The sequence below is a fragment of the Mixophyes fleayi genome, chromosome 7, assembly GCF_038048845.1.
Source record: "Mixophyes fleayi isolate aMixFle1 chromosome 7, aMixFle1.hap1, whole genome shotgun sequence".
Classification (NCBI taxonomy): Eukaryota; Metazoa; Chordata; class Amphibia; order Anura; family Limnodynastidae; genus Mixophyes; species Mixophyes fleayi.
This window is the reverse complement of record NC_134408.1, coordinates 34,438,242-34,726,599: the sequence shown is the minus strand read 5'-3', so window position 1 is coordinate 34,726,599 and position 288,358 is coordinate 34,438,242. Positions and strand designations below refer to the sequence as shown.

Genomic DNA, 288,358 nt, shown 5'->3' with positions numbered 1-288,358 from the left:
AAGGATCACAAACTCTGCAATACATCTTCCCTAAGCCAGTGTATGCAAGCACCTAGTGATGGGCTATTTTTTTGGTTAAGCCACTGTTGGACTAAAGAATCCAAAACTCGCGAGATCAGACAACGCAACAATGACATTTTGCCTCGATTCAGATCCGAGGGCGCGCAAAAGTACAGAGCCAGATCGCGAGTCTACTCGAATCCCCTAAGTTCGGGTAGGCTTGTTTTTTAGAAAACCAAGCCCCAACATCTCTAATTATAATAACAGCCTAAACAGCCTACAAATCACCACTAATCAGCACTTGGTTTTCATCACTCACACCCTCATTACAGCCATGATCTTCCCACTAACTGCTGAGCTATCGCCAGGAAAATGAGTTTCTTTAAGGCTGGATAACTACTAGATTTGTGTTAAAGGCCAGTGATAATGCATGTCAATGATGATGACATTTGCCAAGCTTTGGTAACAAGTGCATACATTTGTGGATTTGCCGTCGGAGAGTCAATGGAGGACATTCTATTGACCTCAATGCATAGTCTTGCGGTGAATGTCAGTAAGTAGGGCATGCAGCGCCCAATAGTGGTACCACAACACAAAGACTCCTGACTGCTACTGCAAATGCTAGTGGGGTTAGGTCATTAAAACCAATGAGTTCCATTCCTATACCCATTAATATGCTTTTACTAGTGTCAAATAAAAGCATGTATTTTGACACTAATGGGAGGGGGCCTAATGCTTGAGGTATGTGTACATGCACCATCACCAGACCTGGTTTTATAGAAACCTTATATAGAGGCATCACTTTGCACTGATTATTTATATTTATATTTGGGCAGCACAGTGGCGTAGTGGTTAGCACATCTGCCTCACAGCACTGGGGTCATGAGTTCGATTCCCGACCATGGCCATATCTGTGTGGAGTTTGTATGTTCTCCCTGTGTTTGCGTGGGTTTCCTCCAGGTGCTCCGGTTTCCTCCCACACTCCAAAAAACATACTGGTAGGTTAATTGGCTGCAAAAAAAAAAAATTGACCCTAGTCTCTCCCTGTCTGTCTGTCTGTCTGTCTGTGTGTGTATGTTAGGGAATTTAGACTGTAAGCTCCAATGGGGCAGGGACTGATGTGAATGAGTTCTCTGTACAGCGCTGCGGAATTAGTGGCGCTATATAAATAAATGATGATGATGATGATGATGATGATGATGAATAATTACCTGTGTTGCTAACATTTGACCATGGATTTAATGGGTGCTGGATTATTTCTATGCAGATTATATACATTGGAGGCTAGTTCCTTGAATATTTACTGTGATGCTTGGGAAGGGATTATGAGCGACACAAAATGTGGCCTAGGGAGGCAAAAACATCACTACAGGATGTTACAATTTAATAAAAAAACATGGTGCATAGTGGACTATATCAGAATCAGACCTGGGAGTAAATGTATCAAGCTGAGAGTTTTCCGGCGGGTTTGAAAAGTGGAGATGTTGCCGTTAGCAACCAATCAGATTCTAGCTGTCATTTTGTAGAATGTACTAAATAAATGATAGCTAGAATCTGATTGGCTTTTCAAACCTGCCGGAAAACTCTCAGCTTGATACATTTACCCCCTGGTGGCAGCAGGAACCTGCTATGGACTGCTATGTTATATGGGACTCTGGAGAAAGTGTGTGGAGGCTCCAAGGCTCTCAAGCACTCTCAGGCCATTGCATCACACGTTACTTTGTTGTTACAATGACATTTAAGGTATAAAATTGGAGGCAAGTAGTATTTTATTGTATAGCATTTTGAGCAGCAAACTCTTTCACATTTCAGACATCGCTCTATTTACTAGCTACATTTAATTTTTACGTGTCAGGTTCACTTTACTAATGTGATTCCATTAAAAGCATATTTGTTAATTAAAATAATTGAATGTCTCTTCTGTTAAAGCTGAATATAAAACTCCAGTTTTGAACGCGAATAAAATCACAGTTTTCAACAAAAAATTACGTAATTTCTCCTAATGGGATTATGAAAAATGCCATAAAAAGGTAACTAATTGGTTTAGTGGATATAGAGAAAATGGCATTTTATTATTTCCCCTATTTATTACAGCTCTAAGTTACGAACAATTATGTCTAACACATTGAACTAAAGTGAGCTAATTTGGTGACTTATGATCGCTTTTCCTATCATTGATAATAGAGTGCTCTATTTAAACATATTTACCTACTTTTCATACATGCTCTATGAGAGATGGCGGGATATGTTGGTTTATTACTTACTAAACAATCACGTGCTAACTATGGCTGGGGAACTTTTCACTCCAACTTGAGGAAACAAAATAAACTTTAGTGTCGGCAGGATCAATATACCTTTTACTGAGATTTCTGCCCTTTGTTGGGCAGTGCTGTCTGTCAAATAGGAGACAACAGGGTAAATTTATCAAGCTGTGAGTTTCCTGCAGGGTTCAAAAGTGGAGATGTTGCATATAGCAACCAATTAGATTTCAGTTATCATTTATTTAGTACATTCTACAAAATGACAGCTAGAATCTGATTGGTTGCTATAGGCAACATCTCCACTTTTCAAACCTGCTGGATACTCACAGCTTGAAAAATTTACCCTAATGACTCTCTGTGAACATGAGATTTATAAAGCATCTTAATCAGCTCATGTGCACAAATTACTTGTAACTCAGTCCTGCACAGAACTATACCAAATACACGGGGGACACCTGGAATAGATTTGTTGTGCAGCTGGTTAAGTGAAGTGGAACAGTCCTCCCTCTTTCAATTTGGTCCAGACTACAGATGTTCTAAAATGTCAACATTTTATCGAATTTCACCGGTTCTTGAGTTCCGAACATGTTCAAGGTGCAATCCTCAATAAACCCCAATTGGAAATGTTGCTTCAAAATTTGCAGCTCGTTTTCACCGTTCTGTTCATGCTTTAGGTTTGTTGTAAAAATAGTGTTTTCAACTTTTGCTTTAAAATAGTGTTTCAATTATATTTTTTCTTGAACAATTTTTTATTTTTTTTATTTTTATAAAATCAGGCTGTAAACGTAGTTTTCAGAGTTCGCCGTTCGAGGTCTGCCAGTTGTGTTCGAGGTTTGCAGCTAAAAAAAAACTATTGCACATATCTTTTCGAACTTGATAATTTGAGAAACTTAAACAGCTTTGACTGAGTCTAAGGGCTAGATTTACTAAGCTGCGGGTTTAAAAAAGTGGGGATGTTGCCTATAGCAACCAATCAGATTCTAGCTATCATTTTGTAGAAGGTACTAAATAAATGAAAGCCAGAATCTGATTGGTTGCTATAGGCAACATCCCCACTTTTTCAAACCCGCAGCTTAGTAAATCTAGCCCTAAATCTCTCTAAATTCCGGCAAATGATCAGATTTTGTCACCAATTTTACTAAACCGGTTTCAGAATCGAAAAGCAGCCAGTTCAATACTCTTAAGTTGGGGTGAGGTAATGTTGCCTCCTATCGGCAGCGTCTAGCTCTTTACAAGCACTACACCATTCTTCAACCCAGTGCTCTACTCTTTAACCTGTTCTTGCAGCTTTGACTACCTGGAGCTGCTGGTGTTTTAAGCTGACTTGCTGCTTGGCCAGATCTTCAAATATTGGGATCCTGTTTTAGAAAAAGATAGTGACTATTCACCTCCTAGAATAATAATAAGTAAATACTCTAGGCCACCCTACTCCCAACCTGTCCGACATTAAATGAATAGTGTTTCTTGTTTAATAAATAGCTCACCTGCCCTCAGCAAGTTCTAAAATTAAATTATTAGCATTTACATTGAATAAATGAGACTATTCCTCCCCACCCAGCCCCAACATTAAGTTATTAGCACTCGCCTTTATAATTAGGCCTCCTTCAACCCAACCAGTGCATCATTTAATTAATACTGTTTCTTTTTAATAAGGCTCCATTCCCTCAACCAGACCCAAAACAAAGTGAAAAGTATTCCCATTTAATATGTAGACCTATTCCGCCCTAGCAGCCTGAACTTAAATTAATAGCGTTCCCAATTCATACAAAACAGCTATTTCCCCAGTTCTAACTTAGCAGCATGCACATTATCTCCACTTTTCATGGAGACTGTTATTGCTAATACAGACATCAGTGACTTTATATTACTGTATCATGTTGACTATTAAGCACTGTTATATTTGTATCTCTTATGAGGATTTATAGCATTTCTACTACAATGAAAAAAAACCCAATCCTCTCCAACCCACAGCCCCTCTCGATGCATAACATGGTGATTGGGGGGTGGGGGTAGTATGGATTTCTATGTTTTCATTCATATTATTTTCTTTGTAAAGTATTTAAATAAAAATCCTGCAGAAAATCGATGCTATCTCTTAAATAATTGGCTACTATAATACAAAATCAAGTCTGTATTATAGTACTACTTGTATGTCAAACAGAAAAATGAAAGTTGCAAATCGGGTGACTTTGCTGTGTAATAATCCTGTATTTGTTATTAAATGTATCTCCAGACCACCCCCGCCCATTCACTTCAGATTCCCTAGTATTCTCTCTAGCCCCCACCACCCCTACCACCAAGAAGCAAATCCATATAGCATATCAAAGTGCTCCCCCTTACAAGTTATATATAAAAGCTTCAATAATTTAACCCCACCTGTCAGCTTATCCTTAATGTCAATCCTTAACATACACAGGTACTGAAAGTGTATTATATAGTTTCACAATGACCAAAATGATACAATATACTAGAAAGAACTAGATGTAATAAAACATTTCTATATAAAAACATCTATAAAACTAAAAAGCAAAGAAATGATGTTTTATTAAATTTACATAACAATAAAAAGTTAGGCCACTGATAAATTGCTCAACAACTATATAAAATAAAAATCAGATAATAAAATAACATGGTGAGTATGAGAAAGTACTGCATGTGTGACACAGGCTGCCCGTAGTTACTCACTCATTGAAACTTATCTTAGGTTTCAGTAAATGTGCTTTCCTGACCCCATCTTGGAAAGTTAAATAGCTAACTTGTGTTCCCCCGCCTCTTCTCTCCCTTCTCTTGGTAGTTTACTTATCTTGGGGGTTCTCTGCTTCTTTTTTCATATTGGCTCCTCTTGGCTCTTCTCCACTGACGTCATTGGTCATGTCAGATGCAGGGAGCCGTGGAGGTACCGCCCTCTAGGATGCTGTGTCACTGTTAGGGCAAATGGTGGGCTCCCGGGTAGCCGCACCTCCCTTGTTTTGGCCCTTCACAGACCGTAAACAAAGAGCACAAGTCACATTGTGACTTACACAAGAACATATCACAGTGAACCAGTATAAGTGCTGCAAAACTATCGGTAACTAATGTTGTGTCCTTCTGCAAGAAAACCAGGCACTTTGTCACAGTAATAATACCATTCATTATCTACGCATCTGTAGAAAATGTAAAATACAATATGCCCTGAAGGCATTTTGGAAAATACTCTATTATCCATGGTATCCTCCAGGACCTGAGGAATGAACCATACAACAACAGCAATAGTCAATAATAACCTTTCAGCTCAGCCCCACAGTCTATCAATTACTAGCATAACAAATAATCCAGAAGCGCAGATCATATTTTTGAACTGACTTTAAAAAGATAAATGACAGCATCAGACTAAAATTACATTAGAGAAAATGGTTTAGAAAACTTTCCATGTATTAATGAAATAAATAAAAAACAAATATAAATGGTATCATTTGTTGTTTCAACATTTGTGACATTATTTTAATTATTTATCCACCTACTAATTATGTTGTACATCTCATCATTGGAAATGTCAAGACTATGCTTTCAAAAAATCAGTTAAATTACTCTTTGTGGTTAGTCCGCATTTATCCCATTGCATCGTTATATATTTTTAATTCTTTATGCAATTATATTATCTTTTTTTCTAAGTATATATACAGTATATTATATATTTTATAAGTACTGGGGATTAATGTGACTATCACTATAGGGAGCTATCAGGTCGTTTTTTCTATACAACATCATGTAATTCGTAAATTAGTATGATACTTAAAACAAATATTGAACTAATTAATTAGTTTCTTTTCTGAAACACTCATACATTTCAAAAATATATTCTGTGGTTTGGACCTTTCAATCAGCTACTAGGATCGATATTTTAACTCGGCTTTTTTGTAAATTGTTTAATAATTACTGATACTTAATACTTTGTAAAAAAAAACAGTTTTTTATGTATCTTTCTTTGTGCTCGAATAATGGATTTAATTATTTTTTTGTAGTATATATGCGTAAAGTTCTTAAAAAATAGCTGCTCCATCTGTATCTTAATTAGCAATTTCCTACAGAGATTTGCTTTATTATTAGATAATAAATTAGTTAGATATTAATAGATAATAAATAGTAATATAATAAATTAGTTAGATAAATAATTATGAGATATCGGTAACTATTGAGTTTGATAATCTACACATCTTAGCCCTCTTTATCATTATTTATGCATTCATAAATGCAGAATCTAGCAAGCTGTGGGGCCCGGAACAGGGAAGCGGGGAGGAGGGAACCGAGGCCCACAGCTCAGTAGTTGACCATGCCCATGAGCCCCAGGGCACCCCACCTGCTGCACCAATTGTAGTTTCGCCACTGCATAAATGTTTTGTTATAAGTCTTATTGCTTACTGGTTATTACAAAAACAAGTTACTTATTGAATTAGCCTGGCTATTGGTTATCCTTGATGTATAAACCCCAGACATCTGAGTTCCCACATATTCTTCCTCCGATGAAACCACATAAAGACCATTGAGAAACGCGTCAGTGTACTGAAAATATTATTATAACTAAAAGGCTTTCTTTCATGCTGTGAATTACATCATGGATATTCGCCTGAGATCTACATTGCTGTTTGCACTTCTGATTTGATTGCAACAACTGCCAGCCGTCATCTAATTTAAATCTGGAGTGTTGTACAAACTGCATTAAATTCCAAAGAGTACTACCATTCATTTTTAATACCTGCCCAAAGAAACGTGGCAGATTTATATGAAGTTATTAATTTTATTGAGGAGACTGTGATAATTATTATAAATAATTGAATCCGCAGTAATAGTGGTACCATCTATCACTATTACTGTGGATTCGCATTTTGGTCTTATAAGCACCTTAGAAGTGGAACCTTTTCTGGTACCTGAATCGCCTTTGAGACTGATTTAATTCATTCTTCATCCATACTGTGATTATTAAGGAAATCCATTGAGAACTACCATCTCCTTTTAGTTCCCTCACAGTGCCCGGGTCATGTGTTTGCTTCCAACCAGGGACTTTGTTTGTGCGGAACTTGTGTATTTTCCCTGAGTTTGCATGGATGTGCTCCAGGTGATCCAGTTTCCTCCACAGGCCAAAACATACTGGTTGGTCAACTGGGACTGATGATGATAATAATAATAATAATAATAAATAATCTATTGCTTTGGACTATAATGTTATAGCTCAGGCTGATCTTTAAATATGCACATTTCAATTCACTGTAGTATATGTTATATATGTATTTGCAGATGAGATTTGTATGTTTTGTTTTTAATTTATTTCATTAAGAAATATATTTTACACCACATTACCTATTTGTTTTCATTTCTTTATCAATTACTTTTTCATCTGTTTCTTTATTTTTCAAATAACCTAATAGTTACATAATTCTGCACATGCAGCGCACTCCTGACCAACCGAGGTCATGGTTAGCAGGTATAAACCTTTCTATCAGGCCTTGACCTTTGTCTAAATGCCTATACCTGCTACTGAATTGCTGTGTATTGACTAGACTTGTTTGAGTTTGATTACAAGTCACTTGATTACAGCGCTGCCTGCCCCTGACTTTGGATTGGATTCTGATTTTGAACCTGGGCTGTCTGTCCTGAACTCAGTCAGTATTCACCTTTCTTCAGTCAGCGGTCAACTAGTGAGTCTAGGTTGGGGGACATGACTTGGAGGTTGCCTGCAGCAAAGTCCATTTCTTTCTTGTAGGACCGAGGTTTCCATTACAATCCACACTTCAGGTTACCCATGCCAATCGCAAATGGCATAATGGACATAGGGCAATTTCTAAGCTGGCCACACACGCACTATTAGTACCAACAATATCAGAAAATTGACCCCATATTACACCAAAATGAGTATGATACTCAAGTCAAATCTGCACACATTTCATTGGATCATTTTTGGGTATGCAGACCTATATCTGCTCACTACTGAGATCTCCTACAAACTGCATTATCATGAAGTTTTGTACTCAGACAGCACATTCTGAGTGTGAGTGGTATAATTTTATCCCCAGCGCAAAGGAGAAAAAAAAGGGAAATATGTGGAAAGAAATATAGGCTAAGATGTTTTGTATAACAATATTGTGTATTGGTGAGTAATCACAAAGTAAAAATATAAATCACATAAATATATAGCAAGTAGCTGTTAAAAACAATATCAATAAACAAACGATGTTGCATAGATATATGTTCTAGAGTTATAACAAAAATAACTCAATGCCAAAAAACTCCTGTACCTGGCATGTAGAGATCTTGTGCCAAGCAAAGTAGATAAAACAAAGGTAAATTCCACAATGAAAATCCGTACTCAAGTCTGGGAAGGGTAGGTAGTGCACTTACCTTCCTCCCCAGATGATCCAGCCGAATCTCCTGTTCTCCGATCAACTGAGTGAATCAAAGTCCCGCTCACTGCCGTTCTCTGCCTGTCACAAGTTTTCCATCCGGATACTGCTGCTGCAGGGTCAGCCGAATCTGAAAAAATTTCACGTTGACAGTCTCTATAAACCACTGTCAGCCTGCCTGGGCCAGTGGCTTCTCCTCGAGGACCACTGAAACAGGGGAACAGAAGGCGCATGCGCATAAACTGTGTTGGCGATTCAGCTGCAGTGAGATGTGTGTGAAGAATAGTGAGTATGGTAACCTACGCGTTTCACCCCAATAGGGGCTTCCTCAGGGATAGTGTTATGGTAGCTACCACACATTTATACTAATCCTCCTTTATTATAGACTACAAAACTAAATTGTTCAATTATATAATATGGATGGAAAGGCCGCTGATAGGGAGCTCGGTGCCCCCATGCAGCAACATCGTTGGTCTCCCATTTAATTTATGTAAAGATTAATGGTGTCCTGGCCTGCTGTGTGTAAGAATTAGCTGCTCATTGCTACCATTATCATATCACGTTACTGACTGTCCTCATGATTGCATGAAGGAATGTGCGGGACTTGTGACTAAGTGTCACATGACTCATGTGTAGGCCACAACATATGCTCAATAGCAGCTACCCAGCTTCTCTCGCCCCATCTCCCCACTCCACCACTGAGCTGGCTATCCATCTGGTCCTCTTGGATCGCGCACAAACCACACAGACAGGGCTAGGCCCCTACGACATGACTTTATCCAGGTACTTTGCACCCGACCCCCTGCTCTCTGTTCCCCTAAATATATATAACCACCTTCCTAGCATATTTTGCATAATATTTCTTGTTGATTGCATTCCTTAGCCCAGAGGCGGAACTAGCGTGCTGGGGCCCCGGTGTAGGGAGACGGGGAGGAGAGCCCCATTATTTCCATGGACCATGGTGCCGTGCACCAATGATAGTTCCGCCACTGCCTTAACCCCACCCCAATACATCTAGTCCACTCCCCAAAATAAGGAAGGTAGTTTATTTTTTTTCACTTTTTACTGTCAGGGTCCTAATTTGAGATTAAATTTAACTTGCCAGCAAACTACTACCCTATTACATCAGAATGTTTTTAAATAAATCTTTTATAGAAATAAACTTGTATTTTAGGTTTAGCAGTCTTTTAAGATTCTTAAAAATGCATGCTAGTAATGTTCATCTAGTATTTATTTTGTACACTGCCTTCTTCCTTTCCTACTGGCATTTCCACCCTGATGCCATGTCTCCTGTATGTAAATTAGCTGTGGAAGACAAATCCAGCAGACATTCTATTTGTGTAAAATAAACTGTGGTTTGGGGACAGCATAGAAAAAAGTAATTACAACAATTTCTTTCTCATTTTAACACCCAGGGCTGTGGGTTTGAAAAAGTGGAGATGTTGCCTGTAGCAACCAATCAGATTCTAGCTGTCATTTATTTAGTGCATTCTACAAAATGACAGCTAGAATCTGATTGGTTGCCATAGGCAAAATCTCCACTTTTTCAAACCCGCAGTTAAGTAAATATACCCCCCAGTGATGTAAACAAGTATTTAGATTATGCTTTAAAGACACTAATGCAGTTTTATAAAGGGACAAGAGGTATAAAAAAATACACAATATAATATAACATAGTGGCAAGTGATTATAATACAAAAAAAAAAAAGTAACTTGCAATAAACTGCTGACTGTGTGGAAATATTACATTTAATCACACTGAATTAAGTGCTTCCGTATGTGTGCCCACTGGATGCCGCCGTCACAGCTTAGACTGTAACACAAAGTGGTAAACAGAATAGGTACACATCAGCACAGCTTGGAGGAATATGAAGGAAGGGGTAGAGACAGGAAAAGCTTTAGACTACTATTTGCATAGCACGGTAATTACTATGAAAAATGTATGAGTCAAGTTTGTGTACTACAGTGCATTACTAAAGAGAAGGTTTTAGCAACACAGTACAGAAAGTCTCAGCCAAATAATATTGGTTTCCACAGCCTTTCTGGTCCAAACACTGTGCACCTATTGACCGTCCACTCACACTGACCATAAGAATGTGAATAACACACTAAAGAGGAAGTGGAGGCACCACAAAAAAACGTAATCCCTCTACAAACGTACTTGTAATTAAAGTGCAAACTTTTATTTATGTTTTATTGCTTTACAGTAATTCCTGTTTATCTTTTCAGAGTGCTGTGTTCATAGTGGCAGGGAGCCTTGCTATTTTTGTCTCTAGGGAAAATGTTACATTTTAATTGTAGTTAGAGCAGCAATCACTTACGGTAGTTTTTTCTTTAAATAGCAAGTTAAATACCTTTTAATAATATTCATCTGTCTTAGCTCTGCTCCTACAAATCATTATCTCCTTTTCAAATTCTCTCTAGTGGGCAATTCTTCAGAACACATATTTTACATTGCCCTGCTGCCTTGTTGTTTCTTCTGGAGCCAGGCTTCTCTTGGTGTAAATCGGAACCACCTTTACACACTCGTCCGTACTGAATCCCCTGCTGCTTCTCCTGGCTTAGGAGTCCTGCTGCTCCAGATACAGGATCCTTGTTACGCTAGTTCCAGTAAGACTAACAGGGGTTTGGTGGGAAGTTAGAGTGCTGGTTACATTGGGTGCCGTAATAGAATTGCACGGTAACTATAAGTTTAAGCTTAGGAGATCTCTGGAGAGGATAGGATTAGGACTCGGGTAGGGTCAGAGCCAGACAGCCACACGGGTGTCGTTGGGCAAATTCTGAATATTTTTGCAATGGATTCTACCAAATCGAAATCTGAAACCAAATCACAATTAGCATATTCACATTTTTTTGGGTCTTAAATTAGAAAAAACTAATTTTAAATTGTATCTCCCTGTACCTTATGAACAAACATTTCAAGGAAATCAGGACTTGGATTTGGTTGGTTGAATCCTTGCTTAATGTCCTTGGGGTTCCTACGAATTCTGAACCAAATCCCGGGGGTAAATTTACTAAACTGCGGGTTTGAAAAAGTGGAGATGTTGCCTATAGCAACCATGTGTACAAACTGACATGTTTTACCTTCAGATCTGGGGGTAAATGTATCAAGCTGAGAGTTATCCAGCAGGTTTGAAAACCAATCAGATTCTAGCTATCATTTATTTAGTACATTCTACAAAATGACAGCTAGAATCTGATTGGTTGCTATAGGCAACATCTCCACTTTTTCAAACCCACAGTTTAGTAAATATACCCCCAGAATTAATGCATCCCGCTTATATCCACATTTTTTATTTATTCATTGATTTGTTCAAGTGGGATTTATAAATAATTTTATATTTAGTTATAAAATGTTTTTCCAGTAAGAAATATTATGAGAATAATCTCTCAATTTAAAGTATGCCTTGTATTCATCATATACAGTTTTATTTTGCCTATAGAAAAGGGCAATTAAGCATTACAATTACAAACATGTTTATAATATGAAATAACAGATGTTTTAAAATATCTTAGGCTGGAGATCAGCCAGATTTTGTATTCAATTTAGGAGCCATTAGCAGGCTTCTGAACCTTCATCTACAGTGATAAGTGATATGTGCTACAGGGGGCGAGAGGTCTGGACAGGTAATTGGACAACCTATCTAGAAAGCGTTTGAAGATCTCATAGCATGTTCCAACAGTTGGTACTGTAGTAGCATCGCAAACAAGACAACAGAATGTGTTCCTGAGTATCTAATTTTCCAAGGTGGGTTTGAGGTGCAGGACCGCAAACGTAATCATCACAGTCTATCACTGTCATTAGTATCAGTTGTAAAATGCTCTTTCTTGCAATGAGAGGGAGGTAACATTTTGTAGCACGTAAGGCCTTCCTAAAACTTAGGGATCAGGCAGCACGTAAAGGTCTAACCTGCAATAACCAATCCAAACATGACATCAAACAAGTGCTATAAAATTATATATACATTTCTGCATATATTAATTTTGTTTCATGCTGCATTGTAGCCTCACTAGAACAATAAATAGTGATAGGGAGATGTTCAGACAACGTAACCTGGGATAAATATTAAAAAAAATTCCTGCAAAAAGAGAAGGGACTGAATCAACGCTGGCACAGAACATCCAACGGAACACAGGAATGTTTTGTTCTGCTGCGGCTTTGTCAGTGCAGGGCAGCTTGTTCTGGTCAGCAATGTAAAAGATCTATAGGAACAACCTGACTAGAACAACTAAGCATTTATTTGAATATTTTTCCCACAGAGCATTGCTTACCAATGGCTCACAGAGCTGCAACATAAACGGCAAATTTCACTCTGTTCATCATCATTTATTTTTTTACATATCACCACTAATTCCACAGCGCTGTACAGAGAACTCACTCACAACAGTCCCTGCTCCATTGGAGCTAACAGCATACTTGTCGGCTTCTTGAAGCAAATCACATCATTTTGGCCCCACCCCCACAAAGTAATGACGCAAATGCATCATTTTATACAGCAGGGGGTGGGGTCAAATGCCGCGATTCCCTGAGAATTGCAGTATTTTGGATCTAATTCTGCCCACTTTACTAGGAAGTGAAGTGGCAGCCTCCCGCATCTACCCACTTCCTAGTGAAGTGGGCAAATGCGGGAGACTCTCCTGAACTCCCTGGAGAGTACTTCACTTCACTAGGAAGCGGGCAGATGTGGGAGGCTGCCATACTTTCCCGGGAGTCCAGAAGACCTACCCGGAATCCGGGAGTCTCCCGGACATTCCGGGAGATTTGGCAAGTATGGCTTACCGTCTAAATTCCCTAACACACACACACACACACACTAAGGTCAATTTGATAGTAGCTAATTAACCTATTAGTATGTTTTTGGAGCACAGGAGGAAACCAGAGCACCTAGAGGAAACCCACGCAAACACGGGGAGAACATACAAACTCCGCACAGATAAGGCCATGGTCATGAATCAAAATCATGACCCCAGTGCTGTGAGGCAGGAGTGCTAACCACTAAGCCACCGTGCTGACTCACAGAGCTACAACGTAGATGCCAAACTTCACTCTGTTCAATACATTTACTGTTGTGTTAATAGAGAATAAATATCTGTTTGATATTTTACTTTTGTTATATATTTGGCATGATTAGTATTATAATTTGTTTTTTTGTTAATCTGTATAAAAACAAAATCCTGGCTACTAGAGTGGATTTCCTGTACTGTCCTTACTTGAACCTTTTTCAATTGAATCCATTCCTCAGGAAAGCTTAATGCTGTCGTACTAAAACTCACCCACTCAAATTCTTCATCACTGCATCCAGAAATTTATGCAACCCTTGTCCACAGACAGTGAGTAATGGGAAAATATTTAATAAGACGTGTCATGGGCATTGTTTAAAGGCGTGACCATGCCAATAGTTATGGGTATATGAATATATGTATTTCATTAATTGCCTTAGACATTTTTTTTTGCATGAAATCACATTGAACAGGTCTGCAAAAGCTAAAAGAAAATGTTTCCAACATTTGTTGCCAGAAGCATAACTGTTCTACAATTCTCTTTGGAAATAAAATGAATTTAATGAAATGGTCTAATGAACACGTACATAAGACCCCTTCCCAATCCCCCATTTTAATATTTAACATTAGCACTGGAATCAGTGGTCTAAATAGCATGTGGTTGACAATTAAAAGATAATTTAGTTTAAGGGGCATGAATTTTGAAAAACATGCCAGTTTGCATTGCTAAAATCTCATTTCCACATTAATGTGTGATCATATGATGTATCTAAAGAGAAAGGTCTGGTGGTGTTGTACAGTGTTAAGAAATCTAGCTTTGTGTGTGGGTGTTTGACACATTGTAAGAAGATATTATATTCATTTTAAGGTACCCGAAGCAAGTCACCAGAATAACAGACCCTGATAGTGTATATTTTATGGGCTACCACTGTAACATTAATTTATATCATCCTACTTTCTGTTGTACACCTTAATCATACGTCTGTGGCATTCTCAGAAAAAACAGGATTATAATCATCAAGATGGCGCAATACTTTACACAGCCATTGAAGACAATTATTTGTAACCTGTTAAGATCTATTAAGAAACACTCCACTAGGGTCAGACCACCGTTTTGCTATCACCCTCCTACACAGTGCTTTTGCAGTTGATGGGGAACAGCCTGTAGATCAGGTGATCAGAATCCTCACAGAACCGGCAGTAACCTGTCCATGTGTGTCATTGAGTAAGGGAGGACAGGGCAGAATGTGACACGGGTACCAAGAGAATACTAGCAAAGCCAAAGCAGGACTACATAGGGCAGGGGTCATGGGAGAATACCAAAGCCAAAGTCCAAAGCCATAACTCTTAGATGGTGGAAAGAGCATGGTCCTATAACAGCACAGAGTAGTAGTGTAAAATGCCTGAGAAACCAATGCTGGAAGATTGTGGTTTCAAATGCACATCCAAATGAAGCTAAATTCATGCATCCAGCAGATTATATTATATATTAGTGGTATGACTATTTTATTAAAAAAAATGTGAACGATATCCTTGCATTTATCATTATCTGGCATCACTAGTATGGAGGGGATTAAGATCCAGAAACATCTGTAAGGTAAGTGTTACATTTGTTTAGAAATCCAAGTGTTCAAACTAGTTTAGATTCACCATAAAGTTTAGAAAGAACTCCTTTCAGAAAGGGGACTGTGGTGAACGGTGGGCACTGGGTATGTTCTTATGTCGCATGTGCCGTGTCTCAGCAGTAACCTTGTGTCCAGGTGTAATCTAGTCCCAAAGCTTCTGATAGCCCGGCAGGGCTGAGATCTATTTTACACTAAGGGGTTAAGACAAGAGATTATAGAGATCCAACAGCTTTCCAATGATTAATTGCCCCATGAAAAGGTGATTACCCTTCTTTGACCTAAAAGTCCAACTCCCAGACATAATGGAGCTGACATTAGCAGGATGGACGAGGTTACCTGCAAGTAAAGAGCTGGTCATTCAAAAAACAGTTTCTGCTGAAATGTCAGCCTCAGGTAAGAGATTAGGTAGTAGAAATGAGACCCTTCATCCAATAACAGGTACCCCTGCTCCCTGATGACAATGTGGCCAACCACCTTATCTGTGGAAGACCAATCAGCCCCTGGGTCTGGGAGAAGCATCAGAGGCACAGAACACCCACCACTCTCTGGTCCACAATGTCTACCCCACAGATACTTCCTGATTAGTGGGACACAGTTACTGCTACTATCTGGGAATGGGAAAAGAGTCCTCACGTTTTCAGACTACTGCACGCACCACTATTGCCATCAGTCAGCCCACTTTTGAAGTGCAAGTCCAGAGAATAAGGGACCCATCCCTAAGATCTACAGTGACCAGCTAGTTGTGGGAGTTCAACAGGAGAGCTGGACAACAGAAAAGTCTGCCTAGTAAAGAGTTGGGTCAGACCTCTTCCCAGATGTATTCTCACAGGGACACACTAGTAAGAATCAATGAGGAGAAACAAAATGTTAGCATGCTGTACATGCACAGTAAATGAGCTTTTGCTGAGAGAACAGTTATTTTATAAGTACACAGTCCTTTCTTCTTGGTAATTACACAAGTCTCATATTTCAGGAGTCAAATCTTAACTTTACCAAATTGAAAATTGAGGTCTATTTAAGAATGGAAAGAAGACTGTTATCAAATATTGAAAACTCATTGTCTAAAGACAGTGACGGCCATGTCACATCTTTTTCTCTAATAGTTTAGCCCATACATCTAATTATTGGGCTTCAAAAGTAATTTAAAACAAATCACATCTGAAGTCACAGGAGGAAACATTCCTATCCTGTCTCAGAGAAAGTATTATATGGGAAACCAGCCAAATTTACTTAGCAACCATGGTGAAACCACATTGTAAGTCATCCTAGATTACTAGAGCAAGTCATCAAGGAAGCAGCAGTCTTCCAAGTTCTCAGGTGCATAAAAGACCTGTCTCTTAGGTAGGAGGATACACAGTGTGGGATGAAGTCTCTCTGTTTTATCAGTAGTGGCTCAAGGTTATACCTAGTACCCTAGGTTCTGCCGATAATCAGGGATGGTTACATAATTTCCATTTATTCTTGTTTCTAGCACTGACTTGTATTTCTTCTTCTCTCCCTTACAAACCAAAGAACACCTGTTCATACAGTTTCCAGGAGTACTGGAGTCCAAGTTGTTTATTCCAGTGCCTCGGGGCAATGCTTAAATGTCTTCCACTACAATGTGTGTCAAGGTGGACAAGAAGGAGAGAGAAGTCCAATTCTCAGTCTCAGTACACTCTATCTCTGTAACTGGTGTTCCTTTTCCTTAGTTATCCAATAAATGGCCAGTCAAATTCACCTGTACAGTCTCCACATCAACATCAGTCTGTTGCCGAAATAGATAACACAACATATTAGTGAGAGGGATGAAAGCCACAGGAGGCTGGAAAGAGGGAAAGGGGAGAATATGGTGAAGGGGAGAGGTAAGAAGAAGTCGGGAGAAGGTGGTGTAGAAAGACAGGTAAGAAGTAATGTGTGAGGGGAGAGACAGCTCAAGAAGGAGAGCGTTATGGATTCAGAAACACTAATATTGTTTTATAGTGATAGATACGGATTAAAGGGAACTTGAAGAAAAGGGAGAGTGCTACAGACATAATGTAAGAGGCAAAGAAGAGGAATAGCGACAGTGAGGGAATGAAGTCAAAAGAAGTGGGGATCAGTGGAAAAGGAAGGAGAAATGAGCTACAGGTGCTTGGGTTAAAATAGGGACTTTTAGTGAGATCTTGGAGGAAACGTTAGTATAACAGGAAGATTACAGTAAAGACAGTGAGAGCGGAGACTGCAGCAAAGCTCATCTGAAAGACAGAGGGCTAGATTTACTAAGCTGCGGGTTTGAAAAAGTGGGGATGTTGCCTATAGCAACCAATCAGATTCTAGCTATCATTTTGTAGAAGGTGCTAAATAAAAGCTAGAATCTGATTGGTTGCTATAGGCAACATCTCCACTTTTTCAAACCCGCCGTTTAGTAAATATACCCCAGAGACTTGCTGTGACATCAACCGGATCCCAGGGAGGAGATGGAGCCCCAGGATCCTGCAAACCGGAAGATTGGGACATTTAAGGCCTTTTGTAGAAATCCCGGCCAGCTGGACAGATAAGTGACACTATACAAAGTTACATTAATGACACTGACCACTTATGCATCCACAGTAAGGACTTTCCACGTGTAATAACAATTCTCGTAAAAAAAAAACCCAAAGAGGTTCTAATTAGGCGCTAATTCAACTGCCGTTAGAGTATAAATCTTAATTAAAGATTATATTATTACCAATTAATGTATCAAGAATTTGTAATCTTATAGACATATATAACAAATACATGTATATAAAATTAAACCAAAATATTAAGAAAGCAACAATAAGGTCTGTAAGAAGATACCATCCAAGGATTAATGAGTTTTTATGTGAACAGAAAAGTTTTATTTTATATTGTTGATTTGCAACTATATGAATACACCTGTGCTGATTAGAGTTAGGTGGTTCTGATTGGACGTCCCTTTCTTAAATATGGAACATTTCTAAGCTGTTTCATACCTCTGATCAAACTGCTACGTTGTACTGCAGAGAAACACGTAACGGAAGCATCATTTTATTTGACAGAATCACCAAAGGAATATATTAAGACTACTCCAATAACCTTTATTGATTTGCAGACTCGGGTCCTGCCTTAAAAAATAGTGGGCACATTCGTGCTGTCAGGAGGAAGGTAAAGAAAACGTCTAATATACTTGTGACTGTATCGCTATTGGAAATGGTCCACAGAAGGAATATTGAGATTAGATCTCATGAGTGGCTATTGTAAAAATACATCAATATGCCAATTTATTTATATTATACATGAAAACTTTGATCACTACGCCTGTTATTGGACCACCAGGACGCGAGTGCACACCTCCATATAAAGGGACATATTGCTAGTTCAGCATTCTATCATCGTGTAGATGTGATTTATTCTAGTTACAGCTCACTGAAGTAATTATTTATCCTTCCGTAGCCTGAATCTATACAGAGAATGGCAGCCTGATAGCTGCCAATTACATAGTACATATATTTGGATTAACAGAGATTTAAGTTAGTTCTGTTATCAGTAGATATTATTAATATGATGATTTCTGTTTTTGGGGGGGTTTGTTTCTTTCTCTCATTTATTATAATTAGCTCAATGGGTGTAATAGTGTATATACTGTAAATTTACATGATTTAATATTTTTTTTGTTTATATATAATTTTGTGTATTGATATTTGGAGGGCTTTTAAAAGGTCTGTTTAATAGAAAATATGAGCTTCCTTTCATTTTTTATTTTTTGGTTAAATTACTATTCTCACTTACTGTGAGGAGAATACCTACTTTTATGATTTTAGCCAGAATTGAGACTTATAACAAACTCCCTAGGATAGAGTGACTCTAGATCGGTCAGAACTAGAGATGCTGGGGCTCAGTTTTCTGAAAACCAAGCCCACCCGAGTAGACACGCGAGCCGGCTCGGTACTTTTGCGCGTCCTAGGATCTGAATCGAGGCAAAATGTCATTGTTGCGTTGTCGGATCTCGCGAGTTTTGGATTCCATAAGTACCTCCCTCCCCAGGAGATCCAGCGCCATTGCTCACACAGAAACAGGGGTAGCAGTGTTGTTGTCACTCTCTATTCTCCAGTGACATTGCGCAGTGCCATTGCTCACACAGAAACAGGAGGGGTAGCAGTGTTCTTGTCAATTGACAAAATTGACTGGAAATGACAGGAAACTAATGTTATTGAGCTTACTAAAAATGTAGGAACAAAAAGAGAGCCAAAATTATGTGATTTTAGAAAAAAAAAATAGGGATCCAAAACCAAAACCAAAACACCAAGTTAATCCAGATCCAAAACCAAAACACAGGGGTCAGTGAACATCTCTAGTCAGAACCTGAATCCATTATTGATTCACAAACCTGAATTTACAAGTGTAAAAAATTCACAAACATCTGTACCTATACATTCTCCAAACAGATCCCCAAATTCCAGGCTCCAGACAAGAAGCAAGTAGCAGGTAGTGAGATCAACTTAATATGTAATATGTCATGTCCAAAGAATCCCAGGCACGCCTCTGCCTCGGTCCTTATCGTCAATGGAGGAGGACCCAACAAGTTTCAATATTGGGGACCCAAATTCTTCTTAAAAACCCTGCATACTACACAGCAGGAGTTAAACTCAATAGACATTCCAGCCAAGGTGGCATAACATTTTTAAGTTACAGGACACCTTTGTGTTAATTTTATGAATATATTTTGTGTTTTGACATGCTGATGTTTTTATTTTATGCATTTAATTTCATTTGTTCTTTGTACCACAGCAGTCATTCATGGTCACTTCTAAACCCAGTAGAGACCTTGTAGTGATGCCAAGTCTGTGAAACTGCCAGGATGTATGAGTTCATGTGAGATTTGGCAGACATCATTCACAGCCACAATCCTCCTATGTGGTTTACGATAGGAACTAGCCAAGTGAGGGACAACCTAGGGGACAGTAATCTTTCATTATTCCATTTGTGCTTCAAATTGGCTAAATATAAGTGGACTTCCACCATATAAAGCACTGGGAAAAAATATAAATTTCTGAATAAATACAACAGCTTAGAAAAAATGTCTCTATTATGCACATGTATATTATGGAAATTGTGGCTCAATAATTGCAGGTATTTCTTATGTAGCACAGTGCTTTTCAATAAACTGCAAATGTCACTGTATCTTGTTAATTTAAATTTGCTAAATAAACATTCTTGGCCAACTCGTACATTTTATAATAACCTTATTCGGTCCTGTATTTCTCCGCAAAGAAAAACTCCAAAAATTGTGTTTTTTTCTTCAATTAATCTCCTTCCCAAAAACTGGAAAAGCCACAGAGGTGTCTTACTGATATCCTGATAGTTCAGTGAAATACACTTGTTGGTAACTGCTCTCCCTTTATTTCCAGGGTTTATGGCTTTGATTTTTAAAATAAGCTCCTGCAAATACTGTCTGTTAATGTGGCTTGTCTAATCAGTTGGAAGCCAGCCCTAAGTATACATTTAAACTACAGTCTGCGAGTATTAATGTGCTGCAGGCCTAGGAGGTGAAAAGTTTCAGCAACACAGTCTTCAAGTTCCGCTTCACCCTCCTGCAGACTAGACATTCCGCACTTATATGTAAACTACGCATTTCTCTATAAATAGAGCTTGGCCATCGTTGTCAATTCATTCTGCTTTGTGGTTGGTGGAGTGTTTTGACGGAAACACTTAATACAAAATTCCACCAGAGAAACAGTCAAAATTCCGCTGAACTTTTTCGAAAATGTCCTTCTTCTCTACCATCGGTTATATGTGACCATGTATGTCTTCTATGTCACCCCAGCCGTACAGAGGGATATAAATTAAGTAAGAACAGAGCAGATCCTTCGATTTCAAATAAAAAGAACCTGGCAGATCCCCACCCTGCCTTTCTGACCGCCAGTCTACGTGGCCTTTCTACAAATCTAGGTAGAGACCCCACGAGTGACAGAAAAGACAGGGACAAAAAGGTAGATGTATTCAGTACAAATCTGGGGCAGGGAGAAACCTGGGCTTTCCTCAAGCACAAATCCCTATACATCTCCTTGCATCAAAACTATAAAGAGAGGGATATTTAACACCATTGAACACATCTGTCCAGGTCATGCCACCTATATGTCCAATTAGCCAGTGCCCAAAAGGCAGATAACAAAATTACAAGATCACAGCAAGCACCTTGCCTGCTATTGCTGTGTAAATATCCCCAAAAAATAAATAATAATCATTAAATAATGAATACAATTACTATAAAACTATTCTCATGGTACCCCTGAACAGTGCTGACTTAGGCATAGGTCTAGGTGTCCTGTATGACAAATATACCACTGAAACCGGTAAGTCATTTAAGAGCTTAGTAGGAACAGTATGTAGGATCCACATATCTCAGTTGTCCTTCCTTTATGATAAAAGAAAGAAACAAAAATAACTTTACATGGAATAAATTCACAAATGGTTGAGCTACAGAAAACTATTTCGGGCTGCACTCTTTTCTCTGTTTGAGTAACAGAACTGATCTGGTACAACTAAAATCAATTTCCCTGTGTCAAGTTCTCCTTTTTGAAAAATGCATTCACCTTGCTCCTCTGAACATGAGAGGCTGGGTGACTAAGGATGTAGTCATTCTGTTTAGTCAGGAGCCTTGTGTGTTGTTACAAATATGGACTTTTTTTCCAAACACTTTCAGACACAGTACATCTGATGTGTTTCACAGCTTCATTCAAAAGTACAGCTACGATACTGATTTAGGGAACTGGCTGCCCTCCAGAGAGCTCTCTGAAATGGAACACGGAGCTATGGGATCAAGTAATACTTCTCCCAGAACATGACAACAGTTGCAAAGAAGACCATCTGCACTCAAAGAATGAAGGATGCCAGCAATTGTTTTGTCAGAGACTTGGAGAAGAGGGTTCAGTGTGTTATAATATTATTACATCCAAGACTGTACTGAACGTGTATGTTTATTTCTCTCTAGTTTAAAGGGAAATTGTCATCATCAGGATGCAATTTTTTTGTACATTGCTATAACTAGTTTTCATAACCCTGGACATTTTGAGATTATGGCAAAAAATCACATTAGTTACCTCGCTACTCCTTTGCAAAGCACAAGTGGTAAAAAAAATTTGTATAGGGCTTGATTCATTAAGGAAAGTAAAGCAAAAAAATGAGTAACTTTGAACCATGTCAAAACCATGTTGCATTGGAGGGGGAGCTAAATTTAAAATGTGGAGACAGATTTATAAGTGGGGTAGAGCATGTCCTAGATGAGTGTTGGCTAAACTGTGACACTACAGGTGTTGTGAAACTACAAGTCTCAGCATACCCTACCAGCAATAAGCTGCTATATATTGGCAAAGCATGCTGGGACTTGTAGTTTCACAGCACCTGGAGTGTCACAGGTTAGCCAACACTGACCTAGATGAACTTTTAATGTCAGTGTAAAAATAAAAGCTATCAAGTATTTGCATCCTACATGAAAAAACAGCCAGTATTTTTCTTATGAGTAAAATATTAAAGCCATTTGCACCCCTTGCATTGCAACATGATTTTGCCAAGGTTTAAAGTTACTCCCTTTTTTGCTTTACTTTCCTTAATGAACCAGGCCCAGAGTATATAAAATTTTCTGAAGAGAGAAGACATTTTTCTTTTCTTTATTGTTCAACTGGTACAAATAAAACTGCGTGAGATCTTCTGTCATTTGTTGAATTTAGGGAGGGAAGATCAGACATTTGGTTGGGTTCAGAATTGTTAGGACTAGTTTAAGAGTTTAGGCAGTGGTTACCAAACTTTTTCAGTTTGCGGCACCCTTAGAGTCTCCATAATGTTTTCAAGGCCAAAATAATTACCGAGCAGTCACGTTTTATAAGTAGTTGGGTCAAAATAACGTAATAAGTATTTAGGTCTGGACAGAAATACTTAGTAAGTTGTTTGCAAAAATAGTACACATAAATCCAAGAGAAAATAATATTTTTATATATTTTTTTCAATTATATTTCTGTCAAAGAAAATTTACAGCTAACATTAAGAGGAATAAGATCAAACAAAATAGAACAACATGTACAAAAATCATCACACTGTTACTCTTCATCCTCACCCTGTACCCTCCTTTATTCTCACACTCTGTGCCCTCCTTTATTCTCATACTCTGTACCTTCCTTCATTCTGACACCCCTGGGAGCCGGGGCGCACACTTTGGGAACCGCTGGTTTAGGCTAAGCTTCCAGATTTAGGCTTGGATTCAGGCTTGAGGAAATGTTAGGACTAGGATTAAAGTTTGGGATAGATTTGGATTGAAGATTTTGGCTAATGTTAGGATTTGAGGTCTGAGCACTTGTCTATGTCCTGTTTTCACTATATTCTGACATGATGTAGATAAGCACTTACCAAAATGACTCACCGTCAATGTTGAAACCAGGTTGTCGCTAACAGCATCTGATTCCTGCACTGTGTCTGGTATCTAAATTAAACACAGAGTTCAGTCTTGCATTTCTCTGTGTTCTAATTTTGGTTTTCTGTGAAACCCAGTGGCTTTTCAATTACATCACCGGGACTTCCACAAAAAGGGGTTAGCCATATTAGAGCAGGAGAGACGCGATACATGTCTTTTCTATCGCTTACTAGCAATAGATCAATGTTAATAGTGATTTTATGGTAGGTGACACTCCAGATGTCCTTAAACCACTCTTAAAAGTGATTTAATACTGCTTTGAGGTAGCGTAGTAATGGATCAAGTCTCACCTATATCTTTGCCCCCTATAACCACTTTAAAAAAGTCACGTTCGAAACATTAAAGTATATAAAAACTAGTATATTATTGAGCTTTTCTACCTGGCATCAATCTGGAGAAATGGAAACCCAGGGGGTAAATGTATCAAGCTGAGAGTTTTCCGGTGGGTTTGAAAAGTGGAGATGTTGCCTATAGCAACCAATCAGATTCTAGCTATCATTTTGTAGAATGTACTAAATAAATGATAGCTAGAATCTGATTGGTTTTTCAAACCTGCCAGAAAACTCTCAGCTTGATACATTTACCCCCAGATCTTGTGTAAATGGCTTGCAAATAACTTAGATAACAGAAATGTTCTGTAAAAACTTTAAAATAGTGGATTCATGTACGGGGACATTGCAATGCAATGCTTTAGAATTTTAGCTTATTGCTCCACAAACTACTTTCAACAGTGTCTTAGGGCTCTTAGGTGGTTATTGTTGTTTGATTTGGAAGGGGGGAATACTTATCTAATTGCTACTTTTCAAAAAAGAAGAAGTGGAAATTGATGGAAAGGTTGAACAATGCATTCAAATTCCATTTTACCAAATATCTTTGTCAAGAGAATAAAATAATAATTCATTATAAAATATTGAATAATATGTAAAATATATTTTACATAGTAAGATATTTTACATAGTATACTATTGATATATATATGAATACTAGTATTTCCCACTCCATCTCCAGGGGTGCACAGGAAGGCCTTCAGTGCTGCCAATCTCTGGTCCATGGACTTGGGAGCAGCAGCTTAACATACCAGGCAAAGTGTAACCACAACAGAACTGAAGATAATGTTGGGAGATCCAATTCAGCAGGATGTGTCTCCAGAAAAGTCCACGGAGACACATTGTGCAGACGTTGAGGATGTCATATATGATCATTTCTGGGGTTGAAGCAAAAATGAGCAGAGATTCCTTATCATAAAAGCCGGAAATATGTACAGCCGGATATCGCGGTGATGTCTAGCAGCACATTGCGCCAATTGAATCTCCCCCCTAAGATTGGAGCACTGATACTCACAGCTCACATTACAAGTCACCATCGCAAACAGTAGAATTCACAAACATTTTCCCATAGAACAATCCAGGAAGAGTGATTATCGGAGGGGCTGTAGACACCTTTATAGTAGATATGCTCACTGACCCTGTGAAGTGATTTTGGTTTTGGATCTGAATTAGCTTTGTGTTTTGGTTTTGGGAAAACCACCCTAGTATTTTTCCTTTTGGTTTTGTATTTTTTATAAAAATTGCTAAAATATGCTAAAATACATAATTTCGCTCTTGTTTTGATCCTACATTATCATTATTAACCTCAATAACACTCATTTCAAGTCATTTGCAGTCAATTTTGACAACCTCACTTGTCACAATATTATTTTCATACACTTTCGGACAAATACTGCTGCGACCTGGCTGGATGCTAAGCGACAGAGCAATGACTCAAACACACGGCAGTTCCTACCACATCTAGGACACATTGCCATACAGCAGTGACAGAAAAGACAAGTCAGAAGAAAAGCCCACAAGGCCTAGTATTTGTATTTCAGCAATGACAGTTAGCAATGGAGCAATGGAGCTCTTCTCTTTGGATGTATATAACACCATACACTTTTTTGTGCAAATTAAGAAGAAAAGCCTACTAGGACGAGTAGTTGTATTTCTGCAATGAGAATTACCAATGGAGCTCTCCTTTCTGTTTGTTACCTATATAACACTGTAGAATTGGAATGCAGAATTACATCAGCCCTGCAAGCACTATTATTTGTAGTTTTCTGCAATGAGATTTAACACTGGAGCTATGGAGCTCTCCTGAATGTCACTGATTACTTTGTTTAACACTGCTACCACCCTCCTCTTTTAATTCTATAACTTTGCCTGCCCAACTGCTCTACACTCTATGCTACCTCTTCTGTGTCCCTCTCTCAAATGGCGCTAGATCGCCGTGGAGGGCAGTATTTATAAATTCCAAAACTCGCGAGATCCGACATCATCACAATGACGTTTTGCCTCGTTTTCAAATCCGAAAAAGCGCAAAAGTACCGAGCCTAAGTTCGGGTGTGTTCGTTTTCCGAGGAACCGAGCCTGAGCATCTCTACTTTATAGGGCTATGGACTGATTTGCTAATTCATTTGCTAATCTCTAAAATTCACCCGAATATCAGAATCGATTCGTCCATCTCTATCTATCACTGTCTACACATCTAAATTGCTGTAATAAGATATTTCTGCACTGAATACATTTAAATGAGCAGCTTGGCAGGAGATGGACTGGCAGATATTTCCAAAATTGCTATGTGTCACTGAGGTTTAACAAAACACAAAAGGTCCTGATTTTTTTCAATTTTGAGGTGTTGGTGTTCGATAATTACCATGGGACATTGTTTGCAAATTTTAGGTGCATAACAGTTATGTACAATAACAACAATATAAATGAATACATATCAACAATTATGACAAAAATTAAAGACACCCCAAATAGATGCAAATCTACCAAATGTCAAATTAATGAGGGAGAAGGACCAAATGTACAAGTAAGCACAATATGACATTTTTAGCTTTACAATGCCCTCCTACTTTAAACATATAAAATAACCAGAACCATTGGGCAACTCTATTGTATTTTCGGATGTGGCCAGAGTGTGTTAAAGGGCTAATAAGCATGGTACTTTGCTTTGTAATTGACCCCAATTAATCAATTACAATAGATAAAAGTATGAAAGTTCAATAAAACTGCTTATTCATAGAAGCAGAATATAAGACTCCAAAGGATCTAAAAGCATTAAAATGTATAAGAAAATGTAAAAGATGAAATAAATCATAGTCATGATACGAGTCCTTGGTAGAGATATATAGGATTATGGGAAATTACTTGTAAAGCTCCCTGTCACTAATATATAACAGATATATGAGTCAGCAATATCAGAAGACTGACAGTTTTGGCAGATATACAGATTCCTTCATCTATAACATTCTATAAAATATGATCCATGCCAGATCTTGATCTCCCCTCTTCTCCCAGTTACTGCAATTGTTAAAGAAATTATACATTATACTATACATTGTTCATTCTTTAACGTCTAATGCTGTTTTAGATGAGTAAGTCTGTGCATTAAAACCACTTCTCCTTACACGTCTGACCTTTATGTAAGGATAAGGAGTATGAATTGGTTGAAAGGAGCTGTTCCCCTGCTGGTTACATTTGTTCATCTCTACTAATGTCCCCTAATGAACCCCCTTGTTCATTGTAGAATATATTTATAAAGTATACTGACAATACTAATACCAATGTTCATTATGTGCAATACTATGACAGTAAAAATAATTTAGAATATTTTACCATGCTATTATAGCACAACATAATAGATATCTGGCAGGGGACAGGGAATCTTGAACACATGGACAGCACTGGACCGTATTATAAGTATTGTCAGTGGGCCCGAGTCCATAAGGCACATATCTGCCTTATTTGAGCGTATCCTCTGCAAAATCGTTCTGCGCATGCTGATTTTTTGTTACAAAAAAGGCTTACTACAGCCCATGTTGTAGAGGAGGGAGCAGGGTGGGGAATGGACGGATGAACGTAAGCTATGTACAGTAAGGGTGTTCCCATGCAGGGAACATCCAAGTCAGCTGCCAGATATCAGCTGTATCTTTTGCACCAGCAGGTACAATCTAAATACTGTCGCTGGGTGTGGCGGCATTACAGCAACTGTCTAATGCTGCCAGGTCCCGCAGCATTAGAGTCACCGGGCCTGGCAGCACTAGACAATTGTAAAAGACAGTTTTTATTTTTTTTTAAAAAAAAAAAGCATGGTGTCCCACCCTCCAAACAAAATTAATCCTTGTGCTGGTAATCGCAAAATCGGGCGGTATGGGGTCCCCCCCGATTTTATGATAACCAGCACTAGGCAAGTCAGCCAAGGCTGTTGGCACTATAGCACTGGACAGTGACGGCTAACAAGCTCGAGCGCACGTTCATTCGTCCGATCCAGCTCTGGACATCTCTCAGGTACGTGATTTTTAGCTGTATTACTTGCACAAACTACAGGGCAGATGTAAGTGCGGACCAATAGTCGCGTAAGATTGCAATTATGATTAACTGTGTAAATGCATTTTATGTACAGTAGGCATTGATAACATTGTGATAAATGTATTTTAAGCAAAATAAAGGCAATATTTTTTTCCAATGTATTCTTATTAATAATTATATTATTAACAAGTGTTTTTAATGTTTTATTGTTTTGTGTTCTGATGGAAATATGGCATAAAAGGTACCATAACCTGCAGACTAGGTATACCAGTTGGCTCAGTGGTGGACCAGTGCCTATAGCACAATTTGGGTAGGGGCTTTGTGATGTGACCCTCCTGGTCTTGCCCCTGAGTCAGCTGTTTTCTGATGACAAATTCTATTACTATGTATCAGGTTGCTTTTACTTAGCAGTGAACAAAATTAACTATTCTGTGGACATGTTCCACGTAGAACTCCACCTATTGTTTTTCCACCCAGACTTTTTCTTATTATACCCCAACCCAACCACAGAGCAACATGAATTGACACCATCACAGTTTATTTGCTCAACTAAGAGATGGCTCTAATAAGGATAGTTGGGTTCACCAAACATAGTCTTCTCATGTGTTCCAATTTTTCCATGGGCAGTCCCACTTTTAAAAACAAATATTTAATTCACAATGTTTATATAACCTCAGTTCTAGTAACGAATGTACCTAAACTAACATGAATGGGTTCCAAGACATGTGTTATGGTACATAAGAGGACCACTAAGGTGGGTCTTATGACCTGAACAGTGTGAAAGACTGGAGAACAATAATGGTGATGGAGACTGGGGGCTTCACACAAACATGACATAGGAGGGTAATACAATGTTCATCATCATCATCATCATCATTTATTTATATAGCGCCACTAATTCTGCAGAGCTCTACAGAGAACATACTCACATCAGTCCCTGCCCCATTGGGGCTTACAGTCTAAATTCCCTAACGTACACACACACACACACACACACACATACACACACACACAGATAGACAGACAGACACACAGAGAGACTAGGGTCAATTTTGTTAGCAGCCAATTAACCTACCAGTATGTTTTTGGAGTATGGGAGGAAACTGGAGCACCCGGAGGAAACCCACACAAAGACGGGGAGAACATACAAACTCCACACAGATAAGGCCCACAGGACTGGATGCCCGCAGAATGCAATCGTTTGGGTTTTCTGTGAAAAAACTTGGCATATCCAGCAAAAGGGGTTAAATTAGCTTCCTTTATTAAGCATAATGGCAATTAAACCATGAAGATACACACGGTCACAGTTGATCAGGCACATATATAAGTCGTGTGTCACATGCCACAAACTAATGACATGTCTCGGGCACTATATGACACTTTACTTATTTATGTGCCTTATCTACTGTGACCAAAGTATGTGTGCCTTCATTTTTAATTGACTTTGGGCTTAATAAAGGATGATCATTTAAGTTATTTTGCTGGATGCGTAGTCTACAAATATTTGGTGCTGTTCTTTGTTTCCATTACACTCCCTAGTTGCTGGGGGCGGAGTCTCCCTGGATGCTGCACAGAGCAGATTTTTGATGTTGCTGTTCACGGAGCTATGACTGGTTCTGCTTTTCTTTTTGCTAGGTGGCCCTATATTGTCCCGCAGACCATGACTTTGCGTGCTCAGAGGAAGGCCAAGAAGCAGATGTATACAGCCAGTGTGGTTCTAGTGCTGTACTATAAAGGAATAAATGTGATCATTTACAGTTACATAGTAGAATTGTATATTAAAGGATATTTTAAGTTACAAAGCAGTACAGAAACCATATAGCAATACACTACCTTGCTTTTATATGGAATGCAAAATGCTAGTTGCATTAAAATATCAATGATCATCATTTATTTATATAGCGCCACTAATTCCGCAGCGCTGTACAGAGAACTCACTCACATCAGTCCCTGCCCCATTGGAGCTTACAGTCTAAATTTCCTAATATTGACACACACTCACACATAGACATAGACAGACAGAGAGGGAGACACTAGGGTCAATTTTGATAGCAGCCAATTAACCTACCAGTATGTTTTTGGAGTGTGGGAGGAAACCGGAGCACCCGGAGGAAACCCACGCAAACACTCATGACCCCAGTGCTGCAAGGCAGAAGTGCTAACCACTAGGCCACTGTGCTGCCCATGATATTAATAGTCAGGAGGTATGTTAGTCCTTATAATTCATAAAGGTTCTTATTTAAAAGTTAATTGATGACATTACCAAGCGCATTTTGATCTCATTTAGAGTTGGAAGCATTTTGCGCTCTGAATGTATGCATAAAAATCCTGTTGCAACGAATGCATACCTACGTGTGTATGTTGAGAGGCAGGTACCTCAACTTATGTCCAGCTGAATACACAGCAGTATTTCTGGGTCATGCATATGCCAGGTATAGCACACCAGATAATAGCATATAGTTGGCTTGACAGTGTTAATTGTAAATGCAAAAGTTGCATACCCTATTCATAAACAATATAATATATATAACACAATATAATAATCATCTATTTATATAGTGCCGCTAATTTCCTAACACACATAGACCATACTTGCCAACTTTTATTCGTTGGCTTCAGGGAGATCCCGGGGGAGGTGGGCGTGTGGGGGCGGGGCTTGATGATTTGCACCTTTTTGGCCTAAGATGACATAATATTTGCATCGTTAAGCCCCCCCCCCCCCACTAATCTATTGCGGGGGCGAGAACCGGAAGGTTGACCTGCTCTCCCGGGAGGTCTCCCAGAAATGCGGGAGTCTCCTGGACATTCCGGAAGATAGGCAACTATGCGTTAAAAAAAAGCAGCTAATGAATCTTTAGAGACTGAAGTCTCTTTTACATTTCTGTCTCCATTACTGAAGTCATGTTGCCTTACCTGTCAGTATTTGATTAAATCTTGGTCTCCATGACAATGACCATCTCCATAGGCATCAATACATGATCATAGGACACAATTTCTGAACTGTGTCATCATGCCACAGATGGCGAAGCCAACCACGTCTTGTACTGGCTCAGCATCAGGGAGAATGCCAGACTCTTCAGGGAGTGAGGGAGATCACCCTTATTTCAGGGAGTCTCCCTGACATTCAGGGAGAGGTGGCAAATATGACATAGACTGAGAGAGACTAAGGTCAATTTAATAGCAGCCAATTAACCTACTAGTATGGGGGTTTTGTAGAGTGTGGGAGGAAACCAGGGCACCCACACAAACACCGGGAGAACATATAAGCTCTACACAGATAAGGCCCTGGTTGGAAATTGAACTCATGGCCCCAGGGCCTCACAGCCCTGGGGTCATGAGTTTGATTCCCAACCTTGGCCTTATCTGTGTGGAATTTGTATGTTTTCTACATGTTTATGTGGGGTTTCCTCCCACAATTCAAAAATAAATACTGGTAGGTTAATAGGCTGCTATCAAATTGACCCCAGACTCTCAGTGTGTGTGTGTTAGGGAATTCATACTGTGAGCTCGGCCGGGACTGATGTGAGTTCTCTGTACGGTGCTGCGGAATTAGTGGCGCTATATAAATAACTTCTATAGGTGTACACACAGTCTCAGTAAGCAGTGGGAGTTATTATGGTTATCCACTGAGAAACAGCAAGCTCCATTCTTGCAGCTTCACCTTGGTCCACACAGCCACAAACCCATTCACAGGTTTCGGGCTGGGCTGTGAGACTAACAACAGAAAAAAGCCGAGGGGAGCGGAGGGAAGGATGATTTGTTCCATCCTACCTTGGAATGCAGCTTTAAGGTAACCTATGTATTTTATATTACATATTTGAAGCTGGTTTCTAGTATATTGAAAAAACAAGCATTGTTTCCATTGTGTGTTCCTCTCTTCCTCTGCAAATAGAATTCTCTACTTCATTTCCAATGTCAAATCATCTCCTTGCAGAGCAATCTCCACATTTTGTCAAAGATAACAGAGCTGATTGCGACCGGTCAATAAATTACTTGGCCTCATTAAAAGCAAATATCTGTATCCTGTCATGGTGTCACTGACTCATAATGTGCTACTTAGAACCCAATGAATCATTAAACCCACGAACAAACCAAGACAAAATACTCTTTGGAGACAGGTTAGTGCTACAGTCTGTCCTCGCTGAATTTTATATCCACACTGAAAGGATGACTGTTTTCCTGGCTGCAAAATCATTGCTGCAGGTTTAATCAGAAAAGCAAATACAATATTTAATACATTTTATTCATATACTTAATCGGGGGAGCTGTGCAAAGACAAGATTGATTGCACCCCAAGGCAAAATGACAGCCCCAAGGCACTGTGCCCATTTAGTATATACAGTCACATTTTATTTGTTATAATTATATTATGCAACTATATCTGTGATAGACAACTTGATATAAATAAAGGGCCACAAGTGTGGCCCTCCAACATCCAAAAGGGCCACACATAACCTTAAATGTCACAAATAAAAATAACAGCCTCATTACCCCCACATCACTCATCCCAAAATGTACCCACACACAGGCTACAAAATCCAACCACATGCCACTCAGACCTGCCACTTGGCCCAAAATAGCCACTCATGCCCTCCCCCCCCTCCCCCCCCACTTGCCACATAATGCCCCAATGTACCCGCAAACCCTCATATCACAGATGTATTCCGAAACTCCCCCATGTGCTATTCAGACCTCCCCATATGCTCCTCACACCTCCCCCACATGCCCTTCACACCTCCCCCACATGCCACCCAAACCTCCCCACCTGTATAAAAAAAACTTACCTGCACAGAATGAGCCTGCAGGGGAAGGAGGGAGAGGATGTGGTGCAGAATACACTGCACGCTTCCCTCTTCCTCTGATTGGTTGTGCTGCGTGATAACCCTGCAGCGTCCAGAGACGCTCACATGATACGCAAGCCAGCTGCTTTATAACAAAGCAGAGAATGAGTCAGAGTGGGGACACATAGCTGGGGGCTAGTTGTCCATCTCTGAGCCAGTCACACTGGGGCAGATTTTCTGACACAAATGTAAGCAATACACAAAAAAATGTTCCTCATACTCAAAGTATGCAGTAAAACTCACTATAATACTTACATTTGATATCATGATGAATTTCCATGCCAGATTTAAAAATATGTGGTAGGGTATATTCATAAATAAAAATATACTTTGAAAAACTGTAGTTTTAAAAATCATAATTTATAATTGTTTTAAATAATATTTTGCAGCACGGCAGCCTAAATGATCATCTAAGCACCCCTAATGTGCAATATAATATTCCTATGGCAAGAGATGAGCAAAATATTTGCACAACTGTTCAATGAAATGTTGAACTAATCCATATTTGGAAGCGGAATGTTGCACCATTCACCAGTAGGATTTTGCCTTCAGTGTTCCAACCTTGGAATTCCTCCTTATTATTTTTATCCTGCCTGAAAATCCCCTATAAATTTTGTTCCACCCCGACTTTTCCATTATTACCAACAGCTCCATAGAGCACAGTCAATTGACACTGTCACCATGCTAGTTCTATTTATAGACTATACATTTTTTAGAACGCAAAATGATCGATGCATTGTGACTATCATTCCACAGACCAACGAGACAAGTGCTGAACTTAAAGGATTGTCAGGAGCTATGCGCCTCAGCAAAACAGTCTGTACTGCCGTAATATTTGATTTGCATGAATTTCCCCACCGACTTCATCTCTATCCATGACCATCCTAATGGCCACAATGTACAGCCATTTAACCTCAATATCCGGTCAACAAGTCCCATTGCTCAGCCCCAATGTACAGCTCAATAACCACATGTGCAGCCTAATAGTCCCAAAGTGCCTCCAAACAGCTATAATGTGCAGCATAACAGCACTAATGTGCTTCCTAATTGTGCCAATGTACAACACATTGCCCCTAAGAGAGCCAGAACTCCCCTACTCCTGGGACTAGATCTGAAGCCCCCTCAGATCAGGTCATACATTGATCACAGAATCCATTGGCAACCAACCTTCTCTGTGATTAGTTAATAGTGCTGATAATTTCTAAGTTAGTGATCTCTGATTGCTAGAACACCATTAACCACTTAAGGCACAGGACCTATCACTTGTGTGCAATTGTAGCTAGATGTAGCGCAGGAAGATAGATGTTCCAAAGCTCAGGTAGAAAATTGAAAACGCGTATAGTGACCCCCATGGTACCAGACCTCATTGAAACGAATTAAGCTTTGTCATCTTTTTCTTTTTTTGCAGCCTTGTGGAAGACAAAACAATCGGAGAAAAGACTGCCTTTATGTGTAATATGTAAATAAGACCAACCATAAGGAGTAAATAGCTGAAAAATACTGTATGCTTTCTTAAGAAGTATTTTATATTTTCACTGTATTTTTCTATATTCAGTAAAACATATTGGCATATGCTGTTCTTGTGTTAGTTACTATGCAGTGTTCTCCCCAGCACCTATTTCCCAGGTGCTCCACCAGGCTGTTTTAACTTACCACATGGTTCTTGGAGTCATATTATAGTAGGACAAACCACTGCTATAGGCACTGTGTGAGTACTGGAGACATAAGAGTGTGTTAGACCACTGACCACAGGTCTGACCAGTCCTGGCCGTTGGTCCAGGCAGGCAGAGGCTAAACAGCCAGGCATAACAAATATAAGTGTGTCCAGTCCAGGCCGTAAGCTGGCAATAACCTTCAGAGTCTTTATAAACAATATAAGTGTTTGAAATAATCTCCAAGATTTTTCATCATTACACTGGTCAACACTTATTTTATTGCCAATCATAATAAGGTAATTTTGGGGTAACTTTGTGGTGCTGATTCCGAATATGACATCAGATTTGGTATATTGCCTCTAATTTTTGAGCTAATTGGTGCCCCATTGAAAGACATAAAAATGCATAAAATCTAATGGTCAGGCAGAGCCTGTTAACAAATCACATTGAAATTGTCTCAAAACATACAAATGTAAACACATGAAATACACAATATAATTTTATCATCATCACCATTTATTTATATAGCGCCACTGATTCTGCAGCACTGTACAGAGAACTCACTCACATCAGTCTCTGCCCCATTGGAGCTTACAGTCTAGATTCAGTAATATAGACACACACACACACACACACACACACACAGAGAATAAGGCCAATTTTGATAGCAGCCAATAAACCTACTAGTATGCTTTTGGAGTGTGGGAGGAAACCCATGCAAACACAGGGAGAACATACAAACTCCTCACAGATAAGGCCATGGTTGGGAATTGAACTCATGACCCCAGTGCTGTGAGGCAAAAGTGCTAACCATTTAGCCACCGTGCTGCCCATTTTATTCAGTATAATAACAGATAAACATAGTAAGCTAATTTGGATAATTACATTTAATGCATATTAAAACGCTGTTTGTATGATTTTCTTCGATATGGGTTATCAGGAAAATCATGTTGGAGGCTCCAGCAATAGTCTACCATCATGTGTGTGTCCCATCTGCCTTGATATCTTTCCGCCATCACCTTTTTATCTATATACCTTGTTCCTCACTAAAATCACCAAGGTTATTTGGAAATCTGTGCAAGTGGATATAGAGAAATTATACTTTGTATTGGTACCCAAAATTTTAAAGTATGTGAGCATGTTTTGCACCAGCTCTTAATAATTGTCTGGTTTGTGGTTACCCAAGAAGCTCTTGACAACTGAGACATAGCTGCACCAGGCAGAAGCTTCAACACCATTCCTAAATTTCGTTAAATTTCGAATCCTTGATAAATTTACGAATTTGATGACCATCAAAGATTCCAGCTTTTAGTTTTCCCATACTTTGTTCAGGGAATGATCTACAAATGTTTTGGAAACAAACGCCATCATTGTCCAAGGCCTTAACAAATTGTTTTGTTAGTTAACCAATGGCTCGCTAATGATGTCTGCTGCACCTACAGTCATGTTTTCTCTTGAAGGCCATGTCACTTTTTTCCAGTGATCTTGGTTTGCTCTACTATCCCACAAGCAGATGAAACACAGATAAAATAAGAAAAAACACGTTTTATTGTTAATTGACTTTATTCTTACTTGAAACACTCTGTATATATAAATTGTCACTACAACCACTTCGTACACAACTTGACTTATTTACACTAATTACATGTATACAAATATATTACATGGATGAGAAACACGAAAAACACAATAGACAACGTGAACCGCTCAACTGCCCACTGTCAACTGATTTCTGGTTGGTTGACCGATCACTTATATACTGCGGGGGAATGATCACTGAGTTTACACCTAGGGCTAGATTTACTAAGCTGCGGGTTTGAAAAAGTGGGGATGTTGCCTATAGCAACCAATCAGATTCTAGCTGTCTTTTTGTAGAAAGTACTAAATAAATGAAAGCTAGAATCTGATTGGTTGCTATAGGCAACATCCCCAATTTTTCAAACCCGCAGTTTAGTAAATCTAGCCCCTAGAATATTTGCGTGTCTCACCTACTAGAATGTTCTGTTAGATTCCCTTATGCATGAGTCATGGCTAAGTTCTCTATTAATTGAGGATATCCATTTTCTCAAGAACTAGAGCCAATTCGAAAAAACTACTTTCCTTTTTTAATTCAACAACCACAAAATACGCTAAATTCATTCAAATTTACTTAGCAGCTAAAAAAAATGTTTTCTTAGTATTACACTGCCCCCCGACTATTTCTTAATACCACCCATCTGGCAAAATTGTCTAGGGAGAACACTGAATATACAATAGTTAAAAGTTGTTAGGTAAGATATGAAAAAATATCCTCATCCTTATAAGAAGCTCATGAGGAGGGGACTTAACTATGCTGCTAGGAATTCAAAAAAACATCCGCCCTAACCAAGAGAGAGAATCTTATGCTCATACCGTTACTGCCCAAAGGTGACTCCTAGGGCAAGGACTGACCGGACACAGGCAAGTCTATTTTTCTTATTTTGTTTATCTTATCTATCTTCACCATTTTTTTAGTTTTGGTCATCCCATAATATGAGTGAGAGGTTGCACACTGCTTACTAGGACTAGGTCTATTTAACCGGAGACATTAGGGCTTATTTACATGAGCACAAATGCTCTTTTGTGCAGGTGAACCTGGTCTGATAACTAAGTGCCTATATGTGCAGGCCCTGTTGGCAGTGTGTAAAACCTCTTGGAGACCGAATTTTCAGCCCGATGGGATTAGATGCATGAGTGCACCCACTGTGCACCTACATACCAAAACAAGATTTTGTTTTGCAAGATAAGATCATTTAAATGAGGTAAAGCAGTGGAAAGGGCACATGTAGGGTGATAATTCCTGGCAAAAGCCTTAATCTCTCGTGAAACAATTAGATTTTTCCGGCAACAATGCTTCTATACTTCTGCGTTTCCAGGCACACTTGGACCATATAAAAACATTCAAACACTCAAAGCGACACGTCATAAAGAAGATCCAGAATTCAAAAATACAGAAATACAGATGTACTTGTACAAATAAAAAACAGTGTTCAGTAGGTTGTACTTTCGATTCGCAATAATCCCCCCGGAGATGGGCAAAACATTCAATACTGTTCAGCAAAATATTCTCCTCTCCGCAAATTTGTCTGTCCAGTCTGAATTTGGCCGTAAGTGTTCTCAGCCCTATCCCAACCATACCACAGAGCCTCGCAGGTCTATTCATAGATTATCAGTTCTGCAAAATGCAATTAGCTACTGGCATTGTGTGGAATAGAAAGCAAAAGCGGAACTGAAAGATTATATCAGTGAAACTTCGCACCTCTGACAAAAGGGCCTGTTCTGCCTAAAACTTGATCCATGTGATATTTCAGTACAGCTTCACTGATCTCTAATTCAGCCAATCCATTTATTTCTACCTCATTCCTCAGCGATGTCACTTGTTCCTAGCAAATTGAATCAATTACCCCACAAAATCGTTACCTAGACTGGTAACTTGGACTTTCCACCATGTGCTTTTTCATGGTCAAATTGACTTTCCGGAGGCAGTTCCAAGAACCATCTAGTAGATGTGCACTTTGTGATGTGCTAGGTGGACAAGTGCGTATCCTCCGTTGCACAGTTGTCAAAAGAGCCTTGTAGTCCTTATGAAGCATTATTGGTAGCAGACAAATAATCCTATAGTACAAACACCTGCATAGCTTTACCTGGCAAGTAATCTTCAATAAAGCATCATTATTAGTATTTTTATCTTCAGTCTGTTGAATAAAAACTCTTCAATGTCTACTTGTTGAACAATTACAACCACATTTCCTTTAGTGTAGATTTTGGCTAAAGAAAGTAAATCTTATATATCATCATCATCATTTATTTATATAGCGCCAACTTATTCCGTAGCGCTTTACAATTGGGAAGGATACACTTTTTAATATATAATTATTAGTGAAAAACTGTCATTAAAATATTTTAAACATGCCGTGTAAAATTAAATATAGCACTGGTATTTTGTAGGCTTCAGAAATGTACCATTCCTTGGGGCTAGACATTGCCTTTCACTCTATTGGTTACAAACACGCGATATCAACTTTGATGTCAGGTAATTGTTTGCTACCCCAAATAATGGTCATTCTCAGGAGTTATCACAATGGACTAGACCCTTTTTGGGCATCACAAGAATTCACTTGGTAGAGGTTCTCTGTCGACTGAAGTCTGCGGTAAGCTGCTTACTGCCAGAGTGTCGAAATGTTGAATATGTCCGATATAGCCTGCTATGCATTTGTGCAAACAAACATTTTTAGGCACATTTCTACTTCTGCTTTGATGTTATTTCCAATCTGTTAGCAGGACTTCACTTTGATGCCTGGGTGTCACTGTTTGGTGAAAAATATAATTATTTAATAAAAACCAGAATAAACATATAGCTTCTTCTTGGACACATCTTTCCTAGTTCAACATCAAATTATTGGTTAGGTCTGGTGGCTTTTTCATATGTACCTCTTGTTCTGTGTCCTGGCCTTAATTGAATGAATTTGTCTGATGTGGACATCCATATGAACCTTTGGCCAATGTGTTTGATAATATTTTTATCTGTTATTAGAACTTAAGGTGACCACATAACGTGCAGAGTTTGTCTGCCAGTTTGGTAATTTTTGACAACTTGGCCTATCATTATACTATCTTTTGCAATGTGATAAAAATTGTCCAAAGATCTAGCAGTTTAACAATCACGCTGAAAAATGTAACTGGCCAATGTTAGTCAGCATAATGTCAGATCACTTTTCACATAGCTACAGGGCTATTGCTAGGGTACTAGGCATTCTAGGCAAACCTTTAGCCCATGTCCCAACAGCATACTGGGGGAGGACGTGTAGCCATGACATAGAATGGCTTTGCCCTAGCACAGAGGGTATCATGGCCATGTGGTCCACCATGCAACTCCCCATCACTGAGGCACATGGCTCCCTATTCATGCTAGTCTGTTAGACTCCCTATTCATGCTGGACATTCAGGCGCCCCCATAACCTCAATGCCCTAAGCAGCTAACCAGTTTGCCTATCGGTAGCATCAGCAGGGCCGGTGCTAGGGTCCACGGCGCCCTAGGCATTTTTAAAAAAGCGGCACCACCCCCGCAAAAATCGCCACCCCCACCCCGCAAAAATCGCCGCCCTCCTCCCTCCTTACCTTGTCTCACCACCGCCGCCTCTCTGCTCCGTCTCCTCCCCTCCACTCACTGACACTAGTAAGTGGAGGGGAGGAGACGGAGCAGAGAGGCGGCGGTGGTGACAAAATAGCCTCTTCCCCCCTCCCCGTGCATCTGAATGCTGTTCGGCGGCCGTGAGAGGTATGGTCAGCGGTCACCACACAATTTTAAAGTCTTTTAGAATTCTGTGGCGCCCTCCAGGCGCCCTCCAGAGCCTGGCGCCCTAGGCAAGTGCCTAACCTTGCCTAATGGGAGCGCCGGGCCTGAGCATCAGTCCTACATTGCTGCCAACTGTCCTTTATTTCCAGGGACAGTCATAGTTTGTACTTGGAAATGATTCCATGACTCTGTATCATCCAACTGCACACTAAAATTCTTCTTTATTTGAAAGTCGATTTTAATGCTTACCATCTGCCCCTAATTTTTTAGGTGTTACAAAAACACATTTTTTTAATTAAATACCCTAAATACCATAAAAATAAAATAATTTGTGTACATTCTAGAACTTACCTTAAGCATTCTGTGCTGGACATTTTAGGTTAAAGAAATGCTGGCTATTAACACTTGTTAAAACATGTCCCACGGCACGTACGGTATATAGGGGAAGAGTGTACCTGGCTGTAATAATTATTGAAGACTCGAGTGCATATTAATCAAGGTCTGTAGATGTGATGCGATGGGAATTGTAGTGTTTTAAGGTCTGCCGAGACGGTATCAAGTGTGATATGCTCAGATAACATCAACTCGGCAGCAAAGTGCCCCTGGAATTGATTTTGAAATGTTTGCAATTACACTTTCAGATCAAATAAATGCAAGCACACGGATAATTGTTATAACACAACTCCTATCAACACCGTATGCCGCATCCTTTACTGAAGATCTGTGTATAACACTACACATAACTAGAGTATATTTTTTTCTTTAATCTTCACTCACATACTGTTATCCCTGATCCCTTCAAAAGTGTTGAATAGCTACTAAACACAGCATATAAATAAACACAGTGTTTAAGTCTTAGATCCTAACTGTAATGTGTCTGCAGAGTTTGTTTCGCGTTTTAACATTGGAAAGTTCTCGGCACCTTCTCATCTCGCAGTGAAGGTGTGTGGGCCAGCTGTTCTCACTGGGCAATCATATTAGCCACTGGACAGTTTAGTCATGGACAAGTTGTTTTTTTTTTTGGTATTGAATGAGTGTTATTGATTGTTTCATTTGTATAGTAATGGGCCAAGCGTTCTGCAGACAGTTGTTGCCTTCTGCCTTGGCCTCATGCTGTGTCATAGTTCTCGGCAAGAATCTGTCATACAGAAGGTGTCAGTGCACATTATTATTTGTTGATGATGTTATTCTATAATAGAAATAAATATAAACTGAAGCGCATCTCATCTCTAAATAAAGTGAATCTCAATAAACTACATAGGCGGCTTATTTTGAAAAATTGTGTGTCAATGGCATTCATTTATTTCAACATGGGAATTTCAGACACAAATGACAATGTATTGCACCCAAGAGAGTAGCTGTCATTTGTAATCTTGATTTTGCTGATTACTGAGCCCATGTGTTTGGAGGCTCATATCGTGTGCTAATTGAGGTATAATAATCAGGTTCTGTTTTTCTGTCACAGATTATAACTCTAAGTACTGTGCTATATGTACTGTGATGTTCTGTGCCTTTTAGTCATTCTTTGTGCGGCTTTTCTGGCAGGGGTGTTTAGTGGGCCTCCGTGCATGTGACATATGTCTTCCCCAACCCTTTCTTGTCACATATGCGCCACCATTCTTCCCTTGTCATGTGTGCCCTAAGCTCACCATTCCATGTGCCTACTTACTGTGGTATCCAATTCCCGACCTTGGTCTTCACAGCAGCTCCCACCACTACTGATCCATGTGGGAAGGAACTCTGTGCACAGACCGCCCACATCATGAAGCAAGAGAATGAGCATTGTAGTGAACACTTTTAGGGGTGTATTTACTAAACTGCAGGTTTGAAAAAGTGGAAATGTTGCATATTTTGCATATAGCAACCAATCAGATTCTAGTTATCATTTATTTAGCACATTCTACAAAATGACAGCAATAATCTGATTGGTTGTTAAAGGCAACATCTCCCCTTTTTAAAACCCGCAGCTTAGTAAATATACCCCTTGGACTTGATTCCCCAATATTAAATAATTTTATAAAACGAGATCTAACTTTAAATGAATATCCCCACCTACTGGAACATTACATGAGTAGCCCTCACATTACATTAATAGCCGCATCAGCCTCTACATTACATAAATAGCTCACACCAGCATGCATCCAATAAATAATATTAATACCCCTCACATTACATTAAAAGCCCCCATTGACTCTTACATTACATTAACAGTTCTTAGATTAAATTAATACCTCACCACTAGACTTGCCTGCTCTGCAGATAGTTGCAGTGAAAGATAGACCCCTCCATCTGCCTCCTACAAGCAGGGCCATCTTAACAACATTATGGGCCCCCGGGCAAAGCATGGCACCGGGGCCCATATATATATATATATATATATATATATATATATATATACAGAGAGAGAGAGAGATGTATAGAGATATAGATAGATAGATGTACTTGCTCAGTGACCCTTGAAGGTTTTTTTGCAGGTTTTTTCTTTTGCAGGATTATTTATTCTAATTAAGAGCCCTGCCTATGGGACTCCCTTGTCCGTGGGACCCCCAGTCACATGCCCATTGTGCCCAATGGAAAAGATGGCCCTGACTACAAGGCCTCTATTCACATGGGTAAACTACACCAGACTCCTATGAGCTGAAGGGTCTGGCTCACACAGAGGGTTGGGATGGGGAGGAGCATGAGGGGAGGAGAATAAAGGGGAGTTAAAGGAAGTAGCAAAGGGGAGGATGCGGAAGGAAGGAGAAGAGGGGAAGAAGAGGAACAGGAGGGGGAGCCAGCTGGACCATGATGGAGGAGGACCCAATAAGTCCCCTGCCCTGAGTGGCAGTACATCCTGGCTGACATCCTGTCTTAGGTTGATAGGGAGCTTAGTAAGTTAGGGCTAATCTCCATTAGTAGACATTTAAAAAGATGGCTGGTCTGTGATGAGGCACCAACAACCAAGAAAGCCACCAAAGCCAGGGCCAATCTTGATAGATCTGTGATGCACTGCATACCCTACAATAATAGTGGATACTAAACTACTTTCAGAAGTACATCATATTTCAGAACTGTAATGCAGCCCTTGAAGCTAGCTATGTACTGTCTTAAAAAAACGGTAAAAAATTGTGCCAAATTATTCTGCCATTATGGAGGCATTGCTAGTGCAAACTTGTGGAACTAGAAGTGCAATTATGCACTTGTGCATATTTGAATACTGGCACTTGTAGTTCTTCAAGTTCCAGCATGCAAACACACTTTAGGGTTTCCAGAGCATACCACAACAGTTGCACTCTATTTTGACATTTGGTCAATAATCTCAATCATACTTTGCCCCCCACCAAAAGGACCAAGCCCAATGCTAAGAAGGCAGTGCTGACATTACGATGGGAACATTATTTTTAACCGCCCGCCTTTCTGACAGGTGAAATAGCTCAAACACATGTGTTAGTTTAAAATTAACAAACAGCAGAAATTACTCACTTTGTTTGTTCTTTCTGATTTTCATATCTTTTTGAATAATGGATCTGAATAAGAGATGCTAAAATCATACTAAAGATCACCTATATTTTAAAACTGCATTCCTAAATAGCTGTAGTACTCAGTCGTGCTCACTTCTTTTAAATGGCTGAAAAAAGGCAGTATGAGCGGGATGTCCAATCAGAAGCAACAATCTCTGTGACATCACGTGTATTGAAGCTTTTTTTGATCCTCCCACTCACATTCCCCTCTGAAGCTTTACACCAGCTCAGTTTTCAGCTCCGGTGAATGGCGTCTAGGTAGGTTGAATTTTTCATTCTGCCTGGGAGTGCTGCTTTAAGCATATAAAAATAATGTTTCCATCTTATGCATAAACCTAAACAAAGGGCCTGACTCCTACTTTCTAATGGTCAATTTTCAAATCATACAACAACATCCAGTAGCTATTTTACAACTGCTCTTCCTCTGTATCCATGTCTGGTTCATCTCCAGCCCCACCCTCCCCCCCCTCCTCCGCCCTCCCTATAGGAGTTCCCCAATGCTCTGTTCTCGGGCCTCTACTCTTTTCACTTTATACTGCTTCCATAGGGGCTCTCATCACTTCATTCGGTCTTCAGTATCACCTATACACCGATGATATTCAACTTTACATCTCTTCTCCAACTTTACATCCCCCCCCTCCTCTCTCATGTATCTGACTGTCTCTCCACCATCCCCTCTTGGATGTCCTTACGCTTTCTCAAAATTAACATTGCAAAAACCGAACTCATTGCTTTCCTTCCGTCTAAGTCCTCATCCCACCTGGATCTCTTCATCACTGTTAACAACACCACCAAATCTTTATCAAGGTGTGCCTTGATAAAGATTTGTGAATCGAAACGCGTCGGTAAGGAGAAGGTAATGGAAGATGCTCACAGAGAGGATCTCTCTTTACCTTCATTACCTCTCAAGGACATGTGGATAAGTAGCCAGCTATTCTGGGATTGCTTTCGGAAGATTCACTTTATCTACATGCCTGTTACCATCTGATTGAGGGTAAGAGTCCATCCTCACAGAGCGCATTGGACTTCTACATGTTTCTTTGATGAAAGATTGTTTCATTTGTTTTTATTTGTTTATTTTTTAAGGAGTATATGTTATCAATAAATGTTATAAGGATTTTATACTATGAGCAACATCCTTTCTTTTCATATATGAGCATTGATGTCCTAATTGGAAGAAGCATGTGGACAGAGTTGAGAAGGATTCTTTGGTGACTGATATACGCTTATTATTCACTACTTGCATGTAAGTGTACACCTAAAGGGGACATGGAGTGTATCACGTGGTGATTTTTTGTAAAGCTAATATTACAGCAATAATTGGTGCTTCTGCTCCAACTTCAATATAATTGCTTTGCCTGGAGCCTCTGAAGTCTTGGTATTATTTGTTTAATGTTCTGCACTGTTTCCCTGTATAGTCTATTGTTTGTATTGTGTATGGCGCTGCAGAAACCTTGTAGCGCCTTATAAATAAATGATAATAACAATAATAATAATAGTAATAATAATAATAATAATAATAATAATAATAATAAAAAGCTGCAGGTTTGAAAAAATTGAGATGTTGCCTATAGCAACCAATCAGATGCTGTCATGTAGAACGTACTAAATAAATGATAACCAGAATCTGATTGGTTGCTATAGGCAACATCTTCACTTTTTGATAAATTTACCCCTAGGATGTGTCACTCTGGTCTCTATTAAAGAGAGAAAAGCCCTATCGCCAGTGAAAATTGGTGTATTTTGCCGGAGACAGGGCTTCTCCCTATTTATCAAAGGGTTAACACTGGCGATTAAAAAGGACTGCTTATTTAACAAGTACATGTACCCCACAATCACTCATCTGGGGGCAAATGTATGAATCTCCGGATTCTTCATCTCCGGCGTGTTCAGCCTCTTCAGCGCTTAAATTTAAAGCGGCGCTGCCTTGTAAAGGGAAGTTTCCCTTTACAAGGCAGCGCCGCTTTAAATTTAAGCGCTGAAGAGGCTGAACACGCCGGAGATGACGTTTCCCTTTACAAGGCAGCACCGCTTTAAATTTAAGCGCTGAAGAGGCTGAACACGCCGGAGATGACGTTTCCCTTTACAAGGCAGCGCCGCTTTAAATTTAAGCGCTGAAGAGGCTGAACACGCCGGAGATGAAGTTTCCCTTTACAAGGCAGCGCCGCTTTAAATTTAAGCGCTGAAGGGGCTGAACACGCCGGAGATGAAGAATCCGGAGATTCATACATTTACCCCCTGCTATCTCCATCACAGGTTGTTTTTTTTAAAATATATTTCTAAGCATGGGATTCCAGTTCCACTGTGCATGAATGTTTCATCTAAAAAGGTCACACATGCACAGACCATCCAAGACTGGCCACTCAACTGAGTATTACACAGCTGCCAAGTGATATGTTCTTGGTAAATCATGATGACAGAAGGTTTTCTATTTCTGTGATAAACGGCGATAGAAAACCAGTCCTATCACCAATTTATAATAAATAGCCACAAAATAATTATTTTTTTCCATTTGGCCCTATAATACCAATACAATCAAATAAATATGAATTATAATGTACTGTTATTTATTTGTAAAACTCCCCAATTTACCTACTCACTAATATTAGCAATAATATATGTAAACAGACATAAATACAGTAATTAAACAAAAATACATTATTACTTGACTAGTTCAGTTTTGGACATGTTATTTTTGAGTACTATCTTACCTGCCAGCAAAAAGGGATGGCATGGATTTGGAGCAGCACTGTGCCTTAGTGGTTAGCACTTCTGCCTCACAGCACTGGGGTCATGAGTTTCCTCCCACACTCCAAAAACATACTGGTAGGTTAATTGGCTGCTAACAAATTGACCCTAGTCTGTCTGTCTGTGTGTGTGTGTGTGTGTGTTAAGGAATTTAGACTGTAAGCTCCAATGGGGCAGGGACTGATGTGAGTGAGTTCTCTGTACAGCACTGCGGAATAAGTGGCGCTATATAAATAAATGGTGATGATGATGATGATGATGATTTGATTACTGGTGGGAACGTGCCCAAAAGTGTACTTGTCCTAAAAATGGAACCATGGGTTATAGAACTGATCTAAATAAGACCTTATTTACAATAGATTAAATGACATTTTGATTTATTTCAGATTCATTGTGCCAGAAGCAAAATACTTAATGCAATATGTCAGACCACAACTTTCAATGTACAGCACCTAACTAGCCTAACCTGTTTTTTTTTTTAGAACAAATACCCACAGATTGCCCAAGGGCTTATTCACAGGGGTAATCCTTGTAATTTCTTATATTGTTTTTTCTAAACATGCAATAATATATATGCAGTAATATATCACCTAGATTTGAGACATGAGAGTTAAATAAGTAAATATTCTGCTATATTTCATAGATTTATCAAGTATGGTACCACATATATTTCCTATACAGAATGACCTGCTTTCCCAGACTGCTCCTAGTGCCCTGTCCATCTGTTGGGTGGTCTAGGCGTATACTCTCAGGCTGGAGATCCTCATACCACAGTTGACAAAATGATTGGACACTAGACCATTTCTATGATTAAATAAAAAATAAATATTTTATTACATATTTTCCTCTTCCCTGCATAAATCTCTGTTGTATTACAACCTGAAGTTGTCTCCAGAGCTGACACTCTCTCTGATCAGGATTTTCTGTCTCTCCCTCTCCACCATCAGTACGATCGGGGTCTCTTCTTGCCCGGATTTCCACCTACAACCAAGGACATCTCTCTCCTCTTGCTGTTTTGCATTCTTCCCCACACGTTACTCACAGGTACACACATCCTACATGCAGGTTCCTCTCAGGATGTCTCCTAATGTGCACATCCACACTCCTACACACCGACAAATCAGACTGATAGAACCTGGCTTGGCTCTCGGAGCTCAGGCTCTCTCTCTCTGGAACTCAGGTATATCATTTAGTACAATCAAGTCCCTGGGTCTCCCTGTGAGGACCCACATTGGCTCACACTTGTCACTCTGCAGCTGTCACTATTTCTATCCCCAATGTCTGGCAGCTGGCTTTGGAATAGAAGGGCTTGGGTCCTATGTATTAACAGTGCCCACACTGCGGTGATAAGTATGAGAAATCCCGTATAGCCTGCATTTATGAAAAAAATATCACTGAGATAGTTGAGTGTTACTCAACTGCCCTGGCAATTCTGTCCCGTATTGGTTTGCCAGGCCAGTTTGTAGTAAATTTAGTCTTAGTTTAAAAACAGTTAAAGACATAATTTCTTTTCTTTTTTTTTTTTTAAATGCAATAAATATTTTTAAACATTAAGAGAGTTTTTTTCCCCTGGGCATCTGGGTGGTCATTTAAATTCTCTGGTCATTCTGTTAGAGTGAGAAGCAGAGCCTGGCATTGCCTAGGGATAATTTTACAGGGGGACCCCACTCTTGTTGTCTCCCATCATTAGTGCCTTATAGCACTGGTGCTGGTTAATTATTTTACGGTGGGACACACCTATTATACTAAGTGAAGATGCTTATGATAACCAGCAGCAGCATGTACTGTGCCTTTACTGCAGCCCTTTGGTATACCTGGAGATACAGCCTACTCTACATTCTACACCTATATGTGCACGCTCCTTATCTGCCTGTCCAGGCCTAGGGGAACACAAGTGCAAATTACATGCACCTAAATTCCAATTGTTTTACTGTACAATATAATGAAGTGGATATTTTGGCTGCCAGTTGGTCTTATGTCCAATTTTTAGTCATGCCCAATGTGTTCAAAAATATATATGAGGCCTAAGGGGGACTTTAAGATATAGAAGTTACTGAGTCACTTCATAAATAATTATCTATAGATCCCGACATTAAATGGTGCATTTGCTAAACCCTCTTTTATTTGATTGTTAACCCTTAGGCTGGGTACACACTACAGGTTTTTCGACGATTATCGGGTCAATCAAACGATAAACGACAATTCGGCCCCATATAGCATTAGTGTGTACGCTCCCACGATGAACGATTCTCGCTCCAAAGCTCATTGTATCATTTCAGTTTATTTATAAACTGGACTAAAAATCTTGTTTAACGATGGAACAACGTTGTTCCAATTCTGCAGTGTGTATGCACTCAGGACGGGCAGTGACCATAGACCTCTGTGGAGTTAGTATTAATTAGTATTGCCTAACCACACTGTCCCTCTATCCCCGAATACAATTTTCACAAAATGTATATGGGGTGATTCTATTTAATAATTAGATTTTGTGTATTAGGGTAAAGGTTTGTGCTCAGTTTATACTGGGGATGGGGGAGTGACGAGTGGTGTAATGACCTATCATTGTCTACAACGCCCTTGTCTAGTGTGTATCATATTTAGAAGTACCTACCCAGCTGCATTCTCCCAGGAATATCTATCCGTGTAACTGTTCAGTGTGAGCTAAGCTGCCTTAGCAACAACACAGATTTCAGACTAAGAAATAAATAAATGTAGGGTAGATACAAATTCATCCTAACATCACAAATAGCCAGAGGGACACTTAATTCTAATGCCTACAAATTGTCAGACTAATAGACTTACCATAAACACCGTACTGTGGCTCCTATTTATCAATGACATAAAAAATGTTTTTTGTGGCAGGCGATAAGATTTATTATCGACTACATCAGAGTGGTTGCCGTTGGTGATAATTCTACTGGCATTTATAGTCACCAGCAAATGCTCCCCTTGCCTATTTAAAGAGTTAACGGTCAGATTGACCTTGTTTAAAAGGAATGTCAGACGAAACTAAGCAGTTTCTGGGTAGAAAAAAATTATTTAGTTTTTGGAGATTTGTACTTTACTACATGCTGGCTCAGTGCCATAAAGGCTACACAGCTCTCTGTTAAGCTGGGTACATACTACAGAAATTCCAACCAACTTTTTATGCCAAGCGATTTTACATGCGATCGATGGTCCGATCGCTCAGTCCATGGACTGCATACACACTAGCCTTGTTTAGGACGATAAAGGGAAGAGCGGACGTCCCTTTAGCGACTTTTTACAGCCATGTTGTCGTGAGCAATGACTGTAATTTCGTACTCACTGTTGTGGATCGGTCGGAAGTTTATACACACTACACAACGGAAACGAGATTGGAACGAAAATATTAAACGGTACAACCAACCAAATGAGGCGACAATTGTCCATTTGGGCAGACTTTCGACCATCGTGTCACTGCACACACTGACCCGACTTTTGAACGAGCGGTCGTATGTCGGCTGTTTGAGCCGAATATTGGACGAAAACCGTGCAGTGTGTACCCAACTTAACTTGTTGAACCAAGGTCTTATGACGTGTATAGATAAGAAACCTACTTATTAGCAAAAATGCGTTGAAATATCTTAATGCCCACATCCAATGTGTTTTCTCTTTTCTGCTTAATCATTAGATATGTACTTTTCTATTTGTTTGCATAATACCATATATTATACGCTGGCGCAATTGTGATATGTCTACATAACCTGAACTTCAAAATTGATGTCTCTGTCTGAGTAAATCAGAGATTTGACAATACCAGAAATGTGTGTTTCACTGACTCTGCAGCTGGCCGTATAATCTGATAAACCTTATCTGACAACTGACCACTCAAGAAATATCACTGACACTATTTAACAATTAACAATTTTCAACCAAATTCTGAAATACTGCAGCAATGGTGTTAATTCAGAAATAGGCTCATGTATCATTAAAGCATCAAAGAATTTTGCTCCTATAAAGTATTGGCTACACTGAACAATCTGTAAATTAAAGTCTTAGGAATTGAAAATAAGAGGAATCCATTGTGCAGGGTTGCACCGAGTAGCAGATTTTCAATGCAGCTAGGTCTCTTCAGATTACTCCATTAACTTTCTTGTTTCCAGATTCTGCAGCTTAGAAGGAATATAGGTTGTAAAAACTGGAATACGTAAAAAATATATAGCCAAACAATATTACAGAAAGATAATATAGAATTAGATGAAAATATATATAAGTTTCATTGTCATCTAGCATTTGCTCAGTCAAGCCCCCTTCTCCCCGAACAATGTTTTTGCGATTAAAAGTTTTGTTTCAGATCTTTTGGAATGTTATTCTTATGAAACTCCATCCTATCACTCAGCTAATGTTCCTTTGGGATTCCACATCCACTAACACACATTAGAATCTTATCTGCTGCTGTAACAGTTGTGTGAAAAAGCAATCTATATTTGTTACAATGATCTTGAGAAAGTCAGTTTCTGTTTCTCAATCAGGGGAGACAGTTTCCAAGGGGGGAGCGAAAGAATCAAAGTTAGCGATATGTTTCCTTGATATCGAGCCCTGTGGGGTAGTGTGATACTGTGATAAGGACGACTGCTTGGAAAGCTGAGGTTGTAACAATGAAAGCCTATCACATGTCACTCTATTCATTATCATTCAGCTCAGGTTACAGATTCGCTGCACCTCCAATCAACCTTAGCAAAACCATTAGGGGAAAAGGATGAGAGCAGGGTAGAGTATCTAGTTTATTGGCAGACAGGACGCTTTACTCTTTCACTGCTGGTAAGAAAGGCAAAACAACAACTAGCAAAAACATTTTTATTTTTTTTTAGAATCCATGAAACGGTTCTGGAGTATGTAAATGTCAGCAACATAAATGTGTATCTGTGACACTATTCGGTTGTGATATGAAAATTGTTGTTGAGGAAGTGTGTTTGTTTGGTTCTAATTAGAGATGGGCGGGTCCGGTTCTCCGAGAACCGAACCCACCCGAACTTTGGGTATCCGAGTACCGAGCTGAGCAGCTCGGTACTCTCCCGCCCATTCCGAATCCAAATCGAGGCCGAACGTCATTGTGACGTCGTCGGATCTCGGGACTCGGTTCTCGCGATACTTCAACTTTATAAATACACGCCTCCACAGCAATCCATCGCCATTTGACAGAGGGAGAGAGCAGGGTGTAGTCATAGGCTAATTAGAGCAGGGACAGAGAATACCATATTGTTCTTGCAATTGCTCTAACCAAAATCGCTAGTGCAGAGAGGAGGATAGAGGTTTATTATTTTTTCTTCATATTTGGCACTCCCCAGCGCTTTTGGGGTGTCCCCCATAATTGTGCATTAATATTTCTGGCTGTCAAAAGTCATATCTGTCAGCATTATCTACTAAATAATTTGTAGCACACCTCAGTGTTTTTGGGGTGTCCTCCCTAATTGTGCATTAATATTTCTGGCTGTCAAAAGTCATATCTGTCAGCAGTATCTACTCAATAATTTTTAGCACTCCTCAGTGTTTTTGGGGTGTCCTCCCTAATTGTGCATTAATATTTCTGGCTGTCAAAAGTCATATCTGTCAGCAGTATCTACTCAATAATTTTTAGCACTCCTCAGTGTTTTTGGGGTGTCCTCCCTAATTGTGCATTAATATTTCTGGCTGTCAAAAGTCATATCTGTCAGCAGTATCTACTCAATAATTTGTAGCACTCCTCAGTGTTTTTGGGGTGTCCTCCCTAATTGTGCATTAATATTTCTGGCTGTCAAAAGTCATATCTGTCAGCAGTATCTACTCAATAATTTTTAGCACTCCTCAGTGTTTTTGGGGTGTCCTCCCTAATTGTGCATTAATATTTCTGGCTGTCAAAAGTCATATCTGTCAGCAGTATCTACTCAATAATTTGTAGCACTCCTCAGTGTTTTTGGGGTGTCCTCCCTAATTGTGCATTAATATTTCTGGCTGTCAAAAGTCATATCTGTCAGCAGTATCTACTAAATAATTTTTAGCACTCCTCAGTGTTTTTGGGGTGTCCTCCCTAATTGTGCATTAATATTTCTGGCTGTCAAAAGTCATATCTGTCAGCAGTATCTACTAAATAATTTTTAGCACTCCTCAGTGTTTTTGGGGTGTCCTCCCTAATTGTGCATTAATATTTCTGGCTGTCAAAAGTCATATCTGTCAGCAGTATCTACTAAATAATTTTTAGCACTCCCCAGTGGTTTGCGCTCAGAATGGATTTAAAGCAGTCCACATATGATTTGAATGAGCAACCAGGTTCTGTCACCAGTCCTGATGTTAGTGTTCCCAGTACGTCATCTGGCCAAGGCGATGTCAAACAACAGAGTGTTTTCAAATTAGTGCAAAAAACAAAAACCAAAAAAAAATTTACTGTATTGAAGCGAAAAAGAAGTGTAACTGAGCAAAAGTTAAGTGACGATAAAAAAAAAATTGCAAGCATGCCATTCTACACACGCAGTGGCAAAGAGAGAATGAGGCCTTCACCTTTGTCTATTAGTGGCAGATCCCAAAAAGTTACCCAGCCTACAATTGGTGCACAACTACTGTTACGCGTCAAAGCCGAGCTGCAAGATAACAGTGAGGCATTACAGGAGAATATTTGCTCTGATTCACAAATGACAACAATCCCTGTGGAGAGTCCATCCAACAGTGGGATGTCTAATTGTGAGCATTCTGCTGATGTGTGCCTTAATAGCCCGAGTGTAGCCGGTGATACCCAAATTGAGGATGCCACTTTGGAATTAGAAGAGGATGAGGGGGAGATTTGTGTAGGCGACGAGGGCGCTAATGATGATGTTGATGATTATGATGCAGACAGATACCAAATTGCCTTTCTCAATTTCTATTTATATTCTAGATTATATAACGGCTGAATAGTTTTCTATTTTACTCCTAGTGGAGAGAGGATCTGATGCAGACAGATACCAAACTGCCTTTGTCTATTTCAATTTATATTGTACAGTATATAACGGCTGAATTTATTAGTATTTTATACAAGTGGAGGGGGGCCTAGAGAGACAGAAACCAAACTGTCTTTCTCCATGTCAATTAATATTGTACAGTCTATAATGGCGTAATTTTTTAGTATTTTATACAAGTGGAGGGGGGCCTAGAGAGACAGAAACCAAACTGGCTTTCTCCATGTCAATTAATATTGTACAGTCTATAATGGCTGAATTTTTTGGTATTTTATACAAGTGGAGGGGGGCCTTGAGAGACAGAAACCAAACTGGCTTTTTCCATTTCTTTACATATTTAACTATAAGTGTAGGGTGTAATATACATTCAAAGACGATGGCTGCATTGCCAATATGCATAGATGGAGAGGAAGACAATCTGTTTTGTGTGTAGAATAGGCCTACCAACGAAGAATTAAACTGTTTTTTTTGGATGATTTATTACCTCAACAATTAGATTACTTGTCTCTAAAACAGTTGGAGCACTAAATTGGGTTAATTTAGGCCCAAAAACATGGATTTTCCAAAAAAATAGCAAAACAAAACCAAACAAAACCAAAACCAAAACCAAAACACGCAATGGCGGTTTTGCAAAACCAAAACCAAAACCAAAACACGACGGTAATCCAGATCCAAAACCGAATCCAAAACCAAAACACGGGGGTCAGTGACCATCTCTAGTTCTAATACAGACAATTCTGACACCTGTCATGATTAATCTTAAGCAAACAAGTCAGTAAATTAGATTATGAGAAGAGAAATAGATAGTGGTATGGAGGGGAAGGTGCCATGTTACAGTCTGCTTGACTGCGGATTCTTTCAATGAAAATGTTTGCTAAATTTAAGGGGAATTGCTGCTTGATGCAGACTCAGTGTTAGAGTACGCTGAACTAGGGGTGCAAATTAGGGTGTAAAACCATAGGTGCATCTGCTATGGCCCAACAGCTGACGGGGCCTGCCTACATTGTGAAAAATCTATGGGCAGCACTGTGGCTTAGTGATTAGCACTTCTGCCTCACACCACTGGGGTCATGAGTTAGATTCCTGACCATGGCCTTATCTGTGTGGAGTTTGTATGTTCTCCCTGTGTTTGCGTGGGTTTCCTCCAGGCGCTCCGGTTTCCTCCACACTCCAAAAACATACTGGTAGGTTATTTGACTGCTATCTAAATTCACCCTATTGTGTGTTAGGGAATTTAGACTGTAAGCTCCAATGGGGCAGGGACTGATGTGAATGAGTTATCTGTACATCGCTGCGGAATTAGTGGCGCTATATAAATAACTGATGATGTATATATGTCAATATTTTACCATTTGGCGGTACATGGGGACCCTTACACAGCTATGCTATGTGGCCCACAGGGGTCTAGTTACGCCCCAGGTGCAAGAATATTTGTTTCTTATAAAGAACATATATCGACCTGTAACCTAAACAATATAGGTAGTCTTTTGCATAGCTACAATTTTACTTTACAAAGTATACTTATTTCCTACATATACTACAAGCAGCCATTTTAATCATCATCAGTTATTTATATAGCGCCACTAATTCCGCAGCGCTGTACAGAGAACTCACTCACATCAGTCCCTGCCCCATTGGAGCTTACAGTCTAAATTCCCTAACATACACGCACAGAAACTAGGGTCAATTTGATAGCAGCCAAATAACCTACTAGTATGTTTTTGGAGTGTGGGAGGAAACCGGAGCACCTGGAGGAAACCCACGCAAATACAGGGTGAACATACAAACTCCACATAGATAAGACCATGGTCGGGAATCGAACTCATGACCCCAGTGCTGTGAGGCAGAAATGCTAACCACTAGGCCACTGTGCATTTTGTGGGCTGAATAAATACTCACAAGCCTATGAATTCACTAGGAACTAGTGACATAACTGTGGTTAAAGGCAGACACTGGAGGTAGCCATTTTGTGTGATATAACCATATTTCAGACATACCTTGCAACATTTAAAATCCCTAAATTGGGACACTGTCACACCTTGCTCTGTTAGCAATGTGTCCATGTTACAATGGATGTAGTTACATCTATATCCCAGAAGTGTGTGTAGCACTTCTTGTCAGAGGCTCTTCTAACCTTAAATTCAGGACTGTCCGGCCAAAAGTGGAAAAATTGTGAGGTAGTATATTTAAAAGAAAATTTAATCAGCTCACAAAATGGCTGCATGTGTGTAGGTGGTGGGCATATCTTATAATAAAAAAAAAGCAAAAAACAATTATGCCCCCCAAATTTCTTCCTCCATTTTGCATCTCTTTTTAATAGGTGGCTAATGTACTGTAGTAAAAGAGAGTAAAAGAAAAGTGGAATCAAAATTAGTAGACTAATTTAAGTCAGTGAAGTTGCAGGGCTGGTTTTAAAACATGTCTGCAATTTCTATTACTTGTGTTAACTCTTACATTCAAAGGTTCAAGTACAATAGCTGTCTAATTTCCAGGTATCTCTGCTAAGTGTCTGCAATTATTACATACTGGCCAAATTGTAGTTTCACCCCTTCAGGGGAGGTCAGGTGGCAAGTGTGTGTGTGTGTGTAGGGGGGGGGGGGGGGTGATGCCATTGCATAACCATAGCCCCGCACCCTTTGAGTGATATGCACTGCGCAGCAAGGGTGGGCGTAATGCTGCAGGGGTGGGCTTAATTATACCCTTTGCGTCATTAAGCTCTGCCTCCCCCGGGAACCCAGAAGGGTGCCTGCTTTTTTCCGGGAGGACTTCCCGAAATTCCGGAGCCTCCTGGACATTCCTGGAGAGTAGGCGAGTATGTATAATTGCCTGTGTTAACCTCTTGATCAGCAATGCAAATGTTATGATGGCATTCAGTGCACATGTGTGCGTTTGATCAGCTGACCAATTTGCTCACAGTGATGTCCGGCCTGAAAAATTTGCTCACTTTTGCGCAATGAGCAAAACTTTCAGTACCGTATTAAACAGAAGTACGCTAATGAGGACATCGAGCACATCTCTAGATCTTAAATTTAGTATAGGGAAATGCAATTGCTGACAGAGGATGCAATTATGGTTTCATATCTAAGAGATGTACTTATAAGTTTTGGTAAATAACAATTTAACAAGACAAATGAACATCGTTTTCTCTCACCTTTGTTAAGATTCCCTCTCTCCCAACTATACTCTATTATTCCATATGTAGATACACAGACTGCAGTATACGCACAAGCAGCATCTATGCCTTGCCCTTATTGTGCATGGCCTATGTTCATCGCCCCTTCCCTACCCCATTCTGTGACACGTACTGTACTTATCTCAACGCTACACTAATTATTAGATTAATTATATTAAAGGCAATGCTTTCTACAGCAGGTGTCGAAAATAACAGCTTATTGCAGAATAAGCAGAATAATTAATGCTTATACCAACATACTTCATTGGAACGTTGCTATGGCATGTATCATTTGTATGCTGCCAAAATGACTGTCGTTCTTTTTATATTACAGTTTAATATAAATAAAGAAATAATAAGTTTGTACATTGACAGTCATAAGTGTCATCTGCATTTGGACATGAATTGAATGCAATTGCATTCATTGGCGTAAGCTCCATTTCTACGCAAACCGACTTACATCCGAACATGAAACAGGCCCCATGTCTTCATGTGCCTGTTCTTATAAAGCAGCAGTGGCGGATCCAGGAAGGGGGGGGGGGGGGTGTCGGGGCGATCGGGGCGATCGCCCCCCCCCCCTAGCAGACACTTGCTGCCGACGGCTGCACAGTATGTGCAGGTCCGTCCAGCCGTGACAGGCAGGGACAGTGTGCTGCCCGGCTGCTCTGATTATGTAATCAGAGCAGCCGGGCAGCACACTGTCCCTGCCTGTCACGGCTGGAAGGACCTGCACATACTGTGCAGCCGTCGGCAGCCTAAACTGTTAGAAAGGGGCGGGGCCTAAATCGCCCGGGGTACGGTTGTTTTCTAAATCCGCCCCTGTAAAGAAGGCCTATATATTAATCACACATATCAACAATGCTTGATCAAGTAGCTCCAGCTACTTTACATTCTCAGCAGCAACCCCTATCTCAGCCATGGCCCAGAAAGGAAATTCCCTGCCTTGAAAACGGTCATGGAAAGGAGAACATCATTGGAAAAACTCGAAAACTTCTGGTGACTCCCGCTGGTGTCCAACAATAAACCCTGAACACTTAACATACCACACCAACTTCTCCTACCACCATCACTGCCCAAGATCTGGCTTCAGTATCACCTCTATGAGGATGACACTCAATTTTAACCATCATCATCATCATTTACTTATAAAGCGCCAGCAAATTCCGTAGCGCTTTACAATTGGGAATAAACATTAATAAGACAATACTGGGTAATACAGACAGAGAGGTAAGAGAACCCTGCTCGCAAGCTTACAATCTATGGGACAATGGGAGTTTGAAACACAAGGGCATGTGCTACATCATATTGTACAATGGACCAGCTAGAATGCAAAGGTAAAAGTACTGAGTGGGCTGTGTGTGTTGCAATGTTGGTCAGAGGGTTGTTGTCTTGCACTAGGAGTGTAGAGGATGGTAATAGGGTAATCTAGGGAAATTAAGATGGTGGTAGAGGAATATCATAACCTTGTCTGAAGAGTTGGTATTTCAGAGAACGATTGAAGGTTTGGAGACTAGAGGAAAGTCTTATTGTGCGTGGAAGGGAATTCCACAAAGTGGGTGCAGCCTGAAAAAAGTCCTGTAACCGAGAATGGGAGGATGTGATGAGTGGAAGAGAGACGCAGATCTTGTGCAGAACGGAGGTGTCTTCTCTGGATCTTTCACCATATTTGTTGGCTTTTGTTACCCAATGTCTTTCTGCCATTTCATCTTGAATATTATCTCTCCATTTCAAATACAAACTTTCAAAGATAGTGCTACTAATATTTCTACCAGCCAGCAGAAGCTACGTCCCTGACATCTCTATTTCTGATGACAACGCAACAAAAACCCAACCCCTATATTTTGCTGCCTATGTGTCAGACTTAACTCACAAAAGTCTTTTCTTTCCCACATCCATATTTTCCCAAACATCTCCAGAATGTATGAGCATCTGATATGAGACTCTGCAAAAATGTTAATTAGTGCACTCATTATCTCCCGCATTGACTATTGCAATTCTCTCGTTATTGGTCATCCCCTAACCAGACTTTTAGCCCTACAAATCCGCACTTAGGGGCATATTTAAGAAAGAACGATGGTGCTCTTACCGGCAAATTAAGCTCCCTGGGTGCCCTCCGCAAATTTATGAAAGGTCCATCACAGCATATATCATGGATATCTGCTGCTTTGCACTCCTCTTCGTTTTTGGGAGCAGTCACCATTCTACAGTATGGTGACTGCTCCCAGCTCAAATCTAACAAGTTCCGAAAAAACATTTTTTTCGAAAACTTGTCATGTTAATGTACGCCAGCTGAAGCTGGCGTACATTATCATAATTGATAAAATCCAATGCTGTCAGCTCTACTCCGAAGAGCAGAGCTGGACAGCGCATGTGTGGAGGGATCACATGATCCCTCCCTGTCACTCACAGCTCTCTCTCTGCAACGATAGTTGCAGAGACAGAGCAGGGATCTTTGTGCGCATGTGCAGTTCTTCCAAATGCACATGCGCAGTTGAAGGATGAAGAGAACGAGGAGGAGATACGGAGACAGCGCTTCCGAAGAGGGGGGGTAAGTATGATTTGTTTTTATCACAGAAACAGCAGTTTTTCGGAACTGCTGTTTCTGTGATCTGTTGTTCATAAATTTGAGAAATAGTTCAATCCTTATCCATGCGATAAGGATTGATAACTATTTCTCACTTTTGCCGATGATTGATAAATGTGCCCCCTAATCTGGCACATTATCATCATCATCACCATTTATTTAGAAGCGCCACTAATTCCGCAGCACTGTGCAGAGAACTCACTCACATCAGTCCCTGCCCCATTGGGGCTTACAGTCTAAATTCCCTAATATACACAACCAAACAGACAGACTAGGGTCAATTTGTTATCAGCCAATTAACCTACCAGTATGTTTTTTGGAGTGTGAGAGCAAACCGGAGCGCCCGGAGGAAACCCACGCAAACACAGGGAGAACATACAAACTCCATACAGATAAGGCCATGGTTGGGAATTTAACTCATGATCCCAGTGCTGTAAGGCAGAAGTGCTAACCACCATGCTGCCCCATTATTACAAATACCATGAATTCGATATGGAACGCCATGATCTGTCCACAAACTGTCTACCCATCACTCTGAGAAAATATTCCAACATCACAAAATCATTGCCATAATTAAAAAGAAAACAGCGTACAAACCCTATAACCTAGCAAACTACCAGAAAATAGGTGAGATGTGTCCCAACAGGGGAACTGATTTGAAAACAGTAAGACATTAATACAGGTGTCTTAGAGAATCCCTACAGTCAGCAGCAGTGTACAGTGGCAGATGTATTAATACCCACTGACATTACTGTGTGAATAGGACTGTTTTATAAAATGTAGCAGCGGTGCATTTCTCTATGTTTGTGTTTCTATTTTTGGACTATTCTATGAAATCCATCAGATTTTTCTATCAATATCTAGATTTTGTCCAAGCATTTTAAATTACTGCCCCTTAGTTCTTTCAAGGTTGAATTAAGATTGGGTATATGCTAGCTTTACTAACTATTATAATTTATGTAAAATGTGCCAATATATGCAGTCGCAATGTTTAGTAAAGGTACTAACATAGGGCCTGATTCATTAAGGATCTTAAATTAAGAAGTTTCATATTTAAGTCTCCTGGACAAAACCATGTTACAATGCAAGGGGTGAAAATTAGTTTTCTGTTTTGCACATAAGTTAAATACTGACTGTTTTTTCATGTAGCACACAAATACTTGATAGCTTATTTGTACACTGAAATTTAAAGTTGATATTTCTGTGCTACATGAAAAACAATCAGTATTTAACTTATGTGCAAAACAGAAAACTAATTTGCACCCCTTTCATTGTAACATGGTTTTGTCCAGGAGACTTAAATATGAAACTTCTTAATTTAAGATCCTTAATGAATTAGGCCCATAATGTTATTGGAGATACGAGTAACTGACAACAGCTATCCGGGAAATGTACAATCTAGAGAAATAAGAGAAACAGGTGGGAAATGCTTAGAAATGGCTTTGGTCCATCACATAGTTGGTTCCACAGAATATTTAAGGAGCTGCATAAAAAGTGTTAAGGAAGTATAATATATTGCTGCAGAATGATCATCCATCCTTGATACAGGGAGGGAGTGATAAAGCAAATGTGAAGACTGGATTTTACGTGTATTTATAGAAAAGCATTATTAACATCTTTATCTATTTATATAGCGCCACTGATTCCGCAGCGCTCTACAGAGAACTCAGTCACATCAGTCCCTGCCCCATTGGAGCTTACAGTCTAAATTTCCTAACACACACAGACAGAGAGAGAGACATCGGGTCAATTTGAGAGCAGCCAATTAACCTACTAGTACGTTTTTGGAGTGTGGGAGGAAACCAGAGCACCCGGAGGAAACCCACACAAACTTAACGCACATAAGGCCATGGTTGGGAATTGACCGCATGACCCCAGTGCTGTGAGGCAGAAGTGCTAACCACTAAGCCACCCTGCCCCAAGCAGTCTTGCAAAAATACATTTTCAACATTATCAAAACCATGTATTGTATATCTGAATGTTTCTTGGGGATTTATAAAAGCAAGATGTCACTGGTCATTTGCAGAAACCAATATTTTTGGGGACTTCTATGGGTGATTCACAAAAGCACTTAACGTTCGAGAGCTTGGCCAGTCCCTGTTTACCTCCATCCAGTTCAATAATTTTTGTGAAGGAAAGAAAACAATTTGGGACACATGCCTGTGTTGTACCTTTATAGTCTCACAATGATTGTTAGCATTCCGCAGTACAGTAAAGGAGTGATCTACCAAATGTATCATTTTCTGCAAACACCATTTTCTCCTTAATCACATCCAGTCAGGCTGTTTTCTTTTCTTCCCAAATAAGAATGGACAGGATGGTGGGGAACATGGATGCAACAAGCTAGCAGAAAGCTAAATCTATTTTGTAAATTACCCCCTTACCCTTCTGCAGAATGCTAAATCTATTTGTCAGGCTATTTAAAGTCCCAACAGGAGAAGTATGAAATGAAGAGGACAATGCAAAGGATGATTGCCTATATTCAGATTGATATACACATCATTTTACATTTCTTAACTTTCACATATATCTTTTTGGATATCAGTTCTTTTAAACACCAGCTTGTTTTAAATGTTATCTAAATAATATGTTTAAGGCAGGAATGATACATTTTGAAAAGATTATTGTACTCAAGGTCCTATTTTCAGGACTGATGCATTATATTATATATGCCATAAGACTTTAAAACCACTGGCCATGCAGCAAGGAAGAAGTAAACGTGTAAGAAGTAAACGAGGCGATAGCTATCAAATAGGTGTAACTCTTATCCAGGGGAGGGCTGGCAAATTTTAGTTGGGGGGGGCGTCAAGACTCAACTAAGCAGCCTATTAGGAACATTTTAAAGGGGGAAAAAATGCAGGTGGTCCAGTGACCCAGGCCAAGTTAGCCCACTATGGGACCGGCCTGGGGGGCAGATGCACCCCAGCCCAGCCTACCCCTGCTTTTATCCAAAGCTCAGCAAAGCACAAAATACATTTTGTATGGAAGAGACGGGTGTAGTACCTATTAACGGTACTGACTACCCTGACAGAGAAGACAATGACATGAGGAGTCTGATTCAATAATAGTAAATGACAGGCGGATCCGTCCATCGCCGCTTTAAGACAAGTCGTGGTTGGTGATGACGTCATTTTCTACAGTCGGCAAGAGAGCGACTGCATTCCAGTAAGTAGTTTTTTTGCAGGTCGGTGCACTATTGAACTCCTCATGCCGCTGTCTTCTCTGTTGGGGTAGTCAGTACCATGAAACTGACTACCACCGGATGAGACATCCTGTTCCAGGCACCTATGGTCACAAACATGGTAACCCCAATTTATAGTCTCAGTATCACAGTGCTGGTGGCTCCCATGAGAAAACAATGTGGCTTGGGTGACTTTTAGAGACACAATACGTCCGGCCAAGTCATTTAATCCTGAGAGGATGGTTCATAAGCGACAAAGCTGAACTAAATGGGTTGGAGAAGGTAGAATCATGAGGGGCAAAGCCAAAGTCGATGGGTTGGAGAATGTAGAATCATGAGGGACTAAGCTTATGTTGACAAACAGGAAACAAATTAAGATTATATAGTGGTAGGAGTTAGTGCCTTATAAAGGCTGCATGCAAGTAAGTTCTCTTAGTCTTAACTGACTTAACCTTTAGCAAAGTGCTGATTGTCTGGTGCTGAAGAATCTGTAGCATCTTATAAACAGTAACGATGACTGCAGTAAGTCAAACAGAATGTGCAGTAATCAGTGTTAGTGGTACACTGCCACCTGTCTTCTGTAGCTGGTATTGAGGCAGATCCGCACAGAGACATTATTATTTTATTACAGTGGCATGAACACACTGTAGAAACATTGGATGAGTTTACAGTCTTATCTGATGGCTTATGTGTTCACTTGGAATTTTTCAATTCCCAAAATCTACAATGTCCAATTTTCGAAAATGAAGCTGCCATATCATTACTCAAAACTGGAGAGCTCATGAGAATCTGCTGTGTTCTCTTCTTTAGCTGATGAAGAAAGGGAGCCTCTTGCATGCTCAAAGAGTATACGTTAATCTACACTATAGGACTATCTTGGGAATAGGACTCACACAATTCTGAAACAGAAAATTAGGACATCTATGTAACATAAGTTTTGCTCAGGTCTTTTTTTTGCTGACAAATGCAGTAAAACAACTTCAGGATTCTCTTCCCCCTAATTATGTTAATCCAGCTGCATTAAGAGTCTTAATTGTAGGCAAATAAAGAATTACTGATTTCTAGTGGCTCGAGGTTCTGGGTTTCAGGATGTTGGGATTGCAGAAAGGTCAAAAGCGTAGGTCATCATAACTAAATTGAAAAATGCAAGGCTGGTCATTTATGGTAATGACACACTGAGTATCACACCCAGGAGCAATGAAACAGGGCCTATATACCCATTAGCTGACCACACTTCCAGGTTTATAAAGACCCCAAGAGAAAAAATATCATCATCATCAACATTTATTTATATAGCGCCAACAAATTCCGTAGCGCTTTACAGTTGGGAACAAACATTAATAAATCAATACTATGTAATACATACAGACAGAGAGGTAAGAGAACCCTGCTCGCAAGCTTACAATCTATGGGACAATGGGAGTTTGAAACACAAGGGCACGTGCTACATCATATTGCACATTGGACTAGCTAGAATGCAAAGGTAAAAGTATTGAGTGGGCTGTGTGTAGCAATGTTGGTGAGTTGTTGTCTTGTGTTAGCTGTGCAGAGGGTGGTAATAGCGTAACCTATGGAGATTAAGATGCTGGTTAAGGAATATTATAAGCCTGCCTTATGAGTTTTCAGAGAACGCTTGAAGGTTTGAAGACTAGAGGAAAGTCTTACTGTGCGAGGGAGGGAATTCCACAAAGTGGGTGCAACCCAAAAAAAGTCAGGTAACCAGGAATGGGAGGATGTGATGAGACTGGAAGAGAGACGTAGATCTTGTGCAGAACGGAGGTGTCTTGTTGGGAGATATTTTGAGACAAGTGAAGAGATGTCTTCAAAGTGAATGTGTGTCCACCACTTTAGTTAGCACCCTCGCAATACTGACCTCTGGCTGGGAGACCTACCTAGCAGACAAGATCTCCAACACAGCTTTCGATCAGTCCCTCTCTGATTAAGCAGGAGAGGGCTTGGCTGTGTCACCAGAAGTTCTCCCTTGTTAGTAAATACTCCTCAGTAGTGGTCAAGATGAGTGAGAAGGATGGTGGATGATATATGCAGGGGTTAATGACAAATGGCTTAATAGTAAATGATAAGTCTAATGATGAAGGGAGTTACTTATAGCAGACTAATGAAGGAGAGGTAACGAAGATGCAGAATAGAGCGGTTCATAATGATGCAAAATGATGGAGAAGTTAATGATGATTGATACAGGGGTTAATGATGAAGAACTTGGGTTAATTTGTACATATATGAACTTTTATTGTGTATAATAAAGAGTATGTCAAGACATTTTTATTTATAGTATTCTTTTACAGTTTTATTTTATTGTTATTTTGAATATGTCACCTACACAAACTTGGGGAGCCATTTTGTTGGTTGAACCAATATTCAGCCTGTCAAACTACTAGGAAATAATGGCATGACTGATGCACAAAGCACAGAGTTCCCTATTTCTCACTGAAGTCACTAGTGAACCTCTGATGCATAGATGGGAAGTGGTAACGTGACCTCCACAGCACCTACCTGGTGATGTCCTTATGCCAACCACTTAATCTGCATTGCACGTGTAATACATAAGGCAGGTGAAGTGATGCACACACACAAATAATAATACTGCATGATAGGTCATCTTCTCTGGTGAGTAGATTATATGTATTTACTTATAGTCATTTTTCAGATTTATCAGAGACAAAGTTCACTTGTACCAAAAGTTGGTACACTAGCTGCACAACTGGTAGTCTTCACTTCTCTCTTTTTTCACTGGAACAGGTTAGGTAGTAGATTAACGTTCCCCTATCCCCAGTCCACAACTCATGTTCCCAATGTCTCTTCACTATTGTTACAACTTACCTTGTCCGTCGCTCCGTCTGGAAGCCGCACTTCCGTTTTTCGCGGTCACATGATCGCATCCAGAGGTGGGAATTTTGAATCCCCAATAGTATTTAAACCTCTCTCTGACACTCGCTGAGTGTCAGAGCAACACTTACCTGTTCCTGGCTCCTGTTCTTCGTGGACTCCTGTGTCCTCCAGTCTTCTGTGTATGCCTGTGTTTGACCCTGCCTGTTTCCACTATTCTGCCTATCTTCAACCCCTGTGTACTGACCCGGCTTGCTGACTACCCTTCTATTCTTGTGATATGTGTACCGACTCTGGCTTGATTGACACCGAGTTGCCTCCTGATTCTGCCTACCTCCATCTCTGTGTACCGAACTGGCTTGATTGACTCCGCATCTTCTGCTCCTACTCCGCTGCACTACATCTTGGGGCGAACCTGAGGACAGCGACCTGCGACTCCTGGCAGCAAAGCCCACTCCGCCTTGCGGCGGTTCTTGGTGAACACTGGGGAGATCGTTAGACTCCGCACCTCAGGTAAGCCAGCGCTAATCAAGGTTAGTAGTATAACCCAGTATCTGTTACAACTATACAGGGCAATCCCATGTACTGGGGTAGCCAAGTCTACATACTCAAACTTACATAGTCTTCTCATCAGCATACACCCATGCTTCCAGCAACACATGCTCTCAGCAACTAACTCACATATATCAGGCATATTGAGACTCTGAATGACCTTTCTCGAGGTCATTATGTAAACTCATCACACTTGATTTCTCTCTTACATCTTTCTCCTTCAACTATTTGTGTCCTCTCTCCCAGCAGGGGCAAACACAGGATTTGTAGAGGGGGGTTTCCACACTATGCCGCCAGTGGGCGTGGCCAGCATGCATGGGGGCATGGCTATAATATTAGACAGTGCTTGGCTGCTCTCCAACTCTTCCTATCCCCATAATATACATGGGCAATGCTGCATGCACTACTGTTAGGTGCACGCAGCTCTCCCTTTTCAAGCAGAGCCATGTGAAGCAGGGGCAGGGTCCAGCCGCCTCAATTATACAGTGCCCCAGGCTTGGAGGGGGGTTTCCAGGCACTCAAAACTCCTCCCCCCCTCATTTTGCCTATGCCCAGGGTCTCTCTTGTTTCTCTCCCACTCTTGGATCTCAGAACCCTGAACTTTCCACATGGAAAACTCCACTCTAAACTTTCCACTCTGAACTCAGATCTGTCCTATCGCTTGTTCCGCTCCTGCTCTCAGAGCTCAGACTGACTCATTTATAAGTTCTGCATTTCAATCATAAGGCAACTAACAATTGTACAGCAATGATTTGCAAATCATCATATTATTATTATTTTGCGGGTATAAATTAAGACATTTATGAAGTCCTCCTTTATGTTAAAATGTTCTTAATTATTGCCAACAGCCATAATTGTACCTATGATATTACACTTGTTTTGTATACCAGGTACATGTATAATAAACATGATAACGTGTAGAGATATTTGAGATACATCTAATAAACATTAGGCAGTAATGCAGATATTATTCATTCACTGTTATAGCTAATAATGATTTGGCTGGATGTCAAAACAATGTTTAACTTCTTGAAAATAACACAATTTACTTGATAAAATCTTTAATTATTTCCATCCAGATGCACTTGCCAAACTCCTGCAAGTGTTAAAGAAATTTTGACTGATTGAAATTCCTTAAATTTGTATATAGTTATGTTATGAGTATAAGAAATCATCAAGACAAAGAATAAATTAAACCAATTGGATAATTATTCTCTGCAAAGGTAAATCAAATTAGGTAAATGCACATTAAGCAAAATACACTGTCTTATACCAGCAATGGGTGCATATATACATATGTAAATAGGTTAAAGTTTAAAGGGATCTTATGTATGTTGATGATGATGACTGTGCCGTTGGCGAGATAAAACGATGGCTGTTTCCAGTTCACCAGGCCAGTCTTTACAGATGTGCGCATGCTTGAGCCAGCTTGCCAAATTTCATTTTAAAAATAAGTTTAAAATATCATAATCAGCATCATCATTTATTTATATAGCGCCACTAATTCCGCAGCGCTGTACAGAGGACTCACTCACATCAGTCCCTGTACCATTGGAGCTTAGTCTAAATTCCCTAACGCACACACACGCACACAGACAGAGACAGAGGCAGACTAGGGTCAATTTGTTAGCAGCCAATTAACTTACCAGTATGTTACTGGAGTGTGGGAGGAAACCGGAGCACCCGGAGGAAACCCACGCAAACACGGGGAGAACATACATACTCCTCACAGATAAGGCCATGGTTGAGAATTGAACTCATGACCCCAGTGCTGTAAGGCAGAAGTGTTAACTAATGAGCCACCGTGCTGCCCAAAATAGATAAAATCTATTAAAAAAAATATTTATACAGTATGTAAAAACCGTTATACAGTAAAAATACTTTACGCAAAGAATAAAGCATTTTTTAAATGATTTGAATCTGTTATTGCCATTATGAGATGATGATAACAGAACAGATACAAGTACTTGCAAAAGCTGGTGAATCTAACCACCACCAGAGTTATCATTGGCAATAATAGGTAGCAAACACTTGAAATAATTTCCTATTCAGTAGTTCAGCAAAATTTTTTACATTTTTTGCTGAGCTTACCTGCTATCCTCAGGTACGTCCACATCTCTTCTGATCTGCAGTCACTAGGCCCCCATCGCCTTCAGCAGAAGAAAAGGAAGAAGATAAGGGGTGGAGATGGGACAATTGGAAGAAGAAGAGGGAGGTGTGACTGGCATTGGGGAAAGGGGGGTGATGGGGTCAAATGGTTAAAGTATGTGGGGAGATAGATAACACAAAAGGGAGAGACAGAGTGGAGGTACACATACTAAATTAAAGGCAGACACACAAAGGGGGGGAAAGAAATAGACAGACACAGTGAACACAGAGATGCACCGACACACAAATGGGGGGGCAGAGGCTCACGTAGGGGAAGAGGTACGCATCCAAAACTGGAGATAAAGAGGAAAACACAAAGGGGGAGAGAGACAGTGGGTGTTAGATACAGACAGACGCACAGATGGGGGGTGGATAAGTATGCTGACAGCAGAAAATAAATGGGAGGCACGAGAAGGCGGAAATCTGATGAAGTCAGAGGGCGCGTATGTGCATTGTGCACACGAAGAGATCGCCCCCCCCCGTGTATATAGGAATAGGCGGCATGCAGCCAATTGTGCCAAGATATAGGGGACATCCCCCTGGCGACCTTAACAAGCTCTGCCCCAGTTGTACAAAAAAAGGGCTGGGCATATTGGTGAGATGAGTACAAATAGCGGGCGACTGCGGCACCACCTCAGCCTTGCACTCTGGGCAGCTACATCGGCAGCACCGCCTTCATTACGGCCCTGACTAAACATAAACCGACACTTTGAAATAAGTCATGTGATAAAGTAGGTGGGATAATTATGATGAGTACATACAACATAAAAAACAAAACAATTGGGTGCATTCAAAAGGCAATACATATTTATTATTTACTAAATATAAACCAATGGCACAAAAGGACATTGCGCTGTTGAATTTTAAATCAGTAATAAAGTAAATCAGAAATAAAGTAAATCAGCATAAATGTAGTGTTTTGGCATAAGCTCTTTTGAACAGAAGACTCACAGATCCCTCCTTGGACTGATTCCTCTATAGTTACCAACTGGGCCAACTGTACCAGGGACAGTCCCAGGTTTTCAAAATTTGCCCCCGGAAAAGTCACTATTTTTTAATATTGACAAAATGACCACTATAATTTCTTTTATTCTGTATATTTGATGCAATAAGCAATATTTTTTCCTGTTCTCTAATAAACTAATATTGAATGCACAACCAATAACAAGATTGGCATTGTAGAATACAATGCCCTATTTACACAGTATTGGGCCTGACGGGTTTAGCAGCAACGACTGACTGCAAATAGTTTGAAAAGGTTAGCAACTATGCTCCTCCACCCATGACGATATTTGGAACATACCTGAATCAGAACACAGCTCACCTACAGCACTATGGCCCCAGGCATGTGTAGTGGGTACCAACTCCCAAGAGGCCTCCTGAGACCTGCCCTGCTTCTAAATGTATTACTTAAACTGCATATGAAAAGTTCATTTTTTTTAATTAGTAACACTTGATTTTTACCTTTATCTAATAATTTGCTGAGGTTTTTTTTTTTTTTACATTTATTTCAAATTAATATCAGAATTATTTTTAAATAAGCTCTGGCCCTGAAACCCGGTAAAAAATTGGCCCATCCTCTGCACTGTACCACCAAAGTAAAAATGAGCAAAATGTTCAAAGCTGTTCCGGCAAAGTATTTGCCTCCTTCCATACTTGACAGAGAAATTTTGCACGTTTTGATAGTGGAATTTGGCCTTAAGTATTCCCAGTCCTACCACAACCACCCCACAGACACAGCAGAATGAATTTGCTGCTATAATCACAGCTCTGTTCATAGACTATACTGTAAATTTGCGAATTTTACATTTAGAAATACTGTACAATGCAAAATTGAATTCCATAGAAATAAAATAAAAGCAAATCTTGAAGATTTGCTATTTGTGTAGATGGTACAACACTACTCCTTTAAATAGAGATAAGGGGCCACTATTCTCCAATTATGGCCAGCACGGTGGCTTAGTAGTTGGCAGTTCTGCCTCACAGCACTGGGGTTATGAGTTTGATTCCCGACCATGGTCTTATCTGTGTGGAGTTTGTATGTTCTCCCCATGTTTGCGTGGGTTTTCTCTGGGTGCTCTGGTTTCCTCCCAAAGATATATGGGTAGGTTAATTAGCTGCTATCAAAATTGACCCTAGTCTGTGCGTATATGTTAAGGAATTTAGACAAGAAGCTCCATTGGGGCAGAGACTGATGTGAGTGAGTTTGCTGCAGAATTAGTAGCACTATATAAATTATGTTGATGATGAATTAACAAAAGCAGCGATTGTTGTAAGGTCAATGCCAGACGAGAGCTTTAAAATGCCTTCATTTTAAACCATGGCATTCTTAAGTGATTATATAGTTATATATAGATATATAGTTATATCATAGTTGCCTACTCTCCCGGGAATATCTGGGAGACTCCCGAATTTTTGGGAGTTCTCCTGGGCTCCCGGGAGGGCAGGGCAACCTCCTGCGTCCTGCCCACTTTGTTAGTGAAGTGGGTGGGGTGGAAATATTTGTGTAATCCTGGCCTCGCCCCCTGTAGTAATAGGCCAAAATTAGTATAGTTTGACAGAGGTACGGGGCCAGTATGACGCCATTCACGTGGCCACGCCCCCCCAGGACACGGCAGCCTTGGAAATCTCATGGAGGGGAGATCTGCAAAGTTGGCAAGTATGGTTTATATGCTCCGCCAGCATATCATAAAATTGAATGTAGAGTCCTATATAACAGAGTTAAACTTTCATTGACTAGTGCAGCGGTTCCCAAAGTGTCACAGGGATGCCGCGATCGCCCTCGGGGAAAAATAAATAAATCAAAAAATAGAAATGAACTTACCAAACCAGCGCCGGATCCTCCTCACTGTTCTCACTGACTGCCGGGCTTGACGTCATCACGTCCGACAGTGTCAGTGAGGAGCAGCAGCAGAGAGGACATCAGGAAAGAAGACAGCAAAACATGAGGAAGAAGGTAAGTAAAGGAACGGACAGTGAAGGGGGCACAGAGAGAGAGAGAGAGAGACGCTGAAGGAGGGGAGGGAGATACAGCGAGAGAGAGACGCTGAAGGGACGGAGGGGGACACAGAGAGAGAGAGACGGTGAAGGAGGGGGACAGAAAGAGAGAGACGCTAAAGCAGGGGAGAGGGACACAAAGAGAGAGAGACGCTGAAGGAGGGGAGGGGGACACAGAGAGAGACGCTGAAGGAGGGGAGGGAGATACAGAGAGAGAGAGACGCTGAAGGGACGGAGGGGGACACAGAGAGAGAGAGACGGTGAAGGAGGGGGACAGAAAGAGAGAGACGCTGAAGCAGGGGAGAGGGACACAAAGAGAGAGAGACGCTGAAGGAGGGGAGGGGGACACAGAGAGAGACGCTGAAGGAGGGGAGGGGAACACAAAGAGAAAGTCGCTGAAGGAAGGGAGGGGGACACAGAGAGAGAGACGCTGAAGAAGGGAAGGGGGACACAAAGAGAGAGACGCTGAAGGAGGGGAGGGGGACACAGAGAGAGAGACGCTGGAGGAGGGGAGGGGGACACAGAGAGAGAGAGACGCTGGAGGAGGGGAGGGGGACACACAGAGAGAGAGACGCTGAAGGAGGGGAGGGGGACACACAGAGAGAGAGACGCTGAAGGAGGGGAGGGGGACACAGAGAGAGAGAGAAAGACACGCTGAAGGAGGGGAGGGGGACACAGAGAGAGAGATGTTGAAGGAGGGAAGGGGGGCACAGAGTGAGCTGGCAAAGAGGGGGGGGCATAGAGTGAGATGGCAAAGAGGGGGACACAGAGTGTGGGATGGCAAAGAGGGGGACACAGAGTGTGAGATGGCAAAGAGGGGGACACACAGTGTGAGATGGCGAAGGGTATACAGAGTGATATGGTGAAGGGCACAGTAATGTGATTAAGGGGCACAAATGTGATGGTGAAGGGGTCTAAATACATCTTACGTCATTTTGACCCAACTATTTAAAAAACAGAACTACCCAGTAATTATTTTGGCTATGGGGTGCCTTGGAAAAATGATGGTGACCCTAAGGGTGCCTCGAACGGAGAAAGTTTGGGAACCACTGGACTAGTGTAATGTCTTATCAATGTGATATTCAAGCAAGCGTTCTGCAATACTCTAAGACAGAATGGTTAAACATATGATACATGTATGTCCAGGAATGAGCGATATGAGGACAACTAATGTCAAGATTCAAATCCAATTTAATAAATACGTCACTAAACCATATAAAACAATTCTATAATCATCAACCAGATAATGTCAGCATTAAAAACCGTTCATATAAAAACAGATATATACATTGACATAATGGATAAATAGTACATATAAATAAACAAAAATGTCATATATAGCCAGAATCCACTCGGTATTTGTGGTTTGCTAAATAATGGTCTAACCAATTGTCAAGGCAAATTCCAGTGGGTTTAGATCCAATGCATTCTCCAGATATGCTTAACCTAACGATGGAAATTAACACAAAATATCTCTCTATATTGAAAACATCTCGGTGAACTGCGCCATTTATGGAGAATACATTGGATCTAAATCCAATGAAACATTCATTACCCTTTGTTAATGCAGCTCTTGCAACATTAGGAATAAAGCGCAATCTGCCCCCCTCCTGAATGTAGAATACTGTAATTATTGCTTTAGGAAACATGTGTCTCACACTTCTCTATAAGTTAATAAATAATATATATGTATTACTAAAAATATAAGTAGATGCTTCTTACAAATTTTCTGTAAATGCACTCCCGCTTGGTAATGTAATGCCAACAGCTACTTTTAATATATTGTTTGTATAAAGTTTAAAACAAAATGTTCTACATGTGTGTTCACCTAACAGCTGTCAGACAAGCAGCCTCAACCACCCCACAGCGCTCAACTCAATGCATCTCCCCCTGCCAACGTTCTCCCACCTGGATTCTCGGGCAACCTTGCAGGTATTTGAATTTCTTTGAACCACGCCCTCTTCACTGCTGTAGGGATAATAAAGTGAGCAAACAACATGCAAAGTTTTACCAGAATAAAGCAGCAATCAGTGAAGATTAACAAGCAGCAACGAAGATAATTCTAGTAAAAGATCTCACTACTGACCCTGCATTCATATCTCCATGGCATTATAGGCTCATTATAATAAGGTGCTGGATTTCAACTGGAGACTTATTGTCATGTACTTAAGTGACACATACATTTTCTGAGAAAACTATAGAAAGTCATCAGTCATACTTGATGTGGATGTTAAAACAGAAAAACAAGCAAAATATGAATAATAAATAAGTAAATGCATTTTGCAATGCTTGTATTAAATGATTATTCTACTACATATATTGCTAATGAACCTATTAACAAGTAGGACACCCAAGAGGTTTCTCAGATAGATTGTAGGGTTAGTTCAGTCTGTCTTCAGAATGTAGGGAGACACCAGTCCACTGTGAAAAATATGGACCTCATTTAGAGTCGGACGCAAAGTCCGTTTTAGGTGCATCCAACAAAAACACTACCACGCATGTGCAGAAAGCACCAAGTCCGCCTGCATCTTGGACGCAATTAACACTTGCGACAGCTTGCGACTCACTACGAGAGAATGGGAGGAACGAGGAATTGTGAAGGCGTGACCATGTAAATACATCCTAGTCGCAGTGAGGCGCAGACGCAACACACGTCCAAACAGGGCTAACGCTGTGCGGCAGGAATTAGGTGGCGCAGGCGGTTAGCTGCAGGAACTGCTCGCAGCTCCATAGGGTATTAAGAGTGGGACGCAAATGGGGTTGCTTGCCTCTCGTAATACCCTACCAAGCTGCGGCACACTCCCACTCCTACACTTCTTACACGGACTTTGCGTCCAACTCTAAATGAGGTCCTATATCTCCTCCTGTGCCTTTATAATGGTGAGCTAATCCTCTGCTCTACCTGGTTACTCCTAAACCTTATGCCAGATTCGTGATGCAGGACGCCGCTGCGGCATCTCTACCACCCACGAGCAATGTAAAATATAACAAGGAACTAGTTAGCCTTCTTATATTGAAACCGTATCATTACTAGCCCTGTGTGGTTGTTTATTTATTACATTTTACAATATTTAATTATGTCAAACATAATACAGAATCGAATTAACGGGCTCTTCGATAAGCGTCAATAGAAAAATCACTTATCGCTGCAATTTATCAATAAAATACAGCGAGCAATGTTCACCTGCCTCTGCTATACAAGCCGGGTTCGCTAAGGCTTAACTTACTGCTCCGCCAGTCCAGTCTCTGGGGCACATGAGGATGAGTGACATGAGTTTAGGCATGTGCAGTGGAACTGAAAGCCCTCGTTTGGGTTTATCCACTAATAGAAGATTAAATTAATAATGAAACAAACAGTAATTAAAATCTGAAAAAAGTAAATATTTTAAAACTATTAACGATTAAAATAATGCTTTATTTAAAATAATAAAGCATTTTTTCATTGATATTTTTCTGTTTTCGCCATCCTGATAAAAGGCTGAGAAAACCTGATGCAGGGTAATAAGGTAAGATATGATTAGTTATATTATATAGCAATATGAATGTGCTCTTACTGCAGTTCACTCTTTGATCTCTGTTGTCCCCTAATTTGTATGTAGCATTAATTAGTGGCAAATAATATGGCAGAATGTTACTGTGTTGACATCAGCAACCTATAGCATATCACAGACAGTAATGTGCAGTTATTTCCATTATTTCTGTCACTCCCAGTTTTCCTTCCATGAAATCCATGTTATTGACCATAATATTAATACAAAAAAGTCTTAAACAAACAAAAAAAAAGACTTTAGGATGTTTACCATTTTTAATTAACTGCACATTACTCTATTTGTACTCTACATAGGCAGCATCTGCCACCAAAGATCTTATTTAACTACAGCTTAAATCATGCCCTCTGTGATAAGTCAATCACTTGCCTTGCAAATAAGGATCAAGCAGGCAACCTGTTGTTCTCCAGCTGTTATGGAACCACAGATCCCAGCAGACCCTGCTGCATGTTGGGACTTGTAGCCCCACAACAGATGGAGATCCACAGGTTAACACATTCTTAATAAATCGAACGTTAAAGAACTTACTCTAGTATTATTATTTTTGTGACTGCACTCTTTTGACTAACGTTTATTAGTTTCTAGTAACGTTTATTAGTTCTAGTGTGTTTTCAGTCACAGATAAGTTATAAATAGAGCATCGGAAGAAGCCGACTAGGCTTAATAACCCGCCGAGGGAACCTAGGTAATCAGCACAGTCCTAGGAGGACTGGCAGACTGGCACTCAGGTGGCCTAGATTTTAAGCTGTTGCTAGGATACCTTTATTTCCCTGCACAGTAAGAGCCAATGCCAGCGTGGCATGGACGGGGCCACCACATCAGCTGTAGTACTGACAATGGAAGTGGAACTGAGGTGCCAGTGGTATAAAGGGAAGAAGATGTGGGCGGGGCTAACAGACCTGACAGACGTTAGTATAGCACATACATCACTACATATATGTCATGTCTTGGGGCTCTCTACCAATCTTAGGGGCATATTCAATTCTGATCCCGATCCGCGGGATCGCGCCGGAACGGCCGCGAACCTAACCTGTGGTACCGCAATAACGTGGATTTTCGTTCGCAGCCCATAGGACTGCGTACGAAAATCCGCGTTATTGCGGTACCGTATTACTGGCAGTACTGCGCATTTTCCGCGGTAACGCTCGTTACCACGGATCGGATCGGAATTGAATATGCCTCATAGAATCCACATTAAGTTGTATGCTTGGTAGATTGTGTTAAAAAAAATAGGTTCTTTAGTAAGAGTTTTTAATATATTTTTTGCTCATATTCAAATAAGACATATTGATGATAGGTCTGGTACAATAGCGCAATAAAAAATACAATTCAACAAATTTAGCTAAAAGATTCTAATGTTCTTTTCCAAAATTGTTGTGATGGAAAACAATAATAAATATTTAATGTTAGCTATGTATGTTTAAAACTTGTCAACTGAATTAGGTGAGACAATTGCTAATATATTCAGTGCAATAGTGAGACGTAAGCAGCAAATTCAGTAACATTAATCAAACAAATGTTCACTCCCTTGTGTAAAAAAGGGTAGCAGCTGTCATTGGAGCACAACTATTTGTAAGGAGCTGTGAATAATAAAAAAATAATTGTCACCCAATGGTGAAATAAATTAAGTTAAGCAAATGGTGAAGGCCATTATTGTAAGGTGAGTGGCCTTGTGACAAATCATCATCATCATCATCATATTTTAATATAGCGCCACTAATTCCGCAGCGCTGTAGAGAGAACTCACTCACATCAGTCCCTACCCAAATGGAGCTTACAGTATAAATTTGATAGGAGCCAAGTAATCTACCAGTATGTTTTTGGAGTGTAGGAGGAAACCGAAGCACCCGGAGGAAACCCACGCAAACACAGGGAGAACATACAAACTCCACACAGGAAAGGCCATGGTCGGGAATTGAACTCATGACCCCAGTGCTGTGAGAAATATATTAATATATACACATATCTGTATTCTTGGAGTTCCCAGAGTTGATGGTTAGGGGATGATGTACTTTTTGGGGGTACCTCTCTCAGGTCAGCAACTCACAAAATACAATTTGAATAGTGAGCCCACCTTCAACTCACACTCCCGATTGTTAATAACCTTCTGTTCAACATCACCATTCTCCATTATTGTATCTGGGAAAAAGTCAGTGGCTGGTAAAACCCAAAAAGCAAACTAACTATATATAAAAAAGCAAATAAAATGGACATAAAATCAATCCCTGAACAATGCCTAAAGAAAATTCTCTTGGAAACTCTTCTGATCTCAACCTGACAAAGCAGACAGTTGTACACCCTCCCTAATCTGCCTTCTCTGAGCATTACAAGCAGTAATATAGTGCACAATAAGTTCACTAGATTTCAGATGGACACAAAGAACTGGTTGTGTATAGTGTGCATACACTACTGCAGACCCTATCATACTAGACACTAAGGTGCATGTTTATTATGAATCGCATTTTAAACACTATCAATTTTGTTCCTTATCGCAAAGATAAGGAATAAAATATTGTACTTCACTAGGAACAGCAGTCACGAAAAACTGCTGTCCCTGCAAAGAGCTGTCTCCTATGTCCTATATGGTCACTATCACAAACTGGCCACTTATCAAAGTGGCTACTTTAGAGACTAGAAAAGGGAAGGAGGAGGGGCAGGGAGCGCACCAAGGCAAGCTGAACCTGTGCTCAGGAGGTTGGGAAGGAGGAAGGGTCGGGAGCACACCAAGGCAAGCTGAACCTGTGCCCAGGAGTGTGGGAAGGAGGAGGGGTGGGGAGCGCACCAAGGCAAGCTGAACCTGTGCCCAGGAGTGTGGGAAGGAGGAGGGGTGGGGAGCGCATCAAGGCAAGCTGAACCTGTGCCGAGGAGTGTGGGAAGGAGGAGGGGTGGGGAGCGCACCAAGGCAAGCTGAACCTGTGCCCAGGAGTGTGGGAAGGAGGAGGGGTGGGGAGCGCACCAAGGCAAGCTGAACCTGTGCCGAGGAGTGTGGGAAGGAGGAGGGGTGGGGAGCGCACCAAGGCAACCTGAACCTGTGCCCAGGAGTGTGTGAATGAGGAGGGGCGAGGAGCGCACCAAGGCAACCTGAACCTGTGCCCAGGAGTGTGGGAAGGAGGAGGGGCGGGTAGCGCACCAAGGCAACCTGAACCTGTGCCCAGGAGTGTGGGAAGGAGGAGGGACGAGGAGCGCACCAAGGCAAGCTGAACCTGTGCCCAGGAGTGTGGGAAGGAGGAGGGGTGGGGAGCGCACCAAGGCAACCTGAACCTGTGCCCAGGAGTGTGGGAAGGAGGAGGGGCGGGGAGCGCACCAAGGCAAGCTGAACCTGTGCCCAGGAGTGTGGGAAGGAGGAGGGGCGGGGAGCGCACCAAGGCAAGCTGAACCTGTGCCCAGGAGTGTGGGAAGGAGGAGGGTTGGGGAGCACACCGAGGCAAGCTGAACCTGTGCCCAGGAGTGTGGGAAGGAGGAGGGGTGAGGAGTGCACCGAACAAGCTGAACCTGTGCCCAGGAGTGTGGGAAGGAGGAGGGGCGGGGAGCGCACCAAGGCAAGCTGAACCTGTGCCCAGGAGTGAGGGAAGGAGAAGGATCAGGGAGCGCATCAAGGCAAGCTGAACCTGTGCGCAGGAGTGTGGGAAGGAGGAGGGGTGGGGAGCGCACCAAGGCAAGCTGAACCTGTGCCTAGGAGTGTGGGAAGGAGGAGGGGTGGGGAGCGCACCAAGGCAAGCTGTACCTGTGCCCAGGAGTGTGGGAAGGAGAAGGGGTGAGGAGTGCACCGAACAAGCTGAACCTGTGCCCAGGAGTCTGGGAAGGAGGAGGGGCGGGGAGCACACCAAGGCAAGCTGAACCTGTGCCCAGGAGTGTGGGAAGGAGAAGGATCGGGGAGCGCATCAAGGCAAGCTGAACCTGTGCCCAGGAGTGTGGGAAGGAGGAGGGGTGGGGAGCGCACCAAGGCAAGCTGAACCTGTGCCTAGGAGTGTGGGAAGGAGGAGGGGTGGGGAGCGCACCAAGGCAAGCTGTACCTGTGCCCAGGAGTGTGGGAAGGAGAAGAGGTGGGGAGCGCACCAAGGCAAGCTGAACCTTTGCCCAGGAGTATGGGAAGGAGAAGAGGTGGGGAGCACACCAAGGCAAGCTGAATCTTTGCCCAGGAGTGTGGGCGCAACTATCAGGATCAGAGCCCATGGTGGAGAGGCAAAGGCCGGGGAAAAGAGGAGACCAAAGGCAGGGGCCTTTTGTCGAGGCATGAGATTGAGGCTGTGTTGCCGAGGTGACATGAGGAGGAGGATACGAGGATAAGAGGGCCTTGCTCGTGGGAGCTTACAATCTAAAGGGAAGGAGCAGACTAAACAGGAAACACAAAGAGGGTAGACAGAGGGACTATGAATAGTTAAGAAGGATGATGAGAGTGGAGGCAGATGAAGGCTGGCGAGAGAGGAAGATTAGTCGTGCAGCAGCATTGAGTATGAACTGGAGAGGAGTGAGGCGGGAGTGGGGGAGGCCAGTAAGGAGGCGGTTGTAGTAGTCAATGAGGGAATTGATGAGAGACTGAATGAGAGTTTTGGTGGCATCAAAGGAGAGGAAGAGACGGGGTATATACATAGGTGCCGATTCTGTTGGTGCTGTGGGTGCTTGACCACCGCCCAATATTTGTTCTGCCTCTGCCACTAATCATGGAATTTTTCATATGTGGGAGACGGTAACTTGAGCAACCCTTAATCATGGTATGATTTGCTTTGTCTGATCACCCAAATTATGAAATAAATTTAGGTTAATATTTATCTCATGCGCAGGTGATTGTATATAAGGCTACTTTAATTTATTTTAATAATAATATTGTGCAATCTTTCTACAACATTTTAAATAATGAAAGCATTCATCGTAGGGATTGCTGTGGGTTATCAGATTTTTTTTGCTCAGAAATCAGTATATTTTAAGACAGAATTTAAATTTACACACAGCTGCCACAACCAAATTCATTTGCAAGTTTCCAGGGACAAATCTTAAAAAAATGAGGTTGTCCTAAAAATCAAGTACAGTTGGCAACTATTGTGTATTTACAATTCTATTAGGTCCATGACCACTGGTTTGACATTTTCAGTTTATTTAAAGTACGTTAAACAATGAACGATAAACAAGAGTTTTACCAGCATGCATCTATAAAAAAAGGAAAAAATTGCATATTTCAAGCAGATGGCTTTCATTTATAAGCATGTGGGCCTGGAAAAGGAACTGGTTTCTAGTGGGTGCTGTTTATAGGAAACTTGAGGGAGTCAATTGCAGTGTACAATTATTTTTTTTCTTTCTTTTTTAAGCGTCTTACTAAGAACATTTTGAAACCACAATTCCAGTGAATCTGTACTAAATGAAATAAACAAATCTGTTTTTCCTGTTATATAGTGAACGTTCAAGTGAGGTGCTAAGATAATGCCAGAGTTTTAGGGGAAATATGTGAAAATACAATCCAAAGATATAGGCCATATCCGAGTTTATACCTACTTAATCCCATTATACGTTATAAAATGTGGAGGATTAATTAACCCCTGCCGTGCTGAAGTGGCAATGTGAGAACAGAACGTTCATAAACCATAATTAAAAACAGAAAAACATGCAACAGAAACATTAAGAAGTGGTGCTTGTGTCTCATGTATGGCAACATGACCACTTAGCCGTTAATTATTTATTAGTTTATGTAGCGTGCTCTCCCTCGGACACATTTGTTCTAATTGTATTTCATGTAATTGTACAGCAGCAGTTTTAGTCTTTAGGGGGAATCATTCTTCGGCATAAATTGGTTATTTCATTACTTCGAACGAAGCTGAATGTAGGATGAGCATATTTTTGGGAGCTCTATCTAAGGTGCATAGGAGCTCAATGGTTTACATTTTCAATAAATTGTTGTTCTTTGTTAAAAGTACGTGAGCAACTTTTGCGTGTGATATTTTTTCACACATATAGGGGGGTATTGATTTGTGTGCAAAGTCCCATTAGAGCCTGGTGCAATGAGGCTCCTCGGGATGTCAGGGGCGGGCTGGACCGGGGGGCAGGGGGGCCGCTCAGTCTAACGGCTGTTCGGGCCGGCCGCCTCCCCCCACCCCCCCCCCCTGTGGATGCAATAATTTCTTAATATTACCGGCGGCCGCATCGCGTGTCATGTGATGCAGCCGCCTGTGCCTCCCCCGGGCTGAAACCTGCCAGTCCGCGCCTGCACAGTACTAAAACAATGTTTAACCGACCGTAATACCTGTAAGTGCGCACAGGTGCACATCACGTGAGGCTCTGATGGGACTTCACGCACAATTGTATTCTCTCATAGGCTCAGGAGGTTATTATTGTAGTGATACACTGTTCACTTATAGTGTGATAGATACATGCTCTAGTAGAGTGTATTTAATGATTACCTAACTCCACGTTCACACTGACCTAAAAACCTGGGATATTGCCTAATGAGCCCCGTCGAACCGGGTTGTGGCTCAGTGTGAATGCGGGTCTCTGTATCTACCTGGGAATTTTGCAGGGCTATTCTCAGGTACGTCCCAGGTAGCCACCATTGTGAACGGTGCAACCCAGGTTTTTCAACCCGGGTTTTAAAGAAAGAAGCTGATTTAAATGACCACATCTTTGTCAACCATTCAACGCTCCTGTTGTGATGACTCACACTTATTACCAGGGCAGACCCGGGGTCAGTATGAAAGGCTTCAAGGTGCAGTGTGAACGTGGTCTGATAAGCTGGGATGCTCTGTGATACGACTATATCCTGGATTAAAAAAACGTATATATTGCCGGGACAGCAGTGTGAATGTGGTATTAGTTTCACATTTCTCTCCTCTCTTACTAGACAACATATGCGCTTACCCCTCTCACCTACTGTCCCCTCACATCCATTGCTTTTTGAATATGTTATATCGCTTGGTTAGTGCAGTACTTGATGTACAGTGTAGGATGTCATATCCTGTACTTTATGCCTTGCATTGTACTAAAATGTATGAATGATTATGTTTCACCGTGTACTGCGTACACTTGAATGCAATGTTTTGTGTGTTTTTTGTACCTTTATACAAATAAAGTTACTTTTTCAATAAAAAATAGACATAAAGACATTGCATGGATGCCCATTCAGGGGGTTTTGCCTCTCAGGACATTTATGCACCCCTGGAACCTGTGCGGATATGTCAACTGACCCTTTTGTATCACCAGAAGGGAAACAGCTCAGCATATTTTTTGGAACTGCCCCACTGCACAGGCACTGTTGGATGCCTTGGAAAACAAACCTTAAGGACAGTGGGCCTGAGTCATTAAGGAAAGTAAGGCAAAAAAATAAGTAAATGTTCTCCGGGACAAACCGTGTTAGAATGCAACGGGTGCAAATTAGTTTATTATTTTGCATAAAAGTTAAATACTGGCTGTTTTTTTTATCTAGCACACAAATACTTCATAGCTTTATTTTTTCACTGAAATTTAAAGCTGATCTAGGTCAGGACATGCCCTATCCCAACTATAAATCTCTCCCCACATTTTAAAATTACCTTCCTCTTCAATGCAACATGGTTTTTCCCAGGTGCAAAGTTACCAATGTTTTATGCTTTGTTCTCCTTAAGGACTCAAGCCCAGTGTGCCCAGGACATATCTTTCATACCATTCGGTATTTAATGGATTAATTCCTGGGACTCACTCTCTTGAGGCAATCCAGGAGGCCTGGCGCCTTATGAACTGTCTTAAGTACGCTATATGGCTTGCCAGGAATTGCCTGATTTTGAAAAGGGAGAAGATGACCATCCAGGACTGTCGCAGGCCGATCCAAAGCCTGCTAAAAGACTATAGCACCATTGACAGTCCTAAGGAAGATGACTTATTTTGTCTCCTTCTTCTCCTTCTCCCCTAAGTGTCTATTTTTCAGTAAAGCTTTGGGCTTGTGACTCCTCCTCCCTTACCCCCTCCAGCCCATTCCCCCATCACTGTTTGATGTGTTATTGATATGTCTTGTCTTCATTTATTCTCTCTCCCCTATATATGTGTCTTTCTCAATAAAGCTTTGAGTCTGTGATCTCTCCCACCCACCACTCTCACCTACCTCCCCCTCGTATTCATTGCTTATTTTAAACTGTTGCGTTGTCAAAGTGATGCACGGTTAGTGCAGTACTTGATGTATAATATAGAATGTCATATCTTGTACCTTATGTATTGTATTGTAGTAAAAAGTATGTCTGATTATGTTTGACGGTGTATTATGCTTACACTTTAAGTATTGTATGTTTTTTGTACCCTTATACAAAATAAATATACTTATTCAGTCACAAAATGGGTATAGTTTGGTGCACAAAGTCTATTGGGTAACCGTTGTTTGCCTTTGTCAGTCACCCAGAGTGTGAGAGAGCAACAAGTTCATCCTATAATGAGTCAGCACCTTCAATGGTGTGTTTGTAACATAAAATAAATATTTGTATCAATGACTGTGTTGAAAACAGATAGGAACGTTTGTCATCACTTTTTCCATAATCTCAAACCCAGTGGAAGGAGGTCCCATCTATTACAACATATGTCATGTGTCTTCTCTGGCCCCCTTGGGCTGCCTGCAGAAATGGTGGAATCTAATTTTGTAATCTAAAAAAAGGTACAGTAAGTAAAAGTTTCCAAATAAAACTGGAATCTGGAAAGAGGTTGTTTTTAAATATGACATGATAAAGCAGAAAATATTCCTTTGTGAGCAAAGGTTTACTGTAAGGCAGTGGTTATCCAAATGCAGCGTAACTACAAGTATCAGCATGCCCTGTTAGCCCCTTGCTGATAATACAGACAGGTCTACTTGAAGGCAGAGGTAGGATGTATGTGACTCTCTGTCAGGGAACGCTGGGACTTGTAGTCACCCAACAGCTGGAGAGCCAGGTCTTGCCTAACCTAACACCATTCTAAGGTAATGGCCACACTGTTGAGATTTGTGTGTTTTGGGGTGGAGGGGTTCGGTCTTAAAGGAGAGGAATAATTGTGCACAATTCACACTCCTACCTGCTAATCTGCAAAGCGTTTGTGTAGCAACAAATGGTCCAGTTACCGAGGTGCAAAATTATGCTTCCACTAAGAGCAGCATATAATCTCTGCGACCTTATAAAACATTGGAGTTATGTGAAATAACATTTTTTGCTTATAAATCTTTATTCCAAAAAAAAGTAACACGAATTTCTTAATAAAAAAAGACAGTGTGCGTAGAAACCAGCATTGAGACTATGCAACGTGTAGTTTCACTTTGAGCAATTATTCTTAGAACCAACTGTTCTGCCAAGAATCAGGCGTATGTGGAGACCGGTTTATTAAAATAATCACATTGTAAACAGTTTATGTTTTGACCTATTTGATTCAGTACCAGTGATGCAATTAAGAATAATGCTATCAGGAACTAATTTTTATTGAAATTTGATATTATTTGCAGACATAATAGTTTCTGAGAATAATGAGAGTATAAGGAGTATAATATAAATTTGCGGATGTCGCTGGGTAATTCAAAGAGGCACGTGCTCTGCAGATAGTCAGTGGCTTTAAGTCCTGTACAGTGTATTAAAGTGTAAGTGGATTTGTCTCCGAAATAATAAAAAAAATAGTTCCATAGTGTCATATACTGCATATTAAATGCATGCACTACCATTCAAGATCATAGTATTATTTTTTGAATGGTTCCCGTTATTAATAAACGTTAGAGTTTGGCAAGCTGTGGTTATCCTGCTATTGTGAAACTACAGCTCCGCCCGAGCATGCAGCCAGCGCCAGGCAGATCATGATGGTACAGCTAGCGAGAGACTGCCACAGCCTGGAGGGACAAACTGACCAGGATGGAGAGAGGAGAGAAAAAGGTATATAAAAATAGAATACATAGAATAGACAGATAGATAGACAGACAGACAGACAGATAGATAGATAGATAGATAGGTATGAGATAGATAGATAGATATGAGATAGACAGATAGATAGACAGACAGATAGATAGATAGATAGATAGATAGATAGATATGAGATAGATAGATATATTATAATAGTTGGATAGATGCAAGTTCTGGAACGTACTCAGTATGTAAGCGAACACCTGTCAATCATGAAGGAACCTTTGGAAACTGTGGGCTCCCTTCATAGTGATTAGCTAATGCACTTCAGAAGTGGTTTCTTTTTGCCTTACAGGATATATAATAACTGCTAACGGCCATATAATATGAAAGAGTGGGGTACTGAGAATAATTTCCTCCCATGTTATAAATGAAAATATAAAAAAAAACTGTTCTGAGCTATGATGTGGAAATAAGCGTGCTCAGTACCATCCGAAAGTGCACAGTAACGTATCTGAGAATCAGACTGTACCATTGTTAGAAAGAAAAGAAAAAAAAATGATTAGCATGAATGTCTTTGCAAACCTTTAGAAACTGACGCCCTCTCCTTGTTCTAGCTGGAGCTGCAGAGAGGAAAAATCTATCACGAGAAATAGAAGAGAAAAAAAGATTTACTTTTGGTCTAGCCCTGTCCTGTTACTATCACTGTAGCGTTTATTTAGCCAATCTGCTAACTGTGACGTGCAGAAGGCTGGCTTCGTGGCTTGCTCATAATATTTAACACACCCACTGAAGGCAGGGGCTGCAGCACTGCTAGTTCAACCAGTCTACTGCTTTCAACTGAAAGGGGATTTCACTCTACACCTGCCAAAGACCTTCCCTGCTCCCTTTCACCTACATTCTGTCCCTTTTCTTTTCTCTCCCTCCTACGGTACCTTCTAAAGTATTCAAGCTGTCATGAACCTAGGAATTAAATGATTGCCAAGAAGCCAGCACAATCCCTGCTTTCTCTAATACTCCGCTCTTTTGTGCAATATCCAGCTTTGTGTTGCAGAAATGTCCACAGGCAGCCAGTGCTGCTTGGATGCAGGATCAGACAGACCTGATTTGTGACAGCCCACTGGATCCTCAGCAGGAACTGGTGAGAGAAGATATCTGGATCGTACTGTAAAGAGAACTTATCCTAAACAAATGGTGTTGAGAATCCTGCAGAATTGGATAGTCCTGCTGTTGTACCAAGGGGTCAGCTCACTGAGGATGGGAAGCAGAGCTGTGTGCTATCCAGCCAGGCATTCCGGATTGTTTTATTTATCTCATAAAACCATGCTTTTCCCCTGCTAATTTTCTTTTCCTACATTCCACTGACTCCTGCTATTCAAATCAATCATTCATCCATTTAAATGTCCCTTTTGCAATAAGGCTGCAACTAAACTGTAGACATCTGTTAGGTTTTGTTTATTATTTTATGTTTTTATTTATAAGTACAATATTGAACACAGTAGTTTAGCAGAGATTACTTTGTGATCTTGAGATTATTTTGTATATGTTACTGAGCTTTTTCTGTGAAAGAGCTTTTTATAAGTTTAGTGCAAAAAAAACAAAATAATATATAATAAATAAAAGAGCAAGAATTAAAATCTTGCAAAGATGAAGATGATATTAGTTCGCAAGTTCAGGGTGTTGATACTGATGGTGTTTTTAATTGCTTGCACAATGCATATTATGATAGATTTATTACCAAAGCTGGAAAAGAGATCTGCCAGGAGTGATGGAGAGGTAGGATGCTCCTGTTCTCACAACCTGAATGATGATACCCAGGGCTGGGGGAAGCAAAGACCCAAAAACACAGCTGAATCAGGATGGCCTAATAAACACACATTAAGGATTCTACAGGATTTCAGCAGTGACCCCAGCTCCAATCTTACGTCGCATTCATTAGAGAAAATCACTGGAATAATGGACAAAAATGAGTCTTTTAAAAAACTGGACCACCGTCAAATTGACAAAGACTTGAACGATAAGCAACTGATCCAAGATGGGAGTATAAACAAGGCAAAGTCTGGTGTTGGTTACTCTAGGCTGGCAGCCCTATTTCAGCATCCTCTATTCAAAAGTGCTATTCCTGAGCTGACTGAAGATGATGTCTTGTTTAATGTGAACAGTGATATCAGATTTAACCCCAAAGCTGCTGAAAACCAGGAATGGTAAGTGTCTGAACCTAGATGACTAATCTTTATTAAGATTACGCACAAGTTATTCACTGGAAGCATATTATGTGGGTAACCCTAGTATATTGATATTGTGTTCATAATTATGGACTTAGTATCGATAATGCACACGTTCGGGGCATAGAATGTTATGTTATTATTTAATTATAGCTATGATGTTGACATCTTTACTATAATATTATGATCATGTCTCAAGAGGAGGAAAAACAATAATATTTTAATATACAGGCATAATTGCCTGCAGAATGCAAGATCTTAGAGGATATTACATGAGAACAATCCCGCAATTACATGTATAGACTTGCATTATGGGATTTTGTTTATCTCATCATTGAGGAAAGGTAAGTAGGTCAATCTCTCGGGGTCACTGCTAGCACTGAGGACAGCCACAAGTAATTTAGGACAGCATAATGCTTCCACTCACCAGGTTTTGTATACTAAGCAAATGGGAAGAATTGTGTAACAGACAAGTCAACTTTAACCTTTTTGTTCTTATGACAGAGTACAGATAAATAATCTTGTAGCCAAACTGATAATATGCTCGGTTTTTTTAACACAGTATTTTAATTTTTAACCAGAGCACATCATTTTTTGTTTTCTGTATTTTTTTTTTTAAAAAAAACCCTTTTAACTTCATCACCACTGTTCCTTGACACAGTAACGGTTAAGGTGGCTGAACAATAGGCGGAACAATATGAAAGCAATTATAGTAACAAAACAAGCCATAATAAAAGCATCAGGTTAGCTGACTGTAGAACAATAGCACCCTCTTCCAAGCAATGTGACTTCGCATTGTCTTAAACAGATGCATTATACTTTTCTATGGACGAACGAGATAATTGAAGGATCCAAGTCTTAATTAAAGTCAGAGGCAGGTCCAATATAGACAATCATCTATTCATACCACAATGCCCTTTAAATGGGACCAGTCTGGCTCTTCAGATGTTCTTTGATGTCACAGCATATTATTATCTTATATGATAAGACAGGTTGTGTTTGTAGAATCTCACATACAAATGTTATTCCACATGTGCAGATATCGCCCCTCCTGCTTGCATAGACATTTTTTTTTTTTTTTGCAAAAAAGCTAATGGCTTATAGATTATAGAGGTTGAGTAATTGAAAATAAAATTTGAGCTGTTAGCTCTTAATTGCTTTTACCTGCCATGCCCTGAAGGTTAATTCACTTACTATTTGTTTTTACCATCTTGTGTAATACAAGGCCTCATGTAGTAAGCCTTAGGCCTCTGTAATAGTGACAATGATTAAAATCTATACATAAATGGGCAGATGGTGTGCTACTTATTAATTCATTTTTATTCCGCCACTTGCGGTGTTCATTAAACCACTGGGCTTTGGAAGTGTACCTGTTGTAAAAATAATAGTCCTGACTTTTTTTTGTATGAAACTACCCACAGCTATTAACCTAAAGAAAATGCATGAATATATTATGACATTATTATAGGTATACCAGGTCAGCCATATAAAATCTGGACACATGAGAAGTACACATGCTTCATGGCTGTGCAGCAGTTAGTTGACATGCATAAACCATTGTAAAAAGGATGCATGATCTAATTGCAGTACAGTCATGCTGGATGTATATTTCATATGTGGATGTATTTACGGGGGCTGCTTTGGTACCATTGACATAGATAGCCCCCAAGCTGTTACCTGTACTACTAATGTGACTCATCCTTTGATCAAAAGGGAAAGTGAGATCTTTGGGTCATGAATGGAGGAGTGAAGGTGGTTAGGGGTCTACATATCATTGGGTGCAGTAACTATAATTATGTATTGCTGCAAATCGCGGCGATGCATAATAAAGTACCAACGCTACTTTGCTGAGGCTGCTCTGGGGGCTCAATCGAAGACCCCCTTCCTCCACAATAATTATTTCCTATTCAGGAGGTAGTGCCATGTGCACGAGCCGCTAGCATCAACACATGTGCCTAGCGCTTTGACACATGAGGAATCAGCTGGATCCCGTGCTGAAGTCAAAATAAAGTCAAGTACTTTGCTGTGCAAAACCTTTTACCTGCGTTGACGCCGGCAGTTTGTCTGTTTACCGCTAGTTAAACAGACCCCTATATCTGAATGTATTAATCTATGCATATTAGAAACTCATAGATCCACATAAAGATCATCCCTTTTTGCTTTTTCACACTAGGGATTTGCAATCTATTACGTCTCTAACATCACCAGACAATACTGCCTGATAGATTTTGTTTTGCTTGGGCTTATATTGAACCCTTATTTTCTGAATTTCTGCAATTCTGAGCTTGCACACAAAGTTTTACAAGGGCTCCATTCCAGTTCACCCACCGTACCTGTGCTGTTGGAAACGGGAGGATGTGTTGTTGGTTATAGGGCATTTGGAGGGTAAAGACAGTTGACCTCATGTGGCGTTGGATGCAATTGCCCTCTAAACCGATGGCGCATATTCACATTCTACATTATATGCTGAGTCTAACATGTCTCAGCTGATCTTCATAATTATCAGTTTATAACTTACACTAGGGCTAGATCACCCGCAATGGACATGTTTCCTGACAATCATATCTGCATCTGTATCCAGGTCTACATCAATCGCATAGCACTAATTATACATTGTACACCCAATACCTTCCCCGATCCGCCTTTATAAGCGTAAGGTTTTGTATACGCAAGATGCGACTGACTCCACATACTGATGCAAGCATAAGTCTTTTTGTGTGTATTGAAATTCGTATTTTACAGCACATAAATGGACTTGCATCCAATTCTACATGAGGCTGCTGTAGTCAGTGCATACATGTATTCTATATTGACTACAGTTGTACACAGTAGGAGGTATATTTACTAAACTGTAGGTTTGATAAAGTGGAGATGTTACCTATTGCAAATCAGATTCTATATTTTGTAGAATGTACTAAATGAATGCTAACTAGATTCTAATTGGTTGCTATAGGCAACATCTCCACTTTTTCAAACCCACAGTTTAGTAAATATACCCCTAGGAGTAGGTTGGCTTGGCCTTGTCTGTAGTACTACCTACAGTTACGATAGGGGATTTCTTTAGATTGAAAGAAAAGATTGAATAGAACCTACCCAGAAAAATAAAGGATTATGGGTGATAGTCTATAAAAGTGTTGTCTTACCTTTTCTTTAGGTGTGTCTGTCTTTCTACTGCATATTCCACCACATTATACTGCCATTTGTCCCGCCACGTCTACGATGAACAATGATGGTTTACTTAACACCACAATAAAACTCCACATTTGTGCAATAAAAATGATAATAAATTAAAAATGTAGCAGATTATCCTGCCTAAAGACAACATAGAATCACTAGAAATCTCTACTTTCTTAAGAAATCACATACAAAAAGTACAAGAATATAGTGTAAAATGGTGTAGCCATTCCATAAAATGCATTTTTAAGGACATTTTCAGATTCCTCCTCATTTTTAAAATACTGTCATAGTACAGTCCTGTATTACAATCCAGCTAAGTTAGCATTATTTATAAATATCGTTTGCAGACACCGCTATTATCAGCAGACATATGTACTACTTCAAACCACTTGTCACCGTTGCTAACCAAGTATCTCCCAGCTTTGCATTTGGTCATTGAAGGAAAATATATTATGTCTGCTATTCCTTTGAATAGTCAATTTGTAAAACATTGCACAGTATGGGCCATTGTTCTTTTTGTCATCAGTATTAAATCATGTCCATAGACCGCAAGCAGAGTTCCTGTATAAATTCATATTATGGATCTTTTTCTCACAATAGGCAAAATGTAGCAAATGAAGGGAACGTGGAGGAAGAATTCTTGCCTACTGGAGAAGCTCATGTAGACTCCTATCCAAACTGGTTAAAGTTTCACATTGGAATCAATCGGTATGAGTTGTATTCCAGCCAGAATCCGGCAATAGGAGCCTTACTGCAAGACCTTACCAGCCAGAAGATCACTAGTGTTGGTAAGTGGATTGTATAGTTACTTATGTGACTCTGTGGTGATAGGACAATATACTGTAAATAAACACACACACACCACATAGGTGAAGTGGTCAAGCATTGGGGGGGGATCATTTTGGCCCCTCCACCCATAAGTGCAATGCCTTGATTGCATCATCGCGTCACGAGAGTTGGGGGCCAAAATGACGCAATTCATGGAGAACATGGCATTAAGGGCCCCAGTCCCACTCACTTCACTAGGAAGGATGCAGGATGATTGCTGCTCCCCCGGGAGTCCGGGAGAACTACTCGGAATTTGGGAGTCTACCGGATATTCCGGGAGAGTAGGCAAGTATAACACGCACACACACACACACACACACACTACAATGTAAAAATACAATGTGCTCCCTCTATATATGTAATTGATAAGCAGGCCACTCTCTTGAATCACTCACTAGTGTTGAGAAGTGGAATGCAAAACTTTATACAGGCCAAAACTGCTATCAAGTTTTATAAGTAGTATTATGGACAGAATTGTGATTTTGGAAAACTTGACTAATGCCTTGGCTTGCCTAACTTGACATATGTGAATAATTAGAATAATATACTTTATCTGAAAAACAATAGGTAACTGATGAAACAGATATGTTTTAAGAAGCAATAACTTAAACATTTGGTTGTAACGGCATCATGGGTCATGAAACTGGCTTCCTTACAATATAGGTCCGACATGGCTGAAAACAGATTCAAACCTTAACTCCATAGACTAACTTCCTTGGTGGCAGTATGTGTCTCTTCATTGCTGCAAAGCTCAGGGTGGATAGAAAAGTAGAGACATCTTTTTCCTTCTTGCTTAAATATGACTCAGTACAACACATGAGATGACATGATACATATCTGACATTCATACAGTATACTCTTAGACATCTTTAGGAAATTGTTGCCAAACTGAGCTTATGTACAGCAGGGAGATAGTTGCATAAGAACACAAAGTGCACAAAACCTAATTTTCTGTAACAGTGTATGTTTTAAGCATGTGCCCGCATGGCGTGTAGTCACATTGCATAAGCGTGTTTCCAAGCTTAGAAATGTTAATTTATGCTAATGCAGAAAATCAAAAGTAGGCAATTCTACGCATTTATCCTCAAGCTAATTTGTTATTTTGTACTGATATAAGTATGCAGTTTCATGAATAAAGTAAGGATAACATTGAAATCAGGGTTAAAGTCAACATTATGCCATGAACCACATAAAATAAATTGAGTATCTACTTAAGCTCCAAATCATATAATAATTAGCACCTAACAGGTTAAAATGCTGCCTTCCATGGACCTCATTTAGAGTCGGATGCAAAGTCCGTTTCAGGCGCATCCAACAAAAAAACACTACCACGCATGTGCAGAAAGCACCAAATCCGCCTGCATCTTGGCCGCAATTAACACTTGCGACAGCTTGCGGCTCACTACGAGAGAATGGGAGGAACGCGGAATTGTGAAGGCGTGACCATGTAAATACATCCTAGTCGCAGTGAGGCGCAGACGCAACACACATCAAAACAGGGCTAAAGCTGTGCGGTAGGAATTAGGTGGCGCAAGCGTTAGCTGGCTGCAGGAACTGCTCGCAGCTCCATAGGGTATTAAGAGTGGGACGCAACTGGGGTTGCTTGCCACTGGTAATACCCTACCAAGCTGCGGCACACTCCCACTCCAACACTTCTTAAACGGACTTTGCGTCCGACTCTAAATGAGGTCCCATAAGTTTAACTGAAGGTAGTATTAACCCTTTGCCCCCAGAAAGTATTTTTGCTTGACTAAGATTCTCTAAGTAATAATGACATGTTATTATAAAGCTCTGTGTGAAGATAGAAAGCATACCTGCAGGTATATGTTACAGAATAAAATAAATTAGTGTACGAGTATATACTTAATACATAACGTTATTAAGCAGAGGATTTCTGTTCATGCTCTCAAACCCGGCAAGTATGGTATTGAAAACTTCACTCATTTTCTTGGTGTGAGCAAAAAGTGAGTGATCATTATTACCAAAGCACAACGCATGATGCTACTACTGCCCCTCACGGCCAATTGAATGGGCCCCATTAACTGTGGTGAGTAAGCATAGATTGTTGTGCAGCTGCTCAATACTGTATAATAGAGAACATTTCCAGCAACAAAAATTTCCAGGGACAAATCTTTATCACTTGGAACTGTGCCTGGAAATTAGGAACAGTTGGCAAGGTTTGGAAATGGGAATTTGCCTCTGTAGTGTAGGCTTTAGCTTCACTAAATTGATAACATGACCGTTCATTAAATGGATACTTTAGGCTATATTGTCATAAATATTGGTTCCATCCTAAATAGGCTGTCTACACTGTGTACCAAATATGGGCAGACATTTGTAGTTCTATAATATTATGGTGGAAGTATTACAGATATGATGTGATCCAAAGTAACCAATCAGATGCTTGCTTTCCTTAGCCTCACAGAGATGAGATATCTGATTGGTTGCTCTGGGTACTTTACAGCCTGCTGTTAAATGATTAATAAAGATTTAAAGCGCTGATAAAAGAAACTCAGCAGGTGTTGTGATTATCACATATTCTGCCATTTGTCATTTCTCAACAGAAAAAAAAAAGTTCTGCTAACCTACAAGGCGTATGCAAATCATAGCAGTCTTTCAGGAATGCATTCTGTAATTTTACACTCAAATTCACCCTTTGTACCTGAGGACCGTCTGTATTTATTTCCCTTGTCTGTGTATTTTGCCATTTATTGACATAGATAGTGTCAAAGGGAAACAGCAATGTTGGGAGCTGACGTCTATCTTGGATCTGTCTACCCCTGACTGGTAATGATGCTGATTGAATAAACCACACATTTAGCTGTGATGTTACCAAGCAGGCATAAATTCCAATTTGTAGAAATTCACCTTGCAACACTTCTGAGCCCAGTGTGAAAACACTCAGAGATATGTTTAAATAGAATACGGCACATGGCATATATTTCACTTCTGTAGATAGAAATTAGATGAAGTAGCAGGGTTTTGTAGACTTATGCTACCTTGGACATATGTAAATAATGACTTAACTTTTATAAGGTATCCGTAAAGGCCCATTTACCCACTGGTCTTTGTCTTGCATTAAACAATGCAAGTACAATTTCCAGTGAAACAACATGTCAAATGGAAGAGAGTGCAATTTGATTGTTAAGAGCAGTGCCGTAATGAGGGTGGTGCGGGCGGTGCCGTCGCCCAGGGCGCAAAGCCAAGGGGGTGCAGCAGCCGCCCGCTACAGCCTTCAGCCCTTAAGTTCCGCTTAAGGGCTGAAGAGAGAGAGAGATTTAACTTACCAGAGTTTGATGCTTCAGCCGTTAAGTTCCGCCGTGGAAGTGGAATTTGCGGTCCAAATGCCGAACTTCCTGTCAGTGGAACGCACATGCGTTCCACGGCGGAACTTAACGGCTGAAGCATCAAACTCCGGTAAGTTAAAATCCCTCTCTCTTTCTCTCCTCCTACCCCCCCCCCCCCCCCTCCCCACTCCCACCTCCCTCCTTAGATGTCTCGCCCAGGGCACCAAAATGTATAGTTACGGCACTGGTTAAGAGCACTTTTATTTTGCGTTCCGGAAGTCATTGTCTAGTTGTCCACAATGGGTTCAGTTGCGGTAAACGCAAGTGAATGAAGCGGGCAGCATTCTAAAAAAATGCAACATCACCGCAACACTCCTGAATGTGAGTAACATTGTGAGTTGGTATGGTGCCATTGGAAACAATGGTTTCCATTTCCACACCTGGTTTCGTACATTGTTTTAGCATTAAGGGGCATATTCAATTTACTTTGTGGTCCGAGGTTACATGTGGCTGCGCATGTAAAGTGATAATATAGTATCGCAACATTGCAGATTTCCCTTTGCAACCCTATGGGGTGCGCACAGAAATCTGCGATGTTGCGGTAATGGAACTTTCACTGCAAGCGCTGCAAAGTTATTTGAATACGCCCCTTAAAATGCTAGTACAAATGGCACACAATTGACACCAGTGGGTGAGGTATTACACTGTAAAGACGCAATATTTTTATTTGATTTACTGACAGTTGAGGATATTTCTATATACTCTCTGGTTCCTTTATATTTCTATTAGCCTTTGTAAAGAAACAGTATAAGGGTAAGAGCACACGGACATTTTTTCCTGCGTCTTAAAAAGAAATGGACCAGAAAATGCAGATAATATGATGAAAATAATAACAATGCACATAGACTGTTGTTGCTGCTTTTTCTCCTTCCGTCTGTTCTTGCTAGTCTAGTTTTTATCCATATTATTTCTACTACTGAGTCTATATATCTGAAAAACACAATATGCATTTTTAATCAGTTATAATGAGTATTTAAAATGTGGTTCATATGCAAAAAAAAAACACATTAAGAAGGCAAAGCATAAAACATATGTAAAAGACATCATACTTTACAGAAAACACAATAAAACAAATGTTTTGTTTAACAAAACAAATAATATTTGTATAAATAAACAATATGCATTTTAAGATGTGTTTTTTATGGTAAACAAAAACCCAAGGCACAGGGCATTGAAGCTTGCATCAATTATAGATCAAAGTAGTACTTCTAGCCTTGACTTTAATTCACCACACTCACCATGTTGTGTAGTCCTACTATTGACCTCTGTGTTATGTCGCCTTACACTACCTCTATGTTGCGTAGCACAAGCAATACAGCCCCACAGACCACCAAATAATACAGCCTCAGTGATCACCAAACAATGCAGTCCTACTGACCACCAAATAATACAGCCTCAATGATCACCAAACAATGCAGTCCTACTGACCACCAAATAATACAGCCTCAATGATCACCAAACAATGCAGTCCTACTGACCACCAAATAATACAGCCTCAATGATCACCAAACAATGCAGTCCTACTGACCACCACATAATACAGCCTCAATGATCACCAAACAATGCAGTCCTACTGACCACCAAATAATAAATTCCGACTAACCACCAAATACTACAGCCCCACTGACCACCAAGTTATGTAGCTCTGACCTCTGTTATGTATCATTTCACTGCTATGGTAGTCTCCTTGATTTGACTCAGAAATGTGTGCGTGTATGTATATATATATATATATATATAGTACTAAGTATGTACTGTCCTGCACAGTATTAAATGTGTTTGAACTCACCGTCAAGATGAGACGGATAACTTGTTGGTCAGACTTTGTGAAGCATTATGTCTTCATATGATTCATATATAAGAACTCAGTAATACAGAGGTATTGATATGCATTTAGAGCCTCATTTAAAGGCAGCAGTGAATTCAGCTACAAAATGCAGTTTTACCATATTTAAAATGCACAGCCAGGTTTAGAGATGGGAGTGGGACGTGTCCTAGGTCAACTGTAAACCACAGTGTTAAAATATATTGCACAGTATGTGTGTGCTACATGCAAATGTGGAACCATATTTCCTGCATGCAATTAAAAATGACATTTGTAGATGTTGCATCGCAACATGATTTGTCCAGGGGCAAACTTGCAGCATTTTGCTTGTTTTGCTCAGAACTCTATGAGGCCCATGATGTTGGTTTACTGGTTCTTTTAAGAACCTCATCAGCTTGTACCACATTTATAGTGGTCAGCATGTGATCGTCCCTGTCAGCAAGGGAAATCTCTTATCACTATCAAGGTTTGCAAGGGCTGATGGAAATCAATGACAATCACATGAACATCCTTATAAAGTCGCTACACTGCTTCCTCTATCTGAATTTGTGGTTTTCTCTGCAGTATCAAAGCTGGACATCTGCTCAACAAAATGTTAATATCAAACAGCTGCTTACAGATAGGGAATGTATCCTACAATGGAGTCTTTCCAAGATGAGTCACTATATTCTGTATGGAATTATAAAACCAACACCCCTCTGAGAATTGTATAAGGACAGGCTAAAATGTAGCCCAATCATGTGAAAAGTTTCCCTGCCCAATAAATTAAATTCTCATGCAAAATCTATTAGCAAATGCTTTGCACGGCCTTTCAGTTTTACACCCTTGGTTTGTTTTTTTTATCTTAAAGCAGCAATAAAAGATAAGTTTTTCTTTAAGTAGCAAATTGAGTAACCTTTAAGCATGCAAGTTATGTTTCTTAGCTATCCTCCTACAAATTATTATCTCATTTTCAAATGCTTTCTGGTTGGCAAAACAAAAATCACTGCCATGCACAACCATGTCAGTCTCCTCCACTGACACAGGCTCACAGCTCTCAGCATGCCATGTGGTTGCAGAGGGGGGAGAAGGAGGATATTTCAGTGCAGGCTGAGCTCAGAGGGGTGTTCCAAAGCTTCTCTGCTTATTACATCATGTGCCATTCGACTGTGGTTGCCATGGTAGTCCAGAATCATTAAACATTAATTGCAACCCTGTATCTCACTCTTGCCCTGTTAATTGCAACCCTCTATCTCACTCGTGCCCTGTTAAATATTATCTCTTAACAATGACAGGTGACTTTTAGGAGCAATTTACTATAAAAGTCATGTCGGGATAACGCATTCAATAGGAGGCTGTCCTGGTGCTGACTCTTCTGTAATGAAGACTCAGGGTTCTGACCCGGAGTTTTTACTGCACATGTGTGGCCTAGGTTGTCAAAAAGCGTTATGAAGATCCCTCCCCTGCGATGCTCTCCCCATAGGATTGAAATGCTAACGCCCGCCATCGGGGTCAAGTTCCGAAAAGCTTTTTGGAGCTTGATACCTTTGTCCACATTGCAGAACCCATTGAGCATTATTGAGACTGCGGTATTATATGGTAATTTGCCTAATGCAGGAGATATCTCTGATATTTCCTGTGTTAGGCTTTTGCTAACAGTCGGTTTACTTAGAAATGCCTAAACCATGCAGAGAAAAGCCATTTCCACAAGATTTAGGGCTTGATATTTAGGCCCCATATTGATTTATGTTAAAAAAAAGCAACTGATTTTTTTCATGAGATTTCTGCTTCAAAAGTGTACCCAGGCTGTAGTATGCAAATAAGAGGAAGCAAATAGATGCAACAGTATTCTAGTGGTATAAAAAGATATGTATTGATTCTGTTGATTGCGTTATTGTTGCTAATTACTAGCCCTTAATGACGATACAAAAAAATTGGTCATTTGTTATTGCCTACTGAATCTCGTTTTTGTTCTTCTTGCAATGTTTGTTTATATATTTGACTTGGACGTGCTATGGGATTTATGTATCCTTCTCTCTCTATGTCACAGTCCCGTTCCCCTGTTTTCTATATTCTGGACTGACCTTTCAAAATAAAGAACAATAAAAGCAAAAAGAAACATATTGAGACTATACAAAAGGCCATTGCAACAGTTTATTTACTGATTTTAGCTTATTATATTGACTAATTACTTATTTTGAAAATTATATGTGCTTAGTATTACAAAAAAAACTAAAAAATTGTAACGAGTGCCTAAAATGCTTTGTTGGGTCTGTTGAAATGCAATGGATCTCAATGAGCGAGCGCTTTCAGCGAATTGGACGCTTGTTCAGAAGATTGCTGTTGTAATTTATTTTAAAACGCTCCAGTGATTAAAGTTCTTGTATGACATTGTCTCAGTATTACTCATACAAATGAATTATTTTGATTTGGGCCAAATAGACGTTGTACTTTATATGTGTCTTTTAATGTGCTCAAGTGCCACTCCTCTTAGTTATAAGCATCACCTAGTTATTTGATAATATTAATACTGTTTTTTTCGTTGTCTCTAGATGTAGTAATATATAATATAGAGAAAATAAGTACTGCTCTTTTCCATTCTGGAGCGTCCCCATGTGGCAGTAAAACTAGGTTTGCCCTTCAATGTAGTGTGTGCAGTTCACATGCAGCTAATAGGCACCTGACGTCTTCGCATGCATTTACGAATGTGTCCAGAACGCAATTTGTACACAGCCCCTCCTTACTCCAGACACCACCAGCTTTGTGCGCGCTGTGGCTCCTCACGGCCCTCCTGGGCTGAGTGAGTCGCGGTAATGACGGATATCAGAACCTGAAAATGGTCCCGGTAAGAGATCCATAAAACCCATACCCATTATATCAATATAATATAAATACAACATACATGTTTTTAAAATAAAATTAAAATAAACAACTCTCCCCAAGCCCATTTTTGCCTATTTTTAATCCAATTGGATCTTCTAATTGTATTCCGATGGGATCTTCCTAATTTGGAATCCATGGGGAATCTTCTTATTGTAACTCAGTGTCATATTCATCATTTGTAATCCAGAAGAAAGCTTCTAGTTTTAATTCTTCATAAATTAATCAGGAGAAAATCTTTTTATAGTCTAAGGGGAATCTTTCTTCTTGTAACCAAGGAAATAAAAATAAAAAAACACAATGGGTGACGTAAACTAATTGCTAAAAGCACCCCAACACCCACAGAATAACATAACAATTAACTGAATCTCTATTGATATGGGGAAAACAAAAATGTTGTGCAGCTCCGTCCATGTCAATGGTCCATTCATTTCAATAGCTTATTAATTTCAGTGGTGTTCAGTGATTTAAGCACCCCCTAACCATAGGTGCCTTAGGCAACCACATAAGTTCACCCAATGATAGTGCCAGCCCTGCTCTGAGACTCTCTGTAAGTAAGTAACTTTTAAAACAGTTAATTATATTACTGGGCTATTCAATGTTACTCTATGGTGAGGAGGGGGCATATAGTGTTATGCTTTCAATTTGACTGCATAAACTACAAAAAAACTACATAAGTTAATTAAGTTCACCCAGTTTCTTCTTCAGCCTCTGTGCCCTGCTCATGACAGCTGGACAGCTATTTATAAATATAAGCGCCTGTTTCATAGAAGTTGTGTCTATTTAAGTACATTTCTGCTTTGTGGTTCAGTGAATGACTTAGTGTTTTTAAGTCAACCAGTGACTGGGGAAAAATATTGCAACACTCACATATTGTGGATGCAGCTCGGCAGCAGAAATCACAACACAGGGAAATCTTACCATGGTCCAAAATGAAAAAAACACAAAGAATATAATTTTAAGGGGTTCTTCCATTGCAATGAAGTCTTAAAAGTGTATTGCAGTGCCCATACCCAAATTCCACCCGTGTTAACTTGTCTGTATGAACCAAGCTTGTTCTGTCTATATACAATTTCATCATACGTACCAACGTACCATACGTACCGTACTTTTTTAAAGTTCCTTCCGGGAGATCTCAGGCAGGGGGGCGTGGTTGGAGGGCGGGTGAATCGCGTCATTTTGGCCCCGCCCCCGCGACCAAATGACGTTTTTGTCGTGGGGGGCGGTGCCAAAACGACCCGATTCACCGTGAGTTATTTTGACAGTAAGAGGTCGTTTGCGGGATATTTGCCTGCTCTCCCGGGAGTCCGGGAGATCTACCTAATTTTCGGGAGTCTCCCGGACATTCCGGGAGAGATGGCAAGTATGAGACAGCTGTTAGATAAATTGTAATGGTGAAGGCAGCCCCTGTAACATCCACAAAGTTTACTTTGCAATCCCCCTTTAAAAATCCTGCACTTGCAGTGAGTAGAGTGGACACTCCCGTCCTTAAAATGTGCTGAATAATAAAGGAAAACCTGGAAATATTTAGCTAGCTGGATCAGATCTGCCTCTGTAATGAGCAAAGAGTTTATAGAACACTGGAGCAGGCAGACGGAGCAGCATTGATTTGGCAGCAAGGAGCGGATAGCTTCCAAAGAGCAGCTTCTTCATTGAGTAAACAACACTGTTATCTTATTAAAAGACGGAGAAAGTGTGGTCTCCAAACTTGTTGTAAAACTTAGTGAAATATGGTATCATTGATTTGTTTATGGAGAGAGGAGGCAGTAAACCTGCCTAGAACTAGCAGATTGATTACCATTGCAGTGATGAATGAACAAGAGGGGCCTTTCAATACACAAAACAAAAGTGGTTTGAATTCTGTAATGTTTTTTGCTGTTGGAATAAAGAGTAATCTTGTCTCAGAAAAGCACATGATTGATATATATATATATATATATATATATATATATATTGTTGTGCAAAATGCTGTGGTCTTGTGATTCTTTTGCATACTGTGTGTGCTGGGATTAGTGTACAATCAAATATGTGAAAGCCTGAGGCCTCCATAAATGGAAGACACAACAACATGATTTTGTCTCTTTTGTACGGGCCCATAGACAGCTGCATTAATTTAATACAGTACACAGATGTACTAAATAGTATTTATTTCTGAGCAGGGCTTGTTTAGCCACCAGGCTGTAAATCAGTTTGTAGGTTCAGCGTCTGCATCTGCTTTTTTCATAGTTAATTATAGCCGTCATTTAGGACCTCATTTAGAGTCGGACGCAAAGTCCGTGTAAGGAGTGTAGGAGTGGGAGTGTGCCGCAGCTTGGTGGGGTATTACGAGTAGCAACCCAATTTGCGTCCCACTCTTAATACCCTATGGAGCTGCGAGCAGTTCCTGCAGCTAGCTAACGCTTGCGCCACCTAATTCCTACCGCACAGCTTTAGCCCTGTTTTGACGTGTGTTGCGTCTGCGCCTCACTGCGACTAGGATGTATTTACATGGTCACGCCTTCACAATTCCTCGTTCCTCCCATTCTCTCGTAGTGAGTCGCAAGCTGTCACAAGTGTTAAATGCATCCAAGATGCAGGCGGATTTGGTGCTTTCTGCCCATGCGTGGTAGTGTTTTTTGGTTAGATGCGCCTAAAACGGACTTTGCATCCGACTCTAAATGAGGTCCTTAAAGCCTACCTCTCTTCTATGTAAAGTGGACGTGGCCATTTTGTGGGAGGAGCCAATGTTCAGCTTGTCAACCCACGTATGTAGTGAGTGTATTCTCATGAGCATTTGTTCTGCCCAGTCAGGTACACTTTAATGTGTATATTTGTCAAAGCAAAGCCAACCTTAAGAGTGTGAACCCAAAAATTATACTTAGCTGATGGTCCACATATGTATTTGTCAGGATCTGTTTGATAGTGATTTAGGGGACAGAGGCATAAAAGGGTGAAAACTTGGCAGCAATGCTCTGACAGTCACTAAGTGCTGGTTTGGCAATAACAGCAGACACAGGCTGTGAAAAAGCCTCAGCCTCTGTCCTCCCCCCAATGGAGAGATTTCAAATACCAATTGGCAGTCAGGACAAATGTCCAACTGTCCTGATTTAGCTGGGAGATGCCCCCTTCCTACGCCATCCAGTAAGGACAAGAGATGAGACCAGGAGATGATTGACATGTAGCTCATCAAATTAGAGACTCTGTGGTGGGTGCTGCTCAGTCACAGTTTAATGTGTCACTGATATGTGGATGCTGAGGTTCTGTGGTGGGTGCTGCTCAGTCTCAGGTGTCACTGATATGCGGATGCTGAGGCTCTGCTTCCTACAAGACAAGGAGAAGTCAGGTGGCATTTTCCATGCCACCTGGGACCTAGTTGGAGATAGTAGAGGTGCCAACCCTGCACCTGCTTCTGAGGCACAAAACCTGTGGCACAATGTCAACTATAATTAGATATTATAAGAAACAAAACTTTCTTCATTTTATTGTCATCTTTAGTGAAAGTCTTTATATTGTAATAAAATTTGGCTGGTGAAGCATGCAGTAGAACTGTGCTATTTTATATAGCATATATTTGTTGACTCTTGATACATACATTACATTGTTTACTTTTTACTTGCCGATCTGTTATTTAGAGCATGTGTATGTTTCTGTCTTGATTGTACTTCTGTATTGTTACACACTCATCCTTAATATCCATGGGCCTGATTCATTAAGGATCTTAACTTAAGAAACTTCTTATTTAAGTCTCCTGGACAAAACCATGTCACAATGCAAGGGGTGAAAATTAATATTCTGTTTTGCACATAAGTTAAATACTGACTGTTTTTTTCATGTAGCACACAAATATCAACTTTAAATTTCAGTGTACAAATAAGCTATCAAGTATTTGTGTGCTACATGAAAAACAGTCAGTATTTAACTTATGTGCATAACAGAATACTAATTTGCACCCCTTGCATTGTAACATGGTTTTGTCCAGGAGACTTAAATAAGAAGTTTCTTAAGTTAAGATCCTTGATGAATCAGGCCCCATATCTATATATCCAAAACTGAATGCTCTTCTGTCTCCATCATATGGAAGATCCACTGTGCACAATATGTTACACAACAAGCTTACTTTGATGTAAATTCCATTTGAAGGCCTGTGATTTAATTGACGCTTGTTTGATTGTCCACTATAACACCGATACCAGCGGCCCTTTACTAATATTTCACTCAAGGCCCAGGAAGGTCCTAATCTGTCCACTGGTTGTGGCCTGGATATGATATATTAGATCATTTTCCCTTTACTCTACCCATCTCTTGTTAGTGCACACAGTTATTTGGAGGCTTATTTATATTAGTCACCAATTTTTGTATATTCAGAAACAAGGAGGAAATATAGCATTATACAGGTCTGACTGGTTTCTATAATTACCATATCATCATCATCATCATTTATTTATATAGTGCCAGCAAATTCCGTAGCTCTTTACAATTGAGGGCAAACACAGTAATAAACAAACTGGGTAAAACAGATAAAGACATGAGAAGGCCCTGCTGTATGGGGTTACAATCTACAATCATAGGATGCTTTGGTCGACCTGAACCAGAGTAGGTCCCAGTAGCATGAATGATGCAAAAAACCCACAATAATTTACTTTCCGCTATCACAAAATCCTTAACCAAATGAGCTAATAGTGTAGATCATTGTGTATTTATGATATAAACGTACATACACTACATACAGGGTATTTTTTAAACTCTACAATAGGACCATTTAGCTGGATTTATTGGTGGGCCTGACAGCGATTAGCTATGTACGACTAAATGTATATAGAGAACTATACATGACATTTACAGCTGTAACCTCCTGTCTAAACATTTTGTCTTACAACTAAGTTGCTGGAGGCACAATGCAATAAATACATTTTAGACAGACCATGCAATGCTAATATCTGTACTAGTTTAAATGTTTTCAGTGTTTTCTCAGCTAATAAGTGCCCTTGCTGTACATAGGATCTATCATCAGTCTGACAGCATATTTTTATTTTTTGATTTGGTATTTGTTAATTATATGGACTTGACAAGGAGAATGAACTGTCTGAGACTTGCACCTCAACTAGCTGCTTTTTTGTTCTGTTCCTCCCTGGTGCTGGAGTCTGGGTCAGTCATCTCTGCCAGGATCCTACCCATTTATTTCACTTCATCCTCCACCTTCATGCTGCCCATGCTCATGATGTTCCTAAAAAGCTTGGGGAGGGCAGCAGAGGGTCGGTGGCTCGCACCTGTATAATTAACATGGACCTATTTTGTATTTGAAATAGGTTGATCATCTTTAAAAGTAATAAAATCTACCACCCCCCCCATGCTAATCACTTTTCATTGGCTAGTGAATATAGATGAGTTTCCATCTCAACTATCACTGATGTCAGTGTTCCATAATAGTTCAGAGTGCCTGGAGCTGAGACATGAAGGATTGAACAAATGTCTAAAGGCAAGGGGGTATACCTATTTTTCGCTCCATAAGACGCACCTGACCATAAGACACACCTAGTTTTTAGAGGAGGAAAACAGGAAAAAAAATATTCCGAACCAAATAGTGTCATAAAATATTTAATTTAATGCTCAAACCAAACTCAAACTTTAATGCTCAAAGTGGAACATCATATGTATGGGGTAAATCAAGATTTAATGAGTGATAAAGTTTATTTTTTTAATGAATTGTGCCCCCTGCAGCCAGCATTCATAGTACCTCAGACAAGCCCAGCCGTTGAATGGGGAGTAATGCGCATGCGCACTGCTGTTCCCGCTGTCTACTAGGAAACGCCGCCTACTACAAACTCTTCTCCAATCAGCGCGGCGATAACACAGCCAGCAACAGCACTCACTCCTCGCTTGCAGCCTTCCCTCCTCCTCTGTACGATCTCCTCCTTCTTGGCCGGGACCCGCTTCTCCACGCTGCCACCATGGAATTGTAAGTTTCCTGCCTGGACCCGCTCTCCTTCCATGCAGTCCTTGCTTTCTGATCTGGCTGCAGGCTTCCCCACGGCATTATTAAGGTCCCCAATGTGCACTCTTTTTTGCAGTATTCGCTCCATAAGACGCACACACTTTTCCCCCACTTTTTGGGGGGGACAAAGTGTGTCTTATGGAGCGAAAAATACGGCAATTACTATACTGCGGGTTTGAAAATGTGGAGATGTTGCCTATAGCAACCAATCAGATTCTAGCTGTCATTCTGTAGAATGCACTAAACAAATGATAACTAGAATCTGATTGGTTGCTATAGGCAACATCTCCACTCTTTCAAACCCGCAGTTTAGTAAATATACCCCAAGGTGTCTGAGTATACTATTATTTCTGTAGCCTTTCCTGACCAAACACTGCATATGGGGGTGTGTATGTTCAGTCATCCGTTGCTTAATAAAAAGTCCATGGCACACTGGGCAGGTCCTCTTTATATTGTCTAAAGTGTCTTCTATCAAATTGTGAATTAATTTATTGTTAAAGCTCCTGACACCCACTCCGTAAGGCCCTACAGATTCTTTCCAAATGCTGCTAAGGGAGCTTCTTTAAAGGGAGAAATTTAGATAGTTCCAATGGCTTTAAAGCGGCTGGTTCAGACACCACAAAGATCGATGCACTCAAAAGCCTCTGTATTATGGCTGCATTAAGTGATATTTCTCAGAGGTGGATTAATGTGGGGGTTGGAAACGCAATGAAAAAGTAAAATATTGATCTTAAAAAATTCTTATGCTGTCTTGGAAAATTTATGTCCGCATGTAGTCAAAAAAAATGTTGTGAAATTATTTTTATAATTATTTCATGGTTATGTAATCATGTCACAATTTCCATGTACTGAACTTGGCTCATATTCAATTTGAAACAGTTGAAGATCACAGAGTAAGAATATTTTGCATTATACTTGAAAGTCTCTTTTCTTTGTTAGCTCCTGTGCTTGAGTGTGTACAGCTAGGTATACAGATTTAAGGCGTTAGATAGAGTACATTCAATATAGCAATTATAATGGAAATCAACCTGTGTGGCTTTTAAAGCTTACTCTTAGGCCTAAGCACTAAAGGCTTATTTTAGCTCTATTCTTAGTGGGCTGAATAACTTTAAAGTTAAATAAACCTGACTTGGCGGGACATGATGAGGCAGATAGCGTTATCGCGGCTAGCCCACCCATGCCAAGTGACGCAATTTGCATCATCGTGCAACGTGGTGTGTGGTCATGATGATGGGATTCGCATCAGTGTGCTCCGCCAACTGCTGTGCAATGTCGCCAACCACGCCCCGCACAGCGGAATAGGGACCTGATGACACCAAACGCCTCATCAAGGCCCCATCCGCTTCACAATAAAACAGAAGCAGGATACACTAGGGAGGCCTTCTCTCCCTGGAGTCTCCTGGATATTTCAGGAGACTAGGGCAGTTTTGTTTCCGTGAAATACGTGCACATAGACTTTACAGCTCCAAGATCCTAACATCTGGGGGTAAATGTATCAAGCTGAGAGTTTTCTGGCGGGTTTGAAAAGTGGAGATGTTGCCTATAGCAGCCAATCAGATTCTAGCTTTCATTTTGTAGAATGTATTACATAAATGATAGCTAGAATCTGGTTGGTTTTTCAAACCCGCAGGAAAACTCTCAGCTTGATACATTTACCGCCTGGTGGGCTTGTTCATAAAACGTAGACTCCAAAAAAATGGTACCACTTAGTGGCTGAGTTATGGAAAAAGCGGAGTATATGGTTAGCTTTACCAATAAATTACTTCTGAATAAAGCTCAGACATGGGAGAAACATTTTTATACTAAACACACAATGGGGTCATATACTAAACTGAGGTGCAGTACATATGTTATATGCACCTATTTGTCTGTAGGTAACATACATTGGGGCAAACCCCCACCCTGCTTCTTGATGTCCCACTGCATTGACCAGGCACGGACTGGCAACCCCGACATTAGCCACAGGGGCTGGTGTGACTGACAGTACCTCTAGTCTAAGACCCAAAACGTTTGTTAAAATGGGCTGGTCCCTTACATAATTGTACTGAGCAAAATTTTCCACAAAAAATATTCATTGGGTTCCACGTTTGGCCACAAAGATTTTGCTTGTATCACTAGTGGAAAAATCTCTGTTGTGAACTCCATTTGCTCCAAATTTCACCCCAACTTCTCTCATCGTTAGACTGAGCTAACTACATTTTACTAATAGGGGCATACATGAATATGGGCTGATCTGTTCTTCATGCCAGGCCAGCCATGACACAGGCTTGTGGTCTGTAACAGTAATGTACAAGATGTCAATTGTAAAAGAGTCGTCTCAAATTACTGTCTACTGTCCCATATAGGCCACAGCCATAATTAATTACAACATTAACTTTTACTCTTAAAATGCTGCTGACTGGAGTGTCTTTTATATATTAGATAATTTATCACTGCATATATCACCACTGTCCCACTTCATAAACACACACAGACCGAGAGAGACTAAGGTTCATTTTTAATAGCAGCCAATAGCAGACACAGATAGGGCCATGTTCGGGAATCAAACTCATGAACCCAGTACTATGAGGCAGAAGTTCTAACCACTAAGCCACCGTGCTGCCCAATTCCATCTACCTCTGATGTAGTGTAAAAATCTAACTCTTTTCCGTGACCGAATAGACACCTCAACAGGCATCTATGAAGTGCTCTAAATTAAGAAATACTAACTTGTAGTGTCAAGTAAATTGCCAATCCTGTGGTAGTGTAGAATTTTATAGGGTTCCCAGATTAGCAGAAAGAGGCGCCACTTGTCAGATGTAAGTTGCCTTGTAAAGAGTTGAAACTTGATCAGCTCTGGATCTGGGGAATTTTATATTGGAGATTCTAAAAGTGTCAAACTGTCACCTACATGTCACAGATTGTAGCTGCATGTATTTTTCATCAAGCTGACTTTTATGTCCTCCCCATATAACATGATAGCAGCTCCATCAGATTTCTATCAAAAGCAGGAAGAAAAAAGTTAAGTCCCCTGTTCCATTATACACTGTGCAGATGCTCCATAATTCAAGGACCTTCAAATATTTATATCAAGTTGTCTTCAAAGTAAAAAGTACATAATTGAAGCCAACATTTTACTACATGTCCAATCGTTGTTCCTTTTGTCTAGATGTAAAAATAATTACAAATAAAATGAAGTACAATGCATAAAATAAACCAAGACAACAATAGTTCTTCAGTAACTGAGGTCTACAGTACTTATCGTCAAGGTAAAACATAAAAAATCTACAAGACCACATTACAATGTTTTAGGTAATATGAGCAAATATTTAAGTAAAGTAAAATTAATAAAATAAAAACGGGATAAATATAAGAATAAGAACTATAATGGGAAAAAGATGACTATACCCGGCACACTGAAGAATAATTGGATTTAGCCGTTTAATTACAAAAAAATGAATTCATTTCTATTATATCATTTGCTTTTTTAATCTTATCTGCAAAGCAGCTGTCACTTCTCTTATTGTAGGGTTTCATTTCTCATACAAACAGTAATATCTCTATGGTTTAGCAGATACTGTATTGCCAAAAATAAAAAATGGGATTTATAGTAGCAAAATGAGGCATGCATGAATGCAACACTACAAAAGTTATGCATTTTTTCCTAATTAAATAAATGAATACTCTCAGTTTTAATTAAGTAACTACACCACAAAAACTGTAATTTATAGACTTGATGCATGGTGCGCTGTATTGTTTAGTCGTATGCTGACTGCAGATTTTGTTAAAAGTAAAGAATGAAAATAAATAAAACAGACACATAGGTGGACATTCAATTGGCCGCGTTACTGTTAAAAGTAACGCGGCCTGCGCATTATTACCGTTATTACGGTAATAATGCACAGAATTACCAATTATTACGGTAGTTCTAATGCCGGCCTTTTGCTCGCAGTTCCCTGAGCTGCGAGCTGAAAAACGGGCTAAAACTACCGTAATAACGGTAATAGTTTTAGCGCGGCGGTACTAAGGGGGGAATTAAATTCCCCCCATAAAATGCAGTTTGACATTGGCACTTAAACTGTTTTTAAATGCAAATCAAATGCCAGTGGGTAACCAGCCTTAGTTCATACTTGCCAACTCTCACGGAAAGTCCGGGAGACTCCCGAAATTCGGGTCAGGCTCCAGCGAGAGCTGGCATTTCAACCGTATCCCGGAATTCCCTTGTTAAAATGATGCGATTCACAGAGAATCGTGTTATTTTGGCCCCGCCCCCCGCGACAAAACATCATTTTACTCGTGGGGCGGGGTCAAAATGACGCAAATCAAGGTGCCACGCCCCCTCCCGCCCATTAGTCACGCCCCTCTCGCGGACATAGACTACTGAAAGTAGGCAGGTATGCCTTAGTTTGCAACTAAAATGTTGCTAATAGGGGCTTCCAAAAGTTCAGTAAAGACTTAGGGCTAGATTTACTAAGCTGCCGGTTTGAAAAAGTGGGGATGTTGCCTATAACAACCAATCAGATTCTAGCTTTCATTTATTTAGTACCTTCTACAAAATGACAGCTAGAATCTGATTGGTTGCTATAGGCAACATCCCCACTTTTGCAAACCTGCAGCTTAGTAAATCTAGCCCTTAGTTATTCAGTAATTCTACATTCAAACCTGCAGTTATATCACTGACTGTTGTATGTCTAAATCTATTTCCATTACCTATGAGACTGCAAACTAATCGCTCTATGAAGCTTCAAGTTTCTTTGCCCTGAGTCTCCCCTTCTCCCACTCCCTCACCCATTGTTGAAAGTTGCAAGAAATAGATCATTAAAACAATTACCTTTAATTTATATTAGTTAAATAGTTATTTAGCACAGTTATAGAGACTTTCATATAAAACTATCCCACATTAATTGCAATTAATTGGTCTTTATTTAAAATACCAAAAAATACACAATAATTGGATTTTAATATCAGTTTAAATTTATTCTGAATTCAAAATGCTGTATAAACATAATTATCGTTCATCACAGAGTAGTATGTGAATTCTTAATTATATTGACATGTTGCAATTTAAATTTAACACATCAAATGTTTGTTAATTTTTAAATGGATTAAAAGTGCAGTTTGTATTGGCAGTATTTAATTCTTCAAATCCGTACAGAGCACAGTTCCTGTGTGCAGTATGCACCTATTCCTCACTGCTTCAATGTAGGTTAGCGTTTGCTGCTATGCAGATGGCCTAAGGGTCAGTCATTATCGAATTCAGTCAACTGACAAGTCTAAAAATAAGCAGGATCGCCGAAGTACAACCGTCTCGCAGCTGCACTTACATATCCCGGTTACCTTTTCCAACAAGAGATCTTAAATAGCCTTCATTTTCTAATTATTTCCCCTTTTCCTTTGGGGAAATTCTGACAATGTAATAGAAAACAGAGGTCAATAAAAGTGGCAATCCGCAGGAGATCACGGCGTAATGAACCAGTAATTAAAATGGCCAGACTTACATAACATTTTGTTAAAAAAAAAAAATAAAGACACAGACTGCAAGCTTTTTTTTTTTTTTTTTTAAAGAGCTACTGATCTGTCAATACAAAAGCCTCTGCAGCAGTTATTTTCAGTATATCCAAGCAAAGAACATACATAGTTCAATATGTAATTATTTGAATAGATAATATAACCTAAATTATGTTGCAAAACGACATTGTTCTGGCAAAAATATGTAGCATAAGAATGTCGGTAAACTCAGCTTTTCTGAGCGTTTCGGGAGATCTGGTTCAGCAGCAGTTAGACTGCCGAAGGCCTTAATCCCTACTAGAAGCAGTAAATCAAACACATGACAAGAAAGTGGAGATGTTGCCTATAGCAACCAATCAGATTCTAGCTGTCATTTTGTAGAATCTACTAAATAAATGATCACTAGAATCTGATTGGAGTCTGATCTGGGCAGCACAGTGGCCTAGTGGTTAGCACTGGTGTCATGAGTTCGATTCCCGACCATGGTCTTATCTGTGTGGAGTTAGTATGTTCTCCCTGTGTTTGCGTGGGTTTCCTCTGGGTGCTCCGGTTTCCTCCTACACTCCAAAAAAACCATACAGGTAGGTTAATTGGCTGCTATCAAAATTGACCCTAGTCTCTCTCTCTCTCTCTCTGTCTGTGTGTAATGGGGCAGGGACTGATGTAAATGAGTTCTCTGTATAGCGCTGCGGAACTAGTGGCGCTATATAAATAACTGATGATGATGATTGGTTGCTATAGGCAACATCACCACCCGCAGTTTGGTAAATATACCCCTGGATCTGTTTTGGGTTAGTCTCTGGGGACACATTTTTAAGATCTAAACCTTTAATATATTCATATTCAATAATATGCATTCAGAAATTACGTTTTAATGCGGTAGGTAACATTGCACCCGTCCAAAAACAAAGGTTAGATTGGGAAAAGTATCATGTTACCAATTCTCACTTCTACCTTACTCCAAAATTGTGCTCCCACGTTCAATCACATGAGTTGGCTTTCTGATCAACAAACATTTTAATATTTAATGCAAGCTTTACAAGACAGCTCCAGGGTAGTGTACATTATTATATGCAGTTGGAGAAGAATTATGACAATACCAAGTCCTGACATTCTCCCACAACACTTTAACATATTTTCTTTATATTTTACAAAAATGTCCCATGTTAATAAAATCAGGTCTGTGTAAATCACCTAATAATTTGCTTTACCAGGTTATCCATACACACTGTTGGACCAGCAAGACCTGTGAGGGAGACGTTGACGGCTAAAACGCTTGTTTATAGCATGTGTTCTGCATATGAAAACAGATAATTATGTTTTAAGCTACACAATCATCCATAATGATAGTTCTGCTGAGAATAAACACTACTTTTTAAGAAAATCACAATCAGCCGGGGTTGTCAGCAGGTTATCGTTAGAGGAAGACATGTTTTAGCTAGAAACCAACGTGAGCTTTTCATGTGTAATGCAGACTGGTTAATTCGGCACAAGAAGTGTGTGAAAACATGACATTACGGGAGGCTTGTAATGAGCTGTTTAGCAAATCACTGAACCCTGTTCAAATCCATGTTCTTTTCATGTTATATTATATCACCGGTTTGCTATGGAAACAGAAAACAGGAAAATGTAAAATAAGAAATCAAACATTTTGTTAAAGAAACATAAATACATTTTTGATTGTTTTTCTTTTATTTGTCTTCTTTAGTAATGAAATCTGGAGGCACTCAGCTCAAGCTTATTATGACTTTCCAGAATTATGGGCAAGCACTATTCAAGCCTATGAAGTAAGTAAACATTATTTCCCTAATTATCATTGTATACAGAAATATTACTTATTATCTGGTGGTTGAGAAAAAAGTAGAGATAAGCAGAAGATTCAGAACAACTAATTTGAGCCCTTGGGACAGATTTACTAAGCTGCGGGTTTGCAAAAGTGGAGATGTTGCCTATAGCAACCAATCAGATTCTAGCTGTCATTTTGTAGAATGTACTAAATAAATGATAACTAGAATATGATTGGTTGCTATAGGCAACATCTCCAATTTTTCAAACCCGCAGTTTAGTAAATATACCCCTTTGATGCCTATCTACAGAACATGGTAGACAGGATGGCCGTATATGATGGGAGAGATGGATTTAGTCACACGGTTTCAGTTGCTGATCATTGTCATTATGGATTTTGTAGCTCGAGTGTGAGTGCATCAATAATAACTTAGTGGATTTTATTGTATTTAAGGTCAACGAGGTCTGGATGTCCGATGTACGTATATTAGTAGGAAGTAAAAAGGAGATATATGTTATAAAAGCAACAAACACAAATAATTAATAGCTTATTGCTCCTCTTCTATAAGAAAAAAAAATGGTTCAGTTTTGATCTGTTCATTACTTGGTAGGATATTGAATTGGAAGTCTTCTGAGTTTAAATTTTGCTTGGGTTGAATTTCATCTGCTGAGGCTTTATATATATATATATATATATATATATATATATATATATATATATATATATGTCATTATGCAGTGGCAGGTATGGGAGTTGTTCTCAGTGGTGGCTGGTGTTTGGAAAGCAGGGTGCCTATGCTTGCAGAGCTAAGAATCGATTTGGTGACACAGCAATATTAGTGTAATGTAATGAATAAAACCAACTACGTTTAAAAACATATTAGAGATTAGTAAAATTCTGCAAAATTTTGTGCGCAATGAGTTTATTGGCGGAACTGACCATATAGCAGAGGCGCGAAGTTCGGGCACTACAAGCTTCAAGGTCCGATTTGCTTTGTCATTCTGCTGTTCCGTGCCAGTACACTGTGCAAATAAAGAAATAACTTTAAAAACCCAAATCTGCAACCAACTTGAGCAATAGACAGCCTGGACTGACTCCTATTGTATCAGGGCCCCTACAAGCATAGGGTCCCACTGTTATAGTGAAAAACTACACCAGGGCTGCGGGGTTGAAAGGTGGAGATTTTGCCTATAGCAACCAATCAAATTCTAGTTATCATTTGTTTAGTACATTCTACAAAATGACAGCTAGCATCTGATTGGTTGCTATACATCTCCACTTTTTCAAACCCACAGATTGATAAATTTACCCCCAGGCCGTTAATTGCAGGGCTGGTGCTTCTACTATAGGAGTGGTGCAAAAAACAAGGTGCTCCCCTCTCATACGTTATTAGAAAGAGTCTTAGTTTCATCCTGATCCATCATAGTCCAAATGGGAAAAAAAACATCCCTATTAAAAATGACCCACCTGGACCTGACAAACCACCAGAGTGAAATGATTAAAGCCTGATGTACTTGACTTTTCACTTCACCACCAGCCAATCACAAGCAGCCAGCATGGGAAAAACAGTTCTGACTGGATGGCAGTGAATGGGATTCCCATGGACTGTTTAGTTGGAATGGTAATTGCAAAAATGATAGAGGGAGTTTCCTGCTAAATAATTAAGGCCAGACTCCACCAATGTGATTAATGTTATGGCCAAATGTGAGAAAAGGTGATTCTTTTTTTTACATATTTCACTGATCTCTCAATAGATGTATGTTTGCAACCAAATTTAGAGCTAATATCTGTCAATTACAATGAAAGCATAGTTCATATCCTGATTGCATATACAAACCTATTTTAAGAATTTTCCTGTTACCCAGAAATTCTTGCATCATATCCAGCCTGTTTTCATAACACTGGTAGGAGTCACTAGCGTAAAGCTGGATACACACTACAGGATATTCACCCAATTATTGGGCCAATCACACAATGAACGACTGTTAGGTCCAATATCACATTAGCGTGTAGCTTCCGTGATCATGTTATATCATACCAAAGTACATTGCATCGTTTGATTTGATTTTATAAACTGACTAAAAATCACTATGAACAATGGAACGGTGTTGGGCAAATGGGGAAGTGTGTATACACTCACAACCAGTATTGTAGGCAGATCTCCATAGAATGTACAGATCTTTTCAGCAGATGATTATGACAGATGAAGAGCACAGATCTGAAGGTAAATTGTGTAAAATCATGTAAGCGTGTGCGTATAATTCGGCATGCTGATCGGGACTTTCAAGGGCAAAAGCAGGATTTGTAGAAGGGGGTTTCCACACTACGCCACCAGTGGGCGTGACCATCATGCATGGGGGCGTGGCTATAATTTTAGACAGTGCTTGGCTGCTCTCCAACTCTTCCTATCCCCATAATTTTCATGGGCAATGCTGCGTGCACTACTGTTAGGTGCACGCAGCTCTCCCTTTTCAAGCAGAGCCGTGTGATGTGGTAGCAGGGTCCAGCCACCTCAATTATACAGTGCCCCAGGCTTGGAGGGGGGTTTCCAGGCACTTGTAACCCCCCCTTCCCCCCCTCTTGGTTTGCCTATGACTTTCAGCCCTAGATGGAGCCACAATTATCTCAGATGAGTTAATCTTATTTAATTTACTTTTAATCCAATTAGCACATATATGGTAATGTAAATCCAAAATCCAATTCTTTCCTTCATTATGCTTACATTATTACATATTATACATTTTACGCCTCTTTCCTTTCTTTGGGTCTGTAACATGCAACATTTTAAAAAAAATATATATGTATATTTATCTGACAGTGTTTGCAGTACATTAATAGTCACTCACATATTAGCAACAGTAATATAAATGCAGCCACTGTTATACTAAGGAACTAAGTTGATCATTAACTTACTCTAATTATAACAAGGAACGCATTTTAGGTTCATCAGAATATATTTTACTGACGGCTGCAATTTAAGGGGCACATTTACCAACCACCGCATAAAATGAAAAATAGTTTTCAAACCTTATCGCTTTGATAAGGATTGACCTATTTCTCATATTTATGAAAAAAAGCAACACAGGATCAGCAGTTCCGAAAAAACTGCTGTTCCTGTGAAGTGGAAAACATACTTACCACAGCCTCTTCACTTCCAAAGATGTATGCGATCCACGGGGTCCTCTTCTCTCTCCAGTGCGCATGCGTCAACTGAAAACCTCGGGCCTGCACACAAATATCTCTGCACTATACAGTTGCAGAGAGAGAGCGGTGAGTGACAGGGAGGGATCATGTGATCCCTCTACACATGCGCTGTCCAGCTCAGCTCTTCGGAGCAGAGCTGACAGCACTGAAACTTTTCATTATGATAATGTCCGCCAGCTTCAGCTGGCGTATATTAACATGCTAAAAAAAAATGATAAATTAGTAAATAGCGATATTGAGCAGTGCCCATACACTGTTATGGGGACTGCTTAATAAAACGAAGAGATATGCAAAGCAGCAGATAGCTATGATATCTGCTGCGATGCAGTGATAGTAAATAAGAAGTTTGAGGTTAATCCACAAAAACTGACGCTTATTGTAATTAAAATAAAAAAAATGGACAGCACAATATTCTGGAGCTAAGACATAAAGCTTGCACTCAGCTTCTGGTCCACTGAAATTAACAGCACGTACAAAGGAGTGGACATTTAGAAGCAGCAGACTAATCTCATACAAGTTATTCAAGCGGTTAGAATTCAGCTATATGCATTGTTTGTAAAAGCTAATTTGATTATCTAGTTCAATATAAGAGAGCTCCAGCTTACTGATAAGGAGATCAGTGGGAGCACCACCAACATGTAGTTAAGCAACAATGTAGCAGATTGAATCATTCATCTACAGGTAGATATAATGTAGCACAATGTAAAAATAATCCTTTATTAAAAGCCCAATGGCCATATTAAAATAGTATTCAACAGGTCAGTGAAGCAGTGTAAGCACTGGAGGATACTAAACCGTCTCAACATCGCCTGACGTGTTTCAGATACAGATTGCCCTTACTCATAGCATAAAGGGAGTGACCAATACAAATAATATATATGCACAGCCAATCAAAATATAATAATCAAAATCAAGTGAGAAAATATATACGCTATATTAGCTCATTTAAAGTTAGTTTAAAGGAGGATATATATACAAACACAGTGGGCCTGATTTATTAAGGAAAGTAAAGCAAAAAAATTTAGTAAATTTTCTCCTGGACAAAACCATGTTACAATACAAGGGGTGCAAATGAGTTTATTATTTTGCACATAAGCAAAATGCTGGCTGTTTTTTCATGTAGGAAGCAAATACTTGATATCTTTATTTTTACACTAACATTAAAAGTTGATCTAGGACATACCCTACCCCAAATATAAATATGCTCTCCTGTTGTCACATTTTAAATTTACCTCCCCCTCCAATGCATGGTTTTGTCAAGGTTCAAAGTTACTCATCTTCCTTGCTTTACTTCCCTTAATGAATCAGGTCCAATATATATATATATATATATATATATATATATATATACACACACATAAATACATATATAAACCCTACTTGTGATACCCAACTTTTCTTGCAATATGTCTATAAATGATCAAGTATTAGCACTCTGCCCCATCCCCACCTCCCCTTGTGCAGTTTGATTCTACGGATACCATCAAACAAGAGAAGAAAGAACATCTTTATGGTGTTCATTAAAACTAATGGGTGGCCAGGTATCCCTGCTAACTTGCTTAAGCTGGGTACATACTACAGAAATTTCGACCAACTTTTTATGCAGAGCGATTCTACATGCGATCGATGATCCGATCGCTTGGTCCATGGACTGCATACACACCAGCCTTGTTTAGGACAATAAAGGGAAGAGCGGACATCCCTTTAGCGACTTTTTACAGCCATGTTGTCGTGAGCAATGACTGTAATTTCGTACTCACTGTTGTGGATCAGTCGGAAGTTTTTACACACTACACAATGGAAACGAGATTGGAACGAAAATATTAAATGGTACGACCAACCAAATGAGGCGACAATCGTCCATTTGGGCAGACTTTGGACCATCGTGTCACTGCACACACTGACCCGACTTTTGAACGAGCGGTCGTATGTCGGCTGATTTAGTCGATTATTGGATGAAAACTGTGTAGTGTCTACCCAGCTTTAGAAGCTAACAGACTTTGGATCAAAAAATTCCCAAAGATATCCTTGGACTAAATATATACAAACTTGCCTAAATTTTAAAGTTCAAAATCTACTCAGTAAAATTATTATTTCTACATGTATTAGTCCAAAGAAGACTTTTTAAATTGACCTACTTTCTCCCATTTAGATTTTACCCTGTAATGATCATACCTCTTTAGATTTAACTTTTAGATCTCATAAAAAAATAAATTCACATGCACTGCATAAAAAATTAAAATCATCATTGTACAGCTACTCAACATTTAAAGACAACAATAAAAAACAGTAACATCCCCTGGCAAAATAAAAATAATGGAAATAATACTGGATAAACAGTATGGGTGACTAACCCCCAACAAAGTGTTCTAGTTCAAAAAATGGGCTTTGTGAATGATGGTGCAATCTTTGCAACCATTGCCACCCCATGATTTTGAAGATCATATACACTATCAAATAATAATTCTTAAGTTACTCTGAATGATAAGTAAAATTCAAATTGTAGCAACTAGCATATACATCATGGCACACGTGTAGCCCTCTTTCCATTTCCAACCCTAAACAACTTCAGAAAGATTATTACTATACCTTAAATATCAAGGGAGCTTTTTTATAATAACGATAAAAAAGTTCGCACAATGAGTCAACAATTGTGGAGCTAAGAAATGAAAAATACGTGTAATAGAGTCCTGAACTAATACGTTGGTGACACAGGCCTCTATCTAGCAATCATAGCAATTCCTCCAAATTTTTTATTTAATTTTTTATTTTATTTTTAATTTTATTTTATTTAGTTATTTGTATATTTTTGTATTTAAAGTAAATATTATTTTTATTTATTTAAGTTCATATTTATTTTATTTATTTTTTTATTAATTTTTTTAAAATGTAGTTTTGATTTCTATATTTAATGGATAATTATTTAGCGCCTAGTGTTTTTATCCCATTTTAATTATTCTAATTCCTGTCTTGCCAATCTCCTCCACACACCAGGCTATTGCATTTTTTATACATTATTACTTTTCATATCGCACCCTTTTTTCTATTTTATATATTGTGTTTTATATAAGGAGCAGCATAAAATACCTAGTAAGAGCGCTCTCTCCCTACAGAGAGAATATTCTTAGCTATGAAACTATTTTTTATGACAATATAATCATACATTTTCATATAATGTAAAATCTAGTCTATTTCATAGTTGCCACCAGAAACAGATTCATACAATTTAGTAAATCCCATTTCAAGCTACCACTGAAACAAATCTAAAAATTGTACCCTAACTTGTCTAGGATAAAACATATATGGGACTATCAACCTTGTATCTAGACTCTTAATAAGTGACTCAGAAATATAATATCATGTTAAATACATTGAGATGTCTATCAGGACAAAAAGTGAGCTCCTTGGAAAGAACAGCATACTCATAGAAGGAGAATAAAGAATGATTATGTCTGGATATTAATAACATTCACTGTGGGAGTTGTAGCTGTTTTCTGTCTTTCGTACAGTATCTTGCTTTTAATATGGCCATTGAGCTTAAATAAAGCATTTTATTTAATGTTATGCTACATTATACCTACATTTTCCTAATTGGTGCCATCTGCTACATTGTTGCTAATTTGGCTGCAGTTTCTATCCAAACTGCTTTTGCATATATCACATACCTGCAGAGCCAAATCCCTGCTCCGCAATGCCAATAGCTCTCTCATCTGCAAGCTTTCATTTCTGCTGAATCGGGAGCTGAATAAAAACTATGGTTGGGTTTGAAGTGATGGTGGTGGTGGATCTTACGTGGTGGGGGAGCTGCCTGGGAGTGATTATGAATCAGACAGTATTAGCAAACGATAGTGTACAGATACCATCCTGATATTCCTAGCCTGTTATCATTCATCTCATCATCTTGTCCTATCATTTTGCATAGAGATAAACTATTGGCAGCAATCGTTGCAGAATTTTACACCCTCCAGTATCTATCTATCTATCTATCGATATATATATATAGATATATATATATATATATATATATATATATATACATATATATATATATATATATATATATGTGTATATATATATATAATATATATATATATATATGTGTATATATATATATATACATACATACCGATAGATAGATATGCGTATATAGATATATATATGTATATATATATTTGTATATATACGCATATCTATCTATCTATCTATCTATCTATCTATCTATCTATCTATCTATCTATATTCATATATATATATGTTGTTTGTGCTGACACACACTTATCTGCTTGCTTTGAGAAGGAACATTTCAACCCATGTAACCTATTGGATAATCAAGGTTGGCTGAAGATTGATTCTACCCTCACAGTCCATTGGAAAATTCTACAGATAAGCCATATATTATCTGGCTTCTGGTACGCATATACCTTCATTGGTGTGACCTGTATATATATACATTTTCCTGATTGTTATCTGGTTCTGTGTGATCTCTTCATTGTATGAACTAATCACATTTACCCTAGACACTGTTGATATCCACATGGTGGGAAGCTCTGTCTTATCCATTCCTGGTGGTTTGGTTCCTTCTTTGAATTTTCTCACCTGGCCAAATTAACTCGCCATACTACACTATTGTGCGCCTCCTCTTATTTTATTTCTAGATATATATATATATATCTATCTATACATATCCACATGTATTTCTCTATCTATCTATCTATCTATCTATCTATCTATCTATCTATCTATCTATCTACTTTGTTGAATGCATCTTTAGGAGCCATAACCATTCTGTACGCCGGGTATTATTATTGTGCCTGTGGGTACATAATATATACTGTTCAAAAAAAAATTCTTCTGCTTTCCATTCAGGATCAGTCGCCCTGAGCTTTCCATCCTACATAACCCTAGGTGTGGGTATTTGTGTAGGTGTCTATGAATACAGCAGTTCACAATGAACTTATTGTAAAATCAATAGGCTGCAGTGTACAGTGATACTGTGTAACACCTGTTAATAAGTAACGTAAATCCCGCACAATGCAATGGGGCTACGTTACAATTCTTTCCCTCTAATACTTTTATCATATGTCCTTCTTAACACTACTTAAAATCTATAGTGTAGATTTCCATTCAGATTCCCTCTTTTAGCTGTGCCCACGTATAGAGTACGCACGCAGTAGAAGAGAATGATGGAGGCCAGAGCTGCATTTACTGCAAAGTGATGCTGTATAGATACAAGAATAGAAATACATTTATGCAAATGTTAGTTTTTATGTCCATTTATTTTCTGGCTACATTTCTTCTTTAAAAAATACCTAGTATAAAATATACAGCAAGAAGTGGACAGAGGGGCAATAATTTAGGGCATTTATGCTGAGAGGGGCTCATTTAGTGTATGTAAGTCCGAAGGCTAGATTTACTAAACTGCGGGCTTGAAAAAGTGGAGATGTTGCCTATAGCAACCAATCAGATTCTAGTTATCATTTATTTAGTATATTCTAGAAAATGACAGCTAGAATCTCATTGGTTGCTATAGGTAACATCTCCAGTTTTTCAAACCCGCAGTTTAGTAAACATACCCCCAAATCTTTGTCGCATGCGCAGTAACACAATGTGGAGTTTTAAGTGAATCACAAGTTGCACTGGTAGCCCCCTGTGCCTGGAGAGGCAGATGGAGGGTGTGCAAACGCATCTTGTTTAAATTAAGGACATGCACACGTATGTTGGGCTGGCCCCCTGGAGAAGCGGACTATTTACATTAGACCACATCTCCACATAATCCTCTGGAGGTGTAAATCTTGCGGCTCTAGTGTAGAGATCCATGCTAATGATTATCATCATCAGCATGTATGCTTACTAGCTAAAATAATGTGTAAATAAATATAGAAAAAAAGAAATGCCAACCCCCTAAAAGTGTGGCCAGCACAAATAGCCTGCAAAGAAAAGAGTGTGGGGTCCTACCGCAAAAGTAGCTATGCCAGGCTAGGCTGGTCACACTATAAAAGGAAGGTTGTCCGGTCATGTCTGTGCTTCAGCCCCAACCTGGTCAACAAACGACTGAATTCCCTACACAGCCCACAAAAATGCCCGATTCCCCTAGAAACAACCAGTCCTGTGCTGAATAACACTGGGGGGTAAATGTATCAAGCTGAGAGTTTTCCGGCGGGTTTGAAACGTGGAGTTGTTGCCTATAGCAACCAATCAGATTCTAGCTGTAATTTTGTAAATTGTACTAAATAAATGAAAGCTAGAATCTTATTGGTTTTTAAAACCCGCCGAAAAACTCTCAGCTTGATACATTTACCCTCTGGGTCTCTTCCTGACCCCACAGGGCGGTGGGCGTCAGAGTAAGATGTAAAAGATAATCACAAGTCCCAGCAAGACCCGCCAGTCATTAACTGCTTGGGCATGGAGTCGCTTGTAGAACAACAAGAACTACAAGCATTAACTTGCCCTCGCAGCCAAGGTTAACTAGAACTGTCACTCCCACTTAAGTAATAGTAAATAAATACACAGACACTGTTTGTAAAATAACCTTATGAAAAATAAATACTCACAAAATCCTTCATTACTATTTTTATTATACTCCGAAAATCTAAGAATGAACTTCATTGTATCATTAACGTTCATTGATACATTACTACAGCGTGCTTCGTTTTTTACCTGCACCTCAAAATATACAGTGTTGCGGCTTTCGTTTAATGTGTACGCTCAGGCCGCAAAATTGTCGCCTACTTTAAATCAGGTCCACAACATCAACTTTAATTATGGTTCTAGAAAAGGCAAATGGATTTTAAACTCACTGGTTTTGTTATGGGCTTGGTTATAGCAGGGCATTCCAAAATTGTAGCCTTTCGTAACATTACAGAAGATCAAATCATTACATCTCCTTGATAATAGTGTTCATTACATATGTATGACCCTGAAGCAAGATCATTCAACACGGATTTTGCTGGATATCTCTGTCTACGGAAAGTGCTACAAAAATATCTTTGGTATTTTTTTATCTTGTAGGTCTAAAGACGCCTTTTTTTTATATCTATACTTTGATGATCGTAAATCCTCAGACTCATGTATATGAGAATTGTGTATTCACCTGCAGTACTTTCCACTATGGTGAACAAAACATATCTGGTACTTAGAATAGGTATAATTTATCCCTATGAGAAAAGTGCCCACAGTACACCTAAGCATTCATAGTGAACTCTGGGCCAGACATGGTTGCAGTATATTCTATTGCCTTCAATCCATGGAACTTCCAGCATTCACTACTGTAAACTCAATCCTCGCAGAAGCCAATTATTTCTATTCTGTGTCTATTAAGATGGATTCACCGTGCAGTGGATGCAGCTTTGGTGGGATCTCTCTGCACCTGTGTGCTTGATTTCTTAAACTTAAAAACAAATTTATTACATAATTTATCAAACTGTTACTGTTGTTGAACTATATCTTCCAGCTTCCTTTCTCAGTTGTTGACAATAGAATTAAAGATAGTGGCAAGGCATGCTGGGAATTGTAGTTCAAAAGTGGTGGAAGAGCCAAAGTTTGACTAAGGCTGGGTACATACTATAGTGTTTTCAGCCAAATATCGGGCCAACCAAACGATAAACGGCCGTTCGGCCCATTATCTCATTAGTGTGTAAGCTGTGACAATGATCGATTATCGTTCCAAAGTACATCGTATTGTTTCATTTGATTTTTAAACCGGACTAAAAATGTAGTTCAGTCATGGAACAATGTCGATCCAATTCTGCAGTGTGTATGCACTCATGACCGTCAGTGCCCGTAGATCTCTATGAAGTGTGCAGAGTCACGATCTTTTACGATAGATGAAGAACACAGATCTGCTAGTAAATCGTGTAAGACGTGTATAGTGTGTACACATCAATTGGCATGATGATCGGGACTTGTAAAATTGATAAGGATATCACATAGGGAAAAATATGTATCGTGTGTACCCAGCCTAAGGAAGCTCTCTAAATGGTCAGGCAGGTCCCTTGAAGTTATCAGAAAATAGGGCAAATGTTTTAACTAAAATTAGAGACTTTTGGAAAATATTTCAGTGCATTATGGAAGGCAGATCGTTTGCAGACACATTTCCAGTACTGGAGACAAGTTATTCACACTGGGCCACATTCCAAATGTTAGCGATTTGTTGTGTTTTTTTCCCTTCTGTTTGATCATCACATTCCATTATCTTGTTTTTTAAACTGCAGTCTGCAAAGCTGATTCAAATAGTTTTCCTAGGCAGCTATCCACAATCGCCTCTATTAGTAGATACCACAGGATCCCAAATTAATCCCAAATTAGAGTTTTACAAATAGCAAACTAATGAAAACCCACTAAGAGCACAATCAAATAGTAATGCCAACATATACTAGCAAGCAATGTACAACGGAAGTACAGTGGGTGAATTAAATGGGAAATCCACACATTTTTTTTTCTTTAACAATATCTCACAGGTTCTATATATATATATATATATATATATATATATATACATATATATATATATATATATATATATATATATATATATATATATATAGTGAAAAAGCACACTCCTGAGTATTTATTTATGTACTTTGTTGTAGAAAACATGGAGCTTGGGATAGTCGCTGTGTGTGCTAGTTAGTGATGTGGTGTGTTTGGTAGTTGCATCCTTTCAGCGATGGCAGGCATTCCTTTCCTGTTCAGAAAGTTGGGTAACTACTGTGGTGCCTGTTGATTTGGAGTGATGTTAAGAATTGCTGTATAGAAAATAGCTGTGGGAAAAAAGGAATGTTGATAAATATACTTGCCTGCTATCTTGTGGGTAGGGGGATGGGTTTTTTACGTGGTATATCAGGATCCTGGTGGGAGGGAAACCTCTGAAAATGTTGTAAGGAGGAGCCTGGAAGGGGTGAGAGAGAGAGAGAGAGAGAGAAACAAGGAGGAGAGAAAACTAAAAAAAAACTCCATAATTGATCAGCAACGACATCATGGCTTACCATATCTGCCATTCCCTAAAGCCAGCACCAAATTTTAGTACCTCCTCACACATCCCTCACTCAGCGTTATTCCAAGATATCTCCGCCACCCCAACACCACCCTTTGCAGCCCACTGCCCTTACAAATAACTTGTAAAATGACACAGTAATTTAATCCACAGCAACCATTAGCATAACATGAAAACATGGAACTATAGCTGTTCAGCAAGTTCTAAAATGACATGGGGAGAGGAAGTAGACCCTGGGGGTAAATGTATCAAGCTGCGGGTTTGAAAAAGTGGAGATGTTGCCTATAGCAACCAATCAGATTCTAGCTGTCATTTATTTAGCACAATCTACAAAATGACAGCTAGAATCTGATTGGTTACTGTAGGCAACATCTCCACTTTTTCAAACACGCAGCTTGATACATTTACGCCCTGGAGTCTTGTTTCTGACTCTTTTGCCTGCATAATTATGTAAACAAGCCAATTCTGCTGTTATGGGTTCTTATCATGTTGCGGGCTTTTACCATTTCAGTAAGATATCTGAGTTCCTGTAGTTTTAACATCACCAAATAATGTGCTAATCTTCCGGAAAGTTTAGTAACATTCTATAGATGTTCTCTGCTGTACACCAGTTCCTCTATAGCCCCTGGGAGTTTAAAACTGTCATCTCTCATCAACTATACAGTACAGTGAGTCACACCTTCCAGTTAACTCCTAAATCAATAACAAGCCCAAAAAACAGGGACAATGTGAACGTGATTTTAGAAATACTTTTTAAATATTGAACTTTGGATTTTGCATTTTTTTTTAAGATGTGTTCTGTCTCCCAAACCAAGGTATTTAATTATATATTGCACTCAAAAAGATTAGGTTCCACATGTCGCTATATGATCCTGCAGAGCCATTCAAAAATCAGAATGAAAACTAAAAGGAATACATTAAAACGCAATGCATTTTCCAAATGGAAAAAAAAAAGCACCGTCTCCTAAAATATATGCATGGATAAGCTAGCACATCATTAGTGCACTGTATATCATTTGTTCAGCTCTTACATTTTCTATTGTCAGATCCCCTTATTCTGTGGTCGAGCAGAGTGCCCGTGGTACAGTAATGCATGGTGTCAGCATAGCTCTAGTGCTGGGCTGTGCGTCAATCTCGGCTGCTAGAAATTAATGTGACGTGGAGAGCTCTCAGTTTTACTTTGTCTCACTGTAGCGGAGATGAACACACAGCACACAGCAACTTGCACATGTGACATCACGAATGGGAGTCAGTGCAGGAAGCATCCACTCGTTTATTACAGGGTCTAGTGCCAGCAAAACCTTAACTCAGACAGGAGACAGGAAGCAGGCATCCAGGAAGAGACATCTAGTGATCTAATGAATAAAGCCTTTTATTAAAGCCAATTGTATTATGTTGTCACAGGTTAAACTAACATATCGCTACTGTGTGTAAATACAATATATATATATATATATATATATATATATATATATAAACTGCATAGTTCAGATGTCCTTTTTTCATGCACTTAAACCATTAACGGAATGTATTTCTTATTACTTTAAAGCATGAAATAACCACACGGACTACGGATATAGCTTGGTAAAAAGGTCATAGTTTATTTAAATGAAGTAAACTGTGGAGAGCAGAGCAGTCAGCAGTCAAAAACGCAAATCCAAACAGTGTTAGGTCACACCGTTACCCACTGGTCCCAGGAGTAAACTCCTTTACGATTGACTGGTGTTAAAATTGGGCTAACAAGGCGACTGTGCTCCTCTTGGACTCGACATTGGCGCCCGCTCAAAGCCTGCCAAGGGGTCCTCCACTAAGAAGGACCAGGAGTCGTGATTCTTCGGAAGGGGCAATGACCCCAGCCATACCGGTAACACAATACGCTTATTAACCATTGACTTCCCGCCCTCCTAATGCTATTCCTCCTTTGCAAATGGGGGAAGAATTGTTAGAGTGAGCCTCTCCATAAGCCGGGTGGGAGGGAGGCAGGAGAATGCAGGAACCAAAAGACCGGCCCGCCCACAGAGGGGAGATATATAAGGTAAGGACTGTGGACCCACCTTGTGGCACTCATTGGCTGGACTCTGCATAAACTTTAACCACTTAATGTTAAGTTCCTCTCAGACACACAACATTAGTTTAGGCGCGTTCATATATGTGTGTGTATGTATATATATTTATATATATATATATATATATATATAACCACTGGTGCTGTATTTTTATTTTATAAACTTTTTAAAGTTTTTCTCTGGAGTGTAGGTCACTGGAGTGCAGGTCTCAATTGTGGTCGTTACTTGTAGTGATTTTTTAAACATCAAAATGTTAAAAAGTTTAATCATGTTAAATTTTTGTGAAAAATTCCCATCTACGATTTGCGACAAGACAAACAATAATCTTCAATGTAGACATGAGTTTAGACGCAGTCGTGGGTGGAACAATGCATTGTTTGGCCTCAAAGCAAAATTTAGGTAGGGGCCAGGCCTTTCTCGCCTCTCCAGCCCCTTGCTCTGCTCTGTGGAGCCTCTTCTTAGTGCTTCATGGCCAGTGAATTATTTTTGGGATTGCACTGCAAATAAGTTTGGGTGCTGAAAAATAATTGTCTTTTAAAAGGTTTTTTTAAACATATACTTGTCAAATGTACAATTTGATATATAAAAGACTTGTTATACCTTTATACCATGTTTGTTAAAGTCTTTTATAAATATGGAAAATAATTAAAAGGCCATTAAAGGTTACCCAAGTGTGACCTTCGTAAAGTGATTATTTTAATATGCCTAAAATTTTTAGATGTTTATTTCAACATGTGAATTGTCCGTCTAAAACCCTTTCAGTGACATTAGTGCTTTCAGCTGTGTTCGTGCCCCAGTGGGCTGTCAGCTCTCAGGGGATCAATCCAAGATAAATTTAAAAGTTTAATCGTGCCCTTCCCGCAAGCAGCGAGCTTGCCCTCTGTGACTAGGGCACGATCTTGCTTTGATGTGTGCTCCGGAGGGAAGCCTGTGGTGGATAGTGTGCAGGCAGCAGTTTGAAGATAAACTCATATCGCTTTGCTGACGATTGTTGAAATGTTTTCTAGAGAAAAGCATAATTACGTAAATACTTTAAATAATTTTTAAAAAGCTAATAAACTGACCTAGAAGTTCCATATGATGTCAGAGTTCTAGACCTATGTGTAACCATTGTTGCTTCGTTTTTAATTATAGAATGTGTATATACTTTGAATTACTTTATTATACTTATATACAGAGCATTTATTAAACCAAAATGTCCTAGGCCAAAAATCAACTCAAAGACTACTAGTTATTACAAACTGATTTCTCAAACTATCCAAGATAGTTTATCTAGAACCTTTTGCTCAGTTATATCAAGTGAAAAAATACTAAATTTGAAAACTGAAATTTTCAGATATAAACCATGAGCTGAACATCTTTCAATGTTAATCTCACATTCCACTACCAGGGGTAAATGTATCAAGCTGAGAGTTTTCCGGCGGGTTTGAAAAACCAATCAGATTCTAGCTATCATTCATTTAGTACATTCTACATAATGATAGCTAGAATCTGATTGGTTGCTATAGGCAACATTGTCACTTTTCAAACCCTTCAATATGCAATGTTATTCATCATTCCACAAAATAAATAGCAATTTAGGAATCTTGTTTCAACAATATGCAAACATAAATCACTACAACAAGTCACTGACTACATATATTTAATTTGGAAGTTAAGCACAAGTGCTTCAGTGAAATGGGTTTCACTGGATAATTACTTTTGAAAGACAACCAGTTGCTAATGGCTTAATTAGACAGTTACACTAAGTGTTGCTGCAGTAGACTATCTAGACAAATCAATCACAATTGATTTGTAGTGCAATTATACAGACTACACTTATACAAAAATCAGTAGAGATGCAACAAGGATTAATCCATCTTGATTAGGTTAGAGTCTTTAGAGGAACTGACTGTAGACTAGGGTCACTTTACCATAGAAAGAACCACCAGGGGTACATTGTAATCTGCAGGATTAATCAAAGTTTCAGCAGGGCACATCAAGCTTTTTAATAGAATAAAGGGTTCTCTCCCAGCAATTGTAGAGTTAAACAACTCGCAATTCACTACTCAGCAACCATTTTAGTCAGTTTCACAATTTGGTCAAATTTGTGATGAAATATAAACAAACTCTTGTGACAAATGGTTTCTCTCTATGTCCCTAGCACTCTGCGTCAACTTGCAGATAAACTTTAAGTACAACAGATTTGGCTGGAGTAAACTCCAGCACCATAACCTCTCAATAGCAATGTTATAGTCCCGGTCAGAGGTTTTACTGACACAGCTTGATATTTCACTTGTTTCACTTTAATACCATAGCAAAGCAAACAAAATAAATCATAAACTTGTCTGTCTTCATATGAATCCTGCTAACGTCTGATGGGCAGTGGCAAGCTGGGTCTTTTCCTTTATTCCAAATGTGCTTTCTTCTGTGCTAGCTTTTAAAACTGGAACTTTAGTTGCAACCGTCACCCAGATCAACATTCCAGCAACAGCCTTCAATGGCTCCTTGTGGGTAGATCCTCAATGAACCAGGCAGCAGTCACAGCACAGCAACCAGCAACCATCCACTAGCCTCTAGCAGTCCATTTTTGGCTCCTCCCTTCTCCCTCCCAAAAATCTCCTGGAGCCTTCTAGTACATTCTGCCGCCAAAATGCTAGTTTTTCCCCAGGTTTTTTGTAACTTGTTGCAGTGTTTCTGCATGCTTCTAGTGCAGTATGGGGCTCTAGCGTGCAGTTGAAGTTTGCAGTTTGTCCACCCCAAAATGGCAAACGCAGTTTGCAATGAACTTCTCCTGCACTTTGAGAGATGTAGTTTTCTGAATGAGTGCATGCAGTAATATACCTGTAATTTGCAGGGTGTTACGCATTCAGGGTCTTCAAATGCTTGCAGACACTGGTCTATTCTCCTCTGAGCGCTGCAGAGGGAAGAAAAACTTGGAGCAGCTGCCACCCCAGTAGTTACACCCTCGGGTCCCGACCTATACCGTACACCATTTGTACAGGCCTTGTTTTTAAAATAGTTTTTCAGTGTTTGCATGTTTAGAAACAATTGCATACTTCTTGTATGTCAGACATTTTAGACCCTCAGTGGTTATCTTTGTTATCCAGCAATGGACTTACTGAAATATAAAAAATGTGTGGAACACAGTCCTTCTCCACCCTTACTTTCTGTAGTTGTTTGATCATAATTTGAGGATGAAGCACCATAGTCAGCTTGCGTATTTGTCTGTAAATGGTAGATGACCACCACTGCATCCTGTAGGTTTACTGTTAAAGTTGTCTTGATGGTATTATTGTGCTTGCACAGCTCATCAATTTCTGCAGATTAGTTATCACCAGGGGCAGATATAGAAGTTTATTTTACGGGGGGCGATTTAGGGGGGTGATTTAGTCCCCGCCCCCTTTTTGACATCTACGGCTGTCGGCGGCTGCACACTATGTGCAGGTTCGTTCGGCAAAGACAGGCAGGGTGTGTGTGTGCTGCCAGTCTGCTCTGATTGTGTTTCAGCACACTCCCCCTGCCTGTCTCTGCCGAACGGACCTGCATATAGTGGCAGCCTGCTAGGGGGGGGGGCGATTCCCCCCCCCCCCCCCCCTCCTGGATCCACCAGTGGTTATCACTCACTTTCCATTAAAACAAATGGGAATTAGCTGTAATATTCACCTAGTGGGGCACTATATAAATTAATAATGTATAAATTGGCAGCATAACAGAAATACAACAGTTTTTTCTAGAAGACAACCAAAGGCAGTGTACTTACATCAGAACTGTATTTTCTGTTTCAGACGAAGATGGTTTTGTTTTAGTAAAATGAGATATCTTTCATGATACCCACATAACAAGTATCCCCGGTTGCTATGCTTAGTGAATGTAAACTGTAAACATAGACACGTGTCTAATCCAAACATTCTTTCTTTGTGTGATATATTAGGCCTGACTTCACATGCAAAAAAAGGATTACATTATATACATCGCACGTTGGCTCTATAGGAAACAGCGCCCATGAATCTCACAAATCTCTGCTCTTCTGTTATTGTGCCTGTTGCTGAACCATAGGCGGCAGGTGCAATAGACCACACCCATTCATTCCCACTGTCTTTGGAAGCAGCTGTAACATCCTGCACAGGCTTAGATCTTGTGACTTGCAGCTGAGTTGCTGAGTGTGGTCTATCTGCCAGAGTAGTAGTTTGTATGTGTGAATGTTTCCTATACAGACACATTTCACAGATATGCTTTGGTACTGGCTCTATTGTTGTGAGCGTTCCATTTCTCAACTTCAGATTGATTAAGCTCTAAAACTGTTCCAGTGCTCTGTGATTGGCTGCATGTTGGTCTAGCACAGGGAATGTTCTAATGCACTCATTGGCTAATGATTATATATTGTTTCATCCAAAAGATATAGTAGCCTATGCAGAACAGTGTCTAGTGTTAGATCGTTCATTAAAAAAAAGTTTGCACATACCTCCCAACCGTCCCCATTTGGCCTTTGTCTCGCCATCCCCATAGAGACAGCTTTGTCCCGTAGGTGGGAAATTTGGGAAGTATGTGTCATTCACTGCAGCTCTACGTGACAATTTAGGTGTTTGGAGGGGTGGAGAGTACAGGGCAGCCTAGCACTAAGCACGCCGCTGGGAGTGTGGGCACCCCCCCATCATGATGTGACCACACCCCCTGTTCCGATGCCGGATACCCAAATGTTGGGAGGCATGGTTAAGGGAATACATTTTATATTGCTTTTCCTGTTTAAATGGGGCATCCACTTTTTGTGATGCACAGCCCCTCATCTCCCCTGCCACTACAGAGCTCCTTTATATCTAAAAATCAAGACATTTATCCTGTTTTTGCCTGTAGATACTATACTCCCAACTAAATGGAAGGAAACACCTGATTGGACGACTAATGCACCCATCTGATTAGAAGCCATGTTCATTTACAGTGAGTGGCACAGTGCCTAGGGCTGGTTTGACATATGACAGTTTTTCAAAGTTAAAGCTGCATAGGCTGCACTTGTTACTATGTGGTGCCCCATACATTTCGAACCTGCCTCACAATTTTATTATCAATATGGAACTTTGCACTAAACAGATGATCTCCCACACAAACATCATTACATTTATTTACAACAGTTTATTGCTTTATTTGCATCAGTATCCAATTTTACCTACTTATTTCATCATCAGTCCCTTTTAAGAAAATGCTTAACCTTCCAAAGCATCCCTGTAGAATAAATGCCTTATATGTACCGTGTCCAAGGGAGTGGCGTAACATTATACTTATGCCTGACAGAGCATGGGATACGGCAGCAGTCCCCTGAGGTTATGGGTGTAAGCTACATGCCTTTCTGGTTCCATGTTATCTTAATCTCTTTAAAAATATAAAATAGCAATGAACAATTACATAGAGGAACGATATCTCCCAAACCTCTTCCCTGGCTGTTTTATTTTCTGTGGTGTACACAATAGAGAACTAGTTTTATCTTGCAATGATTTGGTCACTGTCTTAAGCTATTTAAGGTGAATCCTTGCCTGTATGTAAATCGTCATTCTGCAAACCCTGGCTGGAACACTGGTGCATTATTTATAAATCTGGTGTTTTTTCTGCACAGATCAGTCTACCCTGAGGTTTCCAGCTACTTATCCAACATCTGTAATCACCGGGGGAGTAAAATAACATTTCTAACATTTGGCAAGAAAATGTCAACAGTCCAAAAATAATTTATCGCAGACTCAATGGTAAAGCTTATAAAGGGCAAATTGTAAAACCATCATATTGCATATTTAATTACTTGTCTATTTAGCTGTCCTGCGCTAGCTTCAACAATAAATAGTTTTTAGCATGACATGATGATTAGTTTCTCACATCACCGAATACAGGTTCTCTCATGTTTTTGTGCCCCTTAGGTCACTAATCCATTCATTGTCCTTGAAAGTAGCAACATTATTCCCTAGATGGCAATAACAACAAACAGTGACATCTGCAGGCCATACAGAGGTATTACACTAGACAAAGGTGCTGTGCATAACTAAGTGATTTAAATATTCTACTACTTTTTAACTGTACTATTATGGAGGGCAGGGGACAATCAAGATAATGAATGAACATTACCATAGACTCTAAGGGCTTTGACAACATAGCTGCAGAATGTCATTCCTGTCTATTGTCACAGTGCAGGGTAGAAAGGAACTACAGGCAGAGTACAATCCAGTCTCACTGCCGTAACCCCTAGGGGAGCATTCCTGTATCAACACCATGGTACAGAATGGTTTTTTTCCAAATTAACTTAAGTATCACAGTCTAGTTGCATCTAAACAAATGAGAGATATGTCTCAAAACAGCACGGACTCCCCACTTAATCCATAGCTATAGTGCACCATCCTCTACAATAAACTCCAAGGGGTAAATGTATTAAAGTGCGGATTTTGCAAGTTGCCGATAGTCGGCGACTTTGCAGGGGAAATTTAAAACGGCAATGACTTTAAATTAGGAAATTGTGGAATTAGCGAACTATAGATGAGGACAAGAGATAGAACCTAAAAGAGAGTCGAAAAGTGTCTTTTAAATGCCTTGATAAGATGGGACAATTAAACAGTATATATTATTTAGGTTTATTTTCTAAAATGATTCCGTAAACAGTTAAAAAATTGTAATACATGTAGAGTAACTGTTACTATCTATTGGTGGGGTGATTCACGCAAAAAAAATCCCAGTATATAAACACTGTCTGTTACGTCACCAAATGAAATAGTTTCTTGCCATTTTAACAGAGCAGTTTCTTTATAGGACTGGTCAAGAGGAGTTCCCCTAAAAGAATGTATAATACAAACAAACAGTCTAAATATTGTAAGAGAACATGTACACTGATGTAAATTTCTGTTTTGATTTAGTCAATTACCATTGTTAAATATTATTCGAATGGTATTTTTTAACTGCAGAGGTTAATATGGTAGAAATTGTGTATTTTTATTACTAAAGTGTTACCATATGGCAAATATATTCCAAATGCAAATTTCTACATTTTAACAGACTGAGCAGACTAACTGTAGCGGCTGCACTACAAAAAAATAATGAAACCGCCATTTGGCTGGGGAATCTCTAAGCAAAACTGTATTACAATGTAAATCCTTATGTGCGATAGAGAAAGATGCTGTTTTCACATCAGCTTGAATTAAATAGGATCAAATAACTGGAAATTACCAGACTTTTCCTCTGCAAAAGCTCTCTGCTGACTATTACCTTTCTCCATTTCTCTGGCTGCAGTATGATTCAATATGTGATAATAGGAATAATAATACATCATGTGATTCTGGGATTTTAACTCGGATAATAGAGAACATTAGATGTTTTGTACAGTACAGATATGATAATGTTATTTGAGAACAGTCTTCCATTATACACCAGGAATCAATGACAAATGCAGGCTATTTTTAGGTATGGAAAAGTGTTATTGTTAGTTCATGTACATGCACCTTACAGAATATTCTTACACATAATGCTTTGTACAACAGATGTACTGGATCTCAATTAGGTCTCAATTAAAAGGAAAGTTCATGTAATTGTTTTTTTCTATCCACACCCCAATTCATGAATGAAATGATTTGTAAACGGTTGTTGTTATTAAAATTTTATTGCTGGTAATAAAGTGAATGTTAATGTTGCTAATAACACATTTAATTGTGAGATTTAATATTCTACACTCTCACTTGCCCTTGTCTTGCCCATTCACTACAACAGGACTTGTAATACTGCCACCACCAGTGCTGGTTTTCACTTAACCTTGTTGCAGGTCTCTGCAGAAAGTTAACCCTCAGCTACTTCTAAATGTTCTGCAACAAAATGAGGGCTGAAATAAGCTTGAAGGAAATTAAAATCTAAGGCTGTATCATGTAACTAAATTGATCCCTCTAAGGTCAAAAGTTTAACTGGGGATGTGTATGCCCATCTGATGTTATAGTGGAGCGCTAAGTAGTAGTCTTTAAAAGTGATGGGCGGAGAGTAAATCATTCTGTGGAAGTTTCAAGACTTTGCCAGCCCCCCCCCCCACTTCCTGGTTTGGATGGACCTCTGTGCCTGCTATGGCTTGTCAGGCTTTTCTCCGCCACCATATTGGTTTGCAAAATAAACTCCTTTTATTATTGCCACAATGATGTCTTGTGTCAATTATTCAAAGAAGTTAAATAAGTTATGTAAGAGGTTTAAGTGCCGTGAGGGATATCAGCCGTTAAGCATTTTAATACTTATCCAGCCAGCTGTCTTTTCTCGAAGAAGTCATAGAATGCAGTGCACGCAAACCACTGGTAAAATACAGCAGACTCAGACGTAAATGTAGGTCACATAACAATTATATTGTGTCAAAATTGGAAATCTAAATTAATAATGACAGTGCACCAAATTGGGTAACAGCCCATGTATCATGGTGACGGTTTCACTTGTGGGAGAGGTGTGTGAGTCCCACCTTCAGGGCTGAAGAGATTACACACATTCAGTGTGCGGATGGACCATTGACTGAGTATACATGGATTATTATCACAGTGTGTAGATACTCAATAAATGGGGAATGCTCACTTTTGTGACATCATTCTTGTTGATGAAGTTGTGAAATTAACACTTATTATGATATGAGATTCACTGTAAAATTAGCTTTGTCTAATTACTGATTATCAGGATTATGCTATTACTAGCAGGGTCACCCGGCGTAGCTTGGGTTCGATTTATAATGTATAGCAGTTTTTATATATTAGCCAATTATTTGGTAAATAGACCAAAAATGCTGTTTAGAAACTAAGATTTGTTGCTTTGTCTCGTTGTCGTTATGTCGCGTTGTGGTGAGGTTTCCTTCCAGCAGTCAAACAATTGTTTACATCCAAAAAATGATGTTTTCTATATTTGTTGCTCTGTCCCATTGTCACGTTGTTGCTATGTGGTGTAATATGTTACTATTTCGATGCTAAATAACTATGGAAAATTTGGCAGCTTTACCTTGAGAGCTGTGGAAGATATTCGAAAACAAACAAATGAACAAACTTCTTCTTTTATATAGAAGAAGATTAATATATATGTACCATGACATTAAAATGTATGTTGGAGTTTTGAAATACCCAACATAATAAATATGCATAGCATTCTTGAAAAGCGACACACATGTGTCCCTCTTCTGCTATTATGTTTTAGGTATTATTTATATTAGCTGTTGGTGGGCTCTGTCCTGTGGGCTGAAGATCCTGTGATGCTTATGTCATTAATAATTCAGAGCCAGTCAGGAGTATCTGCGTGCAGCTGGCAGTTTGATGATGTCACATAAAGCTTTTCTCCGGAGATGTGCACATACTCATTAATACTCATGAATGTTTCATATTGGCTCAGTAGATGGCTAGGTTCAAGCAGACATGAAAAGGTGTAAAACAATGGGGGGAATTCAATTAGCCACGTTTACCGTTACTATGGTAAAAATCTCTGTTCAGTTGTCCTCGCACCTCTATGGGGCGCAAGGAAAAATGAGTTGAGCTTTTTACTGTACTGTAGTAATGGTTGAAATCTCCTCCCCAAAGTACCTCCAGAATGCTCTCGGAACACTTCACAGCTAATTGAATTCCACCCTATATGTCTGTAATTGTGTTTGTTTATAAATCAGAGATATGTAAATGACAAGTCCACCTTAAGTTTGGCAGGTTTCTATATACCAAACACATGCTTATTGTTTCCACCCATGAAAGTAGGAGGACAAAGCTGTAACTCAAAGACAGCAGACATGTGTGGTTTTCAGTTCATGTGTTTATAGATGCCAAATTCTCACAGTTCAGAAAGTGACATCATCATTAAAATAATAAGAAAAAGGAACATAGACCATAAAAAGGTTGGCACAATAAAAGCTGAACATTCTTACCACTCTGAAATTATCTAAAGATAGCCAGGGCAGTACTTATGATGGTCTTAAGGCGTTTCAGCTAGAGAAACAGACCAGAATATAAAATAAGTCAAGGGATCAAAGAACCTTTGAGGTTTTAAAGTGGAGAATCAAAATTGCATAGTAAGTAAGCCAAAAGGTCAATGTCTGCCCTCCGTTTCAACATCTGCATAGCGTTGCAGGAGATTTATGATTTTTTTTTAAAATATTATTATATTACTCTAAATTGGAAAAACAAATTCTGATGCTGACTAAAAACTAAACAACAATATAACACAGTTCCATGATGCATTGCCACAATAGCCAGTGAGCAGGGAAAGATAATTTTTTCATCTATGTCACAAACTTACCTGCTCCGCACTCCTGTGCTGCTGATTTCCTCTGTCACTGTGTAGCGGTCAGCACTTCCTGGTTTGGGTGGTCACGTGACCGTGGCTGGGAGGCGGCAGAGTGTATATAGCTAACTCTGACACTGCAGCTGTGTCAGAGCCACAGGTATTCATACCCAGACTGGTTCCCAGGTATGCTGTATTGCTGCTGACCTTGGCTTTTCTTGTGATTCCTTCTTGGATCGTGCTTTTGCCTATTAACCCCTCGTGTACCAGTCCTTGCTTATATTGACCACTCTCTCTCAGATCCTGATTTTGTACTGCACTATTGCCTGTGTACCAGATCCCAGCCTTTTATTGGACTTCCCTTCTGCATACTGATTTTGTACCTTGCTACCGCAATTGTATCAGTCCTCGGCTAGCTGACCTATTTTCGGGTTTCCTTTTCTCTCCCATGTGTTATGCCTACTGACTGATCAGAGGGTCGCGATCTGCATGTTTCCAGCCGTAAAAGTCCATCCTACCTTGCGGTGGTTCTTGGTGAAGACTGGGGGACCCATTAGACTCTGCGCCTCTGTTTGGCCAGCGCTAAACCAAGCTAACATGTGTATCCATCACATCAGGGCTCTCTTCCTGAGACAATCGTTACAATCGAAATATCTTACAAAGATTGATAAACTCACTCCCAATTTAAAAAGAGTTGATTAAATATCACATGGTGTGAACATGCTGTAACCCATAGCAACTAGTCACATATTTGATTTCATGGGTCCAATTTACACTAGACGGTTTATTGCAGACATGTTAGTTAATCACTCCAGTATGTTTTATATGGTGCCTCATGGTAACAAAATTGCAGTGTTGGAGAGAAGCCAAAAAAGAGATAGCGATTAACTGCCACTCTCCCAATTGGTGAAACCTTGGTTGTAACATGTCTGAGGCTGCCAGTTCCTGGGAAAGTCCTCCCTGCTGGCACAGAAGCCGTCCTATCAGCCATATTGGCACTATGTAATATATTCTCTCAAACATCTTGATGGCATTGTTATGGGTATGAGTTTTCCTTGATAACTGCATTCTTACCAACCGGGGAGAGAGGAGTTAATTTCTACAAAAAACGGGATGCACATTATCTTGAAAGACTGAATATGCTGTGTTAAAATATATGTGAAGAGTTGTAGAACTGTTCACAAGGATTAGCAGAGGTCCTACCATCTTTGCGCCTCATTTAGAGTCGGACGCAAAGTCCATTTCAGGTGCATTGTGCACATTTCCACTGTCGCGCATGCGCAGTAAGCATCAGTTCCGTCTGCTTTTCAGACATAGTATACACTTGCGACAGCTTGCTTCTCCGTACGAGGGAAAGGGTGGAACACAGTGTTATGTAGGCGTGACCGTGAATAATTTAGATACTATGGGCGTCTACCCGCAAAAACAACCCTAGATGGATCAAGACGCAGACGGAACACACGTCAAAAAAGACTGAAAAAGTGGAGCAGGAATTAGGTGGCGTAAGTAGTTATCTAGCTGTGGGAACTGGTCGCAGCTCAGTAGGGTATTACGAGTGGGACGCAACTGGGGTTACATGCCACTCGTAATACCCTACCAAGCCGAGGCAAACTCCCACCTCAGCTCTTGCATGTACGTCTTAGACGCACATTGCGTCCGACTCTAAATGAGGCCCTTTGTATTTATGTATGTAGGTATGTATATATGAGTAAGACTCAATTTAATTTGTTGTAGCTTATCATCTTTGTAACTGAAATGATAGCTACCACATCCCCAAAAAACTTTGACCTACTACCTCGTCACACTCCCAATCCTTGTTTGCCAGGCTTATGTTCATAAACCCAGATCCCGTTTGCTCTCTGAACTATTTTAGAGGTACGCATCCATTGGGGGTTAATAAGAACTTCGATTTAGCATATGCAGTGATATAACTATTTACCTGCTATTTGTTGTTGGTGACTATGCATTTATAGGTGATGGACATTTGAGTGGCTTATTAAGTATATAGACACCCAACATGATCCGGCCATTTTCAGGAGAGAAATGCCAACAATGAAGTTGGCCTGGTTAAATATTATATAGAGAAAGATGACAAAGCGGTTCCTAGCTTTTGGGGATATTTGTTGAACTTTATCTATTTTACACTGATTGTCTTCTAGGATTTAGCCAAGAGCTTTACAGGTTATATTTTGACTGATGGAAAAAAACCACCCTGCCCTACTGTCAACATTCCGCTCTCCGAAATCTGTGATATTACTGGCTGCTGCTGTGAATACTTTTACCAGCTTTTGCAAGAGCAGCATTCTGGAAGATCAGCTCTCTCAGAAGTGCTGCACAAACACAGACTCTGTGATAACAAGATCAGAGAGTAGGCAAACAAGTGATTAACAATGCAGACAATTAAATCCAATGTTTAATAAGACTTTGTTTCTGTGACTTGACATATCAATCACAGACGCAAAACTTGTGAATACTCCTATGTAACACAGATATTAAGAGGTGGCATGTTATTTTGTCATATATTTCCATGACCTGGGAATAATGTTCTCCTAGGATCAGCTGCTGCTTTGCTTAACTGCAATAGCTATAAAGGTAGGTAGCCTACTGGCCAGATATTGAGTAGTCATTTGCCCATACTTAAAGTACTTTAAAAATAGCTTTGTCTAATGCTCTCACCATTCAGCAATTTCAATGTAAGTAACACCTAGGAATATTTACTGCAATGTTTAGATGTGTTGCAATGTTGGTGCTCTAACTAATTAGATATATGACCATCCCATTAGTGGAGGCACTTTGTAAGTGGTGGGTAGATCATACATATATTTGTACATGTATGCAACTTATATTTCTGCATTTTTTACTGTTCGAGGCAGGTTTCAAATTAGTTTTTTTTTCTGCTTGCTGACAAATGAATGCATGGCCACTTAGGAACATACCATAACTGTCTAGCATAGCTTGAGTAAATTAATTTGGAAACTCTGTGTAAGTGCTCAAAGTCTGGTCCCTATATCCAGAATGTGTGATGGCCAGAGATGCAGGTAGGTGTCAGTCACTTCACCTCTCATGTTTTCCTTTACTCCTGGTTCACAGAATGCCCTCTTTATGTGTACATTTACTTTTATGGTGCTAGTTATACAGAGAAGGAGGGCTGGCAAATTTTAGCCCTGGGGCAAGACTCGACTCAGCAGCCTATTAGGAACTTTTTAATGGAAAAAAAATGCAGGTGACCCAGCCCAAGGTAGCCCAGTATGGGACTGGCCCGGGGGGAATATGCCAGTCGGCCTCCCAGCCCAGCCTGCCCCTGTAGTTATACCTTTATCAGAAAATTTTACCCTGGTGAATAAGTTCTATTTGCCCCATGAACACAGGGTGTCTCCTATGCGCTGGTAATATCCTTGAAACACTATACAAAAATTGTTACCTACATAAATGCAAAGCTTATACTGTAATGAACATCCAAATGACACAATGTTTGTCAAAGTCCAAATAGCTCTAAAAATTGAATAAACCTATCTGGATAAAAGATAAAACCACAGTGAGCTGATCTTGTTGAAAAGTTCAAAGTCCAAAAACCTTTTCAATTGGTCTCTATATGTCAAAGTTGACCAAGAATACAGTGTGTTCCACTCTCAGATAATGATGGGTTTGTTGGAACGATATAGGTAAATCTTGATGGAAAGTTCATTTACTTCATATAGGAAAAGTGGACGCTGGAAAATGATTTCTCGGTTATTAGTGGAGTGCAGAGCGCAGGTTCCATCTTAATCCCTGTGTGATGTATGAAGTAAATGGACATTCCATCAAGATTTACCTATGTCGTTCAAACAATCGACCAAAACACCATTCTGGACCATTTTTAATATTTTTTAAGAGTACACACATCAAACCTCTACTTCAATGTATTAATATCCTCAGCAAGTCTCATGATCCACTTATTTTGCAATAAAGACCTACCAACCTCAATGCCCATATTTTACTCTGCAACTGAGTGGGGTATTTGCTGGAGCGGTTAAAAGGAAGTATGAATGGAACTGTCATTTTTAGTGAATTTAAATGGGTAATTATACAACTTCTTGGGTATATAATACAGAGTCTGTGGAGAGACTGTAACTGAAAACTGTAACTCAGATAAAAAAAAATTACGACTAACACTGTAGATTCTATTATGGTAACAATTGCCGGATTGTGCTGACGACTAATGCTGACCCAGACAATTAATGAATGCACCCAATAGTCTTAAACTAACCCCAGTGCATCGTTAAAATGTGCCAACATTTTAGTCTACAGCACTGAGAGTTCTGCAGCATAATGAATGTATAATGTCAGTATTATTTATTAAATAATGGATATAGAGACAAAGATTGCAAATAATTACTGTGCAGATTGCCCAAATGATCACACTTCTCAATTTGTGCCAATTGCAGAACTATATTTGCGGAATAAATATTTATTTCCACCTTTCTGAATACTTGCAGTAGTTTTTTACTCAATATTTTTGAAGTACAGACAGGGTCAGGCTGGGCTGGGGGGAAGGGGGGCATCTGCCCCCAGGCCGGTCCCATAGTGGGCTAGCTTGGGCTGTGTCACTGGGCCACCTGCATTTTTTTCCCTTTAAAAGAGGATGCTGAGTTGAGTCCTGCCCCCCGGGCTGAAGTTTGCCAGCCCTCCCCTGAGTACAGATTTAACGGACAGCCCTCTGTGTACTTATAACATATGCAATAGCTAATGACCATGGGAACTCTATTGGATTAACTAGCTAAGCCGCTTATATAGTACACTTGAAGCTGCAGGCTGTCCTTGTCAGACCCAGGAGAGCCTCAGAGTTTTGTTTCTAACATTTATCTCCTTTATATCAAGACACAGGAGGTAACTTAGTAAATAGCCTTTCTTTTATTTAAGTATAAAATACATTAAGTCGATGTATGTTCATTATAACCGTGCCCTGGGATTTGTTTGTACGGTGTGTAAATTCACTAGGTGACATCGCTGACATCACTGAGCCATGCAACGTTCCCATGTATCTTGGCTCAGCCCAAAAAATGATTGCCTGTACTATGTTTGGCCATAAGTGCATGTAATGATGTTCCTGTAAAATATGTTCACGTTTATGTGACAAGATGGGCTTACACCCTATCTTTCTCTTATCGGTTTATCTGTGGCTTTAAAGCTTGTCTTTGGGTTCACTTTTGCCATCAGTAAAGCTGGGTACACACTACACTGTTTTCGTCCAATAATCGGCTCAAACAGCCGACATACGACCGCTTGTTCAAAAGTCGGGTCAGTGTGTGCAGTGACACGATGGTCGAAAGTCTGCCCAAATGGACGATTGTCGCCTCATTTGGTTGGTCGTACCGTTTAATATTTTCGTTCCAATCTCGTTTCGCTGTGTAGGGTGTATAAACTACCGACCGATCCACAACAGTGAGTACGAAATTACAGTCATTGCTCACGACAACATGGCTGTAAAAAGTCGCTAAAGGGACGTCCGCTCTTCCCTTTATCGTCCTAAACAAGGCTAGTGTGTATGCAGTCCATGGAAAGAGCGATCGGACCATCGATCGCATGTAAAATTGCTCGGCATAAAAAGTTGGTAGAAATTTCTGTAGTGTGTATTCAGCTTTAGGCTGGGTACACACTACAGGGTTTTCAGCCAATTATCAGGCCAATCACACGGTAAATGACCGTCTAATATCGCATTAGTGTGTACCCTCTAGCGATTAACGATTATCGTTCCAAAGCACATTGTATCGTTTGATTTCATTTTTAAACCAAACCAAAAATCTTGTTCAACGATGGAATGATGTTGTTCTGATTCTGCCGTGTGTATGCAGTCAGGTCCTGCTGTGTCCATAGATCTCTGTGGAGTGTGCAGAGTCCCAATCTTTTCAGCCGATGGTTATGACAGATGAAGAGCACAGATCTGAAAGAAGATCTTGTAATACATGTATAGTGTGTACACATGAATCGGCTGCTGATCAGGACTTTTTTTTTTTTATCAGTCTGTAAAATCTTTGTGCACCCAGCCTAACCTGTCGCTATTCTTCTACTACAGCAGTTGCCACTTACAGTAAGTGAGTGACTGGTGCCTGCCGTTACTGACCACAGCTAATGGTGTTACTTACACTGACTGTAAGCAACAACTGCGCACCAGTTGTAAGAGAGTAGCAGCAGTTTACTGACGGAAAAAGAGAAGCTCAAGACAAAGCAGTAAAACCAACAATAAACGTGTGAGAGCAGTACAGGGTGGCAGAGTATGCCCGTCCTATCACACTTGGTAACTATAAACTCCAGTTGTAGCTGAGCTCCCGAGATGTTCAGCCAGCCTATTTTATGCTGACCTTGGACTAGATCATCAATTTATTTTAAATGTAGAGAATGTAACCCTCCATTCTTTGCAGTAGGATGCTGTAAAGAACTTAAACATGGACAGTACGTGTCGTGCACTTCAAATACTGACTATTTCACGTAGTAGTTTGCAGTGCTACTTACATAAGCAGCTTCTGCTCAGTAGATTGGCCAAATTATCTGGTAAATCTGCCTATTATCTAAAGCAAAGCTGCTCAAAGAAGTCATTTGACAGTGCACTAAGTGAAATAGCTGCAGCTTAGAAAATGTGCACAGCATTTAATGATCTGACGCCGTCATTAGCTTCTCCAATGATCTAGAATCCGCCTGAAGTATTTCAAGGAAAATACCCCGTTCCTATAAATACGGCTTTTACATTTTAATATTTCTAGACCTTTTCCAAAATTCCTTTTACCTGTTTCCATTATCAATATGATTGGAAGTGACCATTTTGACACTCAGTGGTGGAATTATCGTGCATATTGCTGACTATCTGACTGACATTAAAAAGCAATAACTATTTTAAATCGAGTACTTTTTTATCATCATCATCATCAGTTATTTATATAGCGCCACTAATTACACAGCGCTGTACAGAGAACTCATTCACATCAGTCCCTGCCAATTCCCTAACAAATACATAACATACACACACACACACAGACAGAGAGACAGACTAGGGTCAATTTTGATAGCAGCTAATTAACCTTGTTAATTAGCAGCTAATTAATATGTTTTTGGAATGTGGGAGGAAACCGGATCACCTGGTGGAAACCCACGCAAACACAGAGAGAACATACAAACTCCACACAGATAAGGCCATGGTCGGGAATTGAACTCATGACCCCAGTGCTGTGAGACAGAAGTGCTAACCACTAGGCCACTGTGCTTTTGAAGATATAACAGGATACCAGCCATTGTTTAAGTAGTTTTGCACTCTTTTTTTAATATGTCTCCTTTACATTAAGCCTCACAACAAAGTTAATTTAACGTGGACTTTAAACTAAAGTGCTTGTTCATATTAGGGGGACTTAGATACCCTTCCCTGTTATTCATTACTAATAAATTTCTATCTACCCTCTACAAAAAAAGTGTAACTTCCTGTACCTCACTTATCAATCATTGTACTGTACCTCACTTATCAGTCACTGGTATGAACTTCTCTCCAATGGCAAGAGCAAGCACTACCAATGCGTTTCACTTTGTGGTCTCACTGGCGTTTAATGCAGCGCCTGTGGATAGCCAACCTTAGAGTCTGGATAAAAGCATCACCCATCTATTTAGCTCCTATTTATTTAGTACTGTGGACATCACCATCAACAATGAGTACTGTTTTCTTAAAAAAAATACCTTTATATAAAGTGCTAAACTTTTGCTCCAGAAATGCTTATCTCATAGCCAGTTATACTTTTCACCTTTTCTCTCTGCCAATAGTTGCTGCCTAATGCCAATAGCATTCCAGGAATTCTGTTACTTAGAAATGCAAGATTCAAGAAAGTTCCTTTCTATATTCTAAAAAAATCTTTATGTGATGCTTTAAAGACACCAGTGTGGTTTGATGTGATAGTGATGGGTATGCTTTAAATATTTGGGATTCTGTTTTATTGTTATTAAACAATGGTTTCACTGTATTATATAGTGTATTCTACTCAATTTCATTGCACAATGACCATTTCCAGCAGGCATAATATCACATTATTTCTGTTTGATGTGATCTGTTATCAGGGAACGTAAAAAGGTTGGGTGTAAGGCACTGAATTCCAACACAATACAACTAAGCTCTTCCTTTTTTAGTTTACAGGAAAGCGAATTTCTGTCTGTGCAAACGTCTACAGTGTATCTGGTTTTCTTAGTAAATTTTTCCCCCAAGAGGATCTGCAAATATTACTTTTCTTTTCTGAAAGAGACAAGATGAGTTTCTATTTTCCAATCCCTTTTTAGTGGAGAGTCATTTAAATTTTAGACTTTAGATTTTATTTTATCCCTGTAAATACCAAGCAGAATTTAATCCCAGTTTAGAATAATTCCCGGCATCAGTGTTTTGTTCATGCCTGTAATTATGCTCATATCTCTTTGCGTTTTTTTCTGTCCAGCTATATTAATATTAGAATTTATTTGCAAGATGCCGTATCTCTGCAGTTCTGTACATTAAGGAATTTTTATCCACCTTGTTGAAAAACATACAATTGATTTGCAGATCATGAAATAAAAAATTTGAGAAAAAAAATGATTTAATCAGAAATGTTATTTTGCTTGCTTTTGAAGGGCAATAAATTGCAAAAAAGAATGAGCACAGTGCACATTATTTTGGGGAAACGTACCTGTTTTCTTGCTATATATACACATGCAGCACACCCCAATTTGACTCTTTACCTGTCCAAGTGTGCAGGTGCTTTGCATGACATTTTGTGAAAGTTTGGGCTGAGTCTGCATATTTTGACTGATGTAATAAAAATCTCACAAGGTACTGTTTACAATCACATTTACACCAATCCCTTATTTTGATGTTTTCCTTTTTTTCTCCGAAAATAATGCATGTTGGACTCTCACTTATTATGTTAAGCTGGGTATACACCTATGCAGTCTTACTTCATGTGCAATTTGTGTAATGATTTCACCAATGATTGAAAATCCCAGCGAACGTGTCGGTTCATGAGTACACACCTACACAAATTCTTCATCATTTATATCCATTTTCTGAAAAGATTGTGACTATGTACATACTCTACAGATATCTGTCTACACTGCTGGTTGTGAATGCGTACACACTTCCACATTTCCCCAACACCGTTCCATCATTGATTGTGATTTTTAGGAAGGTTAGAAAACCAAATCAAACCATACAATGGGCTTTGGTACGATAAAACATGATTGTGGGAGCGTATTCCATAGTTGCCAACATTGTCAACTTGTGTCCCTGGAGGCAGGTGAGTGTGTGGTGGCGGGGCTCGAAGAATCGTGTCGTTAGCCCTGCCCCCAAAACCGTCATCACTTTCTTCGGCCAATAAAATTCGTGGGGCGGGGCTTAGTGGTGCCATGTGTGTGTGGCCCCGCCCCGATTATTATTTATATTTATTCATTTGCATGGCCGGACGGGAATTGGGAGAATTGCCTGCTCTCCCGGGAGTCCGGATTTCGGGAGCCTCCTGGAATGTCCGGGAGAGTTGGCAAGTATAGCGTATTCACTCTTGCAATATCTGACCAAATGGTCGTTAATCAGGTCATCTGCAAGATAATTGCATAGATGTTTACCCAGCCTAACTCATACTACTAAAGGACAACTGAGTTACCTTTACTTCAAGTGCCACAATTGGACATCTTAGGTATTTAGTTACATTGGTTTATTAGCACAAATAAATTCACTACCTGTATAACATATGTCTGGACATAGGCAAGGTCAAAGTTTTATTTAGAATTCTCAATTTGTAAAATAAAGTCTCATGTTTGCAAACTTGGCATAAATATCCCACATTTTCCATGGAATACCCAGAACTACTTATGCCCGACAATGTCTACTCATCAATGTCGGCCAATGATTCCTGATCCGGCAAAATTGACCGCCATCTTGCTGTTATAATCCTGGCTGAAACTGTGGGGGCTAATACAAAGGAAAGAGGCGGGCCCCATCCTTGCTCCTATTCAATCCCCCCTCCACAAATTAGCTTACATTGGTGTTCTTGATGTGAAGCGGCCACGCCCAGTCACTGATAGGTTGGACTCTGCCCCGCTGTGATGAGATCACCGCACGGCGCACTGCCAGCCTATCATTGAATAGGAGCCACCGCATCCTCAAAGTAAAAAAAAAGTCAAGCATGTCACAGAGGGTTCCTCAGTTACATCACCCCTGATGGCGGCCCTGTGTATAATAACTGACAAAATGAATCAAACATAACTTCACTTTAACTTAGAATATAGCTGCTTATGTGCTGTATTTTTTGGGGAGTCCATACATAACTACTGTGTGTATATTCTGCACCTATATGTCTTTCTATGCACCAAATCCTACCTGTTGTCTTTCTTACTATATCTACTTTGGACTTTTTATGTAGATCCTAATGGGTATATTTCTTAATTGGACATTAAAAATGACTGTCTGACTGCTACGTTCAACTAAGTCATATCTACCGTGTGTGTACTGTTATTGTGACTTTATTGATTAGCAGTTCATGTTGGTGGACTCACTACTCAATTAAAGTCATCAAGGGTCCCATTACCATGCTTAATGCTGGATAACCGGGTAGAAGTCATTTTCAATTTTCTAAGGATCGGAAAACCATACATGTCTGTTTAACATAGAGGGTGACTCAGGAAGCAACTTTTGAATATAAAAGGGGTTCTTTTAAAATTGTCAATTTTCTTAAATGGTAGCGATCTATCATATTGGTAGACCTAATAATGTTTCAGTGTTATAATACACATCTCATATACATAGTTTTTTTTATAAGTGACACAAGGACACAATTTCAGCTACAATCTCAGACAGCGGGATGGCTAGGCACAGCCATATTTGCATATCATTCTTTATGTACAGTATACAACAGTGGTTGAAGTGGGCTGGCTTACGGTAGTATGCGATACCGCCACTTCTCCTACTACTTTGATTATAGAACTATTCAATTCCATTCACTTAACATTTTCCAATTTTGCCGCTTCTAAATTTCCACTTCAACCACTGGCACAAAATGTGTATTTAGCATATCATAAATTATTTTTACTTTATTCATTATTTTTCTTTGTGACCCCCGACCACCTAAATAAAATAAAATTGGCAATAAGGCCCATCTGGTGGGCAGCACTGTGGTTCTACCCTACAATATATATAATGTACAGGGGCGCACGCAGGGGGGTTTCCAGCTCTCCAGAAACCCCTCCCCTCCGCGAAGAACGGGGTCTAAACAGTGCCCCTACATAGCGGCACTGTACAGTACAGCAGCCGCGGCGCTGTCAAAGAAGCGTCCGCGGCGGTGCTGTATTGCAGTACAATGCAGCACCGCCGCGGACGCTTCTTTGACAGCGGCGCGGTTGCTGTACAATACAGTGCCGCCGAAATGGAGCTGCCGAAATGTACGGTCCCCCTTAAAAATCCTGCGTACGCCCCTGATGTACTGTGCTGTGATAGTATTGGGATGCCTTATTCTACTCTACATTACTGTATGGAAATATAAACTGTTCAGATGATGCCCCGTAATATGTTTTACAATCAAACCAGCAGACCATAGTTACTTCACTGTTTTGAGACATCAATTACATTTTATTTCCTAACTACAATATTGTTCTGCACCTACAATATTTACACTTCTTCTCTCCACAGTAATATACAGTGTAACTGAGAGGGGCCATGTGCTCAAGCTATTTAGTTACATGGACTGATGAAATAAGGGATACCTATTGTTACTATGGAACTGTAGTAACAAATAACCATTCCCTGCTCTCGTGTGCCAGGAAAATCACTTCCTTCATTTCACTTTGAAATATATAGTAATATAGAGAATATAAAACTAATCCCACATCAAATGCATACATTAATATTACAGGCATCTGGTGTTCTGCCCAAAATAGAAATGCTCTTACAACAGAAGGGTAGGAGGCTAAAATCAAGAGATATAATATAGTAGAACTATATTGGTACAACTACAATTGTGCAAATCCTTAGCTAGTTTTGTTTAAGTTAATGTTAATATATAGTTTTACGGCAAAACAACAGCATTATTTTGTTGGTTGAGCATGTTTACATAGAAATCTAATGATTTGTCCGCATGGTAGTTTTAGGCTAGGTACACATGAGGTTCTTCAGCCGATTATCACCTGAAAAACGACCGCTCGGCCACATATTGCGTCAGTGTGTACACTTACATGATGAACGTCAGTCGTTCCAAAGTGTCGATTGTCGTTTCATTTGGTTGGTCGTACTGTTTAATAATCTCATTCCGATCACGTAGTGTGTTTACGCTCATGATCACGATCTGCATAGAGTTTACAGAGTCATGGTCTTTTCACCCAATGCCGGCAATGAACATGTCCTGGTGACTAAATGTAGAGAGTTCTGTAGATGGAATAGTTTGTTCTTTCGTTCTGAGACTGAATATTTTATTTCAGAGTCACAGAAGCTAATGAAATTCATAAGGACATGTGGATAACTATTATCCACATCTCCTTATGAGTTTCATTAGTTAATCAGTGTGACAGGCTAGAGGACCAGATGAAGAGCACAGATCTGAAGGTAAATCAGTCTAGTGTGTACGGATGAATCGCCAAACTGATCGGACCTTCAGTCGCAGGTACAATCATTGTAGATAACAAGTCGGTCGGAAAATTCTTCAGTGTGTACCTAGATTTAGTTCCTGATTTGGTTTTGACTATCAATATGTGCAATTGTCAGGCCATCAACTGAAGGCCACCAGATTTAAGGATTCCTCTGCTCCATCATTTGCCACAGTTTCACTGTTTGTTGAAGCTGTATTCTTTAATACAAAAATAATTAATAATTATAATATTTTTTTAATTATTCTTCAATGATAACTGCTAATGTTTTAACCAGCACCTGAAAACATAACTAGAAAAAGAGATTTTTACTGGATAAATAGCTGGTCTGACCAGGGCCCTCTTAACAACATTATGGGCCCCCGGGCAAAGCAGTGCACCGGGGCCCCTATATATATAATATATATATATATATATATATATATATATATATAAAGTGATTATATATATGGGCCCTGCAGCCCAGGGGCCCGTGAGAGGCAGCGCAAAAAAAAAAATCCTGAAAAAAAAAAGAAGAAAAAACTTACCTTGCGGTCAGCTGGCGATCCGGCTCCCTCCCTGGTCTCAACCTCCGTCGCGCTCCGCAATGGATGTCGGGCGGGCGTGATGACGTCACGCCCGACGTACACTGCGAGCGCCGCACGGAGGAGGAGACCAGGTAGGGAGCCGGATCGCCAGCTGACCGCAAGGTAAGTTTTTTCTACTTTTTTTTTTCAGGATTTTTTTTTTTGCACTGCCTCTGACGGGCCCCCTGGGCTGCAGGGCGCCCGGGCACCTGCCCAATGGGAGAGACGGCCCTGGGTATGACCAGGGATGTATCGGGCCAATGCCTAAAGATGATAAATGATAAAAGCAACTTTTGGAAGTGGGCCAACCCTTGTTTTATCGACCAAAAGAGACCTACACAACATATATTATTTTTTAAATCAATTAAAGCTCCAATGTAATGACCATTAACTTCTTGAAAAAGAAGCTGGATCTTGTTGTTAGACCCAAGACACCTGTAACCGCTGTCAACCAATATTGCTGGATAGCTGAGTATCACTGAGCTGCCCTGGTGAAAATGTCATGGTAAATTGCAGTGATAAAAAGTTTTCTATTGCTGGGATACAAAACTAATCCTATGGCTGCGTTTTAATAAACCTGCCTCTAAATCACAGTCAATTTTGTTACATAACATTTGAAGGACATTTTCGTTGTGTTTATTTTTGTAATCTCCCAAATTTGTTTACTTTTATTCTATTGGCCAGGAAAAGGCAAAAGCCCGACTGATAAGAAACCAAGGTGACATTCTCCCAGCCGGCTATTATAATGAAAAATATATTTACTTGTACACCTTCACATTTGGTCTCATTTCACATTTTTATACTTGCAAAAATTTTCTACTCCTTGTGAGTTATACAGTGCCAAGATCCTCTCTCCCAGAAATGATGGAATGAAATTGCTCTTGTGTGTTAAACTAAATTGATTTTGTGTAGATCATAAAAGTCTCAGGGCTGTTACAGAACATTCTCTTATCAGTTACTTTGTGTGAGATTTAGTACTAGACATTAAATATATTCCTGGTTGTTTGACCTCTGCCCACTTTAAGATAATTGATAATTACCATTGTATTCTACCGTGATAGAGCCCAGCATTATTAAAACACCTGCCTTTTCTGCTGTTCTAAGAGCTAAGCCAACAGGCAAATGAAATCCTCATTACTGTTTTATTACACATTGAGAATAGGCCATGACCACTTTGCTGTAGATGAAAATATTCACTTACGTTTATTACCTTGTGGTCCTTCCGCAAGCCATTTGTTTCAGCCAAGTGCTGTTTTAAATTATTTAGGATTTTACTGTAAAATCTACTCAAATAGACCTGATGTAGAGTCGGACGCATTTTACACTTAACTGGTAAGTGTAAACAGTATTCCAAGTCATACGGATCCAAAGCCAGATTATCCAATAGGCTGCCTAGGCTGCAGCCTAGGGTGCGATGCTTCTTGGGGTGCAAAATTGTGACAGGGGGAGAAATAAACTGAAATAAATCTTAAAATATAAGGAAATAGTTGTTCCCCAAAGTAAAAAGTAAACATGAACAGAAAATGTAGTAAGGTTTAAATCTTGATGTATTCCTATGATAAAGGCTAAAGGCAACGAGTCATCCTCGGATGGGTTAAGCGAGTCGGAGAGAGGGATGGCGACAGGTGAAGCCGTGACAGCCCCTCCGCTTTCACGTCTTTACCCTCTGTAGCTCTTGTTCACGCCTCCGTTCCGATATACAGTTCAAGTTTAATTTTAAAAAAAAGAGTGACAAAGATTGCAGTGACCCTTTTAAAAAAGCCAAGTGGAACTGAGTTTCGAAAAACACCGGTACATAAACATTGTTGGGGAGGGGAGAGAAGCTGGATTTTAAATTAAGGATGAGTTGGTTTTTACCTATGGCGTATTAGCCTGGTGTGGAAGATGAAGAGGGGCTACAAGCGTATTAGCCTGGGGCGGCCTGAACCCTTAATCAGCCCCTGTTTAGATCTGTGCAACTCAGAATACTATGCAAATTGCACAAACGCACCCCTTTATCTGCCCTATGGGCCGGTGTTTATGATACACTTAAGTGTATCAGTCATAGCAGCCCTGTAAAGCAGATTGCTGAATAAATAAATAAATAAATGGAAAAAAAAAAACTGCTTCTCCCCCCAAACAGCACTACTATTGGTCAAGCTATTTGGGAGAAGGTGCACACTTTTTCTTAAATTTAATAATTTTTTTAATAATTTTTTTAATACCGCAAGGTCTCTTGCACCAGCAGAAAGCACCCGTAAAAGATACTTATTCTAGAGACCTATGCTTTCAACTCAGCATAGTATGTAAAGCGCGTCAACACACCTTTACATTGCTAGGCTCGCCCACTACCTTCCTCTATCCACCTCTCTAAGCTCAGAGAGGTGCAAGAGGGAGGTCCGGCTTACTTTGAGTGCAGACTGAGACGGATCCTTTGCTAAAAGCGCTATTTGCACTGTTCAGTTGGACTTGCCTTCGACTCTACGTCAAGTGATATAAATGGGATAGAACACAAACTAATAGGATACGTTTGAATGGGTCCCTTATAACTTGTTTGGTTCCTAAACAGAAGTAGATTATAAGCTTGCGAGTCGGGTTCTCTTACCTCTCTGTCTGTATGTATTACCCAGTATTGTCTTATTAATGTTTGTTCCCAATTGTAAAGCGCTACGGAATTTGCTGGCGCTATATAAATAAATGTTGATGGTGATGTTGATGAAGTAAAGGGTGGATTTTATGACCTGAGCATGTGTCCTGACTTTTATTTCAGAATGATGGGAGCCCCCAGTAATGTGCAGTATGTTATGATCTCTCATAGGAACGATAAATTGCCAGCGCTGCTTTCTTTATGTTTAAAGTAATTAAACCATATGGCTTTATAGTCTACACACATACCAATTACATCATTAGCTCATTTTCCCTTTTAGCTTTTCAAAGCGGACTTATAACTCTTTCATAAAATCACAATTTATTTTCCAGTTAAGTGTTGAAGAAGCCAACTATTTTTATTTGTAATAACTTTTCACTAATTTTTACAACTCTATTAGCAAGGGTCATTTTTCAGCTGTGTGGGGTGCAGGAATGCCACAGGCATTAAGGGAGTACTTTGGGCAAATGAAAGGGAATAAGGAGATCAGTTAAAATGTATGAGATGAAATATTTTAAATACCTAGAAAAGGAGATTTTACTGGATAAATAACTGGCATGACCAGGGCTGTATCAGGATAAACACTCCTCCTGAAGCTTATAAATGAAAAGTGTTAATAACGGATCAATCACCTTGAGATAATTAATATGTGCAGTTTCTCTGTACTACAAAATCAGAAATATTAATTTTCTGGAGTGCAAAGTGAAACGCCCAACTCCTTACTTTCATTTTGTATTTTATCTGATTCATTTTCCTCTGTGTTCACTATTTCAAATACAATAAAGTAAAGTAATTCCAGTTCATTTTGTTGTTTGTAGGTCCGCTCCCTAATGGTGATCATAGCCCTGTGGTATTTTATTGGTTTTGTATTTTACTTTGTTATTTTTTTAATTGTTCCTTTTTTTTATACATTTTATCATTTTTTCTCATTTCAGCATGTGTAGTTTTACATTGCTTTATCTTTATATTTTAACGTAACAGTGTGGCCTACTTTATAGGCCAATTTATACATGGAATATGATATAATTAAGTAGCATCTTTTTATGTTGTGTGCAGACTGATTAAATCATTCATACATAGGACTTATCTGCTGTTTTATATATCATCATTTTTCTTGCTGTGCAGGTGTTTGTGCGTTAGCCAGTAGACAATAAAGGTGATAGACTCAGCGGATGTACCTGGCCAGTGAGAGCAGTCTGTGGTAGGATGTGATCATGTGACATCCACTCACATCCAATCACATTCCTCAGGTACTCCTGTCCAGCCAATCGTGTTATTGCAATACATCTGGTGGGGATTCCATTTTCTTTACATACTTGAGGCTTAAGAAATATGATACCAAAGCTATCCCAGCAGAGAAGTATTGCCTATGTCAGGCCTGGCCGACCTGTGGCTCTGCAGGTGTTGTGAAACTACAAGCCCCAGCATGGTTTGCCGGTACATGACCAGTAGATAACTGGCGAAGCATGCTGGGACTTGTAGTTTCACAACACCTGGGGAGCCACAGGTTGGCCAGGCCTGGCCTAGGTGATGCATTTTTTCCCTATATGTCTTAAAACAGCTGTCTATTCTAATAAGATATCTGATATTCAGCATTGCATGTTGCCTTTCCAGTTCCAGTAACTGAGATTATCTGATGTATTCTTTAGAATCATGTTTCCACCACACCTCACCCCACCCACTTCTCACTAACCTTCTTAAGGAATGAATGAAGTGCTTCTCTTTTCTCTGCACCTGTGTTGTTCCTTGCCAACTTGTAACCTTGGTAGGATGGTTATAAAAGGTGAATCTAGAAAGTGGAGATACAGTTGAAGTCATATGTTAAAAGTTGCTATTTTGTTCATGGGCAGCAATTTAATTCTGTCATAGGAGAAAGTAGTGTGATAACATTGTTAGGGCTCCCAGAGAGAGACATAAATCCTGTACTTAGCTGTGGTCATATACTCCCACTCCGCATTTTACTAGTAAACCAGTACATATAGAAGCCAAACACGATGGGCCTGATTTATTAAGGAAAGTAAGGCAAAAAAAGGAGTAAATGTTCTCTGGGACAAACCATGTTACAATACAAGGGGTGCAAATTAGTTTATTATTTTACACATAATTAAATACTGTGGGCCTCATTTAGAGTCGGACGCAAATTCCATTTCAGGCGCATTCTGCACATTTCCACTGATGGGGCATGCGCAGTAAGCAACAGTTCCCTGCAGTTCCGTCTGCTTTTCAGACGCAGTGTACACTGCGACAGCTTGCGTCTCAGTACGAGGGATAGGGTGGAACATGGAGTTATGTAGGCGTGACCGTGAATAATTCAGATACTATGGGCGTCTACCCACAAAAACTACCCTAGTCGGATGAAGACGCAGGCGGAACACAGGTCAAACAAGACTGAAAAAGTGCGGCAGGAATTAGGTGGCGCAAGTAGTTAGCTAGCTGCAGGAACTGGTCGCAGCTTGGTAGGGTATTACGAGTGGGACACAACTGGGGTTGCATGCCACTCGTAATACCCTACCAAGCTGCGGCACACTCCCACTCCTACTCTTTCATGTAAGTCTTAGACGCACATTGCGTCCGACTCTAAATGAGGCCGTCAGTTTTTTCATGTAGCACACAAATACTTGGTAATTTTATTTTTACACTGAAATGTAAACTAGATCTAGGACATGCCCTACCCCAACTATAAATCTGTCCCTATATGTTAAATTTACCTCCCCCTCCAATGCAACATGGTTTTGCCCAAGTGCAAAGTTACTCCTTTTTTTTGCTTTGCTCTTCTTAATGACTCAGGTCCGATAAATCTAGCGCTAGCAACACTGTACCCATGCAGGTTCTTTTACCACCTGTTGGGGTGGTTAGTAAAACAAAATACTAACCAACTTTTATGTGACCTACCCATATATTTACTCCTATATTTACTCAAGCCGATTTTATACCTCCTAATTGTATCCTTTTTTTTTTTTTTTTCAAATAACTTTATTTTGGAAATATCAAATACAAACATAAACGAAGAACAAAACATGAGGTATATAAAAAATAAACAAGAAAATAAAATCACACTAAAAATACAGTGTATGGATAAGATACCTCCAAGTTTGTTCACACGTTGTTAACAACAGTCTACATTTTTAAGTTGTTTCCAATATAAGCAAATTAATTGTTATAGACATCAAGTACAAGGTCACCCTCGCAGCCCTAAATGTAAATGGAGAATATCCGAATCCCTACAACCCTGGATCCCTTATCACCACCCCATATACATATATTAAATGCCTCACTCACATTCGCACTTCACATAGGTACGGCTCATTTTATTCAAGCCTATTATAAAGTGTTGTAGAATGCAGAAGAGTGATGCAAAAAATGTCCACATTAGCCAGAATTTGCTTGTCATGCCTTCCTTATATAATTGATTTTCCAATTTTCCACTGTGGGCTCATGCACCCACCTATATATCACTTGTTTTTTCTTACACAGTTAATGATATTATATCCTCTTAGATTGATCTTTCCAGGTGAACCTGCAATTTCTTTTACTTTGTGTCAGTGAAATCTCTGCCCTGTGCGGGATGACATTTACTCGATACATTTGTCTTCATTAAAATCAGTGGTGCCATTATAAGTTCATCTTATCAATGTAATTGAATAGAGAATTTGTTCTAGACATTTTCACTCGAAAATTGAGAGATACTCCACATCGTTTTATTTTTATTTTATTTTTGCTCCTCTACTCTGCCATGTCAAACCCATGAAAACTGTCATCTTTCTCCTTCAATCTCCCCGGGCTCTGTGCTCCTACACTCTTTCTTCCTCTTGAACTTCACAGACGAAAAATGAAACAAGGAGAGGAATAGCGTCTAAAGCACACAAGAACGGGCTTCTGCTGCTACAGTCTTCCGGGATATATTTAAATACCGAAGATAGGGAAAGCACTTTACTTAAAAGTCATTCTTTTTTTTTTAAGGAGTATATCTCATAGGATTAGCTTATTTTATGTTTGGCATTGTGAGATGACAGTTTATTTTATACAGACCATTTGACATTTATATATTCAGTTGCAGTATTATCGGAATACAAGTCTTGAGCCTATGCCAGAGTAGTATTCTCTCACACGCATGGCTTACCTTAACCATCTCAGCTGTTTACAGATCTCCTGGGAGGCAAAGCTTCTGCAGTAGAAAGAGAGGCATTTTTCAAGCACTGATCCCTAGTTCTTTACATCTTATAGTAGAGGCATCAATCTCCCATCTCTTCCTGTAATGCACTGTTCTGTTATAAGTGATATTTTAGAAATGGTTTATTTATGTGATGTACTAGCAATAAGGTTAACATGCTTCATTCCATAATAGATGACATTTCTATTTCTGTTCTGCCGCTTTCACATGTGGTTAAATTTACTAATAAACTAAAATGTGCTTTAAACCGTAGCAACCAAAAAGATGTACGTTTTCATTGTCTAGCCTGCATCAGATGAATTAAAGCTAATCCACTGATTGGTTACTTTGTGAAAGATGTTTCACTGGTTGACACTGTGTTATTGCTGTCTATGTCTTTCATTTTGTATTAAAATACACTATGTAAGCAATCACTTGTATCAGTGAATGCAACTATGTAGAAAAATGCAACGGTAGAAGAAAAAGCAACAACCTTTGTGTGAAGAAAAAGAAGGAAAAGTAGACCTGAAACAATTAACATGTACGCACCTGGGGGTGAATGTATGAACCTCCGATGCAGTGAAAATTTAAAGCAGCAATGGCTTTTAAAGGCAAACTTGCCTTTACAAGCCATCGCCGCTTTAAATTTTACCTGCAAAGTCGCCAATTGCCGGCGACTTGCAGAAATCGGAGGTTCATACATTTACGCCCTGGTGTAAAAGTCATGCAGTAAGTTATGTGTGAGGCATGCAAAAATTAACTCAAAAAAGCAGGAGTCCCTGTAATAGTATAAACTTTGATGGCACAGTCCCAATTTTCTCTGACAAAGGGGCATGGCTTTATAATATGGAGACAGGCTTCAAATTTGGGGGTGTTGTTTAGATGGAGTTGCCTTGGTAGATAAGAAGTGCGGACTATAATGTCCTGATTTCAAAATAATCGGGGATGTTGTAAAAAGTCAGTGATGTTCAAACTGGGCCGCACATTACTGTTAATCATAGCAGTAAGTAAAAACAATAGATTTTAACAAAAGAAAAAGACACCTATCTGTACTGACATATCAGAAGGCATTTTAAACAGGCTATAACAAATACATCTGACAATAAAGCAGGAAATAGGGGACTGCAGGCAAAAGCTCAGAGGGCCTCATGTGGACCTGTTGTGCATTACAAGTTATGCTATCTGCATCAAAAAAAATCTTGGGTTGGAAGGAAGATGAGTGATGTCTCTATGCAGAGCCGGATTTACAATAGGGCTAAAGGGGCTACAGCCCAGGGGCCTCGAGCAGCTAGGGGGCCTGCCGGCATTCATTGGGTCGGGTTCAGCCCTAGCTTCGACTGTCACCTGCTCAAGAAGAATGACAGGCAGCTAACAGCAAATGTTATGCTGTTAGCTGCCTGCTGTCACTGTAGTACTTATGCGGCACGCAGTAATCTCCTTACTGAGGAGATCTCGTGAGAGTGAGACTATGAGTCATAGTCTCACTCTCACGAGATCTCCACAGTAAGGAGATTACAGCGCGCCGCAGAAGCACTACAGGGAGTGGAACAAGGGAAATAGGTAAGCTCATGGGTGGGGGGGGTTCCTCACAGTAGGGACATTAGGGAGAGATAGGAACTTGCTTTGACTTACAGGACCTCATTTAGAGTCGGAAGCAAAGTCCGTTTAAGAAGTGTAGGAATGGGAGTGTGCCGCAGCTTGGTAGGGTATTATGAGTAGCAAGCAACCCAGTTGCGTCCCACTCTTAATACCCTATCGAGCTGCGAGCAGTTCTTGCAGCTAGCTAATGCATGCACCACCTAATTCCTGCCACACTGCGACTAGGATATATTTACATGGTCACGCCTTCACAATTCCGCGTTCCTCCCATTCTCTCGTAGTGAGTCGCAAGCTGTCGCAAGTGTTAATTGCGCCCAAGATGCAGCAGGATTTGGTGTTTTCTGCACATGCGGGATAGTGTTTTTTTGTTGGAATGCGCCTAAAACGGACTTTGCATCCGACTCTAAATGAGGTCCACAATGTTGCAACCCTTTTGGATTTTGCAGCCCACAGATTTAGATTTCAAACCTTGGTTGTAATTTCATCAATGATAAAACACAAAATACTGTTAAAGCAATATGTGTATTTTAGTTTTTTATTAGTTTGTCTTTGAGAAAGCTTCTTGCTCTTGCACATGAAAGTTGCTGTGTAAGTTGTAGAGTTGTTTGAAGTTATTGCAAAGAATTAAATGAAAGCTGGGGTTATGTTACTGCTGAGGAAGCTGCAAGCTATGTTGAACAATTAATAGCATAACTTTATCTCAAAGACTGCACTTTAACTCTGAACAAAAATGAGGTCAGTAGCAAGTAGAAAATTAATGTATTTCAGAATATAGGTGGACTAGAGCAAGATGGAAATTTAAGCATGAGTTATTAAAGGAAGGCCAGTATAAGAGGCATTGTTAGTACTAGATCGTATCTGCAATCTATTGAACTTATAGAATTGCTGGATAGGTAATAAAATCTACTGTACAGTAGATTATAGATGATATTAATATAATAGATAAAACAAAGAGTAACAACTGCAGATGGTGGTGTTTACTGGCTGATATTTGCAGCTTGTTTCTTTTTTATTGTTGTTTGTTTATTTATACATTTCTTATAAAATGTATTCATCTCATTTTCCAGTTTACACATTTTGGTATATTTTTTCTATCATGTTTTCTTTAGGCAAATTTTATCTCTGATCAACACAAAATACTCCGTAATGACAAATGAAACGCTTTAGCTTTTATCTTGCATTTGCAAACATACACCTTATAATTTTTCATCTTCCTCTCACGCCGCTCCTCCTCTGCCTCCCCTCTCTGCCTCGCCCTACACTGGCTTCCCTTCCCCTACAGAATCCTCTTCAAGCTCCTCATCACCACTGACAAGGCTCTCTCCCACTCTACTGCCCCCTACATCTCTAACCTCCTCTCCATACACACTCCGGCCCGCTCCCTGCGCTCAGCCAATGATCGCCGCCTCTCCTCCTCTCATCACTTCTTCCCACTCCAGAATCCAAGACTTTTCCCGTGCAGCCCCCCTTCACTGGAACGACCTCCCTCGTTCCATCCGTCTCTCTCCTACTTTGTGCTGCTTCAAATGTGCACTGAAAACTCGCCTCTTCCGCAAAGCCTACCAACCATCTACCACCTTACCTCCTCCACTCGCTCTCCCTTCTCTCTTCTGGCTCCCCTTGTGCCTGTTTCTGTCTAACCTCCTTTAGGATGTAAGCTCACATGAGCAGGGCCCTCTTCCCTCCTGTCTCCTCACCTGTTCTTCTGCTCCGTGCTTATTGCAGCAACCTGCCTGGAGTTTCTGAAGTATTGGTATTTTTGTTTATTGTTCTGTACTGTTTCACCCTGTATAGTCTACTGTTTGTACTGTGTACGGCGCTGCGGAAATCTTGTGGCGCCTAACAAATAAATGATAATAATAATAATAATAATAATATAAAAAACTTAGTGTAATCATTTGTCTTCAGATGTCACATAATTAGTTGATTGGAGTTCACTTGTGTACAATTTAAGTCTTTCAATTGATTTCAAACTAAATACAATGGTGAAAGGTCCAACATTTGTTTCTTCCAAACAAGAGCTTCATCGTGAAGTTCAAAAAGCAAACAAAGCAAATCTGATAAAAAGATACTGAGAAGTGCCAGTCAGAGAAATGTTATATGAAGAGTTTAAAGTCTTTTGATGTACCCTGGGACACTATCAATTCCATTATAAAGAGATGAAGGGAATACTGCAATAGTCCTACATTTGTCTAGAACTGTGTCAGTGCTGAGCATCAATGTGGGAAGAGGATTATGGCAACTGAGATAATGAAACTTTCCATGGGACACAAAAGCGCTTTACAATTATGTACTTTTAGGAAGGGTGGCAAAAAGAAAATATTTTTTGAGCAACATTTAATTAACAGCATCTGAAAAGTTACACACATAGGGCCTGATTCATTAATGAACGTAAATGTCAATATGTGCCGTATTTTGCATTATATTGCTCTACGCATGCTCAGAAATGGACTATACGCTAATGAACGCAAGTGTATACAATTCATCTTCGAGCGCAAAGGACACTACGACAACCTACTATTTCATGGACGGAGGGGGGAGGGGCGTATGCACATATTTAATGTACAGTAATGCCGTGCCAGGCTCCAATGTATGCAGAAGTATCCAATTCAAGCTTTAGGCGTCTCTCAGTTATGTATTTTTGCTGAGTGACAGTGATGACAGTCGTGTGGGCATGCTAGAACATGTGTTTGCATTTAAGAGCAACTGTAAAAATGTATTTTATGTAGAGTAGACATTAATAACATTGTGATAAATGTATTTCATGAGTGGAAAACAACATAAAAAAAACCTTTATTTATGTTTCTTCATTAATGACTATATTATATGATGATAATCGAATACTTTTTTTTTCCTGTACGTTTTGCTGGGACTTTATATTCCACATAAGTATTGTGCCCATGATGCATTGTATTGTGTCTTTCGCAATACGGCAGTACCGGGTTTCGCAGAGCTGACCTAGATCATACTTGCCAACCTTATGTTGGCCGGGTCCGAGAGATCCTGGAGGGCAGGAGGAATGTATAGCGGAGGGGACGGGGCTTCGCGATTCGCATCATTTTGGCCCGCCCCAGGTGACATAATGCCTGTTTTGGGTCATTTTACAGTGTAAAAAGACCCCAAACAAGCATTACATCAGTGGGGGCGGGGCCAAAATGATGCAAATTGTGAAGCCCCACCCCCTCCGCCCGTACATTCTGGCTCTAATTTTATTGAAGTTGGTCGATGAGCTCTCCCGGGAGTCCGTGAGACTGACCCGAATTTCAGCAGTCACCCGGACATTCCGGGAGAGTTGGCAAGTATGACCTAGATCCGTATTTAACTAGATACTTTTTTATCAAAACCTTTTGTAGAACACAGACGGGTATATGCCCGAATGACGTGCATTTGGTTTTTAAACGCGCATTATATTCGTTTTGCTTGCCTTAATGAATCAGGCCCATAATAAAAATGGTGCATACTACAATTGTATATCCTTCACAAAGGACATAAAATAAACAAATTAATACATATATCTAGATTTGTGTTTATTGCTGTTGTGAACTAGGTTCCAGTAAGTTATTCGGTGAATGGTCTAAAAAGCTGTCTGATTATTCCAAATCATCACCAATTTTTTTAAAGAAAGCTCACATGAAACTTACATGAAATCTCACCTGGGGATATATTTACTAAACTGCATGTTTGAAAAAGTGGAGATGTTGCCAATAGCAACCAATCAGATTCCAGCTGTCAGTTTGTAGAATGTACGTAAATGATTACTAGAATCTGATTGTTGCAGTATCTCCACTATTTCAAACCCGCAGCTTGATCAATTTACCCTCTGGAGTTTATCATGGCATATGGAAGACCCACATTTTAAGTGGAGGAAAATTCTATGGTTTGATGAGACCAAGAACTTTTTACCCTCAAAGTCAGGGGCTACTTTTGATGCAAGCCTAACACTGTGCATCATCTCAAAACCAACTACACCAGCTCAAACTCCTGTCCATCAAACCGACTTATGTCCAATTCTAAATAAAATCCAGAATCTATATTCATTATGCTCTTTACAGAAGCGTTTGGTCCTATGGGAGAAAAATTCTATTTTATTAATATTATTATTATTTTTATTATTCAGCTATAATATATCAACGTGTCATATAAATAACTACTGGATATTACTAGAAAAAGTATTTTTAATAAAATATAATAGGATAGCAGAGGTCAGAGTGTGACGAACATATGGTCATTATATATGTGTGAATACTGACATTGTTCTCCGGGCTTCTGAATCACTAAGGAATGACAGCAGCCTTCATTTCTCCTTTGGAAGTTTCATTCCGCTCTAAAATGTTAATAATTCCTTTATGCCACAGTGGATAACCCAATTTGCATTAATTTATTATACTGCACAGCGCAAGAGAGCACTTGAGAAGCTTTTACACTATATGGTAAGATGAAGTGTAGCAGACAAGGCTGTGAAGTACGATTCAGCATTGCCAAGAAGATAGTAAGTTCATGGTTAACTGTTATACATAGCGTGGGATAGATGAATGCCTTTAACTGTATTACCTCTCACCCCTAATATAATATAGTTGACAACTTATTTCCAGGGACAGTCCCAAGTTTTAAAGATTTGACACTGGAATTATTTGTCCGTTGGAGTGTCCCTATATTTTAGTATTGACCAAATGCACAATAAAATACTTTTTGCATTTTTACCACTTATTCGTAATCTCTAGGCTTTAGAAGTTAACATTATTGAAAATGAATATTTAAAATGCAATTATCAGATGAAGTAAACATGACGTGGTGGGAATTGTAGTCATCCAAGGTCCATCAAAACAGTAACCCGTATAAATGCATTGGCTGGAAAATGTTTCAAACTGACGAGTGATGTCACTGGTTCCTAGAGAATTGATAGGCTTAATATTGGTGCAGTCCATAAAATAGATTCCTCTGCTGTGTAGGTGACATTATTCTCAGATTCCTTAGACAACTCTTTATTATCTTCAAAAAACTGCTTTATTCCTTATGTATACACTGTATAAACATAACAAATCCCATAATTAAAATATTGTGATCATAAACCATAATATGTCCAGTGGCCAATTCTGGACATATTCTGCCCTATTAAACGTGTTTGGATCAAGTTCCATTTTTACTCATACTTGCCAACTCTCCCTGAATGTCAGGGAGACTCCCTGAAATACGGTTGATCTTCCTCACTCCCTGAAGAGTCTGGCATTCTCCCTGATGCTGAGCCAGTACAAGACGTGGTTGGCTTCGCCATCTGTGGCATGATGACTCAGTTCAGAAATTGTGTCCTATGTCCATGTATTGATGCCTATGGAGGTGGCCATTTTCATGGAGACCAAGATTTAATCAAAGACTGACATGTAAGATAACATGACTTCAGTAATGGAGACAGAAACGTAAAAGACTCTAGAGATTCATTAGCTGCTTTTCTTTAACGCATAGTTGCCTACTCTCCCGGAATGTCTGGGAGACTCCACATTTCTGGGAGACCTCCCTGGCTCCCGGGAGAGCAGGACAACCTCCCAGTTCTCGCCCCCGCAATAGATAACTGTCGGGAGGCGGGGCTTAATGACGTTAATATTGTGTCATCTTAGCCCCTTGCTGTAATTGGCCAAAATTGTGACAATCGTTTAGGGGGCGGGGCCAAAATGATGTGATTCGTCAAGCCCCACCCCTGCATGCCCATCTCCCCGGGATCTCCCTGAAGCCAACGAGGAAAAGTTGGCAAGTATGTTACTATCCAGGTTGGCACAGGGCAAGCTACATATCATCTGTCTAGTATGGCTTAAAAAAACAGATTTTACTTTATTTGCCAGCGCAGTAAGCATAGTTTAATTCAGCTGCTGTGCAGCATGTCAAAAGTCACCCATTACTGTTTTCTTCACACTTAACAGCTCTCTCGCCCAGGACTTTGCATGACAGCTACTGTACATGTTCACACCAGCTTTTTATTGACATATAAACTTCTATGTTGCTGGACACAATGATCTATCATACCAACCCCATTGAGAAACTTCAGAGTACATTTATGAATACTTTTCTATATGGAACTCAGAAAAAGTGGAGTTGCCCATCGCAACCAATCAGATGTTTGCCTTTACTTTCCAAATTAGAAAAATGACAGTTACGCTCAGGGCCGGATTTACCATTAGGCAACCTAGGCAATTGCCTAGGGCCCAGCGGTCCCAAGAGGGCCCTCCCAGGGCTGGAGGTGAGACCACCCTTTAAAAATGGGTGGCTACTTATGGGCCAGTGCTATGTGCTTGCCCCCCCGGGCTAAAGTCTTTCAGCCAGCCCCTGAATAGGGGTATATGTTATGCTAAAAAACTATAGTGCTATGGATTTTTTCAGGGAGGGGGCCCCAAACCAGTATCTTGCCTAGGGCCCCATGTGGTCTAAATCCGGCTCTGGTTACGCTTTCTGGTCAAGGGGCAGGATTAGTGGTCCATATGTCCACACTGGATGAGTGACAGCAGTGGCAAAACTAGCGAGCTGTGGGCCCCTGGGCAGAGAAGCGGGGAGGAGGGAATTGAGGCCCACAGCTTGCTAGAGCCCTGTGCAGCAGGCCCCATTATCTCCATGGGCCCCGGTGCACCGCACTGCTGCCCCACTGGTAGTTCTGCCACTGAGTGCCAGCCATTTGTCCCACCCTGGTGCAGTCTGTTATTGTGGTCAGGTCGATAGGAGCTATAGGTGGTCTTTTGGCTGATAGTTACCCCCTCCATTTCATCTGCAATATTGCAACACGTATTAGCACATTGACAATATGATTAGTGGCTATCAGCAACACTTCTGTTTCTACACAGTTACCTATTGCACAGTTTTCAGACATGTCCTCCAGTGTGCCATATATTCCATATCACCTCATTGAGATAGTCTCTTGTCAAACTGTTGTGTCTGCAGGAGAAATATGTAGTTATGAGGAAAAGGTAGGAAGATGCCTCTGCTTCCTGTCTCCTCAGCTATCACAACTCCATAGCATCTCACCCTGTAATTAACTAAAACACCGGAGAAACATAGACTGCCTGGAAATACAGCTTGTGTCTATAAATACACAACCACTGTAAAAATGTCTCCATTCTGAGTGGTAAGCCAGCTGTCTAGAGGAATAAAAACAACCAGTGCATGAAATAATGGCTGAGGATACTGCATAAACACGTGGTTAAAATGCTGAGAGATAGTTTAGGAATCCTACATAATGATATGTTTTCCTGCATTCATTTGAAGTAAAAAAGTTCTGATCATTTAATTCTAATATTAGATCCAGATGAGCTGATTAAAAAAAAAAATAGCACACAAAAATGGTATGCGTTTCACTAACTGGCTCAATATCCAATATATTTGCTGGAAAAAGTATGTGAACGTTCAGATATATCTTGATTTAATTAACAGCAGCACCTCGTATAAGAGTGTGATTTTCACCACATTTTCCTGTACCTGTTGATGAATTCCACCAATCAGCTTGGAGGTTCTTTGTCCCATTTTCTTTACAGAACTGCTTCAAAGTATTGATATTTTGGGCTGTCTTACATGAACGACTGGCTTCCACTTACTGGCGGATCCAGAAGGGGGTGGTCGGGGCAAGCGCCCTCCCCAAAAGCAATTTTCATTGCATTAAATTGTGGTGGAGAGGTCCGATCATTGGGGGAAAGGGGCAGGACCAACCGGGACCAGCCAATCAGAGTAAAGGAAGGGAGTCGCTATGCAAAACCACCCCCACCCCCTAAAAGAAGTCTAGGTCTGCCCCGGCTTCCACTTTTCTATTACCTGATCACAGCCTGACCAGCAGACTTTTTGGTAATCAAAGTGGTACATGTAAAAATTGATACAGAATTCTGCCTTCCAATAGAAAAAGAGAATAGGAAACAGTGAGATTTTTATTCTTTCAATGAGTTGTGCAAACATTCAGTATTGATAACATCTCAGAATGTCTCATTTTATAACACTGCTTATTTTAAAAGCAGCAGGATTTGAGTATTACTGCTGAGAACTTGAATATGATCGCTATTTATCCTGGCTGTATTGGGCAGAGAAATACTTTGTGTGGTCTACGTAATCATCTGCAGAAAGTCCAGGCTTGATCAAGATGCAGTGACCCGAATTCCAGCATTATGTCATGTTTTCCCAGACCTCAGTGAACATTCTAGAGACAATGTTTCTCAAACCAAAGGGAATTTTCAACTGAATAACTGATGACTCAAATGTTAGATGTCAAAAACAGATGTCACAAACAATATGAAGTTCAGTGAATGTTAACCACTTGAGTAACGTATGTCCTATATACCAAGTCAAGAGGCCTGGCAATGTTGCTAAGTGTGGAATGTCAATCAAACCTAGACAGTTGGGTTACTGTCAAAGTTATGGATGTGATTTTTCCTATGTAGGGGTCTATTTAGCATTTAATTGGTATATGAGAGATTTTCTGCAGGATCTTATTGCAGTGCTAGAAAATCTTCTCTCGCCACTATTTAACAGTCCATCATTGGCAGGGCATCTGAGTGACGCCAGGCCAGTGTAGCAGCATATGCCCCTGCGTGAACCGGCTCGCCAGTCCATGTGTGCGCAGTGGAAAAGGAAGTTTGGGTTGGGATCGCCAATTCCACTTTCGTCAAAAGAAAAAGAAAAAACTAGAAACAAAATAATTTTTCAGAACTTTAAATTAAGAAAAACTTATATTTACATAATATAATGTTTTTTTTTCTTATTCAGAGGTACTTGTACCACCTATGTCTATGACAGATTTAGCATGGGGAAAACCTGCGATGAAAGCTATTGGCAAACCAAGTATTAGGGCTAGATTTACTAAGCTGCGGGTTTGAAAAAGTGGGAATGTTGCCTATAGCAACCAATCAGATTCTAGCTGTCATTTTGTAGAAGGTACTAAATAAATGAAAGCTAGAATCTGACTGGTTGCTATAGGCAACATCCCCACTTTTTCAAACCCGCAGCTTAGTAAATCTAGCCCTTAGTCTTCACTGACATAGGGGGCTTTGTTAAATAAGTAAAAGACCTACTTCAGTTTTTCCCCGTAATTTAAATAAGCCCCATAATTCAGAAATGGATAGAATTTCAGTTTGCATTCTTTCTTTTGTTAGTGAACCACTGGCCACAGAGAGAATGAACTAAAGCAAGTATACATTAAGAAATCATCAGTATGCAAACCATTGCTCTCACAGACACGAGGACAAAATAAATCCATTTGAAGCCATTACTCCATATCTTGTACTTATGAGATCTAACAGGCTATCTGCAGGTGGGATTTATGGTAGCATCCCTGTCTGTTTGAATGCATACTTGAAAGGCACATGGTTGGCCTTTTGGGAAAAGTAAGGATCAATTTGCATATTTCTACCCAGAATTCCTAGGGGGAGGCTTAATCCTTCATTATTGGCTCTGTCTAGTAATGCTATAAATCTATTGAGTATATGAAGCCTTTTAGTGAATTGTGTAATATAAAAAAAATGAATTTCAATTGTGTAAACATTATTGAAGAGAAAATTATGCTTTTCAATATTTTATGGATTGACAGTAACTAAAAATTCACCGGTTGTTTAGACTGGTCATCCATTCCTGACCCTGAACTACAGCTAGGTCAATATCCCAGTATATGGAACATGACTATGCTTCTGTACCTCTCAGGAACCTGTTCTGGTTAGTTCTGTAAGAAAGGAAAGAAAGAAGAGTGAGCAAGTTGGTAATTTATATCTTGTTCTGATTTCAGCATCTCATAGCATAGCTGCCTACTACCTCTGCTTTCCATAGGCAATCCACATTTTTTGGATTGGTCTTTAGAAATGTCCTTAATTTTTATTATAAACCAAATCCACAGTACTACGTTTTGGTTTCAGTGCAATTTTCGGTGTCATTCCTTATTTTCTGTTAAAAGATGTTTACCAGGGGCCTGATTCATTAATGATCTTAACTTGAGAAACTTCTTATTTCAGTCTCCTGGACAAAACCATGTTACAATGCAAGGGATGCAAATTAGTATTCTGTTTTGCACATAAGTTAAATACTGATTGTTTTTTCATGTAGTACACAAATATCAACTTTAAATTTCAGTGTGCAAATAAGCTATCAAGTATTTGTGTGCTACATGAAAACAGTCAGTATTTAACTTATGTGCAAAACAGAATACTAATTTGCACCCCTTGCATTGTAACGTGGTTTTGTCCAGGAGACTGAAATAAGAAGTTTCTCAAGTTAAGATCTTTAATGAATCAGGTCCAAGATTATTCAGAATTCGATGGAGAAACAGTTTGATGTCATATTGATGGATTTAGTGGGGTAGGGTACATAATTGCGACAATGGAAATATTGGCACTTAACCTGGCATCATGAAACTGTCAGCAAGCTAAATGCCGACACTTCCAATATACTGACAGGTTGACAATGTCTACAGTATGATTGGCGACATATACAATATCACTAATGATGATGCCGTCTTTAAAAGAGCAATGCCAGCGGGTCTACCGGCTATACCCCGACCTGGCGACATTGGTCTTTTGATGTCGCAATTATGACCTCCACAGGTTTAGTGTTCTGTGTTTGTTTAGTGTGTGATCACATATAGTGTATTGTGATTGTTCCCAATTGTGGAGTATGCTGATGTTACATAAATAAATGTTAATAATAGTAATAATAATTTATAATGTGTACAAATATATTATAATGTTGCCAGATATACAGTAGCTTCTAATATACTGTACCATGCATACTTTACAGGCAATCCTTGGCAAAATATTCATATCATGAAATTCTATGGCAATTAGATCTTTATATTTTTTTTCCTTTTTTAGGAATACTATGTCGGTGCTTTAATTGTTAGTGTGACACATTTTAAATGTTAAAGTAGCAGTTTTAATTAAGATAAAGTCTGTTAATGTCTGTTCTTTATTGCCGTTGTGACAGTGTCATAATGTGTTTTAGCCATAATTACAGCAACTACAGAGCAACATGGATAAGGCATATTGACTAGAAAAAGAGAGAGGTTATTTTTATCTTGTATTAAATAGCATTATGTTAAGTCTATTATTCCAGCTTCTAGCCCGTCCGTAAAACCTTAAAGAGTACTTGTCACCTACAAACAGCTGAAACATCCATTTATGGGTAATCCATACATGCCAACGGGGGAGAAGTCATTGAATGGAGGGGGCGGGGCTTAATCATGTCATTAAGCCCTCCATACACTGCCGTGAATTTCGGCAAATGCGGAAGCTTTGCCTACTCTTCCGGGAGTCCGTGCAGACTCCCCGAAATTCGGGAGCCTCCCGGGAATTCCGGGAGAGTAGGCAAGTATGGGGTAATCCAATATCAAGGACAAGTCTCTCTATCAGATTATTTCCTATTAAGTACAAATATAACACGTGGGAACCTAACCCGTGGGTTGCACGTCTCTGTTGTAGACCAGTGAGGAACACATGGATCATGGAGGTAGATAAGGGGACAGTGTTTTTATTCACATAAAAAGTCTGTAGTCCATTATAAAGGTATAATTACCCCATGCCCCCTTGGTAAAGGATCATATTTAATAACTAGTTAATTATACAAATGCACAATAATGTTACCAGTAAGAGCATCACAGGGACCCACTATAAATAATATGAGACCATGGATATAGATTAAACCAACACTCATTTAACGTGGGTAATAAATTCCTATTTTTCAGCCAGATTCTCATAGACCATAGAGAACAAGGTATATATGTTCTAGGGAATTTAAAAAGTGATCATATACCTGCTGTGGGTGTTATATTAACATCTGTATGAAGACCAGAGGCTTAGTACGTTCTCCTCGAGTGGTTCTACAGCTCTGCCTCTAGCTTTGCTTAGACAGTACCTTGATGTTTACCATAGACTGTATAACAGAAATATCGACTGCACTGATGAAGCCTGAATCATGGACCTCTGTTTATGTTCTTTTAACCAATGACCTGATAATGATTTACCAATGGTTCAATATCCATAGCTGCAGAATATAAAATGGTATCTTTATCCTTCAGCTTATCATTGTTAAATGCCGCAGATGATTTCTGAATAGAATAAACAGGAAACAGATATCTACAAGAACAGAAGATTCTATTAAAGCCAGATTCTCCACTTACTACAGTCCCGTATGTTCTCCAGCACTGGGGCCAACTTCTAGAAACATAAGATATCTAGAATCTGATGGCAGAAACTAGAGGTCCATCTAGTCTGTCCTTCTTTGTGTTTGGTGGGGTTTGTTCTTTCTTTTTGTTTGGCAATTTTGGATTTTTTTCTGGATTGTGGTTTGTTTTTAGTCTGTTTTCTTAACTCTTCTCTCTTAACAATAGCCATGTGTTTGCCCCATGCATTTTTAAGTTATTTTACTGTACATGTCCCCACCACAGCAGGGAGACTATTTCATGGCTCTATCACCCTGTCTGTAAAATAGCTCTTCTTTTTGTTACCTTTCATTCTTTCTCTAGAAATCCTCATTTTTTTTAAAAAAAAATACTGAAAATGCTGAATTCCTGAGTTTTATCAATCATTTATTTCAATGTTTCTATCATATTGGGTATTCCCTGCTCTCCTCTAAGCTGTATATATCAGTATTTCTTGATACGATTATTTTGCAGCCTATAGCCATTTTAGTAGCTTTTCTCTTATTCTTTTTTTCTGGTTTATTAATTGTTTTTGGAAATAGTGCCTCTAGAATTGTACACAGTACTCAAGGTGAGGACATACTAGTGTCCTATAAAGTGGCAATATACTATCCCTCTTCCTCTTACTAATACAACATACCTATTCCTACACAACCAAATAATCTACTGACTTTTCCCACTCCTAAACTACACTGCTTCCTTGATATCAACTAAAGATAGTTGTTCAAACTTGTCCCAGGTGGTCTCTGGAAGAGTGGGGACAAATGGGGTAGGTACACACTGGCCCGATGATTGCACGAAAAACCTCCAATCAGCTGACATCCAGCCGTTTGGTCCGATATCCTGTGAGTGTGTATAGTGACACGGTGATCTAATGTTGTCCCAATCATCGTTTCATTTGGTGGGTCGTACTGTTTAATATTTTCCGATCAATCACCGACCGATCATGTAGTGTGTATGCACTCATGCACACGATCTCCATAGAGTTTACAGAGTCGGGCTCTTTTCAGCCGATGCTAGTGATGAATGTCCCGGGGAATAAATGTAGAAAGTGCTGTAGAAGGAATAATTAATTTGTTCGTTCTGAGACAGAATGTTTCGTTTCAGAGTCATAGGAGCTAACGTAATACATTAGGACATGTGGATAGCTATAACAAGGCGGTTCTAATCAGTGTGACAATGTGACAATAACGAACGAATGAATATTGTGCTGTCATTCTCTGAAGACTAGAGGACCAGATGAAGAGCACAGATCTGAGGGTAAATCGTGTCAGTGTGTACGCATGAATCGCCAGACTGATCAGACTTTCAGTCGCAGGTTCAATCGTTTGAAATAACGGAATGTCGGTCGGAAATTCTTCAGTGTGTACCTAGCCTTCGACATAGAGGGGTGATTGCACTGTGGGATGTGCACAAGTTGTATTGTGTATCTTGCGTGAAGTGGGCCCACAGATATCTACCTGTGAAGACTTGTACGATTATGGGACATCTTCCTGCAGTATTTCTTTTAAGAAAAGGTGGCAACCATAATTGTAGACTTTAATTTTTTCAATTCTGACAAATTCCTGAAACTCCAATACATTATTGAAGTGTACTGTTAGCTCTTTCATATTATGGGTCTGATTTTGAGTTAGGAGCAAAGAAAAGAAAAGAAGCAAATTTGCACCTTGGCAAAACCATGTTGCATTAGAGGGGGAGGGGGATTTAAAATGTAGGGACAGGTTTATAGTTGGGATACGGCATGTCATAGATCAGCTTTAATTTCAGTGTAGAAATAAAGCTATCAAGTATTTGTGTGCTACATGAAATAACAGCCAGTATTTTCCTTGCGTGCAAAAAAATAAGTGGGTTTGTACCCCTTGCTTGTAGCACGGTTTGTCCAGGTGCAAAGTTTCTCCTTTTCTTTGCTTTGCTCTTAACTCAAAATTAGACCCTAAGTGATGTGTGTTTAGGGATCAGTGTCCCTTTTACATATTGTGCAAAATAAATTTAATTGTATGAACATTTCTAATATCTTCAGAATAAACCAGTTCCAGTTCATTAATGGATAGCGATAGACTGTACATTGGGGTACAGTTCTGAAAACTGTTCCTTAGGTAACTGTGTAGGAACAGGAGCTGTTGTTCATATCGATCAATCATATTCGGTCATGTTTCTACTTCAGTTTAGAATATGTAATGTATTTTAGTGCCCCAATAATTTTTAGAACATTTTGTTGCAAGAGACCTTTCAAATATTTAATTATTCATGCCTGGCTTTCTTTTAACAAAAATATTCACACGACAGCTTTTATGAAGCTTGGAAAATCACCTGAGGACTAGCATTAATAAATGAATATATTGTGGTTTATTATTGTTCATAACAACATGGTTTATTATTGTCAGGCACAGACTGGGCTGGGGGGCAGGGGGGCATCCGCTCCCCGGGCCGGTCCCATAGTGGGCTACCTCGGACTGGGTCACTGGGCCACCAAAAATGTTTTCCCATTAAAATAGGCTGTTGAGACGAGGCTGGCCTCCCCAGACTAAAATTTGCCGGCCCTCCTCTGATTATTGTCCACAGTAATGTAGTTCATTACTGTCCATAGGAACATGGGGCCTGATTCATTAAGGATCTTAACTTAAGATACTTCATATTTAAGTCTCCTGGACAAAACCATGTTACAATGCAAGGGGTGCAAATTAGTATTCTGTTTTGCACATAAGTTAAATACTGACTGTTTTTTCATTTAGCACACAAATATCAACTTTACATTTCAGTGTACAAATAAGCTATCAAGTATTTGTGTGCTACATGAAAAAACAGTCAGTGTTTAACTTATGGGCAAAGCAGAAAACTAATTTGCATCCCTTGCATTGTAACATGGTTTTGTCCAGGAGACTGAAATAAGAAGTTTCTTAAGTTAAGATCCTTAATGAATCAGGCCGCTGGTTTATTATTATTGCCCATAGCTTCAAAAATGCACAGTGTAATTAGAGAGACTTTCGATAGTACATTGTCCCCTGTTACCTAATGGCCTTTATATCATAGTCCTTGAACATGCAATGGAGGAATAAGGGGCATAAATGTTACAACAGCGGGTCCCATCACAGCCAGTGCTCTTGGGGCCCCTGATGCTTCTTAGCAGGTGGGAATTGGGGATAACATCCCATGATTCTGTTGAAGTTTAATAATTGGATGAAAGTGTTAATCAACAATTTCTGTACGCTAAAATCGGTTGTGATGTGATTAGTACGCAGTCGACCAATTATCTTAACGAATAACAACATAAAAATAAGATTTATCTATTTTTTACAGTTATAGGGAATTCAATTGACCAGTAACGTGGCCTGCGCACTATTACCGTTTTTACGGTTATTAGTGTTCGCAGTCGCATGAGAACGTTTCCGGTAGTATTTATGATGTGTTTGCACATTGCGAACGCTAGGCAAAACTAATATTAGTTTTCAAATATTAGTTAGCAACTCCAGAGATGTCATAAAAGAACCAGTTTATAGAGGTCTAGAGACGGGAGCCCGAGGATAGGACACCTGGCCACACGTGGAAAGATGACCCCCACCTTAAGGCACAATGACCAGAGGAATCAGCCAATGGGGCGTCGAGTTCTTGGGAGGTCCTATGGATGTGGACCTTAGTACTGTATCTGTGTATCTTTGTGATGTCACTGCTTTTATGAGAGCGCAGTGTATAAATTGTTCATCTCCTGCTTTGGAAACCAGAGCGTTCTGATAGAACGTTGTTGTTGGTGCTGACCGCGCAGGTGTATGTATGCACCTCTTTTCTATACACATGGGGGCGTTTATATTGTCATGCAGCTGGTACCATATATAATATGGGTTTAACCGAGCGAGGGCTTATTGCCATGCAACTGGTACCATATATAATATGGGTATAACTGAGCGAGGACTTATTGCCACACAGCTGGTACCATATATAATATGGGTTTAACCGAGCGAGGGCTTATTGCCATGCAACTGGTACCATATATAATATGGGTATAACTGAGCGAGGACTTATTGCCACGCAGCTGGTACCATATATAATATGGGTATAACTGAGCGAGGACTTATTGCCACACAGCTGGTACCATATATAATATGGGTTTAACCGAGCAAGGGCTTATTGCCATGCAGCTGGTACCATATATAATATGGGTTTAACCGAGCGAGGGCTTATTGCCATGCAGCTGGTACCATATATAATATGTGTTTAACCGAGCGAGGGCTTATTGCCATGAAGCTGGTACCATATATAATATGGGTTTAACCGAGCGAGGGCTTATTGCCACACAGCTGGTACCATATATAATATGGGTTTAACCGAGCTAGGGCTTATTGCCATACAGCTGGTACCATATATAATATGGGTTTAACCGAGCGAGGGCTTATTGCCATACAGCTGGTACCATATATAATATGGGTTTAACCGAGCGAGGACTTATTGCCACGCAGCTAGTACCAAATATAATATGGGTTTAACCGAGCGAGGGCTTATTGCCATGCAGCTGGTACCATATATAATATGGGTATAACTGAGCGAGGACTTAATGCCACGCAGCTGGTACCATATATTATATGGGTTTAACCGAGCGAAGGCTTATTGCCATGCAGCTGGTACCATATATAATATGGGTTTAACCGAGCGAGGACTTATTGCCATGCTGCTGGTACCATATATAATATGTGTTTAACCGAGCGAGGACTTAATGCCATGCAGCTGGTACCATATATAATATGGGTATAACTGAGCGAGGGCTTATTGCCATGTATCTGGTACCATATATAATATGGGTTTAACCGAGCGCTGACTTATTTCTCCTCTATGTTTTTTCTGACAATTCATCTGGCTAACGTACACTGTAACCAAATATTATTTAACTAGCTATGATGTGAGATTACCAAAGCTTCATCTATATACACTGAAATCATAATTATTAATTAATATAGTTAGCAGATTTAGCGGCATTGCTGGATCTTAATAAAAAACACGCAATTTTTGGGTTATTAGGCAAATTTAAAGCTTGTCTTTATAACTGGGTACGACAAGATGGATAATTACTGGAGAGAGCTTGGTTAGCATCTGCAGTCTTTAAATATGACCCGGGTATGTTAACCTGCTTAGCCCTTTGGCTGTAGAAATAGTGTTTATACAGCATTGTGATAGGAAACTTAAAGTGTACCCATTACCTTCACACAATGGAGGCAGCCATTTTGTATGCTGAAACAATATTCAAAATAGTTCCGCCTAGGCGTTGAGGCAAGAAGTATATCAGTGATGTCACTGGTTTCTAGGGAAGTGGTAGGCTGTATTCTCAAAATGGCTGCCTCCACTGTTTGTAGGTGATGATTGCACTTGGCTCCAAGGTGACTTGAATATCAATACTAGAAGGCTGTTTTTCTTTCTTTGCACACGCTGTTCTTCATAGATAAACATTTATTCTTTCTCCTTTTTGTATTTTAAACAGTAGAGTAGATGGGTAATGGAGGCTGCTTTGTTCATTGTCTAAATGATGGGAAAGAACCAAACCATGACTGTTTTTGTTCCACACACGGCATTTATTCTGTTAGAAAATAAACTAAACATAGTTTTTCCACCTCGTGGATGCCTAATATTTATTAAAGGCAGGAAGAGTAAGCACGTAGAGTATTTATCTTCATAATGTTCTCAGCTGTAAAATGCCTCATTGCATGGAAACAAAGTATAGAACTAAAGCTCTTATGGAAATGAGAGCAGCAAAAAAACTCATTGCATTAATGTGTCTGAATTTTCTCCTAGTTAAGGCCAAAAAAATATGGAAGCACAAGAAATTCCTGATGATTAGCAGAGGTGTCGTTCATTCTGTGTGCTCTTAGATAGAGGCAGAACATGCTACAAAACAGTGAAGCAGTTTCCAAATAAAAATGTAAATGTATAATACTCAGGTACTACTGATAAATCAATCATTCATCCAGTAGTGACCAATAACATCTTCCCAATCACATGTAGGCCATGTGGCGAGTAAAAGACTGTAGTAAATCAATTGGCGGTTACTTAATTCATCATTTAAAACTGCAATTTTATTAAAGGCTAAACCCGATGGGCTTTATGTAATCACTGATTAGTACATTTACCCCTATATCTGTCTGGGCACAATTGGGGCAGTCACAACAATAAAAAACGTGGTGGGGTAAACGAGCCCATGGACCCCCATGCAGGGTTTAAGCAATCTCCGTGGTCCCCCTTACTCTCTCCTACCTATCATAGGCTATAGCAGTGGTTCCCAAACTGTGTGCCTAGGCTCCCTGGGGTGCCTCGGCGATCTCACAGGGGTGCCTCGCCCAGGGCCAGTGGTAAGCAAGGCGGGGGACTACTTGGTAATAATTTTGGCTTAGGGGTGCCTTGAAAAAATTATGGAGACCCTAAGGGTGCCTTGAACTGAAAAAGTTTGGGATCCACTGGGCTATAGTACAGCCTCAAAGGGAAATGGTAGGATTACACAATGTAAAAGATGGATGGAGTACTACACAATGACTTCACTATGTAAAAATCTCATAACTGCTTAACATTGCAATGGACCTGTCTATGTAGAACCAATGAGGTGTTTTTGCATTATGTATACTGTGTTCAGCATATATTCTGTGTACAGGCCATATGCTATGGTTCCTGGTGCTTTATTAATATTGTCAATGATTTGTAAGTCACCCTGTACTCCGCAGTCTTGGACCAGGGGGAGAAGAGAGCACACATAAAACAGGGCCATACAAGAGAGATAAAATAAGGGCAGACATGAACACAAAGGATAGGGAGGCCTGTGAGAGCTTACATTCTAGATGTACAATCTAAAGGATCTTGAACTAGACTGCTAAGCTGACAGTCGGAGGGGGATGCATGCTGCTAATAGCTAGGTGATTGGCTTCCAACATTAATGTCTGTCTCTCCCAAACTCAACATAATAGTATTTAGCTTCAGTAATAAACAGTGTTTCTATTACTTTCTCTTTATTTTTTTTACATTTTAATTTGTATTTTAAAGCAGGGATTCAGTGTAAGCAATCTAAGCTCCCCCAACCAGGGCACGAGTTGCCCCCTGTATAATTGCTTTGTGTCGGTTCTCAACAAGACTCATTTATGATGTGCAAAAAATATGGATCTGCACAGCTTATTTATTATAAGTGCATGTAATTGTCAACAGGTGTATTTGAAGGTGTATGCTCACTTACTGCTCTTTGAAAACACCCCTGAAAAAAGAGGGTGCACCTACATTTGTGGGTTTAATATACTCCGGAAAATGCTCCTGGCGGAAAAAGTAAATGTAACATAACTACAAAGACCAACTTCAGCACAGTGGCCTGGTGGTTAGCACTTCTGCCTCACAGCACTGGGGTCATGAGTTCAATTCCCGACCATGGCCTTATCTGTGTGGAGCTTTATGTTCTCCCCGTGTTTGTGTGGGTTTCCTCCGGGTGCTCCGGTTTCCTCCCACACTCCAAAAACATACTGGTAGGTTAATTGGCTGCTGTCAAAAAATTTACCCTAGTCCCTCTCTGTCTGTCTGTGTGTGAGTGTGTGTCTATATTGGGGAATTTGCACTGTGAGCCCCCATGGGGCAGGGACTGATGTGAATGAGTTCTCTGTACAGCGCTGCGGAATTAGTGGCGCTATATAAATAAATGATGATGATGATGATTTTATGACCAGACCCTTCATTAATTTACGTCATACTTGCTTACGTTTTTAAGGGAGCCCTAGGGGCAAGTGTGGGGGCTGTGGCAGTGTGACTTGACTCATAACGTCCACATGCCCTGCCAGGCAATGCCACGATTTGTGCCTCTTGGACAATCCGAGAGAGAAGGCAAGTATGATTAACTTTAACTTTGTATGCTTATTCCATTCATAGCAAGGCTGGCCCCGATCCACCCAACTCCTCCCAACAGTAGCCTCCTCCTGCAATCTTTTGAACCCCCGCACAGGAGAACGTTTGGCATGCATGCAGGTTTTATTAAACATAGGCATGAAAAGAACATTTGTGCTGCAGATTTGTACATTTCCATGGATGGAAATGACCCTCAACATCTTTGGTGAATAGGGCTGCAGACAGTTTACACATCAGAAACACAATTTCTTTGATCTCATGTATATAGGATATACTCTCTGGAATGATTTCTGAGGACATTCAGTAGCCAAAGGTTGATGTAGTTGATATATAGCCTGGTAGTATTGCTCCTCTAAAGCTGTCAATTTAAGGTCAATAAATAGTAGAGAGAGGGCGTCAAGCTCTGACTATAAATACAACAAAGTCAAATAGCTACTTACATAATATGGAGGTATAATCTGGTTTGGCATAAACAAGTAACACCTGGGGCTAGATTTACTAAGCTGCGGGTTTGAAAAAGTGGGAATGTTGCCTATAGCAACCAATCAGATTCTAGCTGTCATTTTGTAGAAAGCACTAAATAAATGAAAGCCAGAATATGATTGGTTGCTATAGGCAACATCCCCACTTTTTCAAACCCGCCGCTTAGTAAATATTGCCCATCATGTTTTGTTTTTATCTATTATGTGGCTAATTCTGTTCTACAATCTGTCCGGTTCTTTATATTCCACCCTTATGGAAAGTCCAGCAGTTGGGTTTAATTAATAGTGTGGATTTAGAGATTATTTTTAATGTATCGAATGCGTTGACATAATGCAGTAATGCAATATTTATAAATATATGTACATAAACTATTTACTTTGATGAATCTCAGACTCGTGGATAATTGGGCAAACACTAGCAGAGGAATATAAAAATTCTTGAAATATCCCAAAGGAAGAAAAGATAAAATATCATCTAAAGCAGAAAAATCTGGGAGCCAGCTGGCTGTCAACTGCTATAAACTGTTACATTTACACTTGTATCAACATTCTATTAGGACCTGTTAAACTATTTTGAATTAAAGTTGTGGATGAAATAATAACAAGAGGTTTGAAGAAATTCTCCAAGCTTGGTAAAATGCCAGAATTAAATCCATTGTAGCCATCACTTTTAAAAGTTATTGTTTTGATGTCTGGGGAAGATTTACTCAAACCAGCTGAAAAGTGCAGGATTATAAACTAGGGGAGAAGGATTTTTCTTTTAGATCCACAGTTAATGATGTATATACTATGAGTGCACAGGGCTGCAGGCAGCTAGTAGACAAATGAAATTTGTGGAAATCTGCAGCTACTGAGGTGGTTTAACGATTCTTCCATATGTCAGTTATGGAGTAGTGTGAGGCATTATTACGGCTTCGCTGACTGGCTAAAATGTCAAAATAAACAGTAGCTTTTCATTCAGAACATTTCAAGATTCAGGGCATTAATTTGGTTTTTTTTTTTGCTTTAACATTGTAATTAGTGACACGACCTGTCTTTATTTAAAGCATCTACGACATAGAAGTGCTTAATTTCCAATAAGTTTGCACAATTATTAGATGGAACATTATGACCGATTCCAACAATTTAATTAGGTAATAATAGCGGATTAGTGCATCTATTAGGCAAAAATAAACACTGAACTACTGATTACATAGGGCTTACATCGGACTGTGATCATTCAAGACACATGTATAGTATACATTGTGTTATTATTATTTCTCTCTTCCTCTTTTACTGTATAATTGATGGATTTCTCACTATTTTCATTCTCTGGTTAAATTACTTTTATTGTAAAAATAAGATTCAAAAATAACATTAGATTGCATAACATCTAGAGATTATTATTCACAATTTTTGGGGGGGAGGGGAGGGACTCCATGTAAATTGTAGTTTATCTTGTTTTTATTTTAAAGAGGGGATAGTGGAGAGTGTCAGTGGACAGGACCCTAGGGAAAGGGAAAGGGTCATGTGCAAGTAAAGGGAGGGGATCCTGGAAGACAAGATTCCAGTAGACTGGAGAAAGTGAAGGGGGTTCCAGTAGAGAGAGTGGAGGGTGTCAGTGGATAGGATGCTAGGGAAAGGGAAAGAGTAAAGGGAGTAGATCCTGGAAGACAAGATTCCAGTAGACTGGAGAAAGTGAAGGGGGTTCCAGTAGAGAGAGTGGAGGGTGTCAGTGGATAGGACCCTAGGGAAAGGGAAAGAGTAAAGGGAGTAGATCCTGGAAGACAAGATTCCAGTAGACTGGGGAAAGTGAAGGAGGTCCGGTAGAGAGAATGGAGGGTGTCAGGGGATAGGACCCTAAGGAAAGGGACAGGTGTAAGTGGAGAGAGGGGGGTTCCAGAGGACATGGTCTTGGGATACTAGAGAGAGAGTAGGGTGCTAGGGCAAGGGAGGGGGGCAGGTAACAGGTTCCCAGGAGAAGTGGAAGGGGAGAAAGAGAGAGATACCAGGGGAGAGGGGGACGGGGTTAGGGGACAGGAGCACTCATCAGCAATACAAATATAATCCTGTGCCTCCCCTTTGTTGCACCAGGGGGGAGGCATCTTTTTAGGGGAAGAGAACTGAGGGGTCTTGGTGCAGCCTACACTTCAGTAGGGCTAGGCAAGCCCCATGGATGTGGCTACTACCAACATTGCATGATTATGCTCCCGTTTCTAGCTCCAAAGTGACCCCAATACACTTTAATTGTCATATGGAAACAGTGTCAGTGAATATCTGAAAGAAAACATGTCTACTTGATGGAACAACCGTTGTAAACAATGCGCTATTACCAAAAACATGTATATACAAATACTCTCTAATATTTCAGCTTCTGCTTTTGGCTTAAATAAGCTGTCATTGGTCTTGGCTTGTTGAATTCCAGACAATATGGTAGTGCACAACATGGGAGCCCATTCGTCCCAGTTTTCCCAGGAACGTCCCTCTTTTAACACCCAAAATAATTCCGACACCTGACCACCTAAATGGGCAACATACATTGAAATAAACTTCTATAACTATTTATCTTACTTGAAAATTGAGAAAACATATGGAATAGATTAAGGAGCAGTATTATTGCAATGTTTGATCTTTTTTTACCATTTTCATTTTTAGGTGATCTAACATATTGTTTTATGACCATCTGGTTGTTTGGTAATGTGTAATACTTTCCATGCTTAGTTCTGGAACTAGAAAACAAATTGTTAACACATTTTCCTTAAAAAGCAATATCGTGCACCTGTGGATTATTCACAGTGAAGACGGACATTTTCTGTGTTGCATATTCATGGTAAAGTGCCTCAGTTTTGTCATTAGTTCTTAGGGGAACCTGGCCACTGTGTATGTGTGGACAAGACACACCATAATGACCATGCACATATTAAACTCATGTTTTCTTTTGTTTTTGTAGACAAACAAGGGAACAGGAAACACCTCCCGACTTCTTCTACTTCTCAGACTTCGAGCGGCACAATGCTGAGGTTGCTGCTTTTCACTTGGACAGGTGAGATTTTTAACTTTATGTCGCTGTTCTTATAAATAAAGTTTTAGAAAAATATTCATGCGGTGTTTGTAGTAGCCAATCACACAGCTTCTAAAGACCAGATGGAGAGAAAAATAAGTTGGATTTATGACCTATGCAATAGCAATAAGGGGCCTGATTCATTAAGGATCTTAACTTGAGAAACTTCATATTTCAGTATCCTGGACAAAACCATATGACAATGCAAGGGGTGCAAATTAGTATTCTGTTTTGCACATAAGTTAAATACTGCCTGTTTTTTCATGTAGCACACAAATACTTGATAGCTTATTTGTACACTGAAATTTAAAGTTGATATTTGTGTGCTACATGAAAAAACAGTCAGTATTTAACTTATGTGCAAAACAGAAAACTAATTTGCACCCCTTGCATTGTAACATGGTTTTGTCCAGGAGACTGAAATAAGAAGTTTCTCAAGTTAAGATCCTTAATGAATCAGGCCCAAGATCCTTAATGAATCAGGCCCAAGGTTCTCAGATCCCGGACAAACACACTTTATTGGCCCAACCTGCCACTTGGCAGTATGTTGCCACTGTATTGAGTGAACTCACTGGGTCTGATTCATTAAAAAAGTAAAGCAAAAAGAAAGGAGTAACTTTGCACCTTGGCAAAACCATGTTTCATTAGAGGGGGTGGTAAATTTAAAATGTGTGGACAGATTTATAGTTGGGGTAGGGCATGTTCTAGATCAACTTTTAATTTCAGTGTAAGTATAAAGCTACCAGTTATTTGTGTGCTATATGACAAAACAGCCAGTATTTACCTTATGTGGAAAACAATAAACTAATTTACACCCCTTGCATTGTAACATGGTTTGTGCAAGAGAAAATGTACTCTTTTTTTGCCTTACTTTCCTTAATGAATCAGGACCAGTGTGCTTTGCCACCTTTAATTTGAGGAATAACTAACATTGTGCAACAGTGTGGATTTATTCTGGGCCAAATTGTGTTATGACTGTTGAATATCAAATAGCCAATTACGATTCTGGAAAATGTTTTTGTTTGCCTTATTATATCTGTTGATTTATTTTTTACTAGATCTCTCATAATTACCAGTGTAATACAGAGTGAAAGATATTTTTATTTATTAAAAATGTGAATAATATACACTATAATAAGGGTTTATTCGGTCTATAAAATACAATATATGTTGCATCTACTCTTCTTGAATTAAACTAGGTTATACCCAAGGCTTGGATATGCCTTATAATGTATTGCCTGGTAAAGAACAATTGGGTATTTTGTCATTTTCATGCTGATGTGACAACTTGGTGGCACTGCGTGGTGGGTGGTATTTAGAAGAATATTAGCCCATATTATTATTATTATTATTATTATTATTATTATTATTAATAATAATAATAATAATCATACTATTATTATTAATAATAATAATAATAATAATAATAATAATAATATATAAAGCATAATAAGGCCTATAGATTTTCCCTTTAAGTGATACTTTTAAAATCCAGTGTGCTTCTCCATGTGTGTGAAAGATAACTAGGAATCATAAAAGGATAACAAGGAACACAACATGTAGTAGACTGCTTAGCAATGATTTACAGGCTGCACAGCTTTGAATGGCCACATTTAATACAGCCTTACCGAGCCAAACACAAGCAGATGGAGCTTCCTCTATCGAGGACACAATGGGCTTCATACTTAAAGGGGGCCAGATGATAATCTTGTCCATGTAATCTGAAATCAGACGTCAACAGACACAGATACAGGGATAATTGTAATAAGTCATTAGCTGACCCAGGCAACGCTAATTAGGGCACCATATGCAGATGAACACGAGCCTGGCAATATGCTATTAATAATGCGAGGACGTGTTTGTAGTTCCAGGCACAAAGCATAGCTGATCTGTGTGCATTGTCACGTTGTGAATGTGATGGAATGTTTAGAATTAATCATAATTGAAAGAGATTAAATGTAATTAAAAATCAGATGAATACAAGAGTAAGATTTAAACTCGGGTTTTGTAAGTGAAGTAGTGTCAGATTCTATTTGTATTTTTGTACCATATACTGTGTGTCACTTGGTGGGGGTCAGGAAATTGTATTTAGTGGATTCCACAGAGGCCAATAGGTCTTATATATTATATATTCATTCACAGGACTATTGTCAGTGTCTTGTACGGTAACTAGGCTATAGATAAAGAATACTGTTTGCTCTCGTTCCGGGACTGCCATATGCCATCAGATAATTTCACCAGATTATGATATGAGGGATATTGAAGCATAAATGTATACAGTATAATGTAAATGTATGGTACACATGGGACATAAGGTTTGCAGTGGGCAAAATCGTTCTTGTATACACAGATTGTGATTTTTAAGAGACTGAAGCACAGTGCAACACAACATTAAAACTGCATGTTTGTTAAAGCTGCAGTCCTACATAGATTTATTTTTTATATCTCTAAATATCGAGTACCACTTTAAGCATGTATTTTTCTTAGCTCTTGTTCTTATTAGTAGTATCTTTTCAAAAGCTCTTGGCTTGGCAAACAAAAGTGTCTGCCAGACACAGGCACAAGCTCCCACCTCTCAGCATGTCAGGTGATGGTAGAGAGAGGAGAAGAATGTGGAGACAGAGCTCAGAGGGGCGTTCCAAAGCTTCTCTGTTCACTACATCATGTGACTGTGGTTTCCATGGTAGTCCACAATCAAAAATCAACACTAGCTTTCTGTAGAGAAAAACAAGTGAAAATGGTTAATGCCAACATCCTTCTTATGCCACTGTGACTGATTCACCCACAAGGCTCACTGTCCTGAAACCCACAATATTGTTATCTCTGATATGGATGCAAGAGCAGCCAATTTAAAACTAGATATGTATGTTTGCACTACAAATACTTTAGCTTACAGTACCTCCAAAAATCCAAGGACTAAAAAATATGGACAATATTGACAAAACTACCCATCCACCCAGTTATACTCTGATACACAAACATGTTACAGAGATCACCCTCATGTATTGATAAGCCATGCATCTTAGTTATTAAAATCAAACACACTGAATGAATGAACCATGCACCTGAACAGGGGTTGTGGTTCTAGATGTATTATTGGAAGGATGAAAACAAAAGGAGGGATAAAAAGACTAAGGGGCCTACTTATTAATTATCACATTTCCCTCATTAATTATCATCCCTTATCTCACCGATATAGGTTTGCCTCTGCAGGAAGGGGTAAAACAAATCCTTAGCTATTTTGTTTGATCATTTTTGCTTACACCTCCTAGGGGTGGGAGCAAAAATAAGCGGATTTAAGCGTATTTTATCACCTGATCAGCACTGTAATTGCCTACATTGTGTGAGGCAAAAGAACGAGCTAGGCAACTATGGAACTATCTCTTCTAATTGAATCGGCCGCATGGTATCAGTCGGTTTGGCAAGTAACTAGTTGACAGAGGACAGAGGAGTCAACAAGATATGTGATGCAATCTGGGTCAAAGAATATAATAGATAAAGGTTTTTCTAGAATGAAATACGTAATGAGGTCAGTCAGGAATAAGACGGGGAACGGAGCTCAATGTTCTGGTGACAACAATCTGTGGTAGCCAACCTTTTCTAGCTGTGTACAGTCTTCTGAAAGTTTAATTCTTCTAGTCTGCTGCAAGAAGCAGTGTTATTGAAATCTGACACTTTATAGGTCATAGGTAAGACCTTGCCTTAAGTACTGTATACAGTTCTGTAGGCCCTATCTCTAAAAAGACATTACATAGAACTAAAGTCAATGAAAGTCTACTAAAATAGTGCGTGCGCCTCTTAACAAAACAGGAAAGACTTGAGAAGCTGAATCATACTTGCCAAGCTTATGTCGGCCGAGTCCGGGAGTTCCTGGAGGGGATGAGGGGTGTATGGACGAAGGCGGCGGGGCTCCGCGAATCGCGTCATTTTTTTATGTTTTGGCACAGCCCCACAACAAAATCATCATTTTGTCATGGAGGTGGGGCCAAAATTTGCAGTGAATCATTAAATGTTGGCACCCGATAGGCATGGTGCGGGAGACTTGCCTGCTCTTCCGGGAATGCGGCAGATATACCTGGAATTCGAGAGTCTTCTGGGAGAGTGGACAACTATAGGATATTTCCTCTCCCTCCCAATACCTCAGCTCACTCTGTCAATCACTGAGCTGCTCATATAGTGATTACAGTGGAAAGCTCATTGGTGTTGCACTGCAATGTTTTAGGAGTGCAAGAGCATAGTGACTGGAAGCAAAGAAGGAGTATGTGGGTATGAATTAATTGGGTGGATATCTCCAGAAACAAAAACCTAGAACTTAGTTATCCATAACTGCCATAAGTATATTAAGTAGAAATAAGCAAACTTTTCAAATATTCACCTCATTTCCAATCTGGGGGTAAATGTATGAACGTGCGGGTTCATACAAGTTTCCCTTTACAATGCAGCGCCGCTTGAAATTTAATCACAGAACACACTGAACACGCGGGTGTTGAAGAACCCGCACGTTTATACATTTACCTCCTGGTCACAAAATGTTGCATGTTTTGCAGTCAGAATTTAGCCATAGCTGTTTTCAGTCCTTTCCAGTGCTGCAGTGTACCTGAGCTACAGTACCTGCCATTTTTGGCTAGTTAATAGTGTTAACCAGCTGAATATGTCTGCAGCCATGGGGGTGGCGTTACACCAGTGTAGACCATACTTGTCTACTCTCCCGGAATTCCCGGGAGGATCCCGAATTTCAAGGAGTCCTTTCAGATTCGCCGGAATTCACGGCATTGAATGGCGGGGGCGGGGCTTAATCGCATCATTAAGCCTACTTAATGATGCAATTAATGGTGTCAATTCAATGGTGTCAATTTTTACATTTTAAAGTGGGGGCGAGCTATGATGATGTGACGACGTCACCTAGCACCCTCCTACCCCCCTGTCACATGACTTTTCCCCCGTTATCTCCCAGGGGAGGGGTTTTGAAAGTTAGCATGCATGGTGTAGTCTAGGCTCGTGGTACCACAAATATTATTAGAATCCTTTCCTGTTTTTCGCAGAATGGTGAAGCAAAAATGGAACTCTAGAATTGTACAACCGGAACTATGCACCTTTCTGTCGCAAAACTCAACTTGCACAAAATTTAAAAGAAAAAAAATCTCCAGCATCGAGTACTAATAGTAGCAAGATCAGATCTAGAAACATTGCTAAATTTGTAAATGTATTGCAAATGTATAGATACTTTGTTATATTCAGCCATTAACAGTCTACAATCTGAAATGGAATTGGTGCATCAGCCTGCACTGTGCATCTACAATATCAGACACTTTACAAAATTAAATAAATTTCTGAGTCACATTTTGTACCTCACTTTATAACCACAGGAATTGTGAAAACTAGGACGTTACATCCCTTTTATGAAGTTTGAACTGTTTGCAATAGCGTGTTGAAAGTGTTGAAAATCCCCTAAATGCGCAATATATTATAGAACTGTTATACTGCATAGTTTCTTTATTAAATAGCAATATATTTGAAACATAGCTGTGACCTTCTTTTCTGTAGGGACAGGCAGTTAATAGATATATTTAATTTTTTGACAATATTAACATAAATTAATATATATCTATACAATTTCAAGGAAGGATGGTCCACCCTAATTTCCAAATATATTAAAGGTGCTACACTGCTGTGACTGAAAGTACAATACACAATCCAAGAGTCCAGAGCACTATTCAGTCACAGCAGTGTAGCGCATACTTGCCAACTTTGGCAAGTTGTCCTCCGGGGGATCCGGGGTGAGGTGAGTGTGTGGGGTGGGGCTTGGAGAATCACACCATTTGACCCCACCCCCTGAAGGCCACAACACTGAATGAATCGCATCCTAAGCCCCGCCTCCGCCACTTAACGAATGAAGTGTCCAGGAACCAAGTGGTTGCCCTGCTCTCCCGGGAGTCTCCCGGACATTACGGGAAAGTAAGCGACTATGGTGTAGCACCTTTAATATATGTGGAAATTAGTTTGTGCGGACCATCCCCCCTTGCCATTGCGTATATTTTGAAGGCCGTGGCTGCTTTCTCTCTGGCCCAACACCCCTCCCATCTATCCTTAGAGTAGTTTGGTAGTTTAGAGACACTAAATGAGGTAAGTCCCAAATTCTAAAATTATAAATTGTCTGAGTAGGTAATCCATCTGAAAGAGGTCACCTTGACATGGTAGATGGGCATCCACAGCTTGATCAAAATGTGCACTAGGAACCTCATGTTTATTCTAGTGTTATTATATAGTTTATATTACTGCAGAGTATAACATATATCTGTCTGTAATAATGTATAGATATGGTCCTAGTGCTGAAAGAGTGCACCTGCATATCTTGGATTGTGTTTGTACATATATATATATATATATATATATATATATATATATATATATATATATATATATATTGCTTTACAGGCTAATCCGAAACACAGATTTTCCACCTGTGCCATTTCTCTAATACAAGGGTAACATGAAGTCTCAGTGAGGCTGAGCAATAATCTTTAAATACATTTCTTGACTTCCTTATTTCTGCCGTAGCTCATGAGATGTACCATAGCAGTGTTATTTCCTGTCTCCTTATCTGTTTGTGATTAAGCTGTGGCTGTAGTTCTTAAAGGATTAGGCCTCCCCTGATACACGCCATCAACTTTTATGTCCTTGAAATTGTGACATTGTCAATGTTGGAAAAAGCCGCTAGAATAATGGTCTTCGGTCATCTATAGCAACAAAGGATCTGAGTGTTTTTAAAACAACGTATTAAGCTTTGATTCGGTTCTTTACAGGATTCTGGATTTTCGCCGTGTGCCGCCTATCGCGGGCAGACTGGTGAACATGACCAAAGAAATAAGAGACGTCACGCGGGACAAAAAGCTGTGGAGAACGTTTTTCATTTCCCCAGGTAACAGAAACGTAGCGTACGTCTGGTGTTATTGAATACCCTGTATTTTATTTGTCTTATCGTTAACTCAATGATACACTGAAATATATTGGAATTGTTGTAATCATTGTGTACAGCGATACATCTTGCATACAGATTTTTCTCAAGTGTAATAGAAAGACACAAATTAGGGCTTATTTACTTACATTGCGCTAAACCATAGCAACCAATCAGATAATTACTTTTATCATGTCTAATGTGCAGACATAAAAGCTAATAACTGATTGGTTGCTGTGTTTCACTGTACATTTTCCGCTAAATGCAATGTTGACCCTAGAGTGCGTGTGTGTGCGTGTGCTGTAGAGATATAGAATGTAAGCTTCAATGGGGCAGGGACTGATGTGAATGATTACATATTCTCTCTGTACAGTGCAGCATAATGTGGCTATATTATATAAATAAATGATGATAATAACAATATAGATCTAGCATTCAAAGGTTTATTTTCATGATGTATTCAATTAAGCATACAAGAGCAACAATAGACCCTCCTGCCCAGTCTTGTGGTGTCAGTCCTAGTGGTCATGTTTTATCAATTCAGGATTCAAATGAATTGTGATAACGTTTGTGCATTTTTCCCTGCACAAAGAAGTGTTATACGCAAATCAAGAGTGACGAAAGATGAAAAATAGTTTAGCTCTGCCTAGATGTGATGCCCTTATCTTTAGGTAGTTCTAGTCATGGACAGATTGATTGATGCAAATCTACTAGTCAGGTGGCAGCGCCTGAAAGTTCAAACTTGTCCATCACTAGGAAGATTTCTACAGTGCATTCATCATCATCATCACCATAATTATCTATTTAATTATATAGCGCCACTAATTCCGCAGCGCTGTATAGAGAACTCATTCAAATCAGTCCCTGCCCCATTGGAGCTTACAGTCTAAATCCCCTAACACACAGACCGAGAGAGTCTTCGGGCAATTTAAAGCAGCCAATTAACCTACCAGTATGTTTTTGGAATGTAGGAGGAAACCCACGCAAACACAGGGAGAACATACAAACTCCACACAGATAAGGCCATGGTCGGGAATCAAACTCATGACCCCAGTGCTGTGAGACAGAAGTGCTAACCACTGAGCCACAGTGCATTACGCACCTCCTCAGATCAGCGTAATTTTATCAGTTTTCTGATCTTGTGAGAGGCAGTGACTGGTCCAATTTTACTGAGCTGTATGTGACAGGGGCAGTGCCGTGATGTGAGAATGGAACAAAGCAGGAAGATACAGTAATAGATTCATACTAGCCCACTCTCCTGGAATGTCCGAGAGACTCCCGAATTCCGGGTAGGTCTCCTGGGCAATTCTCCCGGATCCTGCCCACTTCCTAATGACTCTTGGGAAATCGTATCATTTTGGCCCCGCCCCCTTTGATAAAATGTCAATTTCACCGCGGGGACAGGGCCAATTGACGCAGTTAGCCCACCCGCACCCTTGCGCCCTCCAGCCATGCCCCCTCCTCCGGGATCTCCAGGAGGTAAAATATGAAAAGTTGGCAAGTATGGGTAGATTTTATAAAGCTTCCAAAAAGGAAAAGTGGAGGTGTTGTCCATAGCAACCAATCAGATTCTAGCTATCTTTCTCTAGAATGTACTAAATAAAGAATAGTTAGAATCTGATTGGGTGATATGAGGAACATATTTTTCCTTTATAGAATCATTAGTAAATCGACCCCACAGAACTAGCCGTAGGAACAGAGCCCCCAACAGCAACAGAGTGAGGATCCTGGTGGAGGAAGAGTTTGGTGTCACATGAGCCTCTATACATCCTAGTAGTTGTTTTTCATGTTCTTTGAAATATACATATTGTGAATTTAATATCTCGCATAGTCCAGGCTATCATAGTTTTACCTTAGCATCAACTACTATGTGGTTGCTTTTTTAGAAGTCCCTAAACAAAAAAAAAATGCATGGATAGGGTCTGTGAATTCTTATTACAAGCATGATAAATAATACGGTCAGATCTTAATGCCCGGCAATATTAGCCATGAGATGTGTTTGCAGGTCAGATTCTCTTGCTACTGCCATGTTATTCGAGGAGCAGACTAATTGTATTTGCATCTCTTGAGAAATGATTGAAGATGTACAGCATTTGTGAAGTACTTTCCATGCTTACTCACTCTCTCAATGATATGCAATGCATTTGCTTAACAGTTGTTAATTATGTCAGCGTTAGCATGTAATGGACCGTTCTACTTCTCAGCGAGATGACTTATTTATTGGGTTTGAGATTTACATTATCTGTAGATTAAATAAGAATAGGATTTCATTGATTAAAAAACTGGACATCGTATGTAAATCTAGAACACATGCACATATGGCCAGGGCAATGTACTGAATGGTTATAAATAATTTAAAGGACTTGTCTACCGTAATAACTTTGTTACTTAGAGTTTGACATCTTCTTTGCCGGAGGAATGATATAGCCAGATGATGGGACAAGTCTGACAGTTCGCACTACTGTGGTTAGTCCTGCATACTGGGTCCTCCTTTGTGTCTGACCAACAGGGCCTGATTATCTAATAGGCTGACTAGGCTGCAGCCTAGGATGCGAGGTGTTTGTGGGGACGCAATATTTTTGGGGGTGTAAAATTGTGACGGAGAGGTATAAACTGAAATTAATTTTAAAATATGAGGGAATAACATGAAAATCTATAGTAAGGTTTTAATCTTGATGTTTTTCCATGGTAAATGTTCAAGACAATGGGCCTGATTCATTAAGGAAAGTAAAAAAAAAAAAGGTAGTAACTTTGCACCTTGGCAAAACCATGTTGCATTGGAGGGAGTGGTAGATTTAAAATGTGGAGACAGGTTTATAGTTGGATAGGGCATGTTCTAGATCAACTTTAAATTTCAGTGTACAAATAAAGTCATCAAGTATCTGTGTGCTACATGAAAAAAAAACAACCAGTATTTAACTTATGTGCAAAATAATAAACTAAGTTGCACCCCTTACATTGTAACATAGTTTGTCCAGGAGAAAACTTACTCATTTATTTGCCTTACTTTCCTTAATGAATCAGGCCCTATAAGTCATGCTTGGGTGGGTTCTTGAGGATAAGTAAGTAGGAGAGACAAGGACTGTGTCAGGTGTGACAGCTCCCCCCCCCCCCCCTCCACCCACCTTCACCCTCAGCAGTGCTTTCCACACTTTCGTTTTGCTATACTGTACTCCTTTTAAGAAAAACTAAATGAGTGACAAAGATTGTCCCGACCCATTATTATTATTATTACCATTTATTTATATATATTTATATAGTGCCACTAATTCTGCAGCGCTGTACAGAGAACTCACTCACATCAGTCCCTGCCCCATTGGGGCTTACAGTCTAAATTCCCTAACACACACATACACACGGACTAGGGTCAATTTGATAGCAGCCAATTAACCTACTAGTATGCTTTTGGAGTGTGGGAGGAAACCAGACCCCTGGGAGGAAACCCACGCAAACACGGGGAGAACATACAAACTCCACACAGATAAGGCCATGGTCAGGAATTAAACTCATGACCCCAGTGCTGTAAGGCAGAAGTGCTAACCACTTAGCCACCGTGCTGCCCTAACCCATTATAATATTATATAAATAACCAAGCGCAGTCGAGTTTCGAAAACACACAAATGTAAATATTGGTTGGGGGGTGAAGGGAGCCAGATTTGAAATTAAGGACAAGTTCATTTTTACCTTTATCCTGCCGTGGAAGGTGAGGGGGTACTATGAGGGTGTAAGCCTAGGGTGGCCTGAATCCTTAATCAGGCCCTGCTGACCAGGTTCCTCTGGGACACCCTGATTTACGATGGGTGAGTGACACCCACTATTGGCGTAAGAGATGGCATTTTTAAAAGTACAATTCCAAATATGCCCATGTTCTTTTATAATAAATTAGTTGAGCCTTAATTTTTTTGTTATAAAGTGAAATTATTCACATCCTAAGTCAAACGTTAATGAAATATGTTCATCATTTTTTATTAAGACTGTTTCACCTACATTTCGCAGACAGGAAAAATGTATAGTGTGCGGTTTTCAAAAAATAACAGCGTCTAGAGGCAGATAATTTCTTAGGATCTACGTTTCGTTTGTGGTTTTATGTTTGTGTCTGTGGTTTACCTGCTTCTGCGTAGGAGCAGTTGACGTGTTCTCCACAGGAATAAAGTGGGAGAAGGACATGCAGTTTATGTGCTTACCGTACTAACATTTAAGAAAAACATACACAGTCTTTTATTATATCAAATGCAGTCAATCTGACTAATAAAAAAGCATATTTGGATTAACTTAGGGTAATATTAAAAAAACAAATGTAAGTCAAAATAATCATCTCAAAGCTGCAGTATGCACATAGTTTTTTTTCATCCTGATGCTGTAGAAAACAGCTGTGATAGATACTGTATATCACAGGCAGGTTCAGCAGTAATTGAGACGGCGGTTTAAAGAAATCAGTAGTGTGGATCAGTAGGTGGCTCTATTCATATGAATCTATCCAAAGGGAGTGGAGGCAGCTGGTAGTCTGGCTCAAATTTATAATGGGAAATGTGAGCTGAAATACACCCAAATGCACACAGCAAAATGTATTAAATAGCGCTCATTTTGTTTGACCACAACCCCAGCTAAGGGGCTCCTCAGCCTCCTGACTACTACGGATGAGTAAAATTACTACTGAAAGGGTAGGCACAGAGGCGGAACTAGCGAGCTGTGGGCCCCAGCGCAGGAAGCATGGAGGAGGGAACCGGGGCCTGCAGCTCCGCTAGTTCCCTGTGCAGCGGGCCCCATTATCTCCATGGGCCCCGGTGCACCCCACTTGCTGCACCAATGGTAGTTCCGCCACTGGGTAGGCAGACAAGGCAGCTGCCTGGATACCAGGAGCTTAGCGGCACCAAAGCAGAACGCATCCGATTTCCCACATCTTCTGTCTCCTGACTTGTACTAAATATTGTCATATATATCCCTTATATCTGGACATTCCATCAGTGTCACTTACCACCTATTATCAATAATATTATTGTTGTCAATTTGCACTGTGCCACATTGTTTCGCAAAGTCAGCAGGGAAAAGAGGATATACATAAAAGAAGGACAAACAAGGTAGTCAAAATCAGGCGCAGGCTGGCAATGTTCAGCCCGGGGGGCGCTCAGGCGGCTGCATCGCGTGTCACGTGATGCGGCCTCCTGTGCGCTGACGCAGCCGCATCACGTATATTGTGATGCGGCCGCCGGTAATATTTAGAAAATATTGTATCTCCGGGGGGGTCAGCCGGCCCGAAAAGCCGTCAGAAAAGCCCCCCTGCCCCCCGGCCCAGCCTGCCCCTGGTCAAAATAAATGCAGAGAGGAAAACAACGGGTAGGGAGGGACCTGCTCAAAAGATCTTATAGTCTAATAAGACAAGAGGAACGAATGTGGCTCAGAGAGCATAGGATGGTGGTGTCAGATAAAGGGGGGAGATGGCACAATGCATCTAAATTTCCATGTATAAAAGGGGTATGACCTTACCAGAAATTCAAGTTGTGGGGCTGTATTTAAGCTGTGATCACGTGTCCCAATTGTCCAATGTGGGGTGTTGGTAAATGCGTGACATGTATTTCTTCGGTTCTAAAAACCCCCACAAGTTGTATTACTGGCACTTTTTATCATTTGTATGTTGAAGAGTAGTGATGGCATGTATACGTCATCACTTCAGACAGAAACAACGAGGCTGCGAAATTACTGATAATACCCCCATCTCTGAATGGTAACCACAGAGCTGCAGCCATATTTATAACTTATGCTCCTACCAGCCACAGCGCTGATCCCGTTTAATAATCACACTGTGCAGAATGGATTCTCTACTCAGCTTTGTGTCTTCACGGAACCAGTAATCATGTGACTGTATATTCATTAATTGTAGCATTAGCCAAAGCTGGTTATTATAGAGAGGATTTTATGTGTACTGCTCAGTGAATACAGCGGAATCAGCACTACCTGCGAGAGCAATCATTGTAAGTTTATACAATAAAAATACCATTATACCCACATTAGCGAGAATGATCATTTAGTTCTCTTTAAACATTTCTTTGTAAACATTAGGAATCCATATGTCTTTTGCAAAGAGTTGCATAACAATGCAGACACAGGCGCTGCCTTTCCACTGAACGCTGAAAAAAGATTCTTGACATTTTAGAAGCAAGGTCGACTTTTTACTCCTGAGGGGCTTGTTAGGAATTCTTCCTTCCTTAACATGTTTTTATCTCAATGCATCATTTTTCACATATTTAATTAGCTTTTTCTGTGCATGGACGGCTTCAGAGAAGACTTAATCATTGGAACGAACTAGGCAGGGTGGCTGCAGGTCTTTGGTGTTCCATGGATCTTACTGCGGGTTTGTGATAGCACAGTATGGAGGGAGACTCATCAATGAGACCATAATTCTTTGCAGCACTGACAATCCGTCACTGTCCGTGGTCCTGAGAGCTTCCCACAGATCCCTTGTATGAGGCCATCTGTAACAATGACAAGGTCTATTGCTTTGGATACCTTGCATGAAATGAAGAGGCAAAACTAGCGAGCTGTGGGCCCTGGTGCAGGGAAGCGGGGGGAGGGAACGGGGCCCACAGCTCACTAGTTCCCCTTGCAGCGTGCACCATTATCTCCATGGACCCCAGTGCGCCACGCCAGCTGCACCAATGGTAGTTCTGCCACTGAATTATACCACCAGCACCCCCACCTTGCCCGTCCCCACTAATTTCATATTATCGCAAGTTGTCCAAGCTTGGATAGTATATCGTGCAGTCATTAGCCCTTTGTTGGATTCCATAGAGAATGTATAATTAAGGTCATTGTCCTTTGGTTTTGTGTGTACAGAGATCACATGAATATTTTACGAGGCATACGTGGGTCTGCTGTGTTTATGTGATAAATATGCCTTTTGGGCTGGACATAATACACTATGTATTGTAACTGCATATGTGTGCTGGCTTTTACGTTGTTGACGATTCCAATCCACTTTCTTTACCGGCAATTGACTGGAATGATTAACGGGAAGAGGTTTACCAGGTATAGGAACAACAGTACAAATATTCAAGTTGGCTATACACAGACAAGTTCTCTAGCCTTCTAGAACCCTGGATTCTATTTTACAACTATGCCGCTAAAACTTTAATCTGATTTATAGAGGGTCTTTTGTAGAAGTATTTTGTGGTGCCCCTTCATCCACTTCACATCAGTTGGCAGACTATATGTATCAGGAAAGAGATATTTTTGCAAACAGTGTCTGGACTTTACAAAGCAGCGGACAGAAAAGGGTGAGATGCTGTCCTTCTCAGTTTGCCCTTTGTGGCAAAATTCAAAAACTTGTCTCTTTGTACCCCATCCCTGGCTCCAATTATGTTGACGATCCCTTGATACAAACAAAACTAACACATCACATTAATCTGCTATTGCAGAATGTAATAACATCATATGAAACAGCCCTGGCTAAAGTTACCGATGATCTCCTATCAGCCAAATCCAAGGGTCACTACTCCATACTCATCCTCCTTGACCTCTCTGCGGCCTTCGACACCGTGGACCACCCCCTCCTACTGCAAACTCTTCTCTCACTCGGCCTCTCTGGCTATGTCCATGCCTGGTTCACCTCATACCTTGCTAATCGCTCCTTCTCCGTATCCACGTCTGGTTCTTCCTCCTCCCCCTCCCCTCTCCCTGTTGGAGTTCCTCAGGTCTCTGTTCTTGGCCCTTTACTCTTTTCGCTTTATACTTCCTCCCTTGGGGCTCTCATCTCCTCTTTCGGTCTTCAGTATCACCTATATGCTGATGATATTCAACTCTACATCTCTTCTCCTGATCTTTCCTCCTCCCTCCTCTCTCGTGTAACTGACTGCCTCTCAGCCATCTCCTCCTGTATGTCCTCTCGCTTTCTTAAAATTAACATCTCCAAAACCGAACTCATTGTCTTTCCCCCACCCAGACTCCCTTCCCACCATGACCTCTCTATCGTTGTTAACAACTCCACTCTCTCCTCTGTCACCCAACTCCGCTGCCTAGGTGTCACTCTTGACTCCTCTCTCTCTTTTGCCCCCCACATTCAATCGCTAGCCCAAGCCTGTCGCTTCCAACTCCGTAACATTGCCCGCATCCGTCCCTTCCTCTCTCAAGATGCCACCAAAACTATCATCCATGCTCTCATTATCTCCCGTCTCGACTACTGCAACCTCCTCCTTACTGGCCTCCCCTGCTCCCACCTTGCCCCCCTCCGCTCTATACTTAATGCGGCTGCGAGACTCATCTTCCTCTCACGCCGCTCCTCCTCTGCCTCCCCTGTCTGTCTTTCCTTAAACTGGCTCCCCTTCCCCTACAGAATCCTTTTCAAACTCCTCACCACCACTTACAAGGCTCTCTCTCAGTCTACTGCCCCTTATATCTCTAACCTCCTCTCCATTCACACTCCCGCCCGCTCCCTGCGCTCGGCCAATGATCGCCACCTCTCCTCCACTCTGATCACCTCTTCCCACTCTAGAATCCAAGACTTCTCCCGTGCTGCCCCCCTTCACTGGAACGACCTCCCTCGCTCCATTCGTCTGTCACCCAATCTGTGCTCCTTCAAGCGGGCACTTAAAACTCACCTGTTCCTTAAGGCCTACCAACCATCCACTTAACCTCTCACCTCTTCTGGTTCTCCCCTGCCCCCTTTCTCTCTCCCCGTTGCTTCACTGGCTCCCTTATGTACCTGATTCTGTTTACCCTCCCTTAGGATGTAAGCTCGTATGAGCAGGGCCCATCTTCCCTCCTGTCTCCATACCTGTTCTTCCACTCCATCTCTACTGTATTTGCCTGCCTGGAGTTTCTGAAGTACTGGTACTTTTTGTGTTTATTGTTCTGTACTGTTTTACCCTGTATAGTCTACTGTTTGTACCATGTACGGCGCTGCGGAAACCTTGTGGCGCCTTATAAATAAACGATAATAATAATAATAATAATATTCATCAACTATTTATATAGCGCTACTAATTCCGCAGCGCTGTACAGAGAACTCACTCACATCAGTCCCTGCCCCATTGGAGCTTACAGTCTAAATTCCCTAACATACACAGAAAGGCTAGGGTCAATTTGATAGCAACCAATTAATGTGTTTGGAGTGTGGGACGAAGCCCACACAAACACGGGGAGAACATACAAACTCCACACAGATAAGGCCATGGTTGGGAATCAAACTCATGACCCCAGTGCCGTGAGGTTGAACTGCTAACCACTAAGCCTCCATGCTGCCTGAACATATTTGACTAGATAAAATTGACCCATAAGGTATATCATATTATGTGTTGCAATTCTCAGCAGCCTCAGCTTATTCTTAAAACCTGTACACAAATTTCTTTGTTGTGACATTGTAAAACACATAAAGGTGACTGGACAGAGATTACATCTGAAGTACTTAAACAAGTAAAATGGTATGTGGTATTTTTCCCTGACAAATGGAATATTTCTTCATGTGAATATGGAATTTGAATCAGATGGATGTGAGCATGATTCCCCTGTATTTTCCTTAGAAGATTTCCTTATAAATCATTTATTTTTATCACAAGGGACACTGCTGAGAAAATGAAATAAAAATTGTTATCACACCAAGCAAAGAGGCTGCTTGAGAATGTGCCCTGTTTTGAAAGCAGATGGTCCTGCTGTTTATTAAGTACATTTTTTTATTGCTTGTAGGAGGTTTTTGTGTGTGTTTCTAACAGAACGAGGAGTTATTATGCAAATGCAAACTCAAGTTACATATCTATTTTAATATAGAAGATATTGATGCTACAGTGCTGTTAATTAGGATATAAGTATTTTATCTTATTTAATTGTAATAAGGGCTTACTTTCTTTTAAATGGGAACTTTGTAGTATCAAAATAGTAATATTATAGGAAGTTTACAAGAACAAACATCCATTGCCTACAGACCATGTAGGCTCAGTCCGCCATTTTGTTGGCTAAACCAATATTCATGACAATAACTCTTGCCTACTTTAACTACCTCACTACAGGGAGACATGGTGAAGTGGTAGGAAAAGAAGAGGTGGGCGGGGCTTTATGATGCAATCATACCTCCCAACATTTGATGATTTGCATAATCACGGCTCCTCCCTCCATCTAGGCATTCTTTTACTACTTTGGGGGTTGCATTTGATGAATAGTCAAATAAGGAAGGTATATATAAAAAATTAATTATTAACATCTTTTGCATCAAGGTTTAGTTTTTTTTTGGTATTTCTTTGTTTTTGTACCTGTATCAACTCCATCAAACAACTCAAATGACCTAGTAGGAAAAAGTCGTATTTAAAATAATTTCTTAATTTTGCTGCGAATGCAGGACATCCCCGAGCCTGAGATGGTTTATTAAGGAGCAGCTGCTTAGAAAGCAATATAAATGCAGTGTTGGGAATCACATATCCAGTAATGCACGCAGACTTTTCAAACATATATGTATAAATGTAATTATTTTTTTTAATGAACTTGTATGTTAGGTTTGGTGGCTTTTTAATGAATCTGGTTTGGGAGATAAAACTAATTAAAACACCTTATGCAAATATCAAAATGCCAGACTTAAGACTACTGAAAAATTGTATTTAACAATGCACTGTTAGTATTGCTCACCAAAATCTATAGACTGTACACCTTTTACAGTAATCTGTACGTGATTTTTAATCACTGTTTCTTTAACACCTGAAGAGTGTTTTTTGTTTAAAAAAAACCCTATACGAAATCCCTATATTAAAGTGTAAATTATCTCATGAATGTTCAGCCTTGATTTCCCAGCTGTCATTGGACTTCAGTTTTCATGTGTCTTTAATGAGTAGCTTGTATTTCCAGTATTAGAAATATATGGAACATAAGTTTTAGTGCAAAATCATTCCACTTACAAGTGTTAGACAAAACAAATTGGGAAAACCAATTTAAATAATCTGGAATCTCGTTATCCAGGCAGTTCGGAAAATAAGAATAGAAAAAAGCCAAATTATCGCTGCTGTTCGGTAATTATATCATACACACAATTATCAAGTGTTTCTTCCTACATTTATTGCGAATTTAATGAGTAGAGGGATGACAAGTGCACTGTGATATAAGACAGGGATCATTTTAGATTTAAGGCATGACGCTCCATATTTAGGGAAAACCCATATACCCAGAAAACGCCAGGTCCCAAGAATTTCGGATAATTGATTACATGTCTGTATATTTAAGGGCTTCTGTTCAAATAGTGTTGCCACCTCTCCATTTGTTTTTCTGGTATTAAGGTTCTGAGATATCATGTCCAGGGGCCTGATTCATTAAGGATCTTAACTTGAGAAACTTCTTATTTCAGTCTCCTGGACAACCATGTTACAATGCAAGGGATGCAAATTAGTATTCTGTTTTGCACATAAGTTAAATACTGACTGTTTTTTCATGTAGCACGCAAATACTTGATAGCTTATTTGTACACTGAAATTTAAAGTTGATATTTGTGTGCTACATTAAAAAAAACAGTCAGTATTTAACTTATGTGCAAAAGAGAGTACTAATTTGCACCCCTTGCATTGTAACAAGGTTAAGTCCAGACTTAGGCAGACTTTTGTCACAACTGCTTAAATGTTGGGCGATATGTCCTGCCCTCTGCCACTCTGAGCAGAGGTGAATGGGTACAAGTGCCATGGGTGTAGCTTGTCATTGGACAAATGGAAGCAACAAATATGTTCTGGAATTTCAAACAGTTTTGATTGATTAAAAAAAGTCAAGATAAATTGAAGACAGTTGAACAGGTTTGTCGATGTTTAAGCTGGTACTCATGTGGTTGAGCCGTTTCCCACGTGATCGAGCCGCTTCGCACATGTGCAAATTAGTGTGGACGCATTTGAGCTTTAATTGATTGATATTTACGGTTTCTTATTGTGAAATTTGAACACATTAGTAAAGCAAAAGTACTTATTTATTATTTTAGAAATATTATTTAAATAGTATTTAAAAATAAAAACAGTTTAATATTAACATGAATGACGAATAAGAACTTCAAATGCAAACTCTTAATGCAAGTAGTGAAAATCAAACACAAACTACTAATGCAAGCCCAAAGTTCAATCCACATATTGTGATTTGGGTCAATTAGCTATTGTACCTCAAACATGTTCAGGACCATCAAACTGGTGAAATTCTACCAAATTTCGAACCAGTTTTAGGTTTTTGAGCATTCATAGTAATTACAAATAAAAAAAGGACAATGATTGATTACATAAGTAGTCAACACCCACCACCTTGTTTTAATATTGGGTAGTAGCACATTTATCTGTATTTACAACTGTGAGTCTATTTGAGGGGTCCAGGGGGTATATTTACTAAGCTGCGGGTTTGAAAAGTGGAGATGTTGCCTATAGCAACCAATCAGATTCTAGCTGTCATTTTGTAGAATCCAATAAATAAATGATAACTAGAATCTGATTGGTTGCTATAGGCAACATCTCCACTTTTTCAAACCCGTAGTTTAGTAAATATACCCCCAGGACTTGCTTTTTTCTTTCTTTTATGAGGGTCTCCCACATGCTTTTTGGAGTATTCTTCAATTTGTAATTAAGAAAAAGGTTTAGAGTTGTTGTCTTTTATTTACCTTATATACCTTAGTATTTTGTGTCGATCAGTTGTAAGAATACCCGAATAAATCACTTTTTATTCCACGATGTTTGAAAACAAATGAAAATGAAAAAAATATGAAAAATGTCAAAGAGGGTAAATGCTTTTTTTTATTTTTAGGTATAAAATCAAGAAAAATAAAACCTATTTTCTTACAGTGTTTACAGAGGAAACTAGTCTTCATATATTCAGGATATACCCTGCCAGAAGTTCTTAATAATTTCCAATTTTGTTTCCTCTGCTGACTGTCAAAATTTGTATTCAGCATCCAGTAATATACTGTATGGAGGTGGTTAGGTTGCTCTGTGAAATTCAATCTGGGATTCCTTTACCGTATTATTCCAATGCATCAGCATTTTGATAACGTTAACAGTGGATTATTTCATCAGTCCCCATCCGTCTGCTTTGTAGACTCCAGCAAAGTGTTTAGTGACAATACAGACGAGCATTACGCTTTTATCTGTAATCTCATTTGTGAAAAAAATTGTTATTTTTTTTTTAACCACTAACCTAACTAGTGGCATTTATTATAAGGCAATTAAACGTGTAGCGATGTCTATAAACTGACTGGGGAAAATCTAAATAATGATCAAATTAGATTTAACAACTGTATTCTGCTGCCAGAAGCATAATATGCTGTAAATTCAATATTAGTGTTTGCTATGCGTTCTTCAAAGAGATACATATACAGTAATAAGATACATGTAAGGCCTAAAGCATAATGAGATATATGATTGTGTTTATTGCTTTCTTTTAAATTGGTGGAATACACATTTATTTCAAGATATACTGTAGTTTCAAAACTGCAAAGTACAGTAATCACTCACTGTAGTAATCTGTCTATTCATTATGTGCTAGGTGTATTATCCATTAGGCAAACTAGGCAGGAGCCTAGGGCCCAATGGGCAATGAGGGGCCCAGATTACCCTAAACCATTTTTTGGGTTTTGTTTTTAAAAAGAAAGGGTAAGAATGGGACCCAAACCATTATCTTGCATTAGTCCCCATGGGGACTTAATCAGGTTCTGGTGCTCTGTGTTTCCTTTGTGTTTGTTAAGCCTCAAGGCATTATGGACCTCATTTAGAGTCGGACGCAAAGTCCGATTTTGGCACATCTAACCAAAAAACACTATCACGCATGTGCAGAAAGCCCCAAATCCGCCTGCATCTTGGACGCAAATAACACTTGCGACAGCTTGCGACTCACTACGAGAGAAAGGGAGGAACACGGAATTGTGAAGGCGTGACAATGTAAATACATCCTAGTCGCAGTGAGGCGCAGACGCAACATACGTCAAAACAGGGCTAAAGCTGTGCGGCAGGAATTAGGTGGCGCAAGCGTTAGCTAACTGCAGGAACTGCTCGCAGCTCGATAGGGTATCAAGAGTGGGACACAAATGGGGTTTGCTTGCAACTCATAATATCCTACCAAGCTGCGGAACGCTCCTACTTCTACACTTCTTAAACAGACTTTGCGCCCGACTCTAAATGAGGTCCTATATCTTTTTAATTATTAAGTGAGCATGGGGTGTCTCTGACTTTGATGTATGCACAACTTTTTAAAAACAAGCAATTTTTTTCATGCAATATTTATTTCAGAATTAACGGCAGTTTTGGTTCCTTACAGCCAACAACATTTGTTTCTACGGAGAATGCTCTTACTACTGTTCAACGGAACATGCCCTGTGTGGAAAGCCAGATCAGATAGAAGGCTCTTTGGCAGCTTTCCTCCCAGACCTGTCTCTAGCAAAAAGGAAAACGTGGAGGAATCCGTGGAGACGCTCATACCATAAACGCAAAAAAGCAGAGTAAGATGCATCTTAATTAAATTATTAGAATGGGCAGAAATATGTTCAGTACAAATGTGTCTGAGTAATAATGCATTAGAATAAATCTTGTAATAGGGTTGGTTTCTCTTTACATCTATCATCATCGTCCTTTATTTATATAGCGCCACTAATTCTGCAGCGTTGTACAGAGAACTCATTCACATCAGTCCCTGCCCCATTGGAGCTTACAATCTAAATTCCCTAATATAGACACACACTCGCACGCAGACAGACAGGGAGAGAGACAGACTGAGAGGGAGAGACTAGGGTAAATTTATTGATAGCAGCCAATTAATCTACCAGTATGTTTTTGGAGTGTGGGAGGAAACCGGAGCACCCGGAGGAAACCGACGCAAACACAAGGAGAATATACAAACTCCACACAGATAAGGCCATGGTTGAGAATTGAACTCATGACCCCAGTGCTGTGAGGCAGAAGTGCTAACCACTAGGCCACTGTGCTGCCCCAATCTATCGATCAGTTGATTTTTCTTAGCATGTAGCTTTGTTCCAATGGTTACCACAGAATTGTGTGGCTCAAAATTGGTGAACCTGCATCAGGGGCTGGCTGGGCTGGGGGCAGGAGGGCATCTGTCCTCCACGCCGGTCCCCTAGTGGGCTACCTTGGGCTGGCTCCTTGGCCTACCTGCATTTTTTTGCCTTTAAAATGTTCCAAATAGGCTGCTGAGTGGAATTTTGACCCCCGGGATAAAATTTGCCAGCCCTCCCCTGACCTGCGTGCCAAAAATATTTGTGCAAAATTAGACATTTTCACATTTTGAATACATGAGCCGGTCACTGTTGCTACCAGGAGAATCACTATTGGCCCACAAGTCTAACTCAACAAACGTAGAACAGAATGTGGAAATTGCCCTTAGTTTAATTAATGTCTCAAATAATCATCTATATATTTTAAACTGCAGTGTATTACAATGATAATGTGTTTGCAGCATTTCTATATTTTTATACTTTTCTAATAGGATCTTTGAGGATCCATTTAATAATTTAGTAGCGATAGAAAATTAGAGGTTATCATACAAAAAAATAAATTGGTAATAAATTAAAACAAAAAGATGTTTAATGGGGGAACTTCTCCTATTTTTAATCTATTTCCCATTTCTCTTCTTGTTCCATATAGCATTTGTTATTTCCAACATAGCAAGGGATGCGTATATATGTGGTAGACAGCTATTTTGAACTGTGCAGACTCATTGCTTCAAAGTGCATATTCCTGGGCTTGTGCAGGTCAAATGTGGGGACACACAGACATTACTAACCTAGAAAGCATAGCAATAGGGGTTGTCACCTTAATACAAGACAGATGTCACTAATGTCTTTTGTATTATTGTCTGGCTTTATGGATACTGGTGCCAATGTTTCCTCTTGCCACAGATCTGATCAGCTCTAGCTATAAATGCCTAGCTTTCTATTGGATGTCATCATTGTTAATATCATACTTGCCAGCTTTGGCAAGTTGTGCTCCGGAAGAACAGGGGTGAGGTGGGCGTGTGGGGGCAAGGCTCGGCGAATCGCATCATTTGGCCCTGCCCCCTTCACTGACATCATATTTCCTAGCCTATTGCACCACCAGGGGGTGGGGCCACGACGCGCAAACCGCGTCCTAAGCCCCACCACCCCACCACTTAACTGAGTGGCAAGGAAGCGGGAGATTGCACTGCTCTGAAATTCGGGAGTCTCCCGGACATTCCGGGAGACTAGACAACTATAATTCATATGCTACTAGATATTACAGTGTCACTTATAATTTTAACAGTAAAATAACCACATTTATTGGCAAGAATATTGTTTTATTTTTTATAATTCATTATCCCAACCCAGTCCCTACTTTGTGCCCAAGTCTATTGCTTAGCAGAAGTCAATAAAAACGCATTTCATCTGCAAAAAAAACACATCACATTACACCCTTCCTAAATGTGCTTCAGAGATTATATTTTACGGCTTCCATTTCTTTTACAAAATGCAAATCCCTTAGACAACTGTGCAACAAATGGACAGCATGCAGCATATTGATATAATTCATGGAAAGTCCTTTTATTAGCAGGCTTAGATCTGGTATTAAGGAAATTGATATGTTCCTACCTTAATGGATATATAGCACTTAAATGTGGTTCTGTTTATGGGCATCTAAAAGCTTATCAGACCAATGTGCAAGTCTATTGCATTACACGTCTGCGATGTGTTCATTCATCATTCCTGGCAGCTATGGGGATATGATTTCCGAAGACTTATCCCTTCAGATCTTATTAGAGGGGAGGATAGAGCAGCGCTGTGGGCTGGCGTGGCTGGTGTGTCATCAGATTACTGCTTTATTACCCTTATTCTGCATAGTATAAACCCTTTAAGAGATCTGCTTATCGCAACATGTAAAAAAAATAAAAAGCACAAACGTATATTTTGCTTTGTGGCTCCAACTCACAAATGGCCCGTCACATCACATAGGCGAAGAACGCTGCATCGCCCATGACTTATTGCAGTGGTAATGCTTAAGCAACGGTTAACAAAGGAACAGACCGACTGCAGTGCTTGCAAATATCACTGCCTTCATTAGACAAAATGGAAAAATAACTCTGAGGGGATGTTATGTTGCAGAGAATTCTTCCATGCATTAGTCATTTGGTTGCAAAGGAACACAGCATATGAATTATACAAAGAAAGGAGACCTAATGTTACAAAGAAGTGATCTTTAATGCCAGTAGAACTGACTTGCTTCAGATGTTTATTGACTAAAAGTATAGAAAAGTGCTGCAGAATTGCAGCTGTACAGGATCAGGAATGTCATTTAGTCTCTCTGACTTACACTGATAGAATCTTTCACTATCCTGCAATCGCTTTCTCTCTGAAATTCGATCATTTGTGAGGTAAATGTTACCCTTCCAGGAACATACGGGACTGCACAGAGAGCACAAGGACATCCATTACATTTCTTTTACTGTATGGAGCTGTAATGATGGTTAATGTAGGAGCAATTGAGCCTAAATTGGCATATTGGCTGTATTTTATTAACCAGTTGATATAAAATTGATTATATTTTGGTGTGAATTTTAATAACTACATAAATCCCAACTGTCCCGGTTTAGGCAGGGCAATGCTGATTTGAATGGACAGTCCCACCATCCAGTCATTGGGCACTTTTCTCTCGACTGCTAGAAAGTTAGGAAAAGGGGGACTTTGATGACAGCCTAGTACAGCTGAAGCGCACTACCATGGCATGCCCCAAACAGGGCTACTAGCCCCAGAACGTGCCACACACCCTTTTTGTAGATGCGTTTCTCCACTGTGGAACAGGACCAATGTTGGGAGCTATGATAAGGGCAGCGACCTAAAGTATAATGTATTATAGATGGGCTATTAGTTCAAACAACGGGGGATATTTCTGAAAGTTGGCGCACAGGTAACGCACGAGCTGTAACCCATAGCAACAAACAGATTCTAACTTTCATTTTTATAGTACAGGAATTATTATTATTATTATTATTACCATTTATTTATATAGCGCCACTTATTCCACAGCGCTGTACAGAGAACTCACTCACATCAGTCCCTGCCCCATTGGAGCTTGCAGTCGAAATTTCCTAACACACACACAGACAGACAGACAGAGAGAGAGACTAGGGTCAATTTTGCTAGCAGCCAATTAACCTACCAGTATGTTTTTGGTGTGTAGGAGGAAACCGGAGCACCCGGAGTAAACCCACGCAAACACGGGGAGAACATACAAACTCCACACAGATAAGGCCATGGTTTGGAATCAAACTCATGGCTACCCACTAATCCACCGTGCCGATCCTAATAACTTTAAGTGATTCTGGGCAAATACTCATTTGAAATAGTTTTGTTTTTTTTGCAATTTACCTAATATCGCCCAATCCACCAATCGGCAAATAAACTATATCAGTGTCCCTAATGAAGACCATTAGGAATCATGGGATATTCGAACCACACAACAGCTGACGTTACCCACTGCCCCATTAACATACAAGCATGCAAACTCCTCGCAGATAAGACCATGGTCGGGAACTGAACACATGACCCCAGTGCTGTGAGGCAGAAGTGCTAACCACTGAGCCACGTTTTATTTCCTCATATCCTCTTTTCCTGTGGATCAGTTTTCATTGATGACCCCCCCCCCCCCCAATGTATTTCTCTGCCAGCTCTCGCTGTGTGCCATATATATATATATAAACGCTTCCCTTCCTTTGTTATTCTTTGTGTCATTTTATCCACACTTCACAGAGCATGACAATGTGGTGAATATTGTTAGACCAAAAATATATTTTGTCATAGATAATATGAGGCAGTGCAGAGTTGTGGGCCTCAACAGTACTCTACAAACCAAGGTCCATGCTGACAAGATTAACGAGGAGCATCTCTGAAGAGGGCTTATTTTCATTATTTGTGGAGATTCAGAAGACTAATGGAAGTTCTTTGTACATCATCTTCTCTACATTTTAAAAATGCATTTTGTGTGTACTTCCCCCGGTGTCTTTGTTTTGGTCTCCGAATGCAGCACCTCCATAAGAGGATGTATCACACTGTCCTTTGTAATGAAAATGTCTTGCTCTTAATAAAGCAATCTCACACTATGGGCTTGCTATACAGCGTGATATATACAATATCTTATCTTGTAGCTGATGGATTTGCTATGCTGAATCAAATGCAGAGTATCTCATTATCAAAGAGCAGTCACAGGCTAGGCTCGCCTATTGCAAAATTCATTTATATTGGTTTCTTAAGAGCCAAGTGTTCATCCAGGGGTGCAGGGATAGTGCATCAGTGATAATTAATTGAGGATGTATTAACCCATCATGGCTGGTATGGGATTAGTGTATCTAAATGCTTTGGATGCGTGTTTTCCTGGATGCTTAAATTATGTCTATGAATCTGGTTTGAGACATGTGCCTCTGTTTTTAATTACATAATAATAACTATTTAAATAAAATGTAATTCAATAATAATGTACTTATTGCATAAACGTATTAGTGCTAAAAAGAAAATGAAAAGTAACTTATGCAGAATAAAAGCATTAAAACATAATCATATGTCCCAATTTTTAAGACCAAAAGGTATGAGACCAACTGGAAAAAAAAGATTGAATTTGGTGTAGGTCTAGGAGGATCTCTACACACTTTGTGCAGATTATAGGTGTGGCTTTATTTGTCCCAATTTTCTAATTAGGAATGTTATGACACATGCTTGATCAATTGCTTTTAGTTGGTAGTACACAATATGCTTGCAAGGAGAGAATCATAGGGACCCACCATAAAAGGAATTACAACAAAGAGGTTAAGAACCTCTGTAATAACCCCTTTACTTTTTATGTAAGTCCCAATTAATGAAAAGCTGATGTACAAACCATTTGTAATACCTTTCTATGCTGCCTCAATGTTTAAACGTATCAGCTTAGCTGCTGCATTAAATAGATTCATCTGCAGTTTCTAATGGTTAACTAGCTAATTATAAACATAATATATACAGTCTGAAGTCAGCTGACTACCTGACAAGCTCTTTTGTGGACAATGATTCACAGCTACCAGGAAGGAATAGGAAACTCGGCTAAAGGATTCAACTGCAACCTTCCAAAGACAAATAGATCTGTTAAAAAACAGTTTATTTGCAGCAGGCAGCAACATAAAAAAATAATAATTACTTATGAGTTGGGCAGCATGAATTATAAATAAATGGATGTAGTCCCAGTGAATGCTCATTGTGGGTTGTTGTTTTTTTTTGCCTGGGGTAAAGGCTTATTTTTGGTAACTTTGTTGAATAGTGCTAGGTGAAAAGTGCTGGTTGTGAAAACATCTGTTTAGTACAGTGTAAAATAAAAGCATAATAATAACAAATACAGTAACATAGTTGTCTTCTGAACCACCACTGACTACATATTGTAGTATTAAATCATTTTACCATGTTTCTTTGATTTGCATAGCTTTGTTTCAGGACGATAAAACAACTGGGGGACTGTAACATATTAATTCTTTATTTTGATGAATGTTAGAAGCTATGTACATTCTAAACACGTGTCCATTGTTGCTTAGGTGGGAAGTTGATTTTGACTACTGTGAAGAAGTCAAGCAGACCCCACCGTATGACAGTGGCACAAGACTACTAGATGTCATCGACATGACAGTGTTTGACTTTTTGATGGGTAAGAAAAATGTTTTGTAAGAACTAACAAACCCTCCTCAACAGTCCATATCATTATTAAACGTTTTGTACTCAGAAAACTATTCTGAATAGGATCTGGTCTTTATAAACATTTATTCTCAGCCGCATTTCAGGTATCCTATTCTGAAGATAAATTACCTTGTAAAATGTATCTACATATTTATAAAGTATTATTTTATTCACTTCACTTCCCATTGTACTGGCTCGTAGAACCCAAAAAAACATCAGCGACATTAAAATAGGTGCGGTAGTATACTAAACTATTACAGGCATTAGAAAGTGCTGAATGCATACTGTTTGTGTGTCTGATCACCCACTAAAATGTCATACAGACATACCTGCAGCACTAATTTTAAATATAGAAGATTTAGTTGGCCTTACAGCCCAAGTGCCCCATATATAATCCACCTCTGCACTCAGCTTTTAAAAATAGACAAATCTACAATTTAGAGAATGCTTAGGAGAAACATAATTTGTTCTTTAAAGTTCTGTATTGTCACAGGGCCAAATTTATTTCCTAAAATAAAATTAGGGGTCTCTTTAAAGCAGAGGTAGGTGACGTCCACTGTTGTGGCACTGGGAGTCCCAGATTGCTTTGGAAATTGCAATGCAACAAAGAGTCACATGTCACCTAAATCTGCTTTATATAAACAAGTGTCTGATTAGAAGCAAAATATGATATTATGCAAATCAATTGTAATTTTACAAATTTGAAACCATTTTTAGCATCTTCCCAAATCTATTGATAGAAAAACGAATTTACAGTGTTACGTATGTTCAGACCATTCAACTCTGCTATGGTAACAAATGGAATAAAAACAATGTTATATGTACAGTAGTTCTGCATTATTCATATCTAGTCCATTGTCACAGACAGTTTTATTCTCTTTTTATGGGAATTTATATGGCCTCTTTTTATCCACAACTGCTTCACAATAGTTCTGTTGTTGAATTTATCATGTGCTTAGTTGCAGTCAGTAACTATGAATGGGTCTTACTGCTTCTGCCAAAAATGTGTTGTGGCAGCATTACATTTCTGTTCACCTCTGATTTTTTCTGCCCTTATTGAAATTAGACCACAGTCAAGGAACAATACGAAAACCTGGTGCTTTGTCCATAAGCCTCTCTTAAGTATATGTTTCCTTTACATTTAAATGTGGCAATATTATTTGAAGGTGTTTTTATAACTAAAGAAAAAAGATTCTGCCAATAGCAAAGTACTGGACCCTTAGTTCCCTTTTTTGCCACATAAAAACAACAACATAAAAACTAATTGGCTGCCCCTGTAGTGGTCTGACACCAGCTTGCCAATTCCTGTATGTCCACATGTCACAAACATGCCAACCTTTTGAAGCTGGCTTCCGGGAACTGGGGGAAGAAAAGTGGGTGTGTGTGGGCGGGACTTGAAAAAGGCGTCATTTTGGCCCCAGCCCCGCTATAAAATGCCAAAATGCACGGCAATGAATATGCAATTAAGTTCTGTCCCCGATATTCAATGCCGTTAATTTCGGCATCTTTTTAGGATCCAGGAGTTGTGCCTACTCTTCCGGGAGTCCGGGAGTACTCCCCCAAATTAGGGGGCCTCACGGAAATATCGGGAGAGTAGGCAAGTATGACATGTCACCAAGAATAAAATGGTAGTGGCAAAGCCAACATGTGGCCAATCGGAGAATCTAAATAGGACATGGTTGTTACGTGAGGCTCCTGTCAAACTGGCATACGAAGACTGTTAAACACACCTCTGAAAGCTGAAGCAAAGCTCATACATCCAACTTGTTAGATCACACACTTTTAGAGGTGCTTAAATTAGTAATCAATTTCAGGGCCTCAAAATTGTTCGCAATGTGATCATGATTTTTTGGTCAGTTTGATTTGGGACTGCACAGTTCGAAGCACGAGATCTTGGTTACAACAAAAGACTTTAAAATAAACCATCAAATTTAGCCTCTTCAAGCTTAAATGGACACATTTTAGATTATTTTAAACTTTTTACCAGTCACACAGCGAACATTACTATGTTTGAAATGAAAGTTTGATGTGGAAAATTCTTGAAAAAATTTATACAGTCTAGCCATTTAACTCACACGGGCTCGAACACGTTCACATTTGTCCTGCTAGGATCGAATTTTTCTCAAACAGTTTATTCTATCGAAATTTCTCGAATTTTGCAAACTTGACAGCTGTTCCAATGAACCAGTTTGAGAACCACTTCAGCAGATTCGTGTATCAAGCTCACTATACAAGGCACATTGGTCGATGGCATCAATGAGGATAAACTACTGCTTATTTTTCCTCTAAATTCTTCCATCTACGGTATAAAATTTAGATTGATTAGTTGTATTATGTGCTCATTAAAGTAATATCTACTGTCGACTATTGGGGAACTCATTTTTCACTAAATTTAATTTTCTTATTGATTGCTTTACTGAATTATTACAAATCGGCCCATATGTACACAGCATGCAGAACAGGCTGTGATGATTTCACCTTCTATATCAGCCACCCAGAAATAGCAGCGAATCTGCAAGTTTATACCATGCATGCTACCAGCTAGACATATGCAGTTTGTTGGATCTACCGATGTCATTTACTAAGAGCTGATTACAAATCTTGACTTGATTACAATAAATCAATTTAAGTACTAGACAGTAAGGTTCCTGCCTCCCTAACTGTATAGAAACCTCTACTAACAATACGCTTTTGTCTGTCCCTAGGGAATATGGACCGTCACCATTATGAGACGTTTGAGAAGTTTGGAAATGAAACGTTTATCATTCACTTGGATAATGGACGAGGGTAAATATTAATGAATGTTAAAAGTGAAACACATAACAATACATACTGTCACGTATATATATATATTGAACCAGAAAAATAGTAATACTTCTTGAACCACATAAATCAGGATGTTTAACCACTATGCTAAATTCCCTGTCAAATAAGGAAAATAATTAGTTTGATGCTTTACTAATCATTATACATTCTCCATGCATGAGATAGCAGATTCCATTACTCGTTTAACCCTCGCTCAACTCCCAGTCTGTATCCAGTTTTATTGCCCACTTAGCTAAAGGTGTTTTTTGAGTGTGTAACACAGGTATAGGGTTTTATTCAGAATTCTGTTATCCAGAAAGTTACATAAAATTAGATGGTACAAAAAGTAAATACATTAAATACATTCTCACCAGCTGCTGGCTGGTGAGAATGTTATACATACATCTCCTACACAAGAATAAAGATGCTCAAGTTGATCTAACTGGCCTGTTTAGGAATGATTGTTTTGGTTCGCCCACTATGGTGTGCGCTTTTTATCTGGTCAGCTGTTAACTGAAATTCAGAGTTCGGACTCGATAAGGGGCAGATTCAATTCGGCGCAAGGTGGAATTTGAACTTAGGTGTTCACTGTCCTACCCCAACCACACCCTACAGCTGTCCGTCCTCGTATCAGCTCTATTCATAGACCGTGACTTCTTGACGGATTCATTCATCTGTATCGTAACTTGTGACAAAATATATTTTGCCATAAAAACACATCAGGAAGAGCCCCTCTACCCCCTTCGAAATGTCTTGCATTTTTGTAACACCTCCTCGTCGAACTACAATGAAACCGCTAAAAGGAGCATGTAAGAAAATATTCCTTAAGTCTTCTGGCGTGTGACCTTATTTAATGAAAGATTTTGACTTCAGTGCTAATGGCAAAGTAGGAAGCAGTGTGATCTAGAACACCCCCGCCCCCAGTGTGAGGTACAGGGGAACTAAACACCATTCATTGAATTTTGGTTTTGGAAACACTGTTGGTTTTGTTGTCAATTATATAAAGATGGCAAAACAATGGCACTGTAGGTTTTAGGCGTATACAATTGAAGGACTGGACAATTCTTTACGTCACCTGTCTATTGTACTTCTGTCTTGAGATGCAATTATAAATTATATATATATAAATCATAAATTCTGTGGTGAATGCAGTCTGCATGTCACGTAATCAGCATTAATTGTTATATTCAGCTATTTTCAGAGTTTTCAAAATCTAATTTTCTGGTAAGATGTTGTGTCTGAAGTTGCCATGGCGATACCAACTTGTGTCGGCTACTGAAGGACTTGCAGAAAACCTAATATTATAAACACTTGTCTTTTGAATCTGATGTGTTACTGGAACTATAACGACAGTAAAGGGAGAAAAGCAACTTTACAGATTGCATATATAAGATGTGGCATTTATCAAAGTACCATGCTTGTTATAATTGAAGGGGCATTCAATCTGAAACATATATTTTGGCAAGAGAGTTAATTGCATAATCTTGCCTTTCCTTGTACAGTCTATGTAATAATAGTTCTGGTGAAACAGAAAATGATTCAGTAGTTGTTTAATTCATGTAGCATCCTTGGGCCCCAATCTCAGCAGGGCCCCATTCTTTATTCTCCAAGTGACATTGCTCCATAAATGTCCTAATCACATATTGATCATTTTGAAGCTCAGGACAGCATTGTACTTCAGACTTCTGAGATACTCCATAAGTTTTCCGTACTTTTCTCCGCCAACTTGTTCCCTCAGGATGTGTTCTCCACAGATACCATAAAGCCATTTGGCTTGGTGGAAAGTTAGGCACACTTGCAAAAATGTATACACACAGTAGGTCCAAAGCTGCTTTTTGCACTGCTCAGCAGATTTACCCTTCATAAATGACCTCTGCTAACGTTATTGAAACCTGTGGAAAAGATAATATATTGTAAGCTTGCGAGCAGGGTACTCTTACCTCTCTGTCTATATGTATTACCCAGTATTGTCTTATTAATGTTTGTTCCCAATTGTAAAGCGCTACGGAATTTGTTGGCGCTATATAAATAAATGTTGATGATGATGATGATAATCCACTGATAAAGCAAATAATGCTAGTTAAATTTTCTAAACATAGATTTTACACTTGTTCTGCTGCCAAATGCAGAAATCACCTCTTGCACTTGCCGATCTTTCTGTGCGCCCATATGTACCCAACTAACAGGCCTATTTAATTTGTGTAATTTGAAAGAACTGTAAGAATTGACTATAGAACCGGCCATTCATCAACGGGATCAAAGGGTTTGGTCTGATTGTCTGGTCATCTTTTGTGGCACAAGGAAAATCTAAAAAATGAGATTTTGTAGCTTTATGGAGCGATCAATATAGTCACTAGCACTGAAATTTGAAGCGAAAAATGTACATTATACAGACTAAAATCAGCCTGCGTGTTCTACTGTGCATTCATAGAAGAATAAACTATTCTATTTTCTCTTTAAACTTGGCCTGTCAGTCCAAGGTTGATGGAAGCAGTAAGCTTATAAACGGGGAACTTCTATATCTAAATCTAATATAGAGTGATACTGTACTTGCTGCAGTATGTAACACTGCTAAATTGAGACATTGGTATATTTAGGCCACAGATGTCGATCATCTGGGATGAAATGGTTTGTTCATTATTACATTTCATTCTAGAATGTCTTATTCTGGCTAAAAAAAGGAAGGAGAAAGATGTGATACTGTGCGCAGTTTGAGGGGATGCTCAGACAGCTGTGTCCCATATGTTCACAAGATAAATTGGTCTTCGTCTCAGAAATAAGTTTTTGCTGTTAAAATAAAGTGCCTCGTGCAATAACTATTTTATGCTCAATATTTTGCTGTAACATATACCCAAGGGCCTTCAGAAACAGAAACATCCCTTTTGTGTATTTTGTGTTGACATATCTTAAGATATGTCTAGCTTAGAATAGAGCGTGTTGGCTAACCTGTGACACTCCAGGTGCTGTGAAACTACAAGTCCCAGCATGCTTTGCCAATATATAGCAGCTTATTGCTGGAAGGGTATGCTGGGACTTGTAGTTTCACAGCACCTGGAGTGTCACAGGTTAGCCAACACTGGTCTAGAGCAAAGATACGCAAGTCACCATCATCAACCAGTTAATTTGCAACAGGTTTATGAATGCACCAAAATACGCCTTTTAAAAGGCACATCTAAAGATACTTTTAACTCTACCTAGGATGAATCTCTGAGGGCCACGCTTAACTTGCACCTGTGCACCCTTGCTGTACTTCATTTGCATGTGGATGCCTCTGTGAAGATACCGGGTTTACTGGCCCAATTCTACCCACGTCACACTGGCTAGCCACCCAGGGCTGCCTTACTATGCCAGGGAAGCCTACCCAGTACCTTCTAGGGTTCGTATAGTAACTCAGGCTATTACAGTTAGAAAAGTACAACAGTACATTTATTGTAATAAAAACAATCACTAGAATATTATATCCAACCAGTAAATAAATACCAGGTAGATTCACCACATCATCTGTCCCTTACCCCACTAGCTTAAGGAGTTACAGTCACTTGGCTGTCCTGGATCTGCGGATGTAGTCCACTGGTAGAGAACGGCAACTCAAAAACCAGCCACCCTGCAGCTTTCAACCATCAATTCTCAGAATGAATCCCCCCCTCCTCCTGGAGTGACTCCTTATATCTAAGGGCATTTTTCCACACTTGTTTTTCCCTCCATAGGCAAACCCCTGGGTCTCTTCCTCTTCAACATTGGTAGGTGCTGGATCAGTTAGTTGGAGGGGGGGAGTGGAGATGAGCTGTGCTTCTTTAGAAGCACCCCTGCTGGGTTGCAGACAAAATGTCTGCACAAGTCCTGGACAATGGATACTAATTGGCCTTCCCCAACTTCAGATATAAGATATAACTCAGCCCCTACTGAAATTAACTCCTTCCACTACTTTGTGATGTCACAAGGTCCCCAGCTGTTCCATGCTTCCTGTAGAAAAAGGAGGGGTTGAATGAATGTAGCCACAGCCCCCTCACCTGTATCCTGGAATCTCATCCTTACCCACAACCCACCTGGCTTCACTTTAAGAACAATGAATAACAGCTTCACTGCAATATCAACAATATACAATAACCAATATACATATTTACAATGCCTCCCTTATCCACATGTAATTAGACACTGCAGTTGTACTCTGGTGAGCTGGGGAACAAAACCCGGGCTATAAAAATACATGCAAAATTCCACATTTTGTGAGAAACGAGGAACAGGCTGGTTAAGGTGTTATCAAACTCGTTTCGTCACAGCCTCCGATCCACCTTTCCAGACGAAAGGAGCCGCAGAATCCCCTACAGAATCCTTTTCAAGCTCCTTACTCTGACTTACAAGGCCCTCGCCAACTCCACTGCTCCCTACATCTCTAACCTTATCTCTATTCACACTCCCTCCCGCTCACTGCGATCGTCCAGCGATCTTCCCCTCTGATTACCTCCTCTCACGCACGTATCCAAGACTTCTCCCGCGCCGCTCCCCTCCATTGGAACAAGCTCCCCCGCTCCATCAGAACTTCCCCTAATCTGTCCTCTTTCAAACGAACATTAAAAACCCACCTTTTCCTTAAAGCCTTCCAGTCTCATGCCTAAACTCCCACCGGTCGGCTACCTCTCTTTCTCATCCCTTCTTCCCTTCCTCCCATCTCTCCGTCTCATCCATGTGTCTGTCTGTCTTCCCCTCCCTTTAGATTGTTCGCTCCTTTGAGCAGGGCTCTCCTACCTTCTGTTTCCATCACTTTTAACTGCGCTCTCCAGCTACTCAGCTCACCTCCTCTCAGTCCCTCTGCCCTCTGTCTCCTCTCGCTTCTCTCCGCTCCCCTCAGTGACTCTCAACCTGTCATCCGTGCCCACCCTCTTGGGCCATAGTTACCTGCCTGTACTCACTTTTCCCCTCCCTCCCTCTCTTTCATGCTGTGCCTGAGCCCCCAGAGTTATAGTGCTTACTGTTACTTGTACTGTGCTGTTTCACCTTGTACTGTGCCATTGTTTGTCCTTGTACGGCGCTACGGATACCTTGTGGCGCCCTATAAATAAAAATTAATAATAATAATAATAAAAGTGCTACATACGTGTAGCTTCTAAATACAGATGCAAGTTGTGCACAGTGCAACAGTGCTTACGCAAAGCACAAAAAGCAAATAGACTTGTCTTCAGTTCTAAATGAAGCTCACTGTAGTTATCAAACTGGATTTAAAAAGGGTTTCAATGATCACCTAGTCAGGCTCCAGCTAGTTATACACTGTTTGTTTTTCCTTTAACAGATTTGGAAAATATTCACACGACGAGCTGTCTATCTTGGTACCGCTGAACCAATGCTGCAGGTAAAGAGTTAGGCAACTGTAAGACATGAAAACATGGAACATTTTCTAATTGGTCAAAAGTTTTAAGTGGAGTACCTCAAGGTTCCGTGCTGGGGCCACTCCTTTTTAATATTTTTATTAATGACCTTGGTGATGGTTCAGACAGTAAAGTTTCTATTTTCGCAGATGACACTAAACTCTGAAAGGTAATAAAATCAGAGCAAGATGTAGCTTCTCTACAGAGGGACTTAAATAAACTGGAGGATTGGGCGGCCCAATGAAATATGAGGTTTAACATAGATAAATGTAAGGTTAAACATTTAGGGATCAAAAACAAGAACGCAATCTATAAATTAAATGGAATTAATTTAGGAGTATCTATAATGGAAAAGGATTTGGGAGTGCTCGTAGACAGTAGACTTAGCAATAGTGCTCAATGTCAAGCAGCAGCTGCAAGGGCAAATAAAGTATTGGCATGCATAAAAAGGTGCATAGATGCATGGGAAGACAGTGTAATTTTGCCACTGTATAAATCGTTGGTAAGACCTCATCTTGAATATGCAGTACAGTTCTGGGCACCACTCTATAAAAAAGATAATTTGGAACTAGAAAGGGTTCAGAGAAGGGCGACAAAATTGATAAAGGGTATAGAGTCATTAAGTTATGAGGAAAGGTTAGCCAGTTTAGAGGTATGTTTACTTTAGAAAAGAGGCGTCTAAGGGGAGATATGATTACTATGTACAAATACATTAAGAGTCAATACAGAGAATGTTCATGGGAACTTTTTACCCCAAGGACTATACACAGGACACGCGGTCACCCCCTGAGGTTAGAGGAGAGGAAATTTCACAACCAGCAAAGGAAGGGGTTCTTTACAGTAACGACAGTCAAGATATGGAATTCATTGCCAGGGGAGGTTGTGATGACAGATTCAATAGATATGTTTAAGAAAGGGTTAGACAATTTTTTAGCAGAAAAGTGTATCCAGGGATACGACCGTTAATTAAAATGAAGGATAGTAGTGGATATAGGGTAAAAATAGGATTGCAATATTGGGTCTGGGGGTATTTTCACAATTGAAACAGATTGGCGGTTGCTTACTCTGGATTAATTTCAAATATAAGTGCAGGATTGCAGGAGATCCAAAATAGTTTGAACTTGATGGACTGGTGTCTTTTTTCAACCTCATCAACTATGTATGTAAAAGAACACAAAAGGTCACATTAGCTAGCCCACGAGGAGTAACAGTATTACTTGGGGGAGGATTAGATTTAGAATGTAAGCTACTGTTTGGTCTACATAAAGCCTAGCAGTAATGGTAGTGTCACACTGGTAACCAGCATTTCTTAGTGCTAATCAGATGTGGACTTAATACTTATTTTGCAGACACATAGTAATCAGGGTAATTTATAAACGAACCATTGGTAGTAAAAATACTTATGCATGAATATGTTTTTAATGCCCAACTCTGGTTATTAAAACACCATTTATTAATAGTACATATTTCCTTCTAAGGTAATTTGCACGTAAGCATTGTTTTATAAATCCATCTCTCCTCTGTTCCATTTTTGACAGAGGAAGGAGATGAGAGATGGAAACACACCTAAAAATCATTGATCTCTTGGAAGGAACCCGCATGCAGTGCACAGGACCATCTTACCAACGCAGATGATGAACAGGAACAGGGAATAGTAGAACATATGTCATCCATCATCTGCTATTGTAAGACGGCTGTGTACATTGCACCAGCGTCTATCCATAGAGATCAGCGATGAGCTTCCATTTTTCCTCCATTCTCCAGTCAAGAACATAAGAGATTAGAGACGAATTTAATTAATGTGCATGGTGCACATAGCTGTAATGGGATGGAAGTTTCCACTGGCAGCTGACACCTTGTGAGTATGTTAAAGTATTCCTGTTGCCTACACATAAATGCATATAAAGCAAATATCTGAACAGATGGCACATAATTAAAATCATACTTGCCGACATTTATAATCTCTCCTCTGGGAGATACTGGAAGGAAGGTAAGTTGGCAAGTGCAGGAGGCTGCGGGTGACTCCATAGCGTCACTGTAGCCCCTCCTCCTGCTTTGTAATACCTAGATCCACCGCACCGCATAGTGGGGAGCGGGACTCGATGACATAAATCGCGTCATAAAGATCCACCTTTGCAGGGATCTTGGAGGGTGCTTGCTCATCTGGGAGTCCGGAAGACAAAGGTTTCTCAATCTTTTTGTATCAGCTGATAAACTATTGCTAGGTACCCTATATTGTGTATCAGTTTATTCTCTAAAGTGTGTACCCTTGATGCATATATCTGTTAGACAAGTAACATTATTGGGTCAATTTTCTAAAAAAAAAATTCTAAAATGGAAAAGTGGAGGTGTTGCCCATCATAGCAACTAATCAGATTTTAGCTATCATTAATCTAACCCATTCTAGAAAATGATTGCTAGAATTTGATTGGTTGCTTTGGGAAACATCTCCACATTTCTGTTTAAGAAGTTTTTATGTATCTACCCCATACCTTTAAGTGTTAGAAACACCCAATCTAATGTATTTTGCATTATGCAATATTTATGTATTAAACTGTTATTTTGAGTTTAATTTAACTGGTGGAAGTTCCCCTGATACAGCCCTAGTTGAGAAACCCAGTGTTCTGTTCACTCTGTCTTCTCATTCTGCTTTGTGTGCAGTTCCAGTGGCAAGGTAGAAGTAGATTGAATATCAAATGATGCGTGAAAATATAGTGTAAATAATATATGTATAGTGATAAATCATGACCGTATTCATTGTCTCTTTACAGGATAAAGAAGACTACATACCTGCGGCTGCAGCTCCTAGCAAAGGAAGAATACAAGTTGAGTAAACTGATGGAGGAATCCTTACAAATGGATGAAATATCCCCAATCCTCTACCAGCCACACCTGGAAGCTTTGGACAGAAGGCTCCGTATTGTTCTTAAAGCTGTGGCTGACTGCATAGAAAAAGAAAGCTATGACAATGTAGTCGAAAATGACTTGAACTCTGATCTGAGCAATAAAACGACTAAGAGGTAGTGACGAGGAATGTCACTAACCCCAACCAAGAAGACATAGTCTTGCCGAAGACTGCGAATGCTCCTCTGTGAATTCAGTGAATTCAGATTTAAGATTTAATTGTTCCCACTGTAGACAAGCTATAGAAACCAAGAAGGATTAGATAATGTGTCTGTAACATAGGTAGATTATATTTGGATGTGCGTAAGACAATACGGTCAAAGACCTATTGAATTGGTTTTGGGTTCTAAGCATATCCTAATCTTTTTTGTACAGATAGGAGGCCTTTATTTAAAAATGAAAATAATTTTGTATTTATATATGGTATAAATATATAAAATGATCACCTACCTACCACTTTTTGAAAAAAAAAAAAAGGGACAGTATAGTTTTGTTTACCTGTGATGCCGACTTGACTATACCACATTGACGCCTTTGAGATGACTTCAATCCATTAACTTGAGTATACTGTATCTCCTGCAAATTGGTGTTTCTGGGGGTCATTAATCCAAAGTCTTAATGGTGGAGGGTTCAGGATAATAAGCATTGAAATTAGCTACTTGTCTTTAAAGCAAAAGGGCAGGCCTTATTATCTAGACCAGAGACGAGCAACCTTTGGTACTCAAAGTAAGGTCGATCTAACACTTCCAGGATGGCCGGCAAAGCATACTGGGAGAGATAATTTAATAACGGATGGATATCAGCAAGTAACCTTGGTCTGTTCTTGTTGTTTGTAGCCAGGTAGCTGCCTTCCCATGTTTGCTTTTACTATATTTGTGTAAATATTGTATATACATACATGGATAACAGCTGCATTGTGCAGCTGTGAGCTTCATTTTGCAGCGTTTTTGTGATTTGTTTGCAGCGTGGTAAAAGTGCAATAAAAGATACAACAAATAAGTATCCAAAAACTGTTTATTTCTTTCATTGCTAAGTCAGTCAAGTAAACAATGTACTAAACAGTGTCGGAACTACCATTGGGGCAGCAGGTGTAGGAGGTAATGGGACCTGCTGCATGGCAGATGCAGAGGGTCGAGGGCCCCGGTTCCCTCCTCCCTGCATCGGGGCCCACAGCTCGCTATTTCCGCCTCTGGTTCTAAACTAGGAGCACTAATCTCAGCTGGTAATTTCTGTTTGTGGAGGTGTTGGCACAGATGGTGAGTGGGGTATTTTATTGGGAAATGGTTGAAGTTTGGTCATACCTATAAAGAATTCATATGTATTCAATGTCATAACTTTTGATCAAGCATCTCAATTACTGGCAAGTTTAGGGGAAGGGGATTACATAAAGTCATAAATGGTATTTGGTGACGTTGGATATACTAGTGCTAGTTTTTATGTCCTTATATGTGTTCTGAGAAATTTACCTTTTTGTGTCTGTATTGTATGCATGCCGTGCATATATACAGTATAAGGAGCATAACTATCACAGGGTTCACTTTCACAACATTCACAGGCGATATCAGTCACACTTGGCCGTACCATATCTGAAACATCACACTGATTGGTGCTTGGACCGAAAGGCTGGATCTGATCGGGCAATATCAGTGCGGTTGGATGATGACTGAATACAGAAGATTTACCAGCTGTCTGGTTCACATCCAAATAATCCCAATGAAATGCGGACCTGGATTGTTATTTTGTTAAATTTGTGGCGTATTAGGTTGTTTTAATTAGAACAAACATAACTTAATTGGCTGGCACAATTGCATTGCATATTCGCACATTTACTGATGTTTGAGTATAGTCTGAGCACCCACTGTTACAATTATTCATAAAAGGAACACAGACAATAACCAATCAGAGCATAAGACTGTTGATAGTAGTACATAGTATTTCTGCAGACCAGGCCAGCATGTCGCCAATCTGAGTGTTAACAACAGTACATAGGAGTGATGTAAGGCCCCTGTCAAACTGGTAAATGAACATTGCGGTGTCAGATGCTCCCCAGCATGTAATAAAGTTCGAAGATCCAACTTTGGTCTGACAAATTGTGACATTACCCCTACCTTCACGCCCTTTTCCTAGTTTCAGTACTGCTGTTACTCACGGAACAAGTCTAACATACATGTGTAATTATTTGTTCATTATAATAATTCTGTTGCACATGATGCATACTGATCACACTGTGGGAGTATTATGTACATCCGCTTCCCCATAGGATAATTCAATTTGTCAACATGTCAGACTAGACAAATGATTTACCCAGTTTAATAACTACACATGCACTGAAGCCAATGCCCAACGCCAAATACCTGCAGTTGTACAGACAATGATGTATGTTGTGGAGTTGTTAATGCTTTCATTGTTGTTTTCATTGTTGCACTTTAAAACACCATGGACAGTCTATTTTTCAGATTCATTGTCGTTTCCACATTTTCCTGCAGCACTTTCCATGCAGATGGGGTGCACAGTGCTTGCATACGGCACAATGACAAATTCACATGTATTTAGCTTAATTAATGACCTCTAGATTTTAAAAAAAGATCTTTTGAGTATAATGTCCACCATTTAGACAAATAGTCACACAAGCACTGAACTATGATGACAGATATAAAGTCTAGATTCATCTAGTGAGCCCAATTTTTTACCTTTGTCAAAGGGATTTTCAACCAGGAATTTACACTACCCCACCCTTACAGTATACTGATTTATCCATTCTGGACCTCAGCCGCACATGCTTATGTTTTATCCCACACTAGTACAGTGGATATGTTTTGTAGCTGTCCTCCGTTTTTGTACTGACAATCTATAATGAAGAGCTGCTGGGACAGCCAAAGGAAAGGGGGAATTCAACACGCTGACTCAAATTCAAAGGAAAGCCGGCTTTTGACTGGATAGCCATGGTATTCATACAATCCGGAGGCGTTATCATTTCACTAAGTACATCAAATCCCTCCTCTCCAACAGTAGCCCCAGAAGGTCTTCAGCAGAGATTTCAATACATTCAAGTACTTGAGACTGCTACAACAGCAAAAAGTACCCAAAGTACTTTTTTGGGGTAAAGAGATAAGGAGTAAAAAACACTCGAAGGAAACCATTTTTAGAACACACAATTCGATGTACAATTGTACAATGCACAGTTTTATTTTGCCATATGCATCTTCTGCTGACAGCTGGGAACTTCAATATGGTATCCAAAAACCTTTCAGTAGTGTAATGCTTGTGATACGTGAAATATACTGCACCTCCTGAACCACGGACAGTCACTTCTTGCCTCTACATTATACTTATTTGAGGCTATCTTGGTTTGTTTTCTTTTTTTAGCACCCAGAATGTTCTCTACTTTATTAATACCCCAGTTTAAATCTGGTCTCTGGAAAAATAATACAAAATACAATGTTCTTGTATTTACCAAATGCCCGGCTTCTTTGTCCATTTCAGTTCTTTCATTTATAAATTTTATACATTTTAATTTACATATATGAGGCACAACAGTAAAATGTGATGATCAGAGTCAAGTGATAAAGCATGGAACGTTGGTTTTGCTAGCTGTGTCACAATCTTTTTTTAACCTAAAGTGGGAAACCAATTACACACATTCTGGCTTCTGATTGGTCCCTGAGGGATGCATGTTGTAGAACTTCCAATCCTTCTATGCAAGTATTTGAATATGTCAGCCAATTCTAAAGGACAAGACCAACAGCAAGATGGACACATTTAGTTAAAGCAGAAATCCCACTTAGAAGACTTTGTTCTCTTTAATTAGCACCTTAAGTACCTTTTGAGCATACATTTAATAGTAATTTTTCTTAGCTGTTCTCCTACAAATCATTATCTCCTTTTCAAAGGCTCTATTGTTGGCAAACAAAAATGGCTGCCAGACACAGACACTGTCAGTCTGCTACACAGACACAGGCTCAGGGCACTCAGTAAGTGATGGCAAAAGGGGGAGAATGAGAATGTTGCAGTGCAGACTAAGCTCAGAGGGGCATTCCAAAGCCAACCTGCTCACTACATCATGCCATTGCCAAGATAATCCAGAATCATAAATCATTAATACCATCCTGAAGAACAAAACAAGAGAAAATGGTAGATGCCAAATTTATTCTGATAGCCTGCCACAGTGATTTATGTTAAAAGCAAACAACAGTAGATCATAAATTCCTAATAAATGTATTTTATGGGGGGAAATGCAAAACCCCCCATTATTTTAGTGTTTTGTCATTAACTACTATATTATTAACAGGTAACTGTGACAGGATGAACCGCCTATTCCACCATGTCTGTTGTTGCTGGGAACCAGCTGGCCTTACTTTGTCACCGTTCCCTTTCGTTATCCCAAATGCGCCCTATAACCGCAGTATTAGGGGCTTACAAATGCTGCCACCACTGGACTCCTTACCGGCATCCAGTATCGGGTTTCTTCTGTGTAATTGATGCTGCAAGTGTACCTCATTGTTGGTATACCTAGGCTGGTACCTCTGACCTCTTCCTATGGATCAGGGTTGCTGTGGGTGGATCCCCCCTTGCGGATCGCATTGACCAGAACTGCTGGGTAGCGGGCAGAGCGGTGGTACCGGAAAGCTGGGTCCAAACCTCAGAAACTGCCGGGAACGGATTAGATTTTGGGTCAAATCTGTAGGTCACAGGGATAGAGAAGTTTCCAAGCAGGTCTTAGAAGCAAGTGATGTTTATTTGCTCACCCTGGTTGAAGGTACCGGGGAGCAGGTCAGATGGAACAAGAAGAACAATTTTCAATACAAGACAGTGCTTTTTATATAGATTTGAACACAGCCTCACAGGGTAAGCCAGCCCCCTGATGTCTGAGCTTTTTTTTTAATCAGGATGCAATGTGTTTACCCAAACATGAATTTACATGCAATGCAAAGCTAACAATATTCACACTTATGTGTGATATCTTAAAACTTGCTGTGACTTCTTGCATCTTGTTTTAGATGCAGGAAATCTAGTAGCATGTCTAATTAAACCTTCCTGTGCCTTCAGGTGCTGGACCCTCACACATCAAAAGGTCTAATTATCATGAGATTAACATGGTTCCTTTCTTCAGACAGCTGCAGAATACACACTCCCAAAGAAAGTTACAAGCCCCCAAACAAGTCATTTCCCTACTCCGAGATACACAAAAGACTTTCTCAATAAAGGCTTATTGTATCAGATATATACCTCAAAAATAATGCATTTCCTCTAGCAAAGTTAAAACAAACTAATTTATTTCCCTGGTCTCAGAAATAAAGATATTTCCTGTACCAACATACACACAATATCAAAAATAAGTACATTTGCAATTATATAAATAAGCGTCCTACGCCATTTCCTTTAAATAAATTTATACCATAAGTTATTTATAAGTAATCCAGTCACAGTAACATTAATTAAAAAATTTTCTGTGCGTTCTTTTGTTGCTTAAAATTCCACATGTGTATGGGACGTAACCTACAGTGTATTGTTGGCAAAGACCCGTTTTCATCAACAGACGTATCTTTATATCCGCTCCCTGTTGTTCACGGATGTGCTTACGACCAATTTATTTGTGTATTACCATTACAGGCCAGCGACTTCTGTCTTTAATTTCATGCATGTTGGAGGAGTGCAGTTTGTATGGGTAGAGCAGGTGCATTCTGCTCCACAGAAAAAAGCTTAGGTTTGTGTAACAAGATGACCACATTTGCAGAGGAGCAGCAGGCAGAAGTGAAGAGTCTCATGTAGAGTCGGATACAAGTCCATTTGAGTAATATCCGAATTTTACTACTGCGCATGCCCACAAAAATGGCTTCTGCTTGCATCTGTATGCAGATTCAGTTCCACCTTGTGTATACAACTCCATAAGCTTATATAAGCCTATAGATGGATTGTGGTAGGCAAGGGGCAAGGGGCATGCAAGCATAGGTCAAATACAATAAGGGAGTGTTCAAATAAATGTGATCAATGTACACCAGGGGGTAAATGTATGAACAGGCGGGTTCTTCAACAGCCGCATGTTCAGCGTGTTCGGCGATTAAATTTCAAGCGGCGCTGCATTGTAAAGGGAAACTTCCCTTTACAATGCAGCGCTGCTTGAAATTTAATCGCCGAACACGCTGAACACGCGGGTGTTGAAGAACCCGCATGTTTATACATTTACCCCCAGGACGCAGTAGATACGCTTGTTAGGAAACATATCTGTTGCAGGTGCTCTGGTGTAGGATATGAACTGATAATGATGACCATCAGCTGAGATGCATCCGACTCGGCAAACTATGTAGAATGTGTCTTTTTTCGGTCTCAGTTTACTCGTTCATGGATATTGCGTCCAACTGTACACAAGGCCTGAAGAGTTGAGTGTAGTGAAGGCATTTCATGGCCTTGTATCTGTATGGGGGGTACTGCAAAAACACTGTGCCCTCCTTCCAGAATTTACTAGACACCAGCCTCTTTCATGACACCTCCAGTGAGCTTTGTTATCTATTAATGTTAACTATTTGTTGACACTGTCTGTCTCTACCCTGTGTTACCAGCAGCTAGCTGTTTGTTTGCATCAGCCAGGGATTGAATCATGTGCGGCCTGCACAGAACTAACAGCTGTACAGAAGGTAATACAAACTAGAGATTGAAATGGGAGGGGGTCAGGCAGAGCCAAAGTTGCATAACAATGTCTAGGGCAACCATACAAAACAATTTTACTCAGGAGGCCAGGATTTTTCTTCTAAACTAAAAGACCACATGTTTTATTAGCAGTTGAATATTTTTAATATGAATATTTGGGCCCAATATACTGTATCTAATGAAAGACATGTGTTTGAATGTGGAAATATAATTTCAGGGCGCTGTTTGACCAGGGTCAGACTCCGCTGTTTGTATGCACAGTGTATTGACAATAGAGCAGGCATCAGGATATTTGATCGTAATATCAGCGCTCATCCACCAATAACATACCAACACACGCTAATATCCACCGCTGCACTGTTTCTGGCACAGTGGATATCTTCACCTGCTAGGATCTGAACGGGATACGTTTACTGGCATTGCGATAAATGGTTCGTTCAGACCGCATTGTACATATAGCGCATTGTATAGGCTGTATGTGATATAAAATTGGACTTCTCTCTACTTGCTACTTTTAGGCAAAGACATTCTTCACCTCGTCTAATATAAAAGAGAAAGAGAGCCCCAGTTTATATGAATTATTATTTACCCCTGGAGCAACCTCAAGTGAGCTATTCTCTAAGGTCCCTGATGGAATTAACAGAGGGACACTGCAGGAATGTCCCATAGGTAGTAGCTGAGCTTCTTTTTGCTTACAATAATTGACTATACAGTATTGTACCTTTAAAAAGTTCAATATAAAAATGCTACATTAGTGTTCCAGATCCTTCAGACAAAAAATACCATCAGCTTGTTTGACTTATTAATTATTAACAACCTTCTTTTAGAGCAGCAAGGCTCAGTTTGTCCGTCTATTCTGTTTCCCAACAAATCTGAGACGTGATACTTCTGTTGTATGAGAACATTAATATTGTATTCTCCGCTGGATCGTTCCCTTTGAAATATAATGACTATTAGTCTGGTAATTCAGAAGCAATCAACATTTCCCAGAAGACAAAGCATTCTCCACTTGCCCAGGTGAGATGATCTATGTTTGCTTGGTAAGCGAAGGAGTTTTGATCCAAACAATGAAACACTGGATGTAAGCAATTATTTTTAAGACAGAGGAAATTAATATTTTCTTTGTAAGTATAAAATATTAGGAATAGTACATTTCCAGTATGTTACAAATTGATTGTCATGATGGAAAATAGTGCTAGAGCTGTACTCCAGATGTACATTGCAAATCATTACAAGAAAAGTGAATTTAGAGAGACAGAATAAAGTAGCACAATGTCCCAATATACTACACATTCTAAATTGTGAAAGGAAGGTAGGTAAAGCTGATTTCTGATATCAATATTTATCTAAAGCTAAACAGGGTCAAACGCAGGTTTTGTAGAGGAGGGATTCCACACCACGCCGCCAGTGGGCGTGACCAGCATGCATGAGGGCGTGGCTATAATTTTAGACAGTGCTTGGCTGCTCTCCAGCTCTTCCTATCCCCATAATATACATGGGCAATGCTGCGTGCATTACTCTTAGGTGCACACAGCTCTCCCTTTTCAAGTAGAGCCGTGTGAAGTGGGAACAGGGTCCAGACACCTCAATTATTCAGTGCCCCAGGCTTGGAGGTGGGTTTCCAGGCACTAGAAAACCCCCCTCGGTTTGCCTATGCTAAAGGAGGTGTTCCTTTAAATGAGCATGCACAGTGTGACTGAGAGTGACTGTGTGGATTGGAAGATTTATACATGGGGGGTCACATTAAGCATGTTAAATATAGCTAAATACAAAACAAATGCAAAGTATATATTGATGGCTATCTGGTAACAATGTCAGCCCTTATTCACACTTCAAATATTCAAGTTACATATAGGTTTTCACTAAATTTGTCTCTTCCATTCCAATAACGTTAACTATTACCTAAATAATTTTTTTATTATATACTAGAAACGGTACATCATTATCGCTCCATCAATTTGTCTTCCTACAATATATATATATATATATATATATTTTAAAAAAATATATATATATTGAAAGATTTTGTAATAAGTAAATAGGACCTGGGTGGAGGGTACAAAAAGGAAGAGGGGGAAGGGGGTGGAGTAGGGGAGGGAATGCATTTGTATGACATTCTTACAATAATTAGCATAAACTGTGGAAAGCATTTGGATTAAGACCTGGGGGAAAATCGGGGTTGTTTCATAGAGGAGACATTCAGTGTAGGTCATTAAGTCAAACATGCAGGTGCAATATGCCCAGATCGATAGTGAGGAGCAAAGGCTTGGAGGGTTATGGGTTCCTGGGAGCGGCCCCTGGGGTCTATCCAGTATAGAGAATAGGGAGAGTACATGCGGAGCAGGTGGCCTTTAATGTCAATCCAGACTCTAGTGAAGGTGCGCTAAGACTATCTGTGTTTGGTGGAGCCCTGGTAGTATTTATGCGGGCAGGGGAGGCCTAAATATCCTTTACGCAAATGTCTGTAGAGGACTTTTAAGTGGACTCTGGGGCATCTTGAATGTGATAAAGGGTTTGGAGGTTTTTGAGGGCAGGAGAGGGGACTCTAACTGGGAGGGTTTGAAAGAGGCAGAGGAGCCTCCAATCCAGGAGATGTGGTGGGAGGCCCAGGTACAAAGATCCCTCTTCAGGGCATCAAATAATGGAGGAGAGTTGGCTGGGTACAGATGATCACAGTGCTTGTGAGATGTATTCCCAGGTACTTCAGTTTATGTAGTTGTCAGCGTAACTGAAAATCAGATTTCAGAGTTGTAACCTACATAGTAATTTATATTTCAGAAATTCTTGTTATCAAAATTGTTTCACAGCTGTCACCCTCTTGCTCATAACATATTAGGTCATTATCAGTGTATACCAAGACATATTTCCGTCTATTGTCTTCTTGCATACTAGTTCACAGAATACCCCCCCCCCTATTGGCTACTAGAGCTGAAAGCACTGGGATTGTCCCTGATCCTCTCTGATATGATGACTATCAAGATACGTAACCCTGGAGTAGGGGATAACTGGTGGTCTCCCTGCCGTAACGCTAACCAGCCCAGCACAATACTTGTTGAAGATTCAGGAATGGGGCATGCTGTCCATTTTTTTTATTGTTTTTTTATTGTTTTCTTATCTTCCTATGAAGCAAGGACCATAGGGGGTAGGAACTGGTTCCATTATCGCTAACAGAATCTTTTGGTAGAGTGGATGTGTTCCTGCAATGGTTACCACTGCTTTGTAATTGGGGATTTCCTCATTCTCCAGTGAGAATGATTCACTAATACATTTTCAAATGTCTGACATTTGGCCAAATCATTCACCAATCTCTACTGATTATTGCTTTAGCCTGTCTGTTTCTTTTGGCCCACTTCTCAGGACTGACATCTGGCCATGCTGAGTACTTTCCAAAGGTCATCTTTACATGAAGCATTAGTTCTTCCAGATTACTGATAGCTTTGCTATACCTGATTATAACTTCAGACGGGCATTCATTTACCAAGTGGTCAGATTCTTTTTTTAGGTACAAAGATTTACATACTTGGAACAAGAATTTAGCTGTATTCAGTGTACAGGTGTGGTCGAAGTGAGAATTTAGAAGTGGTGGTATGGAGGTTTATAAGTGGAGGTATGGAAAATATAAGTGAATACAATTTGATATATTTACAATGAAGGCAGTAGGAGAAGTGGCACACCACCGTATGCCTGCCCACTCTGACCACTGGTGTACAGAGAATTAAATAACAGCTTGACCAAACAAAGAAACAGGAAGGAGAAACACAGGAACACAGGTAACACAAGAGTTCACATTTCCTAGCAACCATTCCACCCAACTCCCCACCCCCCAATGCCGAAGTTTATGGTTTGCCAAATGTAGAACCATGAGGGTACATGCTAGGATCAATAGGCAAACAAAACAAGACACCAACTTCCAGCTTTGCTCATGAAGAGCTTGGTAGGAGGTGAGGTCTCTAGTGCTAAATGACTTGACCTACAGTAAAACGCTGACTGCAGTAAGGGAAAAAGAATGCCCAGTTGTCAGTTTTGACGGTGCACTGCCACCTCTTATTTGTAGCTGGTGTGCTCACAGTAACTGTTAACACTTCAGGTGCTGTGTAATAATTTATGCCAGTTATTACTCTATTAATTAAGATGCGGGGGTAGCTTTGAGTTATCTGTAGTGGAGTGGACTGCATTCAATTTAACTTTTAAAAGAGTTGCAGCGTAATGTCAAGTTAACACTGGAAACATACACTATATTCGGACGCTTGACCATTACACCAACAGGGACTGTAATGACATTGTATTCAAATACATATACTTTAATATGGAGATGGTACCCCTTTTGCAGTGATAACAGCTTCCACTCTTTTTGGAAGGCTTTCCCCAAGATGTTGGAGTGTTTCTTTTGGAATTTGTGCCCATTCATTCTGTAGACCATTTATGAGGTCAGACACTGATGTTGGACAAGAAGGCCTGGGTCACAATCTCCATTCCAGTTCATCCCAAAGGTGTTCGATGGGGTTGAGGTCAGGGCCAGTCAAGTTCTTCCACACCGAACTCATCAAACTATGTCTTTGAAGTCCTCCCTTTGTGCACTGAAGCACAGTCATGTTGTAATAGAAAAAAGGTCTTCCACAAACTATGGCCACAAAGTTGGAGGCATAGCATGGTCCAAATTGACTTGGTATGCTGAAGCATTAAGTTTGCCCTTCACTGGAGATAAGGGACCTAGCCCAAACCCTGAAAAACAGCCCCATACCATTATCCCTCCTCCACCAAACTTCGCAGTCAGCATAATGCAGTCAGGCAGGTAACGTTCTGCTGGCATCTGCCAAACCCAGACTCGCCCAGGCGTGATTCATCACTCCACAGAACACGTTTCACTGCTCCACAGTCCAGTGTCGGTGTGCTTTGCAACACTCCATCCGACACTTGGCATTGGTCTTAGTGATGTGAAGCTTGCATGCAGCCATGGAATATCCAGCAGGGATGAAATTTTACAAACGGTCTTATTGCAAAGCTGGCATCCTATCACAGTACCACACTTGAAGTCACTGAGCTCTTCAGAACGACCCATTTTATATCAGAAATGTTTGCAAATGAAGACTGTATGGCTAGGTGCTTGATTTTATACAGATCTGGCAACCGGTCTGACTGAAACACCTCAATTCAATTAACAGGTGTGGCCAAATACTTTTGTCCATATAGTGTGTATTCAATTTTATTTTTGTGGTTTAGTTGATTTAGACTCTTCGTGGCAAAGATGTTTCTTGGCCAGACCAATATTCACACTTATACAGTATATTTGTATTACTTAGTCTAGCTTTGTGAATTTATTTTTCATTTTCTATTTTATGGGACAGTTAAGAATGTATTGTTTAGAGACTACTTAAACTAATATATTTATATTTTGGATTACATATACTAAAAGAAAACACACTTTATAATGATTCTTTATATTCACACGTCTAGTACAACTTCAGAGATATAGCCTTACATTTACTATTTACATTTATGCCAATTCTAAACAAATGCTGTTTTAGACTTATGTGTGACACAATACAATTTGCCATGTGACATATCTAATTTATGTTATTTAATAATATTGATTTATTGTATGTGACAGTACTAACTTTTTTCTGTCATACTCACCTTTGTACATGGGATCATAGAGATATGAGTACAGGAGTCATTGATGGGCAGATATCAAATATTCAGTAGAGTGTATCAATCACCATACCACCCTCTGTCTGTAATGATGTCAGCTGCTAATGTGCTTTACCCTAAACTTCAGTTTAATATGTCGGATGCTGTCCACAGTCACATATCAGGAACCAGGGTGACAGCCTCTGGCTCTAGTGATCTAGAACCAATACTTTCAGTTACTGTCCACCCAATATATAGGTGGAGAACATTGGACATATGGCACAACCAGGTGGCTACCGAAATATAGGGCATGTGTCTGTTTGCACCGTTTACTGCGCTCCATCTATTTTGCCAACCTAAACAATGTGTGACAGGGGCTTGATCACGCCGTTTGTAACAAGAAAACATGTTCCATATCCATGAAACATTCAAAGTAAACACTGTGTAAATCTCTGTAAGGAATTACGTTGTTCCATATTTGGAAACAATAATTCTGTGATGTCATAATAGTGACACGGATCAATCCAGCCCACCTCCTTTACCCACACTAATACCCTTTTTTTTAGGACAGGGCATGTTACCATTAGACACAGAAGGGCAACAAGCAAGTTCTACAGAAAATTCATGCTGAAAAGATAGTTCACCAAAACAGCCCTGGAGAGATCTAGCAAGACAAGAATCCAGATTTCACCAGACATGCAACATAAACACATCAAACTCAAACCTAAATCTAAATTCTACCCGCACACACATAAGGTAGTGTGATCACCTTATTTGAAAAACTAGCCAAACTAGACATTGAGAAAAAAATTAACAAAAAACAACCCAATCCCAAGTCAAACCTAACGAGGGATGAAATTAAAGCACTAAAACTCCTCAAAAAAGGCACAAATATAATTATAAAACCAGCAGATAAAGTAGTGGGGATAGTGGGCATAGACACAAACAAATACATAGAAGAGGCAAACAGACTACTCTCTGACCCCCTAACTTACCAAAAACTGACTCACAACCCCACAATTTTTTTTATCTCAGAACTACAAACAATATCAAATGAAGGTTAAACAGTAAAAACTCCTGAACGAGCATGAAATGCAAATTCTAATGTCAAAACAACCTCACATTTTAAATATATAAAGGTATTTGCAAACCCCCCGGGTAGACCAATCATTTCAGGACTAGATTACATAACACAATACCTATTCTAATACATAGATACATTCCTGCAACCTTTCATCACAAAGACCTCCTCATTCCTCTGAGACACAAGACACGAACTCCACACTCTCCAAAACCTTATCTGGAAAGACACATACATATGGTGCACGATAGACATATGCTCACCATGCATATTCATATCCTCCAACATATACTTCCATAACTGCCTCATATCTGTCCCGACTGAAATATATATAATACTTCAACTCAGCCGGGACTGTAACAATTAAAAATCCAGGCATGCGAACTAGCACACCTGTAAATCAAAACAAAGAGACGGCACCCACATCAAGCATAAGAGATGCCCTCACACATCTCCCTACTATACCACAATCACAGACCCACATGACTGGGCATGCCCAGCAGGGACACAGCTGAAACTAGGTTGCATCGCACATCTTACCCGTTGCACTACCAATGACATTACCCTATAGACTAATAGAAAACCACTATCCCACCAACGATCACAGCAACCAATAGGATTCAGATTTTTTGGCGCCAATATCGGCTCAAACGTTTAAATAGGCGGTGTTTTCAAGATGGCCAATCATTCTGACCGCAGAATCCACTGAAGAAGCCATTATATGTGGTGAAATGCGTTTAAAACTACACTCCATTGCCACTTGAGTAGACATTTATTTTACTTTTATCCTGTTATTTTACTTTTTCTACTCCATTATTTTTATTTCAATTTATGTTAATTTTTATTACCACTGTCTTTACCTCCATTTTTATCCTTATTTTTTTTTTCAGTTTATTTTATTTTATTCTATTCATCTTTCTTTGAGGTTTCTTTGCCTCTCAGCTGTCAGTCTAGCTGTTCTTAAATCTGTATAGCTGTCTGTCTTTTTGTCCTCACCTCTAGTCATTTCTAATTTTTTCACCTACCACTATTTACTTTCACTTCTTTTCTTTCTACTTTCATTTCTATTTTATTTGTATTTTTGTTACTATTTCTATTATTATTTATTTTTTTCTTTTCATTTCTATTTTTATTACTATTTTTTAAATTATTTTTACCCTCAATTATATCTACTTTTATTTTAACTAATAATTGTACTTCTATGTTGCTCTTGTCTTATTCAAATTGTACTTACCTCTGTATCCATATCTGGCCTCTGTTTTTAGTTCTTAAGTATTATTATTAGTAATTTTTGTTATCCTTATTACCCCTTTCTTTATCTTTTTCTTGTACTACTTGCAAATTTCTAACCTCCCATTCCATGTTCTTCCAATTCACCATACACGCTTACCTGTCTCTGCTATACTTACCCCACTTCTTCTTCACTATTCTCCATCTACTATCTCTCCTGTATGTCCACCATTCTCCACTCCTTGGTTCTTTCCTGTAATATTCGACCACCTTCTTCAACACTTACCCCAAATATCCTTCTCTACTAATAATATTATCCAACTTACATTTAGCTTGGTGCATATGGAAGTATCCATTTCTACGGCCCACAACCTCCCCACCAAACTACACTCACCGCGGCAATCAACTACAACTTGCGCTCCACAGCTATCGATGAGATTCACAGGAGAAGTGGAGCAGGTCTCCTCAAGAAGGTGGCACTGGTGCACCTACTGTAAATTGTTAATATTAAATAAAGTTTTTCCTGAATCTACACATGCTGGTAATAAGGGAGACTTAGTAAAGTGTCTCTTGGTTGAACAAAAAAACATAAAGTTACAACACATATCAAGAACTTGTTAGAATTAAAATCTGTAACTCACCTGTACCTTTGGCATAAACTAGCTAGTTTCTAGGCCCAATAACTGTATCAATCCTCACATAAAGTACACATATTTGCTGAAGAAAACTTTCCAATAAATATCTGCGGTACCTTTCTAGAGTTGGCCTTCTTGTATACAAGTGAGAAAAGTCATGAAAAAAACATAACTTATTTTATTTTTATTATATTTTTTTCCTGAGTAAATCTGTATCTGTGTTAAGAAAAAATTTAAATTTACTAGGTTATTACTTTTAGAAGATTATTCTTGGAAACCGACAATTTGGAAAACACATTGGTTGGTCTCAAAGCTCTACAGCGCCTCGGCCAATAAAGTGTTAATGACTCTAGTAAGCTGACTAGTAGCTTACATGATGCATCCCTTCATCACCACATTTCCTTGTTTGCATTTTCTATATTTAAGCTCTGACAAAACTGTGTTTTACTTCCTCTGACCTTATTTGAAGGTGTTAAACCTCCCCACTGCCTCTTGGAAACCACATTAGATTACTCATATTTAAATCTCTGTGGGAAGAAGCCAAGTCTCATATGACACTATCGGGATTGTTTTTACGTTTGTTTTTTGTTGTAAAATATGGGGTAGTGGCCTGTAATCATTATTACAAAATTAAAATGTCAGTATATCTTTTCTTTTGTTTCATTGACTTTTAATTTCTGTGTACAAGTATAAAGACTTTCTACAGCCTAATACAGAAGATAGGTCTTTGCAGGGCCATCTTTTCCATTGGACACGATGGGCAGGTGCCCAGGTGCCCCACGGGCAAGGGGGCCCCTTAGGCAGGGCTCTTAATTAGAATAAATAATCCTGCAAAAGAAAAAACCTGCAAAAAAAACCTTTGAGGGTCACTAAGCAAGTACATCTATCTATCTCTATCTCTATATATCTATATCTGTATCTCTATACATCTATATACATATATATATATATATATATATATATATATATATATATATCTATATATATATATATATATATATATATATATATATATAGGGGCCCCGGTGCACTGCTTTGCCCGGGGGCCCATAATGTTGTTAAGATGGCCCTGGGTCTTTGCTCTGTTTGCTCAATTAGTCTGATTCAGACTACCTAAGCTGTAGACAAACTATAATGAATGATTCTACAACTACTATGTGAAGCATAGAAAAATGTGTCAGAGAAAAGATATAGAGATAATAACTGCAGCCCCTTAATGTCGGGGCAATAATTACAATAAAACAGGAAATGTAATAGTTGTTTAGGGACTTCATGAGTTAGAGCATTTAGCAAAATGACCGTATGAAAATAACATATATTGTTTCTCAGCTTAGAGGATGTATGTTTTGTACTCTATTTAGATAACTTCTCATTTTTTTATAGTCAATTTGAACACGATTGCCATGTCCCCCTAAAGCTACTGAATGTTATATTATATCTGCAATCCTCCTAAAGTTGTTTTCTCTCCCTTGGGCTGGTGTAGCAAATTAAATTGTAAGCTCTAAAAATATTGCAAAAAAAAAAATCGGTGCCTCAAAGTATTACTGTGCAAATCGTGTTCCCTAAAGAACCATTTATAAGTAAAATAATATACAAAGTCTATCTGGATCAGTCTCACACAGAATAATAAAGGGAATTGATAAGCATCACTAGAATAGAAACAAATTGCTGCGCTGTATCATTTGCTGTAGTCACATGATCGAGTACAGCTGCAACATTGAGCTAGTGCTCTTTGGACCCAATTATATATATTATTGTAGCACAAACACACTTCAGGTGAAACACACTGAACAACTTCTTGCTTTTTTGCTTTGCTTTAATGTCTGGATGGCAAAGTACTTAACAACATAAAGATTACATACATTTTCTTGTGACCCTAACACTAAATTAACAGAGATCAGCTCTCTAGATACCGCCCAACTTAATCAACATCAATCACACTAAAAGATGAAAACAGACAGGTTTTTATACTTGGCATTCCTCCCACAGCCCTAGCATGATGGGCAGGTGACACTTCCACCTTCCCTTTAAAAAGGAGCTCTCATCAGCTGCTCTGCTTGATTGCACTCACTGCAGACACACTCTGTCAGCCTGCTGTTTCTGTGGTAAAAGACACTTTCAAAGCATTTAAATTAAATCAGTCTTCATACTATTATTTTTTCACACATATGTCCTCCACCTGTTTATCTTTAAGCTAGGTGCACTGCTGTATAAATCTGTAACTCTGTTCACAGCTTATCTCTGCAGATTGCCAGCTAAATTCCTATCTCCTCTTTCACAAGCCTGTGGCAAACACCTCCCCTTGTCACAATCTCTCTCTCTCTCTCTCTCTTTCTACAAATGAACGCACATATACAACTCAAAATATTATCTGTGACTAAAAAATAAAAATTTCAGCGAGAGCATTTTTTAAACATGTTGCATAAAATGTTTGTATCCTTTTATACTCCTTTAAGGAAGAAACTGCTATAAATACATTAGAGACTGTACAAATAAGGGCAATTAAAATGGTGCACGATCTACAGAACAAAACTTACCCAGAAAGACTGAAAGATCTTAATATATATAGTTTGGAGCAGAGAAGGGAAAGGGGGGACATGATAGAAACTTTCAAAATACATCAAAGGTTTGAACAAGGTACAGGAGGGAAACATTCTTCAAAGGAAGAGAAGTATTAGAACATGAGGACATGCACTGAAACTGGAGGGAAGTAGGTGCAGAGAAAATCTGAGGAAAAATTACTTCACAGAAAGGGTAGTGGATAAGTGGAATAGCCCCCCATCAGAGGTGGTAGAGGCTAATACAGTAGAGCAGTTTAAACATGCTTGGGAAAAACATAAGGATATCCTTACAAAGAATAATGGATCAAATAGGTTACCATAGGTTAAAATATGGGCAGACTAGATGGGCCAAGCGGTTCTTATCTGCTGTCAGTTTCTATAAAGGGTATCGATCCAAAAATTGCAAGAGTTTTGGAAAGAAATTCCTATAAATTACGTTTTGCCTAGTTTTCAGATCTGAATTTGGCGTGAGGTATTTGTAATTTATTTAATGTTGGACATGAATAATCCTTTGTGTATTATCAATATGACAAGATGGTATGAGAACTCATGCTACATCGCTGTATACAGATATATTAAAATGTGTATTTAAGTGTTACCCCTGTCATAAATAAGGTATTACTGACCACATTTACAGTTCAATGGTATTGCTCCCTTAATTTCATTGCCTATTATTATTGTAACCTTTAAATTGTGATATATTTATAGTGACCCCTTATTTACCAGTAAAAAATTGAGTTCTGGCATAAATTATTAAGACATTGCTATTATTGCCTCTTAATCAATATATAATGATCGCACTCAGATGTAAGAAACGGTGCTGAAGAATGTTGAATCTCGCCTCTCAGAAGAAATTCTAGTTGGTATATTTACTAAACTGCGAGTTTGAAAAAGTGGAGATGTTGCCTATAGCAACCAATCAGATTATAGCTGTCATTTTGTAGAATGCACTAAATAAATGAAAGCTAGAATCTGATTGGTTGCTATAGGCAACATCTCTACTTTTTCAAACCCGCAGTTTAGTAAATATACCCCCTAGACTTTCTGCCTTTTTTATGGTGGTCTGAAATACATTATTTTAAAACTGCAACTTCAGAAATCGTGCGGTATTTGAAAAGCAGTGTTTTCATGTTTGGCTTGTCTTTAGTAAATCTCTCGATGTACAAATGACACTGATGACTCTCCTCCCTGGTGTTATTTACTCTGGTACTGTAATCCAGGCATCATTTGGCTTTATAATACCACCAGCTTGTTTGCTTTATCTACAGTACACTACAGATTCTTCTGTGAAACTGCATTTCCTTTACAGCTTGACTGGATATTCCATATGGTATCAGTTACAGTAAACATGGCAGCAGCTGAAATGTTCCCCTTAACTCCTATAAACTCAATTTTGCAACAGTAACTAATTTGAAATAAGCCTTGCAGATGTTAACATAATAACTTCCATATTCTGTCTTGAATTTGTACAGAGTAATTTTTGTCATACTCTTAGGAAAAGCAGATTACTATAATTTAATTTGAGCAAAATAAAATAAATGAAATACATAAGAATGTAACAGTTATACAGTAACGGTAAAATATTTTTGGCATGTGGAATTGCATCCAGAAGGCGCACTTGAGAAGGATCTAAGACTTGTGGCTTGTGCTGCAGGACCTGCTGCTGACTATTTTTATTGAGGACAGTTGAATCCCTAAGGGTTCGGTTAATAGGATTTATCGCTAGAAAAGTTTATGCATGCAGCTAATAATTCAACATCAATTTAAAGGAGAACAACAACCTAGAATATAAATTAAGCTTAATTAGCCTATTTTTTTTACTTAATTTTGATTGGTTTGTAAAAGATTTGCTAGCTGTGGTGAGAGTTGAACCAAGCTGAAGATCAGCTCTCAAACAGTGTAACACTAAAAAGTGGTTCTCTGAAAGGTAGGTCTAGTTAAATAATTACATTCCAAAAACTGTCCCGATGTAGGTGGGACAGATCTGATTTGAGGGGACTGTTCCACCTCCCAGCAGATCAAGATTTATCCCCCAATTCAATCCAGCATGTACAGGTGACAGATGAATCAATTAAACAATTTAATCTAACAGCTTTAAGATTGAATTTTTGTCAAGTACTTAATAATGTTGTTCGCTTTGATGCTGTTTTTCTTTCCTGTTATTTTAATCTCTTCTTTTTTTGTGAAATGTTTGCTAATTAAAGGTCAAAATCATACAAACAACATAGCAGAAGAAAAATTCAATAAATTGGATTTGAAGAGAAAATGACCATATATAAAAGTAAGATATATAACATTAATACAAAAGGTGGAAGTTAAGTAAAAGGGGAGCAAGAGTGGAAAAAGGATAACCAAAAACCACAAAATGTGCCAAAGGATTAGAGTTCTTGAAAATACTAGTCATGAATTCCATACGTTGGATGTGCCAGTCTCTGCTGATGATGGATTAGAGAGCCGCATAGGTGGATTGGAAATTGGAGTTGAAGAGTGGAATCCCTGGGGAAGGTTGAGGTCATAAGCCATATGTTTGGGAACCAGACTCTTATACCGTCAGAAAGTGGGAAGCAATGGGGTGACATAGAGCTCTCTTCGGATGATGAGCCCATGGGAGCCAGATGAGGGATGTGGGAGAGAGTATTTCCAGACTTTCAGCCTAGAAAAAGACCCAAAGTTATGGTTGCCCCATAAGATGTATTAAGCAAGATGAGCAGAGAGGTAGTAATGCTTAAAATTAGGGACGCCCAGTCCATCACCCTGGGTGGACCTCTGCAGAACCCAGAGTTGCTTCAGAGGGCGCTTACTCGCCCATATAAATAGCGAGGTAGAATAAAACCAACTTGGTCGCTTGGTCGGGATGGATTAATGACACCAGGAGGGGATTCAATCTGTTAGCATAGAGCTTTAAATCAACGTTGAGAAGAGAAACTGACCTATAGTTAGAGCGTTGCATTTGGTCTTTCTCGGGTTTTCGGAAATATTTGCTAAAGTGGTAGTTGAATCGAGGGAGTCCCCATCCAACACTTCACCAAAAAAAGTCTAAATAGATAAAGTTAAGATAAAATAGCTGAAGCAGGCAATGCATTGTATTTTATGTAAAATGTATTATGCTTTCTACACTGTTATTATATTTGTAAAGACTGTTACTGAAAATACATATTGTTAACAAGAATATATATTAACTTAAATGAGACTTTGTGGAAATCCCTTCTTGATATGGTATGCATTATTCCTGTGTTATACTGTGGTAGTCAGAGTAAATAGAGCAGACATTGAAATAGAATTATCTTTCTAATAACTGGGTTTAAACGGGAACCTACCCTTTGTGAGTGATAATGAAGGTAGTTATTAAATATTCATTACAATATTAGCATTAGAAGGATATATGCCTCATCATTGACACAATAGATACCCTTTTACAGGTCATAAGTGATAGAATTAGTCGGGGCCTGAGACCAGGAAAGCAGGTAGTTCGACAGAAATGTCCGATCCCAGTGTTTACAAAGCGTATTTGTAATTCCGGTGTGTGTTAAAGTATGATGAGTCCACAATGAAAGTAGATTGTTGAAGTGAATAATGGGAGCTCCGGTTCAGCATGTCTGCACACTATGGCTGCCTAGCAATGCCCTTCCTTTCCCTTTTTTTATGGTGGCCAGAAGGAGGGAGAGTTCAAATAATTCAAATGGTGGGATAAACCAGTATCCAAAAATAGCAATAATATGTTACACTTATCAAAGTTATCCTATACTCAGGGACTCACCTTGGCTCATATACACAGTAAAAGACAATGCAAGTAACTAACATCATGTGCAAAAATGTCCCCCTCAGTCCTATTGATTTATTGAAGGCATATGAAGTTTTAGGTAACAGTGAAGTTGTCCCTTTGTTAGACATAATTTCAGGTCTCCAATTAAATATCAGTAATATCAGACCACTTATAGGAAAGCATGGTGGTAGCTGGCCTGGGTTCACTCTTATAAGTATGGAAAAAACAGCGCATCACTTGGCCCCTGAACAAAATTTGGGTAGGGGCCCAGCAATGCCATCTCGCCTCCCAGACCACCTACTCTGATCTCCTAAGAGCAGAGGGTGGACCTCAAGGGGAAGCAGTGGGCATTGGAGATGGGTGAGAGACCTGGCATCCCCCTTTACTTCCGGACCCCATAGCCCCCATACTCCCTCTTGATTCACCCCTGGGTATAACTATAGATGATTTATGGACAAGCTTCATAAATTGAGGTGTAATCAGCAAGTAGGATAACATCAAGGTCAGAAGAAGAAACATAGCTAAAAAAACATTAACATGACAAAAATGGAACACAACAAAAAAGGGACACTCACTTTTCTTGGAGCTTCACTGAAGTAACTAGATCATTGGAATAAAACATGAACCCTGGTATCCAGTAGTCAAATATCTGACCTCATCCCTGATTATCACCAAAAAATGTGTGGGATGAGAATTCCACAAAAGCCTCATCTGGGCAAGGATTCTAGAAACAATACTGGAGTATGAGTGCTGTAAATAAAACCAGCATTCAAGTTGACTAGAGCAGGTAAGGTCCATTTAGATGCTTTAAACATGTCTGGAATGTACATTAACCACACATTGCTACTGGAATGTGAACTTAATCAGTAATTAAATCTTTTACACATCAGCGTGTGATAACTAAAATATAAACCTGGTTAATATGCAATTTGTAGGTTGTGCTGAAGGAAGGTCCGGTGAGTTCTCTGGGCACATTAATCACACTCAAACACAGAAAAAAGCAATAAAAAGCCAACGTCAGAAGATTATATTACTTCTGAATAGGTTGGCTAGCTTGAAAGTAAACATGAAATAATTATGTTTGTTATATTACCATTGATATCTCTGTCTACTAAGATGACTCATCAACAAGTGATATAGTCAAACTGACCTCCTTAATTAATTAATTATGTATGATTAATTATGTGACATATAAAGGGACAAGTAGGGTTACTTTTTTTTCTCTCTCTCTTTTTTAGTTGTTCGAAACAGAAATTAATCATTACCATACAGTAAAGGTGACATAAATATACTGTCCTGCCTTCCAATGTAGGGCTGATAATGAGGCCCATTGTGTCCACCGGCTCATGCAGCATAACAATATAATGAATGAAGTCAAAGATCACCAATTGTCTTGTCGGCAAATAAAAATTGTAATAATTAAATTAACAATACACGTAGATTCTAAAGCAGTGGTCAGGGAACAGGGGTAAATTACCCCAAATGGGGTAAAAATTAAATTCCTGGGGGTAATGCTGCCGGTTCACATGCTGTCAGTTGGATTGTAGACCCCTTTCAATGTGAAATTGCTGTTGTACCAGAAGAACCTCAAGGGTTGGCAGAGGCACTTCTTGAGCTTCAATGCAATAATGAAGCACGTATTGCATTTGAAAATAAAGCAGTGCTGTCATATTTTTGTATGTCAACAACTGCAAAGGCAACAAAATTGTACATGAGGAGGCAGTCAAAAAGTTGCTGTCTTTTTGCAACAACCTACCTTTGCGAACAAGGATTTTCCACTCTAACGAACATAAAAACAAAGCAGAGACATCGATTGGACGCTGAAGACTGTATCCAAATTGCTCTGACATCAAAATTCCCCCAATATTGATGCTCTCGTATCAAAAATGAAGCAGCATCATTTCTCCAAAACCTGAAGTTTTGAAGTTGAAGCTTTCAGGGAAATTTTGAATAGATTCAATACAATTTTGAATTCCAATAATTAATAATATATATTTTCTTCCTTTCAAATCAAGGGGTAACGTCGGTGTATCTAAATATATTTGGGGGTAAAAGGTAAAAAAGTTCCCTGACCCCTGTTCTAAAGTGACAATACACTTCCTAGCTTAGTTAAGTGGTGAGAGAACAGATTGGATAAGATATTATACTGTGAGATGTTGTTTCAGGAGCAATGGATAGTACAGAATTAAAAAATGGGTTAAAGTAAAGTAAAGATATATCAATAGTTAGCAGAGTAACTTAAATAAAATTAAATAATCAAATTAAAACAAGGTTGGAATTGCTTGTAATGGATGAGATAAACAATATAGTAGTAATGGAAAAGAATAAGCCTATAAAGCTACTGGTATAGAGTTACCGGAGATGGTGCCTACATAAATGGTATTAGGTCCGGTTCATGGGGAAGTAGTTGGGAATGCATCTCCTATAACTGAAATAGCATCACAGGTATACACTGGCCACACCCTCAACAAACCAGGGATACTCTCTATCCATATAATATCTATGTCTTTAGAATTGTTGATGTTTTCTTCACTCTAAACCAATGGCATTGTATATATGTGTGTGTGTATATATATATATATATATATACCGTATATACTCGAGTATAAGCCGAGTTTTTCAGCACATTTTTTGTGCTGAAAAAGCCCCCCCTCGGCTTATACTCGAGTGATGCTCCAGGACCACACTTTTTTACTCTCTATCCCCGAGTTTCACATACCGCGCATGCGCGGCCAGCAGCGCTCATCGGAAACAGGCAGCAGGGAGGTCACACAACGCCCGGCGTCCAACCACGCAGCCTGACTGGAACACCAGCGCCCGCCTGACCACATCATCAGCAGTCGTCCACGGGCAGACCGGTTCACACGCCCCTATATCTCTGACGTCATCCGGAAGTAGCGTGCGTTCCACTGTGGAACGCACACCATCTCCTTCCTGCTGTCGGCAACACACTATCATCAAGGAGTCAATGCGTGAGCGCGGTTAGCGCTGTGCAACATAACGGGGATCCCTGTATCGTAAGTTAGTTAGGAGACACCGCTGGACTCCATTTATATTGCTGGATTGTTGAGGTTTGATTTAAACTGTTGATTGGACTCTGTTCCCTTTTGTGACTTGTTTGGACGATAAGGACCCACCATCTCCATACAGTACAATTTGCAGTAGCCTCTACTGCCTATATATAATTGTACTTCCTTAACCTGTTTGCGTGATCTTTTATCACCTTTGCTATGCCATTTTTTCATTACGTGCTCAACAATTTTTATTTGTTGTTTTAATAAATGTATTGTATTTTTACTCCGTGATATCCTCAATATGTCAGTACCGATTGGTACACTATTTCTAACCCATTGTAAGACAATTGAGCGCAATTATTTTACCATTATACTAGACCGGTTCATACTGCACACAGCCTCTACGGGACCCTTCACAGCATCCAAGGCATCCTGCATGATGGTAGCTTAAGTGCATTTACTACCATCTAAAGGTAATAGCCCAATATCGCCACACCTGCAAGACTGGAAGTCACTACCTTTTGAACATTATTCCACTGTGCACCTATAACGCCTACCTTGCAGACACAACTACTGCAGATCCATCTGTTTATCGGCACATCCAATTACTATTTCAGTAGCAGTATTACTTGTTTGTTTTCACACACTGTTTTACTGTATAGCACTGCATTTATCCAGTGTACTATCCATTTCCTTGCCCATCACCTTAACCCCCAATCCCGCTGCTTTTAATGAATGTGCTTCCACTACAGTGGAAGCATGGGGTCTCAGCTGAACGTATAAAAGTAAAGTAAAAAAAATTACCAGTAGTTGCTGCATTTCCCTCCCTAGGCTTATACTCGAGTCAATAAGTTTTCCCAGTTTTTTGTGGTAAAATTAGGTGCCTCGGCTTATATTCGGGTCGACTTATACTCGAGTATATACGGTATATATATATATATATATATATATATATATATATATATATATATATATATATATATATATACACACACACACACACACATATTTATGATGACATTGGTATATATATATATATATATATATATATATATATATATCTACTATATAAATACCTAGTGGCGTGTGTGAAAAAAAAACAAAAAACAAGCTGCAGCGCCACCTGCTGGGCAGAGTTATACACTGACCTATATATTTCTTGAAGGAGAAGTGACAGTTGGGAGTGGTTGGTGGTTGCCGGGGGTGACAGTGGGGAGTTTTTAACACCTTAAGTAGCTTGATGAAGGATGTGGCGATGAAGATGAAGGATGAGGTGATGGAGAAAAATGATGAGGTGGTGACATGTGGACAAAACCACGTTAAAAAAGGGTGCTTGCGTCGGGAAGTAACGCTCTTCCCCTGAGGAGGCCTGGGCTAGGCCCAAATGCATGGCAAGAACCTTTTAAACACCTTAAGTAGCTTGATTTGACTAGAATGCATGAGTATCATGCACGGGTTAACTTGTGTATATATATATATATGTATAAAAAACACTGTTCTATCAGCACACACTGCTACTGGAATGGGAACGCAATCAATAATCATATCTTATATACGTTAGCGTGTTATAACTAAACTATAAACCTAGTTATACTACCAGGTCATTTTTGAGACTATTTCATGTCTCAAAAATGGAAAAAAGTAATAAAGGATTAAGAGATGTCATCAGAAGATAAAAATAATTCTCCATATGTTAGATAGCTTGAAAGCAAATATAAAAGAATGATGTTTGCCATATTGCCATTATTATCTTCTTAGATGACTCGTGAACAAGCAATATAGTCAAACTGAGCTACTTAAGTAATTCTTAAACCTATTTATGTGACATAGAATGACAAGTGTGGTTAAGGTTTTTTCCTCTTTTTCATCTAGTTGCTCAAGTTGTTCAAAACATAAATGAATCATTAACAATACAATAAAGGTGACATAAATATACTGTCCTGCCTTACTAGGTAAGTGCTTATAATAAGGCAGACTGTACCCACCGGCTCATGCAGCAGAACAATATAATGAATAAAATAAAAGATTACCAATTGTCTAGATGAAAACAACTATTGTTATGGTTCCTGTCTTGCAGGCAAATAATAATATCAATAGGTAAAGAAAGAATACACGTAGTTAATAATTAAAGTACAATACACTTGCTATCTTGGTCAAGCTGTGAGAGGACAGATTGACTTACCATAGAGCACTTAATTGCTGCTTGGTTTTTTTGTTTGATTTTGAGTGGTGATGATTCACTCACACATATACACACAGCAGGCATAAATGGAAAAGCCTTGAAGTTGGCAAAGGTCACCATTGCTCATACGTGGCTTGCCACAGACCCACCTGATTTTCAAAAGTGGTGAGTTCTGGTGAACAACACTATGGGTCATGAGCGCTATATGGATATCAATAGACATGCCAGTCATAAGTATCATCTGATTTGGTAGTGGTAGTGACAGTCGGGACTGCTTCTTTAGACCAGGGGCGGTCCCGATGACTCCAGCCCCGCCAGCCATAACTAAGAAAAAAAACCAACACATCTCGGTGATGCTGCGCCCCCCAGACTCCAGCGCCCCAGGCTGCAGCCTGATCAGCCTATTGGTTGATCAGGCCCTGCTCGTTGGTATACAGCCACATACAGATTACATTCTGGTGCTAGAGAATGTTGTCCGCCTCCTGACTAGTTACTCCGTCTATTTCTGGCTTTGGATCCCTGGGAAGTCTGGTCCTGCACAACTGATTGTTAACATGTAAGCCTAGGTCATGCTAATTTAGATGTATGACATCTCTTCAGAATAACAATTATTTTGTATGTTTCCTCTCAACTGATTTTTCATACATGCCTGCTTATTGCATAAATGCCCTGTTATATCAGTTCTACATAGGAACTTGGATACCTTAGGGTTTACTGGGTTAGGGTAGTAGTTTTCTGTTAGTTCGTTCGTTTTTAGCCTTCCTTGTCGTTCTGTCTTGTATTGCTTGTTGTATGTAAAAAAAAAAAACAAAAAACAAACATAAAAACAATAGGCCTGATTCATTAAGGAAAGTAAAGTAGAAAAAAATGAGTAACTTTGCACTTTGACCCCTTGCATTGAAGGGAGAGGTAAATTTAAAATGTCATGACAGATTTATAGTTGGGGTAAGGCATGTCCTAGATCAACTTTAAATCTTAGTATGAAAAAAAGTTATCAAGTATTTGTGTGCTGCCTGAAAAAGCAGCCAGTATTTAACTTATGTGCAATATAATAAACTAATTTACACCCCTTGCATTGTAACATGGTTTGTCCAGGAGAAAACTTACTCCTTTTTTGCCTTACTTCCCCTAATGAATTAGGCTCAACGTGTTTTAAAAATGGAAAAGCCACTTGACACGTTTATTAAATGGCTTGATGAAGGTAAGACCCATAAGTAAATAAGGGGTAAAGAAGAAGACTGTCCTTAGATGAAATAAAGTGGCTGAGATAACTTTAACTAAAAAATATAAATTGCATGTGATATGACAATAATATTGTCTTGGTGCAAAAGAACAATAACACACTGATATAGCACTCAGCAATGACATTCAATAATAACATTTGATAATAACATTCTATAGAAGAATTAGCAGCAACATTGGTGTCAATAGTAGAATCAGCAATGACAAATATGACAATAGCATATAACCAGCAATGACAGGGATAAGCAAAGCAGTAGGAACACGGGGTTGGTAGCAGTACAATGTTAAATGTCTTACTCCTTTAAGTGGGTAGGGAACACTACAATAACTATAATATGAAAACAATGATATATAATTACACTGAGTCCTACTATAGTAAGAGCAGTGGATAAATGGGACTCTGTCTTTAGGAAGAAGATGATGGGTGTAACAGCCTAACAATAGTACTTATTGGTAATAATAAGAAAATAATGATGTGAGTAGTTGTCCCCCCAGCATAGTGTGTACCATCAATCACAACAAAAAGAATAAGCACAAATGTGTATAAGAGATGAGGGGAGGAGTAGTCCTGACAGTATTGAGTAGTTTAAGACAAGATCTTTAGCTCCGGTAGTACTCACTGATAATAAACCTTGTGCATGGTAGGGTGTAGTATGTAACGGGCTACTTCAACTTTTCATTGATGCTGACCAGTTCTAGGAACATGGTGAGCCCTTGAAATACAGATCAATGGCCTGAGTGGGTCCCCAGTGGCTCTCCTCAATAGTCGGTAAGATAGAAATAGTTGCAAAAGCACCTGGAACAACTTGAACAAACAATTGGAATGGTTCCGGACCCCATGGTGCTTTGGACTGTACCTAGACTCCCTTTGGATCTCTTAACTCCCTCTGGACCTCTATAATGGAGCTAGACTCCCTCAGGACCTTTGGGACTGTACCTGGACTCCTTCTAGACATGTGGCAGCTTGCACTCCACTTTTGACTTACTCTCTTACAAAGGCAGGCTGTCTGTGATTCTGGCAGTCCTCTCTAGTAGTTTGGCAGCTTTCCCTGTTAGATCAGAAGTTCTATCGGAGAGATTTGCAGCTTTTTTGGCAAGAGTGACAGTATTCTAGACTGGCAGCTGTTTGTAAGGGGTTCACAGCCCTCATCATCACTTTCAGTCTCCCTGTAATGGCATTGCCACTCTATGTAGCATCCTTTTCTACTGTGCTTAGTCCCATAGACTATTAGACTCCCTAGCAGGTTCTGCATCTCCCTTCTCTCTATCCACAATACTGTGTTTCTCCTCCATCTCTGGAGAGTATCGCTCTGCAACTGGAGGGCGCTGACATCACTCTCTGCTTCTGCACTCCTTGGGCATGCTGGGAAGTGTAGATTCCAGTGCCTGAGGAACTGTTTGACTACCCCCAGCCAGATGCTCCACCTTCCCTGTAGCTATACACTGGGATCCAGTCTCCCACGACAGTTGAGTACATAAAAAAATCAAGTCATGCAACACTGTCATGTTATCAAAACTGACCCTTTATTTCAGTGAGGGCTAACAAGATATGAAACATAGACCAATTGGTGAACAGTTTTATAAGTAGTGACAGTCTCTCCAGATTATGTTTTTTGAGGCAAGATAGTACAATTCTGACCTACTTCCCCTTTGTGTTCAAATATGATGACAGTCGTAGGTAATTTGACTTTAAAAGTAGCTACTGCTACACACTTTCAAACTCCGCACATTGAGACTGTCCTGTCGAAATCAGAATGTATGGGAATATTCATAACTGCCCAGAAGATATCTATTCTCAAGTAGACATGTAAAAAGGTAAATATAGAATGAACTATACAGCTGTATCACACTGTAAATGTTTAATTGTGTTGTCTGTTCAGATAATTGTTCAGTGTGCAGCTGTGTGTAGGTGTCAGTTCTGCTTTAATAAAGACAATATTTATGGCAAATTGTTATACATTGTTAAGGAACAACTGTAACTAATAACATACCCATAATTGGGATCTATGATTTTTAATCCTCTTTATGTAATTACCTCACAAATGAGAACTAACTGCAACCAGACAACTCAGCTATTAAAGCAATAAGAGAGCACCTGCAATTAAAACCGCTTTATGCTAATTCAATCATAGTTCCGCTGTTGTCAGGAAATATATTTAAGGGATATTTAGGTTCAACAAAACACATTATTCAGGTCTGCGAGTTGTGGTTGTTGCTGGCGATGAGACTGATTTGTATCAGTGTACTGTATTGTGACAATAAGGGTTTCATTTCAATAACAAAATGTTGTGCATTGTAATCATGCAATACTTTTACCATTTTATATTTAAGAATAAGTTGTATTTCTGAAGCTAAAGGCGACAGGGACAGTGTCATGATGACTCAGAGGATGGAGACAAGCAGGACTTTGGGATGTATTTATCAAAGGGCAAAAAGCCAAATTAGCAGCGAAAATGGACAAGGTGACATTTCTGTGGCCTACCTGATTCTCACCCTGACCCTCTTAAGTCTATCCTCAATACTGCTGCCCGCCTCATTTTTCTCTCCCGCCGTTCTACCTCTGCTGTCTCCCTCCAACAGTCACTACATTGGCTCCCCATACCCTACAGAATTTAGTTTAAACTCCTCACCCTCACCTTTAAAGCTCTTAATCAATGCTCCCATCCCTACATCTCCAATCTCATCTCTACCTACACTCCTAGCCGCCCCCACCACTCTGCCTGTGACCGCCGTCTCACTGCTTCACTGATCACCTCTTCTCACTCCTGTCTCCAGGACTTTGCCCGGGCTGCTCCCCTGCTGTGGAACGATCTTCCACGTTCTATCAGGTTAGCATCTACTCTCAAAGGCTTCAAGCATGTCATTAAGACTCAATTCTTTTTTCAAGTCTCTAAGTCCTCCTCCTAACTCCCTTGTCCTAGCTCTCTCCCCCAGTTAGTACCACCCTATTTGTGTCTCCCTCTTTCCTTTAGGATGTAAGCTCTCAGGAGCATTGCCCTCTTTCCTTGTGTGCTCCTTCTACTATTCCATCACCCTCTGTACCTCTTGGCCTGCTTTCCTAGCCGTGTTTTCTTAAACTTCAGCCTACTTCTCGCTGATTTCTACCATCACTTTCACTCATTGTCCCAGAAATAATTTGATTTGCATTACCATGTTACCTGTGTCTGTGTGTATATATATATATATATTTTTGTTCTTCCTGTATCATGTTGTGTTATGGCTCACTGTGTCATGTAAGGCGCTGCGGACCCTTTGTGGCGCCTTATAAATTAAAGATAATAATAATAATAATAATAATGTATGATGACAAACTATAAAATACAAACTAAACACATGCACACACAATGATGATCATTGACTCACAATACAAGGATTAGACATTTATTACTATTTTCTTTTTCCATTAACTCAATAAATCAATAAATACCATTCTATGAGACGTGCTGTAAGTGATTAATATTAGATTTCCTAGTCACGGATACATCAATCACTGAGCAATCAACCAACGATGGTGAGGCCATAGTGATTACAGTTACTCACTATTACATTTTAGAGATATATTTCCCAAACTCTGTAGATTATCAGGCGATCCATTACCTGACATAGAGAAAGATGTACATAAGATAGTTTTGACTGATTTGCAAAATGGCCTGTCTGAGTAGTATAATTACTTACAGGTACTTCACCCTAACACGACTCTTTTCTACATTTTCCCCAAAACTGTGTCCATGTGTAAAAGGTACACCCTCTCTAGGCTGTAGACAAATTTTCATAAGAAGAATCCAACAAACATCGACCGTCACTTGCAAACTTGGAAACAAGGCATGTAGCCACACACCCTGAGCAACGCGTTTCACCCCTCAAGAGTTACGGCTATATTATATGAATTGTCATATGTAAATAAAGCAATGTCATTGCATTACTTACATTTGCTTTTGGATTACTGCAGGATTTGATTTTTAAAGGGGAAAGAAACAGATATTTGTATTGAAGCTAATTTCATTTGTATTTTATATTTGTGTTTGCATTTGATTTCTGTTTATAATAAAAATGCGGCTTTCAGTATTATAAATGACACTGTCACGACACTTCATTGCATTATTATGTTGTGTACAAATAGGTTAATGTGATTCTAGCATTTACTACTAGCACTGTCAAGCCAAATCTCTACACCTTCTCTATGCTGTCAGGTGGACGTACACGCTTGTTAGCCCTGATGTATGTCTGACACAAATGTTGCTGTTTTTGAATTGATGCCACTTGAATTGCCCCAGACTGAGCATATGCAGATTAATGTACCTTTTCTTGTTTGTCTTTTCATTATTTCAGTGTTCTTAAAATAAAATCTCTTTTTCTCTACTATAGGGAAAACCTGTCAGTGAGAAACTATTTACAATTCTTTTTCCCAGAATGACAAAAATATAAGAAAAACTCCAGTCTATCTCTAAGGAGCAGTACATTCTAATCATAATACTCACATCCCATTTAAATTTTTTGGATACATGTGCTTAGAGTGAATATCCAATATCCATATCTTGTAAAGCAAGAGAGCTGTCTCCTCCGTGTATCAGGGTTATTATAGCCTTTCTATGCTCTGTACTTATATAAGAGTGCCAGAGGTGTATTTCTCTGTTATGTCATGTTATGTTATGTTATGTCTAGCTATATTTGAAGGTTTTCCTTTATTATTATGATACAAGTAAGCAGTTAGGCTGGGCACGCACTACAGAAAATTTCTCCAGATGCAATATCGTTAATAATTTCACCAACAACTGAAAGTCCCGATCAGCATGCCGATTCATCATGCGTACACACATACGCGTTTTACCTTCAGATCTGTGCTCCTCATCTGTCATAACCATCGGCTGAAAAGATTGTGACTCTGCACAATACATAGAGATCTATGGGCACTGCCGGTCCTGAGTGCATACACACTGCAGAACTGGAACAACATTGTTCCGTCGTTTATAGAGATTTTGAGTCCATTTATAAAGTCAAGTCAAATGATACGATGTGCGTTCGAACGAAAGAACATGATGGTGGGAGTGTACACACTAATACAATATTGGACAAAAAGGTCGTTTATCTTGTTATTGGCAGGATAAATGGGTGAAAAACCTGTAGTGTGTACCCAGCATTACCCTATCCCATAAACGACTAGTAGTCAGTCTCACATACAGAATTTTGCAACTTTAACAAGTCAGTACACATTAACAGTAAGTAAATATGGTACATTTTTACCATTACTAGATATTATATTGAGAAAGTGGTTAGGACTAACTCATAGTGATAGAGTAAAAATGTCTAGAGATTAATATGTATCAACAACATGAACAATTGTTAGATCATATATATTATATATCCCTAGTAGTATCAAGTTTTATTCGATTTCCTATTTCCCTGGTAGTATTTGGCAATAGATATCTTCTCAAAGTTTCTGCTCTTCATGCAACTCTGGGCAGCATGGTAGCACAAGGGTTAGCATTGCTGCCTCACAGCACTGGGGTCGTAGATTTGTTTCCGACCATGGCCTTATCTGTGTGGAGTTTGTATGTTCTCCCCATATTGGTGTGGGTTTCCTTCAGGTGTTCCAGTTTCATCCCACACTCCAAAAGCATACTGGTAAATAATTGGTTGCTGACACAATGGACCCTGATTTTAAAATTAAGAGCAATCACCTAAATTATCAGTCAGATAAGCCACAAATGGCACTTTTGGTCTGTTAAGAAAAATGCAAAGCTGCTGTATATCAGGATCCTAATAAAATGATAAATAAAAACCTGCATAGGGATGAATGCACTTAATTGTCAGGCTTGTAGGCTTACATTACACTCACCTTCAGGAGTTAAAGTTTTCCTGACTTGTTTTGAACTCTATCCAATAGGCTCCAAGGGTCATCATTATCATAGTCATCACCATTTATTTATATAGCACCACTGATTCCGCAGCGCTGTACAGAGAACTCACTCACATCAGTCCCTATTCAGTACAGAGTAACGCCTATTCAGTACAGAGACCCTTATCAGCTCTGCTGTTAGCTGTGGAAATAAATACTTTAAAGCATATAAGTAAATCCCATTTTACATTTACTTTGTCACATGTATCAGACCTGTACATAACTGAACATAAGCACAGTGCTACACCTGTATATAGCTTGGTCTGCAGCCTTTTACCTGCAGACTGTCAAGCTCCATAGTCAATTCCACCCTGAGAGGCCCGTGGCAAACCACTCCCATTGCCACAATATATATATATATTTATATATATATATATATATATATATATATATATATATATATATATATATATATACATATATATATATATATATATATATATATATATATATATACATATATATATATATATATATATATACAAACAAGAAAACAGATACCGAACACGGGGCGCTTAACCCAATACTGTACAGTTAGTATATAAAAAGTCAGATGTTATAGTAAACACAAAGTCCAATTAACAGGAGGCAGCCAGTCCTAATTCAGATGGTGAATCTGGATAGTCTAGAAAAAAGTAAAAAGAACAGGGCGCCACATAGTGTATTACCAGATAAATATGGGATGATAGCTGTACTATAGTAAATTCCCAGATGGGAAAAGGGTGTGAAGTAAATACAACACACACGTGAGTGAAGTGACTCAATTCCCAAGTGAGATCACCACTAGTTAAAGTTTCTGAGTACCGGATACGAGACTTGAAAGGCACAATTGAAATGCTGGTGATGTTTATATATCTGCTTAGACAACCAATGTTAACTTCTCCTCAGCAGAATGACACCGATTGGTGCGGGAACCCAGTGTCCGCTAGTGCTGTTGTCAGAATCAGGTTCCCCTCTACTGTTTAGAATTCGGACCCTTAGATGTGCTTGATGGACTCAGTCAGTAAGAATGCTTTCAAAAATAGAAGTGTTAATAGTTTATTCTTAGCAATAAACAAAATGCAAAGTAAATGAACAGAATAGAAATTGCAATCAAATTAATATTTGGTGTGACCACTGTTTGCCTTCAAAACAGCATCAATTAATCAATTCTTCTAGGTACACTTGCACACAGTTTTTGAAGGAACTCGGCAGGATGGTTGTTCCAAACATCTTGGAGAACTAATCACAGATCTTCTGTGGATGCAGGCTTGCTCAAATGCTTCTGTCTCTTCATGTTATCCCAGACAGGCTCGATGATGTTAAGATCAGGGCTCTGCTGCGGCCATATCATCACTTCCAGGACTCCTTGTTCTTCTTTGCGATGAAGATAGTTCTTAATGATATTGGCTGTATGTTTGGGGCCGTTGTACCGCTCTGCAGCCCTTCAGCAAACAAACTGTCTTCAGTTACAGCCAAATATTTCAAATTTTTACTTATCAGTCCAGAGCACCTGCTGCCATTTTTCTGCACCTCAATTCCTGTGTATGTGTATATATATATATATATATATATATATATATATATATATATATATATATAGCATATCTATTGCAAGAACCTCATACACACTATTGCATACATCTCATTGCCATTTCATTACCAAACATTTGATTCTAAAAGGAAGAGAGGAAGAGTAAATTTACAATTAAAAGTAAAACGCTCGGAATGTGCAAGAAACCTTACAGTAGTTACATAGTGGTCTTTGTCTATAAAAAAAAGAACAATGGGATGTATTTAGACATACAAACCAATGCATTAAAGTCATTTGAACACAATCTTATTTTAGTATTTCCAAAGAAAGAACTTAAGTGAATATGGTATTTTCCTGAGTCATTTGTTACTGATTTTGCCTAAGGGGCATATTCAATCAGCCGCTTAAATTGCAGCCGTGCGTGTATTTTTGTTATTATGGTAGCATAACATCGTGGATTTCCCTTCACAATCCTATGTGGGGCAAAGGGAAATCCGCAATGTTGCGGTATCGCGAAGTGTCTTCAGGTCCGTTCCGGAGTCACTTCGTACTTAATTGAATATGTCCCTAAGAGTGAAATGTATTTTGTATTAAGAAAACGCTTGCCAGTAGTATACTACTGAGCTGTGAATAGCCTTTCAGTTAGGATTAAGTATTACTGTAACTCAAGAAAATAACACTATAGATGTTTAAACAGCTGATTAATGATTACCAGACATCTTATTTTGTTGTCAGCATGCAATTAATAATACAGAACATACAGATACTATAAAATATATGAGACACAATCTGACTGTCACAATGTAATCTGTTTTAACAAGGAAACGAAACATTTTTTGACACTGGGGGTGAAATCATACAATTTACTGATTGCACTGTGTGCATGCACAACTCCCATGTATCTCATAGGCACAGCAACAGTCCCAAAAGTTTTCACCGGGAATATTTAGCTTATAATGTTTCTGTACTAAGTGGTTTATTAAACAAAATGGTTAATATATGCACAGAGGTGCTGCAACCAATAGCAATAAATCAGATTATAGCTGTCACTTTCTCCAACAGTTTAGAACTTAATAATTAGATTATTATTATGCATTACCTTGGGCTAAATAAAGAGTTAGACACCTATTTCTAATTCAGCCCTTTAGGTGTTAGAACATGATCTGAATTGTTTTTGTCATTATCCTCCTCTCTTGAAATTCCTAATCCTTCACTTGAGAATTCCGAAGAGACCCACCAGGTGTTTTCTTTTCAACAGTCAACTTAACATACAAATAAACCATATATTTATTAATATTACACTATAAAATGAACATATTAGCAAGGTATTTATTTAGACGAGTCATAATATGGATTACTTAAATTTAATTTTGTTTTTCATTTTCTATATTGCCATCATAGCTGTTCATATTATGCATTCTGTCATACTGCCATTGGGGACATTCACATGTCCAATCATTCAATCTGTATCCAATCACTTATTCCAACTGCAAAGCCATGAAAGGGCGTTAACTCCAGAAGTGAATTTCTGATACACAGTGGAAGAATGTAGCTTCACAAATAATTGCATATATATATATATATATATATATATATCTGCTGTACAGAGAACACACTCACATCAGTCCCTGTCCCAATAGAGCTATCTATCTATATATATATATATATATATATATATATATATATATATATATATATAGATATGTATATGTCATGAACACGCTCCCAGCTGCTGTGACTTTGGGGTGTTTGCTGTATGAGGTTACACACGATTCCAGCCCGCAGTCTCTCTCTACCTATCACAGAGGTTATAGACCTACTGAATAGCCCCCAGACAGCGCTCACACCCCCACACACTTCAGGTTTGTCACCATCTATTGAATACGGGCAATAGGACCCCAATACACTGTCCCACACTGGCACACCAGGGTTCTGGCTGCCCACAGACTAGCAAGGCCCACACCCGCAAACAAAGGGTTAACTCTTCACACCTCCAGACTGCTACACAAATGTAAAAGCAAGCACACACTAGGCTTGTTAGTCAAATGTATTAACAAATCCCACACCGGCATTCAAAGGGTTAAGAGTTAGAGTATCAAGGACACCACTTATTAGGTTTATAGATTTAACATACAAAGGTCCAGGGCATTCAGATATAAAATAAAACAATTAATGAACAATTGACATAACATACACAAGCAAAACAGTAAAAGGGGTTACATTTAGAGTATAACTTACATGAGTTGCATAATCTGTGCCATGGGAAATTGGCTAGGAAGATGGACAGTTTATCAATGAGGATTGATTTTCCCAAAAGACTGACAATTTGCCCCTTCCCAACAAAATGAAAGGGGATGGTCTTCACAGGGGCAGTGTTGATGCTAATAGGGGGGCCAATGATGTTCCCTGGGTGTCAATATAGTTTGCTCACAAATATATATAAAGTTTTGACCTTTGGGTAATTCTTCACAGATATATCCTAGAGATATAGCTCTCCCTTCAATAAACCGGTCATAATCTCTGGCACATTTAAATACCAAACATGATGAAATGATTACAATGTGACATAACTTTCCTGGTATCTGTCATTCACAACACCAGTGTGATATCTGCTACTCAGTATGGAGTGAACCCAGATTTCCCAAATATGAACTATGAAGACATTTTACTTTGAAGCTCATATTTCTATACACCTGTATGCCTGTATAGGCAACCTTCAAATACTGCCTTTGGTTGCAAGGATGTCAAGCTGTGACCGGCCCCACAAAGTCTATTCAGGTGTCCAATAACTAACTTGTGTCAGGATATAGCTCACAAGAGGAACCTTTTGAAGCTGCCACAGGTGATACTGCTATATTCTAACACTGGGATGTGCAGAGCCATCAAATACACGCGGATCTCAGTGCGTTGAAATGATCGTACTGACGGTAACATTGTGCATTATTACTGTACTAATGGTAATAGTGCGCAGACTGCATTATTCTCTTGAGTAATGCTGTCAATTGAATTCCCCCTTCAGAATCTAATGGTTTTCTGATTGATGGATAGTTGTATGGTACAACTTATATGCTTCATGGGGGCAATCTGATGGCTAATAAAATAGATTTGCTTCAGTCTCTCTGAACTGTAGACAACACTGTCAGATAATTAGTGTTAACACTGTCACCTATTGTTTTTCAGTACAGTGAAAAGCTACACTGAAGATATGAGAAATAAAAGATACTGTGGTAAACAAAACATTTATTTTTAAAAAATAAATAGAAATAGATAGCTACTAGATAGACAGATAGAGATATATAGGTTCTATTCTAATATTATACTTATAGAAAATAGGTAACACTATATCCTCCTTAAAGGTGTTTTGACATACCCGACTGATTTTTTATAAGTTGTCTTCCCTAGGACCACATTGTCATGAACATTTTTGCTGGAGGATCGGGTGTGTGCAGTGCTGCCACCTATGGAGAATCGATGGCATGGCATTGATTTTTTTCAGAACAGTGCTGCCACCTGTTGAGAATTGTCATTATGACAGTGAGTCCCTACAGCTGTTCATCCAATTCAGCAAGGTGCCTGTAATTACAATTAATGGAACATTTGCTGGCCAGCCTCTGTAATGACAATGTAAAAAAAAAAAATCATTCAACAATATTTATTCAATTTTTCTACTAAAACAAAAAAGCAATATAAAATCGATGTAGTTAAGCAATAAAACATTTTCTAGAGGCACTCCAAACTTAAAAATTGGATTAATCATGTAGCAGGGAATCATGAAGTGGTTAAGATGGTTTTTGTTTTGCAGACTAGAAAAGTACTTTGCTTATTTATTAAACATTGCAATAGAAACTGGTGAAACAAAAAAGCATTGTAAAAAAATAAATAAATCACAACTTAAACATTAATTACTCTAAAAAGAGAAACATATTGCGGAGTAACTGCAATAAAAACAATTAAGCAAATCAAACTTATTTTCTTTACCACTCTGTTTATATATTATAAAACAGTACATATAACATAATACTTTTCCTATTATAGTATTACATAATTGAAGATAATAATAGGTGAGACCAAGTCTAATGATTTCTATGTTTGTAGTTAAAGTGGGTTTTAATTAAATTATGGTCATTGATTTCTGGAGACCATCTATGTCTGGGGTAACTAGATTGAATGCTAGATTATGGGCGATATGCATCAATGCACTTATCAGTAAAGTGCCTCTTTATATTGTACGCAAATGTAGGAGAATATAGGTCATATTTAATAAAACAGTAAATACTGTAGTCGTACTGTAACCCACAGCAACTAATGTCTTATAAGATTTCATTTGTCTGGCTACTCTACACTGTTACAGCACATAATTGCTCTTCGCACTATGTTATTAACTAACACCTTAAGACTGTGAATTCCAGCGACTGACTAAACTCACAGGCAGGGATATTAGAACAGAACAAATTCTATGGTATATATGTTCAGGGCCGCCATCAGGGGGGTACAGGTGGTACTGTTGTACCGGGCCCGGGCTCACCAGGGGGCCCGGTACAACAGTGCAACACATAATTACCTGGGGGCCCGCTGTCTTGCAGTCCGCTCTCCGCTATTCTGTCTTCAGCCGTGACAGCCAGGCAAATATAACAACCAAAGTGTGCGGTGGTATGTCCGAGTCTGCCACAAAAACACTCATGCACAAAGTATATAATTTAAAAATAGTTTATTCTAACATATAAAAAAACCATAATAGGTACAACCAATGTGGGCTGTTATCGGTGCCAAACCAATTATTAGCGAGGTAGGTGCACCTACCCGCCAACCAGATAATATGTATACCAGTCCAGCAACTGTATAAGAGCCGTTCCACTCTATTATTGTAAAGATTGTGATATGATTTTCACGGGATATCCAAACCCTAATATTAGGGATAATAGTATGGAGAATACAGTGATGTATTTGGGAGGTCCAACTCCGGAATAACTGGTGAAATCCAATACGGAATGTCAAAGGTAACAAAAAGTCTCTTACCAATTATGGCAATGTATTACAAGACCGGTACCTTGATATGTACTATGTGCTGTGTACCCGAAATGGATCCTCCTCTTCTAGATGTAGATATTATACGGAGCTCCATGTGTAGCTCTTAACCTCACCACATCAACTCCAAACACTAGTGCGCGGTCCCGCTGGTGACTGACGTCATAGGAGTGCGTCCCCGTCTCCTCCGGGACTCATCAGAAGTATAAAGGTGAACGGTAGGTAAAAAGATGCACCCGTATAGGCACTGATCCAAAGTCCACAGGAATAATTTAGAATTGTTTGCTGTTCATCTAACAGAATGCGATCGCAGGGGTGGAGGAATCATTCCCCCTGCGATCATGTGCTCTGCTTGTGACAGATCAGGCTGAAGACAGAGTAGCGGAGAGTGGACTGCAAGACAGCGGTCCCCCAGGTAAGTATGTGCTGCAGGGGACGCTCATCAAGGCAGGGGGGGGGGGGGCGCTCATCAAGGGGAGGTCCGTACTGGGCCCCATAATTTCTGAAGGCGGCCCTGTGTATGTTTATTATACTATCTGCAAGAGAGATGAGAAGAACAATTTGGCAAATGTGTTGCATTTTGATCATTGTAAGTCTCACTAATAAATTGTGTATTCTGGTCTGATGCAGAGTTGTTTGCAAATTATTGTAAAATAATTGGCACAAACGTGGAAACAGAATCTATATGTTTGTTTCTTCAAATCTGCATGAGCTTAATTTCCATGAACATGCCCTTAGTGCACTCCAGCTGTGATTGGTCTTTCTCTCCCATTCTGCCTCTCCTCTTGTAATAACGCACAAGTGCCAGATATACGCGCAAGTCTGCTCTGCACTAATATGTGCCCATCTTGTTGTGAGCAAACGCATTGCAAATTAGCGCAACATACGATACGTAAACTGCTGTAAATGAAGCTCAGCATCAGACCCAATGTTATTTAATTTGCGGAATAACACTTTGCAAGTCAAATGACTAAAACTGCAGTTTAAATGTCATGTTTATCAGCAAGTTCAGAAAAAACCCAAATGTAAAATATTCACACAAACGACATTTTAAAATTTCAAATGTCTCTTAAAACAACTTTGTGTTTCTTTTTTATTATTATATTTTATCTATAAAGTGGCAACATATTAGACAGTGCTGTATGTTCAAGAGATCATGATTCAAATGAATTACACACAATGACATGAAAAAGAAGCTAAAGGTGACTCTGACAAAAAAGATTTGTGAATTGATTAGTTAAAAACAGTGAATCGTCTGAAGCGTTTGAATAATCTTTAGCAACATTGTGTTCACACTGAGCATGCTCTTGACAGTACTTGGGATTTTAACACTTTCTTTAATACCCAGGTATGTAAACAGGTGATTATAGAAGAAACTATACACATTGAACAGCTGTTGCTATGATGAGTTTTGCAGCCATTTGACCAGAAGACATGTCAAACAGCTACAATCTATTACATTTCATGTCCACCAGTGTCTGGCAATGTGCGGTGTTGACTTGATAAAGTTGTCAGTCACAGTCAACACTACCACAAATTAAATCTGATTAGGCAGGAAATAGTTACTAAAACAGAATTCTAAAACATTCTTTTTATTCCCTGTAAATTATTCGCCAAGTGTTATCCTGTAATTTTAATCAACAAGATTTCTTCCACCAGATATTAAATGCTCCATTATTATTAATTAGTGAATGGGCATTCCTTAGCCATTGATTAGATAATGGTTCCTTAAAAGTCTTACAATGCTAGTCTGTATAATTTTGATTTCCACTGATAGCAGGCACATAAAATAGATCATGAATTACAGGCTATTATTTGCAAGCATATGTTGTAATTAACTGCAAAAGATGTTAAATATTTCAATTACTCAATGATGTTCTTTGTGGCCCAGTGTAGGAATTAATGATGCCATTATAAATGCATGATTGGTCAAGTGTTACATTTGAAAATTTTTGAATATTGGTTTCCTGTTATAGTCAAAGTCGGTAGAAGAAAATTCTAAAGAAACTACATTTACATTGAACGATTTTTTTATTGGAGAGTGTAGTTTCTAAAAATATTTATGCAAAAACAAAAAAACAAAAGATATTGGTCTATCCAATGTCTACATCTCAAGTAAGAGGGTGTATCTGAGTAATCTGTAATTCAAGTTGTATAACTGTCTATGCTAAAATGAAATGGGTAGAGAAATAGCTTTCAGATCAAGCAGACAGTCAGGATAATCTTTCATCCTGTCCGAGATGTATACCAATGTTTAATATTTTTGTGCTACATCATTATCACTAAGAGTAACAGATTATTCTGAAGCTCGGTTGGGACGTTAACAGTTTGTAGGGTATCGGCAACCTGCCATTACTGATCGTTCCTACTGGTGCCACTTGGCCACGCAAGTCACCTATACAAGTCACCCTAGCACCCAGGGCTACCGAGAGGGGGGGGGGTACTAATTACCCAGGCCCGGGCATGTCAGGGGGGGCCGGCCTAGGCCCTAGCGCCAACAATTATTATTTTTTTTTTTTTTAAAAAAATGTTTTTAAAAAACTACACTTCTTTCTTTTCTTTTTTTTTTTGAGGCGGGGGGACTAGGTCATTGGTGGGGGGAGCAGGGTAGATAAAAAAAACAAACCATACTCACGTGATCGCAGCGCCGGCGTCCCTCCTCTCTGCTCCTCTGTGCTCCATTGCTCCAGACTGACTGAATTCTGGGTGTGACCAGGCCCGGATTAAGGGAATGGAGGCCCCCTTAGCCCAGGGGCCTCCATTCCCCCCCGTGATCCGAGCTGCCCGCCCCCCGGCACTTACCTCCTTCTCCGGCACGCTGTACGCTTTTTGCTGAGGAGATCTCGTGAGAGTGAGACTCATGAGATCTCCTCAGTAAGGAGACTACAGCTCGCCGGGGAAGGACCGCAGTGAAAGTGCTCAGCAGTACTGATCGCGCCTGGGGCGCCCCCGCCCCCGACCGATCAATACTGCTGCTGAGCACTTTCAAGGTCCCCCTGGATGCCATAGGCCCCTGGGCTGTAGCCAAGTTAGCCCTATGGTTAATCCGGCCCTGGGTGTGACGTCATCATGTCACGCCCGCATTCAGTCAGTCTTGAGCAATGGAGCACAGAGGAGCAGAGAAGACCAAGAAAGAAGAGAGAAGAAAAGGAAAATGGAGGGGGGGGCGGGCACTGAGGGGTTAAAAAATGGGGGGGGGGGCACAGGGGGGTTAAAAAATGGGGGGGGACAGAGGGGTTTAAAAATGAGGGGGCACAGAAGGGTTAAAAAACGAGGGGGGCACAGAGGGGTTAAAAAAATGGGGGGGCACAGAGGGGTTAAAAAGCGAGGGACAAGCAGCAGGGCACAGGGGCTTAAAGAAAGGAGGGACAAGCAGCATGGCACAGGGGATTAAAGAAAAGAGGGACAAGCAGCATGGCACAGGGGGTTAAAGAAAAGAGGGACAAGCAGCATGGCACAGGGGTTAAAGAAAAGAGGGACAAGCATCATGGCACAGGGGGATGAAGAAAAGAGGGACAAAGACAGCATTGCACAGGGGGTTAAAGAAAAGAGAGACAAGCAGCATGGCACAGGGGGTTAAAGAAAAGAGGGACAAGCATCATGGCACAGGGGGTTAAAGAAAAGAGGGACAAGCAGCATGGCACAGGGGGTTAAAGAAAAGAGGGACAAAGACAGCATGGCACAGGGGGATGATGAAAGGAGGGGGAAAAGGCAGCATGGCACAGGAGATGAAGAAAGGGGCAAAGGCAGCATGGAGGGCGCAGTGTGATCATAATGGGGCATAGCGTGGTGATGATAAAGGGGCACAGTAATGTGTGTGTGATGGCACGTAGCTTTTGGCAATGTAGTGTGTGTGAGGTAGATGGTGGCTAATTAATGGCTGCTATTTTGTTTTGCGGGGTAATGGGAATACTATTTTAATGTTAGGGCTGGAGGAAGGCCTAATTATTAATCATGGATGCTATTGATTTAACGGTGGGGCTGGCTGTAATTTTCTAAATGTAGCCATTTTTTTTTCCAAATAGGTCCTCCAACATTCCAGGATCTAGACAAGCCGCAACTAAAGAAACCAGCAGCCACATGTGGTAAAAGTGAGAAGAACAGGTAGGACAGAGCAGCATAGTGTGTGAAATGTTGTGATTCTAGTAGGGACAATGCCAATGTTTGGTGAGTGTTTGGTGAGCCCAGTGGGCGCAGGCCAAGACTGAACTCTTTCTGTACACACTGCATTCTTCCTATACTACACAAGGGTGCTAGATGTCCTGTAAGTCAGGAGTGCTTGGACAAATATCACGCTCCGGGGAATTCAGGACCTATTGATTTTGTTGTACTAGCCACGCCCCAATGGCGCATTACCACGCCCCCAATTGTGTGGCCACACCCCTGGAGAATGTTGCAAATTTTTTTTGCTTACTCGACTATAAGGGGGGGGGCATCAATATGTTGTACTGGGGCCCTGAATTCCTCTTGGCAGCCCTGCTAGCACCAACATGGGGCCTTGTAGAGGAATAGTCGCTGAAACTACCAGGTTCTTTCACTGCCATCTTGAACCAATTGCTCCTGGGTAATGTGTGTAACTGCTGTAGGAAGTCTGGATCCTCCGGACTACTTGTTAAATGTCCCTACAATCAATACAAACCTATCCCTTTATCTATCATGTAGAGGAGCCTAGCACATGCTTTATTTTTTACATTATACTCAGTGACAGGACTGGGGTGGGGGTCTGACAGGAGTTTATTAGTTTCTTCTATGTAATTAGTTGTAATTTTTGGGGGTGTCCATAATTACTATTCCTTCTCCTTTATCAGTTGGTTTCATTATTACATTAGTGTTTATATAAGTAATTTAAGTGTTTTCATTTCTTCTTTAGTTAGGCTGGATGTTTATTTATTGTATATCTGTTCCTGAGTGACAGACCTAACCTTACATTCACCAGCCTGGAACATGCTTTACTTTATACGTTATGCTCAACGATAGGGGTTTTTGTTAATGTGCAGCCAGACCAAGGGGAGGCCCAGTTCCTCATTTCCCTGGCGCCATTTAGTCTAGGCTGTGCCCAGCATCTCGTACCACTTTCAGGGGCAAACACAGGATTTCTAGAGGGGGTTTTCCAAGCCACGCTACCATAGTGGACATAACCATCAGTGCTAGGCCACTCTCCAGCCCTTTCCCATCCACTTCAAATACACAGGCAATGCTGTGTGCACTACTGTTAGATGCCCCAAGCACCCCCTGCATGGGCAGAGCTGTGCGAAGTAGGGCATAGTCCTGACTGAGAAGGAAAGTACAGTATATAATGAAAAAAAGCGCTTCCCCTATGAATGTCATTAAGGCTGCCTTATATTACAGTACAAAAATACACCATTGGTACATTCAACTGAAATATTGAAATTAATAGTAATATCTGGACTGCTAGACTTTCAACCTTATACAATAATTTTATCCCTGGCGCCACATCTTGCATTCAGAATAGTTAAAATAAAATATAATATATAATTATATGTATTTTATTTAGTATTACAAAAGGATTGATAAAATATCAACATATATAAAAAGTTTCAATTTCTTACACTCGTCAGTGCAATGTTAAAATGCTCATTAACAATGTGCTTTTCAGTCACGTGAGTACTCACGTTTCTTCTAGCTGTGGTGTTATGTCCAGATTAGTAGATGCTCCATGGTGGTAGTGAATTTGCTCCATATTTGGTAAGTTTTCATGTAATCCTCCGGCAAACACAGGCTGAAGACACCGGTCAGTACATTGGTCTTCACTTCTGAATCATCTGGAATGCATATGCGTTCCAACCTCCGAACTTTCGCTTCCATGGACCCTTGATCATTGTTAAAACTTGTTCCAGTGATGCCACAACTTATGATAAATGTCTGTCCAGAGTTGTCTCAAATATTGCACATATATGAATGACGCTGGTAGATTGTGTATACACACATGATTATAGTTGGAATGCACCTTGCATTTTAACTTCCGAACTTCCGGTTGATAGCACTTGGTTGAGAAGGAAAGTAGCCCAAAATCAGGACTACCACACCAGAATCAGGACAGTTGGCAGATGGCCCTGCTCTCTCCTAACTATTATTGGTTGCTCGTGTTGCTGCTTGTCTGGATCCTGGCATGTAGCAGCCCTGTTTGGAAAAAGGATAGGTACATGAAATATGGAAAGCCGCACAATGATTGGACACTCTAGACCTCCCCAACCAATCCAGATTTCAAATCTGGATTACTGTTAGATGCATGCAGTGCTCACGTTTAACAATTAGGCCTCCCAACTTGCAAGCATGCTTCACATTAAATTAATACCATTAAATGATTAAGCCCCACCCCACCATTAAATTATTATCCCAAGCATCTACCCGCATTAAATTAACCACTGGTTTCTGTTACTTTATTAGGCCATGTGGTAGGTCACATATTTCTATTTGCTACATGAGCTGACTGTATTGTTACATTCAGCAGTCTGCACAAGATGTCTAAATAAGTGGGTGGTAAATAATTAGGATTTCACTACTATTTAATGCAGAGATAATAGTAGTTACCGCTATGCAATGCAAAAAGCATTCTAGTGACCAATCTTATATATAAAAATCATTGGTCTGTTTGTTTGTTTGTCTGTCCGATTATGCATTCGGACTCTCCTGCACCGATTTGGGATGAAACCAATGCGAGGTGGTCCAGTTGGATCCTAGCCAGGTTTTAGAGAGGTTAGGGTCCCAGTCAGTCCTCCGGTTGGTGTACGATGGGCAGAACTTTGATCTGGGGAGCCTGTTCTGAGCCTGCATTTGTCAGGTGTCGGGAGTACTTGCTGATTTTGGCACTACCCTACCTGGAGGAGTGGAGTCTAATGCGCCTCTGGTCTTCACCAGAGACCCCCACGAGGGAGTTTGGATTTAGCTGCGAGAGACGTGCAGGTCGTGGTTCTCCAGGAGGGTAATCAGCAAAGTAGATAAAGTTAATCGGATAATCACGAATGCTGAGGTCTAGCTGTGTGGTCAGCGCAGTACACAAAGAGGATCCAAAAGAATAGTCAGGCAGGCAGGAGTCAAATACCGGAGCGAGATTGCAAAGCCAAAGGGAGAATCTAAGGGGAGCATCAGGAACAGCCAAGTCTAGAACCAGGAAGTCAGACTAAAGGTAATGGGAGCACATAAATGCCTGGATATTGGAGAACTAATACTCTGGCACCGTAATGATGCCAGAGTCTCCCTTAAACAGTGTCAGGAGAAATGGTAATCACTGGTGGCGGTTGCCAGACAAGCTTCCCGTATAAGTACACCTGAGACAGTGTAATTTGTACTGTGGAAACGTTTTTATAAAACGTTAGTATTTTTTCTTGTACTGGTCTTGAGCAAGTTTGATAAACTCTACTTTTGACAAACAGTCCATCATTTTTCATTAGCGTGTCTCCACCTGCCTACTAGTGATATCATTGCCCTTGGTCCACGAATATCTTAAATTAGTCCTGAGTGCACAAAAGATATGTGTGGGGAAAAGAGGTATTAATATCACCTCAACCTGTCAACTGCGGACTATGAAAACATTTACTTTTACTAGCCCTCTAGTTCCCCAAATTTCTCAGTCACATTTAAGCTTGTGTATATTCTATTTGGAAAGTAGTTAACATAATTGCCATCTTGTATCGTTAGCATGCAGACTAGTCCATTGTTTCAGTCTAGGCAAAAAGGTTTATTGTCCACCAGTCCTGTATGAATGTACATCACACCACAAGTTCTCCTGTCTTCCTTTAGCTTTGATCTATGTGTGCTAGCATAGGAAATGGGTCTACAGACAGAGCTCTAGTTTTAATTACAGAGGAAGGCATTGTGTATTTAAATGTAGAGGTGTCTGGACCCTGATCTCTGTTTAAACAAACTTTGCTGCATAGTCACAGAACAATACCTGTTCCTAATTAAATCAGGAGTGATGCATCTGCTATCTCCTGGTCTGTATGTTTACCTGTGAAACGGTAAACACAGGAAAGGACCAATCAGGCCGGTCCTGGAATTGCTGATGAGGACATTTCTGGGTTTAAAAGAGAGCTCTAGAGGACAGCAAATTGGCATTCACTTAAGAGTGATAGCTGAGGTCAGGCTGGAGTTGAGACATAATAATCTCTGCCCTGACAGGAAAGGGACAATCGGTCCCTGGAGTACTGCCGTGCCCTGATCTACCTCTCCAGGTCTTGGGGAGCTGTGTGTCCGTCGAAAGCGGAGTGACAGTGACTTTGGGCCACTACGTTTGCTGGTAGTCTTAAAGGAGAGAGGCAGCAGTCCCTGAAAGTTACAAGGATACTGGTGAGGTGTTTTTATTATGCCCTGTATGTTGTCTATACCAGACTGTAGTGATATTTGTTGCAAATTATTATTATTTACATCTGTTGTTGCTGTTTTGTGCTACCATTTTGTTAAATAAACTTATTTGTGTTATTTTCAGATATTTGCCTGGGTGATGTTGAACCTTGGATAGGTACCGGGTAGGCCAGCTGTGCGGTCCAGAGGGTTACGTTAAACCCGGTATCCCCACAATATGTTAGTTACTGTTAGGGGAAATTGGACAAATTTTAAGGGGTTCACTACTTTGCACATTTTTAACGCCAGCTTGTAAGTGAAGTTAAACCTTCCGGTTATTTGGGTGCCTTTGGCAAATCCTAGGTACATCTACGTGCCTGTCTGGTCATACAGCACAGTACATATACAAATTCCAGAAAAATGTCATATAAAATCAATACTATAAAAGCAGTTCAATATAACCTGAGGTGCTGTGAGACAATGTAACTCTTCACACGCATGCCTAGAAGGACCACACATTTGGCAACGAGCACTTTCAAATGCATCTGGGTAAACTGGATTGTTATGTATGCTTACGTCTGTACCAACAGTGCCCTTGGCTCAATAGCACATGCCCGAAATGTGACACACAACTTTGTAATGCACTTACCTCTTCTGAATTACTAGATTAACCACATGAGTACTGGACTATTGCCCCTTTTTTATCTGTCAATTAGCATGTTTTTTGTATGTTATCAGCATTGATTTGGCATAATTAGCATAACAATTAAGATGTGTGTGGGCTCCAAATAATATAAATGTTGATGACATTAGTAAAATTGTGCCATTTTTGGGCATAACTAGTATTCCAGTCTGCAGACGACCGATGTCGGCCTGTTTGTCTGGCCACCCAAGTGCAAATCTGTCCAATTTTACCACCCACATGAGTCTTCAAATTGAAGCGAACTTGTTGCTCACCACGTGGTTGGCCACTGTTTGCCTGGATATAGATACAGGAAAATATATGTTTGTGACTCGTGGCACAAATGTAATATTTGCATTGTATCTTTGTGTCTTGTTTATCCCCGTCATCCCCAGGGGCGGATCCAGAAGTTAATTGTACCGGGGGCGATTTAGGGGGGGGGGGCGATTTAGCCCGCCCCCTTTTTGACACCTAAGGCTGCTGACGGCTACACACTATGTGCAGATCCGTTCAGCAGAGAGAGTTAGGGAGAGAGTCCTGCCCGGCTGCTCTGATTGTGTCAATCAGAGCAGTTGGGCAGGACTCTCTCCCTAACTCTCTCTGCTGAACGGATCTGCACATAGTGTGCAGCCGCCGGCAGCAAGCCCCTGCGATCGCTCCCCCCCCTGGATCCACCACTGGTCATCCCTGGATGTTGTGTACTTTCTGCTTCAGAGCTGGCTATGCAGACCTCTGCAAGTTACCTCCGCAAGTTTCTGATTGCAACACATTTTCCAACCATCCAGTGATAACTTCATGAAGTTCCAATCAGTTCTGGCACGACTAACAGCTTTCTGGGTCAAATCTTTGCTCATAAAGGAATTTCACGTATCATATAATATCTAATAGGCTGGCCTTTAGCGGGTAGCTAAATTTGGATTAGAGTGCCACGTAGAGTGCCTCGTGTTACAATAATTTTAATGCCTCGGTTATCAGACAGGAGTGAGATTAATATGTTTTTTGGGAAACGGAAGCCATCTCCTACAATCACAGAACAATTACTTCACTTTACTCTTGGCTGCAGGCAACCAACCTGCTGAAAGGTTTTACAGCAAAAATTATGAATCTGGGAAATGAAAAGCGAGGTGGTAGCGTAGAGTAAAAGATCATCGCATTCCCGAAGGATCTCGTTTTAAGCAGTACTTGTATATTTCCTGGGGCCAATTAACCTATGAATTATTTTATTTTATATTATCCTTTTTTTTTTGTGCTACTGGAGATGTCACCTCTCTCCCTTTATATTTTCCCAAGTTTCCTTCAGCAAAGTTTGCTGTGATATCAGCAGGAAATCAGCAAATGAGCCATAAAGCATTTAATATATATACACATCAATCAAAAGTGAAAAGTGGCTTAATGCATTTGATCTTTTGATGGGATGATGATGACTTGCTTCAATTGGCTTTTCAAAACTGCTGATGGGTAAAGAATCACCCAGATGAAGCTCAAGAGAATTTCGGTGGAGAAATAAAGGCAGTATGAGTGCTATTTATTTATCTATTTATTCCAATATAATATATTTTTTTAAAATATTGGACAAATAATCTCATTGCTTATAGAAGTCCGTCCGGCAGTGAATTCCAGTTTGCAGAAATGGAGAGATCAATGTTAGACAACCATGGATTGTTAATATATTTGATCACGCAGGTCAGTTATTTGTTTTGCCTCTAGATCTATTTAATTTGTGAGCGCACTTTGTTTCTACAGTCTGCACATTTCAACTACCCATGGGTTTCAATGACATTAACACAATTATCCAACATCACAAGCAGGAAAGTGAATGGCCGCCTTTCATCTGTTCCTTAGAACATGCACATTATTGGCGAGTCAGTGGAAGAGATTAGCTGCAGTCCCAATTATATTATAAAGAAGAATATCCCATAAGGGGTAATTGCAGTTCGCTAGTTAAATGTACAGCGGGAGGAAGAGGAGAGTGACAGAGGTCATTGGAAAAAAAAACCTGACAAATCAAATAAATGTAATAAAAAAATCTATGTCTCAGAATATAAAAAGATTTTCCACCTTTTCTGCTGAATAGATTCAAATATTGTGTATGTCTTGAATAGCTACTGAGTACTGTTTAGAAGAGTGATTGCCGAACCATTTTAGTGATGTGAATCCCGCTAACGAAGATGTTATGTGATCATTTTTTAGGACACCCCATTGTTCAAATATAATTAGAATTGGTATTAAATATGAGCATATTTGAAAAGTAAAGGGTGATACAGCTAAACTGCTTTACTTACAGTTAAAATACAGTTCACATATCTCCATTACTTATCTACAACATATATTAAGACTTTCCTTCTTATGACACGTCAAGCCTGTTATCATGACACATTGATAAGGAACTGGTTTCAAAGGATAACACAAGATAAACTACTCAACTGAAAGTACACTTAATTAATGAAACATAAACCAGAAAAACCAGAAATACTTAAGAAGAGTCTACAGAGTACTGACAACAGACACATAGCTGAGAGAGTACAGTAAATACAATATTTTGTATGGATTTAATACGGCATGGGTAATGGGTTGGCAGGCTGAGTAAAGGTCGGAGATTGAATCATAGTGATGCATATGTATAGGAAACAAGACTTATCTTGCTTCTGGGAAGTCTGAAGGCAGGATAGTAAATGACGAGATGATCATGTGATGTGATTCGTGGTGAAATGTGATTGGGTGGTCACACTTCTGCTACAAGGGAGTAGATTTATCAAGCCTTCTAAAAAGAAAAAAAATGGAGGTGATGCCTATAGCAACCTATCAGATCTGAGTACATTCTAGAAAATGTTAGCTAGAATTTGATTGTTTGCTATGGTCAAAATTTTCACTCTTCCTTTTTCAGAAGGTTTCAAAATCTACCGCTAGGTTATAGTGGTGTGTGTCGGTCTTGATGATGTGTTTCCTGTCATACCCCACATGCTCCCTCCGGACTCCGGTAGATCCTACACTAGTTCCTACACTAGTTCGGGAGTCTAGGATGCATTTTAGGATTACCTGCCTTACTTGTTTTTTTATTTCTATTCATGTAACGCAGTTCATCCTTCATCAGTGATAGAAAATGTATAGGAGTAAAATTAGAATTTCCAACCAGAAACAAACAATGGTTTACATACTCACAGTGTAGATGCAACCCTTGCTGATGAATATTTCCATAAATTAAAATTAAGCATGGAAAACGTTTGTCAATCTGTTTTTATATTTAAAAGCTCCATGTTGCTGCAAACATCCCGTCATTATTGTGCGCTTGAAATAACAACGTTTGATCAGCCTGAAGAGCATGTGATGTGTTTTGACAACTGAATCTATTCACCCTTTTAAAACTGTGACTGATAGCTGTGAGCTATAACCTTTAATACGTGAATGCACGGAAACGAACTTGAAATGCCATGAAATTTGGAAGATTCATTCAAATATTAAGGATAAGGACAAGATGTAAAGGGATATTGTAGCTAAACCGTGCTTTGTTAATTTACAAATCCAATATTTCATCTCAAAAAATGTATTTGCCAAGGAAACGAAAACAGTTAGGAATTCAATGTTCATGCATTTAATAGTAATATACTTGGAAAGGTTATATATTAAATTAACATTATCCGGATCATTATAGATTATTCAGGAGAAACTTACATCATGTCTCATATAATAACTATAATTATATGTTGATTATATTATATTTTAATAAAGATATTTATTGGGTTGGAGTAAAGGACAGAGCAGCATTAGTATTACAATCCATAATATACTAATACATCTTGTGTGATTGATACACAATTGCGCTTACTTTTACAGGCTGTACACGTGTAAATGTATGTCATGGTCGCTGTATACATCCAAAACTCGTGTCTTGATGAAGGAAAAATGTTACCACTAAGCATGGCTTGACACAAGCCCCAATTAGCACAGCCCCACTAATCAGTTTAAACCTTTATCCAAATACATTATGCTGTTTAATTGTTTTATATAACTTTTGAAAAGAAGGGGACACGTGGGCTAACACTTTAAGTAAAAAATCTAACTTTTTTCTTTGCTAAATGCATAGAAAGAATTGTACACATTTATGTGCATTGTGACTTATTTGCCTGGCAAATATCTTTTTGCATAAGATGTTGCATAGGGTGTTTAGTGTGAAAATGTCCCTGTTTCTGCTTTGCCAAAAATAAAACAGACTGATTTAGAAAATTCATCACTTCTAACTGTAATTTTTGACAGCAAATGTCCTTAAAAAGCAAGTAAAGCCACTATTTAACATCAAGGCAGTTAAGGCTGTGAATTATAGTCAAGTATTTATATTAAACTAAATTTGGCCACCATGCTTTCTTTTACCTCTCTGCATCAGGTTGTCATGTTAGGGGGCGGGTTTTCTGTAGCAGTGCAGACACAGAGTGACTGCCAGCTTTGCAGACATTTGTACTTATGTACTGTGTGGATTGGTTGATTCATGCATATAAAGGGGCAAGGACAATGATGTCACAGTAGCTTAAATAACAGCATTTTCAACTTTTAGACTTGTATCTGTGAGGACACTGTCCTAAAGATTGGAAAGGCATCAGGGGGTAAATGTATGAACCTCCGGATTCTTCATCTCTGGCGAGTTCAGTGTCTTCAGCGCTTAAATTTAAAGCGGCGCTTTACAAGACAGCGAATTAATGGTGTTTGAAGCATATAGGTCAGTGTAGGAACTGCATATAATGAGGTTCCCTCGATGCTGGAATGCAGGCTTAAATGTTTTGATCAAAATATGAACCAATAACTCATGTTTTCATTTTGCTAGATACACACAGGTATGCAGTGTTAAGGATAAGCGCTGACAACAGCTGTCTTTTGTTTTGTGTACATATATGGGCATTTATATTGCCACGCAGCTGGTACAATATATAATATGGGATATACCGAGCACGGGCTTGTTTTTTCTCCTTTTTTGTCTCAAAATATTGCCTTTTGTTGTTTTAGCAGCTGTCTATCAAGCCTATTACAACATATTTGGATGTAGCTTACAAGCCAGCTCTTGCTAGGTGTAAACCCCTATACCTGGGAGGTGAGTGCTTCTGATTTTAACTGCATTTTAATGGTATTTAAAGCATATTGATCAGAGTAGCACCTGTATATAATTAGGTGCCCTTGACGCTGGGATGCAGGCTTAAATGTTTTGATCAAAATATTAACTAATACCTCATGTTTTCATTTTGGCAGATACACACAGATATGCAGCGTTAAGGATAAGCACTGACAACTGTTTTTTTGCTTTGTATACATATATAGACTTTTATATTGCCCCTCAGATGGTACCATATACAATGTGGTATATTATGAATGCAGGCGTATTGCCATATATTATTATTATTATTATTATTATTATTATTATTAATTTTTATTTATAGGGCGCCACAAAGTATCCGTAGCGCCGTACAAGGACAAACAATGGCACAGTACAAGGTGAAACAGCACAGTACAAGTAACAGTAAGCACTATAACTCTGGGGGCTCAGGCACAGCATGAAAGAGAGGGAGGGAGGAGAAAAGTGAGTACAGGCAGGTAACTATGGCCCAAGAGGGTGGGCACGGATGACAGGTTGAGAGTCACTGAGGGGAGCATATATAATATGGGTTATACCAAGGGCAGACTTTTTTCTCTCTGTTTTCTCTCTGTTTTTGTTTTATTTCATAATAAGCTGATTTGCAAACATTATTAATTATTTTTCTGCACCTTATGACTGAAAACAATGAATCTGTTTCCCTGCAGCAACAGTGCCTATTTTTTTTTTTGCAAAAGCTTTTTTTTTTTTTTTAATGTACTACTTAATTTGGACTATATGAAGACCTTGCTTTTATCCCAGAACACCAGGTTATTTTAAGGTGTACATTCTTATGTGTCTTTTCATCATGAAATAACTGCTGCCAGGAATATTGACTGAGCAACAGTTGTACATTGCCACCTGTTCCGTTTTATTGTGGTTTGGTGTTTGTTTAATGCAGACACACCTGAACGTGTAAACATAGTATTTTATAACTTTAGGGTAGTGCATACTTAAATTAAATTGTATTTAAGAACATTGAGGAAATGAAAAAACTTAATACACATTTCTAGTATCTAAAGGACTGTATTGCCTTTAAAAAATAAATAAATAAAATAAAATAAAATGTCAGGATGAGGGCATAAAATATGATATGATGAAATAGAATATTAAATGTCAGGGCCCAAATAAAATATTACTTTGATAAATAGAAGTTAACATGATTGTCTCCTCAGATAAGTTTGTTTCTTTTTTAAAACATTAGGTCAATCATCCTAGTGGGAGGTAATTAGTTTCAGAAAACACTCTGTGAGGAAACTAACTTAAGATATGCAGATCACAGACATCAATTGTTTTTGATCATGTATTCCACTTCCTAATTGACTTCCTTTCAACAGGTATTGTAAACACAAAATAACCACTAGGTGTAAATTAGAGAGAGAAATATGCCTAGGTGAGAATCTCGGAGACAGACAAAGTTGCCAATTTCGCTTAAAACAAGAGGAATCGGGCTTGTTTTTATCCCAAGTTGCGGGTTTTTGGGCTTTGCAAATACATACATGGAGCTCAGGTCTCCAAGATACCTCTTACAACTATCTGACAGCTTCACCAGGAAACACTATCCCTTTGGAACATTGCACCATTCTACCAGCCAAACTGGCCAATCAACACACAGCCATATGCCCCTGCCCCCTCTTGTGGTGAAATTGTCACGTGTCATCGGATGTTTTGATGTCTGTATCATTACTGGTTTAATTTGTGGATTTTTTTTCTGAGAAATGAAAGTTATTATTTTTACTATTGCACACATATTTGTACTGTTAGTTTTGTTGATAGAATTTCAGGTTGCCTTTTTATTGGTAAATATGTGACTTATGTGTACTTGCGTGGTATGTGCTTGTGTTCATGCACTTATAGTACACCCATACCTGATTTGTACGTAAGTCAAGGTGTAACACAAACTTCCCAAGTGTCATGAATTCGCATACAAAGTGATGTGTGTGTGTGTGTGTGTGTGTGTGTGTGTGTGTGTGTGTGTGTGTATGTATCTATCTATCTGAACCTGGCTTCTTGGTTCGTTTAAATAGCAAAGAGACAGTTGAAGTATTTATTTAATAATGAACAATAAATGTTGTGGTTTTCACTACAATAACATAACATCCCTGTCTCATGTAAGTTTGGGCTTTTTAGGATTGGTTTGGGCTTGTTTTTCACTTAGCTGTTGCTTGTTTTTTTTTTTCAGAGTTGGCAACCCTGGAGACAGAAGGCAAAACCTAAAGGCTTTTTATGCATGTATATATTAATATGAACTTCAAAGAAAATGCCTTCATATTTAATACTTTGGGAAATCTGTGTGCTACTCCATACTGAGGGGCAAAAACCACACCCGGGTTGTGATTTATACTTACTAGTGGTATCAGGGAACAGTTATAATCACATGTCTTTAGGAAAGGTGCATCAGATTGTTATAATTCCATTATGTTTGGTATTTAAATGTGCGAGAGATTATGACTGATTTATTGAAGGGGGAGTTATGTCTCTGGGAAATATTTGTGAAATTTACCAAAGGTCAAACTTTTGGAATATTTGTGAGCAAACTATAGTGACACCCAGAGGACATTCCTGCCCCCACATTAGCATCAACACTGCCCCTATGAAGGCTGTTCCATTTCATTTTGCTTAAAAAACCTGTGTTGTGAAGGGGAAAATTGACAGTTTCTTGGGGATCAATCTAATTGAATAATTGTCCATCTTTTCTGTCTATCTCCAGGCATACAGATTATTACATGTAAGATATGCTGTGTACTTTCATCCCATTTGTTTATATAACTGTTTGCAATTTTTTATTTTTATGTCAACTGTTTATGTAATTATTTTCCTATTATCTGTAAGCATTGTACTTTTTGTATATTAAATCTAACAATTTAATAGTTCTGTCCTTGTTGCTCTAACCAAATCCATTGCCTGTTTAGAAGAGAGAGATTGCTTGGCTGGGTTAACTTTTTAGAGCCCAGAGTGTGAAGGGTTAACTGTTAAGCTACCAGAGCACCGATGTGTGCACAATTGGATAATTAAGTCATAGGTTGGCTATGCGTTTTATATGTAGCTGGTGGCAGTTGGCGTAGAGGTGTGAAAGTGGGTGTCTGTGTTGGGAAAGGAACCAGTAAATCTTAGAGAAAGAGGTGAGTGTGAGATTTGGTCTGGATTCCTGTGTGTTCCCTTACAGGAGCGGTTTCCTAACAAAATAAAGGTGATATATTGTATGAGTGTTGGAATATATGAGAAGATATTAAATCAGGGAGTAGCTAGAGATGGCTTATCCCTGACATAAAAAAAGATAAATAAAGAAGATAGTTAATGTAAAACTTGCCCCAATACAGAAGATACCGTGGTAACACACGCAAATATGTTTTCAAAATTCCCCCAATATGAGCAGAACTATATTTGCAATAGCATGTAGGAGGTGCAATTCTTCTCAATACTTGTGCACACAATCAATATTATTGCTATTTATAGAGTTTATATTATGTGTTGTTTATGAACCTGATTCATTAAGGAAAGAAAAGCAAAAAAATTAGTAACTTTGCACCTTGGCAAAACCATGTTGCATTGGAGGGGGAGCTAAATTTCAAATTTGGGGAGCAGATTTACAGTTTGGATAGGGCATGTCCTAGATCAACTTCAAATTTCGGTATCAAAATAAAGCTAGCAAGAATTTGTATCCTACATGAAGAAACATCTAGTATTTTCCTTATGTACAAAATGATAAACTAATTTGCACCCCTTGCATTGTAACATGGTTTTGTCCAGGAGAAAACGTACTTTTTTTTTGCCTTACTTTCCTCAATGAATCAGGCCCATAGTGTCCATACCTAAATGTTTGCAGACTAATATACACTGTACTCGTTCTGTGAAAGACATCTGCTATGCATTGTGCTTACAAGGTGTTGCCTTCAGCATAGTGGTTAAGTAATGAGTCATTGCCATTGAATACGCTGTGATAACATATCCTGCTTTGTATATTTTATATAATAAGAATAATCGACGTCCTGAAATGGCTGTAGGTTTATTAACGTATTTAAACAAAGCGAAACATAGGGCGGGAAAAAAAGCTAAACACTAAATGATTTTCCCTAAAATGCCTTTGAATGGCCTCGGCTGCAAACAGTAATAATTCTATGCAATCAATACCAGAGGGAGCTGAAAAAGGCCATTTAGTCTCATCAATCTATGTCCCAAGCCAAATCATTTGTAGTGATGCAAGGGAAGCAAAATCGAAGGCTGGGTAATGCTATCTAAACTTAATTCTGGAAATCAGGTAATAGTAATTTGATTCTCTGTGATGTATTATCTAATCACTGTGCTGTAGGATGTGCATTAATCTATTATTTTATTGGTAAGACATTATGCAAAAGCTGTTATTGTACTTTGTAATATAATGAAGACATTATAGCAGCTAGGACTCTATCAATGCTAATATGACATTATGTGAACAGCGAATTTATGAATCCCGTGAAATATAAATCAATGCTTCATATTATTTTACTGTGATTTATTATGCGTTTGTGGCTGAGGTGATCTACATACTTGTAGTCGGAGTCACATAAGCAGTTTGACTGCTCTAGGTCATATAAATTCTGTATTGCTTTTGCTCTAACCCTAATCTAGTCCACGGTTTAAACTAAATTAACGGGAAGCAAATACGGACCAAAAAAATCAGAAAGAAGTTGGATATATGAAACTTGTTTCATGTTACACACATATCCAAATCTTCAAACGATTTGTGGACCCAGGAAGCAGCAGGGAGTTAAGGAAAAAATGGGTGGGGTTTAGCCAGAAAGTGGGTGTGGCTGTGCGGATTAGGGAGTGTTTGGGGTGAATTGGAGGGATATTGCACAAATCGGGGGGGCTGGGAATTTTTTTGTCCTGATTTTGCTTGGATAAATGTAGGGAAGTATGCATATCTTGTTATCATATATATCCTAAACCTATTGTAATTGCTCTGTTAACATTTCTGTATTGAACACAGGTTGTTGAGCCCTGTAAATGGTCCTATGTACCAAGGTTGATTCAAACCCACCCTTTTTAAACTCAAAAAAAGCGTTAATACAATAGGTGCTTACTCTAAAAAGCAAAGAAAATGAAATAAAACTATGATGAAAATATGTATTGCAACGCTGTATAAAGTTATATACATGGCCCGCGGAAAACATTTTGGTACCCCAGGCAGCGCTCACTCCCCTCCGAATGTGATACCCACCCCCCTCCCCTGCAGCTTCTTACCTTCGTAGACGAGAAGGAGTGTTGCCGACATCTCCTCACTTCAGTCTGGGAATCTGGCATTGGACAGTCCATGTGCTGACAGTTTCACAGGTAAAATTCTTCTGGCTGCTTCTCTTCTATGTCAGTGTTTGGTCCATCCAGTGGTCTCACGTGTATAGTCTACTCATTATTCATAGGGATCAATGATCTCTTTGTCCATTTATTCTGCAGAGCTTAGGCTGGAATCAGACGGTCTGGGATGCATGCTAAAATGGGAGGTGCCTGATAACTAGAGATGTGTGCAGGCCCCTGTGTTTTGGTTCTAAAACCATCTTCATGTTTTGGTTTTGGATCTGGATTTAATTAAATTTGTGAAAAATAGGTAAAATCATGTGATTTTGAGCTGTTTTTTTACTATTTACAGCATTAACTTTCATTTACAGTAAATTTTCTAATGGTCTCTTCACAATTGTCAAAAATTTTACCAATTTTGGAGAGCTGACAGGCTTAAATTAGTGACAGAGCAGCGGCACAAATACATGGCAGTTTAATAATTCCCTATGAATCCCTATGAAACATTGTTGCACAGCAGTCAGCATAAAGTGTGGAATTCCACCTCGTTACTACCACTTGCTTCAGTTGGTGCCACGGCGGGTCATTTTTTTGGAAGCTGCTGCAATGATCTACATGAGGTCACTGTCACGACTGTTAGTGGGTGTATGACTGGTAGAAGGTACCTGCTGTTGTTGGCGCAACTCAGAGGAAGGCGCGGAGTCTAACGTGCCCCTGGTATTCACCAGGAACCCCCGCAAGGAAGTATGGACTCCGCTGCAGGGACACGCAGGTCGCGGTCCTTCCTAGAGTCCACAGCGAGATACAAGGGGGTGTCAGACAGGCCGGTTCAGCAACGTTCAGGTAGAGGAGGTACAAAAGGGAAATCCAGAAGAATGGTGAGGCAAGCCGAGTCGGTAATCTTCAGGGAGCGCAGTACAAAGGCAGAATCCAGATAGGGGTGGTCAAACGGTCCGGGTCAAAAGGGTCACAGGCAGCACGAGGAAGGTCAGGAACAATATAGCAACTGGTACACAGAAACGCTGGAGGCAGGAAGACCTGATACTCTGGCACTGACTAGAGGACAGGAAGGGGTTTAAATAATGTGAGGATCCAATCAGCTTCAGCGCTGAGCGCTGTCATGCCTGCCGCCGGGAATACATAGCGTCCCGTTGCCTAGCAACGGGGCGCGTCATACTGCGGGGGAAATGGATGGCAGGGGGAATCCGGAAATGACGCGTCTGGTTGCCTAGCAACCAGACGCGCGATCACACAGTCAGGCGGCCGTGCGGACGGCGCCTGACAGTCACTGAATGCTGAAAATGCTCAGACATTTTATGGCCCACAGACAGCATCTCCTCCACCAACCTCTCATTTTGTAAGAAATTCTGCACCGCCAACTTTTTTGTGTATGCAGAGCATGGTACATGTTGAAATTCACCCAGTCATAATGTACACCTAGGGCCTGATTCTTTGAAGGACGTAAAAGGCGACTTTGTTCATCTAATTCCAGAACCAGACAATACTCCAAAGAATGTAGCAATGGTCAATTCAACTTCGAGCGCAAAGGACACTTATTCCAGCCTACAATTTCAGGGAAGGGGCAGGGCGGGGAAGAAGCAGATGTCTGTAGTCAATATACAGTCAATCTACAGTAAGAGCGTGCCAAACTCAACCGCATGCAGCAGCATCCGAATCATGCTCTGGACATCTCTCCGGTACTTGGTTTCAGCCGTATCTCTTGCACCAGCTACAGGTCTACTCTAAGTGTCCATTACTAGAAAAAAGTAGAAAAAACCTGCTTAGTCTCACTGCTCCACATTTGAGGCAAGAATGAATGGGCTGCGGAAGGGATCCAGACGGGAATTTCTGTTTTCTGGCATCACAGAGGCTACAGATGCATTGACAAATGTTATCTGGGTTGGGATAAAATATTTTCAAACACAAGCGATGCTTTTTTGGTCTTACGCCCTGGGATGACAATGCGCTTATCATGGGCATGAGGTGGTACCACTAGTGGCTGCCTTACTTCAAGATAATCATCATCATCCTCCTCATTATCCTGTTCAAGTACAGCACATTCATCTGCAGATCCACATTTATCCCCCTCATCTGCTTGCACATTTGCAAGTTCCAAAGTAGCATACTAAATGTTTATGTCTAAATCATCATCATTACTTATCAACCTCATATTCCTATAAGGAGTGTGCTCTATAATTACAGTGTCAGAATCTGAAACACCAGACTCACATATAGCTCTTATGGATAAGCTTATACTTTCCTCAGGATTCCGTTCAGCGTTCTTTTCATGCACTGATGTGGCTGTTTTGGAGTTGACAGACCTACACTTTGAGCGAGAAGGTGGTGCATGGGATGTTAAGGAAGATGCATAACCGTGTTGGGCAGGCCCGTCTTAACAACACTATGGGCCCCCGGGCAAAGCATTGCACCGGGGCCCCTATATATATATATATATATATATATATATACACGTAAAGAAAAAAAAAGAAAAAAGTGGTATATATATATATATATATATATATATATCTCACTTTTTTTATGCACTGGTCAGCCGTCAGCGTCCCTTGAAATAATTTAAAAAAACAAAAAACCCTTACCTTATTCTCCGATGCGATCCTCTTCACTTTTCTTCCAAGCTACTGCTGCTGGCAGCTGATTTAAATTGTTTTCGCGCTGGAAAAAAAAAAGAAGAAAATACTTACCTTGCGGTCAGCTGGCGATCCGGCTCCCTCCTTGGTCTCCTCCTCCGTGCTGCGCTCCACAATGGATGTCGGGCGGGCGTGATGACGTCACGCCGACATGCACTGCAGGATTTTTGGACGGGCCCCCTGGGCTGCAGGGCCCCCGGGCACCTGCCCATTGTGCCCAATGGGAGAGACGGCCCTGGTGTTGGGCACTCTCTTTTGCAATGGGCATTTTAGTACATGTACCAGCATTAGCAGGACCCCTACTAGCAAAAAGTGGATATGCTCTGAGCCTTTATTTTAGCCACTGTGGGTGATGTATTCTCCCTTAATCCTTACATCAAGAGCTGATGTTTTATTTGAGATTTATGAACAGTGTTTGAATTTTCTTACACTTTCTTACGCTTTGTTCCGGCATGACCTTTTTTTACTAGTAGAGGTATAAAAAGTACTGCTACTGCCAGTACTGGTGCTAGTAGGCTCCTGATCTGTAGACTGATCCATGGTTGACAAGAGGAGTAATGCTACTTGAAGATGAGGCTACTTGTAGCTGTCAAAACACCAGGTGAATGCCCAATGAGACAGGGAAATGAGGGAATGGTACATTACAATTCTTCTGACACTGCTTCACAATATAATTCAAATTTAGGCAATTGGTTCCTAAAAAATTTTTTAAAATATTGTTTGGTGGGTTGTGTGCTGCTCAGAGTCAAGGAACACTTTGTTTATTGTCCGCTTACTAGAGATATCACTGATACTGACCCTCATACAATTGCCAATTGCATTTAGTTTGAAACACTTGCGATTTTAAAAGCAAGAACAATATTAGCTTTTTTTGGGATGTGCTGCTCAGTCATATACCCTCCCTTTTCTCCACTAAATAGTTCAGATATCTGCACTATATACACTATAATATACTATTACAACAACCAGTAGCCACTGCTTGTCTACTCTCACCCCCAATTGACCAGCTCACAATTCTAGCAGAATGATCTCTGAATAAACTGCAGTAAAATCACAGCTATTGCAATATAAGTTACCTTTTTTAGCCTATCAAATCCATCGCCAAGCGATTTTTTTAGCACAGATTTGCAGCCAATCTCCTCCCCCCATGCTATCACTTGTAATACATACTTACCAACTTGACAAAGTTGGTTTCCGGGAGAGGTGGGCGCGATGGGGCGGGGTTTTAAAATGTGCGTCATTTTGGGCCCGCCTCCCGTAACGTAATGACGCAAACGCGTCATTTGACAGCGGGGGGGGGGGGGCGGTGCCAAATGCCGCGATTCACCGGGAATTGCGGCGTTTGGGAGATAATTCTGCCCACTTCACTAGGAAGTGGGCACTTCCTAGTTAAGTGGGCAGATCCGGGATATTGCCACACTCTCCTGGGAGTCTGTGAGACTCTCTCAAAATACGGGAGTCTCCCGGACATTCCGGGAGAGTTGGCAAGTATGTTGTAATATAGTTAGCAGTTTAGAAGAGGAGGGAGGGCTATATAAAGAATATATTGATCCAAAACTTGCAAGATCCGACATTTTTATGTCAATGACGTTTTGCCTTGTTTTCAGATCCAAATTTGGCACAAGAAACCGAATCATGAACCGCTCATGATGGTATAATATGATATAATATGCAATGTTCAGTCATATTTAATTTTACACATTTGTAAAAAAAAAATAATTTTAACGGTAGTTTCCAAGCAATTTCTTTGCAGACAACTAAATTTAGCAATAATTTTGTTGTCATGATTGACAAGAAGGCAAACCATCCGTTAATCCTTTCTACCTGTCATCTATTCACAGCGGAGGCAGATAATTTGTGAGTTGAACTAATATTCATAAAAATTACCTATTAATTCACAAGGGAAGAGTCGCTTTATACCTTATCCGTCAGTAATATCACTTAGTGAAGTTCTTAGTGAATTGAATGACTGGAGTGTTGATTCTGCCCACAAAATAGCTGGACCCTCTTTGCAGGAAAATTTAGTCCAAATTATCGTTTACTGGATTTTCATCCAACCAAAAAAATAATGATTTCACCTGTGACCAGTGATATATTTACTATGATTTTAGGATATACGAAGCACATGAGCCTATGATTCAAGTGTAGCAAACGCTATCCCCTTGACTTGTGGGTCCTCTGCACCCATAATGTTAGAAGCCAGTCTGCATGGCTGGCAGGCATAATACTGGTAATTTTCTGGGGAGTTGTCACTCGCAAAATCTCTTAAGCAAAAATAAATTGGCTTTGAATTGTGATTGGAGTAATATGAAATACTATGGAATGGAGAATGGAATTACAAAATGATCCTTCCATTGACAGCAAAATTTCAACAACTAGAGAACAAATAGATATAGGCGAGGGTGAGTATCTCCCAAATAGCAGGGATGAATATAGATTTATTGTTTGGGCAGCAAGAATTTCTCCTGCACACTGGCCCATTGTATTCATAAAATGCCCATGAACCTTATCAAAGAAGCCACTAAATTTCACTGAAAAGGGGCTGTCGCTCAAGGGAATGTGTCTGTATTGGTGAATCTGGTCATCCGCCAATAAGAAACGTTGAGCCGCGTGAGATCAGTTCACTCTGCACTCACGATAAATGACCAGTTCTTTTCAATTTGGCTGCCCACATAGGTAGCCAAATTCTCAATAGATTCTGTTATTTGGTGCTCATGCTGAATGAATGAAGTGGGTGGTCTGCTTAAGAAACTGTGTGTTGGTGACAGGTACACTTTAAGAATCCCATTAATAACCCGTTAGTGATTACAGGCAAGCGGGGCCACAAACCTGGTGAACTGACCATTCTAGTGACGGTGATTTAGAGATTTAATCCAATATAGCTTTGAAGGGCCTGGTGACCCAGTCATGCCTAGCATTGCTGTCTCGCCATGCTGGGGCCAACCAGGGCACTGTCTGTGAAGTTTATATTTTCTCTTTGGGCCTGATTGATTAAGGAAAGTAAAGAAAAAAAAATGAGTAGCTTTGTACCTTGGCAAAACCATGTTGCATTGGAGGGGGAGGTAAATTGGGGTAGGGCATGTCCTAGATCCACTTTAAATTTCAGTATACAAATCAAGCTATCAAGTATTTGTGTGCTACTGGAAAAAACAGCCAGTATTTAACTTATGTACAAAATAATAAACTAATTTGCACCCCTTGCATTGTAACATGGTTTTGTCAAGGACAAAACTTACAGATTTTTTTGTCTTAATGAATCAGGCACTTTATGTTTGCATAACTTTCCTTCCATAGTCCAAAAATATACTGGTAGGTTATTTGCTGACAAGTGTTTGTGTGGTACAGAATGTAACCCGTAAGCTCCAATGTGGCAGGGACTGATCTGAATAACAAAATATACTCTGTGACCTGCTGCATATTATGGTAGCACTATAAGAAATGATAATCATAAATACCAAGCACATACGAGGCACCGTTTACTCACTTATTCTCCAGCATGCTTAACATCTCTGCAGATATATGTAGACCAATATATTCTCATGGAATTAAAATCAATGGTTGAAGTGAATGATGACAACAATAACCAGGAAGAATGATCGTGTTGTAGGAAATCCAAGACTAATTCAGTAGAGTGTAGCTTGATTCCCCTACTGATTCAGCTGTTTTTTTCGTTTGTATGAACAGACTATATTATTACAAGTTGACCTCTCACTTCAAGGCAGGACATCTTACCAATTGGTTCCGGGAACCAAGGAAGTATATTTAGACCATGGATAAAAAAAAAAGACTATAATTTATGCCATACCCACTGTTAGTTCCATAACATAAAATAATATAAATCCAAACACAACACTCTCTAAACCAATACATAGGACTTCTTGGTTTCCTAGAACAGATGTTGTTTTGCCACTGGAAAATCTTTAAGGGGAAAGTCACCCTGCAGATAACATTATCTTTCAAGGAGAGTCGTCTATATTTGTATATATTGCCTGCAAGTATAACAACAGCATTGCAGCTTATTTGGTGTTGTAACAGAATTCTAAGGGGCATATTCAATTGTTGGCGTTACTGCCTAAAGTAACGCAACGCGGTATTACGGTACATTTCACGCTGGATTTCAGCGCGTGGATCAGGGAGCTGCGAGCTGAAATCCGGCTTAGTATTACCGTAATAACGATAATACTTTTTCCACGGTGGAAAGCGCCAACAATTGAATATGCCCCTAAAAAAAATATGCCTGGAACTTAAAATTGTTTGCAGGTGGATTTTTTCTTTATCTCAGAGTTATTTTTATACAATTTTTGTCCCTTTTATTTTCTTTATTTCATTTGTAACTTATTTTGATAACTGTTTATTTTATACATGTATTACATGTAAAGCTATCATATGCATATGCTGTGAATTCAATGCCCAATTCAATCATCTTAGGAAAAAAATTGCTAAAATCGCTGCACTTCGATCCATCTGACGTCATCGAGAGCCTTTTGATTGGTCTCAGTAGGATCCACCTTCCAACCAGGGTAATAGAAATGCTCAAACAATTTTGACATATTTGCCATATACTTTCTATACAATTGCTGTAACAATTGCCAATAGCCTCAGATTCTAATTTGCGGTTAAAAATTTGCATCCACGTTCATTGTTTGAGGTTAGCCAATTGCATCTGTGGGTCGCATTAAAATCAATGTTTGTAAGTATTTTTAAACACTATTTTTAAAAAAAATGTAAAAAGTATTTTAACTTTTTATTTTTAATTCAAACCGTAAGCACTACTGTGTTATCAGTTCAACGTCATTCAAAACAATTAAAATGTGTCAATGTAAGCTCAAACAAATTCCAGCTGATTTGCACATGTGCAAACCGGCTCCAATGTGCTGAAACTGCCTCAAGTGAGAATCGTGTCAATCAGGCTTGAACATAGTTACGAGCCGCAGCGGTACGCCGCATCCTGGCGTGAAGTAGCAGCTATGCACGTGCATTAGTTACAATGCACTATTATCTTTGTGGCATAGAGTAGAAGGGTGTAGGGACATCCTCCAACTCCAGGGGGAGCTCTCGCATGATTCTATATGTCATTTATACATGTTCCTGGTTTGTGATATGATCTCTGCTAATTCTAAGCTAGTAATTAATTAGCAGCCTCCTGAGGCTGATTGTCAGCCCTGTCCTCCTCCTTTCCGAAATGTCCATCATAGTATTTATGGCAGTGAGGACTGGGCCTCACTGCTGGTTATAGTTCCTGCTCTGTGCATACTTACCTGCTCCCTGTTCTGTTCCTCTTCTCTGTCTTTGGATTGATCTTGCTGTGTATGACCTTGGACCATGTACTGGACTCTGCTATATTGCCTGTGACCTTGATCTCTGCCTGTTACCTGGATTTGTTGTTTGCCGCCAGCTCTGACCTTTTGCCTGGACTACACCACAGCTGTCCGCTGTACCCCTTGACCTCGGCCCGTTTGGACTTTGCTATTCTTCCACCTGGCCCTTGCCTGCGCTGCGGTAGGGTTATAAACTTGTACTACTCTGAGCTTAAGACCTGGGGGCATCCGAGTACCTGTGAGCATGTTCAGCTCTACGGGAAAGGCGGCTGCTTTAGGCGAGGACCCCTGTGACCTGTTCTACAAGTTTATGACACTTGCCGTCAGCCCTAACAAACATGGTCAAATCAACTCTAACATGGTTGAGCCTGTTCAACTTTCTAGAATTTTGAGTTTTTGTAATCAGTCAAACATTTGACCACTGTTTGACTGTTTGTACCGTTTCGACGAACCAGTGCAAGAATAATCCGCGACCGCTCTGAGCATCTCTACTGAATAGTTAATGGTGAGATAATCCACTTCTCTTTTGTCTCTGTCATTGATGTGGCAGTGCTCTTAATATTATAGACTATTCCCCTTTTACCCACCGGAAAGCAGAACTGTCAAAAATATGTATTGATAAATTCTGTCAGTCCCCTGCTAACAAGAAACAATGAATTGTTCACCAACAGCTCAGATAAAGAAAACATGGAGGTTGGGTTTTGAATTTAATATTTCATGAACTTTCTGAGGGAATAAAAAGTTAAGGATCTTACTTGATTTTGATCAAAATATGTTTTGTAGAACTTGTGTTCTACAATGTAGGACGACGCTGAGCCATTTGCAGACTCATAGACTGTTAGAAGAAAAGAATCCAGTGCACCGTTGCTCAACACAGAATTTAAAGCACCTAGCCATCTAATCTAATGGGATTAAGCAGCATTGGCAGAAATGAAAGGCTTGCTTTAAAAATGCATTAGCGGGGCTCCTGTCTGCTTTCGTGTTCATCCATAATTGACAAGTACATATCTCTGAAGAAGATATTCATATTTCAAACAGTGAACACGTTTC

The 288,358-nt window shown here is 39.6% G+C and overlaps 1 protein-coding gene across 1 annotated transcript; it reads left to right on the top strand.

The window, feature by feature from the left end:
* Positions 1–84,618: 84,618 nt before the first annotated feature.
* Positions 84,619–220,556, top strand: FAM20C (FAM20C golgi associated secretory pathway kinase). The gene is made up of 10 exons (XM_075179647.1): positions 84,619–86,052; positions 89,851–90,038; positions 111,276–111,354; positions 180,785–180,877; positions 187,699–187,814; positions 202,089–202,269; positions 208,347–208,456; positions 211,191–211,272; positions 216,578–216,637; positions 219,425–220,556. The coding sequence occupies exons 1-10, from the start codon at positions 85,496–85,498 to the stop codon at positions 219,675–219,677; spliced, it is 1,719 nt and encodes a 572-aa protein (XP_075035748.1). The 5' UTR covers positions 84,619–85,495; the 3' UTR covers positions 219,678–220,556.
* Positions 220,557–288,358: the final 67,802 nt, after the last annotated feature.

Coding starts and splice junctions, on each gene's coding strand:
- FAM20C (XM_075179647.1), top strand. CDS start 85,496: ATGAAGATGATATTAGTTCGCAAGTTCAGGGTGTTGATACTGATGGTG. Junction 86,053..89,850: donor GCTGCTGAAAACCAGGAATG/GTAAGTGTCTGA, acceptor TTCTCACAATAG/GCAAAATGTAGCAAATGAAG. Junction 216,638..219,424: donor CCGCTGAACCAATGCTGCAG/GTAAAGAGTTAG, acceptor GTCTCTTTACAG/GATAAAGAAGACTACATACC.